This window comes from Centroberyx affinis, unplaced genomic scaffold (genome assembly GCF_046629955.1).
Source record: "Centroberyx affinis isolate AG114_WGS23_722 - 3 ecotype Tasmania unplaced genomic scaffold, CSIRO-AGI_Caff_v1 ptg000364l_1, whole genome shotgun sequence".
Taxonomy (NCBI): Eukaryota; Metazoa; Chordata; class Actinopteri; order Beryciformes; family Berycidae; genus Centroberyx; species Centroberyx affinis.
Window position 1 is genome coordinate 1 of NW_027279035.1, and position 257,631 is coordinate 257,631.

Here is a 257,631-nt window from a genome sequence, read left to right on the forward strand (position 1 = left end):
TCAATCATTAGTTAGTTGTACCATCCCACCAAATACAGAGAGGATCATCATGTCAAATTCAGAGAACAACTAAATGAGGATTGCTCCATCTAGTGGTGTGATTGGCTCAAACCAAAAAAGTACACTGCCCATCCTCAACAGTTTTTAACAGAGTGGTTTCTACTGATATAACGTCTACTGAAAACTTGACCTAGGAGCCACTGTGCTGTATCAGTAACCTCAGTCTCATTCTGGCTCCACCTGTGCATAGCACGACATACAACCGAGGAATACGTTTTAGTTAATTTTGAAGTAGGTGAGACGCCTGGCGGTGTCTACCTTGCACATCTCCACAGGTTGGTTTTCACAGTCGGACGAAGTGCTGATGAACCAGCCGCGGTACTTGACGGACTCAAAAGTGGTCTGGGTGTATCCGGTGGTACTCTTGTAGAAGAGGAAGCGATCCATGTTGTCATTGGCTCTGATGACTTTTAAATCCTCTTCACTGCAAAGCTGTCGGAGGATAGGCAGACAGACAGACAGACAGACAGACAGAGTAGGTAAAGTAAAGGTAAAGTGCATAAACAGTAAACAGTATGTTCCAACTGTCACTTTACCCACCGCTATTTCCTTATCGCTACTGTTGCATCTTACCATTATTCTATTCTATTCTGTGCACTATATTGACTAGTCGACCAGTAGATTGTGTATACTGTAACTGAGTGTCTACTGTGTAATATTGTATATTTTGTCTGATACTGTGAGAGGAGAATCCTGAATCCTGAATCCCTGAGCTGAATACTGTTGAGATGAGGATGGACTTCCTAAAGAACTTGCTACTTCATACGGACAGTAGCAAGAACTGGGCTTCCTGAAGAGCAAGAGCATCTCCTGCCTAATCAAGAAGGCCCATCAGAGGATGTTGAACCTGTGGCAACTGAGAAGGGTCAACATTTCACAGCCAAACCTAATCCATTTTTATAGATCAAAAATCAAAACCTCTGACTCTTTTTATTATGATGCTTCATATTATTACCAAAGTGCAAAGTTGCATAGTCTTGCATTGCAGGGTCTGCACAACCCTGTGCACTTTAGACTTTGTACCTGACACTTTTCAGCCCCAGGCATGTAAATTCTCTCATAGTGATGCTTTATTTAATGTATCTTATTCTGTTAAGTATGTTAATGTCATCGTGGTGCACTGACCTATGCACTACTGGTCAATCGCAACATCTCGCTCAGTGCCTTCAACCATACTGCAACCAACGCTGTGTAGTCTATACTGTCCAAAGTACTGTCCTTTTAGACTGTATGTATTTAGTATGTGAGATCCTTTTGTCCTTGTGCCGTTTGTGTCAGTATGTCCTGTACAAATTCATGTACATTAAGTGAATTTGTATATCCAGTAAATATAAGTTGTTTATAATTCAGTGGATGCCAATAAAGCATTAATAGTGTGTGTCAGGGTCAGAAATTAACGGGGACTCCGGTCCAAAATGCCCCAGGAAGTTCACAAAATGACTAGGAAATAAAAACTCAGAGAAGAAAGAAAGAAAGAAATACCCCCGATTATTGTAATTAGTACCCTTTTTTGCATTTCACTCTGTTAACATTTTGTTTCACTGATTTGTCAGATGTTCACACGTAGGTGATGCGTGGGTGCCTATGACTAGGTGGTAATTCCTTTACATTGTGGGTGAGAAAAATGCAGTGGCTTTTCAAGGCCTGCCGCTAGTCTCCAGTAAGTGGGAAACAAGTGTGGGACATGTGGCACATGATTTAAAATGAAATAAATCTTTTTCATCAAATTGAGTGTTTATTTGTCAATATGTAGGACCAAATTTCCCCTAAAATGAGATTAAGGGGACCAAAAATACCCTAGAGAAAAAAAAGCAAATTTCTTACCCTGATGTGTGTGGTTGTGTGTGTGTGTGTGTGTGTGTGTGTGTGTGTGTGTGTGTGTGTGTGTGTGTGTGTGTTTACCTCCACATGCAAGACAGCTGTGTCTTCCTTCATAAAGCAGGACATGTGCCAGTTGCTGTTCATGATTGACAAGGCGACAGTCTGGGCTGCAGCGGCAGGGACAGGGCTGATGTACCTCGATAGTTTAAACCTCACTAAGCGAGAGAAACAGAGGAGAGAGAGTTTTGTGGGTGCTTTTGTTGGAAGTACTGTCTAGGTTTTAATGTGGATGGTAAGCGCTGAACTCAATCCCTACAGCATCAGTACCATGATTAATATAAAGGCACTGAGTTAGAGAGGAGGATAAAAGGTAGATGGGGTATGAAGAACATGGTTTTTGCTATTGATATTTTTGTAGACGAATAAAGTAGGCTTGCCCCCCCGCCCACCAAAAAAAATCAATAATAATAATTCAAGTGGGTTGACTTTTCCACAATCAGCCCATTTTTCTGGAAATAGCAGGAATGAGCAAATTATACCAAATGGCAACTGTTTCCTCCAATGCTTGAATAGTAAGATCAAATTTCTAGGCTGTTAATAATAATTACTATTATTATAGCCTAGACATTTGATGTAATTTAGAAGAAATAGAATAAAATACGCACCCAAAAAAAACCTGGAAACCCCACCCCCCCTCCCCTATATATTTTGGCGGGACAGTATCGCGATATTAAATTTTGGATATCGCCCAAGCCTAGAATACACAGTAAATGCACCGGTGTTAGGTTTAGAAACACTGCAGTATAATGGTGTTGGCCCAGTTGTTGGTGTGCACGTTGCCGTAGCAATCTGTTGTGCTCCTCCTACCTTTCTGATGGCAGTTTCCTCCTTTCAGCGTGATGGCCTGCAGTTTCAGGTGTCCCGGTGGCTGGACCACAGCCTTCTGTGAGGTGTCACATATGGTGCACTGCTTCTCACTGTTAACGCGTTGAAACGTGCTTTTTTTCTCGCACATGGTCAAGTCCTGACCCTTCTTGACAATTGTTTCTACGGAAAGATGGAGGGGTGAAGAAGGAGAAAGGGGAAGGGGATCGACATGAAGAATACTGACGTGCCAGATAATGACAACAGAGTGAAATACCCATTTATCGGCCAAGATGAAAGAAAATTGTCTTATAATGTGAAACAGAGCGCACTGTCGCTGTGGCCTACCGTCTACCAGGCTCTCCATGATCATGCTGCAGAGTTGCTCATCGCTGAGCTCGGGGCCGCAGAGGGCCGGGGCCCTTTTCATCCTGTTCAGCGCCACCACCAGGTTCGCTACACGCTGCATGCTCTTAGGCGGTCGGGACACCGCCAGGTCGACCCCCTCGTCCAGGTTGAAGAGCCCATCCTGTACGCCCTGCACACAAGGGTGGGAGTAATTGCATTTACTCCTGTTACTGTAATTGCGTAGCTTTTTTGTGTCCTTGTGCTTTTTTGAGTCGTTTTTAAAGTCAGTAATTTGACTTTTACTTAAGTGTGTTTTTACTGAAGTAATGTTCTCTTCTAAAAAGTAACTCTCCCTCTGAGTACATTTTACTTTTACTTCAGTAGATTTTAACACCAAACAAAACAAAATGTCAGCAAAGTAACAGCACTTCTACTAGACTAGAATGTTTCCACCTGTCTGTGGGAGAGAAATCACTCATCGGGGATTTCCCCCTAAGCCAAGATATGAGTCATGTGGAGGTGGCAAAGACACTTAACGATTTTGTGATAAATAGTAATTCACCATCTTACCATCGCCTCACAGCAGCAGTGTTCAGGTCCTGTCTCATCTGCTTCAAATGAGCTGAAATACAAAGCAGACCAGTGTCTATTATTATTAAAATACTGTAGAGCCCACATTAGAAATTGTTCACAAGCACAGTCAATAGTAAACATTATGATAAATGAAAAATCTACCACCGTATGAAACATCTTATTTTAAGAGACTGTGAATGTTATCCACAGTCTCATTCTACATTTTCTTAACACCTGCAAGGCTAAGAGACGACATTTGTAGGCCATTTTTGCTTTAGGCAAGTAAGGTGATTCTAAGGGAAAGTTGAACCATCCGTTATATTAAGAAACTGCATATGAATAGGTGTAATTAACAAATCAGTGAGGCACCACTAGCCTATATTAAAGCCTTTCATAAAGGGATCTACTGTAGTAGTTGAGTACTGTACTAGGAACAAATACTGGATTTTGTCATTCCAAATTAATTTACCCTACCAATGAAAATTCCTAAAAAAAAAAATAAAAAAAATCCTTGGCCTATCCAACAACAGTTTGGGACTAAGCTTTATAGCAATAGGCCTACAGAACAGGAGAAAAGTGGAGAAAGTAGTTTTCATAGAATAAACAAGATCCGCAGCTAGAAGAGAAACACTTTGTTAGAGAAACTGAAGTAGTTCCCATTTCACAGAATTTCAGGATGTAATGTTTCCTTCAAGTAGGCAGGCCTACCCTGTAACAAAAGTAGTTCATTTGGCTGCTGAATTTTTTATAACTCAAGTGGCACAGACCTACTTTGTGCTGCAGCAGAAGAATGACATCGAGAAAATGCACACTAGTCATGTAGCCTAGTTGGTGTTTCAATCAATTTATGAACCAAAAGCTGTTGTATAAATTCGAAGTATGCACAAAAATCCATGACAACTAAAAGTTGAACAAAAACTGGAATAATACTGTTTCAAAGAACACAAATAATAAACTACATCCTTTTACCATCAATTGTTGACACATGCAGTTGTAGCTATAATTACCGGATTTTAAATATATATATGTTTTTTTTTTATCTTAGCCAAATCCAGACATTAAAAGAGTATTGTAGAGTATTTCTTGAACTTACCCCTCCAGAGCCTGGGACAGATCAAAGTCGCACATTGTGCTCCTAAAAACTGTTGTATGGAATGGAATAAATCGAAATAAGTCGAATGTATTTTTCTCTCTCTCTGAATAAAGACTCAAGTCAATTTGCTAGGTGCACTGGTCGAGGAGAGCTGCAGGTTTGCAGATGAAACTCAGCAGTCTGGGCTTCTCATTTATATTGCGACCAGAGAGCCTCCCCACTTCCTTGTAGCTGCAACATTGGCACATTTGGTGGTGGTTAATTTACATAAAGGTTTTTTGGTCATACACCCACTCTTTAAAAAGTGAAATGTGTAACATTTGCTTTTATGAACCCACTCACAAATCAAACATTTAAGGAGAATGAAGTTTAAAAAATAAGCAAAACTTCTTGGATGAATTATTGTGATTATTCAAAATTCAATAAATTGGTGGTTTTATGACATTGCATGAAGTAGGCCAATTGTTCCCAAACTCTGGCCCAATCTTTTAGCAGACATTTTTACAGTGTTTATTCATTTTATGAAGTGGGAGTTGCTGTAGTATGAATGGAACAAATATATGCTATGATATACAGTATATTTGTAGGTGTATTTTTTATTTTTGTGCACGCACACACACACACACAGATATGGACACAGACACAGACAGACACACACAGGCATAAGGTTGCTATTCCGCTATGGTGAATACAAGATAAAAAGAGGAAATACCGGGAAGGGAAGACAAAAGAAAATCACATCATCACACAGTTTGATATTGTCAGTATTGTCAGCATGTAACAGACCAACTCACCAACTCACCAACTCACCAACTTGTCCTGCCATTGGAGTATATATAAGGAGTATATAATATGTGAGTAAAGTATATAATAGTTTGTGGTAGGTGAAGATTTTCACTTTCTCCATTGCTCTCCACCAGTGCTTCTTAACAGATTTTATTTCACCCTAGACTCATTTTCCTATCGTCTAACATATCTATTGATTCCCACGGAGAATCCATCATCAGAAGCAGTATTGATGTGCTTCGGATATTACATGAAATACATTTGGTGGATGATTTTATCCAAAGCTTACCCTGAGTATATATCTTGAATATGGGTGGTTCTAATGGGAATCAAACCCTGCACCCTGGCACTGTCAATGCTATAATCTACCCATTGAACTAGGCAGGAATACAGGATTTTCATTAAGTTACAATGCATTTTGTTGGAGCATATCACGACATAAACAACTGAAACATGACTGAGATACAACTTGTGTAGTTATACACATGTGTCATTTTGTTATCCACAACTAAAAAAGTCTACGTGCCAGATCTCATAATTTCAGAGCCAGTTGTAGAGTACCTCAGGGTTCTGTTATGGGCCCTATTTTGTTTTTATCTGCACTAAGAAGGTCAACAGGACCACATCCTCACACTCACGCTGCAACACTGCTGGTTAACACTGCAACACATGCTGTGAGGATCTGTGGTTGAGGTGGAGATGACTGTCAGTAGCGTAGTTTTTGTGGTGCCCATGATCTAGATTAAAACTTTCTTTCACCTGCAGGGCCTGAGTTACAGGGCCTGTGCAGTATGAACTTGTACGTTAACAAGTTGTAATTTGTTTGAAGGTGAAATCCCTCAGAAACTGAAAGTAATACCCCTGAAGTAAAGCAATCATTCAGTAACGATTGCACAATTTGCCACTTTAATGTAGTACTGTTATCATGCTGACGATATAATACTTGTTCACTTGAAATCACTGGCATTTAACTGAAAAATTACACAAATTACACATTATAATTACACTATAGTTACTCATTATCACCAGAAATGTGAAAGAGTTTAGGCCTATCTCAAATCATAAACTGCTCTCTCTCTCTCTAACATGGAGCATAGCTTTGAGCATACTTGTTTGTATTGTATAAATAAAGGTTCTGTATGGTTAAGCAACAAATTATAAATGAAGTAAAAGCTTCTTAAACATTTCCCCAAGCTAATAATAACAATACTACTAATAATAAAATAATTGCAGATGTATGTAATTTGGCTTATGTGCAGAAGTTTCCCACTGAAAATAAAATGTTTAGCGTACCTACACTAAACCAAATGAAACTGAAAAAAAAGTCTGTGCCAGACTGAGTGCAAACAGTACTATACCAGTTTCTATGGGAATGTCTTATATTCTAGGGGTGATTGGTGCTATGGCAAGGCCTTGATCAGACCCTGGTCTTGTGAGCAACAGGAATCAAAGAGCAGAGGGACAACGGCTGCATTTAAAAGTGCCGGTTAACATAATGTCTAGTCTAGTAGAGGGAGGAAGAGCAAGTAACGCCTCTGCCTCACCAAGGTCGGAGGACTCATCACATACTTAGCCTGCGTGAGAACGATGATTTGTTGAGGAGCCGGCTTATCAGGTCTGCTCTCACAGTCCCGTCTCCAGCTGGAACTGTGCTGCTTCTCAGAACTATTCCAACTAAGAGCTGCTGATATGACTGAGCCATATTTTTTCCCGCTGTGCCCGCTCACCTCTTCTGACTGATAATTAAGTCGTGAACAAATGTTTTTTTTTATGCTTTAAAGTGAGAGATTTGATTAGATTTACACCCGCAACTGAATAGAAAAATTAGCAGCAGTAGACAAGAATGCATGGCTCTCCAGGAACAGGTCCTCATCCCTCATTGACTCACAAACTTTCAAATTTGGTCATTTTTATACATTGTGTCGACTCAAAGCACTCCAGTCCGCCAGGTCACTTCCACATAAATCAGGACTATATGAGGAAGTTGTCTGCAGTGTCTGCATGATGCAGCAATTTAGTTGCGGGAATTGGATCTGACATTTTTTCTTGAACAAACTTAACTAGTTAAGAATGGGCAGTAGCCAGAATCAAATGTTTAAGAGAATTTGTGGCTGGCAATGTCTCCAATGCAGGTGGCTCTTAGTCTCCCAGAATTGGTCCCACAAACAGTACAGAAGTATTGCTTAACCTATAGGACTCAACTTCCGCATCTGAATCGCTTGCACTGAGCAAATGCCATAAACAAATCACTTATTTCACAACCTTACATGAAGCTAATTTGTGACTGAAATGAGCCCATCCTCAATACATTTGTGACTGCGAGTCATTTTGTGGTGTCAGGATATTCTGAATTTTGGCACATGAAGACCCAAATCTGTTGCAGGACAGACCTAGGAGCAGTAATAGCCACGGTGTTGTTCGCTATAAAAAAAGCCTGAAAAATGTAGTTAGCCAAGATAATTGCTGTAGCTCTGACTACTAGTGGAATTTATTGTAGCATTTATAACCTCTGTTATAAAGAGTGGAGGTGATGAAAGTAGTTCGGCTGAAAGGGACCTATGGCTGATACATTACATCATTACAGAATATCAGAGCTCTGGGAAAATTGCCATGCCACAAACTCCCCTCTCAGAGGGGAAATACCATGTAATTTCCATGACAGGAAGTTATGTGACTGCGACTGCTTCCCCCTTTCTTTCACCAGACAATAAGAAAAAAATATACTACAAATCAGCTTCATACTGCATTCATTCATTTTGTTTCCGCTTTATCATTATAAAGGATTTCCTTAAAATTTGATCAATTGAGCCACATGTAGATTCAATCTATCCATCTGCCCCGTATGCAAGTGCAACATTTCAAGTTTTATTTCAAGTTAAAGAATGAATAATGAACCAGTAATAAAATAAAATGTTGACTAGGTTGTCAAATAGGAAGCAGGCTACATCCTACCTTACAAACCCACAGAGAAATAACCACAGATTACTTGAAAGTGAAATTACTTGAAAGTTCATGTCCTGACATGACCTGACAACAGTATTGCAGGTATAGAGGTGGATAGTGTCATTTAACCTTTTGATATTAAATCTAAATGTAATAGTCCTGGACTTTGACCATGAAAACACACAAATGTAGCTACTGAGTTTTGCCTTTTGTAGGGCAGGATAGAGGTGTTGCTTCCTGAAAATGCGACCTACATAGGCAGTCGGTGTATGCAAGGAAGTTATTGTGAATTTCAGTGCTAAGAAGAGAAGTGCTGCTTTCACTTCTCAGAACTGTTAGGAGGGTATGGTGGCTCAGTGGTCTAAGGTATGAGCTATGTGGTCACAGCATCCTGGGTTCAGGTCTGGCCTGAGACCTTTGTCACATGTCATCCCCCTCTTTTTCTCACCAATCTATCCTGTCCTAAAAAACAAAAATGTGTGTGTGGTGTGGGGTGTGGGGTGTGGGGTGTGGGGGGGGGGCGGGGTCTGCTCCTTAATTTGTGTTGTTTTGTTTTCCATGTTCGGGCCTGCGTGCTCGTTTCTGGTTTTTTTTGTTTATGTATGTTGCAAAATTCAAATAAAAACATTTGAACTAAAAAACAAAAACATGTTTGTGTAAATCAGATTTGCTCTTCAGTGGAATGTTCCTTTAGCATGACGTTGTTCCACTGTCCGTGTGAACGCCTGCCTCGCCACGCACAGCACTAACACTTCAGAAGGAACTGGTCACTTGTGATATTTCCATGTGTGGGAGTAGACAAGGAAAACAAAAAGAACACATTTCAAACAGGATTGAGTTTATTTCCTAAGAAACTTAAGTATTGAAAGTGTTAAATGCAACAGGGTCTCAATGCACCCAAAACCTGGCGGCATTCCAAAAAAAATGAGCTGAGAAATTCTATACAAATGTAACCTAGACAGAAAGAAACTGATAAATATGTGTGGTTTTCATTAACTCTCATGGTAACAGTGTTCTTGTACCTGAAAACTGAGGCTGACTACCTATAAACTACAACCTTGATTTATATTTTCTCTAAGTGTTCATATATTAATATACAGTTCTCCACATCATCAAACCCCCCCTGACATTTCTCCCAATCAGTATAAGTAACACAAGTAATGATTACCTTTTGTACATTCAGACTTTTGATACCATATAAATGAACTTATTACAACAAAACAAACAAAATATAGGTAAACAGCTGAAAAATATTTACTCCGAAGAATATGGCATCATGTTTGCAAATGACAACACTGGATGAACCAAACACACATCTCTCAATGGAATCGAAATGCGAGGAGGCAGAACTGGTGCTAATGTAACACCGTAACATGTTGGAGAGTATCTGGTTGGTGCAGAACATCCTCCTAACCGACCCTTCTGCTACTCAAACACTGATTGGCCGAATTCAAACTCAAACACTGCCGAAGGAAAAAGTACACTTTGCCGTTTTTCTCCATTTAACTTTAAGACTGCACAAACAGAGGTGGTACCTATATAATAAGTGTTATTTAGGGGTTGTTTCTAGACCAAGATGTTCCATATACTGCCGGACATGCGTGATGAAATGAGCAACATACGACCTGGGTTATGGAGTTTGGTGGACTGGATGCTTGCTTGCTGACATGTACTAGTCAAATATTGTATGTCACACACACACACACACACACACACAGATCCAAACAGACACATACACATGTACGCACATGCTGGAATGTTAACATAACCATCTGGGATAACGAGGATGAGATAACAAACAAGGTGCTTTAGGCAATAAGCGAAGCACGAACTCGCACTGTGGATCTCCCTGGCCAAACAAATGGAATGCATGAGTGCAGGACGGCTACAGCTGGAGCTTCCGGTCAGGAGCTGCGGAGTTGAAACCTCGCCGTATCTGGCCCACACCGCCACAGCTCCTTCACTCACTGACTGTTAACCCTGCTTCCAATTCTATGGGTTTAAGATTACAGATGGCCAATACAGGCACTAAGGTCCATAGTGCCCTCTGTTGGACCAGATGCAGTGTTGCTGACCTTGCACGTCAAATGGATCTAGATAGGCGCCACAGGGAGAGACGGGGTGCTGGGATTGGTTTCTCACATATCAGACTAAATCACAATGCACAAATCAACATAAGCATCAGGTGAACTCTGACCCTGTGTGGATAGTCGTAGTGATATTCAAATGGCCATGTGAGCCAACCAGTGATCATTGACTCTTATTCTTAGAAATGTTTTGCAAATCTGACCGGGTGTGTTGATGCTGTAGTCCCCTTGCTTTTCCAGGTTTGGATAAAACAGAGACCGATATGGTGATCATATGTGAGCCTCCGTTTCATCTTCCCGGTCAAAAACATATAAATGTCCCATCAAGGCAGAGCACTGATGGGTCAAAGCTGAAATAATATTATTTGGCTATACACACCTCTATGTGTGACAGTACTGCTGTGTGACGGTGAGAACAATTGGACGTACCTTACGGCTAGTAAGATAGCTTCATGCTATCAACAGTGCACACATTTATGTGCAAATCAGCTTTTATCCAATTTATGTGTTTAGTGTCTAAAATGGACGGATGCTTGAATATGCACCGACATAGACAACAGACACACTGACAGACACACACACACACACGCAAATGCATGTAGCTTTGGCACCCAGACAGGCAAAAGTTAGGAATGAGCAATGCAACGTTTAGTAAGGAAGGCTAAACTGGGAAGAAAGGCACCGCCCAATTAAAATAAAATGTATATACACATATTGCCCAGAGTGTATAAAACAGCATAAAATAATTGCAATGAAAAGCACATAAAGGAATGGGGGTGGAGATGAGAACGGCAAAGCAAATGCCATGGATCTATAGACATACACAACCACTCTCACTCCATTCTAGTCCAATAACTACGTTCCAGCCATAGATGATTCATTTATAAAAACAAGTAAGAACAAAAAAAAGTCTCCGCTTGGTTGGAGCAGGTTTTGACAAAGGGCAGAGAAAACCGCACTACCCATGAGCCTCCTCTTCCGTGGAGCTCTCCTGGGCTTTACTGCCACCTGTGGAACCCGACCAATGAGAGGAGAGCTGGGGTGAGTGAGGGATGATGACATCACAATGACACAACCATACAGAAGACTTTCAGGTGACGTAGCGCCTTCTCTGGCGGCCATTTTGGAGGTCTTCAGCTCTAACGGCTGAGAACAGCTGACTGCATTTCTAAACTTACAACTCAGCCGTCTCAGTATGGAATAGATGACTTTCTGTGTTGTTTTTGAACGGAAACTCTGATACATCTGATCGATTTTGTGTTCTTTGTATAAAATGTCAGCTTGTAAGTTAAATAGCTAACCATAGTACCTGGTCAGCTACTATGACTGTCCTGTTGTTAACACATCCAATTTGCACAATAGCTAACACTATGTAGCTAGTAGCGTCTAGTGGTTGCTTGTTAACATTTTACCACTAGTTGCTTTGCTAAATTAGCTAGTTAGCTCCCTAGCAAAGCCAAAAACAACTGTTTGTGTTGGTTAACAACTTGGAGTGCTTTGGAGTCGAGGCTGGATAAAGAAAAAACGGTAAAAGTGAAAAGTCGGACAGGTAGATTTTTTTGTACAAAATTACTGTGACCCAGCAAACTGTCCTGGCTCCTTTAGCTCTAGTCTCCACTCCAAACACACTACTGAGTTGTAGCTTGAGAAGGGTTCATTCAGCTGACCTTACCTAACAGTTGTTGTTTGGCTTTGTTATCTTCCTACCTAGCCAGTAGTCTAATTTAGCAAAGCCACTAAGGTTACTGTTAACATGCAACTACCAGCCATGTAGCATTAGCTGCTGGGCAAATGAGATGTGTTGACATGACAGTGATGGGCAGCTGAGCAGATATTATGGTTAGCTAGCTATCTAAGAAGCTGACATTGAACACCAAATCGATCAGATGCATCAATGACATGATCAGTCCCCAATCAAAAACGGCTCAGAAATGTCTATTTCATTCTGTTATGGCTGAGCTGTAAGTTTAGAAATGCAGCTTTCCTCAGCTGTTCTTGGGAAGAGCTGTGGACCGCCAATATGGCCGCCAGATGGCACATTACGTCACCCGAGACTGACTTGCGTTTCATTAGTCATTTAACTCTTTAGCTCTCTGTCACTTCCCCATCATACGCCACACGAGCGGCCACTTGCAGAGCGGGGGGCGGGGTCTAAGGGGGAGCGGAGGATTTGAAACGGAACACACTTAACCTTATGCAGGCCTAATAATTAATAATAATTAATAATAATAATAATAATGATGATAATAAATAATACCAATTACACAGACCAATGAGTATTAAAATATTACAGATGCGTTAACTTCATAAATATGCCTATATCCTCAAAATATACAGCTTGTTTACTTTAAATTATATATATCACTTGTTCAGACATGGGTTCAGGTGGGTTGTGCACAGGAAATGATGGACAATCACAATGAATTCTGGGCAAGCTACACTCCTGAAGTCTAGGTCGTTGTTGACTCGCTCCCCCGGCCCTCGAAGGCTCGATCTCAGAAACGCGAGTTATCAGAGTAATGGACCGATACTTAAGATGGCGCCGGGTATTTCCCCGAGGGGAAGCGTCGAGGGGAAGGGAACGAGGAAAGGTTAAAACTTTCCTAAAACGAAGCTGAAGACTAATGAAACGCACCGCAGGTCCTCTACATACCCAATATACCTTTTGACATTACAATGCCACCTATCACAGTGGGATTCCTGCCCAGTCTGTGCAACAGTCATATCGGGTCAGACATGCAGAGATAGTCTAGATGTGAAGGAGTGACAGTATAAGTATACATACCCACCAGAGAGAACTGAGATGTGTTCAGGGGAGAGCAGAAATGTGCAATGAAAAAAGGATGTGGAAACAGAGGATATGAAGCCTCTCCACAAGCACACACACACACACACACACACACACACACATATATATATCTGCCCACATCCACATTCTGTACAAGAATTTATTTCTCAGTTAAAAATAAAAGGACACCAAGTGAAGTGGGAACTGACAATTCTATTGGTTTGACAAAGTAAACATTTCAAAAGGGCAAAAAGAGTCCTGAGAGGCTGCCATACTGTCAACTGTCATACTTTTACCATTAAGAAGGGACCAAGAGTGGGATATTAATTGTTATTGATTTTGTTTATATATCGATATTGGTATTTCATATAATACAAATGTACAAATCAATGTGTATGGTAAACTGTTCTCCTTGGTGCCCTTTTGGTGAAAGAGACACAGAGATAATGTGTGTGTGTTTGTGTGTTCAGTTGAGTGTACTATATGTAGGTGTCTGTTGTCATGCCACAGACAGGCGGCATTTTATTTACCTCATGCAAAAAAAAATACTAACAGTAGTTCTCAATGGTATCAAAGAACGAAAAGTTTACAGGGAACTCTGGAAGGGCCAGAGGAGGAGAGAAGGAGAGAAGACACGGAGGCAAGCAAGGAGGGAAAAAAGAGAGAGAGAGAGAATGATCTTAGTTCAGCAAAAGGCGAACAGGCAAAAGTATATTCTAACAACATATATATGGACAGAAATAGCTACTATTAGAGATATTAAAGACTAAAATTACAACAGAGAAGAAAGGTATCACTTTATTCCCTTATCTGAGGAGGGGAGTCTGTAATACCAGTTTTTGGAAAATCATATTCAAAAGAGTTTTGGTATGACTTTTCATCGACACAGATGTTAGTTTTGGGATCCAAGAGTGTCTTTTGGACAATAGATGTTGGAGGTCAGAGGTCGTTTTGAGAGAGGTTTTACCTTGTGTGGTGTTTCTGTCATTGAGTAGTTTGGTCTGGCTATTGGGCAGGATCTTAATCTCAGGAGGATCTGGACTCTGAGCCACACGGGATGCCATGAGAGCATTCAAATACTGTAGACGTGTCACCTACAAATAAAAAAAAAAGCACGAGACAGTTAGTTGTGACAGCTCTAATGTTGTACTACACACACACACACACACACACACAAACACACACACGTACCCGTATGAGCTGCAGGTCAGTGAGAGCTCGGACGGTGTAGTCAGGACAGTAGCTGGACGGGCTTGTAGCATCTCCTAAGTCAAACGGATCCCTGGGAGAGTGACGCTGGGTTGACACTGGAGATTGGTGCACTGTTATTACACACACACACACACGCACGCACACACACACACACACACACACACAGAGTCAGCTCATTGTTTGCAATCCTGCACATTTCTGCCATGATGCTCTTTTCATTTTACAGGCAACTGTGTCAGCTCACTTTTCGGTACTCTGTCTATAACCTCAGTTATATAAAACATGGTACAGACAGTGTTATCGTTCAAAAGTAATCATTAATTACACATAATCTGCAATTGACCCAGGCTGTATGCTTCAGTAATTTGCTGCTTGACAAATGATCAAACCTGTGCTGTGGAGAGATAGAAAAGAGATGATGGGAAGTGTTTGTCTTCTGCAATTCTACATCTTACCTGAAGATGGTGCTGTGAGCGCGGACACGCCATAGTATGTAAAAGCCCCATTCTCAAACTTCAGCCCCTCTTTCCCGATCTCCACTTCCACGCGCCCCTGAGAACAAACACCCAGCATGCAGCATTGTATCTTTTTCCAAATTTCATACTTGGCTGGTGAAATGTTGAATAGAGAAAAATGATCACTTATTGCCTATTTAAATGATGCCACGTATAGCCAAGAGACTTAAGACTTTTCAAAACCCAAACACACCTGCAGCAGCAGAATGAAGTAGTCCACTGGGTGGTTGCGGGTGTACAGATAGTGGTCAGGACTCAGCCGGTTGGTGGGGTCAAAGTGCACTTCCTGGTTGACGCTGGGGTGACGGAGCAGGTGGAACAGGACCTTCTCAGACACGCGTCCGGGGCTGAAGTGCTCCACTTCTACAGGGGCCAGGGGTCAGGAACAGATACACTTACTGTCTAGGGTTACTGTCTAAGGTGAAATGTTAGAGGGTTTAGACAGTGATGTCATGTCACGCCAGATCAATCATGTCTAGAAGTGCACCGCCTGGTGACCTTAAGTAGCTGCACTCTTACATCGAAATCAAATCAATAAAACTTTATTCTGCAATCCAACAGACAATGAATTCTATCAACATATTTTTTCAGCTACCTAGTTGTGCTACTACTGAGCTGAGATCCCACATGCTGCCACACACAGACGTTAACAAATAAATGTTGAGCCTTAACCCTCTGGCTCAATTGTAATATGTAACAGTGATGTAATCATTATATCCACTGTGTTAAACTGTGACTAAATATTTCAATGTAAGGTAGATGGACAACCTTAATCTCATGCACTCTTTCCCTCTGTCTCATGCAAGAACAGGCCCACAGATAATTACACACACACACACACACACAGACACACACACACACACACCTCTGGACAAGAAGCGGTGTGTGGCCAGCAGAAGTTGCGGTGAAGTGCGGATCTTGGGCTCCCCTTCAGGCAGTTTGAAGAGAGAAAACTCCTCGTGGACGCTCCGGGGCTCCAGCGGGATCTCCAGCGGAGCCAGCGGGCGCTTCACCTTCATGTCCACTGCAGCGGGAGGAGGGAGGGAGGGAGGTGAAGAGACGAGAAGGAAGTGTGCAAGTTATATTAATCACTGTCACAAAAACTTACAGTAGCCGTCAGACTCATCCAGGATCTCTGACTTGATGATCTCCTCGATGACGTCCTCCAAGGTGACCAATCCCAGCACCTCGTAGAAGGGGTCGCCCTCCCCCTCGTTGTTCACCTTCTGGACGATGGCCAGGTGAGAGTTGCCTGACAGGAGGAGAGGGGTCAGAGGTCAAATCACATAATACAACCCCTGCTCAGGTATCTGTTCGGGTGCATGATGCCCAGAGAACCCGATACGCACTGAGAGACAATTTTAAAATGGAGAAATCTCTCTGAGGTGGCAATGTTCTTCTTCTCTCCTAACATTTCTGGTACAATAAAAGCTGCACCAGTGAGATGACAGGACGTTAGAATGGGCTGCACTTTTTCTGCAACTCTAAAGCTAATGCTAGCTGCCTAGCACATGTTATATTGGTGTTTTTTTATGTTGGCTAATACATGTAATTTTCTGTAAAATTGTAAATATTTTAAAGAAATTGCAAATAGGAGCATAATTACCATGTCTGTTTCTTTAAATATCCTTACTTTCACAAGATGGGCTCTATAACACTGTCATTGCTGTCATCAGATGTAACTGAAATTATTTGGGGTGAAAGTACAGTTCAGGTACAGAGAATTTGGGAATATTTTATGGTCCACCTCCTGTGGATTATATTTGAAATTTGAGTGAAATTCCCATGACATGTACACTGTGCACACTATCTTCGCTGTGGTAAAAAATAAACCCAAAACGAAAGGAATCAAAATAAAATGGTCAAAATGAATATGACAGCAGTTTTCTCTTTGCTGCCCTGCAAATGTCCCTGTGCTGGTTTCCTAGTGGACATTTGAAAATGTACCAACTGCTAGCCTCCCACTCACTCACTCACTCACTCACTCACTCACTCAGCAGGTGTGAGCGTGTGTGTAAGCACACCTTTCTTGAACTCCTCCAGCATGGCGTCCAGCTTGGTGTCATTGAAGACAAAGTGCAGCGGGTGATTGTAGAACTTGGTGATAGTTGTCATGGGGGTGCAGTCGTCTGGGTCGACCAGAGCCAAGTCTTTCACATAAAGGATTTCCACAATGTTAGACCTGGCAAAACACACACATGCTGAATGGATATGTAGAATGTGATGCAACACACCAAAATCCACTGATCTACTGTCTATTGTAGGTACAGCGCTAACTCCTGGCGTTGAATGTGAGGTCGAGTTGTCCTTGTACCACGTGTGCCGGTATCTACCTTTGTAACCACATGAGTTGTGATAGGTGCCTGCACCAATATCGCCAAGGCAAATAGCCGTACATGAGGGAAAAGAGACCCATGGCACTCCAGAATAGGTTTAAATAATAATAGAAGCTGTTTGCCTATTCATTTTGAAACGTTTAAAAATTATTCCGCCTCATGGCCTTCATCGGGATAAAGAAGTGGGCTTTTTATACTATTTTGGAGTGCGTTCAGTCTCTTTTTCCTCATGACTAGAAGACCATTTTCCCAACCTTCTATCTTTCACATCAGAACCTAAGAAGCTTTCCAGACTCCTATCCGTTCCTCCACAAATGAACTGTACTTTTGTCGTGCTGTATCCACTGTTTACATCGACAGACACTGTGCACCGCTTCATTTAAACGCAACGCTTGCTGTCCGAGATGAGAAAACATTCAAAAAAGGTCACAGAAGTGTCATTTGGCCGTGCCCACCTCTCCTCTTCGTAAATGGGCACACGCGTGTAGCCGCTCTGCATGATCTCGGACATGGTGGAGAAGTCCAGGATGGCCGTGCTGGGCAGCATGAAGCAGTCCTTCAGAGGAGTCAGTATGTCCTCCACCGTCTTGCTGCGCAGAGCCCCGCGGCTGAACTCCTCCTTCACAAACTCACTGCAGAAACAAGCCCGAGATGTGAGCGGGGACACGGACAAGGCATGGTGATGATAACAAGGAGTGGCAGAGTGTGTGTCTTACCTGTAGGGGTCGTTGACGCTGGTGCGGATCATCTCCATGGCCCTCTCCCTCACTCCGCAGGTGCTGATGTCCCGCCTCAGCGCCAGGTCCAGGATCAGCCCCAGGGGACAAGACAGGGGGCAGGTCAACACCATACAAACCTGGGCCAGCCAGGTCAGACCCGGCGCTATCTGGAACCCGTAGCCGGAGCAGACTATGTGCGGCACCATCTCAGCCAGGAGGAAGATGAGGAAGCCGCTGGTGAACACGGCGGCGGCGATGGAGCCCAGCGCCCGGTACAGCAGCACGCCCAGCGCCGAGTGTCCCACGGCACAGAGGAACAGCAGGGAACACACCTGACGAGTGGAAAAGGGAGTGAAAGGAGAGATTAAACATCGTGTCCCACCTACAGCTGTGAAATGCTGCCATCCTCCCGGAAACTCACCAAGAAGTTTCCTCTCCTCCGGATGGGCTCCAGGCGCTTGGCGGCCCGTTTCTCCTCCTCGGAGCCGCAGCTGTGAAGCACGTAAAGCTCCAGGGGATCCAGCCATAGCAGGCTGAGGTTCACCGTCCTCAACACCCCGCAGACCAGGATGAGCGCCACTACCAGCACGGCCAGACCCCACGGCGGGATGTAGTCCGCGGGGAGAGCCTTGTCGGTGTTTATCCGCAGTCTGTCCGGTCCCACGGAAGCCCATCTCCCTCCGCTCAGTACGCACAGGTGGTGGTAGGTGGGACTGCCTCCTACTCCCTGGGCTGGGAGGCTCTCTTTCCGAGCCTGCACCGTTATCTGCCCGCTGTTCGCCTCGTCCGCGGAGAACTCCCCCGTCACCTGGAAAGCGGACTCTCGGCGGCGGGACTCCTGCCCACATGGGTCCGCCGCGTCCCCCACCGCCCCGGCCTCCCCGGGAGCTGCCCCGGCGAACGCCACCCACGGCCAGCTTCCATTCAGCAGCTCGGACCCGAACAGACGGAGCTTGAAAGTGGCTCCTTGCGGTGCTGAGATAATCCGCTCCTTCATGCACACCCGGCCCGCCGGGTCTTCCAGTCGCAGCCCCAGAACCAGCGGGGCTTGCTGGCTGCAGGCGCCGTACCTGATCCCGCAGAACAACAATATCATCAACAAGAACCGTAGACCTGCCAAGCTGGCCACCATATTGGAATTGGTCACCCTGGCTCTGCGCGAATCATGTGACTCTACCTCCGCAGCGTGGCCCCGCCCACCGGGGCTGAGCCAGCCAAACACAGCGCGCGGAGAAACTGGCTCCCCGTCTTAACCATTTTGGCTCGAAGAAATAACGGGCTGCGTAGACGGGACTGTACATTTTGGGGCGCAATTCTGGATGTTTTCTCTCGCACGGCACCGCCCCTTCTTAAAAGCTGACGAATCGGAGTAGATGTGTGGTCGTGGCCAGTGGAAACTAGGAAAACAAGAAGGGATGCCACGCCTATCTTTGTTTAGTTTCTTGAAAACAAGTCATTCATCACGTTGGATCTCTGTCTGTGTCTTTGAATGTTCATTGAAAAAATAGGCTACATGTTTAGACTCACTGTTCAAAATATTAGGAAGACATTCCTAAGAGTGAGTTGCACCTTTTGGCACAAAACTTTATAAGATTGTCTCAGGGCTTGAAGAGCCCCATCTCCCCATCTTGTGCTTTCATAACTCTCCTTCATGACTAATAAGTGAAATCAATAATGCATTATAGCTTTTACTTTCAATCATATGGTCGGTATTTTTAATTGAAATAAAAATGTTCCCAATATTTTGAACATGCAGTGCATCTCTCACCGATTATGGCTTTTCTTTCAGATCTATGTTTTAATCTGTGCTGTCTATGAGAACCACAGGACTGAAATATTACAGTTAAAATACTACAATGAGCATCTTCCTTTTTGATTTCTAACCCTGGTCTATTGCTCATACCAGTTGCAATGAGCAAACCCTAGTTAGTAAGCATCACCAAAAACAACTACACTCCTTACTTTGCATGCTGAGCAGCACCACTTGACAGCAGTGTGAACACAATGAGAGGACAAACACACAGACAGATTTTCAGTAGAGAAATATAACTCAGGTTTATTAACCTTATAGACTTCTTCAAAACGCCTAACAGTCATTATAAAACAGTATGTACACATTGCTTTAAGTTAAACAATCCGAGTTTGGAAATGCTCTTCCGTCGTTGGTCACCCATTCCAATAAAAGAAGAAACTAACAATAAAGTCAAACATGTTGCAACAGTGTCTGAATATGAAATGATGTCAAACCAGTAATTTGGAATAAGCATTCTTCAACTAAATAACTTAGGGGAATGAACAGACAAAAAAAAACTTTAATTCTGAAGTAGTTTTGGAGTATGAAGGCCATGAAGCTGAAAAGGACATGGTGATGGATGCAGAAATACAGTGTGGGGTCACTACTCTTCCATCTGGGGGCTCACTCCCCTCACTTTGGGCTCTTCTCCGCTGCTCCACAACTCCACAGGCATGACATCGAATTCAAACCATCCAAGTTGTGAATTATACACAGTGGAAAACTCACTGGCCTGAGAACCCTGCTCCAGAAATCTTTAACCTTCCTCCAGGTCTAATCATCACACTGATGTGGAGCTAAAAACAACACTACAGGAGTTGCTGATAAGCCCCGCTCCCCCGCTCCAGTCCCATGATAAAAGGGTCCGAACAATAAAAACAGCTTAGCGGGTCGGACAAGCAGTCAAAGCCAGAGGAATTTCAATATTTCCGAGCGGCGGGAGTGGAGGGAAGATAAGGGCGGGGAGTGAAAACTAGGAGGGCAGGAAAGGAGCGAAAGTTGAGAGGGAAGCGTGGGAGGCTGGAAGACGAGAGCGGGACAGACGATAAGGAGGACAGTGAGAAACCGGATGGCAGTGGACAGCGAGGAGGGAAGGATGGGAAAGGAGTCTACCCAACGAGCGGCAGTAGGCCCATGAAGGCCAGACATGCCTGATAGGGGGTCAGGGAGGGGTAGAGGACTTTGGCTGAGACGATGCTTTGGTTATCATGTCTGACAAAGTATAGCAGAAATCTATGCAAGAGCGGAGGAGTAAATTATTGTTTGAGGTCAAGTCTGTGCAATGTTTATTGCTATGCAATGCCTTACTAGTAAAACAATGGAAACAAAACAAATGAAATAACACATCTCAACATCTCACCCCTCCTCATAAATAGATGCGAGCTATTTTCAACATCTCTCTCTCACCACCACACAAATGCCCATCTCGTCATGTACAGAGTATTTACAGTAATATAACACAAATAGCAATTAGGGAACTGAACACAGTCTTTCATGGGCTGAAGTGACCCGCTGAAAGACTTCGCTGGAAGCCCGTTTCACAGAACTACACCCTCGGGTGCGAGCCTATAACAAAAAACAACAATAAATAGAATGTTTACAATAAATACAACATTACTAAGTCAGAACAATTGTTTTCACATTTCCCAGTACACAAACTGGTAGTCACACAGCCAACCAGTGGCTTAACTGGAAACCAATATAAGACCAATTGCTACATGAGACCTATATGAACCAGCAGGCAGGTCTAAGATTTCTTCAAATAGAGGGTAAGGCTATGTTGACTATAGACTTTTGTATTTAAAGAGCAGGTATTCCCTTTTAAATCAGTGAGGTCCTGTCTTTGCCTACAAAATCTAACTCTCTGGTCTTCACAGAGTGCTGATCTCATTCAGGACATAATCCTGCGGAGGAGAAACGCTTTGGAGTCAGTATCATGTTAAATATTCACTTCTTCTAACTTAATTGCTATGTAACTCACTAGTTTAAAGTGTTTTCAAATCAGTGCTAGCTTATACAAATAAAGTCTTCTTTTTTTTTAAGTCGCAACTTTTCAAAGTAAATAAATCACTGTCACTATCAACAAAATAGTTTGTCTTTACAGTCACTTAAGTTACTTCAATGTCACCGCATACATAGGAAAAATAGGTAGATTACATGCTAGCAGCTTTAATGTCTGAGCTCCCAATCTCCCACGGAGAGTGAGGAGTGAGGAGCTGCAGTCGTCTTCATGGTAATCTCGCTCTCTCTCTCTCTCTCTCTCTCTCATCCACCGGAACAGAACCCAACAGCTTCTTTAAATCACTCTCATCGCATCACACACTCCCTGTCTGCTCTACGCACGGGTCGACTAGGTACAGTATCATTTACACACACAATAAAATGTACTTCACATTGTATCAAGTGTCATGTATGTATTCATCCCTGGTCTGGAATGTCATCAGAACACACACAGTAGGTAAAATCGTATGGAACGTATACTCATATACTTTGTCTTTGCTATAATCATAACCAAAACCTACCGGGAATGACATAAAGACAAAGAACTTTGGAACGCCATTGTGACATCTGAATTCCACTGTCACCATGGAGACGTGGAATTTTAAACTGCATTGTGACATGCAAGCAAAACAGTTCAGAGCCTTTGACAGAGAGAGTTTGGCCAGGTTTTACCATCAGAGCTACGCTGCTTCCCAGTTCCCCATAACAAAGCAGCCTTGGCAGCAAATATGTAACAACACCCTCATTAAAATTGCCTTCACATTCATAACATCAGATGGCATAGGATTAAAAAGTCAACCATAGTCTATCTGTGGCTCTGGAGCGTTTTGTATTCATGTCACTATACTGCTTGTTTTGTGATGCAATAACCAATGTCAAACGTGTCTGGTTAGACACAACTCGATGGAAATAAAAACAGAATCCAGTGTGATATAAAACCATGAGTTCTGAAATCCAATGGAATCACTGTATAGCAGTCCATCGATTCATTTTCAGTGAATCCACAGTGTCCCAGCAACTCAAGATGAAGGCTAGTCTAGTGCTCATGTCTCGAAATGGTGAAACGAGGAGAGGGAGCCGGTGCCACACACAGCTCTATTCACAGTGAGGGTGCACTGCTGGAGGTGCTGGGGGGGGGGGGGGGGGGTTGGTCACAATAAACAGTCTCTGTGCGGTTAGCGTCATCTGAAGCACGCAGCCCGTCCTTGAACTCGTTACTTCGGCGTCCTCAAGAACCAAAGAGTCCAAAGAAAGCAAAAAATAAAATCTTCCGAGTATACAAAACGATAAATCAAATAAATCTCCAATACGTACAAATTAAATAAATATATTACTCTTTAAAATGAAACAATTCATCATGTATTGCTGTGGTCAAGAGGTAGGCCAGCGAGACACCCACCTTTCTTCGATCGACTTAACTTTCACTCCAGCTTCAGACTAAGGAGTCCTTCAGTACGTTTGGTCATGTGAAATCTTTGATGGAACCCGTGAATCTCAGTAATGCCCGAGGAAAACATCGAATCCGGTCGATTCGCTCGCTGAAGAGTCCGGAGGCTACGGTGTCACAGGCGGCGGCGAGAGACATCTGACGCATCTGTCAAGGTTGTGCCTTAATTAACCCAAGTCATCTCATTTCCAAAGAACACACGATAAACCAAACATGCACTCTACAAAGAGGCCTATCTAAAAATAAAAAAAACGTACTCATCAAAATCAGAAATAAAATCTCGACCGTCAACTTTTGTCGTTTTTGGAAGCTTCAATCTTTGGAAAAACAAAGGAAATTCAGAGACGAGGAAAAGAAAAAATCAACAGAACAGTAATCACTGATCACACTATATGGTTGTCGCAGAAACTGGACATGCCATGTGGGAATGGAAGCTTCAGAGATGACTTAAGAGCACAACACTGACAACCCCGTCACTTTCCCCAATTACAGACACACACACACACACACACACACACACAACCATATTGACATCTCTGGGCAGATTCACTAGTGTTCCCTGTGCCTCGCTTCCTCTTTCTACTCTATTCGTTCACTTTTGTCGGGGTTGGAGAGGGGACATGCAGGAAGGTACAAAGGAGGATCCGTTCACAAAATACATATGATGTACTGATCCTCAGCATCCCGCAGACATCTACAAGTTGGGTAATCGGGAGACAACAAGCAAACGACAACAAGGAGTAATGCAAGTGTGTGTGTGTGTGCGTGTGGGAACAAGTGAGTGTAATATTCTCAAACCCCCAAAAGGGATGGGAGTTAGATGGTGCTTTCGGTGTGTGCGTGACTGATGGTGTGCACGTGCGAGTGAGGGTGGGGGTGGGGGTGGGGGTGCGTGTGGGGGTGGCTTGGCCTGCGAGGGCCCACGCAGTTCTGCTGCTCACTGAGCAGAGTGGTGGTCTCTCCCGGCCCATTCTCTGGACCAGCAGAGGGCGGAGGAGGCGGCTGGGACTTGGAGGGGAGAGAGGAGGCGAAAGGCGGGTGGGGGTGAGGGGCGCATGTACCCGCAGAGGACGGAGGGGTGTGGGACAGGGGGGCGTGGTTGCTCGGAGGGGGCAGGGATTGACTCGGCCTGGGGCTGGAGGAGGAGGGGGCGCTGGTCTGGGGCAGAGCGGAGCGGCTGGTGGGGGGCGTAGGTTGAGGGTGGGGGTGGGGGTGGGGGTGGGACAGGGGACGTTTGGCAGGCGGGGTGGCCAGGGGCAGCGGAGCGCGCGCCGCCGGTGGCGTCACGGGGGGCAGGGAGACGGACGTGTCCAGGCGAGAGTGACTGCCCTCTGGAGACTGGGGGGTGCTGTCCAGCCTGGAGGCCAGGAGGCCGTTCTGGTACTGGGAGCGAGTGATCTGAGGACAGACAGAACACAACGATGAGGTTTGGTGAGTGCTCAGTTCTGATTGGCTGGTGAACCCATTCTGAGGTCTCTGAATAACAGACCACTGTTTCACATCTTATCATATCACTCCGCAGTCAAGAAATCAGGTCAAGTTTGTTGATTTCTAATTAAATAGCAACACATAGTTAGACAGATTTTGGAAGATTTTTACAATATTAGTGTTCATTAATTCAGTGAGCATGAAAATTCTGATTGCTAGATAGAGGCTGAACAACAATCTTACTGGATAATGTTGCTATGGTTACAGTTCTGCTGCCCATGTGTGTAGCCCACGGATGTTAGCTAAAGACATTTTATGGTTGCAGGGAAAAGCTTGTAAAATACTTAGGCTTGTAATAAAATCATTTAAAAATAATACTTTGTGGCTTCGGTAAGTAGGTGTGTAATAAGCGGGATAATGTAAAGAGAGCCGGTCATTATTACAAAATAAGCCTCTTCAGGGCAACTGGGCTCTTAATTCACCCTGTTGAGGCTTATTTTATGGTAATGACCAGCTCACTGTACATTATCCCTTATGTGTTACGGACTGACAGTATCATACACTTTTAAACTGGTAAAGAGTTGACTAACTGGTGCCCGCTGAGACTGACCTAGTGTAGTTAAAAGAGGGTTACCTTGACAAACTGGAGGTCTGTGAGCGCACGCACGCAGAAGTCCGGTGTGTACTGGAAGGGCGTGCCTGGGATCTGGGTGTTGCTGCCGCACACGGAGCCGCTTTCTGGAGCGCGCTCAGTGCAGCTCAGAGACGCCGAGCGGTTCAGACCGGCCGCGTGAGACGGAGAGCGAAACTCTGGGAGTGACAGAGAAGAGGAGTGAGCGAGGGGGTGAAGGAAAGAACCAAGGGCAAGTGTACACACACACACACACACACACACACACACACACAGATACATACAAGAAAAAGCACAAAGCAGACCAATGAATGAAATTTACATGAAAACAAGAGGAAGGTGAGTGTATCAGCGATGATGGACAAAAAAAAACGTAACAATGCATGTGGACAGTGGTGTAAATAACAGAGACCAATAAACACACTGCAACACACCACACACAAACACAGCTGCACAAACATATTAACGCCAACATACAGATACATTAAGTATGATTGATAGTTTGTGACAACACGACAACGCTTTTGATGAGGATGTGCCAGGAATGTGACAAACACGCCATGCAATGAGGCACAGTGAGCATTGTATGGCTGAATCAAGACCGTGTGAGCCCAGAGGACGAGCCTCTCATTGGCCGAGCTCAGCGGATGAGATGCAATGGAGGGGGGGGGGGGGGGGGGGGGGCGCGGTGCGGGGGGGGGGGCAGGGAGTCATCCTCGCTCGAGTGTTAGGCTTGACGGAGGTCGTGTTAAAGGAAGAGTGACGTGAGTGATGACCATAGAACTTCAGTTCAATGTCGTAGAGGGAGTCAGGTGGGGAGAGATAATAAGTTAACATTTACGCTTAACCAAAGCTCCACGGTCAGACTGGCCTTACCCTGTTGGAGATAACGTCTGACCGTGGATCAGTTGGTTAAAAAGGAAGGAGATAGTGACCGGGTCAGAGAGTAGAGGGCGCAAAATGAGAGGCGGTGGCGCCGAGTTAGGACACTCCACCTAGAGCCCCATCCAGCAAGTTTTTCCGCCGCTTGTCAGGCTGTTGACGCCTGAGGCTGAGGAGCCGCCCCCCCTGATCTGCTGTGACATCAGCATCCTCAGCCCTCACCGAGCGGCTCTGCTCTGCCGATGCTCAGCTCCCTCCGGGCTGCGTCCTTGAACCCGACACTCCCTCTGTCCTCGGCCTCTTCAGGGGAGGCGACTCACGTGACCCCCGCAGCTCAGAGAGGCGCCGCCGAGTTCGACTGAACTGAGCGTGTGCAAGGACTGGACAGAATCTTTTTTTTTTTATCTGCCGTATGGACCTATTAAACTGAGGGCTTCCGTTCAAACAGGCCTCTATCGGTGCCCCTGTTGTCAATCTGAATCTTGGCTCATAAGGACATAAGCTCATTTTCAAGCTTTTGCTCATACACTAAAGGAAATAAAACAGCAGAGAAAATAAAGGGCAAATTAAACTTTAATGCTTGCCAACTAACAGGTGTTCAGTATTTACTGTGGGCTTGTACTTGCTGGAGCAGGGCTCTTAAAGATGATGAAAGAGGAAATGGTGAGATTGGCTTAAAAAAAAAAAAGGAACCCCCCTCCCTCCCCTCCCTCCCTCCCTCCCTCCCCTCCTTGGGCCCATGCGAGTCTTTACCTGGGAAACGAGAGAACAGAGAAAACCTCTTAAGAGAGAGGCGTCGCGGCGGGGGGGACGCCACTGACGGGGAGAGAGGGGGGGTGACGGCTGAGAGAGGGGGGGGGGGGAGGGGAGGAGCAGAGAGAGAGATGATCTTGTTTACTTGTTCACTCAAGGAGGGGCAGCAGACTGTACATTTAGTATATCCCTGCTGGAGCTCCATCTCCGTGCATTTATTCTCCATAGGTGCGAGCACACGTTGTTCCCGGACTTATGCAATGGATGATACCTGACAACGTGTGTGTTTACCACTTTCATTGGATGATGCGGGGGCCAAGAAGCACCTGACATGAAGCGGAACCACCCACATAGCCACAGATTAAAAATTCAGAGTGTTCATTAAAATTTGTCATCAAAAATTTTACTTTCTGCTAGCAATATCTCTAGTCACTTCTTTTCCCCCCTAGTAACATCTGTGGTTCGGACCGGTACCTGAAACACAACCATCCTATTCAATAATCACATGAGATTGTTATGCAAAGTCATCATTACTTTACAACTACAGTAAATAGGACAAACCTTATTACTGTAAATCATGGCCTGGGTGAATATTCTATTCTGAATTGCTGCAGGGGTGCTGATTCATTTCAGTGCTTGTAAGATGTGAGTTCCAGTGAGCGATCAGCAGACGGGCTCAGCGTCAAATATTCTACTGTACTTGCAGTGCTGTTGCTAAATTTAGGAATGCAAAAAATGATGCTGTAGAATGAATCTCAGTTGCAAAAACAATGGCTTTATAGAGATGCAGCACATGGGTCTAGGCACAAATATCCTTCCTGTTTTGTCAATAGGCCACACAAAATATTTGAAACGAAAACTGCTTGATTTATGTCTGATGTTCCAAAGAATCATTTCCCCCTAACCACCTCATCACCCCTGTATATTAGTAGATTTTGAATTTTGTTTCTAGAGATAGTAGAGCAAGTGTTAACTAAGCTAAATCAGATTTTAGCTTATTTAATTTTTTCAGTTGAACCTGAACAGAGCCACCAGCATCTCTGCCAACTCCAGCAGCAGCAGCAGCAGCAGCTGGAGACAATAAAGGTTCATATTCTCTTTGCTAAGCTAAAAATAAGCAGTAGAAGTGTTAATACCAGCAAGCCTACTGCAACTGCCTGAGCAACACAAGCAGCAGTCTTCTGTATGAGGACATTTTTAGATCCCAAAGGTAACAGCAGCTTTGGCAGGTAGAAGGGCCACTTGCTTTGTATAGTAAGCCAACTGTGTATTAGGCAGAACAAACAGAGCTAATTAAAGAATTTTGTTGAACCCTGCACGAATTGGCTCATTGAAGTATGCAGTAGTATTGCACACTTATTTAATTGTTGATTTACTCCTGCGAGCAATGTTGGTTATCTTATAAGAGTATTAACAAAATGTATTAACCCCAAATGTGTTTTATGTCTATTATAAGCCTATGGTTAGTTCTGATGTACTTTGCACCACATGATGTTTGAACTTGCACCGCTAAAGTTATGAGTATAAAAACTGTTCTTCTGAGGAAATATCTTATGATAGAGCTGGCTGGGCAGTTTGGTGTTTGGGGGTGCAGTGCTGCCTTCAGTTTGGAATAAACTGTTGCCAAATCCACATTAAATTTTGAGTGCAAAAGCTACATCTATGCATGAAAAAAAAATCTGTGAATGCCATTGTAGTAGAGCGGGAAAAGCAGCTTTGTGTTTATATGTGCAGTATTCATTTAACAACTAACTCAATTCAGTTTGGGAATGCCCTTGAGTTTGATGTGGAGAGCAGAGGAAGGCTGAAGGAGGAATAAGATGTGTGCACATTGTTAAGCCTTTCTTAAAGCTGTCTATGTACAAAGACAAAATAAAAGTGAATAAACAACTTTTATTTTGAATCTATGGGAAATGGCCAGTGTATGATTGGTTGTTATAAAGCAGATCGGTTGTGTTATAAAGCAGCTAAACAAATGTAGTTTAACTACCTGGTTAACTGCATTTTGCAGTAGTTTAGTGTTACTTTAAATATTTGTTTTGTACTTTTTTCAGCAGTTAACTACTTTTAGCATTGTATGTAACTGTATGTAAACTCTCCCCTTTATACCTGCACTCTTGCCTCATTTCACCCATTTGTAATTCTTTCTCTTCTCTTTGTGTGGGTTGGTTTTGTGAACTTGGGGCAGTTCCAGCGCTTTCCGGACAAAACGTCCTACCAAGGATGCTATGATAAAGATGGAATTTAGAAATATTGTAGCCAGGATGGGTTTTATCCTAAATTCACATAATCAAAATCCAAGTAGGCCAAGCTATGAAGTGTGCAGTCATACAAGCCTGTAAACCAGGCTCACATTTTGGTGCACATCTTCCTAAGGCTAAATACTGGGACAATTCAATTTGCATTAAACCAACAAGCCAGATGAAAATTTGCTTAATGTTTTTCCCACAGTGTAGTTTGCCTGTAGTTAAATTACTTACTCAAAGCAGTGTTCATTTGACAAAGTACTTTATACTTAGGGTAGTTCATTCAAATATAATTTAACATCTTTCATTGTGAAGTAGTTGGCCTTAGACAAGCCCCTCTATTAGCTTTGGCCAATGCATACAACAACTTTCTTTAATTCTCCGTGAAGAATAGTCATTCTGATAGAACTGATGCACATGTAAGAGTTTCTATCTGCATGAATCTGTGTCAATTTGCTGTTAATTGTTTTGGATTGAAAAGTTTAGAAATCATATTTATATGTTTTTAATCCACAGAGAAAGCAGCTTGAGGCCACTGGACAATATCTTAATTAAATCCATTGTTCGTTGTTCATTGTTATTAAAACTATTATGGTCATCCATTTATTTTCCATATATATGTATACATACATACATACATATATTTATTTTTTTGTCTTAGTGTGAATGGGAGCCATAGTGTGACAAGTCATATCATCCTGTATTTTATGCATTAATGTGTATTTTTATTGCGATGTGTGTTGTTACAGTGAATGGGATAATCGTTTGGATTAAACAGACAAAAGCGCAAAATTTCATAATATTGTCATACGGATTTCAAATGTGACAGTCAGAATGTGCATGGACAACTGCTTGCAGTGCAGCAGACAGTCTGTGTGCAGGACTTGCCCCTACACAGTGTGGGACAGAGGAATAGGATTAGAGGAGGTGATTAGGACAGACGTAAAGAGTGAGCAGCGTCTGGTCTGGATTACTCTTTGATGTAACTAATCTTATTCATTTATCCACGATTGATCAGCTGCATGTGAACAAACGGCCGAGCTGGTTCGACTATTTTAAATGAAACTATGTTGGATTAAATTGGACTAATTCGCTTTTTAACATTAGGATATAACTTGCCTTAGAAACCACATGGCTAAACCTTCATTTGGAATATGGTCAAACAGTTGTGTCAGACTGTCTGGTTAAACAAATTTAATAGACACCATCCATTCAGAATAAAGAATTTTCCCAGGCCATGATATAATATGATTTAATGACAAAAGAAGAGAATGAAGAAGAGCTATTTTTTTTATAGCAAATGTATTAAGCGCTCATAAAGAACCAGGGAGCTTGTTGAATTATGTTAAAACAGATCTAAAATTACAGTAAAAAGACAGTTGTACTATATCTTATGGAGTGAAGTGTTTTCATATAGATTCAATCGACCAAAACAAATGGCCTTTCATATTTTGGCTCACTGGCCCCGCCTTCACATACTTCACATACAAAGTTGGCTTCATATTTAGTCAATCTCCTCTGATTCCCGGTCTCACTGTCAGTCCTACAGAGGGAGTTAAGGAGGTAAAAATATTGCTCCACCTCCACACTGGACTTCAGGATGAGAAACGGTTGTATGTTCGACTAACTGTTTGACACATGGCTGCACGTGACACTGAACATGCACACACACACACATAGAGCTGCGTCATGTGCACACAAAGCACAGAAAACAGTTTGCCCAAGAAGACAGAGAGAGAAACGGGAAAAAATGTAAACAGAAAAACAGGGAGAACGGGGAGGAAGAAGAGAAAAAGAGTACTTACGATTGACTTAACTTGCACTAACTTCCCTCTTAGCTCTCTTATGACTGGAATCCCTGTGTTTCTCAATTGTGTTTCTCAATTACGATGCTGCACCACTAGGAGTCAGCAGTGTCTCTATCTCTTCAGCATGTTGATGTGTGGACGCCAAACAGGCTTTAAGCTCGAGTGTGCCGACCTCAACGCTAAAACACTAAAAAAGTGATGCGTTTCTGATACTGCCTGGCCACCGATACCGCCGAGGCCTTCTCAAGTAGGCTTGCATCATCTAACACCTGCCATCTTCTCTCATGTACATGCCAAACACACACACACACACACACGCACACACACACACCTCTACCTCCGCCTTCAAGGATATCAAAATACACATTAAGATAAAAGATAAATAGTGGTGTATTTGCAATTTTAAAGCGAGTGTGTGTGTGTGTGTTGCGAAGCTGAATGAAAGCAGGATAACAGCTACACCCACAGCTTTGCTCCTTTGTAAATACTGACCGTGTATTAAGCCTAAATCTGTATTATTTTGTCAAAACTCAGCATAAAGGGGGGTGAGGGAAATTCAGTTCAATATAATGTGCTTTTGTAGTCTGGAAGAGCGTCCCAGTAGCTTATTTTGATATTTCAATTTCATTCTTCACCCTAATCTGACATCACAGCTCCCCATTTGTACCCATGATCCCTGTTGGTTCATCACAATGATGAAGCTAATCAAATTAAACTAATTATTATCAGCACAGTGGAAATTAACTTGACTTGAATTGTGCCAACACAATGTGTCTCACCTCCAGTGGGCATTATTTGGGGGGAAAGTGTTATATTTAAACTGAGCACAAGAGAGAGCTATTGGCTCTGTGTAGGACGAGAGTGGGGAACATTTTAAATTCCTGCACTGAGGAGAAATGAAACAGGTGAGGCACACAGTTGAGTGTGGGACTATTTCACTAAAATTGTAAGGCACATTGTAGATTTTGACGCAGTGTACAAAATACAACACCAGTCCTGTTATGTAGTGTAACAGCATTTGAGTGTTATAATGACTACAGAAGAAGATGTTGATTTCATAATAATAATAAAAAAAGAGACATTTCATGTGGAAATGTGCTACAAGCAATACGGTCAGTGTCAGTCTGTTATTCCTTATTTTTAATTGCCTATCTTATATTTTCTCCCTGCGATCTACAGTATGTTATCATGCAGGCTTTGATGTGATTGAAGTCTCACAGCTACACATGCTACAGTATCTCAAGGCTGTCAAAGCAGTTGCCTGTATTAACTCTGTTTTAATTGAATGTTCAGGCAATTTGATACAAAACACTTTTAATCAACCCATTATCATTTTTAACCAGACTAAATCAAATTATAGTCATACTAACTAGGGCTGGGCAGAATACAGAAAATTTCCCATGTCGGTACATTCATTAATGTGTTCCTCCAGTGAACGCGTTCTTTATATTTAAAGCTGCCACCAGTAGAATGTGAATGAATGTGAATACAACTAGATTGAGCTAGCAAAGCAGTTTTTTGCGTAACATGGAATTTCTAAAGTTTGGCCAATGCCAATGGCATTAATGGCCATGACATTTATGCACTGATTCAATATGTGTGCATCAAGATAAAAAATATAAACAAAAGGTTTAATTTATTGTTATCAAGGTAAATGTGATATACAGTATATTGTGATATAGATTTCATATTGCTCAGCCCTAACAGTAAACCTAAATCTTTGCTCTGAGCGAGGTCTGTATATATATATTATATATTCTTTTTTTTATGCATTCAGATTATGGCCATAATTCTGCCCTAATATGCTCACTGGCCACACAAATGTTGGGATAAAAAGTGAATTTGACTTCAGACTCATCATTTCAGTCAAAATTTGCCTTTTTGTAACAGATTCATGCCTAACGAATGACTGACTTTTTGTTTCACTAATGTGAGAGAAAATCGATTAGGAAAATAACTAAAAAATATTCCTTTCGTGGTCTAAGGAAAAATGTGTCCAAACACCAATCAGATCCATGGTCACCATTTGTCTCTGTAGAACAATATTTGATTTACAAAATCTTATAGATGACTCTGACGATATTCCAACGGCCAACATCTACTTCAGTTTGTTCAGTCTGTATATTTTGTAAGCATCACCAATTGGCTTATTCACACCTTGACATTCTATAATTGAATGCAATCAAACTGTTTTCCCTATTTGGACAAAGCCTGTTGACTCTTCCACTCCTCTCTAAGACCAAACAGGGCTGTTTTGCTGACTCACTGACACTGCAATTTGTGAAGGAGTCAAAGCAAAGTATGGCACATAGGACAATCAACTAATAAAAATTTGTGTGTGTGCGTGTGTGCATGTGTGTGTGTGTGTGTGAGCTGTCTCACCCAGTGACGGTGCACTCAGAGCCATAACTCCGTAGAAGGAGAACGGCCCAGTTTCAAACTTCATGTTTTCGTTTCCTGCTTCCACCTCCACCCGGCCCTGAGAAACACACACACATACACACACACACACCCAGGACAGAGGGACACGTTATCACAACACATTTCAATTAATAAACACATAATATGCCATATGTACATTAACTCCAGTGTTGCTCTAGGTGGCTGCGAAGCTCTGCTGTTACACAGTGTACAATATCCAGCAGTCTCCACTCATGGTCTCCTATGGCGGGTAACAGAAACACTTTGCAGTCTTATAAATATTACATCTCGGCACAGGTGAGGTTCCAGTGTCTCTCTGCCTCTCAAACATTCACTAATCTCACACACACACACACATACACACACACACACACACACACACACATGCATGCACACAGAGCATCCGGTATCACTGTGGCTCAGTCAGATCATCTCATCCCAATGAACCCAAGAAGTGTGACATTGACCGACACACACACACACACACACACACACACACACACACACCTCCCACCGTCTTCAATGGTGGAATAAGAGCAGCCGTGCTCAAGTTGCATACCAAGTGTCTGCAGTCACTCTATCCACACCTTAGGTGTCAACAACAGAGCCTCTATACACACACACACACACACACACACACACACACACACACACACACTCACAAACACGGCTCGGTACAACAGCCATGATATGAGCACATGCAGAGAGCAGTGAGTGTTAAAACGAATGATAGGAAGCACTGAGCTCTTTAAGACATCACCGTGATCTCTGCCCCAGGGTGAGCTGGGTAATCCCCTCCCCAATCACAGTGAGGGGAGGGCGCGGGCGTGTGAGTGTGTGTGTGTGTGTGTGTGTGTGTGTGACGTACCGGGGGAAGGGGGAGGGGTAACCTTGGCCCGAACATCGGAGGGAGGGAGGCTGAGAGCTGACTGGAATTTCACGTCACGCTGTGTCAGCATATGTTCGCGTTTTCATAAAACATGTGAATTTCTATATAATACCAGCAGCACCTATATGTGTGTGTGTGTGTGTGTGTGTGTGTGTGTGTGTGTGTGTGTAGGCTTTGTGGCTTCGGAGTAAACCCTCACATCTTCCCATTCTCTCCATCACACCTCCCTCCACTCTCCCCCTCCTCTTGGTGCAGGGGAGGGATTTATTGGCATGTTCTGACAACCGGAGCAGTGGGCATCCTCTTCTCTTCTGCTTTTTTTCCCCCCTTCCAACCTCTATTTTCACCCTATACTACTCTATATTTCTCTACCTTATTCTCTTTATATGGTCTATCTCTCTCTACATCTCTCTCTCTTTTCAACACGCCGCTCCCCGTCTGTTCTCGTCTGCCTTCTCTCCCACCCTCCTTAACCCCTTCCATCCCCTGCCTCTCCACCATTCCCTCCCCCCCCCCCCCCTTTATGTAAGAGGATCTATTAGTGAAGGTCATGTTGACTAAGGTACCCCTTAGCCAGACCCATGCACACCAGTGAGAGAGAGAGAGAGAGGGAGAGAGAGAGAGAGAGAGAGAGAGGAGAACAGTAACAGAAGCAGCGAAGAGGCAATTTCCCTCAGGCTGGAGTCTATCTGCCATAAAGCCTCCTCCCCTCCCCCATGTCGGGGACCTGAAGGTGGCGTACCTGCAGGATCAGGATGAAGTAGTCCACAGGTTTGCCCCGCTGGTAGACGAAGTGCTGCGGCGAGCGCTTGTCGCTGTCGTTGAACTTGATCTCCTGGATGACGTCCGGGTGGCGGAGGATCCTCAGCAAGACCTTCTCCGTGATCTGGAAGGGGCTGAACAGGCTCACCTCTGAGGCGGGGGGGGGGGGGAGAGAGATGGGGCGATGTGGGGGAAACAAGAGGAGGGAAAGGCATGAACGCAGGGCATCTGCAGGTTTCGGAATGCCGACTTTAAGAGTTTTTGAAAACCTTTTTAAGGCTACCTGGCAACAAATGAGCAGTATAATAAAAGGAAGGAAAAATCCACTGACTCTCACTCTGTTATATCATCGATGTTATCAGGAGTTATTTTTCTGATGAAGTGTGATAATTTACTTTGTTTGTGTACCCACTTTCCCTTGGCCTAACTTGTCTCCAGAGGTGTAAAGTAACTAAGTACATTTACTCAAATACTGTACTTAAGTACAATTTTGAGGTACTTGTACTTTACTTGAGTATTACCATTTTATGCTACTTTATACTTCTACTCCACTACATTTCAGGAGGGAAATATTGTACTTTTTACTCCATTACATTTATTTGATAACTTAAGTTACTAGTTACTTTGCAGATTCAGATTATTAATACAAAATATAATCAACTAATAAATTGTGATGTATTATTATAGATTACTGTAAGCTACCCAGCAGTATATAAAGTAGTGGAAATCAGCCCCACCTTTTCCAGCTGCAACATTAAAGTGATGCTTACACATTAATGCATCAATAATTATAATTCAATAATATAATATATACTGTATTATTCTGAAATGGGCCATTCTGCATAATGAGTACTTTTACTTTTGTTGCTTTAAGTACATTTTGATGCTAATACTTTTGTACTTTGAATGCAGGATTTGTACTTGTAACAGAGTATTTTTATACTGTGGTATTTCTACTTTTACTTAAGTAAAAGATCTGAGTACTTCTTCCACCACTGCTTGTCTCCTTGTACTTGAGCAAGTGATTTCCTACGTTTCCCAGAATGCCTTTTGACAACCCACAGAGAATTGGGGTGCAATCAATTGCCTACCTTGCAATGTAACTGTGTGTCTGTCTGTTAGAGTCCTAGACACAACACATGCTCTACTTCCCACGGGTTCTTAGGAAATGTGTTGCCATGTCATGTCAGGACAGGCAGGGTTCATAGAGTTGAACAGGAGAAAATGTATCTGCACATGTGATGTTAACAGTAAACGCTGCTAAAACATTGTTTTGGAATGTATTTGTTTTGGGCCTGGTTGATACTGTGATGAGCTGCCACAAATCAGTATGTAGGAAACTCAGCCTTGCTACGCTGAATTTGAGATGCATCCTGGATTGTAATTAGGCTTGGGCCGATATTTGCTATTATCGATCTATCGCAAAATATTGTGAATATTGCGATATGTCTCGAGATATGATGGTGCCATAGCCCCTCCTGGCCATGGCACCGTGTGTTTCTTAGATCACAATTGTACAAGCATTTCAACCTAATCTACTAGTGGTAGGATAGTAAAAAAAAAAACTTGTCTTTTAATTGAAGTGGGTTCCCTTTTCCACAATCAGCCCATTTTTCTGGAAATAGCAGGAATGAGCCAGTTACACCAAATGGCCATTTCTTCCTCCAGTGCTTGAATAGTAAGATCAAATTTCTAGGCTGTTAATAATAATAATAATAATTATTATTATTATTATCATAGCCTAGAAATGTGACGTTATTTGGAAGAAATACAATAAAATACCCCCCCCCCAAAAAGCCTGGGAAAAAATAAAACCAAACCCCCCCCAGCGATAATATCGTTTATCACGATATTTTGGCGGGACAGTATCGCGATGTAAAATTTTCTGATATCGCCCAAGCCTAATTATAATATATGAAAGCTGTCCAGAGACTATTTAGGCTGTTTGCAATGACATAGCCTACTATAACTTCACAACAAGGTCAACGTGCAGAACAAGTGTCATCCAGCCCCACGAGGACCTGTGCTAATCTACTTCAGGCCCTGACTGGACAGAAAGTCTGTTGAATGACATTCAAACAGATCTCCGCTGTGAGATTAGCCGCCACGCTGTCGCCGCTCACCTGTGGCCAGAAAGCGGTGAGCTGCCAGCATCAGCTGAGGGGAGATCTTCACCTTACTGTCGCTCTCGTGCTTGAAGGCGGAGAAGTCTCGCTTGTTTTTATTGGGGTCCACCTTTTTCCTGTTCCTGTTATCGGCTGGAGAGAGAGAGAAACACAGGACAGCAGACAGAGGAGTGAGAGCGCACATTCGATATTTTTTACATCTGCGCCATGTGTGGCAGCCAGCAGAGTGTTGACTCACTGTAAAGGTCAGACTCATCCAGGATCTCTGACTTGATGATCTCCTCGATGACGTCCTCCAAGGTGACCAATCCCAGCACCTCGTAGAAGGGGTCGCCCTCCCCCTCGTTGTTCACCTTCTGGACGATGGCCAGGTGGGATTTACCTGGGGAGGGCAGAGGTCACATGGTTACAACTCCACATCAAATATCAACATATTGTGCAGAAGAACATAAATTATTTAGAGTCTTGTTGGGACTAATCTGCCTTAGTGCTTTAGTGCTTTCGCAGCCCTGAACAGACCCAGGCACTTCCCTCCACACTGCGCATGTTTCCACACACACACAAAGCTATTAACGAATCAATAGGCAGGAAAAGTGGGGCAGTATGAAACACAGCTCATGAGCGCCGAGGGAGGAGAAGAAGCACGCAAGGTCAGACGGGAAGTTGGTTTCACAGACACACTGCCTCCTAAATGTCAGCAGTCCGCCATCAAACGATTCAGCCCCCCCCCCCCACCGCTGGATGAAACGCTTCACTCCGTTCCTCTATAACTACAGTCACACTGCCGTTAGATCTGTCAGAGCCGTCAGTGGATTTAGCCCGACTGCTGGGAGGACAGGCTGAGTCTGATTCCTTAATATAGACCAGCCTGGACTAAGAGCTTTGGAGACAAGGAGTTGGAGGAACTGCCAAAATGAGATAAAGAGACGAGAGACGGAGGGAGAGGCGGCGGGAAGAAAAAAAAGCTGACAAGAAAGAGGGATGTGATAGGGAGAAAAAAGAAAAAAAACAAGAGCGAGTAATCCACTCCTGGCTTCCTTCTGCTAAGCTCTCATTAAAAAAAAAAGTGTACGAGACCGTTTCGCTTCCTCGTGCTTAGGTGCTACGCGGGTATGTGTTCCTGCCACACACAGTTCTGTGGGTCTGTGCTGTAATGCGGTCACAAACAGGATGAAGGTCAGAAGTGCTTGACGTGACATAACCACGCTCACAAACCCAACAGCTCAATAACAAGCGCTCACACAAATCAGCGAGCTCACATTCCATCAACACTGATGACATGTCATACTCCGGCCAATGAGAGGCGGGTGAAGCCGCAGCATCAGATCGACAGGAGTGGGGTTACCGTGTTTGTTGTTGCCAGGACAGAAACCTGTTACCGGGTGTAAAACCACCAGCATTGTCCATCTTTGGCCTCTTGGCATGTCTGCCTGCGTGTGGAAACGAGCATGTGGATCAAAGCCTCCAGGCCACAACTTCTGCACCCTAAAACTGGTTTAGGTGTCACCATGCAATTATCATGAATATAGGGCTGGGCAGCATGGACACAATGAAAATCATTAGAGGATATTATTTTGATATTGATATATAACAATATCTGCTAAGGTGCAAAATAACATGTTAAATAATCAAATTGATGTTCTTTGCATTGAATTGCATGGTAATACTAAGCACGATAAAATGAGAATTTTCAAATATTTTTCCCTAATTTGTATCTGACTTTAATTAGTATTTGCTTTTTAGGATTAATTTAGACAATAGAATTGTGTATCATGATAATCGTAACAATATGATTTTACTGAAAGACGATGAACACAAATATTGAATTATTGCAGCTCTACATGCAGGCGGGTATTCGGTCAGCATTTTTAATGACACCATGGTGAAGCCTTAACTACTTGCCATTCCAAGTTTAAACATACCGAATCACTCAACATACTCAAACAAATCTTTAGAATCAATACACAAAGAATATGGACATTACATAAAGCTGCTTCTCTTGCTTGTGAAAGTACTCAAGGGAAAATTAAAGTAAAACTTTAAACAGAGAGGATTCTAAGTGGCTTTTGGTCCTAATGGATCCCGTCACTGTCTGGTAATGTAAGCTGCAGCCCGGGCTTATCTTAGATGATTAAGAGTCTCTCTCTCTAAAAAGCAGGGAAGCCAGCAGTCAGCGGAGCAGGTCTCGTTAGTGACTGGTGCTCTGAGTGCCGTCTCATCGGCTGCAATAACCCCCCATCAGCCGCAGCAGCTGGGACTATGAATTGGCATCGCCGTGACACAACACAGACCGAGGCCTTTGCCTTTCTGTGCACGGCCCCATCGCATCGCAGCCAATGACTAGTGACACAATTCGGTTATGACTCACGTCTCAAACAGCATCATCATTCCCCCTGAATACATAACAGACTGACCTGATGTCAACGCCATGACAGCGCTTACTTCTGGCATTTCAGTGATAGTCTCCTGATCCCTGTAGGGAAGCTCTCTTTTCTCTTGCCCCCCTCCGCATGGAGGTCAGAGGTCAGAGGTCAGGGTCGGCTACAGAGCAGCTCAGTCTGGAGCTGGTGGGGATTCAGTGTCTTGCTCAAGGACACTTCAGCAGGGTGGATGTTAGCTGTCAAAAGGGCTTGGACCAGGGCTTTACAGTTGAAGGGCGCCTTTCCTACTATGTGACCCTGCTGTGCATGGTGTGGTACGGCTGAGGACCGATGGTCGGCGCTTTTTTGGCACAGATTCACAGAATCACGTCTGTACTACTGACTGCCAAAATATGTTAAAACATTCAATGCCACAGTTTAGTACATTACATCCTCTTTCATCTAATAACCACACCTGTTCTTTGACTAAAGTGACTGCTGATTGGCTCACTAGGTAATTGCTTGCCACAAGCAGGAAAAACAAACTAGTCCAGGCGTCACTACAGCTGCATCTGTCAGCAAGCACACAATGCTACAGAAACGCTTCCCCAGATTTAGCCTTGATTCAGCAATAGAAAACAGGTGTGTTTAAGTCATATTTCGTCATGTGCATGTTAATTTATCATGTGACGTATATTTGCAAAGCAATATCTAACATGACAAAAAATTATAAAAATACGAGAATAACACCAAGTATGGTAATGATGCTGACAATGACGACAAAAAGCACCATGATTACTTGCAATACCAAAATTAAATGCACATCTTTAGAGCACAACTGCATAATATGTGAATAAAGAAGTATATAAATGAGTAAATAAAATAATAGTTAATATGTAACTATATGAGTAAATAAGTACATGAGTAAATAAGCACATAAATAAGTAAACATGTCTATATGCAGATGAGTATATAATTAGGTAAATAAGTACGTAAATGATGAAGTAAATAATTAAGTAGAGTAAGTAAATAAATTAATAAATGAATATATAGGCATACTTGAGAAAGTCAATTACAATAACCTGGTTATAAATAGCTATAAAAATACATTGAATGGAAAATAAATACATTGTGATTTAACACCAACAATCGCTAATTAGGACTCAAGTACAAGATGACTGTATAGCCTATTTTTTTAGATACACTACACATCCACAAGAAACTTGATTCCTACTTGAAAATTGCTGGTGTTAAATCACAATGTGTTTATTAATTCATGTATTTATTTTCCATTCCATTCCATAGCTTCCATTCGAAGCTATTTAACTTAACTTATAGCTATTTTACCTTAACTGCAATATATTTAGGGAAAAGGCTTGTATACCTGATTATTGTAATTGACTTTCTCAAGTATGCATATATCTACTTACTTATTCACCGATTTATTTACATACTTATTTATCCATTTGTATACTTATTTACTCCTTTACATACCTATTTGCTTAATTATGTACTCATCTTCTGTATGTACAGACTTAAATATGTATTTACTCATTTACGTACTTATTTTCTAATTTATACACTTTACTCATTTATCTATTATATACTCATTTACTTATAGACTCATTTACTTCTGTACTTATTTACTCATGTACTTATTTACTCATTTATATAATCACTTTTACTTTAAAAACACCTGTTTTCTTCTGAGTTTCATGAAAATAAAGAAAGATTAAAGCCAGTCTAGTGTGCGGTGAATCTACTTCCACACGGACATTGCTCGTTCCTGTAATCACCAGCACTTTAGAAGAAATGTGTGGCTGTGCAGAGGACACATAGTTTGGCATAGTCTAATCATTTAGACTGTTGCATTACATAATAATCTTTTATTTATGGAAAAGTCACTGATCAGCTCCTCCTCTCTGGTTGAAGGTGATAATCAGTGAAATCAGCTGCTGTGGTGTAATGAAAACCGGCAGAGTCTTTCACGGCACTGAACTGGACACCCACTGGCTTAGTGGGAACACTGGTGTGGCCAATAAATAAATGCCTGCCATGCAATGTACAGTTAGTGGCTGCCATAAGCTGTAAATATTGAGTGAGAAGTCATGATAAATGCAGAACAGGAGTCTGCTGTGAAAGACCAAAGTGAGAAATCCCTTATGTACCGTCTCTCCCTGGCTGTATGAGGTGTAGCCACAGCATTAGTGAAACATATCGGGGCTTCATTGGTTAATAATTATAATAATAATAATAGCTCCTGATAGCTTCTAGCCTTGATGACAGCACTCTGTACCCTAGCCAGACTGAAACCCATCTGTGCCAAGTCACAGTCAGCAGGCCTGAGTCAGGTGTGTTGGTGCTAATGAGGCAGAAGCCTGCACTCTGGCCTGCTGCTGAACATGGACTTATTATTATCAACAGGAGCACAGATGAGCACCTGGATGAAATGTTGCTTTGATGGGATGTTTGTTACATGGAGTGTTGCATTTGTCTTGCCGTTCCCTGTTATGCCTGTGTACATGGGGGCTTGGATGTTCCACTCGTCAATATGCTGGTCAATACAGTGTCTGTGTGTGTGTGTGTGTGTGTGTGTGGGGGGGGGGGGGGGGGGGGGGGGGGTCATGATGGCTCATGATTGAAAACCCTATACTATCACACACACGTATATGCAGGCCCACATATGCATGCACATACACACACACACACACACACACACACACACACACACACAAGAAATCAATCAGTCAGTCAGAGAGACACAGGTCTACCGACACACCTTTCTTGAACTCCTCCAGCATGGCGTCCAGCTTGGTGTCGTGGAACACAAAGTGCACGGGGTGGTTGTAGAACTTGGTGATGGTCTTCAGGGTGGTGCAGTCGTCCGGGTCCACGAACGCCAGGTCCTTCACATACAGGATGTCCACAATGTTGGACCTCTCGTCGTCAAACACGGGGATGCGAGTGTATCCGCTCTCCATGATCTCCGACATGGTGTTGAAATCCAGCACGGCGTCCGCTTGGATCATGAAGCAGTTCGGCAGGGGCGTCATCACGTCCTCCACGGTTTTGGTCCGCAGCTCCAGGGCGCCCTGGATCATGTTCATCTCCTCTTTGACCAGGTCGTTGTAGGGCTCCGTCACTTTGAGCATCTCCACGAGCTTCTCTCGGTTGTACACGGTGCCGATCTCCTGGCCCAGTAGGATGTCCAGCAGCTTGCTCACGGGGAAAGACAGCGGGAAGGTCAGGAACATGAAGAGCTTGGTTACCGTGATGGTGTTGGCGCCCACGGCCAGCCCGTGGCGGGAGCACAGCGCCTGGGGTACGATCTCACCGAAGATAACGATGCCAGTGGTGGAGGCGACCACGGCACCCAACCCGGAGCCTATGAGGTCATCGAGCAGGATGGTGAGCGTGGTGTTCACCAAGACGTTGCCCAGCAGCAGGGAACACAGCAAGTAGTTCCCCTTGCTGCGGATGGGCTCGATCTTGCGGGCGTACTTCTTCTCCTTGTCTGTGCCACAGCTCTGGACGATGCGGAGCTCCATGGGATCCAGGGCCATCAGCCCCAGGTTCAGCCCACTGAACATCCCGGAGAGCACCAGCAGGCAGGAGATGATGATGCCCTGCAGCCATATGGGCAGCAGGGACTTCTTCTCCTCCACCACCAGGAGCCTGCCGTCACTGTCTCCCATCCGCACCCACCTGCTCCCATCTGCGCTCAGGATGCAGAGGGCATACTCCTTCTGCGGCTCGCTCTTGCGAAGCGGCTTAATGCTCATGCCGAGAATCCCTGACGTCCCGCGACTGCTGACGTTCATGAAGGTCCCGATGCTGATGTCTTTAGTGAAATCAGCACAAGTCCTGTCCGGCGGGTCCATGCCGCTGCCGCTCCTCGCCTCCCTCGCCGCCGCCGCCGCCGCCTCCTCCCGCTCCCTCTCGCCCTCTTCCTCCTCCTCCTCCTCCTCGTCGCCGTCCGTAAGTTCGGTGAAGCGGATCTGCGTCCAGGTACCCGAGTGAAGCTGCACCCCGTAAAACCGGAGCTGGACGGCGCTCTCCTCAGTTACCTGGATGACACCGTCGTCAGTGGTGGCGGCCGGCTTGTCGCTCCTCTCCAGCCGCATGCCGAGCACCTGGCTCCCGCTGCCGCCGACGCCGGAGGCCGCCGTCTCGGTGCGCCCGCCGACCACGCTCCACAGAAATATGATTACAGTGAGAACATAGCCCTGCTGTCCGCTCCATTCTGTCGCCATGTTTGTTTCACTCCTCGGCGACCTGGGAGCTGACGTCATTTACTCATGTCCGAGCGGCTCCGCCCCTCCACCCCGCCCTACCCCCCGTTATCACCGCCTACCGGACAGCGGCAGGTAGGGTCAATACACACACAATCTCTCTCTCTCTCTCTCTCTCTCTCTCTCTCTCTCTCTCTCTCTCTCTCTCCCTCCCTCACACACACACACACACACACACACACACACACACACACACACACACACACACACACATTAATTAGGTATGATTAGACTATCATAATAACTATAATATGCCTACGATGCTCCTACTGGGACTCATAGTTGTGTGATATATTTGCGTAGCATCCTTCTCAAATGTGCAACAGGATTACTACAGTCCTTTATTGTGATGCTCTATTTCTGACAACAACACCTCACCCAAAATAGACTGCAGCAAGGCTACATCAGCAGCAGCCATGCTTCGTGCAAGGTATAAACTAGCCCGGGGAAAAAAATGCATTAATCCTGCGTCATCCTTCATTTTTTTTTTTTTTTTTTTTTACCCCACAGCGGAGCCGAGCTTGTTAGTCTCTCCGACGGGCCCAGAGCAATGCGGCAGAGCAGATGCTGTTGTGGCCAGCGGTTTCTTATCCAATTGTATGCAGACCCATCTGTTATGTAAAGGCACATGGCATCGGTGCCCCCCCCTCTATCCCCCCCCCCACACACACACACACACAACACACAACACACACGCCCCTCCCCCCCCCTGCACCACCCTGCATCTCTCTGGCACCGTGCCCGCTCACATTCAGCTTGCTGGATGCAGACAGGCGGCACAGGCAGTCGCTAGTCTGTCTGCGTTTTAGTCGACTCAGCATTTCTCCTGTGATGATTTCTGTGAATCTGGAGTGCGAGGTTTCTCCACACAGAGTCTGGTGGTTTACACTAGGGGTCTCAGTCTCAGTCAATGGAGTTGACATTTAACCTATCTATCTATCTATCTATCTATCCATCCATCTATCTATCTATCTATCTATCTAGAATGTAAACAATTTAAAAATGTCATTACAGTGCAAATAATATAATTTCAATGGAGAGCTTGTGAAATTGTGATGGTCAAGTGATGGTGATGGTGAATAATGTATAATTATTAGCCTATGTGTTAAGAACCGAAGGCTCTATTGGACTCCTAATTATGATGATGATGATAATACTTTATTGTCAGATCCAGTCTGAAATTTTTCTTGCATCACAGCAGCTCCATTTGCAACATCACAGCAAAGACAAAAATTAAGACAGGACACAAAAATACACACATTCAACATATCATTAACAATCACAGAAGTCAATATTCAAGACCCTTCAACGTACATTTGATCTGGGATTAAGCTCCATATTTAATTTTAGGATTGACTGGTGTACAAAAGAGTGCTTCAGTTATCTTTACGTTGTTGACTATTTGGCAGCCTACTCACTGCATCAAGCTCCATTCATTTTTCTGATAATATCCCCAGTGAACTAGTCTCAAAATTTTTCTGAAAAAGGCATTTATTTTTTAGTCATAATATATCAGTGACCAACTATGTAATATGAACGCTGGGTAGGATTTCCCTTTGTCCCTGCTTACAGTGCCACCTAGTGGTCAAAATCAGCTGGAGGTAAAAACTTTGGCTTCTAAAGTGAACCAAAGGAGATTAGAATATACATTTAATAGAATATGACACTGATGATACAAATAAAAAAAATCACGTTTTCTTAATTTCCTTCATTCTTCTTTATTCATGTATAGTCTACATACTATATATCAAAAGCTAAGCTAAGAGTTTCCATAAATTAAAAAAGAAATCATTATGTCCTCTTCATTTTATATACATTAACTGTCATTATGAGGAAGATTTTACAATGGTTTTCGAGGCTGTGTTCAGATAGCACATATTCAAAATTCATCATTAATATTCTTCATTCCAACACATTATAGTACAACAGTAATTTTCGGATTGTAACGGGAATGGGCAGGTAGTGAGAACAGTGTGGCTGTACAATAATCAAACAATGGCAGGAGATACACCACTGTTCCACCATTGTGGAAAGCAAAACAGAAACTAGGCAAGAGAGAAATAAAAAGGTCTGGTTCCCTTTGTGGCTTCTCTCTTTTAACTTCTCTGGTCCCTCGGGGGTTTAGCTGCTATAGATTTGCACTTAGGGGTCTGGGCTCCAGACTCCGGCCGTTGGAAAGCCAGTACTTCCAGTATCCATGAGGTATTTCTCCTCAAACAGCCAGCCACACACTGAGAGCAGCAACCCTTTGTTTCTGGTGAGCTCCAGCTAACAAACCCAACCAGCTCCATGTGTCTGATCCGCCTGCAGCTTGTTCCACCTTGGAGCTGCCTGTAGGCGCCGCATGGAGCCGGAGCCAGTGGGTGGGGATGTAGTCGTGCAGCATTAGAAACTGTTCCTTCTGCTATATGATAAAGCTGCACAGCCAGTGGTTCTGCTATGAAATGTTGGTAAAATGATGAAAAAATTTGGACTAGGAATTATTTTCATACACACAATGCAAGAGTGCTGATTTTGTTGTGAATGATTAGTGCCAACCAGTCACCGTTATCGCAAGCCAAGGGTTCAGAGCAGTTGACAACAGTTTGCCTTGATCCAGGTGGGACCCCTCTGTCTCACTGCAGCCTGCTGTCTCCTCTGCCCCGGCTCTGCATCTGGCCGTCCGGAGGGGGGACGACCTCGACTTTGTAGCTCACCCTCTTGGACTGGAGGAAGCTGTAGCTGTTGTCGAACCGCAGCACGTCTGCACGGAACGAAGGACAGAATGAGTCCTGCAGGTTTGTCTCAGGCGATCGGGAAGCGAGCGTGTTTGTGTTTGTGTCTGTGTGCGATTCTACTCACAGACTCCAGGCTCGGGGCAGGTGAGCGAGCGGTCCTCCGGGACGAGGTGCGCGTTGTAACGTTCACTGGGCAGAACCTGGAGCATGTCGGCCACTTTCTGAGCGCCTCCCTCCCGGGTTCGCCTGTACACGCCGAAACCTATATCTGCCCCGTCACTGGCAAACTGCCACCTGTGAAGGAAGCAGGGGGCAGAGGAGAGAGGTTATAAGGACCACAGGGTGAAAGTAACCAATTACAACTACTCTCGTTACTCTGAGTTTTGTGTACTTTTTGTGTATTTTTGTCATTTTACTTAAGTATGTTCTGACTTAAGTATTGTATATTGCTGCATTTTAAATCTCAGCTGTTACTGAGTACACATTTTTTAGGCTCTCCATGAGCATTGCACCAGATTGCATTATTATTATTAAAATAATTTAGTTTGAACTCTCTATCCTGTGGTCCTTTTTGCATTACATGTTCTCTTTTGGAAATAAAAAAACAGCAAAAAAAGAAAGAAAACAAAACATGCACCTTTTATTCTGAGAACATTTTAAATACTCAAACTCAAATTGATTTTTTTCACCAATAATTTTACTGCTAAGTGAAATCTCAGCAAAACTTCCACACCCAATAAGGACTGTGAACGGTTCACCACAGCTGTTTTATCATTGTTGATGCAAGGTTGTCTGATAAGTGATGGTCAAAAGCATCAGTTTAAGATAAAATCAGAGTAATTGCTTCTTTACACACAAATTTGTCCTGCATCCTCTGTCCAAAACTACGGAACAGACCTGAGGCTGTAGGCCTTCTGCAGACATCGGTCAGTTTTGTGATTTTCGGCCTGCTCAGATCTATCTCAGCCAGTTCTGGACCACTGATCATGCACCAGCAGTGTTACCTCAGAAGGCTGCTGGGTGCGGTGATGTCATACTCCAGCTGGAAGACAGAGCCGCGGCTGATGGTCACGCTGCGCTCATACTGAACCTTCACAGAGTCCTGGACGTAGTAGGACCGGGGCACCGTGCCGCCGCAGTTGATCTGCAACCACAACACACCAAAAAAACATATTCGGAAAGACAGCAGAGGTGGGGACTCGAGTCACATGACTTGGACTTGAGTCAGGATTTGAAACTTGGGTTCTGGTGACTTGGGACTTGACTTTGACTTGTACTTTGATGACTTGAAAAGGTTTCTAAAGTCTTGACTTGAGATCTTGTGTTTGTGTAAATGACTCAGATTGAAAGTGATGAGATTTGTTCCAGCAGACGACTGAATTTAAATTCTGTTTTCTGAATTTGTATGGAATGATTGAATTTATTGGAGTTGAAACTGATTCTAGAAATCAAACTCATGATGCTCTTACCAAGTTTTTATCCTATTAAAACCATATTGCATTGAAAAGTCCTAGATATTTAGTTTTCTTTAAGATATTAAATTGATACTGGACTCTTGATTTGTTCTGACTTGACTTGCTGTTCTACATTTAGACTCGGGACTTGACTTGAGACTTGTGCCTCAAGACTTGAGACTGACCTGGGACTCGAGCAAAGTTGACTTGGACTCACCATGGTTCGGCAGCGAGGGTCTCCATCAGGATCAGTGAGCGTTCCTCCGTACACCACTGGAAGCTGCGCTGGGTCAATATGTTTACGTAACACTTCTTGCCAGTTATCTGTAAACAGAGGCGAGATTAAGAGGGATGTAACTGTTGATTTTTGTAAGCAGTGTTTTTGTTCTACTCTGGGATAAGAAAACGGTCTCACCTCCCAAAATGATAATCTTACATCGCGTTTCCTCACACAGAAAGTGTTTGACCAGGTTATAGGCCATGGGGAAAATCTTGGGCGCTGCAGCAAAGAGAGAAAGAAGACAGAAATTTGAAAAACCATCGATAAAAGCTAGAATCAGAAACATAGCCTGGAACCAAGTCACACACAGACACACACACACACACACTGAGGTAACATACCTTTGATAAGAAACACTCTTTTTAGCCCTTCGGGATAGTTCTCTTCAAACATGGTGAGGATCTGTCAGGGAGATGTTGACATGTTTAACTTGTTTGAACTTTGGTATCAGAGTTTCACAGTTGTCTCTACACTCATTCCATGCACATCGATCCACTAGTCGCTGACAAACCTCCCCATAGGCTTCAATAGCAGGCTTCCACATGTGTTTCAGCCCCAGGCCTTCACAGTCATAGATCAGAGTGATGGCTTCAATATTCTTCCCCAGCTAAGAGAGAGAGGAGAGGAGAGGAGAGGAGAGGAGAGGAGAGGAGAGACAGAATAAGAGATCAAATAGGAAATAACAAAAGAAAGTGCAGAAGCAGAGAAGATTTCTCCCTTTCTTTTGTCCCGACCTTCTCAGACTGTCTCCGACACTCCCTGCGCAGCATCTCTGTGTGCCTGATCTTGGTCTTCATGAAGTCCTGCTTGGTGGCCGACAGCATGAGGCCTTTGGGATCCAGGGGGCCGATGACATCGTACCAGACGGGACTCCCCTCCCGGTCGTACCCGCACATCCCGCCGGACACGTACTTCTCAATCACCTGGTGAGCGCACCATGGGTTATAATGAAGGACAAAAAGACACATTTCTGATGTCGAAGTGCAGGGTGCAGACAAGTTTGTGTTAATAATAATGCCAAGCAAGCAAGGCGAAACTACGGAAGAGCATTAGGGCCACATGTGAAAAAAAATGTATTCGAGTTCTGCGTTTAAATTCATCATTCTGAGATTCTGAGGAAAAAAGTTAGAATTCTGAGTTTAAAGTCAGAACTCAAATACATTTTTCACACGTGGCCCTAATCCTCTTTCGTACAAAACTCTTTCACAGTTATGATCATAATTTGTTTCATGTGCAGCATCTGTACCTCGGGAGGTTTCCAGTCAGATATGATGGTGTCTGCTTTCACCTGTCTCCTGAACTCCAGGTGCTGCAGACAGAGGGGGGAGGTAAGTCACTTGGTAGTCAGCAAAACAAGCAAAAGTCAGGCTTAATAATATAATATCTAACGGGTGTTTTTGTATTTCTACCGAACAATATGAGTGTGAATGCTACTATATAGAGCTGAAGCCTGTGCATCTATCATCAGCACATTGGACATCTTGATGCCTTCAGTATTAAATATCTCCAATGTATCCTTGAGATTGATGTAATAAATCAAATGTGATATGATGCTGGGGTTTCCTGTTGTTGTGGTTGGGTGGTGCTGCTGTTGTTGTTGTTGTTGTCATTAGTCACCTGTTTATTTATCTGATGATCTATCTATCTATCTATCTATCTAGAATGTAAACAACAATTTAAAAATGTCATTACAGTGCAAATAATATAATTTCAATGGAGAGCTTGTGAAATTGTGATGGTCAAGGTGTCTCATATGTGATTATCTCAGCAGAGTAAAATGTAGCTAATATCACAATTATTTTTGTTTTGCCCCACGATATGTATTGTCACATTTTTGCGTTGCGATATATTGAATTTCAATATATTGTGATGTATAGTGTGTGCGTGTGTGTGTGTGTGTTTGTGTCTGTAGATGAGAAGTAGCTTTAAGACTAACAGAGTTTGTAGGAGATAATTCATAATCCCCTTGATACAAAACTATTCTCATTGCATTGCAGCCTGTATTCTCAGTATTTCTTCCATCTCTTACTGTGTTGCACATACAGTCTATATATTTGCTTCAGTTATTACAGTCCACAGATCACATGCATATCAAGCAGGTATAACTGATGGGTGTACATATGACCAATGCAAGGGAAATGGGCTGTCATCAACCCAGTGATAGAGAATAAACTGGGTGATGACAGTGTGTTAATGAAACAAAGACCTCACCTTCCTGATCATGGCTTCAGCTTTCTGAACATTGAAGCTGCGGGCTGGGAAAAGAAAAAGTCCTTGATTAGAAGAGGAAATATGGGGTTATGAAATACTTCTTCACATTGTATCATGTTATACCAGCTCCAGTGTAACAATGTCTGTTGACAGTACAATAGCAAACCTGTCACAGTTGAATACATTTGGCCTTTTTGCAGTGAGGCAAAGAATTTGACCAAGGTCGACAGCCAATGCAAATATTGAACTAAGTGGGTCCCCTATCGATTCAGCCCTCCTTGAACTGCTGGGCCTCTGCATAGAGGAGTCAACAGTCACAGGACGTCCTAGATGTGTCCTGCAGCACACACACTTCCTGCTCAACAACACTGAGTGTACTATTAGACCTGAGAAACTATAAAGCTCTGATTTGAGCACAACATACACAAAAAGACTGCATACAGAAGCCAATAGAATCATTAAAATGATTACTAAAAATACTTAGGAATCTCTGATAATGCAATGATAATTGAATTAGTATAACAGCAATTTCTATGTCTATGTAGTAATGTGTAGTTACAAATTTTTAATCCAGGTTTTTTTTTTATAGATACCAGCCTATGCATATTATATTTTATCCTACTCTTATACCTACTCTAGTCTGGTCCACTTCAATAAATGAAAACACAATAGTGGAACAATAGGGAAATAAGTACAGAAATATACTAAAATTTGTGTATGAAGTAATCAGAAATCTTAAAAACAGTGACTAATTTCATACAGCATAAAATCAGACTTCATGTGGGATATGAACAGTGAGTTGAGCTGACACTGACTTTCCAGGTAATTCAAACCCTTCTGGCTGAATAAATATTGTGTACTGTCATGGGCATAGGGGCAGGAGGAGACAAAAACTAATGGTTAACCAGGCGAGTGATGAATTTAACAACCATCTGATAAAACACTCTACAAAACCTTAAGATGAATCACAGTTGATTCAACAGGGGGTGAGACACACCTTTTCCTTTTGTAATACAAATGGTAATTAGACTGACATTTCAAGTATCAGTCTCGTTGGATCTTAAGTGAGTTGGGTTGGGTGCGTCACAGAGGCAACAAAGGTGTGATGAGTTAATTTCCGGGAAGGTGAAGAAAACAGTGATGAAACGCTTACTGCTCCTTCCATTAAAATGTGGGTTAATTACTGGGTCAGGTGGGTTGGAGTGGATCTGGGAGGGAAAAAATACTTTCAAATTCAACATTCCTCTTCACAGCCGATGATACTAATTATCAAGGCAGAGTAGACTTCATCTTCTCTGTCAATGTCCTGTTTCAAAATAGACTCATTTGCTAAAATTTTTTAGCACCATTAAATCCTCCATTTTGCATCATGCAGTCAACTCCTACATGTGCAAAATAACTCTTCAAAGAATAATATAATTATATTCAATGTTAAATATGATGTTCTTTCCAGGGAAAGAAAGATACTTTTTGACTGCGGGGCAATGAGAGTTAACAGACTCTCACAAATTGTGTTAAAATGTAAAAAGCCTTTCTGCAGAACCAATAACTTTGTTCTTTGGTGGGCTAGTCCAACAAAAAAGTCAAATCAACATTCATTGGTAGCCTAAGACACTTGAATTTGAATAACTGAATAGCCAACGCTTGATGTTTTGAATGTTTTGAATGAAAGACATCAGAGGAAAATGAGAAGACAGGCCCGATAACATACATATTTTTAATTATTATTTTGGATCTAGTTACTAATTTGTGTCTCTTCAAATAGCCAGAGTTAATGCTTTATAATGAATATTTAATTATTGCCTTATTTCATGCATGATTCAGATTAAGAATAGTCATGGTTTTTACAGAATCTGCTGGACTTGAACTAGTGGATCTCCACCAGTTAGTCCGGTGAAAAGTCAATCTCAAGCCAGAACAGGTGAATCATGGCCTAATATGTGTCAGCAGGCTATACTCAGTCTACCTGGAAAGCAACAGACTAACAGACAGCCTGTATTCAACATCACCTAACACTGTCACTGACAGACTGAGAGAAACCTGCCGCCTGATTAGAGGTTACAATACAAACAGTTAACTTTCCTCTCAAAACAAACAATGCTTGTGTGTTGGCTTTCACCATGAAACAACGTATTCAGAATGTCTCAGATGCCTGTGGGGAGTTAAAGCCTGAGGGCAGAGAGCTGAAACTGCCGGAGAGGCTACACACACACACACACACACACACACACTCTGCTCTTCAGTCCCATGCAGGAACCCGTTCCCATGCTGCTCCACATGACAGGAAACCTCACAGCGAGTTTCATTCAAGGATTGTGAGAAAATACCAGAGTTGGAGACTGTGGTATCGTCACCTATCAGTTCATTCATTTTTATATTCATTATTTTGTATATTATAGTTGTATGATACAGTATTATAGTCAATTTGAATTACCACATTTTATACAGGTGGCTCAGCTTTTATCTACAGTCAATTATATTTTTACGTGGGTTTTCCCTCCACTACATCCCCGGTGTGGTGCGGATGACTGGCATATATCCCATGTTGCATTTGGTTTCCTGACTGTTAGTCATACTATAAATAAACAAATGAATAAACAAGGTTTAGGCAACCAGCCACACAAACAAGCTGGAGAATCCCTCCATGGCAGATTAAGTGTCTGACTGTAAGAGCCATCCAGTCTCCATTCACGTGTTTAAAATCAGAAATAATTACTGAATTATTTAATTTGTTTTTGAACAATTGGTGACAATGACTTGCACCACTTCAGCTCCTTTTTGGACTGTGTTTTGTTTTTGCTTTTCTGTCTGTTGAGAGTTATTTTGCAATTTCCTATCTAACGGACTGACTATCTTGCAAAATCTACAATGTACTGACACGCTTTGGCAATGCTGGTTCTCTTCCCTTCACGCCAATAAATCTTATTTGAATTGGAAGTGAATTGAAGTGACCTTGAACATCCCTGCTGTTTTGCCAGCATCCTGCCCACAGTGGAAATGCAAAACAAGTGGTGAGTGTGAGGCGGGGCAGCAGAGTGGAGGCTGCACGGTCTCACCTCTGAGCCAGCGGAGCAGGTAGTGGTCGTGCTGTGCAGGCAGGTCGGGGAGGATGTCCTGGACCCTGCCCCGAAACTGGACACACACACACACACACCACGCATCACACAGTTAAATACAGCAGGACAATGTGACATCAACACAATGATGGAAAGGTTAAACAATACAAAGCCTAGGCCAGCTGTAAAACATAGTAATAATAGCCAAAAGCAGTTATAACATTGACATGATACACATACAGTATATCAACATAGCACATTAAGCACAGCTCTGTAGCCTACTAATATTTTGTCATTGGCGCCAATCCTTACGAAAAATATATGGCCTCTAATACTAGTAGCCTACATTTGGGATGGATAGTAATATGCAAATATCGCAGCCACACAGTAACGTCATACTTTAGGAATATTATAGCCTATAGGGAAACCATAGGAGATAAAATCATCATAAAATAAGATAAGGTTGCTATAAACTCATTACAGACACGTGGTAAGTCCCTGAATGAATATGTAGCTAGTAAGACTATTATAGTGATAAAAGATACCATAGAAATATTATAGGAATAATACGGTAGGAGATAAAAACAAAATACCATGAAGTACAACAAGGTCACTATGAAGTCACATTGAGTACCACAGACACACTCTAAGTCCCAACAGGAATACTATAGTGATACCATAGCAGATACAAATACCATAAAGCACGATAAGTCACTATAAAGTCACTATAGTACCACAGACGAAGTCCCTATGGTTAAATTCTAGGCATTATAGTGATTTTTTTTTTGTTCCCAACCTCAGTTAAGATTTCTGCCTGCTTCGGGCTTAAGTCTCCGACTCGTCCGCTCATGTCGCTGATGTTGTTTTGACGCACAGAAACTTCTGTGAATGAAGCTTTGACTGGAGCGACATGGAGACAGGTGAGTCAACACCCCGCCCCGCCCCGCCCAGACTGGCCCCGCCCCCCCCCCCCGAGGAAATTAGCCCAGCGAGGGAATACATTGATTTTAGAGAATTGATTGTTAAGTTTCACTCTCTCCACTGTTATCCATCTGCAGTATAGACAGTTATACTAGGATTATGTTAATGTATTCATATGACACTCCAATTGTACAAATGTATAATGCTTCTGTATAAACGCACTCTTAATCTCTTTCATAGCATACAACAGAAAAGTAAAGCAAGATTAATGAGTCACAGGTTCAAACTGGTAAAAAGCAGTGGATCAATCAGCACCAGAGCTGTTATGACTTCAAACCATGTTATTAAGATTCAAACATGAATGTGGTGAACCTTTTATTCAGCAGTGACTTTATGGAATAAGCTTTCTAAACCTGTACTCGTCCAAAAGAGACTTTAAAAAACATTTAAACAATATATTCAGTGATCAATGGGTCTTAATTTCATTTTGAAGTTTTTGTAGAATAACAATAATTGTCCATGAATGTATGACTCTTGGAAGAGAAGAAAGAAAGAAAAATAAATGGGAGACATTGACATAACAAACCCCTGGGCTAGCAGGTCAAGGGAAGGTGGTGTGTGTGTGTGTGTGTGTGTGTGTGTGTGTGTGGAATCCACAAGACTGCAGGCAACCGATTTCATAAAACTCATTTTATTCTTTAAATACAAGCTATTTAGAAACTGATTTTTTTCAGAGATCAAGAGACCCAGATACCAGGTTCACCAAATAAAGCTGGTGCTTATGAATAAATAGATGATTTACACAAAACAACACTTTAAAACAATTATTACAAAGCATAAAAATACTTCTCATTTTGACATTGTGGAAAGTTCTATTTAATCACCCTGGAGAGAAAAATAATTTAACTCCCAAAACATTACTCTCTTGATATATGGAGAGAACAACCACCTTTAGGAAAATATTTCAGAACTTAATCATACGGTTTCCAATGATTTAAAGTTCAAATAATGAAAACAATGTGGTATTTATTTTTATCAAGCTTGCTTTTGAGAAATCATTGCCAGCAGTACAGGTTATTTGCACAAGTGGAATATGTTGACTTTCCCATTCACTTTCTGTTGACCGGTAAAATCTGACTCAAAACTCACCGAGTTCCCCCTTGGTCTTCGCTCAGATTGCTCCATATCTTTCATGTTATTTTATTATAATGTTAGAAAACTATTTAAGTTGTCATAAAGCACCAGCTAGATGTATGGGCCTATATGGAAAGAAGAAATTGCAATAAATAGCAACAATTTAAGAGTAAAGTGAAGGTGGCAACACTAGATCCACATTAAGCGAACAGAAAAGGATAATGGCAAAGCTTTGGAAGATGCCTATTTCACCTTTGCCTGTTAAAACAAGTAAACGATGACTTTACACTATGGAGACCAATGGATCTTAGGGGTCAAGGAGAGGTCAACAAGCTGTCAAATGAAGGGGTGAATAGAGTTGCTATGATTTTGAAAATCTAAACACTGGTTTGTACAGAGAGTGGAAGGGCGTTTTGAAAGCTGAAATAATACAATGCTAAAATTCAATAGCAGTCAATTGATGTTCACTAAACATACATGTCTTAGCTGCAGATAGCTAATCATCAGCTCAACACTTCTGAACTGAGGACAAAGTGAAACTGAGGCACAAACAGTGGGCAAGAATAAACAAGGGCTTGTTTTAACTCCAGGTGTGTGTGGAAAAACTGAAGTTTGCTCTGAATTGATTGATTTTACATAACTAACCTTTCACTGCTCTGTCCAAACCTCCTGATGATAAAAAGCCCCTCCTGCACCTGTGGTCAGCGGAATCCAGTTATTAGTGGCGGATGGTCATATGCAACAAATTCATAATGTCAGGGCATTATCAACAGTACAGAGCATTACTGAAGGAGCCATTCTTTCAACAACTCAATATGGTTCTATAGGTTTAAAGGGCATAAAAAGAGCAGGAATCTTTTAGGTTACCGGTCACATTCATTCATTCACAAATTACAGTTTTTAGTGCTCAGTAGCACCGACAACAGAAATGGGGCTGTGGGTGTGAAAGGTGACAAACATTCAGCAAAGCCTAAGTCAGGTCAGCCTACATAGCATCAATATGTTCTTAAGGTAGGACATGTTCAAATCCCCCAAAGCAGTGTGCAACATACAAAGTAGAGAACCCTTAATCTGTATTAGCTATGAAATATTGCTTTATCTCTAATACAATATATCAGTTAAAATATCATCAGCCACTGAGTGTCATGGCTGAAGTGTAAAGCTGCATATGTGTATCCTTCAGATTTTTACATCGTTGTCTACATATTCAATCTCAAACTTAAGCAATTTTATGCATTAGTATCTGGGGTTAGTTATTTTTATTATTTGGAAAGAAAAAAAAAATCACATATATTTCAGTATGTCAGGAATTAATAGGCTAGTGTTTTTCCTTTCAGTGCTCAAGGAACTTGCTACACTAAAACTGCAAAATTTCTGTAGCTCACTTCCTATCAAAAATATCGACTTTTATTCCATTTGTTAAAACTTTTATACCAATGGCTCCAAAAATAACTCTTTGAATATTTAAAAAAACAAAAAAAACAAAAAAAAGTTTGATACAATCAATCTCTATGCATATATCTTCTATACATTTGGACAAAGCAGGGTGGAAAATTCCTGACATGAAATTTGAGAAGATGTGAGACGCTGCACTTTGCCCTAAAATGGAGAAAACATAAGATACCTGATCTAGACTCATTGGGGAGTGCAGGAAACAGTACATGTTCGCCTGGGTGCAGATCTGCGTATGCTTTTACAGGTTTGGAACCAAAATGTACATAACACTTATTAACCATGAGACCCTCCTCTGCCGTCTTTACACAGAGCACTCGTACCAGGAAATCGGCAGTTCTGATCTAGCTTCAAATTCTGCGTAAAGACAGCGAGCTGAGTTTCCCCTGCTCTGGTCCACCCTTTGACCTGGTGAAAAACTCACACACAGATGAAAGTGTCCCCCCCCCCTCCCGCACACTGAAAAGCCTCAGACCTGTTTAATGTTTAAACGGCTCTGAAGTGCTTCATTGTGTCCTTATGCTGTTGTGGAGACACATTTGATAGATTTAAATATGAATCAGGTCTGAAGCTTTTCAGCGTACGGTGAAATACTTTCATCTGTGTGTTGTTCCTGCTCCGACCGACACCTGAGAAGACGACAGGACATCCACAACCAACGGTAAAAATCAGTAAATCTTCAGAGTGCAGTAAAGCTGAATATTGCCAATGGAAACGGCATAGTAACCATAAAGCGTAATGTAAATATTCCAAGGTGGTTATTTAACTGACAGGCTGAAACATTGAAGCAGACGTATTAAATCCCTTCATGAAAGGAATCATTGGTATTTGAGCGATAGCTGGCAAATACTGGTCAGCAGTGAAAGGGAACAGTTGCTTGTCTAAAAATCAAAGTAAGTTTAGATAGTGGACAACATAAATAAAGCAGAAAGTATCTTGGTAGAGACCAATGGTGAGCTAAGTGACAAAATAATGGCAAGTTAACCTTAGTTTTCATCCAGTTACATCCAGGACATGAAACCATCTTTTTCATCCAGCACTCATAGTGGCTGATGGATTCCAATACATCCCAGCCAAAAATAATTAGAGAATGAAAAAAAGGAGCTCTAGGCCATGGCTGGTTACCTTCCCAGACTAACTTACCAGCCACAGCCAAACTTTACCAGCATTCGGTGAGTAGCTGGTGTTAAATTCCTTCCCTGGTTACATCCAGCTACAAAAAACAAATCTATTGTTCAGCAGAGGTTTTCCTGTGCAGCATCAAGATAAAATACCATGTGGAAGGAGAAAGGAAGAGGAAGTTGATCCGATCTCTATTCATCCCTGCTCTGTGCGTTCTTAAATGTGCCCGCTGTGTAAAGCGGCTTTACAGTAACACCTGATCACATGTATCTCCTCTCAAGTATTGAGTACGGCTGTTAATAACGTTACTTGTTTCAATATGTTCCATCTTTTCATTCAATATCACCATTGTAAAATTATAATAAATACATCCAAATCAAAGACATTGAGACAGTGGGAAACATTCATTGAGACGCTTCTGGCTGACAGGAGCCAGCAGGAAGCCTGGAAGGCAGAGCAGAATGGGTCAGAATGGTTTGGTTGCATTTGGTCGTGTTGTCGTTTTTTCCACATTTAGCGTTTGGCCTCTTGGGTTAAAGCAGCTTTGGTGACCACAAAGCACACAAACATAGGGTGTTTCCTCAATAGAAAACCAGTGTCACGTGTTAGTTTTACATCCCTCCGACGTCCAGCGAGGGGCGAAGACATCCCCGGCCTCAGAGGAGCGATGCGGGAATGTCCCGCCACTGGCTGTCTGTCCTCTGGGTGACGGGCTGCATGTCCGACTAGCTGTTGCATTCGCATGTCCTGCCACAATCGACGGCCTCTCTTTCTCTTTATTAATTGTATTTTTTTTCTGTGTTAAATATTTCGTTTGAATTAGAGGGTGCGAGAGAGTCTGCGTGTGCGTTAGATGGTGTGTGTGATGTAGAAGACGAACTCCATGTCCATGGCAGTCTGTGGGACACTGGCGCTACCTCCATGGATGACTGGGATCAGAGCGCTGTCCAGCTCGTTCATGTAGCGCTGGGGAAGGAGCCTGCCTCCCGAGCCGGCCTGGTACTCCACCTGGGAGACAAACATGAAGACAAACTCACCAAAACAAACTAAACCATGAGACAGTTTTCAGGCAGTGACTGGTGAGAGAAGATATCCCATATGTTCAGGGTTTCCCCCAGTGTGTTACTAGCTGGGCCTACTTAACCTAAACGCCCTGTCGACACATTGGAAGGAAAAACACATAAATGCATCTAGCATCACATTATTTGACATTACTTCATTCATTCAGCGAACGCCAACAGCAAAGGGACTGCAGTTAGCAATGTTGTGTGTGGACAGTGATATTAACAGTGTCAGTAACAGTAATTGTGCTACAAAAAGTAGGGTGGTGCAAACTTATCAAGCTGTAAGAAGGCGTACTGTAAGCATGGCAGCAGTACCACCGGAGGGGTGAGTTTTAGGCAATTGGAACTCCAAGAAAAATATAAAGAAAAAGCATTGAATAATTTGTTCAAACTCATTTTAGTTAAATTACATTTTAGAATTTAATATTTTATCTATGTTGTCAGGGAAAAATAAAAAATGTGTTTTTTTGTGTTGAATTAATAAACAATTATTTATAAGGTCCTATAGAATATTCCACAATTCTGTCGTTATGGTAACTATATATATGTAACTATATGGTACAACTATATGGTAACCCAAATGTCAGCCCCTGGATGGCTTTGTCTCAAGTTGGGCCTCCAACAACAGGAAACCCTGATATTATATGTTAAAACCATTGGTATTAAATCTTTCATGTTAGAAACGGCAGCGCTGTGAGTTTGTTACCATGTCAGCCTGTGTGGAGACTCGGAGGGAAAGGGAGTTGATGCCGCTGGAGGTGAGCACAGCCAGGTGAGGACTCAGAGCGCTGCTGGTGGCCAAAGCCATCTCCCTCTGAAACACGCTGCAGGACGGCAGCACTGTCGCGAGGCAACAGTCGGGATTCTTCAACTGGTAGAAAACCTAGAGGGACGTTCAGGTACAGTCACACACACGGACTAACGCCTCTAAACCAGAGACCCTATCTAGTGTAGAGAGAGAGCGAGATGGGAGAAAACAAGGAAACATCCAACTCGAGGGAAACTCACCTCAGTGCATCTAATGGTGCGTCCCTCCGACTCAAACTCTGTGTCCTGCTGCATCTTCACACTGTGGACTCCATTGAGAGGCCTCCCATCAACCCCACTGGTTATGCTGCAGGGGCACATCGTAGTCAGAAAATCAGATTACAGGTAAATTGATAATTAATGCGGTCGTGATAAAACTGCGGCTCATAAACAGTGACCCCGCAGTTATTTCCTATCAGTTTCCGACCAGGGAAGCTCAGCCAATGTGTGAACAGTCAACAAGCAAGTCGACCGAGAAATGTTGGCCACGGCTGAACTTTTCACAGTCGTCCGTCATCAACCACCAATCGTATTTCTGTGCTTCCTTGTTTCCCTATCAATGCGATTTCACTTCATGAACAATGGTTCCGCCTGGCAAGTGCAAAACGGACGAGAAGTTGAACACGGAGCTTCCCATTTCTCTACAACTTTCATTTGTAAAACTACTAAACGTCTCAAAAATGATGCTTGGAGAACTTCATTGGAGCTGATGGCAAGCTCTCAAGTACCTCTAATGATTATGTCATCTAAACGGCAATGTTATGACAGGCAAAAAATATGTGATCTTTTTTAGACCACTACAATCGGAGCCTCTTGTACAGCCCACAATCGGTCAAATAGACCCATTAACAACATTACTGAGCACGGGGTTGAGGGTTGGGTTCGTGTATAAATTGCGCAAAAGTGTGTAAATGGTTGTGTTTGGCAGAGCTCTCACCCCGTGTTGACAGGTGCACTCCAGTCCACCCAGCGGACGGTGACATTTTCTCTGAGCTCCCCTCCGTCATTCTTGCCACAGGGTATGTGGAAGTCCGTCTGCTCCCTCAGGGCGCTGCGCAGAGACTCCATGGTCTCTGGAGGAATTTGTACCATCAACCCATCTGACACACACACACACACACACACACACACCAGTTAGACTAGTCCAACAGCAAACCACAACAACAACAGCCACATGAAAAGCCACAGTCTTGGGGCCCATTTTCACTGTAGCTGAACAAACAATCACTGATAACATTATCATTTCAGATTTCAGACATATATTATGGATGAGTACATTAAATGAGCAAATTCTGCTGTTGGATGCATATCAGGTGACAGTGTTTTATTTCTTAGCTCTTCCAAAAACGATATTTTTTTTCCAGACAGGGTGGCATTTAACCGTATACATAATATTAAATATAAGTATACAGAAAATTAAATTAGATGACCTACAAAAATGATTTACCCCAAAGAAAATAATGCCAAAGTAAGACACGTAGAGGTAGCCAACGATTTTAGATACAGAATATAGGACAGAGGACTCTTTTATTACTTAATTCACAGCCTGTGATTCGGCGATATGATGTAATAAGTGTCAATAAATTGGCAACTTTACCCTCAACAATGCTGGACTTGGCAATGAAGCCAGAAGAGGCTTTCAGCGCTCCATTGAACACCACAAAACTGGCCCCAGTCACTGCAACAAAACACAGACCACGCCATGACCAGAGGGTTATTAATCATACAAAGCAGGAAGCAGTGGCATTAAGAGACAGCAATACCCATTGCATCATATTATAAGTCGACATAAAGAGATGAGGGCTGAGTAAGTACCAGGCCTTACTCACCTGTGCGGGTCTTCCCAGGCATGCTGTTGGCCTGGGTCTGGTAGTTTCCCTCCTCGTTCTGGAAGCAGACTAGGTGAGAGTCGGCCTCAGAGCTGAAGCTGGCTCCGACACTGATGACGTGCTCATTAGAGGAATTCACCACCTTCAGCATCTGCAAAACACACAAACACATCGTCCTCAGTGAACTTTCTCTGTGTGCCTTACAGTGTGTTTGCAGCTGTACCTGGTCTTTTTTTTTAAGTGTGTCTTACCTCATTGACCCTACTCTTGGGGATGTCGATGTAGCTGTGGCCCATCTCCATGTGGATCCTCAGCCCCTCCACAACTGGTAGACTGTACTGGTAGTTCCTCAGGTCCTGTGGTGAAACAGTTTACGCACCTGGCTCATTAACTGTCAAGGAGCATCGACAACCTGCAGGACACTGGCCCTCAGGGACCGAAGTTTGACACCCCTGGTTTAGAGGTACTGAACCAAGTCTGCACAAGCATTTTAAAAGTCCTTCCCGCAGCGACCCGGGTTCGAATCCGGCCTGCGGTCCTTTGCTGCATGTCCTCCCCTCGCTGGTCAAAATGTGAAGTTTGGTCATGATTGGCGGATGTGGGCATGGTCTAGCCCATAAAAATTATGTAATAACATATAACAGCTTGCAGATCAAAGTTCAGTTGCAAAAACAGTATCAAATTTGGCAGCCTTGTCAGAAAAGGCTTTTCAAAAAGGTGCATCAAATTTCATGCTATTTGACCACAAGGAGGCACTGTAGTGACATTTCAAATTTTAAAAGGCCATATCTCACACAAAATAAGTCTGACTGACACCAAACTTGGTAGGCAGATCCAGCAGTCCTTGCTTTACAAATTTGCCTCCTGGACCACCCAAGCCCACCATACTGATTTGGTTTTAGTTGGTGATGTGGGCGTGGCCTATAGCATGTAGCTTGTATTGAGCTTAATTGTCATTAGGGCTTGAACCCCGGAATGGTCCCTGGCAGCTATATTTTAATTTGGGTTTTTGTGCAGGCCATTCAATAAAACATATTTACCTTGAAGCCAAGGAATGACAGAAAAATGTGTCAGTTTGTTTACCTACTTACAGAATGCCTGATAGCCCAAACTGCTGCAGTCTACCTCAGGCAGGGCAGCTGAGCCTTGATCTCTCCGTGTATAATCTCTGACCTGCAGACCCTGATCTGAATTCAGCACAGCACGACTGAGTGATTGCCAATGTCAGGATCACTGAGCTCTCTCCGCTTTAGCACAGGAGCAGAGACAGGTGCTATATTCGGTGCAGTTATTACACAGCCACCAGAGGGTATTAAAGAGCTAACGTCACTCACACTAAAATGTTACAATCCCCTTGACCCAAGTAAACAGATATGAGTTTCACTGCAAAACCCTGGGCTCTATTAGGTGAGCATAATACAAAAACCACAGACATCTGCTTGTGTTCTAGTACTTACAGCCAATAAATTCATAATGGTGTGTCCCGTCTCTCGATACACAGAGTCCCGGAAGCGAATACTGGTCAGTGTAGTGGGATACACTGTAAAAAACACAAAATATTTAGTTCCTTACACACCCTTAAAATGAAAGGATAGCACCGATATAATTTATCACTTGGCACATCATCAACATCAGTCTTCCCCAGTAGAAAAAACAAACCCTAAGTGTTACCAGACTCCAGTCTCTCTTAACATCAAAACATTTACAGAGCCACACTGCTTGCTTGAAAGGCCTAATCCATCATTGTAAAAAAGCAAAGAATAAATTTATCAAACATTACTGTTGTACTAGTCTCAACTATAGGAAATAACAGTGCAGAGCTGGAAACAGAAATAAAAACATGCTGATACTAACACAGTAGAGCAATCAATTGTTCATTTTTGCATTGATGGATTATGCCATTCAGGGATAACATTTCTCTGCAAAGAGTTTTGGATACTGTTGAGAATCGTATCTGGAGCGACACAAATGGGTGACGAAGACTGTTAAGTTCATGTTTGACAGTGTGAAGTGCTGGATGCATTGTTGTGAAGCAATGTGGACAATGAGCAAAAACAAATCATAGGACAAGAATAATCTACAGGAAGCCACACACCGCTGTGTTCAGCTCCCAGCCGTAGCAGCAGCCTGAGGGGGAAGACCTTGGCCCAGGGCACCTCCAGTCTCTGGATGAGCAGGCCGAAGAGGAAAGGCTGAGGGGGGGGAGTGAGGCCATCCAGGGGCTGACAGGTGGGAGAGAAGAAGAGCATCCCGCCGTGTTCCTTGCTGCCCAGGAAGCTGCTGGTGAACGTCACGTTACCCAAGTCCTCCACAAACTTCCCTATAGCACAGAGGGTAATGATTCTTTATCGACTCTTGCAGACTATGGAAAACATAAAAGGTATAAAAACTTTATTTCTGTCACTAAAGGCCAAGAAAGAGAATGAGTGAGAAAATTAGTGCAAGTGTATGTCTACCTTTTTGGGCGTCTTGGTAGATGTTGAGATAGAGTGTGAAGAGGTCTTTTGGCAGCGTTTTCTCCTCTGGCAGACACTCCAACAAAAACACCAGCTCTCTCTGGCCCAGAGCCTGCAGCCCATTGGAGCCAAACACCCAGCACCGCCGATTGCAGTCTGACAGAGGAAATACACAGAGTTGGTAAACACTAGGGACTAGGTCTGTGGGAGGGCATGTCGGGATATCCACGATTATCCTCTTCATTCAATATTAATGTATGTGAAAACAATCAAAGAAGTCCCAGAGAGGGTTTGAGACCGTGTTCCACTCACATGTAACCAGTTTGACGTTGACTAGCAAGTTCGCATTCAGAACGAAGGTCAAAGGCCGGGGTCCCCCCTCCTCTAATAGGAGCAGAATCTGGCAGGGGGCGGGCCCTTCCTCAACTAATACATCTGAAAGAAATACAGCAGAGCACATGCTGGGTTTCATCCACACAATCTGAAACAAAGGTCTGAAAAATTAACACATTGTAATGATGTAAATACATTGGAATGAACACACATACCTCCTGCTTCATCCTCTCCAGTGGTGATGAGCAGTGGGGGGAGCTCCTCCTCGTTCTCTGGTAGCAGACTGGGAATCCTCTGCACCGAAGAGCCGATTCCGCACAGCAAGGCGTAGTCCCAGGGTCCAGACACTGGGGGTCGAACCACCTCTACAGCCCCAGAGGCCTCCGGGGCAGATGAGCCTCCTACGCCATGCTCCGGGCCTGCTGGGCCACACTAGAAAGAGAGGGTCGATTAGTACCAGTCCTATCATACTTTAATGGCTAACAGTTTATAGAGAGTAAGGTTTAGATAGATAAATACAGATATATTCAATTAAAAGAAATAACAAAAATATTAGGTAACATACAACAAACTGGCCCAAGATAAACTATGATAGCAACTCATGGCTTTGACTTACTGTGTCTGGGGTCATGCCACTGGACTCCTGGGAGCTCCTGCGGCTCGTCACCGACAGCTTGGTTGTGTCTGCCACCTCTCCATTGGGTAAGATGCCATCAGCAAACCACACACGCTTCTGTTCACGAGGACAACCTGAAACACAGGGAAAGAGAAAGTCTTTTGAAGGCCGGAGCTCAGTGAAACCTTAAGTGAGCACTAACATTAAAATCTAATATGAGTCTCATTTCAGCAAACTACAGACTGTGTATATGAGAGTAGTCATACTGTCGTTGCTTGGGTGTTTGAGAACGGACACAGGCACCATGACGGTAGGTGGAGGAGAGTTAAGAGTGCCTGCGGCACGGGCCTGCTGCAAAGGGGGGATGGTGCTGCAGTACTCAGATGGGACGTTGGGGTTTGGGCTGGGACCCGTAGGACTCATCATCCGCTCTAGGGCCTGGGCTAAAGGGGAGAAAGACGTCATAGAGGCAGTCATAGAGGCAGTGATAATTTTGGTACCAATTTAAAATCTTATTTTAGTCTACTGTTACACTAAAATGTTAGTTTTCTTCAATTAATTCATTTTTTGTTTTTTGTTTTTAGCCAGAAAAAACTATGGAAATTTTAAATGGAAAATTATGGAAAGTTTCCTTTTTGTCATCTGTTTCTCTATTAATGCTGTAAAACCTCCAATAAAGACCTCATGTATGTCTCAGATAGTGGCCAGATCTACGCCAATAGACGGGGAGTGTTGTGTGTGTGCATAATTAAAGGCCGATCTCCAATAAAAGCTGGGTTAAAAAAAATATATAGTTGAATTACCAGAAAGGACTCTAAATTCATACAATATTTATAGCCTAAAATATCATTAAAATTACTATAATATAATGGTTTTGCCTTATTATTCCTTTATTAGTATATGACCTTACTTATGCTATTATCTATCTATCCTTTATATCTTCTGTGCACTTTTTTGGCACTTGACTGGTCTCGTCTGAAATGTTCAGCAAATTAAGCTTATTTATGCTATTTTTTCATACTACTAATAGACAGTTTTATCCAAACACTTTGCTAGGAGACAAGTGAAAACCCTTGTACACCTCCGGTCAGCTGTTTACACTAAGAAGTGGCAAGCTTTTTTCAAATTGAAAACAACTTGAAATTGGATCATGGATAAAAAAAAAAGAATCCTATGGCTCATGTTGTTGTGCGGTTGGGTGTTCTCTAAGGACTGGGACAAACGCATTCTCAAAAGTAAGAATATATATAATATATATAATATAAGGACGACGGATATATAATATAATATAAGGACGACGAAAGGCTCATGTATGGATCAATGCACTGGGGTGGGAGGGATGGGATCTCAGAAACCGTCGCATTTACAGCATTCACTTTGTCACAGGTAAAGTTACAAAACCAGATCATTATACGCAGAATTTACAGTTAAGTTCACAACATATAGCTGCCTAAATATTAAATATAGCTATGTAAGCTCCACACACCCCTTCTGCTGATTTTCGCCCCGTCATCAATTGCTGATGCTTCACTTAATTGCCGTTCATATTATATGATATATATTATATTATGAGGATTACAGATAAATATAGATATATATTGCAGATTAGGGGGAGCTTGGCATCCAATATCAACATTAGCATAAGAGTAAGGTAAGTGTAAACGCAAGTACACTATGTACACCACAAAATGCATAAAGAACACAAAGAGAAATGAATGCATCTTAATTCATTAAATTACCCATAACATCATGGCTCTAACAAAATGTAAACTATATAGCTATAGTGCTATGCAACAACAACAAAGGTTCGATACCTTCCCTGACAGAAAATAGTTGAAAGCATCAAGGCTCCTGTAAACTTGAAAGCTTCCTGAGTGTAAACACACTCTGCCTCCACCAGATATTCTAGTAAATACACCTGGTTAACATCAGGCAGATCTTCCAGTTGGTGGCAAACTTAGAAAGCCTTGCAATGTTGTCAAAAGTGTCAGGGAGAAGATCCCACTTTTCTTTACATTGCTTCCTCTACAGATCTGCCTAGCTAGCTAAGAACCATCCGGCTCTAAATGTTTACATCGTATCTAGGCAACAGACCGGAAGTTCACAAGGGTCGGAACGTTCGCCTAAGCTATGTTACTGTTGGCAGCTAGAAACTATCTATACGTTTTTAGGTATTTAGCTTTTATTTCACATTATTTTACACACTAATGGTGAATGTTCAGAGCAGGTGATGTTGTTAACTGCCATGGAACACTCCCAGTGCTCACATACAGTACATACACATACTACTACTGCTACTACTACTACTAATCCTGCTATTACTACTGCTACTACTGCTGCAACTACTACTACTACTACTACTACTAGCAATGACCTAGCAACCACCTTGTACCACCTTAGCAACCACAAGTAATCACCAAGAAACCACTGTTAATCACTTAGCAAAACACCCCATCAAGTTACCATTAGTAATCACTTAGCAACCACCTAGTAACACCCAGCAGAAACTAGTAATCACCTAGCAACCATCTAGTAGCACTCTAGCAAACACTGTTAATTACTTAGCAACCATCTTGTAACACCCTTGCCACCATAGTGTTATATCTCTATGCTCGCCACCACTAGTAATCACCAAGCAACCACCTTGTAGCACCCTAGCAGCCACAAGTAATCACCTAGCAACCAACTAGTGACACCCTAACAACCACTCAGAATTTCCTAGCAACTGTAGGAGTCATAAAGCATGATCAGACTTTCATTTCACTGTATTTACAAAAGCCAGCTTTCATTCCATTTCATTCAATTGTTTAAGCTCCAAGTAATCAAATTCTAAACACATTTAAACTCTTTCTGACCTGGTAGCCTACTGGTATGTTACCAATAACAAATCTAATTTTTTTATAATTGCATAATTGCTTGCTGTGATTTTAGCCAGATATTCATTATTATGATTATTATTAGTAGTAGTAGCAGTAGTAACAGTATCTGACATAAGTTGCCTAAACCAGTAATATTTAGGCTATAGGCCTAAAAAGGCAATCATATACATTTGAGCAGGTACAGTGGACATGCCAAAAGAAATAATAGCCTCTCTCTAACAATAGTCTGTCTCCAATGAAGGCCTGGTGCTCTCTTTTGTTGAGGTAAATAAATGTCCAGGCCATTATTGGATGCTTTACAGTATCTCTACTGGCTGCAACAGGCCCACTAAAAGTTTCCAAGAAGTTTTCAGAATCTCTCTGTGCTTGTGGATATGGGAAATAAACTATAGGTAATAGAAATGGGGTGAGGCAATGGGACTCAGCTAGAATGTGTATCACATAACTGCGACATCCTGGGCAACATCCCAGTCTCTCTCCAATATGAACCGTCTAATACAAATGCCATAGAAATAATTAAAAAATAGTGTTCCCTAGTGCTGCCCCATGGGAGCTGTCACTGCCTGGAGCGTCAACCTCCATATGGAGCTTCTGACAGGGAGAAGTCAAGGCAGCCACCGTACAAACACTATCAGGATCTATCATTCTGGGCGCATATTTTACAAACATGATATCTCTGCAATGCCTTAAGAAATCACACAAAATTGTAGCTATTCTCTCACAAATCTGACAAATCTATTTGTAATTATAGCTATTCAATCATAATTTGTATTATTTGGGGCATAGTCCAGTCTGAAGTTAGCATACATTTTACAAGTAATAAACCCACATCAGCACATGTGAAACCTCCATTTGTGTCCACACTGGTTCCCCTTTAGTTGCATTTTAGATGTATATTCAAAAGCATGAAATACACAAGCAGAAATTCAAAATACATTATTGATATGGGTAATTATGCCTAGTTTCATTTTTCCTATCAAATATTGATATATCTATGTATAATCAACACTTAAGTCGTTGAATACTTAATTGAACTTGAAGGCAAGGTTTGGAACCATGGAACGAGACAAATGTACTTTCTCCAGCATGCAACAGACAAATGTCGGCATCCACAGCAATCTAATAACCTAATGAGAAAAGGAAATAAAACGCCATACTGTAAAACTTCATCGCTGGAATAAAAACAACACAACCAAATCAGTGTCTGTGTATTTATTTCTGTAATATGTCAGTCTATACAGGGGGAAAACGGAGCCGAAGACATTACTTGATTAAACAATATATTACAGGCATGTCGCCAAAAGCTCTTGAGTAAGCAAAACACCAAAAAGAACTACGCATGACTAAACAGCAACAAAGTATAAGGTATTTAAAAATATGATAGATTTTATCAGTCATCGTGAATTTACTGCATGAAATACTTGGAATGCATTTTTACTAATTCACTCTCACATTTCCTCTTATACCTTGTAGTATTATATAGTATAAAGTAATAGGACATAACCAGCATGGATAAGATTGGCTGAATGTCAAATATGTGTAAATATACATAATAAGCTCTGTCTACTGTCTTGTCTCCTCTCCTCCGACCCACAGTCAACACGGCAACATGCAGGTCCATGCCATGGTTTTTTTAATACTTTTTATTGTCATTCTATTACATACACACCTCAGAATTCAGTTGTACATTCTATACATGTCTACATTTTTTAATATACAAGGATAAAGCGATGCCAAAAGCATTACTTGATTGATTGATTAATTAATTAATTCAGCCATTTGGCCCATTTTTCCTCAAATGAGTCCATACATTTAATTTGTTTTATGAGCTTTCTCCACTTGGCTAAGCAAGGACCTGATTTTTGTAACCAATTCTTTGTTAGTAATTTCAGAGCCGTTATCCTTAGCATCCTCAATAGATATTCATCATTCTTATCTGTTATCTCAGCTGGCATGATTCCCAGCAGTATAAAGTCTGATTTCATATGCAAAGAGATTTTAATCATGAGTGCCATTTCTTTCTAAAGACTAAAGTCCGCTTGATTTTCGCCACATTCCCACCAACACTTGGAAGACAGATAAGCCAAATCTAACTTGTTGAACCGGCATCAGAAAATAGTGCATCTGTATGTTCCAAGCATACTCTCTCCAAAAGAGAGAGGCTGTAGTTTTATGAACCCCCAAGCTTATATCGTCCCATAACTCACCTGCTATATTCCTTTTCTGCACTACCTCTCATCTTTCCTGTGCTTTAACCTCCTCTTTTTTATGACTTACTTTATTACTCTTGTGCTCTAGAACTGCATAAAAGGTATTTATTGATGTTTTACATGTGCACTGTCTCCATTTCTCCATAGAAACTTTATAATAGTCTCTGAGATCAATTCATTTTTGGATAAAATAACTTAGTAAATCATACTCTTTCTCAAGTTCTTCAAATGACATCATTCCTTTGTCATTCATAAGTTTACCAAAATGTTTAGGCTAGTCCTCTATGTACTTGTACACTTGAAAGGTATTATCGTCTTTGGGGTAAAATCCATATATCCATATATAAGATCCATATATGGGGTTCCTTTGTTTGTCTGAAAGAGGTCTGTTCAAAGCTTTCTGACCAGTAGTTGTCGATATCCATGTTTATATCGCCATATATTCAACCACAGAAATTCAGAAGTGCAATGAATGTCCCATGTTTAATGTCCGGGCACTCTGTTGGTTAAAATGGTGTATAAATGGCACGTTTATGTGCGTAGGTAGAACAGAATAGACTTGAGGCGTAAAAAGAAATGCTGAAATGCTGCCTGGAGCTGGTGTAGACAGCAGCGCTGATTTTATTTCATTTTATTAAATTTGTTCGTTTACAAATGAGAGGGTCACAGGGTGGCGGTGACTCAGTGGCAGTATGCAGCTCTTTATTGTGATTTCTTTCTTTCTTTTACGACTGAGAACCTGCAACAAGATGGGGAAGACAGCGGGCACACTTCAGTGAAGGTCACTCAAAGTTGAAACAGTCTCCCTCCTGCCCTCCTCCTCGTAGCTACTGTGGAGACTGACAGTCAAAGTAGCTGTCAAGGTAAAGTGATTACACTGGGGAGTTTGGGAGACGCTACACTAGTGTTGTCGGCTAACAACGTGGCTTTGGCTGCAACTTGATTTAGAATAGAGTCATCCCGTTAGGTAGGTACCTTGCTTAGTGCTTCCTTTCCTAATGCAGTGCTAAAATGAAGGTCAGGCTAGTGGCTACTACAGACTGCATTAACATGGATAATTTGGGTTGTGTTGCTCATTACACTTAGCACCATTGACTCAAGCAAGATACAAGTAACCTTGCAAGAACGTGAATAGGCTGTTCAATACTGCATTGTATTGGTTGCATTTCACTGATGCTTGATAGTGTGTATTTTTATACACTGTATTCACATTGTTGACCGCTCCTCAATTAGCATTGTAGAAAGGTTATCATATCAGCCTGTGCTTGTTTTGACTGGCGTACAGCCAATACCTTGCATGATTATGTACCTCGCCTTACTCTCCACTGTGCTTTTCACTGAATACGCTTGACTGTCAGCGAAAGATCTCCAGCCTAGTCAAAGAAAAAGGAGATCTAATCCCAAAAAGGCTGTCCACCCCTTACTAGATATAATTGCACTTTGCTGCTCTGTCTCTATGATATGGGTTGACTGATTTATGATGTCCGATAAGACTAGGAACTAGCTGTAGGTGTAAGCTACATGCACCTGTCATTCATGGAGACTAACCACAGAGGAGCCACAAGGGTCTGGTCTCTGTGTGATCCAGTTAGAGCCTTTCATCTGTGTCAGCTTTTAACAACCTTTTTCAGCTTAGCCATTTTGTAATTTTATCTTTTGTATGGCCTTAGAAGAGGCTTGATTTGACATCAATAAGATAGGCTTCTGAAATTTCTGGAGCTTCCTTTAAATACATTTCAACCACACCATTCCCCTGGCAGAAGTAGCCTAGAGACTATAAACAGTAATAAGGGAGCAGTAACAAAATGAAACATAAAACTGAACAACTCACAGCTTTATCTACAGTATATTGGACAGTGCAGATGAATGAAGTTAGATGGGATATTGCAAGTAGGACAGACATGAGTTGTGGCTTCCAGGAAAGCTGGCTATGATTGAGTGGGTCACTCAATGCTTTCCGCCTGTACTCCCAGAAGTGCTGATGTGGCACTCGCCTACATTATATTGATTAAGCATCATAGATCTTTATCGACCTGGTTATACTGACAACAACTAGCGTACAGCTTACAAACACAAAACACAGGAACACCACCACATCAAACAGCAGCAAAATGCAAAAAAACATTACAAGTAATCAGATCCCTGTTAATGCAAAACCACACAGTCCCTTATGAATCAATATCACTACAAGGGGAGAGTTGTTTCACCTTGATCTGCAAGGTGGGGATGACAAGGCACAAAAAAAAGAAACGTCCAGAGCTTGTAGCAAACTACTTCAGGTATAAGCAATGAATCAAGAAGTGACCTCATTTTTATGTCTGGCACTGAAATACATAAATAGGTCTCTTGATAAACATTTTCAGTATTTGCCTAGCCTACAAACACACTCACATAGGCAACACAAAAACAAACAAGACATATCAGTACACAATGTTGATGCTAGTCATTTAGAAGTCAGACGAATCTTACCTCATACTCATCATCCACTCTGCCAAAACTCAACCAGTCCACTTCATCATGCTGACTCTATTCCTTAGCTTTACTCTAGACAGTCCCATCACAGCCTTTCTGAAGCGGCTCTCTGTTCATTTCATTGAGTTTAGCTCTGTTGTTAGCCATAATAGCCTGTTAGCTCTGGGCAGGGGTGTGTGCGGTGAGCCTCAAAGGCAGCTCACCATACTGATATGAGAGATGGAGAGCAAGGAGGGAGGGAGGGAGGGAGGGAAGGAAGGAGAGGGGTGACAGGAAGGAGGGAAGGATCGCATCACGCTGCTCCAGCATCCACCAGCCAAAAAAAAAAAAAAAAAGTAGATGAACACTTTCCTCTTACTCTCCCCGACCTCGGCAGACTGTGTGAGCATCACATGTCCACTGCGTTAGGTGGGTCATGTACCACACACAGTCAAGGACAAATGCCAGTGTCCTGCTATAACTCTCCTCCTCCCTCTCCCTTGCCCTCTCCATCCATCTTCCCCCCTCCCGTCTCTCTCTCTCTCTCTCTCTCCTGCTTCCCTCCTCCTCTCCATCTCTCTCCTGCTTCCCTCCTCCTCTCCATCTCTACGCTGCAGTCTCTCTAGCTATAATGGATGCCTTTCTGAAGCACTCCTTTTATCATCAAAGCAGACAAGCAAACCACAGAAATAGAAAGAATAGACACCTCATTTTAAAACCCATGTATTAAATAAAAAGCATCATTCTAAACTGTAAGAATGTGTAGAGTAAGTGTACCCATTTGCTATTTATGTTAGTGAAGACACACAACAATGCCATAAATTAATGTTTGAATTTTTAATGAGTGTTTTCAAACAGTTATTCATCCAACTACAGGGCACAGCCCCTATGCCAGGAAGCTGTGTCTTTCTTTTTCATCATGTCTCTGAACCGCCACTTTCTGCTGACCATTTTTGTGTTGTATGCCTTAAATAGGAATCTACTGCATAATGAAAAAGTTATGAAGTTTTACAGACAACTGGTAAATTCAGTCTATTCCTGTGAGTGGAAGGAAATGCCATGGGGAAAAATGCCAATCTTCCAAACAATTCATTTCACATATTCACAGCCAGTGTTTTGTATATGAACCGTCCAATAAAATTTGAGGTGGGACAAAAATTTCCATGGTAAAAAGGGAAGCATGGCTAAGAATACACTTGACAACAACTGGTTTTTAGTCTTCCTCTACTTCTATTTCTACATCAACTTCCACTTCAGCTTCTATGTTCACTACTGTCTATTTATACATTAAGTTATTTCTCCAGTGGCAAACAAGGGCTCTTCATCACAAGAGCAGGAAGGGAAAACATGACCGCTCTGAGGATCAGTCACACACACAGGATGGGAAAGGCTCTCTCTCTACAATAGAGGCAAGCATATGCATGCGCACACACGAGCATGCTTCTTGGAGACTCTCTGGGCAGCCCATGAACTGTGTGATCTTAAGTGTTTTCAACTAATTCCTTAATAATCACAACAGTAAAAAGGTTTGATGTACGAGCTTACACAGATTTAATTTCTACATACCGACTGTACCGGCGTTTGTCATTAGGAGGCACATTAAAAAGTATCCTATGCCTACATCAGCTAACTGCAGCAACGCTAACTATATTAACTTTTATTGCATTTTAACAAGATAACATGATAAATACAATATGATTGTTATCAAAGGAGATAATTTGCTGGCTTGTAGCCTATCCTTTCACACACAAATCACAACTGCTTTTGTTGCTGAGCAACGCAGGACACGCACTAGAGTTTGTTTACATTGTTCAGCTGTTCAAGATGGTGCGTACCTACAGCTACTAGTAGCCTGATGCAGAGCAGTCTTGCCGTCCCGCAGGCCAGGAGAAGATTATCACGTAAAAAGGAGACTTCAACGCCACAGGGATCTACAGGCACGGACTGGTCCAAGATGTTAGCCTCTTGGCTAGTAGGCCAGGAAAGACATGTGATAGGTGACAGCGTGTTGTAGTTTCTGACTGGTTATCTTTGCGATGTAGTAACACATCATAACAAGGTACACTGCATATTGCGTAAGAAAGTTTTAAAGTTCTGCTTTCACACAGCACAGAAAGCCGCTCTGAACCGGTTTCATGATGGTCAGAAGGCATATTGGTGTCTGAAAAATGCTGCTCGGACCCTTTCACACAGAACTCACAACCAACAATAAGCCGGCTTCATGGCTTTCTTCATTTGTGTGGAAGGGGCTTATCTGTCTCGGTCTGAGACCATACCACCCAGCGTCATGATGACTGGGTTGCACGCGTTTAACATGCCTGCACATATTGCATTAACGTGCCAATGTCGTACACCATCTTGTGGTTAAAAGTCAAAATTAAGTTTGGGCATTCATTTTGATGGATACCGGACCGGTTTTGAAGTCACACCGGCCCAAGCCCATCTGCACCCACCAAAAATGAAAGGCGTCTACCATGCCCTTCCAGGAGGATAATGGTGCACAAGTGTACATGACTTAAGCATACTCAACTTCACAACACTCAAATGTTACACCTGTCAAAGGTGCAAACCAAAACTGCATTTTTGGGTGTCTTGGTGCAATGGCAATGGCAAGTGGTGCAATGGCAATTTTTTATAACACTAAGGGGTTTGTCAATAACTCAACTGATCAAAGCTCAGGTGATCAGCTCCAGTGTCCCTTGAAATATGACTCAGCCATTCCTTAAAGGCTTATAAATACAAGTGTTATCAATCAACTACAGATTCCACATTCAGATTTGTACTTTTAAAAATTGGTTTTGACTTCATCATTTCTCATCTGTCTGTAGAAATGTATTCAGCTGAACCTAAAGTTAAATGGCTGAGCCAGATCTCCGAACAGACAAAACTAGGGCCTTACCTCTGTGTATGGTATCGAAGCAGATGACGCACACACGGGCCTCTTTCTCCAGGTACTTCAGCTTACATTTCCTGTTGCAGCACACAGCACAGTAAACCTGCCACAGTGGAGAGGAGGATAGTGAGAAAACAGATATACTGCCAGTGACCATTTTGGACAATGAACAAAACTGGTCTGGTTAGCTGTGACCCTGCTCTTCATCATTCAGAAAAGAGACTGCAGGACTCAATGCAATGAACTGGGTTTTAAGATTTTCACCATAAACAAGAACACAAATACGACAATATATAGGCTATCTAAACTTCTTTGTCTATCCAGTCCCATCGGCAGCAGTAGGTTGTGTTGTGGACAATGAAACACCCTCAACAGTCCTATCTAATGCTGCTTTAATCACTGGCCTTAAACTCCTTAGCTCCAGCTTTAGGGCATATGGCTCAGTGGAGATCTATAGAGGAGCGAGAGAGGAAAAATAACTGCTGACTCATGGCCTCTCCTTCTGAGCGAATCCACTAAGCTATATTTGGTCCTGGGAGGTAATCTTTTTTTATTTAACCCTTTCTGAAACAGGGAGTCTTCATGAGAACGGTTCTCATTTTACATATGATGGATAATAGGATTATCAGTTAAAACGAGCACACATCTATGTAACTGCAGGACATTTCTGTCCTCAATGGGTCAAGCTGATTAGACAATCTAAAAATCAGTAAAATCATATTTATAGACTTGAAGGCCTAAAATATCTCCCTAAAAGACTACATGGTCCACTTTTTATCTGATACATTCCTAGAGGTGACAGTGCAGTGAGTAGGCAAAAAGAGACAAGGTAATGGGGGAATAACCACTTCCAAGAGCTTCAGCGACCTGTGTATTCATCTTATCAAAAAGTAGGCTAAGTAGCCTCAAATGAAAGATAGGTTTTTCTTTTCAACTGTACCAAAAACGTTACAAGTTAGATGCTCACAGTGGTCCCGCAACGGCAGAGAGATTTTAGATTTTGGCTCCTACGATTATATGCAAAGAGGGAGGTTTTTTATTTAGAATATCCCACTGGCTGCGAAATACTGCTTTCAGAAGACTTTTCCATTGTCTTGTCATACAGGCAGGACTACACTGCACAAGGAAGCATTCAAGGAGGAGTTCACATAGTTTCCTGTTAAGTCAGCCAACAACTGAGCTATGCTATGAGACCAAAATCCAGGCACAGAGGAACAACACAGAGAAAGGGGCTGCGCTATAAAATATAAGGGATGCAATGACATGTCTAAATATAGACTGGATTACGTACCTTCCCACAGGCTCGACAGTGATGCCGCCTCTTGGTAAAGGTGAACCTCTGCCAGCAGTTCATACAGTTGGGGGCTTCAGAATCGGGCACCCAAGCAGGCTGCCTGCACCCCAGCCCCTCCAGCTCCTCTCCCTTGTCATCCGCAGACCCGGCACCATCCCTGGAAGGCTCCCCGGGGTAAGGTGGGGGCTCTGAGAGTTCATCGTACCCCACACTGTTATCCTGATGCTCCTGAGGGGCGTACATAGGGCTAGGACCACTGTTGTTGGAGTAATCCTCTGTAAGATTGGGGCTTGGTGGGGACGTGGGTGAATTCCCCTCATCCTGTATTGCACTTGGCCCTTTTGAGGAACCACTGGGTGTCTGAGCCTGCTCCTCTCCTACCTCTCCTGCTGGGGGAGATCTAGCGGCTTGGCAGTGTAGCTGTTTAGGCCTTGCACCTCCATAGGAGGACTGTGGATCAGGGCTACCACTGTGCTGGGACTGATTAGTGTTGCTGGTCAAAGAGTTGCTTACTCTGGAGGACAGTTCTGGCTCTAGCTGGTAGGAACTGCAGGAGTCCTGCGACTGTGAAGGAAGAGCAGGGTTAAAACTCCCCTCTCCAGACATACAAATTGTTCTGTCACTTTCTGGAGAAGCCGCATCCTCCAGTCCCTCCCGTCTGGCCTGGCCGCAGCTCCTCAGCTCCTCTTCCACCAGCCTGTCCTCCAGATCCCCATTCAGTTCTGACAGACCCTCATGTTGACTCCACTCTCCGGACCTGCTGCAATAAGAGACACCTTCAACCTGCTCCGCCTCTGTATGGGCCTGCAGGAATGCATCCAACTCCTCATCTGTAACCAGCAGCTCAGCCTGGTCGCTCTCGGGCAGATACTCAAAGCCAAACTCAGGAGGATCGACTGGGCTGAGTTCTGAGAGACGGGAGGAGGCAGGGTCTAAAGAAGGGGCACCAGGAGATCCAAGAGAGGGATGCTGCTCCTCCGGCGACACCTTGCCCTCTGCAGTCCGCTGAGACATAGAGACTACCAAGTTAATAGGCTCCCCTGAATGGGACCTATGCTCTCTGGCCTCCAAGGCTGACAGGGAGTCTGCCTCTGTGCTCTCAGACATTTCTGCATCATTCTCCTGCCCTGCAGCTTGCCCAGACTCATCATCTGGGTTGTTTGGGTTCACCAGAGCTCCACACATGGATACAGCTATGGGCAGGCAGGACAAGCCCACCGGTTCACTGTCTGAGGTGTTGAGACTTGCAGGAGACTCTGCCTCACCTATGTCCACGGGTTCTTGTGAATTGTCCTCTTTACTGTCTGCGGTTGTCGTGTTGTCTTTTATGATATCAGTAGGCAGGGTTCCCTCTTGTTCACAGTGGTCTAAGGAGTGATCCACTTGTTGGTTTATGCAAGCCACCTCCTCGTCCTCTTCTTCTTCTTCTCTGTTAGCAGACTCAGCGGTCCTTGGTGACAGTGAATCATCTGCAGACTCACAGCCCCTCTCCACTGCTGCTGGGAGAATGACATCCAGCAGACTGAGTGAGGCAGAATATCCACCAACTGGCTCATGGGAATCTAGTCCCAGCAGCTCCACTTTACCTACAGAGGCCTGTTGTGCCTCAGTGTCTCTATATCCAGCGCCCAGGCTTAACCCCCCTACCTCCTCGCCAAGTACAGTAACCACAGGGCTGTCAAAGTCCACAAGCAGCCCCTCTGCCTCCATTTGCTTCTCCACCATGTCCAGCTCGCTGAAAGCGTCATGGCTGTTGGCCCTGACCAGGATGGCAGAGCTTGTGTCATTGACGAGGTCACACACTGGCTTCAGTGCTCGATCTGGGCAAGGAGGTGCAGAGCTCTTTGCCGGCCTGCGATCCACAGAGGAGAGAAGGTCTACCGCAGTGAGAGGTTGACCTTTGACCTCACTGTCACCAGTGCTGCGGCTATGGCTGGCAGGGCGGTCGGGACAGCTTGGGGCAGAGCCATAATGAAGAGAATTAAGGTCAGGGAGGTTTTTCGGGACCGTGGAGGCCTCTGAGGATAAACACTGAGAGCCCAGTGAGGAGAAGGGGTATGCAGAAGGCTTCAGGAAAACAGATTTGCAGTCATGTTCATCTGCAACAAGATAAGAAAAAGAACAGAGCAAGTTAAAAAGGATAAATATCCTTTATTTGGGCCAGTTTCAGTGCACTCTAATTGCCCCAAATAAACTTTTGTTGGAGTACACATCTGTGTCACATCATCAGTGTTACAGCATTTTTGTTTTGTTAATGATCTTACCTGTATTGAGCTCGAAGTCATCGAGCAGTTTGTCCAGATCACACACAGCTGCCTTGAAGAAGCTGTCCATGCTGGGCTAAAACAGAGGGCCTGTCTCACGCCTCCAATTCCTAAAAAAAAAAAAAAAAAAAAAAGAGTGTTGTTGGAGTGAATTTTATTTTTCCTTTGCAGGAAAGCAGATGCTGAAAAAAAAAAAGATCACCACAAAATGGTTTTGTACTTCAGACTAACATCTTGGCTTTTTGGGTATTGGTGGAGAAATCTTCTTAAATATTTAATAAGATGCCAATTAACTCATTTCAAGATCTCAAACCAAGTCTAGATGTAACATCCTTTTTCACTCATTGTATGTGTTTACCAGCAGTTTACCTTTATAGCACTTTTCAAAACACAGATGAAAACAATGAAAGAAAATGATAAACAACAGAAATGTGAAATTAAAAAAGAATAACATGTGAAAATACAACAAGAATACAGAATAAAGGTTAAAATAAACATTAAAAGCATGTAATAACCTCAAAAGATGATACCAATTACACCAGCCTAAGCTCCTGAGGCAGGGCCCAATGCCAAAGGCTTTGTCACCTTTGATTTTTCACCTAGACTTTAGAATTACCAGGAGGGCTCGGGCTGAAGCTGCACTCCAGCTCAAAAGAAAACATAATCAGAGATATTGCATGGTAACAGACATACCCAAGGCTTACAATTAACAGTGAAATCAATTCTAAAACAGAAAAGTTATAATAGAGGCAATATGGTCCCATGATGTGCATTTAGTCTGTCAATAACCTAGCGGCAGTATTCTACACAATCTAAAGCTGTGCCACCTGCTTGTCAATTGAAACAAGAGAATAAGGTAACACAGCAGTAGATGTGAGATGACAGAAAAACATACAAGGGTCTCAGTGTTGTTAATAGACCAAATAAACACTGCAGTGAGATCTGGTCTTGGGAAAGCTGATAAACTCATAGCCTTAGGGACACAGTTCATCTAGCTATGCTTTCCACCAAGTGTCCGTCAGGAGTAAAATAAACTCTATACAGCACCTGTTAGAGTGATCTCACATTAAGAAGGGCCTGCTTGACATTCACATTTTACAAAACATCCTTCTCTGGAGGAACTTTCACAAAGTTATGAAGCTTGACACCAGCAGTCCTATAGAATGAGCCATTTTGCATAAATCTGTGCAGTTTAATGCTAAATTAGCGGTCTATTTTGAAAAATAAAAGCTGAGAAACAATATGAATGGAAAAACACAACCACTCTGGTTATTAGTACAATATCAAAACTCCATATTAATGGAGTTTCAATATGACATAATCACCATTATTCTCAAGAAATGTCTTCTTCATGACTTTGCTGTCCTGTGTCCCACAGGCGTCACACTGTCTAGTTTCAGATTGCCCACGGATGCCAAGCAGTGGCAAACTGCAATGAGTGCAGCATGACTGTGTGTCAGCTGTTGTCACAAGGAAATATGAATGTCTGTGTGTTCTCGCCACCAAATACAAGGAAATTAGGAAATCATAATAGTCACATCCGCAACTCCACCTCTGCAAAATAATAGACTTAACCGCTGAGGGCTAACAGGCTATTTTACAGCTAGTAGGTGCCACAGTGACCAAACAAGCTAATAGGGCTGAACAATTAATCCAAATTTTATCGAAATCGCAATATGTCCTACTGCAATTTTCAAATCGCAGGAGGCGCAATATTTGTTAAAGGTGAAATGTGCGTCAAAATACCATTTTAAATTAAATATTGTTGTGCTGCAGAGATGTCCTGGCCTACACATCATATTCTACAGACTTAAGAAAACATCTTTGTTTGGTACAGAACCCTGCAAAAATCACACCATAATCATTTTAATACGTTTTTCTATGAAAATGAGAATAATGATGTAAAAATTATCATTCCTTCTAATGTCGCAAATCATATCGCAATTGCAATATCAGTCAAAATAATCGCAATTAGATATTTTTTCATAATCGTTCAGCCCTACAAGCTAATAGTAAAAGGAAGATGGGTGCTTTGTTTTACTTTCCTAAACTATAACTCTGTTGCTGCACATTTACAGTGATTTGGACTAAATGGGAAGTGTGTAATGACAATTTGCTTCCATGATGCACTGTCGAGCAGCTAGCTGCCTCCAACAACACCCAGCCATGCACCCATGGTGCTCACAGTCTCCGGAAGTGCAAATCGATAACGTAGTCACTCCCACAAAGCCTGACTCCGAATGTAGGCTACACACAATCGATAACAAACACAGGAATCCCCACGACACTGATCACTCAACAGTAACACAGGTAGGGGAGAAAACTACAGTATCCAGGCCTTCTCTTCTTCACCCCATGTAACTCTCTTTCACCAGTTCTTCTAGCTCTGTCTCACTCCTTCATTTCTAAAACGTATGCTCCACATTTTTCTAACAAGCCTCTAAAAATAATGTTAATCTAGTGATCACACTGGCATAAAGTAATTGCTTATAAACAAATACGAATACTATTGACACTATTCAAACATATTATTATTAAAATTATGATTTACTTATGACCCATCATTTGTATATTTGCAAATACGGTATTCAGACTCTAACACACCCCTAGTGCCACGATAGGCTATATGATCATTTTGAACGGGATTCCCTGGAATGCCAGGAGAGAGGTTACATTACCGGGACTGAAAATGGGTCCGTTTTCGTGAAAAAATCCCTATTATTGATGGAATAAACAACTGATGGCAAAGTCTGAATGTTTTTAAACTATCACTATCAACTACAGTGCGCCATGTACGTTAGGATGAATGCTATCCCTACCCATTAGCCAACACTTTTTCCCAAAATGACAACCAGCTGCCTTAAACCCACGCTCTACGCACTAGAAAGAGAAGCAGGTGGTAAGACATTGTAGTTTACTAAAGTTTTAGATGTTCTTGACCACAGGAATCAGGCCAAAAATTACAATAACCAGATCACTGTTGAGGCGTCCGTTTTTATCAGATGTCATACAAATGCTGACTGAAAATCCTGCAGTTGGTGTAACTGAACAACACCTACAACTACCTGGGAGACACTGAGGCAAGCAAGTGTTTTCTCCAGGCCACTTCCAATTACTGTGACCGTCACGCCTGGGTAGCACAGCACTGCAGCCTTTTCCATAGAGATCAACTGATGTGTGCCTCCACAACTGGGTCAACAGGTGTGAAGGCAGCAGGTTGCATTAGCCCCACACCTCCCAAGGCCACTGAAGAGATGTAAAGAGGTGGTGTGAATGAATATGTCAGCAAAATGTGATGGTAAATTTCAGCAGAAACCACTTCATTCTCATCTCAAAATTCCTGCAAAATTGTGGGATGAAAAAAGCAATTTCTGTAAATTAGAGAGCTAATGTAAAAAGATAATTACTTTGGTTTGAGACTACTAGGTCACATGGGATATGTTTACTATGAGTTCCTATTTCTACATATCTTAAACCCAAAATACAAAAAATAATAATATTGATAATGATTTATATATATTAATTATTACTGATAATTGAAGAAGAATCCACATAATATTCAACTTGACTCTTGTCCCCAACAGACCTCTCATAGCAGGAAACCCACTCTGTACTGTGGTGTCATACAGTAACTTATCACTTAACCAGTGATAAGAATGAGGAAGTCAACCTTACTCAAGACGAGGCTATAAATCAATCACAGTGAAATATGTATTTTAGTCCATTTTCATGGCTCCCTGTTCTCAGCTGAAAATTTCCATAGCCCAACAGCCCTCCGCCATCATCATCCTACTCATGAATTTATTGTGACAATTTCTCCACATTTTTCTACAGTGTTTGCCCATGTATCATCACCTTAAAAGCCGGCCACAGGTGAGGATTTGGGTTAAAAGTGTCTCTCTGCGGCGGAAGAAAGGTGGATGCAGAGGTAACTTAACCGGACCGATGGCTTATAGGCAAGGGCAAGATAATATTTCGCAGTTTTTCTGCTTCATGTCAGTTAAAGAGCACTGAACTGTAAAACTCATACCCCAATATGAGCCGTCGACTATAGTCCACATCAGAGACAAAGCAGCTTTGATTACATTTCACAACGTCAGCATAAAGGCGAATTGGGGTTATCTGTTAAAACGCTTTACAACATTAGCAAACACAAAGCTAGCAACTAGACAGCCAAACAACCAACATATGAAAGAGCTAGCAGTTAACGTTAGCAACGCTACACCATAAACAAAAGACACTTAACGTTTAGCTTAAACGTTAAATGTTGGACAGCCATGGCTGACTGTCGGTAGCTAACTGTTAGTAGCTCTGAAACGTCAGCCATCAACAGCCTGTCGTTTCTCATTTTAGATTTAACGTATAAAACAGGTGGATATAGCTGAAGTTAACCTTAGCTTGTTAGATATTGGACACGGTAGCTGGCTAATGCAGCTAGCTAACTGTTGGTTAACCTGGGTTGTTTCGAGTCCTTACCAGCACTGTTTTATTCCATAACTCCGCCGCCGTCCTCAGCGGTTATGCGCTTCTTCCCATTTAAGAAAGGAACAAATGTCGCGGATGTCATTTCATTCTTCTAATTAGGCAGCAAAAGTTGGAAAGCTAGATTAGTTTTATTGAAGATGTGTAGTTTCTCCACTCAAGCGGCCATCTTGAATAGACTAGGGAGGTCACAGGATCTGCTAGCAGTATCACACTCCACACTGGGAAGCCAGCCTGCAGTTTAATGTCACAGCTATGTAGCTATCATACAATATCCAGAGCCTACACTTGTTCCGGATTACGGCACTTGTGACTGGACGGGTTACTACAAACTGTTAGGCTATATTTATTTTTAGTCCCAACATATAGTGGATCAGCCAGATGGATTGTGCCCACCGACTTCCTAAAGATCTGTCCCCCCACTGGTTTAGTGCACTGAATTTTTTGAGGCTGCACAAATTCATTATACAGTCAGTCATATCTATCATCTTGATCAATAGTTTTGAGAAATATATCAGATTCGTAACATCTGCAATATTAACCTGTCAAATTCTCTCATAACTCCATCTGGCATGCCTGCCCCAATTACCTTGACTGACACTATTTAGGGTCATTGAGTTTTCAATGACCATTTCCCTTGTCAGTCTGAAAGTGAAACATTTTTATAACCCTTTTAATCCAAGGAAAGTTCACTATATTTTAGCAGCAATATCCAAGGTTAGGGGCTTCATTTCCCACTGGGACCACTTTGGCTTAAAATATATGTAGCCTATTCATGGCACTGGTGTTTTGAATAAAAGTGGCACACAAATTGCATAAATTATTCATATAGTTACACACAGCCACTCCTTGGAGTTGCCTTGTAGCCTACAACCCATCTGCTGGCCACTGAAAAGCTCTGCTGGAGTGCCTATCTTGCTCAAGGGGACCTCAACAGTAGCTGCTGAGGGAACAGAGAGAGCGTTTCTCCTTCCCCATTCCTTGTTACTTGAAGTAAATGGTGAAATGATAATCACTGATAGCACTGATCTTTGGCAGCCAGCTTTCTGTTCCTGTATACAGGACTGTGTCCAGTCTTCAATTCTGGCATCTTCCGCTAGATGTCCTCTGTTTTGAATTTCAGACATTTCAAAGTGTCAGTGCACAAGGAGTGTCAATGTATTTTTGTTTTTATTTTATGTGATTTTTGCTACTTCCACCCCTCATAAATAATGTTCCATTGTCATATGAACTACAAATGTGCAACCATTGTGTTTGTACCTCATCATGTCTTCTGTATGTGGATGTGTGCACATGTGCAAAACTCACATTCAAGTGGCCACACGTTCCTATGGAGTGGAATAGATGATACTGACCTTCTCATTTACATTATCTTTGACACCGTCTCCACAGGTAGTATGAACTGCTTCTGTGTTTGACTCATGCCAAACGTTTCCATTAAAAACATTAAGATTTTTTTTAGCATGGCAGGTGCATCCCATGTGTAGTGGGAAGAATAACCTATATTATTGACTGAGGTTCTTGAGCTAACACAGCACATTTTAAAATGCAAATACTACTTCTGCCGAGGCTGACTATAAGCTCTTGATGTCTGTGCATTACTATGAAGTCCAGCATGGCATTATAAATGTTTCTGTGCAATCATTTGAAGTACTATTTTCATTGTTGTGTACTATGTGAATAGTGGTCATTTGTGTGTTTACAGCCTGTGTGTGACTTGTTGTAGAAAGCCTAGATTACTGTTGTGCTTGTAAACAAACAGACTATGTAGTTTAATGTAAGGGAGTTACAGGTTTTTAGGTTTAAGTTTAGTTTATTTGTACATATGATCAAAACACTGGAAAAAAACAGTGCTGCAGATGGGCTGTGAATGTATTAAATGTTAGGAATGAGAGAAAACAAGCAGTGGCAAACAAGAAAACCTCAAGGACTGGGATGCCGGAAGAGGAGAGCAAACAGTAGGATGGACTTTACAGCACTGCTTACTGTGCTTTTTCCCATTAAACATGCCTGATGAAGTTCAAGTTGAGGTCCGCTTCTTGAGGAGATAAAGTCAGGACTGTCTAAGTTAACATAAACAAATGATTATTCGAGTGGCGAGCCTCTCCTTTGCCCTCTGAATCAGGTTACAGCAAAACAAATCACCCAGGAAAATGCAGGGTGATTAGTATAGAGAGCATGTATTTGTCAAAGGAAAGTAAATCTTCTCTAATGGACCTAATGCATTCATAAAACCACTAATGTAAACTAGAGTAATTGCTCGTATGCCAAAAGGCTCCTTTCTCTAAACGTTTAGGAGGGAAGGCAAGGTGCCTAAGTGGCCAGGACAGATCTTAATGTTTACTTAATGGTATCAAAAACAAAAAAAATCCTCATTTTAGAGAATTAAAAATGTCTTAATCTCATTATTTGAAAGGCAGAAATTTTTAATTGTTACTTTAGAGCGTCAAAAACACAATAAATGTCCTCAGATCATTTTCATAGGCTGGTGCAACCCACATAATTAACTAATTATGATGTAGGCAAACATTTGCATTAGACTTTTCCCCCTGATCCTTTTAGTGTCAAGCAGCTCATAACCTCCCCTTCTGAGGATGTTTTCCTCGGTTGCTGGACCTAACAAGCGAGTCCATCTACCTCTTTCCTAGAGCCATGTTACATCTCTGACTCAGCATTGCCCAATTTGTGCTGCTGTGTTCTGTGCATTCTGTGCATTGTCACGCAGCCTTCGTGTTTCTAAACTGAGAGTATAGCACCATCTAGTGTTCAGCAGACACTGCACAAAGCCAGTGGAAATGAAGTTAAAAAGATGTGCCACCTAATGTTTCAGAATTGTTCCACCTCCCTCCAAACGCCAAAATAATTTAATCTGGGTGATGGGGGCCAGATCAAGTATTTTGCAGTTTTTCAGTCCGGTCCTGCTTCAGATTCATATGTTACACACATTCACACGTTCCATGTCAAGATGGCAAAGGGGAAATTGGGAGAAAAAAACTTCTGGGAGCAACTTTGCAGTCATCAGGTGTTTATTTTTTACAAAATATGGTAGATCCATGGCAGAAAACTTTACAAGAAGGGCATAAAAAGAAGGAAGGAAAAATAGAGCAACAAAACAAGAACATTTTCCAAAATAAATAATAGAAATATAGCCGCAAGCGCCAACTGCGGGGTCCAAGCACAATTTGAAAAGAAAGACAGATAGACAAAATATTACAGAAGGTAGATAGACACACACGTTGTATAGATCAGACACACAGTCAGTATTACTTATGGTTTATTTTGAGTTGGTCAGTGACCTCTGTCAACTTTGTCATTGTAATCACATTGGTGAAGATTTTTGCAATGTCCAAGATCTCCATTGCAGAATCTGCCCCTTGTTTTTGGCAATTTATGACTTCAGAAAGAACAAGTTTGGATTTGAACCCACAATCGTCACATGAGAGGCTGATGCTTTACCTACTGAGCCAAACTCCTGTTATGGGTTTACTGAGGAGAAACTAACTAAAGGGAGAAGTAGTGTGACACTGCAGCCTACAGTGCTAATCATTATAGATGAAGAGTCAGTAACCATAAAGTTGTAGAACATTGTAGTGCTCTCCATTAATAAATCAATACTAAATCACATGGGCCAGAAAACTGCTGCTGCACTGAGAAAGTTTGGCCACTGCAAAAAACTTCAACAATGTGGTTGCAATGAAATGATTAACTTGACTGAGATCACAGGTTAACACAAAAGTAGCCATAACTAATAGACTTTACAACTTGTATGTGTGTCTGTCTACCCTCTGTAATGTTTTGTCTATCTGTCAGTCTTTTCCAATTGTGCTTGGACCCTGCAATTGCAACAGCTGCTTGTTTTTGTAGTTTTTTTTTTAATAAGGCTTATTTCATCAGGAAATTCACCAAAACAGCATTTACCAAAATGCAATATAATCTCTTTTGAATCAATCCAAGCACTCTGATTTCTTCTTAATTTAGCAGCCTGAGTATTGATTGATATTGTGCTGTACAGTCATAGGGCCTTACTTATTCATACTTTTATTTCAGAAAAAGTGTTGGCATCTACACTTTTATTTTGAAGGTTGAAATGTTAAACCGGAAATAAGATTGTGATAGCTACTGCTCACTTCTCTTATGAAAAAGGATGCGAGAAAGTCCAATCTTAGAATATCCCATCTGATTTCAATATGTTTGGTCCCCAAGGCACCCATAGGATTCCCACTGAGATTTTATTGCATGACTGGTCATGGAAGATTTGATTGGTGAAAACGGAGTGGTTGAATAATAGTAGAGACACTGGGATAAATGTGAGCACAGGAAAATGACTCCACCCTTGATCTTACTCTGGTTTCAGTTGTGATAACTGCGATCTGCCATTGGGTTTACCACCTAATAGGAAACAAATGTAGGGAGTGATCATTACAAGAACTGGTTTGAGGGATGGTATGGTAGGAAAGGAAGGCTTATGTTATACATTCTGTAATACCACTGGGAGATCAACCTCCACTGGAGAAGTGAGGTGTATGGTTAAGATGGTGTCATGACTGGCTGAGTGAGAATAAATAAATCTGACAATCCAGCAGTAAATACTGATGATGCATCTGCAGTGTCATGGTCAGTCGATGGTTAAGTTCAAGGCTTGTGTAAATTGTACGAGGGGGAAGACTGGGTGTGTTATTTTCATATTTAAGACAAGACAATAATACCAGGAGTGCTTCATGTATCCTCAAACAACCTCATTCAGGTTAAAGTCAAGTCAGTTTTATTTATATAGCCCTTCATCACAAAAGCATGTCTCAAAGGAATTTACATAGCAATAATCAATAGCAGAACAAAGTAATGAAATTCAGTGTACAAAATAAGACACAAGGAAACAAAACAAAGCACAAGACACAACATACCATGTTGGAAGACATAACAGGCCTACCTAACCTAGTTGCTGGGACAAAACAATAAAATGAACAATAACATGGACAACCACAGATGCTCTTAGAGGCCAGGAATTGTGCTGGGAAATAAGAAAATAAATATTATGACTGTAAATTCTCGTGGCGTTATAAAATACAAGTCCAGACACTGCTGTTGATCTTTAACCATTAAAAAAACGCCCCAAAAACACGACCTATGCCTGTATCAGATTACGTCTGCCCAGTCTCCGAAACAGCAGGTGGCGGTAATGCGCATTAGCGTTGGGTACCAACCACTTTTAAATCCACCAAAAAATAAAAAAAAAATAAGAAGCGCTACTAGAAGTGGTGTGCTCCAACTATCAGAACTAAACCATATTCAAATAGAATGAATTTCTAAAAGTCAAACTAACGTTAATAATGCGAACGACTTTGTTGAACAGACAGCAGTAATAGAGTATCTTTCGAGGGGTACGTAGCTAACTTGGCATTTCTTCTCTTTGTATTCAGCTAGCCAGCAGAGACAGTTTGGTCTGCGGTGCGTTAGCTAGCTGGCTAGCTTAATGCTTATTGCTCACTACTTGCGTTTGCTAACGTCGTAACGCTTTACCGCTAGCTCTGTGGGTGACAGCTTGGTAAGTTACATGATGAATGAAACCAATGAAACTACAGTCGGGCAAAATGTTCAACACGGCATGTCTTGCCGCCATGGCGATATTATCTGCGATATCAGTGATATTACAACCGTAGAAATTAGAGCAAGTAGTAATAGTATACTAAGCAGTCTGTTGAATCGCGCAACTAAAACAGCCGCATGTGTTAGCCAGCTAACGCTAGCTGTTGTACTGACTTCTTCGATGACATCAGGCCAACTGCTCATGGGTGTAAGTCAGTTGTAGTGGTGCAGTAGCCTCTGTGGGAAAGAGATTGTGAAATGTTACTGCATTTCCAGTTGATAATTGATCCTGTCTCGTAATGTCAGTTACTGGTCGTGTTTAATCTGTCCTTCCAGTGACGATATGGGCGCTGTGTTGCCAGGGCAAGCTGGCCTAGAGGGGGCCTGTGAATCTGGGAGTGATGAAATATCAGCTTTCTGACCAGCTCAAGGCAGAATAGCAAACCATGTTATCTTATGCCTACACTGGTACTATCAAATGGATAGTGTAATAATGACAAATTTCAAGATACTGCTGCATTGGTTGGTAGAATCTGATGTGGGAGAATGGAAGTTTTAGGCTTTAGTCTGGCTTAAGTCGACAATAACTGCATTTTATTTTTCTGTGTCCAGATTTGTCATGGCTACTACTGAACAAATGGAGTCAAGTTCTCCAGAGAACAAAGGGGACCATGGGACAGCTGTCTCTGATTCAAAGTACCCATTGAAAGTTCTCTACTGCGGAGGTATAATACATTTTCACTGGGTTTTGCATCTTTCCTAATGTTATGTTGCTACTGACAAAATTGTCCTGGATCTGTTTGTGTAATGTTTCTAATGTTTTTCATTTATTTTCTCTGTAGTGTGCTCCTTGCCTACAGAGGTAAGTTTAAAATCAAATATATTGACTGCATGTCCTACACAGTTTGATGGCCCAATTTACTAAAGTACACATAAAATATACCTGTTGAGATATTTAAGCTGTGTATTAATTGTAACCTAATCTACTTTCTGCAGTACTGTGAGTACATGCCTGAGCCAGCCAAATGCAGGCAGTGGCTTGAGAAGAACTTCCCAGATGTTTTTGCCAGGATGAGTGTAGGTGAGTACCATTAGGCACTTTACCCAGACATTTTTTCCTGTGTGCCTTTGGTGTCCCCGAAAATGCACACGCTTTACTCAAACATCAATAACTTCTGAATGGTTTGTTCAGCTGTCTTGCTCCAAATGCTAGAAGAAACGACCCTCTTGCACAGCTGTAACGATGGGATCAGTCCAAAACAGTTCCGGCAAAGTTGTGTACAGTGCATGGATAAACTACCCATGTTGACTCCTACTGGAGTGCCACATCTTTATGTACAGTATATTGATAGTTTTTTCTGTGACAGGTGTTGGCAGGTGTCCCAGGCAATCGGAAAGCTTTCTGACAGTAAATGGATAGGCGTTGACCTCAATACACAGGGTAGAGCGCATCTGGAGACAGACTTTTAGAAGCACACTTGGAGCAAAGATGCTCAAGTCAGGTTGTGTGTGTGCAACATGCCAGGTCCCACTCTACATCAATGTAAAAAATGAAATTGTTGTTGGAATGGATAATGATGGTAAAGACACCACAAGGGACAAATTATGTGCAAAAATGTCCATGGACAAGGGTCCAAAAAAGCTTTGTATTTGTACAGGGGTTTGTTTAGTCGGGAAAGATGTCCCCAAGCATTGAAGTCACTCTAAAATAAGGAGAAAAGTTTGAAATATTTGTGTATATGCACTCTGTGTTTTCTCTTCATTACTGACTAAATGTGTATTTCTGAGAACAGAATCTGGAATGTTAGAGGTACTGACCATTTAGTTGAGTGTGACACATCAAATCTACAGTCCAAAATGGCTTCACTGAGGACAGAATTTTCAGTGACCCTACAGGGTTGAAGATTAAGTATGGATGCAATGATGGGAACCTCAAAGGTGAAATGTTAGAAACACATACTGGTCAGCAGCTGTTCTACTCTGTCACTGAGTCGGCATGTAGCTACCCACATAGCAGTCATCCAAAAGCTAAGACCTGTGTGAGTGGCTTCATTAATGGATGGTGCTGCACTGACCATGGAAGTATTATATGATCTGCTGTGGTACTGACCACTCCTCTGTCACTTCTGTCATACTGGTGTGGGAGGGAACGCGCCCAAGCAGGAAACCGGCCCTGGAGAGGCTCCCCCTACAGGCGAGGAGGAGGAGAAGAAGAAACAGAAGAGAGGTTTGTTGAAAAAATAAAAATTATTCCGAATCAGTTTTGTGTAGAGAAGGTTGACTGTTAAGCTACCTGGTAAAGAAAGGGGTTCTGTGCTGCTGTATGTATGTATGTATGTATATCTTTAGCTATATTAGGTAGCTCTGTGGGTGAAGCTGCTTGTATAATTGTTGTATGATTACATAATGCCATCTTCAGTTTCCACGTGTACTAACCTTGTCAATGAGTGATATTCTGACTTGTTCTAATAGCAGTGCAATGGAAAGTGTTATCTTTCACTTTACTCTTTCATAGGTGGGAGAGGCCAGATCAAACAGAAAAAGAAGACTGTGCCTCAGAAAGTTACAATAGCAAAAATCCCAAGAGCCAAGAAGAAATACGTCACACGGGTGTGTGGCTTGGCAACATTTGGTAAGGCTGAATGTGTTATGAGTGTATTATTATACTGAAAAATACGAGATGCCCGATGTGTTTTTATTCTTAACACAAATCTTCTCCGACTCTTACCTTACAGACATCGATCTTAAAGAGGCTCAGCGATTCTTTGCCCAGAAGTTCTCTTGTGGTGCCTCTGTTACAGCAGAGGATGAAATAATCATTCAGGGAGATTTTACCGATGACATAATTGATGTAATTCAAGAGAAGTGGCCTGAGGTAAGCTATCTGAAGTTGTGTCAACTGCTGAAAAAGCATCTTAAGATAATCTTGCCTAGTGATTTTTGTGAGTGGAACAGAGCTGGTCATAAGCAGATTTTGGGACAGTTGGTCATAAGCAGATTTTTGAGATACCCCTCCCCATTTAGGGGGGGGGGTTATCTCCCATCCATAATTTACAGAATTATACTGATCAACCAAAAAGATATACAAGACACGGATATATCCTGCTTTATTGAAGCTCTGCCATAATTGTTTTTTTGTTATCCAGCTCCCTGTCGTTGGGTTTTGGGTGTTTATTCTTGTCTGTGTACAATTTTGAAATGTAAAATCTGCTAATGTGGAACAGCCTCAGTTATCAAGCCATTTTGATTTATGTTCCTGTCATTAGAAAGACCCACTCTAAATACACACACTCACATATGAACACATTGTAATCAATCTCTGCATCTCTCCATTGCAGGTGGATGACGACAGCATTGATGACCTGGGAGAAGTCAAGAAGTGAAGACCCAATATGCACTTTTACTGAAATGGATGTGACCTGTAACAACAACAACAACCTGGCCAAATGTACACATTAACATTAAAAGTCATTTTATATCTATTTTATTTACTGTATATAAAAACTGTGGACTTGGCCACTCACTTGGCATTTTTAGTTATCGATAGCTGCTTTCTCTCATTTGCCAAAGGTGTGGTATGTGAATTCCTCCCCAATGTTCTTCACTCAAGCAAACTAGGCTAATAAATTTCAGTCTCATTCGCCTGTACACTCACATCGTCTTTCCAGGTCTTCTTGAATGAGTGTATCTTTTATTTTTCAAAGAATTTAAGGATTTGTTTGTTGGCTGGTCAGAATCGCTGCAACTATCTCCTTTATCTGAGTCACTCAGTAGTGGATTTGTACACAAATTTCAAGAGGGGTGGTGGGGTCTGGTCTTATGAAGACAAACAATTTGTTAGTGGCGAAGACAGCGTGGAGGGTGCAGGACCAGCTGTTCACCCTTTTGTTTATACTGTAACAACACAAAGGTAATTCTATATTCAAAAGACATGCAAGTTAGGATGTTAGGTATCAGATACTCCTGCCAATGACCTTAATATAGGCACTGTTCTCCAGGCGCTGCACTGTGGCTGCCCACTGCTTTTAAGTAGTTAGGGTCAAATACAGATAATACAATCAAGTGTAACTTAACATAACTTAATACTCATGGCACTTTTATCTTATCCAAACTTTAAATTTATAGTTATCAAACCTCTACTCAAGTTCGCTTTGTCATCCTCTCCTGCTTGCTTTGCCTCTGCTGCATCTCTGCATGCTCTAAAACATCAACCTAAACCTAGTGTGTGTGTGTGTGTGTGTGTTTACATTTGTTTCAGCCTTAGCAGTTATCCGTTTCCTTCACCACCATAGATTACCACCCAAAATTATCAGCCACTGCACAAAATGCAGCTCATAATACAGTAAACGCCTTTGTGCTCTAGTCACATCCACTAGTCAAATTTTATTTGGGCTTACGTGAGAACGACATACAAAGGCCTTCCTCTCTTTGATGGTTATTATCTGCCACTTCAAGAACAAAATTCAAACTAGGTTCATCTTCACCATTTATTTTGTTGCCTGGCAACATCCCGTTGAGGATTATGTAGCCTGATGTATGACCTAATGTTTGTTTTTTTTATATAATTTTTGTGTTAAAATCTCAACTAGCTATCTAATCTCTGTTTAATCTCTGTTTCTCTTTTGCCCCGCTTCAGTGTAGGCTAAATTATAGAAAATAATCATTATGACTCCTGACGTTTCCCACTGTAGTTTTCTTCTTTTTGAAGAAGTCCTGCAGATCGACCTGCCCACCAGCCCATGGCCAAAATAATATCCTCAAGGTGTCATAGCCGCGTTGCAGGTTTTGCTGTGCCATCAACCAATAAAAAACATGCAATAATAAGTGGCTCACACATTTCTTGATTAAATTATATCTGTGTGCCATAAAGAGGGATGAAAGGAGGATGTTTTTTGACAATTTTTATTTCAAGGGGGATGGCATCCCCTCGTATCCCTCCTCAAATCGACTACTGGAGTCACTTATGGCCGCAGGTTAGTTGTTTTTCAGGGACCCTTGCATCCCACTCAGTACCCATGAGTAAACTCAGTCCCAAGCATAATAGTTTTATAATGAAGGCACACTCCCTAGGCAGGTAACGTTTACAGTTGTATATTCCTCTGGGGCAATACCACTTCCCTAAAGATAACAATGCACGGATAGGTACTCGGTCCACTTGTGCTTAACTATATGAATTTGTATGTTTGTCAGATAATAATTAGCATGAGCACAAACCCGATATTCCCGCTAAAGAAGTCACCTGGCACGGCATATCTGTGTTGACACTGTAAAGAGCAGCAGAGGCGCACTGAGCTGTGCGTACGCTTCATCGCTGGTCCACAAGATGAACCTCACTTCAGATGAGTGCTGTGCCTTTGAGTCTCCCATCCTGGACCGGGTTTTGCCTCCAATCCTCATCCTGGAGTTCATGTTTGGACTGATGGGGAACTTCGTGGCCCTGTGGATGTTCATCTTTCACATGGACACCTGGAAGCCCAACGCTGTGTACCTGACCCACCTGGCTGTCGCGGACTCCATCGTGCTGTTCTGCCTGCCCTTCAGGGCCGACTACTACAGGCGTGGGAAGAACTGGCTCTACGGCGACGTGCCGTGTCGGATCCTGCTGTTCCTGCTGGCGGCCAACCGAGCAGCAGGGATCTTCTTCCTCACCGCTGTGGCTGTTGACCGCTACCTCAAGATTGTCCACCCCCAAAACCGCATCAACCGCATGGGACTGGACTACGCTCTGTGGGTCTCCCTCGGCCTGTGGGGCCTCATCGTTCTTGCCACTGGATACCTGCTCACTGATGATCATTTCTTCTACCGCAACAACCGCACACAATGCGAGAGTTTCAACATCTGCATGGACTTCAGTCCCCTCTCCACCTGGCACAATACTTTTTATGTCACTCAGTTCTTCCTACCCAGTGCAATTGTTGCCTTCTGCACGATCAGCATCACATGGCAGCTGAAAAACAAGACTCTGGACAAAAGGGGGAAAATCAAACGGGCCGTCATGTTTGTTTTAGCTGTAGCTTTGATCTTCATTATTTGTTTCTTCCCTAGCACTGTCTCACGCATCGCTGTGTGGATCCTCAAGGCATGGTACAGTGAGTGCAAGTACTTCAGGGAGGCCAACCTGGCCTTCTACACCTCAGTGTGTTTCACATACTTCAACAGTGTCCTCAACCCTATTGTGTATTACTTCTCCAGCCCTGCCTTCAGTGGCAGCATCCATAAAATCCTAAACAAACTGCTGGGAAAGAAAGAAGACCAGGAGCAAGACATGGAACAGGCGGCATCATCTGAGAACGGTGTTTCCACCATTGAAACAAGAAGCATATGAAGCCAGGTAGCGTTGTATACCATGCAAGCTGAAGTATCATGTGCCGATCATACACTGATGAAGGGTCCTTCAATTTTACCTTGTTAGATGAATGCATAATGCATGTTAGAGGCCTGGCTGTTGCAGGCATAATTTCTATACAATCATAGATTATTATTAACTACAATAAAACGTTGAAAGTAGGATTAGCAAGAGAAATATTTGGATGTAAAATGGGAATGTGCAACTTTGTATAATTTAGCATTATCTACTTGTACTGATGTAGCAAATATAATTATTAGTGTATCTTGTGGTTTGTAATTAAAGACTATGAGTAATTAGGCTTCACTTCAAATTGATCTTCACTGCAATTGTAGGATGATGTCTCATATGCACTGCAAATGTTTAGAAGTTTGAATTATTATTTTTAATATTATGTGCTCTCCATCTATCAAATGCCCAAAATGTAAGTGACTTAATGTAGGTATCCACCTGTCACGCTAGGTCAAACGGTTTTAGAAGAATCACTTCAGTTACTATTCACAACCACTGTCAACGACAGAGTCCGTGTTTGTCTGCGGTTCACAGATACAGCCTTGTGGCTCAGCCAGAGTGAAGTTCAGATGGCTGCCTTCAAGTGCTGTTGGAAATATCGGAATTCCGAATAAACGTACATGAAACACTCAACAACACAGTAAAGAGCAATGGGAAAATGAGAAATTTATGTGATACAAGAAGCTTTAAGGGGCGGAAAGCATGGAAGTCGAGTCAAGTGATGTGGAAGCGATGCTATTTATTATTCTATGTTGTTTGTCATTGAGGACATAGTTGTTATCCTTGCATGTTTCAATTTCCACTCTTAGTTTGAATCTTAATTGTCACTATTTTTATTTAATAAATCAATTAACCATCACTACATGATATGCAGGTTCTCCTCTTCATTCTGCCGTTGCAGGACAGACCAGCTCTATGCCGCCTGATTTCTAACAAAAGAACAGCCACCAAACAAACCGCTTCAGTGCGCGACAAATGTTATTTACGACCTCGCAGTTTACGATGAGCACACGAAGGCAGCACAAGTTTCTAAGGTGACGTCAGGGTCTGTCAGGCTGGGCTGGGCAGGGAAGGGAAGAGCGGCTTGATATTAAATCTAGCGGTACAAGGTACGCTGCACTTATTCACGGCGTCCGTAACAGAAACCCGTTTCATCAGAAAGACCAAGTAAGCCATCACAGTAACTTTTCTTACGCTCGTCTACTTTTATTTTATTTTTATATTCTGTGAGTAGCTCGCCAGTTGCCTAACGTTAACCTCAGTTATGCTATCTCGCTAATCTCTAGCTAGCTAGCATTCGCAGCCAGGAGCGAATTCCAGCAGGGACTGGGAGCTACAGACTGGGGCCCTGGCTAGTACCTGGAACAAATATGGCATGAGGGAGGCTTAAACACTTGGAAAGCATTGTAAATCACTACCAAATGACCTGTTCGATTAATGTAAGCACCGTGAAATTGAATTTACAGTATGTTGAGGGAAAAGGAGTGTTGTGGATGAGTTACACCTTTACAGAGATGCACGTATTGCAGCAAGTAGAAGGAGCCCAAACAGAAACAACATGAGCCAGTCTCATCTGTTTGTCATGTAAAATAATGCACGTCTCTGTGATGATATCGGAAAGCTCAAATGCTTCTTTCCTATTAACATCGCCATGTAAGGCTAGAGACAAATGAACACTAGTCTGTGATGCTATCAGACACTGGCTGCACGACATCAATTTTTGACAGCTGTAGGTGTGCATGTTGTTTTGGTCTGGCAGCGCTGGCTGGGCGGGGGGAGGAGCGTTGAGCCACACAGCTGACAAGCCATCTCGTTTTACCTGGTCATTGCATTGGATCAGTCTGACACATTACCTTTATTATTCTGCTATTGTGTAATCATTACGCTATAGTGCGTGTAATGTTGACAACAAAAGAAAAACTTGTGCAACAGGAAAAACCAAGGAACTCTTCTTCTATCAAAAAAAAAAAATTCTTTATTAGGGTGGCACACCAACAAGGAGATCTAAAAACAAATTAGCCACGATGAAGATACTCATCCCAAACGCGAAAGTGTGGCTAATATGTGTTTAGATTTCCTTTTTGGTGTGCCACCCTGATAAAGGCATTTTTAATTAATAGAGGAAGAGTGACTTGGTTTTCCTTCCTCATGTTTTTTCTCGTCAGAGCCCCATCCAAGGAGTACCTTCCAACTATTTCGCTCTTTTTCAACTCAGGCAGCGCTCCAGACATTGTGCCATTCTTCCTAAAAAAAAAAAAAGAAACTTCTGCATTGTCAGCTGTCAAACAAAATACCAACAGGAAGACATTATAAACACAACTCTGACAACCTGTTATTACTGTCACACGTCTCTGCTACAGGCTAACTTCAGTGTAAGCAAAAACATCTTGAAAACACAGCCCATACAATGTGAAACATGTAACGTCTGTCTAAAGCTAGTGGTGGTCACAATCAGTCTGCCTGTTTTCCAGTAAAACGGCAACATGGTCAGGCTGCTGCCCAACACCTCACTAAGTGATTATCAGCACTGAATAGGATGAAATCGATTAAATAGTTATGAAACGATGTGATGAATTCCAGAGACAGAGAAGTGGTGTAGTATGCAAAGACATTCAGACATTTATGAGTGTATTAACAGTCTTGAGTAATAATAAATAGCTTGGTAATAAATAGTAACATCAGTAGGCTGACAGACAGTTGTGCAGGAGGTGTTATGCAGCGTCATGCAGCTACTTCATGGATTGCATTTGACAGCAGGGCGGACAACAGATTTAAGCGTGTCCTCCAGTCTGTGGTGGAGGGTGGGAAGATGCTTTTGATTGCTGACCTGTAAAATTGCTGTGAGACATTGAGCTTGCAGCAGCAGGAACTGACTTTGTTGGACTTCTAAGCTGGAGGTGTTTTCCTCCCATTTGACGGTGTTGGTAACAGTGGAAACTAGGAGCATGAATGATTCAGCTCAGAGTTCAAGTTCACAGTTGAGCCACTGACTTCCAGTGGGTGATGAGCAGGCGGATTCCTTCAGAGGTCAGTCTTCATCCCCACGATTTTGAGCTAGTTTATCCCCAGGTTGATGTTGGCGCCCTATGATGTGAGACGGTCCAGCCTTCTCCTGTGTATGGACTCCTCATTAGGCTCGCTGGGGTGGTTTTGTCCTTAAACTTGGCACTGTAATGGACAAGTGACAACATGTACAGTCAGTCGTGTACATGGAGTGAAAGAGGGAAGAGTGTACACATTCCCAGATGCCCAGACATAGATGTAATAGGTTGCAAATTCCTTTTTTTAAATTATTATGATCATATATTACTTTTTTTTGCCTTTATTAATAGATAGTAGTAGACAGAGATCTACTACTAAACTCCACTCAACTATGGCCTCCATAAAGGCATTTAGGTAGGGTTTTTATATGTGGATTATGTGGAATAATTTCTTAATAACATACATATGCAGAGCCCAATTTGTCCTGTGTTTTTCTTGTATAGTGCAATTCTACTTGTTGTTTGTTTTGGTGCACAGTGTCCTCTCTGTGTTGTGTGAGTAGTGTTTGTGAGTAAGCAATCTGCAGTTGTTGTTGCTAAGTCTGGCTGTTGTTTTCAGTGTTCATGCTGGTATTGGTACCATGAAGTTGCTACCAATATACAACAATGTTTTTGATTCCATGAATAAATTTCATTTCAGGTTCAAATTTTGCAATTTGCGTCTGCAAATGAATGCACATCAAAATATTTCATTAGAAAGTGTCCAGTTGTATAGCTTTAGACATCTCTTTTTAAAATGATTAGGTTAGATACTTTATGTTATTTATATGCTTAGTTTTGATGAATGTGTTGCTTTGTTACATTTGCTAGCATCGCAAGCTAGCTTTGTGACAATAAAGTAAACCTTACAGTGCAATACTTTTTGTATTTTCAGTTCCCTCTTTTCAAAGTATGCTAAATGGTAATCTCCCAGAAGAAGGCAAGAGCTATTTTTTAACTATGTTCAATATTTAGAGCTTGCCAATGTATTAAAGGCATTTTAATTTTTTCTACCTCAAGTTGAATGCCTTCCCCATTTTCTTTCTGACCAATATTTATCCTCTGCCAAAGAGCACTTTCTTGTTATTTGATACAGTTGATAGTTTCAAGAAGTCTTTTTTCTGTGCTAAATGGTTGTTTTCTTTGGTGGTAGCCTATTTCTATTTGTTGGTTTGTTGCATTTCTAATACTATGTTGTGTTTTTCTGAGTTTACTTCATTACATTTTTAGTTGTATTATTTATGTCATACGTGGACTGGTATTTTTACAGAATTCAAAATTTTGGTAATGTGACAACTCTAATTCCAAGCAGATGCGTCCATACAAATGGATTATTCTAACAGATGTGTAGTTATTAAAGAGAAACATTTTAAAAACTAAACATTTATATAGTAAAGATTTTATCATAGGATGACTTTGGAAAGAGGAAAACTTTGAAAGTTTTTTCCCATTTAATTGATTCGGTGTATATTTTTATTTGGTTTTTCAGCTCTATTCCGTCAAGTTGGGGCATTGTTGGGTGGTGGGGAAGGCCGAGTCCCCCACCTTGATCAGGCCAGACGCCCCGCAGCTCCCCACCCCTGGACAGACAAGGAGCCATGAGTACAGGGAAGCCTAGTGGACTCAAACCTCCCAGCAAAATAGTCCGCCCAGCTGGGGTGCCAACGAGGACATCCCCCTCCTCTGGTGAGAACCACAAGAAATTATTCAAATAATAGATGAGGTTCAATAACCGTGGAGGACATGATGAGTAATTCTCTATTATTTTAGCTTTCATAATGTTATGTCAGAATGTAATGAGTAATGATCACATTCAAATCAGCCTAATCCTATCACACACAGTAAACCACAGACAGTCCTAAACAGGAAACTTAAAGGAAAATACTGCTTTTTCTATTTAAGATGACTTCCTTTTTCACCTCTATTGTACCATAATGTGATTTCCTGTTGCATGGGTTTGTGGTCATACTTTGCGGCATGGTACCTTTGATTCTCTGTATTTGTTTATACTTGTTATTCTCAGTTGTAATATCATGTGCAATATTGACTTTTACAGTGTAGCAACAGTGTTATCACATTCATCAACATGCCTTCATATAGTACAGAGAAAAAAATAAAATTAAATCAAAAAATTAAATAAAAAGGGAAGGGCGAGAGAGCATCTGACAGTAAATTCTTGTAGACACTGAAGGGGTCAGTTATTATTGTGAAAGAAATAATAAAAAAGAAAGAGAGTGCAATAGTTTAAAGAAAAAATGCAGCGACAAAAAGAGTTCTCACTGCATTAATAAACCCATTTCAGGTCTCCATCTTTTAATAAATTTACATTTTTTTTTACATTTTCTGAATTCCCTTGAAGTATTTGAACATGTCACTAAGTGTGCCTCTGAGCACACTTCCTCCCATGCTTCCTGCGATATTTCTTGTTGCATTTCAGCCTCCCATCTCTCTTTTACAGAGAGATAGAAACTACAGTAGAAACTTAGGATATAAACTGGAGTTCATCTTCTCATTCATTTTCCCCATTTGCAAATTTATCAGGAGCTGCTCAAATGCAGTGGGTTTGATTATAACGCTACTGGTCAGGAACAACAAATAATTTCTATAACTGAAGTGATCTCTGCTCAGTTTACTTTGATTGCTGATGCTTTCAGATACAATATATACTCTGTCTATAGAGCATCACAAAAGATTTGAGGAGAAAAAGCTCAATCAATAACTGGTATTTTCCTTCTGCTAATTGTTAGTAGCATGGTTCATGGTAAAGGATCATTATTGCTGCAGAAGAAGAGATGCTACTGTAGTTATTGCAGTGCCCTGGAGTTAGATGATAGTCAAAAGTAGTGAATAGTGGCTATAAAGCATAATTGTTATTTCAGGTACTCCAAAGCCGGTTCCTCCAGAGAAGCCCCCTGGCGGCGGGACCTCCCCAACCCAGGATGGCGCTGGGGACTTTCAGCTAGGGGAGAGGGTCTGGGTCAATGGCAACAAGCCTGGGTATGTGCAGTTCGTTGGGGGCACGCAGTTTGCCCCCGGGCAGTGGGCAGGCATCGTGCTGGATGAGCCTATTGGGAAGAACGACGGGTCGGTGGCAGGGTTCAGGTACTTCCAGTGTGAGGACGGGAGGGGGATATTCACGCGGCCTTCAAAACTATCCAGGACTGCGCTTCCAGAGAAGGAGGCGAACGGGGGGCAGGCCAGCCCAGCACAAGCAGCCTCCGCAACAAGCGAGCCTGCACCTGCTGGCACTACCTCAACCGGTAACGTCGAGGAAAATAAATGCAGATAAACAAAGATTTGTACTTGTTTTGTGATATCATGTAAGCACACTAAACATTGTATTCTTGGTTCAGTTCAAGGCACTGGCGTAAAGACAAGCGGCACACTTAACCGAACGCTCACCGCCAGCGAGTCGGTGTCTAACCTTTCAGAGACAGACTCGGCCAAGAAGAACAGAAGAGAGCTGAGGCTGGGAGACCGTGTGCTGGTGAGATGCTCAGTGTTTGAACCCGTCCTTAATTGCAAACCAAGATTAACAGCAATGAGCAGCAATTTACTAATTCAGCCAGACTTAACAATTATACTGTCTTACAATCATTTTTTTCTCAACATTGTGTCTCTGCTTGTTTGTGTGTTTGTGTGCAGGTGGGGGGTACCAAGGCAGGAGTAGTACGGTTTCTGGGTGAGACAGACTTTGCCAAAGGAGAGTGGTGTGGGGTGGAACTGGACGAACCGCTCGGCAAGAATGATGGAGCCGTTGCAGGAACCAGGTAGAGCATGAGCTGAGACGTATAAAGTCTCAGCTCAGTTGCTACTTAGCAGGTTGCTAAGTAGCAATCTGCAGGATATCAGCTTTTGTTCCACAAGTGACAAAGATCCTTGTTAACACAATTCTGTAATTACTATTAAAGGAAAAACCTCCCAAACCAGTTAATATCAGTTGTTCTGTTGAGGTTTCAGTCGGTGCCTGGCTGTATGGTACAACTCCTCTTCTTTGTCTTCTCAGATACTTTCAGTGCTTGCCCAGGTACGGCCTGTTCGCTCCGGTCCACAAGGTGACACGCATCGGCTTCCCCTGCACCACCCCTACCAAGGCTAAGAGCTCACGGAGGAGGTCTACCCTCAAGAGGAGCCCCAGCGCCTCCTCCATAAGCTCGCTCAGCTCCGTCACCTCCTCTGTCAGCGGCAAGCCCAGCCGAGCAGGACTGGTAAGACCCACGCAATGCTCTGCTCGCGCTCTAAAAGATGTCTTGTCGCTCTGGAAAACAGCATCAGCCAAAATGCATGAAATGTGAAACGTGAATGCGTCTGTCTCCGTCCAGCTGACAGAGACGTCCTCTCGGTACGCCCGTAAGATTTCCGGCACCACGGCGCTGCAGGAGGCTCTGAAGGAGAAGCAGCAGCACATTGAGCAGCTGCTGGCCGAGAGGGACCTGGAGCGATGCGAGGTGGCAAAGGCAACTAGCCACGCGGGAGAGGTGCAGCAGGAGCTGGCCCTGCTGAGGAAGGGACAGGATCAGGTCAGATACGTCACATCAGTGTGCCAGCTGCTGTCAAACAAGAGCATAGGCTAACAATTATGACTAAATTATAAACATGCAGTTTTGCAAGAATTTCACTTACATTTTGTACCCCATTTATTTGATAAATAAAGAATTGTTTATAATGCTAAAACCTATTATCAAGCAGTTGTCAGTTCATGATACTTTCACCCTTGTCTTTTATTGCTTATGTCTACCACAATCCTAAGAACTGCTTGAAGAATCACTTTGCCAATTTCAAAGATTCTATCTAATTTGTTTTTTGGCTAAACATGGCTATAGCTACAGAATCAAACTCAAATTTTCACTTGTGAAACTACTTTCTATCAACAGTATATCAGTGTACTGTGTTTTAGGATATATCTGAGGTACGCTAGAGCTACATCTTTGAAATATTTATGCCCTGGCAAATATTAGCTCTGAGTCAGTAGGTCATCATGCTATAAATGTCAGGTTTTCTACAAAGTGCATTATACAGTGGAAGTCATTGTAAAAGTGTCCCCAGCCTGTTGCCTGGTAGAACCACACTGTAATAACAAAGTGAAAAGTAGGACTTTTAATTAGTGGCTTCATTGGTACACCCATCCCTGTCTACCACTTTGTGGAGCAGCTGAAAACTTCAATCCAAGATTAATTAAGTCTGAATCTTTCCTTTTAGAAGCTCAAGTTCTCTGTCAGTCTATTTAATATCAAATTATATTAATTCTGCTACAGCTACTACTACTAAAATATGAACTTATTAATTGTAATATTATAATAATTATATTATTAATGTATATTAATGTCCTATGGAATTGTATTATGTGTGTGTCAGTATGCGGTGGAGATGGAGGCCAAGCTGGATCAGCTGCGAGCCCTGGTGGAAGCAGCAGATCGAGACAAGGTGGAGCTGCTCAACCAGCTGGAGGAGGAGAAGAGGTGAGTGGTGTGGGTGAACCTGTAGTCTGAACACGGTACAACCACACCATTAAACTACAATGGACTACAACTAACATGGGTACACTAGGTTTAAAACACATTTCTCTGCGCCACCATCAGATATGTACAGATACTGTTATTTTCATAGAGGCAAAATCGAAAGAATATTACTATCCCCGTTTGACAGGAAAGTGGAGGATCTACAGTTTCGTGTAGAAGAGGCATGCATCACCAAAGGAGACCTTGAGGTAACCAATACTGTAGTCTCTCTCTCTCTCTCTCTCTCTCTCTATCTCTCTCCCTATCTCTATCTCTCTCTCTCTCTCTCTCTCTCTCTCTCTCTCTCTCTCTCTCTCTCTCTCTCTCAAAACTGAGTTAGGCAGAGGTTGACCGATTATGGGTTTTTCAAGGCCACTACAGATTTTTTGAGTACAATAAAATTGATAATACTTTATCAGCTTTTAGAATAGAAAATACAATTGTGAGCTTATGTTTACTCTGAATGAAATGTTAAATATACTCCTCTGGAATTAAATAGAATAAGATATAGCGGCACTCTGTCAAGCCACATGTAAATGGAATTAAAACAATTATCAGGCAAGTTGTTTTTATAATATTTTTGTGTGAATGCTTGACAAATTAGGTGAATGTAGTCATTGAATTTATTGTACTTTACCGATTTGTTTTTACCCCAAAATAAGATTAAGATTACGCTGATTAAGCGTAACTAAAAACAAAAATATTATTGAGAGACAGCTCCAGCGAACAGTGCCCGTGAATACTCTGATAGATTTTCAATGCCATAGCACATAATCAGTGCTCACATCCACTTACTACTGATTATGTATTCAAGCTTTTATCAGCCGAACTCATAAATCGGTCGACCTCAAGTCTTACTGTACGTGACTTAACCTCGGTGTGGATTTATTTCGGTTTAAGTTTAATTCCCAACTATTGTTGCTCTCTGTTCTAATGTTGTTTAATACCAAATGAAACGACTCTAAATGCTAAATAACTGGCCACTGATTAGCATTACCTCTGAGCATTTCCTTTTAAATCATAAGAACTGATGATTTAATCAATCATTCTCGCCAAGCTGTTTGTTTTTCCTGCATTCTTTGAATCATTAAATCGCTTTGTCTTGTTCGGACACTCGTCTCTCTTCCTGCTCCTTTATTATTATTCATTCGTGCTTAATTCATATAATCCTCCTGTCCCGCATTTCTACCCATTTGCAGCGCTTGCATTCCCAGTCTCACTTGATCTTTTCGCCTGTTTCGTGTCTGCCTTGCCTTGAGTCTTTTCACATGCTTTCATCTTGCTCCCTTGCCTGTATTGTCTGCATCCTCTTCACTCTTTGGAGAAATCGATGTCTGAAGACTTAGATCTATGTCTCTCCCTGGACACTGGAATAGAAGCAAACAGGTGTCAGTCTTCAGTGAGAGTCTTCAGAACAGACTGAGCAAATGACTTAAGAATCAGTCTGATCTGGATTAAGTTTGTTATTGGACTTAATTCTCATCACTAGTCCATTGTTCACGGCCCTTTGCTATAATTGAAACACTGAGACTCATCAGTGTTTTCTTACTTACCGGTCTTCTCTTTTAAGTTATGTCTTGTTGTCCTCTTTCTGTCTGTGGCACAAAGCTGGCATGTCAGTGTTGCATTGGTGTATGTTCTCCTTCTCTTCCTCTTGCTCTCTCTTACTAACAGACGCAGACCAGACTGGAGCATGCCCACATAAAGGAGCTTGAGCAGAGCCTGCTCTTTGAAAAGACCAAAGCTGAAAAACTCCAGAGGGATTTAGAGGACACTAGGGTAATGCTGGAAATCTGTCCCAGTCCCACAGTAGGGCTGGGCGATGTGCTTTTCCCCAGTAGGCTTAATAATGATAATGATGTGCAGCATCCTTAGCCTTGACATAGGGATATTAATATCTCATTGGGCCTTGAGCTTTTCTTATCACCCCGTTTTATCATGCCAATTTATGCGCAACGTGTGTGCGTGCCTGCATGCGTGCATTATGTTTAACAATTGCAAGTCAGATTGCAAGCTGCTTCCTAAACTTTGTTTATAAAGTCTTACCTCTGTCACAGCTGTGCACCAGACACCAGTGCAGTGTTGTTAGACCCCTGAGGTCAAAGGAGGTTCTGGTCCATACAAGTGAGCCTTTGAATAAGTGAGATTTAGGTAAATCAGTCAAGTACATACGGGAACCTTGGTTTATGTTGTCTTTTTTGGGACTAGAGAATTCACAGATTTAGCAACACCCCAATATTTATCTACTTGAATGGAGAGGGCAGTAAAGAAAGAACCGGCACCACAACAGACCTCTGGTGAAATTTGATTTGATCTGTTTATCAGACTTGGACCAGATTGTAATTGCAGCAGTGTGGCCTAAAAGGTAGTCCTTTAACCAGAAGGACCAAGGTTTGAACCCCCGTGAGATCAAGTGTCTGCCATGCAGAAGTGTTCCTGAGAAAGTCACTGAATCCCTAGTTGCATCTGGTTCTCTTTTTGGTGGCTGAACCTGTGCTCTGGTCTCCCTATGGAGTGGGACAGGTAAAGAGTTGAATTTCCTTCTCAGGAATCAAGAGTGTCTAAAAACAAAGTATGGTTTGTTTTAGCCTTCCTAGGTACCAGATGGATGGAGTTTGACATGGGGTTTGGTTTTAAATTTAGTATACCTTCTATGATTAGGGTCCACCCTGATGCTTGGCAAGAAATCGAGGACATCACTGAAGGTCTATTTATTCGATTCTTTAATTCTCTATGTAGTGTAGGTTATTTAGTTTGATAATTAATACACTTTTCTGTTTCTGTCTGCATAAAATTGTGTCCCTTTGCTGTTAGATATGTTAGGGTATCATATTTAAATGTTTTTAATCCAACAGAGAAAGTAGCAGGAAACAGTTTCTTTATCAAATTCGTTAATTTAATTCATTTAAACTCGCAGTGAGTGACATCCAATTTTTTGCTTGTGTCTTTTTATTGGTGAATCCCACCCATCTCGTACTCCAAGCAGGTTAAAGCAGTTGTAAATATTTATTTGCAGTTACTATTCGGCCCAGCTATAGTGTCTGTTATTCTCTTCTCTCTGTCCTGTCTCCCTCTGCCTCGCCCTCATGCTTCCTCTCTGCGTCGTCCCTGCAGGTGGCCACGGTGTCTGAGCGCTCCAGGATCATGGAGTTGGAGAGGGAGGTAGCGGACCTCCAGCTCAGGCTCCGGGCGTCCCAGCAGACAGAGGACGCCGTGTCTCTGTCCCAGCAGCAGCTCGGCAACCTCAAGGCCCAGGCACAGTCTCAGGAGAAAAAGGTGGGTGGAGGGTATCATAGACAGTGACAATTTTTTCCAACACTGATGTTCTGCTGAGCCAGTACTGAACCACTGCACAATAACGCTAGCTTGTAAAATGCATTACTCATCGGCGTCATGGTCATATAATTTATGCCATGATGGCACGATTGCAGCAAGTTCTATTTACAGCCCTCCTTTCAGCCCTTATTGTAACTAGGACAATGTCCTTGATATGTGTGGTTTGTTTAAGCTACCACCATAATGCATAATGTATAGCTCTGCTCGGATGTACGTGTGCATGGGTCTCCCTGTCCCCTACTATGTGTTCTATATGTCCCATACAGATCAGTGAGCTGAGTGTCGACCTGGAGAGCAAACAGAAAGAGCTTCAGTCTGTGCAGCAAGATAAGAGCTCTCTAGAACAGCAGCTAACTAGCCTGGTGAGAACACACACACACACACACACACACACACACACACACACAGAGGATATAAGAAGGCAAGAAATTCACTGCAAAATAATCATGAATAATCACATAAACACAGAGTATCGATAATGTATTGTTTCTGCAGTACAGAGACAGTTATGTGACATTCAAAAGAGGATAATGCTTGTAACTGTAAAGTCGCCCAGGCATTCCTTTCCCATGTTTACGTCAAAGTGTTTGCTCTTGGGCATCATGAAAGCGACCCCGTCGAGAGAGGCAGCGTTTTATGCGCAAAAACTCGCATGTTTTCTAGACATAGTCATCTTTCCCTGGCTAGCTCCAGGTGGAAGAATGTTACTATGCACGTGTTGAGCTTGCAGTGAAGCTGCCGTTTCATCATTTCAGAGACAAAAGCTTGACATAGCCGAGGACGAGAGCAGAAGAACAGCAAAGATCATGCAAGGTAAACACATGAGACTTATTTATGTTTATGCACATTCGAAATGCATTTTTTGTCAAGACGGCCTATGCTTTGGGAGAAGTGCTGAATAAGAAATGTTAGTTGATGTTGTCCCCTTGTTTTCTGTCAGAGCTAGAGAAGAGTGTGGAGCAGGTGAATAAAGACCACCAAACCCAGAAAGAGGAGAGCCATCGCACAGAGAAAGAGCTCCAAGACCAGCTGACACAGGTAGGTTTACATGTGTAGTCATTCTTGTGTACAGTTTTCAGGGAATGTAGTAGAGCATGATTTTTGTACAGCACAAGACTTAATTGAAAACACAGTCATTGAAACATACAAAAGCCACACAATGATACCATCCGCCTTAACCTCATTTAATCGGTCCCCTTATTACCGTGCATACACTGCACACAAAAGAGCCTGAGAGGGGATGTTTCTTGTTCTGCAGTCTGTGAATTGAGTCAGACTTCTGGCTCTGTCTAGAGCTAACTGTCTGTGAATGCCGTAGCTGATGAATCAGCTTTTTGGCATTTTGCAGACTCCCACCAAGATAGACCCACTCGACGAGCTTAAACTGCTTCTGGCTGTCAACAGATTTCAACCAATTATTGGTGGAATTCTAGAAAGTTTATTTTAGCCGTAGATGAAAGCATCATTATACTGAAAATTTCACAACCAAATAAAAGTTTTGATTGAATAGAAAGGACCCTTAAGTAGTCTTTCCTTTCCTTAAATAATCTTCATTTCCAGGGTGCGTTCATTCATACCTGTTGAAGCACTCCCACTCTAAAGCTGACTATGGCTTCAGGCTACTGTAACACTGTTAATACATTACAAACACCCACATGCACACATTACCCTCTCCTGTTTGAGTTTAATATAATGTATAAAAGTATATTTCTCACATGGTTGCTTGCAATACTCGCAAGGTATGAACAAAGTTATTTACAGAATCAACTATTAATCAAAGTAATATAATAGGATAAAATTATGGCAAGTGTGTTGACGATTTAAAAATAACATTACCAACAAGTATTTCCTCAGGCACATTCTTCCAAAGTTTAAGTAATGAGGGACATTTCTTCTCTCAGTGTCTGTTATATGAATCTGCGTGCTTTGGGCCCAGTGTGAAGTGGACTTCTGAAGTGGGAAAAGAGGCAGTGGAGCTGGGGGGTGGGAGGGGGGGTGGGGGCTTTTGCCCTAAGGTCAGAAGAAAATTAGGCGAAACAGCTTTCATGTATTCTGCTCTCTCTTCATGGAATTCATTACAAATGGATGTAAAAGTGAAATAGCTGAAGAATCTTGAGGAGCTGTCTTTCCTTTTCTTAGCCGTTTATATTTTTATACATTTTGACTTCGGTCTTAACTTCTGTGTGAGTTTGATTGTTTTTTGCTTTTGTACATCATTGTTGTGTGTTGTTGATGTGCAATTTCTTGGATTGTCCTGATATTGCTTTCCTGGTCAGGTATCCCTTGCAAAGAGATTTGAAATCTCAATGGGACTATCTGGTTAAATGAAAGTTAAATAAATAAAAAACTTTCAGAACTCAGAATTTGCAATGGCCACTATAGGATGATGTGAAGCTAAAAGTAGTTATTATTATTGATGATCCATTATGTTTTTCAGGCTGCTGAGAAGTCAGAGAGGACAGACCAGTCACTTGAGCAACTGACCAAAGAGAAGAGGGCACTGGAGACTCAGGTAAGCAGGAGCTAAATGGAAATGTATGGGGAGATACAGTATGTAGCTGCAATAGAAGACTGTGAATCCCACTGTCTCTGATGTCACCGTGTTGTCATTCGTATGCAAATATAAGCCTTTTATTAAGTTCCATTTTAGTCCTTGGTCTTCTAGTTTTTATGGCAGTGGCGGTTCAGGCATTTTATCTATGATTCTTATGTAAAGTTGCGTGTGTATGTTTGTGTGTATGTATGTGTGCATGTGTATTTATGTGTGTTTGCACCCCTGTGAGTGGATGTGCATGTGCACATGCATAAGATAAGCTTCTCAGGCCTGCAGGCTTTTTATTTCATATTCACATCAGGATTCCCACATTGACTGCGTGTGACGGTGCAAGCACTGGTCATCACATTGAATCAGCCATGCATGAAATGCTGTGGGCCATCACTCTTTCTCTCTCTCTCTCTCTCTTCCCTCTCACCCTCTTGCATCCTTCTCAGCCAACCTCACTGTTATCTGTACCTTGGTCCTTTTACCATTTCCTACTAAATCCAAACTGTTCTTCTAAATGTTCAATTCATTCAATCTGGTGCTCTCTAGTGCCCCCTTTCTAAATGTCTGCGCAATAATATGTGTATTTCTCTATTGCTCGCTCTCTCTCTCTCTCTCTCTCTCTCACGCCGGGTTCAGACCGCAAGCGTAAGCGCCGCGAAGCGCCGCGAAGCGGAGCCAGTTTCCTTTCGGCGCCCATGTTAACCGATTTGACCGTTCAGACCGGGCGCGCCGCGCCGCGCCTCGGCGCGGAGCTCCGCGGCCGGCTCGCGATCTGGAGCGCCAGTTTCGGCGTCTGGTCTATTTTCTCCGCGAGCCGCGGCGCGCATTTCACAGGAAAACGCCATAGAAAACACTATAGATGGTCATATCTCCATTATATCACCACAGAATCACAAATATATTAAATTATCAACTTACCAGGGTCTTCACTGTTGTTGTTGATGAATCAATCTGCACTGATGCAAGTTTTAAATGCAATACATTGTAGGATGATGATCTATCTGGTTTTGAATTATCACTTGTCTTTTGAAAATTGCATCTGTTATTGAGTTACCACAAAAGTAAACAAGGATACATGTTTAAGTTTGTTTATTTATAGGCTACTTAATTTATTTAGGCCTATATGTCATTATTTAAAGAGACAGAGATAGAGAGAGGGGGAGCGAGAGATAGCTCGGTCCCCTAGGCTTTCCTAATTATTGCCTGATCACAAGTCACGACTCTTGCTGAGAAAACAAACAAATAAACGTGACAGCTTTGATATGAGGGAGTTTGTGAAGAAAGGGGGAAATTAAGAAGATGGAAAATATAAAGTTCATCCCTGATGTGGAAAAGTCCAGTGAGCTGTCAGCAGTGTTTCTACAAGGACAGCAGTGAACAGATGAAGCTTTGGTGGCTGTTGGAACACAGTGTCAGCAGCTACAGCCTGTTTCCACAGGGTTTTCTCCTCCTGTAGAGCAGAATCGCTTGGTGACCGGCGCGGAGAAATGCGCGTCTGGTGTGAACAGCCAGGCTCCTGCTCGCGCGTGAATTGACGCTTTGCGGCGCTTCGCGGCGCTTACGCTTGCGGTCTGAACCCGGCGTCACCCCCCTCATAAGCACCCTACCTCCATCTCTCTGTTGTGTGGACATACTGACCCCAGCTGCCGGTATGCTCCAGATGGTCAGTCTCATGACAGCAGTTGAAATGGATAGGAGATTAGAGCGGAGATAGAGACAGACCATAAGTACACACACACACACACACACACACACACACACAGAATGTAGAGGGACACACACTATCGGCCTCAGGCTTTACCTCCCTCTACTGACTGCTTTGTGTTTGGTACTATTTTTGTCATTCCATTAACCGTTTTCTCACACTGCATGTCAGTACCGCGACAGTACTCTCCTGCTGTGCTTCTGTAATGATTTAAAGAGGAATTTCTTTGAATTTCGATAGATTTTTAGATAACACAGTTACATATGTCTTTAATTTGCTACGATCTATCACAAGATTTCAGTTATAGGGCCTAATAGTCCATTTGCTACTTCTAACTTTGCTCAAACACTTCCTTGTTTACATTGCTTGTTGCCAGTCTGTGAATATAAGTGATAATTGTGATTTTTCATTCCTTGGACTGCTGACAGCTATTTTTTAATGCTTATGTTGACACACTTCCAAAAGTTGTGATGCCGGATGGGAGATATCACAGTCTACCAAAAAGTCCCACATGTTCCACTTATAATTACCACTAGGAGAGTGACGTGACGTCTTTTCACAGCAGTCAGCAGTTTGTATGTAGAATTAGAATTAACAGAAAATATTCCTCTTCCTCTGAGAAAACTTTTTTTTTGGGCACCGTCACAGTCACAGTTTGATTTCAAATTGATTATCATTGGAGTGTCATAAATTATTATGTATATATATATATGGCATTACAAATTAAGTTTACAAATAAAGCTAACTCATTTCTGACAGACAGGCAGGGGTGTTCATTGGCACAACTGAACTGTCCGAGGGCAAAGGATGACATACATAAAGGTTGGAGTGAATGACAGTTCAATATATTTTAGATGCACATGCATAGAGGATGCCAAAAGGATCAATATAACATGGGCACCATTAACAAAGAGAAAAGATTTTGTGACTATGCGGTCATAAAAGTCTTCTCAAATTGAGACAGTGTTGCATAGCAGCAGTTCTATCTCTGTGGAGTAAAAAACACACTTATGGACGCAAATGCACACATTGTAGAGCATTTGTGCAGGGATGCTCTTATGTCAGCCCCTATTTTCTCCCTTGCGCATCCATGGTCCCGTAGGCTGTGATGTAATCCTGCACATGTCAGAGTGAGCTGTAGTGTGTGTGTGTGTGTGTTTGTGTGTGTGTGAGTGTGTGAGTGTGTGTGTGTGTGTGTGTGTGTGTGTGTGTGGTGATGCCTGGTTGGGCAGAACATTGCTTTAGTGAATGGACGGTTGACCCAAGAATTGCTTCTGCTGTCTCGTGCTGTCAGACCTCTGGTGGACCCTGTGTTTACGGATGCCACAACACAATGTTGCAGCGCATCATTATTACAGTGTCAGAGTCTACGGTATGAGTGACAGCCGGTTTTGTCATACATCTGTAATGTAAAGCATAGCAATGTTGACAAGTAGATAGCAGCTGATGCCTCTAATCTGTGATTGGGAACCATGAATGAATGGTGAACCTTTTGGAGGAGTGTGTATGGTGTCGGAGGGAGAGGAAGCAAAATTGTGAACAGCAGACGGTGGGGGTGAGTGTGGGAGGAGCTTATGAGGGCTTACATAACGGCAGTGCTTTGCCTCTTTAATGCGAGTGTGAGAGCGAGGGAGGGAGGGCGCTCAGGCGACACGCTCTCGTTTTCTCCCTCTCCGGCGTGCGCGACGGGGGATGAGAGCTGATGGTTTATTGATGCCTAGCTGGTGCTAGTCTGTGCATGTTATAGGTAGAGGGAGAGTGGCGGGATAGCAACAACGCTGCTGTGTTTAGCAGAGGGTGAGAAGCGGCAGTGGTGAGCTTGGGGCCAGCTCTGTAGGTATGGACATAGCTGCTCTGCATCAGGGCTACTCCAGCAGCATCTACTCCCCTCGCTACCAGGTAGGGTTAATGTTTTGTCCTCATTATCCCTTTCCTATAGAGATCCACATGTGCTTTCACTGAATTAAACTCAACCTGATATTTATACCACTGGGTTTACCTGACAACTCTATTGAAGTTCCACACTTGAAAGAATCCACATTTCAGCCCAGGCTTCAGACTGATAGGAAAACATGTTTAGTGCAGTTCTCCACCACGACAACATTTTACTGTCAGTGTGAGTAGAAAGAGGCGGTTAGCAGGCATAGGCATTCACTTTGTTTATGTGTAGTCTTTCTGCTGTTCCACTTGCTCTAATGAGCTCTTGTAAATGGGTAGCTGATACGATCAGTGTGCTATTGTGGGTGTTGATTGACTTTATATAGGATTATGTACTGTAGTCTGTTCTTGTCATGTCTAGTTCAGGCATGTGCCATAAACAAGCGCTGAAGTCTCAGATTGGCACTGACAGCATCCTCAGACAGTACAGATAACTGTGTGTGTGTGTGTGTGTGTTCTGTAGACTAGTTCTTGCTTCTGAGATGCACATAAATATTGACGTGTTAGAGGCAGCAACTTTGATCAGCAACTCACATGGAAGGCAGCAGAAACAGTGTTGATGACACCGCTGACAATGTGTTAATGTGCAAGAGAAACATACTGCAGATGGCTTGCAGTTTGGCTTGTCATGCATGGGGATTTCATTTCATTTTCATCCGATGCCAGCCACAGTGAAGGCACTGATTCGGAAACCATACTTGTTGTTAGTCTTTTAAATTAATTATTGACCAGTGCTATTTTAAAGCTGGTGAGATCACAGCACTTCACGTGTCTGAGACGCGGTTTGAACAGTCAGACTCTATTACGCAAGAGCTTTAATAGCGAAAGTAATGTAAAACTTAAAAAATAAAATGAATGAAAAATAAAAACGTTTGCCCGAGGTTTTCATACATTAGAAGAAACTACTGTATGTTATGTCTCTGTGGGTTTATATTTGGATTCACATTGTTTTAACCTGTGAATGGGGTCTCAATGTATTATCTGTTTTAAATATAATCTAACTCTAGCTTTTTGGAAGATGCAAAAGTCTTAAATGAGATGTGAGGATGTGTTGATTGACTCTGTGGTATATAGCATGGAAAGATAAATACTGTTGTTAACTATAAAAATTACTTGTAGTATCTTCTTTGGTAAACAGCCTCCAGAGACTGTGTGAGACGGTTAAATGAGGATGCATCTATTTCTGTAAACCACATCAGTCTAACTGCAGTAATGCTTAATGTATGTGGCAAAGCATTAAGAGGAGCATGAAGAGAGCAATTCATCCTCCAGTGAGGGGCTTTGTTGTTCTTTTTTTCAGTATTTCTTCTGTCTCCCTTTCCTTTCCCCCGTCTCTGTGACTTCTGCAGCTCGAGGCTCTGACCCAGCAGAACTCCAAATACCAGGAAGAGCTCAGTCTCTCTAAGGAGCGGAGCAGCTCGGAAAACCAACGTATTGGAATTCTCTGCAAGGAAATGTAAGTGCTCACGGTGACCAGTGTGTTTCCTCCTCGTTTGTGTCTCCTTCAAATGTGACTCCAGCCAGCCAGTTCATTAGATTGGTGTGGTTTCTAGAGATGGTTGATGGGAAACCAACGCAGAAAACAGATGTATCATAGAAAGCGACATATTTTTATCTTTATTGCCAGTTTTTGGTACAGGGTAAAAAATATTCCATCTTTTTACCGCATGCTTTTTACCTCGCTTTGTTGTGGTTGTGGTGGATCTCCAGCCTGATGTGGTGGTCTATTTATAGACTGGTGTGTAGCTGGATGTGTGTCTCTCTGTGTGCACGTGCGGAGGTATGTAGTGTGTGTATGTGTGTGTTTGTGTGTGTGTGTGTTTTAAGCAGTCATTCTGCCACACCTCCCCTGAGTCATCAGGGCCCTGAGCGGTGATGTCAGAGCTCCAGATGGATATAATTGGCTGAATTGTAGTCATTAGTATGTAGCATCCTGAAGGAGGACAAGCGGGAGATGGAGATGCCATCACATTTCTGTTAGCTATAGCTTGTAACTACATGCAGTAAAAAGCTATTTCATCTTCCTCAAGAACAGCCCATTCATTCCCTCAGTATCGATAGATTATAGATATAGATTCTTATATGTCTGTTTTTCTATGTCAATAAGAAATGAATCGATATAGATGAGGGTGTTAAATGCCTTGGCTGTCTGATGATGACAGACGTAGCTTGGTTATATCCCCCCCCCCCCCCTCCCCGTCCCGTCCTCACAATGTGTTCCTCCATCCTATCTGAGGCGCGTCCTTCCTCAGCCTCCTGCTGGGAATGTTATGTAATCCCCCCCGTCTCTCCTCCTAGGACCGCCTGGCTCCAACATGGCCACTACTCTCACTATGACCTCAGTGTGTGTGTGTGACTGTGTGTGTGTCTCTGTTTGACTCCGCTTGTGTGTGTTTGTTTGTGTGGAGTCAATGTGGCTTTGTGGCATCTGAGAGAAACAGAGTGTTTTTGTGTTTGCGTTTGTTAGTGCTGTGTGAAGTGCAGATTGGTTTATATTGGAGACAATAAAAAAGCCTAGATGAGAAGTGAGACCATGGTCTTTCAATGTGTTTTTATTTTATGATTGTGACCCATCTTAGCCATTTGCTGAAATTGCATTTGGCTTTTGCGGTTAGCGATGTACTGCATGCATAAAAAGGTACTTGCTATAATATACATTCATCTACATTGTAAAATTTTGGATTAGCTTGGAAATGTAACTAAATAGTGGAGCAACTGAGTTCAAGTTGGTTTACCCTCCACTACATCTCTTGTTATATTAGAATATAATTTTTAATATCCATCTAAATCAGTTTCTCGTTCACCCTCACAGAAAGAAACAGCAGGGAATTTTCATTTATACAGATTTGAACTGTATAAACGAAAACGTATTTGTGCACTGCAATTCGGCGGCATACCCCTTTAAATCAGCCTCCTCCCTGCTCTATTTGAAGGGATGATGCTACAGAGGCATGGTGAATGTAATTATACAGCAGACAGCTGAATTCTTCACCCAGATGGTGCTCAGACTGGGCTATTTGTCACACGCAGCTTCAGAGTTCTCCCTATGACACAAATCCTAAGAATGACCCGAATGGAGCTAAACTGGATTTCTCTAGCAAAGCATTTGGTTTCACGATCCAAAAATATCCATATTCATAAATTCCCAGACGACACCATTTTCAGCACTACTATCATAGCATCTTGCATTCAGGGGAGTAGACGTACTATATCACCACTGGATCTTAGCACTGTGGAGTGAATAAACCACTGGGTTTTACAGTTGTCAAATCCTTTAAGATGTTTAAAATAAGATGGTACAGTAGTGCTACATGAGCAGCAGGGATAGATAGATAGACAGATGGCTTTTTGAATGATGGGAACTAGTCTGTAGATTCCAAAGCCAAGCTATTTCAGTGGGTATACCAGTAGCAAAGATGAGATAACTACACAGATTTACTATTAAATTAGAATCAACTCAAGATGTTTGTAGTCCAAACTGTTATTTCCCGTGACTTTAATTTAATGTCTTATTTACTTAAATAAATGACTAGAATAAATTATATACTGCTAAGCCAATGCATTTTCCCATAGGCTTGGTTTGCTTTAATGCAGTATTTCTACAGCAATATGTTTATGTACATGAAATGTGAAACTTTAAAAGGCACTGGAACATTTGGAGAAAGATATGCATATATAAAAAATTACTGTTTCTATTACCTGATTTTGGGGGTTTTGTCAAAACCCCCATCATTTTTGCACATTACTCTGACATGTGTACTTCAGAATATAATCTGACCAAGTTAAATGCACAAAAAATCTGAGCAGGTGCAACTGCATTAGCACCACAGCAAGCATTCTGTAGATCCTGACCTCAGTGTTTCAGCTTGAAGTGTGTGTGTGTGTGTGTGTGTGTGTGTTTAACAGATGTGAACAGACAGTTAACATCTGGCACCACATCAGAGTGAAACAGATGAGCAGACTTGCTCTCAGTCTGAGAATGTGTTACATTGATATCACAGAGAATTGAATGTACATTCAGTGCAGCACGTACAGTATGTCATTACTCCTTTCTCCTTCCTCCACTCAGTGAGGAGCTGAAGCTGGCCTCGCAGAAGTCTCAGCATCTTGAGGAGGTACTGACCTTTCCTAAAACTCATACAAATTTCATATTATGGGAACAATGTTTCTTTCATCCTGTAATAGATCATGGTTTGTTGAGCCAGAAACCCTGTTTTGATTAATAGGTTTTGGCATAGTGAGGATTGACCACCTGCTGTACTGAACTCTTAAAGCTGAGACGTTTTAGCCTGCTTTTAAATGCCTCTATAATTGTGTGTGTTTGTGTCTCAGCGCAACGTGGACCGTAACAGCCAACAGCCAGACATGAGAAACAGGTAAGAAACTAGGAAAGACAAATACTGAAATTCTTTCTTATATTAATGCGCCCTATATGCTCAAGCAATCTTTACACAGAATTATCCTGCCACTGCCAAATGCACTGTTTCTATTATCTCAACTGTTCTGGACCATAAAAGGTCCCATATGGTGTAAAACAGGACTCCCCTTGCCTCTGTGATGATAAAGTAGTTGGATGGTCTATCTAAACATGGTGAAAGTATCAAAACGCACGGTCGCCCAATAAGTCCACACAATCCATATTAGAAAAGCGAGCCTCTAAACGAGCCGTTTGGACTTCTGTAACTTTGTGGCGTCACAAAGGTTCGCTCATTATCATTTTTGTAAGAAATAATAGACTAACAAAGTGTTTTTTTCAAAGCGGTTGAGCGGTTGTCATTGTTTATTACCGGAGAGTTTTCCTACCTGTAGCTGCTAGGCCGCGGTGTCTCACGTTTCACTCTTGAAACGGTTAGCCAATCAGAACAGAGGGGTCGTTAATATTAATGAGCCTTAAAGACACAGCAACATAAACAGCCTGTTCTTGGTAAGGCTCAGAAAGATGCTGGAAAATGAACGTGTAAAAATGGATTGAGAGTGTTTTTGGTACATGACACCACACACACAGCTTTTAATGGACCTCAAGACATAAAATACAACACTAGAAAGTGGAGAATATGGGACCTTTAATGTGCTCTGATGTTCTCCATGATTTAGTGGTGGAAGCAACAGCTTTTGCACTCCATTGCAGATTTACTTTAATGTGACTTTTAGGAGCACAAGGTATAAAAATTGGATATTGGTGCCTTTTTAAAAATCCATGTGGATGTGGCATTACCATTTAATTAATGATGATAGATTCCCCAGAAACTACAGTCTGTCTCAAATTTATTTGCCATGTACATTTACAATTTTATATGGTAATTGGTGCAAAATCATAAAAACAGTTTGCCATATCTGAAGGACAACAGCGTTTCCTCTGAGAATTTTGGACATCTGATAGGACAGTTAGATGTATGTCTCTCTTGTGTATCTAGATATGTTTGATACAAGTTAATGCTAATCATTAGTTTGCTTAATAAAAATATGGCTTTAGTTTCTACATTTTTACATTTTGTTGTTGTGAGACCTTTTTTAAGCCCAAGTTTAAGTCTGGGAATCAAAAGAAGCTATGAATGGCACTTCTGTCTGTACTTTCTGCATTTTCTGCCAATTAGAATGGACACTCAGTCTTTGTGTAGTCTGACTGGTCTGTAATCAAAGGATTAAGCCCTACTTAAAATATCCCACCGCTAACACTGCTAATGCCAGAACAGCGATGGAGGCAGAGAATGAATGTTAAACGACTGGAGAAATGATAGATCAATAGATAGATAGATGAGGCAAGATGACAGATAGGGATCACAGATTTGTGATAGAAGCTCGGAGAGACAGAAGTGAAGAGAGAGGGTTATGAAGAGGAGCTGACAGGACGGCGGTGACGGCCAGAGGGAAATTAAGAGGTGATGGACAATTAGAGCAGAAATAATAGCTGTGGAGGGAGAGCGTGCCTCCCCTCTCAAGTGAATATGAAGAGACAGGCAGACAGTCAGCTTGTGTGATTCAACACAACTACCTGCTTCACATCCAATAACATGTATCGAGATGGGTCTAACTGAGGTATTGTAGGTATGTCATCTGATAAGATTGGCTGCAGGTTTGGTTCAGAAAAAGATGTGAAAGCTCAGCCATTGCCCTTTATAATTGATAATGGAGTTAAGATCCACAGTACTGTTAATCCATTGAGCCACAGCTAAGCTGATTCTTGCTTGTGTAATATTAGCTGTGAGCGAAATCATATTGTACCTGTGTAATTTGTTAAAGCAGTACATTTATGTTGAATCAACAAAGCACTTAAGTTTCTGGCCATTTTATTATTTACTTATGCATAAGTAAATACAGCAAATTATTCACAGAAGCTGGATTTTATAACTCCATAAACATTGGTTCGATTCAAGAACAAGTTGGACTTGGATGACTACAATCACAGGACCTGTATATGCCATATTATATATTGTTTCCAAGGAAATCTTCATAAGTATCATATAAAATTTAGAGTTGACTTGGCACAGATGAAATGAGAAAAAAAAAGTGGGAGCTAAAGCGCTTCCTTCTCTCCTAGAATTTCACCTTTGATAAACAGCCTTGTTCTTCATTATTTGGGGTTCCTTCCCAGCTGTTTCTGTGCAGCATCTATCTCAAGTTTGACTTCAGTGCAGCTTGGGAGCAGTCTTGTTTCTCCAAGCCTACTGAAGTCTATTTTTGCAAGCTCCTTTTCTCTCTCTTTCTGTCTCTCTCACACAAACACACATATACACACACTCACACACCTATAGAGTAATGATCTGTTTCTGTCAGTCCCAGAGTGGGGTTTAGTGTGGACTTCTGCATCAAATTATTCTCTCACTCTTTCTACAGAGAAACAGAGGGGGAAATAAACTTCCAGAAATCTACTGGAGCCTTAATCTCAGACAAGGACCAGGAGCTGGAAACTCTGAGGAATGAGGTACAACACACACACACACACACATATACTCTGTCTTCTTGGTTCTTAAGAACACCACTTTGATCTTATGTAAACTCAACCGTGCGAGAGACCTATCTGTTTGATGGTTATTGCTGCTTCGTCCCCGTAGATTGCAGTGCTGCGAGGAGAAAACGCCGTGGCCAAGACCCTGCAGTCTGCCGTGGAGACCCTGGAGAGAGACAAAGCCCAGCTGCAGAGCCGCGTTCACAGCCTAGAGCAGAGGCTCATGGGAACGCAGGCCTCGGAGGGAGAAGACAGAGAGGCTCCGTCCGCAGGTGAGGAGATGAGCTGCGATTCTTCGCGACTCCCCGAATGATGCGTTACCCGAGGTTTGATCAGAGTGTCTGTGCTGTTCTGGTGAAGATAGTTGAGTTTCAGCCTGTTTTCTGGTTTTCACTTTCGCTTCTGCAGGCGATGCGGCTCTGGACCGGCTGAGAGAAGAGAAGGAGTTTGCTGAGGGACAGGTACGGCTTATCCAAATGCATCTCATGTCTATATCAAACTTGATCATGTTCTCATCTGTGCCATGTAAACCTTCACATCAGTGTCATTTGGTTCATGGATTGAACCCTTTATTTAATCAGGTAGTCTCACTGAGATCAAAATCTATTTTTCAAGAAAGGACAAGAAGACAAGTTCAGTCACAAAAACATTCGAACAACAGAGACAGACTATAAGAGACAATCACATGAATCGATGCAAATGTTAGAGATTAAAGCTTTAAAATCAGTCTATACTGAAACAAGAATATGCCAGAAATGAATGCTTTAAAAACACCCAGGGGAAGAACAGAGTCTAATTTCTAAAGCCCTTTGCAAATCATTCAGTTTATAAGGTGCATAGTAACGGGACCCAGCCTTGCCAAGTTCTGTATTTATGGGTGCAGTGACTAAAACGAACCAGTCCTGTGATCTGGTGCTGTAGTTACTGGATTTAAAAGCAAGCAGAGGGGAAAGACATTGTGGGAGCTTTGAAAGTAGAGTTTTATAGATGAATATAATGCAGTGCAAATCCCTTCTTGTTCTCAAAGAAGACCAACTCATTTTCTCACAATGGGTGAGTATGAAATGTATTGATAAACTGCATCTAGCGGCTTTAGAGCGGAAGGGGCAGAATGCATAATACAGAATATCTCCAGAGAGGGTTGTACAGTGATTTGGACGATTTGCTTCTGTGCAAGAATCCAGTTTTAATTTTGACTTTATGCGTCTGGCCGTTGTCCGGTCGTCTCCCGCAGATCAACTTTCTGAACAGCGTGATTGTGGACCTGCAGCGGAAGAACGAGGAGCTGAAGGTCAAGCTGAAGAAGATGGCCCTGGCCGAGTTCAACGGCAACGACGGGACAGACGGGTGAGACACGCAGACACCCATGATTGTAATGACGACATCTCTGTTAACACTGAGCAGACTTGACACCCGTTATTCCCCTCTTCTCCCCCCCCCCTCCCGTGGCCCAGGCTGGACGAGGGCGTGTCGAAGCGGGAGAAGAAGCCCCCCCCGGCTCCGCGCCTCTTCTGCGACATCTGCGACTGCTTCGACCTCCACGACACGGAGGACTGCCCCACGCAGGCCCAGAGCCCCGACTCGGTGCCCCACTCCACCTACCACGGCAACCCGGCCAACGAGAGGCCCTACTGCGACATCTGCGAGGCCTTCGGGCACGCCACCGAGTCCTGCAACGACGATCAGACCTTCTAGAGGTTTCCGCAACCGACGGCGAACTCTTTAACTCCATTCTAACCCGTTACCCTCTCCCTTTATTACAGCTCCTGCCGTCCAAGCTCATGCCTGACACTAGGCCCCCCGCACAGCCAAACAACAGATTTTCCATATGTATTTTTATATTGTATTTATGTATATCACTGTCATCCACCGTCCTTATCTAAATCCTCTATCCCACTAAAAGACTCAAAAAGCTAAACTGTTCTGAATATAACGCAGAATGCTCGTCCAAATATGCTGCTTTGGTGCAATATCGATGTTTTGTAAGAAAAGGGATCCATCCTCTGCACTTATTTGTTTTTAATGTGTGTTCTTTTGCGTTTTATTTTGTTTTTAAATATAGCATGGGTGATGTTCGACATCCGCTCTTATCAGGCTTTATTTGTTAAGTAACAAAAAAAAAGAGAGAACACAGTTAAGCACAGTTAAAACCGAAGGGAAAATGAAGCACCAGACTGACGCTTAATGCCTCATGACATTCCTGTCTTCTGTATGACATTCCATTGTCTTTACGGCTGAAAACCAATCAGAGAACAATACTGCCATGTCAGATGTTTTACAAAGGCCTTCTGTGGTAACCTGTGGAAAAGTATTGGAGGACACAACAATACTGTGCAAGTATTTAGCGTAAATTCCCCTAATAGATAGTATATCTAACAACAGTTTAATCACAAACGATTGCGTTCGTATACTTAAGCACATTATGTATTAGAGAGATTTTCATGAAGGAACTATACAGCGTTATTGCGTACTTGCACTCCTTTTCCATAGGTTAATATACAGGTTAACATACTAGAATAAGGCCACTGTAAAGTAGATACTGAGGGTTTGTTTTAGCTGGTGATGAAGTTGCGTTATGTTATTTATTCTGTCTGGTTATGAGGTTGGTGTATTCGAGATCTGTCACGAACCACAGTGATATGCATACAGGGAAATAAGCTACTAGGACTACTGTATTATAAATGGGATTTTAAAACACGTCCTGCTACATGTTAGAGGAACCCACCCAGATGAAGACTATAGAATCCTCTAGTAACGTTGTATTGCACTGTCCACTTTAAAGATTCAACATTCAAGACACTTAAAAACTCTTATTCTAAAGCAAAAAACATTGGTATTTTATCATAAAGGTCAATACAGATTAGTAAAAATATGTACTGTCCCATTTTATATTGCCTGTGGATTTCATATATTGTCCTCTTAAAATTATACCTGTATAGCGACGTGAATTTGAATTATCTTAATGTTCTTAAGCACAAGTTTGGATCATATTGAATCTTCCGATGTAACAATGTATAGTATATGTGACTAACTAATTGACACTTTTCTTTGTAAATATCGATCAGAAATTTCCTTCTGATAAATGTGCACATAGTGCCATGGAACAAAAAATATCTCTTTTGTGTACTGTATTTTATTTTTCTGCCGTGTTGATAAGATTGACATTGTATGATACGGATGTTTCCACTCCGGGGAAAAGCCCACCTGTATAGATATTGACTTTTAACACATTGTGTACTTTCTACTTCAGTAAGTGATGCGTCTAACTAGTGCAATGTTTTATATGTAACACTTTCAGGCACGTCTATAAATGGTTTCTTAAGTGTTCAAACCATTTACAGATGTGGATGTATTGTAACATGTCACTGTTTTCTATGTACTGTGTAGTCCTAACAGTTCAATAGAAATACTATGAAAAAATACACTGTATCTGGTTGTCTTTGCACTTTTTTCCTGTCAGCCTTTCATTTTACTGCGATACTATTTAACTAGAAGCACAAAGTAGGCCTTTGCCTTCTACCCACAGGGCAATGCAGGCAGATCTACTGCCTCTCAAACAGCATTAAAGCCCACTTATTATCTCACAGGACAATACAGATTAGCGGTGGCACTGCTCATGACTGTTTCATCCCCAGATCCATTACCCCCGACAGGCTCAGGCAGCAGAAAGAGCCTGCTCCATTTTTCATGAGCTCTCAGTTGTCCTACATCGGCAGACGTAACACTGGGAAACGAGTGCTGTTAAATAACCTGCAGAAGAACATGAGAGGTTCCTCTTTGAGGCTTGTACTGAAGATCAACACCAGCTCCCTTCCAATTGTCTGATGCTCAGATCAGTCCACCAACATACACAGAAAAAGGTAAAAGTTTTGTGACTTTTATTAAGAAAACAAAACCATTGGACATGATAAAAACCAAGCACTACTGATGGAATAAATAAGTCAAACCAAACCATAAATCTGTACAAGATCTAAAGTGAAACAACATGGTCCCAAGAAAAACAACATATCTCACAGCTCTTTTTTTACACACAGTTATGAGCAAACTATAAGCAATCGGCTCGATCAGGTGAAAGCTACAACATAAGTGAGATTTTTTTTTTAACTGAGTGTACATAATGCTGTTTATAACTGTTAATGTCAATACATAGCATTTTAAGTACCAGCGCTGCTGGACTGGGAATGAGGTATATGCTAATCCATCCTCTAAACTGAGACAATTTTTTTTTTCTTTTCTTTTCTCTCCATCCATGTGACTGCTGATTTGCTGAGATCATCTGATCAAGTAATTCATTAAGTACTCATATCTAGCCCCTGTTATATGAAGTCCTTGGTTTACTGTGATTCAATTGATTTCATTCAATATTCACCAGTAAATAGTAATTACTGCAACTAAATCTTACATGTGTGAGGTTCTACATTAGAGGTCATAGGTCTGAATCCTTATTATTAAGTTCAAGTAAATCGCACATTGATGTCGATGACAAATCTGCACAAAACCAAGAGCTTGATGCCAGACGTGTATGGATTCAGCCAATAGACAGCACCTTGAAGGAGGATTAGAACCAATGCTCGAGCTAAAAGACTGGACCCTCTATTGTGAGCTACACAAAACTTTGTAGGTCATAGGTAAGTAGTGATACACAGAACATTTACAGAGATGAGAAGTGACAAAAATGTACGTCATGACGGCGGACCAGACAGGAAACCAGTACCAGCACTGGTCTGTTTCGACTTCAGAGGAAAAACACAGCCAGAAAACAACAGAGCGTCACCTCAAGTGGAAACAGACCAGTAACCAGGGTGTAGAGAGAAACCGCTGAAATTCTCAAGATGAATTCGGACTTATGAGGTTTTGCAGATGTTGAATTTACAGGAGACAATATTACTTTTGGGTAGTGTTTAAATTCCAGTCTCCAATTGTTTGCAACTAAAAATCAAACTGAAACTTTTGTGGTTGAATATAAATATTGAAAAAAAACTCATTAGTGACAATTATAAGGCAAAACAAAACATGGCACCAAAAGTGTAATTCAAAAACTGTTTGACCTAAGTATGTTTAATCATAGCAACACAAGGCACACCTTCAGGACCTATGCTACCTATGCCTGTCTTCACTATTCATCTAAAGAGTTTATCTTGACCAGTACCGTTGTCTTCTTCCTCTACATACCAGAACTAACTCATCGAAAACAAGTGAATGGAGAACTTTCATGGATAGAGAAAAAAAGACACATCCACTACAGCAGCAAATCTATCTGTGATCGATTGTGATATACCATAACAGTGCATTGACCCTCCTGAGAAAAAAACCCTAAACATTTCCTAAACAAATATAGAACATTAGTCTAACAGGAGGCGAGTTGGGAGGATTGAAGTGATGTGGTCTTTAGGTGGAGGTTTCCCGTAGCCACTGATCTAGGACCAGGTTAGCCTCTGCGTGTCCTGAGCTAAACCGATGGGAGTAAAATATTTCAAACGGTCTCAGACCAGAGTCTAGGATCAACCTCATCCTACGCTCGCTGATGTGGACATCAGCGTCAAATCCCCAGTGTTATTCTTTTTAAGTCACAGATGCAGGTCAGTGTTTCTCTTCTGGCCTGGCCTGGGCTGGGCTGGCAGCGCCACCCCCTGGTCATGGAGGGGGATTGCAGCCTGGGTTCAGAGCTTCTCTTGGCATTAGTGAGAGAGAGTGTGGAGAAGTGTGAGGAAGCACGGAGGGGATTAGCGAATAGAGGTAATATCCATTCTCCCTCTGTGGCAGAGGAGTGTTAGGGCAAATGTGGTAAGGTGGGGGGGGGGGGGGGTCGGCGGTTAGGAGAGGAAGAGAGAAGATGTCCGTTCTCCCTTTGGTATTAACAAGTGGGGCAGGGGGGTGGGGGTGGGGTGGGGTGGGTTGGCTAAGGAGGAAAAAGAGGAAAGGGATGAGAACCGGTGAGTCCATTACCCCCAAATTATCTAGGGTTAATGGAGGGAGGTATAGAGGGAGGAAGAGAGGATGAAGGAGAGAAATGACTCAGCCCAGAACATTTAACTCTCCTCAAAGTCCTGAGATGAGGACTCCTGTTTGCTTTTCTTGCTGGGTGGGGCCTCCTCCTCCAGGTCCTGCCAGGTAAAACGAAAAGAGAGGGTCAGAATCGCTTTGTACAACAAGTACAATGAATATACAGGAGGCAGTCCCTGTGGTTTGGGTGCAGAGACACATCGACATCTTGCACAGTGAAACAGTACATTGTGGCACACATGGTTCAACAGTGGTCTCCACCACTGCTGGACAAGGACAGCAGGACCTCACCTACAGTGCAAACCAGACAAGACAATAGACAGTCCATCTATGTCACTCTACAAATATCCAAACATTGACTATGTGCATTCAGGCAGCACACAATATGGTTGCAACAGTCATTCTTCTACATTCTCTAATTGTGTTAACTTCTTGTAAATTAAATAATGGTGAGGTTTAACAATTCATCAATTTGCTGGGGACCCTAGTGGTCCCCCAAACCCCATGTTGAGAACCACTGGTTTAGGGAATAAGTTAGCAATAACTTTGATCTAGAGCAACACAAGATCTGCATTCTGTGGCCATTTTACCATTAACCATCACTACTACATGGGCTACCAGACTGATCCCTACCAGACTGATCCCTAGGCTTTGAAGACAGATGTGCACAGATGTCCATACCTGAGTGGCTTTGCTGTCTGAGGAGTCCTTCTCCCCTGAGGACAGGCTGTCTCTCTTGGCACTTTGTGCTCTCTCTGAGGTCTCTGAAGAAGGGGTGGTCTTACCTGAGGAACACAGCACACGGCACCAGATTCAGAGGGGACCAAACTATCTACAGATAACTCCTAACTTTGAGGTAGTTTTTCATCAGTGAAGAACAAGAAACAGCCATTTTAGACACATTAGTGCCGCTGTGTGGTCGCACAGAGTAACTGCACTCTGATGAAATCTCTGAAAAAGGGACGGAGATGTGAACAAAACTATATAAGCCAGGGGAGATATACTACTTTTATACGTTTATATGAGACGTCAATTCTGTCCAATCAATGTGAGAGAAGAAGACCGATCAGGAAAGACGGAGAGTAAAGTGGACACAGTAAAAAAGACAAATTGAGAGCGAGAGAGAGAGAGAGAGTATGAGAGGGAGACAGAGAAACCCAACGGAGGGGTGACAGTTAAAGTCCCGAGGGAATAACATGACCACAGCTGCACTGTGTCTGTGCCCCGCTGTATGTATGTTTAACTACAGCATTTGAGATTGTATGCTTGTTTATGAGTGTGTGTGTGTGTGTGTGCACATGTCTCACCCCTCTTGCTGTCCGGGCTCTGGTCACTCTTGGTCTCGCTGTTGTCGCGGTGGGACACGGCGGCGGGCTCCGGGGCGGGGCTGGTGCTACAACTGTTTTCCTGTTTCACCGGGGACGAGTCGGCGATGGAGCTCTGGTTGCTGTTGTCATCTAGCATGGACAGAAAGTGAAAGACGAGTGATTTGAGTTTGTGTTTCGATTACGACATTGTATACAATCGCACTGCTCATAGAAATTATCCCATGGTTTACAGGAAGAGGATTAGGGCCACACATGAAAGATTTATTTGAGTTCTGAGTTTGAAGTCAGAATTCTGAGATTAAAGTCAGAATTCTGGTTAAAAAAACATCAATCTCAGAATTCTGACTTTTTTCTCAACATTCTGACTTTAATCTCAGAATTCAGACTTTAAACTCAGAAGTCAAATAAAGTTTTCAAATGTGGCCCTAATCCTCTTCTGTATATGGTCATCTCAAAAGGAAAGTGCTCATAGCAAATAGATGCAAAGCTTTTTTTTTTTTTTTTTTAAAGAGTTTTGGATTCTAACACTATAATCAATAGGCGGTCTTTATATAGAAAATGACCACATTCAGCAAAAATATGCATAAAAATGCTCAGCAACAATGGGTATAACTGACTCAAGATGAAACACCCACCAAGCTGTCAAAGCAGCCTATTTCTGATTGAACAACACAATACATTAAAATAATGGGCAGTGTAACAAAAAGGAAAACAAGAAATTGTTCAGACATGAGGTCTGATTATAGTTAGTAAAGCAAAAGAGATACGATGAAAGAAAAAACTAAACATGTTTTGCATATGGTACCACTAGCTCTGTTAGTACTACAATATGCAATGTATTCTAAGAGCTGACAAAAAGAATAAGTCCTCTAATATCTGTATTTAAGATATTTCCATATTTGTAGGTCTTCCATGGATACCCTGAATTAGAGCTGAAAGATACTGACAAAAAAATCTAATTGTGAGTATTTGACAGAATATTGCAATTGTGATTTAAACAGCGATTCATTAATGTATGACAAGTTTTTCTTGTCATAATTTTTTAGAACTATGAAATTGTTTAAAGAAAAGTGATTTTGTCAAAAAACAACAACATTTGAGTATGATGAAAAGTTTTGATTCATGGACCAAAGATTACCTGCAGCTCTAAAACACTTTGTTAAACTCTCTCTTAAGCAATTAACTGCAGCCTCTGCGATTTGGAAATTGCAGAAGCTCATATTGCAATTTTGATTTTTTTTTTTTCTTCAATTAATTGTTCAGCTCTACCCTAAACAACCCCTCTAGCTGTAGGTGTGTGTGTGAGGGTCACACCCACCATGCATGTCCATCATCCCTGGGGAAGAGCTGTTCTCTGGAGTGGTCACCTCTGAGCCGTACTTCTCATCTTTGCCCTTCTTCTTGTTCTTGTTCTTCTAAAACAAACGAGAGGAAGCAACAGTGTTCAAGCACAACACAAGAGCGTGAGGATATCAAGAAAACAGTTCCGCTAAAATCCAATTCAAATGCAAAAGAGTGACATGAACACACACATGCAAAAACAATCAGTGTATGTATTCATTTTCTACATCGTCAGCATAAAGTATCTGTTCAAGACATTTGGGTTTATATATATAACTACTTGTGCAACATGTGTGGGTCCAACACATCATGACAGTAAGCTGGACTTACATCATCTGATTTGGGCTCTGTCACCGGCACCCACTTGTAGATGCGAAGGGATGTGTCTCCCACAGTCACCCATTTCTTCTCCCTGTATAGAGAGACACCCAGCTGTACTCAACTGACTCAAAACAAGAGCTAAAGGCAATAACACAAACTGCTCCCTTGTGAAAAAGAACTACTGTAATCCTAAAATACATTTTAAATGGATATTATATAACTACAACAGCAAAACTACTAAGTCCCTGTAGGAATATTATAGTGATACCATAGGAGTTAAAAAAAAGTTCAATAAGGTTATTATAAACTCACTATTGAATATCACAGCAACACTTTAAATCTCTATAGGTATATTATAGAGACAACAGCAGAACAATAAGGTGACTATAAACTCACTATTGAGCCCCGTAGGCACACTAGAAATCACTGGAGGAATATTACAATATTAAATACCATGAGAGATTAAAATAATAATCATAAATGATGACAGGGTCACGGTAAAGTCACTTTTTAGTACCACAGACACACAGTGAGTCCCTACATCAATGTACATATATATTATTTTTTCGTTACTCATAAGAGAACAAAACAATAATAAAAAAAAAAAGCAACCAAAAAGATATATAAAATTTTACGTCATCTAAATGCCCCAAAGCATGCACGAGACTTCACCTAAAACACCTGAGGCAAAGTAGTTTTCAGAACTGAAGACCACAACTTCTACTACTAGCACACTGATTTGGACCCGGGGAGGTCTGATTAACCCACCAGATAAAACATATCACATTTATATATTTATATATCCATCCTTCAATTACACCGCCGCGTGGGCTTATACAACTGCTATCCGCGGTCATGTCTCCTCTGGAAATGAGATTCCTCGTGCTATAAGTTGATAAAACCGGCTGTTTTATCCGCTAAACGTTAAGACTGACTCATTGCGTGTTCAGCCATGCACTACAGTAGCCTACTTCCCTCTCCCAACCCCCACCGTGCCTTAGTCTCTATCAGACCTAAAGGGCGACTCAAAGCGCTTAATTTAAAACTCCAGACGGACTAAACTACTCCGACTCAAGAGCGCCGTCGTCAAATTGTTTCCAAGTCGGAGTTATTGGACGTTTTGACTCGTCCTGCTGCCTTCAAACAGCCGCCGGAGACACAAGCACAACAGCGGTTAGGAGAAAGCAATGGCTTCATGTGACTGCAACGAAATGGCTTCTGGGTTCAACCCTAGCTGTTAAAATCTGCGGAAAAAAAGGACACAGGTTGTGTGTTTAGTGGCACCCGGACTACAGGATGTTGCATCGCACTAGTGCGCCCCGGTGCACCTGAGTTGCAAGTACATCTGCTGTAAATCCCGTTCAAAAATTGCCCTTTCTTTCAATTTCATCCCGTATTCCTTCTCGCTCCTTCCCTCTCCTCCCCCAACAAGCAAGGCTTTCTCGTGTTAGATAACGAAAGGGTGTTTTTGCCTCTCTTTTCTCTTACCATTTTCGTACTTTCTCAATAGCGGCCATAACCCTCTTGATGTCATCTTTTGCCCTGCTCCGGGTCTCAGCTCGGACCGACCTGCCCGACATTGCCGCGGTGGGTATAATATTTTTAAAGCTCGCCGGCAGTTCAGACACAATGCAAACAGTAGAGCGCACAGAGGAGCCACTGCGCCTGCGCAGACCGGAGAGCGCGGAGGGGAGGGGTGTTGGGGAGCCTGCAGCTGCACTATGGAGAGAGATCTGTCTCCCTGCTGTGTGGTGGGAGAACAAAGAGCCTGCAAAAAGCCTGGATATGCACTCATCCAGTAAAAAGTTTTGCTTGCAACTTCAGCGCCTGCACGCTGTAACAGCTTTTTAACTCAGCTTTATCTGCACAATAGGATTCACCCGCCTTTTCAGCATAGATCTTAAAGAGGTAAAGTCATAGCATATGATAATAATGTGATACTTTATTAATCCCTTTATGGAATTTCTCTTTTTACAGTGATGTAGTGGTAAATATAACGGAGGCTAAGCTATTACCTCCAGTTGGTGATCATCATGGGGCAACCACCAATGAACAAAAGTCAATTATATTTTCAGAAAACACTCATTTATACTTTCATATATATATATATATATAATTTTTTTTACATGAAATAACATATCCTTCTATAACTCCCATTAGTTTGATACTGCTTAGTGTCTACATGTGTGGGAGATAATAATAGTGGCAATGAAATCTCTCATTAGAATAGTCAATCTTACATTCTCATTGGGATCATTTGTGGTGAAATTAAATAATTCCTCATTTTACTGAGAATCAAGGACCCCTGGAGGCCTCTGGATCTCACTTTGAGAACCACTGAGTCACAGAACAGCACCTCTGGAGCTAGTGGGGGCTCAATATTAAAGTAAAAATTGGTAATGAACATATCAAAGGAGAGGGTGGAGAATTGACAAAATTATATAAAAAAAAGTCACTGAATTCAACTGATATGAAATTTAGAGAATCAAAGTGGTTTGATTTTCAGTGGGATCAAAATGAAGATATCTATAAATAAGACGGAGGTTCATGGGTGAGATCAAGAGGAAAGTGGATGGAGAAAGGAGTGACAATGCAAAGTCATTTTTAGTTAAGAAAAAAGAAGAAAGTGCTGATTGATGTATCTATCAGTCCTGCTATCCCCAGGCCCACGTTAACAGTCAGATGAGGATTGTTTATTGTTCTGGGATCCTGGAAACAAGTGTTAACAACAGACTGCAGTGACAAATGCCTCAAATAATACAAATACAAAACATATAGTCCACTGGTCCCATACACATTGTAGGTGGGTTGTCAGGACTTGAGTAGCCCACAGTCCACTGCGCTGGCACCCAAATAGACACTCTACCCCACTCCCTGTCAGGAGTCAGGACTAGCCTCATTGTAGTTACACCCATATAGGATCAGCGTTAGCCCTGCACTAGCTCATCCAAATGAAGTTTCTTCTTTTTCCATTTGCCAATACACAGGATGTGATGTATCTATTCCTCGCGGGTAGATATGTTAACAGCTAAAAAATCAATGAGCACACCTTTGTTTCCAGAGATGAACTGATCTTAACAAGTGCACCATTTTAGCAATTATATCCATGTCTTTCCCATCATAAATCAGTATTTTAAAACAATTTCCAGTTTATTTTTTGAATGCTGCCCTTTGGGAAACGTTTCATTCACTCCTATCTGACTCTAGCAGTTAAAGTAAAATGGAAAAAGTCAGTGTAAAGGATGCCAAAGTGTTGATACAAATTTCTGAAAGAGTAGCAGATAAAGCTGTGGCTGGTTTAGAAGTGAGCAGGTCGACCTGCAGATAGTTTGAGAACATAGTCTGTTAGAGAACTCTGCTGTGAGCAAATGAGTCTCACTTATTCGGAGTAGATTGATATTAAAATCACCCAAATGAATGTTCTCACCTCAAAAATCAAACCTTAATTTGATTTTTTTTCTTGATGATATTTTAACAACTTATGAATTAGTTGTACACTAATACTTGTCATGTCCAGTGAGCACTTTGGGATGAGAATTACATAGGCTATGAAAATCAATTGAGCCAATTACAATTATTTAAGCGTTATCTAAGCGTTATTTATCCTTATTTGCAGAAGATGTTTTGTTGTTCTCAGAATTCTGACTTTAAAGTCAGAACTCAAATAAATTTTTCACATGTGGCCCTAATCCTCTTCCGTACTTTCCCCACCTCTAAAGTATTGGGACAGATTAAATAGTATCATTGCACACTTTACCTGGACAGACAAACGCCCCAGGGTGAAACTCATTCATTTACAGAAAGAAAAAGGATGGCGGGTGGCTTCTAACCCATGGATCGACATTGAGTCTTGTGGCTTCTGTTCCACTGGACCAAGTGGTATTCCCAAAACTCTCTATTCAACGGTGCAGATCAAGACACGGACCAATTATAAGTCGTGCTTTTCTTGTATGGCAAGAGATGGAGAAAGTCTATAATTTTAGACACAAATGGCACGCAAGCACTTATTTTATAACAATACACTACAGTACTGTTCACATCACTGCAATGGTACAAGGCTGTTATACAAACCTTGGGTGATGTAATGGATGAAAAAGGCCTACGTATACCTTTCAAGAAAAGTATAACATCTCACCTACATCCTTTTTCATGTATTTCCAGTTATAGTCAGCTATGCGGGCAATATACAACCTACCAGCCATCCACTCATGGAACTGATAAAAAAAGGTTTTAAAAGGTAGTATATTGTTCATTTATGATTCTCTCCATAGCTGCTCACTCTCACACCCCCCTAGCTATCAGAAGAATACGGAACAAATGCATTGATTATGGTGGCTCTTCAATAAATTGGGATAGAGTATGGAAGAATATTACTCTTTCATCACAGAACCTGAATAATCAAATTATAAGCTTTAACTTTATGCATTTATCTGATGACAAATAAAAGACATTTGATGAAAATATCCCTATCTCCATATTACATTTATGCATATGGTTTTTGGAGTGCCGAAAGGTTAAAGCTTTCTGGGAAAAGGTCTCTCAAAACGTGTCCACTATAATATAATAGGAGCAGAATTGGACTGTTCGCCACTTTTCATGATGATGACTCATGTCTGACACTTAACTCAGAGGTGGCTTTTAGGGCTCACTGCTGTAAGATGGCTACCTTCTAATTCATTATCAACCCGTCCATGGTGCCAGTCTCTAGTGGATATATTGCCCTCTGGTAGTTGCTCAAAACTCAGTAAGAAAGGATTTGACCTCTTTGGGGGATTTGATAAAAAAAGTCATGGGCTATTACATGAGATTATATTGCATAACAGTGGATGAAACGTGAGCCTGACTCCATTTCTATCTGAAAGAATCCGTTCTCCTCGTTTATGATTGTAGCCCACACGGCCTGTTAAAGGGAACATTAAATCTCCAGTTCATGACATTTATTTTGACATTTATTTTGTAGTTGCCAATGGGGAAATGAATGGGTCATATTTCTGGGATCAGCATGGTACTGGCTGTCATCACACACCTTGCTCTAAGTGAGACACATTTATAGCTTAGTTATTGTTTTTATGATTAAAATGGAGAGTAGAGACCAAGCAAAAATCCTTTAGAAATTTTAGATATTTATCCATATCCACAAAAAAAAAGCCCCACATCAGTGGAGCATTCAGGACCAATGTTCAGGACCTAAACTGATAGTTTGGTGACCTATGTCTAATAATTTATCACACTGACCAAATAGCCAATATTGTCAGTCAGTATCAGTCATCACTTTGTCCTCAGAGATTAGGCTATATCAGAGGTGTGACCAAGTCAACTCTGCTCGAGTCCCAAGTCAGTCTCAAATCTTGAGGCTCAAGTCTCAAGTCAAGTCCCAATTCTAAATGTAGATTACCAAGTCAAGTCCATGTCATTAATGTCAAGTCTCAAGTCTAAATGTAGAACAGCAAGTCAAGTCAGAACAAATCAAGAGTCCAGTATCAATTTAATATCTTAAAGAAAACTAAATATCTAGGACTTTTCAATGCAATATGGTTTTAATAGGATAAAAAATTGGTAAGAGCATCATGAGTTTGATTTCTAGAATCAGTTTCAACTTCAATAAATTCAATCATTCCATACAAATTCAGAATTTAAATTCAGTCGTCTGCTGGAACAGATTTAATCACTTTCAATCTAAGTGATTTACACAAACACAAGATCTCAAGTCAAGACTTTAGAAACCTTTTCAAGTCATCAAAGTAGGCCTACAAGTCAAAGTCGAGTCCCAAGTCACCAGAACCCAAGTCAAGTCTCAAGTCTTCTCCTCATGCATCAAGTCAAGTCTCAAGTCTTCTCCTCATGCATCAAGTCAAGTCTCAAGCAGCTAAAATTGTGACTCAAGTCTGACTCGAGTCCAGGTCATGTGACTCGAGTCTCCGTCTCTCAAATAAGGCGGGACTGGAAGTTAAGCGATATTCGTTGAAGTGACTGTTACCTCACCACAGGATGCAGTGAAACTTTAGTGAACTTTTCAAACTTTTGCATTGTCTGCACAGTGATCATGTTATTTTCTCATAAAAGTTGTACTGGTGAAGGGCTTCCTCTACAGGAGGTTTCCGTCATCAACACACTTTCAGTGCTTAAGATAATGTTAACTGTAATGTTATCTATTGTAGGTCCATAGGCTATTTAATAGTCTAAACTGCAAGCATAATAATAATAATAATAATGATAATAAGCATAAGAATAGCAACCATCTGCTGCTTTGGGAAAACCCGGGAAAACGGCAATAATGGAGATTTATTTAATGCTTATATCCATCGCTTGCTTGTGTTATTAATGCTGCCTTCAGGTTCTCCTATAAGCTCCTACCTTCCATTTTTAAAGTCCTCAATACGCCAAATGCAGGCGCTTTTGGCGTAAAATAATAACACAGTGGTCCGTGTGAAACGTATTTTTTATCGTGGCTGTTGTTTTATTCTATAAATCGCGTGGTGCAGAGCTACTTTTCACATTGTAAACTCGATATTTCCGACAGCACCAGAAGACGCCACTACCCATGCCAAAAAAACGTCATCAATCCGCGACACGTCAACCCGCAGCTCCACCTTTGCAGGATGAGCTAACGCGTTGTAACATCATAGTGTGAGCAAAACTTTGTAGACAGTGCTTGACGTGCTTTGTTGTTGTTGTAACATTAAACACTTTGAGGAGTTTGGCTAAAAATCTTTATTTTAAACGCGACAGTTTAGTTTGAATCTTGTAGTTTGTTTTATTTGAACGAAGGCTTCAGTCCGGAGTACAGCCAGCTCTGGCATGTGTCAAACACTTCTAGCTGACTTAGTTCACTGAGCATCCGCCGAGTGTCGTTCACTACCGTTTGATTTAACAAGCCCAAGCCGTTTGGCCGTGCTGTGAGTCTGAAGATGAACGAAGACGGTGAGTTGTTTTGTCTCCTCTCTCCCCTAACGTTAGCTCGTTAGCATCACAAACATCACTCAGCTAACAGTGGGCCACTGTCATCCGTGTAGAGCTGGTGGAGTACTTCAGGACCCAGATGAGGAAAGACCCGGACATGGCCTCTGCTGTCGCCGCTATCCGCACTCTGCTGGAGTTCCTCAAGAGAGACAAAGGTTTGCTCACCCTGTGCTCATCTCACTATAATAAAACACATGACACATAACGGTAGGGCTCATTCATCATACCTGTGATGAATGCAGTGGTTGACTTGACTTGAAGCAGCCAGGTTGATGACTTGTACCGTCCCCCTCCAGGAGAGACGATCCTGGGCCTGAGGGAGAGCCTGACCTGGGCCACAGACTGCCTGACAGGAGTGGACTCCTCTGTGGCCGTCTCCTCGGGGGGAGAGCTCTTCCTGCGCTTCATCAGTCTCACATCACTGGAGCACCAGGTCAGTGGCATGGGACGAGTCCCTCACATGCTTTCTTGGCTTATTTTTGTGAAAGAGAAATATCACACCTACATACCAAGTATTTACATTTTGAGAAGAAGCAGACTGGAGTTTTATTTGTACAAGCTTTCCTTGGAGGCAGAAATAACCTGATTGGTTGAGTTGAACCTCAATGGGTGGAGCCAAAGATGGATAAGGGTGAGAGTGAAGCCCAGGGAAAAAAACAAGGGATAAAACAGGAGGAAGCTAATATTATGAAGCCTAGCGCCCTTGTTAATAACGGAAGAAATGCATTTTAACCATACTAAGTTATCTTACAAGTTCAAACCCTATAGCCCACAGCTATCTAGGTAAACTAGGCAGCTAGCCTGCTGACCAGATCATGAATGCCATTGTCAAATGGAAATTTCCATGTATATTTTTTGACCAGCGTTCCTTCTTTGTCAGTCAAGTTTGCCAGTTTGACCTCAAAATCTGTGGTTCTTTGGCTCTGCCCACTGAGGGTTAACCCAACCAATGAGAGTATTTCTGCCACTGAGAAACGTCTCTTCAACTGAAACTCCAAGGCCACTTTTGGAATGGGATGCTACTTACACTATAGTATACACACTACCTGCACATGTAGTTCAGGAGACTGACCTCCATATTGTCTGTCCCAGGATCTGTCGCGCTGTAAGAAAGTGATGGAGGAAAGAGGAGAACTGTTTCTAGAGAAGATCTCGCTGTCCAGGACCAAGGTGGCCAAGCTCTGTCACACCTTCATCAAAGACGGCGCTGTGAGTGACGCCATCAGTCGTTATGGGTTCATTTAACATATTGTGTTACTGTGCATTTACTGTTGTTGGTTCATGTTTGGCCAGCCCAGTGATTGTTGGTCATATTTGCTCCCATTTCCCTTATTTCCTTTTGTGTTTAATATTACTCTCTCTCAGAAAATCCTGACTCACTCCTTCTCCAGAGTAGTGCTCAGGGTGCTGGAAAAAGCTGCAGCCGAGAAGAAGCGCTTCTCTGTGTATGTCACTGAATCCCAGCCCGACGCAGCTGGGTGAGTGAATAGTGTCACTAAATTGTGTCCTAGATTTATTCTGCAGGGACACACACTCATTGAGTCTTGATTTTTTTTTCCCCCCCCCTAGGCTACAGATGGCAGAAGCCCTGAGGAACCTCAATGTTCCAGTGACAGTAGTCCTGGATGCAGCTGTGGGGTGAATATTATTTAGTATCGCCATTTTCTTGGAAAAGACGACAAGAATTGAGCTGTATTTATGCAGGACATTTTTTTGTTTTGTCACTGTCCACAGGTACGTCCTGGAGAAGGTAGACCTCGTCATTGTTGGTGCAGAGGGAGTTGTGGAGAGCGGAGGGATCATCAACAAGGTGTGCTGCAGTAAAGCGTCTGTTACTCCATTGATGTTGCTTGTGAAGATATGAGCATAAGCCTCAATGTCTACCTCTTTGCCCCGTGCAGATTGGCACATATCAGATGGCAGTGTGTTCTAAAGCTCACAACAAGCCCTTCTACGTCGTGGCGGAGAGTTTCAAGTTCGTCCGTCTCTATCCGCTCAACCAGCAGGATGTGCCAGATAAATTTAAGGTACGATGTAATTTCCAGCAGTCACGAGTATTTTCATGTCTGTGCCGGTGTTGTTTTATCCATAGCTATTCTGCTCCATCGTATTTCTTCTCCTCTCCCCCGCAGTACAAGGCGGACACCCTGAAGACTGTACAGAACCTGTCAGAGGAGCATCCCATGATTGATTATACACCTCCCTCCCTCATCACCCTCCTCTTCACTGACCTGGGAGTCCTCACCCCGTCTGCTGTCAGCGACGAACTCATCAAACTCTATTTATAACTGCTGCGCCCCACAACTCCCAAATAAAAACCATTACTGAAAAGTGAAAAAAAAACCTGTTTATTTGCCACAAATGTTAAAAGGTATAGCTTCACTCTGTGTAGACAATTATATTACAAGAAGGTTGACTGATACATTTGGTTCCTTTTCCAGATTTATCTCCAAGATCAAAGTAACTAGGCAGAATGTTCTGTCGCAGTCAGATGGACCACAGCTGTTCCATCATACAGCTTCATCACCTGAGCTGTTGCATGCTTGTGATGGTCCTTCTGTTTTGTGATTGGACTTTGGTTCACCTGTTATCTGTTTCTCAAAGTCCTCCTCACTGATTTGTCCTTTCTTTAGTTTCTTCAGGAGCCGGGTGTCCTTTAAAAGCTCCTTCATGTCTTCCTCATCCACATCGGAGCCCTGCAGACACACAAAGGTTTAAGGAGAGGCATAAGTAAACGTAGTGGTTCTATCAAAGTGTCAATAGGATTGTCGGTCACTTCATGCAAATACCTCATCAAACTTCCTCTTGGCAGCTGTCTTTTTCCTGCGGTCCTTCTTGGTCTTCTGTTTGGACCAGGCTTTATTCTTCGCGAAGTTCTTTCTGGGTGGAGCGGTCCTGTCTTTTGCTCTCAGCTCAACCAGCAACTTCTGTCTCTGTTTCTCCCGGTTCTTGTCCTTGTAGCGGATGGTGTCTGTGTCTACCACTGCCTCGGTAAACTCAGGAAATGTTTTACCCTTTAGTTCAGGCATCCTAGGCATGCGAAGGAGGGCAAAGCCACGGGCCAAGGAGGCAAAGTCCAGATCTAGACAAAGAAAGGCACCAAAAAATCTTTTAAAAAGTCATTTCTGGGGTTTAACTGTGCATAGTACAGAATTGTACACATTAGGGTTAAGACCTCAAGTAACTGTTTTCACCTTTGACTCTGAAGATAAGACTACACTCATGTTTGGCATAGGCCTGGACGTTGGAGACAAAGGCCCTCATGCCCCTGTCAAACATTGCACGGTCTGCCAGAGCCATGGCCTTCACTTTGGGCAGGACATCCACAACATCACTGACAGGGGGCATCTTCTGCAGCGGGCACTGGAGAAAGGGCACAAAAAAAACAAAGACTTGGCTCCAAGTTTTGGCAGAGAAGAGCAAGATCCTTTGATTTTAGCATTCTAGCATCCAGGTTTCAGAGATTTCAAAATAAAAAACAGAACTCACTTTCTGGTTGATGGACAAGAAAGTGACATAGGATTCCTCCATTGGCAGCAGGAAGACAAGGGCATTGCCGTGGTTACCTATACGTGCTGTACGCCCACACCGATGGACAAAGGCACTGCGAGAAAGACAGAACGCTACAGCTGAGCGAAGGGAGAACCCACAGTTCATCACTCACTCAAAATTTAAGCTCAGCACCTGCTTGACGGGCCAAGGACTGCACAAAATCCAACTAAAATTCAAGTGTTTTTCTCGATTACGCCTACTCACCTGGCACTGCTGGGAGGGTCATACTGCAGCACCCAGTTAACATCGGGGATATCAATCCCCCTGGCCATGACATCTGTACACACCAAGATCCCACTGCAACACAACACAAAGACAGAATGAAACTAAAGTTACTCAAACGGGCCAAAACAAAGATTATCTTTACATTTGAGCCAAGAAACGCACAAGCTAACTCTCACCTTTTCAGGGCCCGAAAGTCGGCGAAGATCTTGTTGCGCTTATTTTTCATCTTGCCGTGGATGCAGTGGATGGTGACGTTCTTGACGAGGGTCTCCAGAGCGCGACCATAGTACTCCACACATGCACATGTACTGAGAGCAAGACAACAGTTAAGTCATTAATGGCACACTTAAAACCGGACAACTGAATTTCAGGGCAATTAATGGCGTAACGTACCTAAAAAACACCAGATTTTTCTCATGCTTGTGTTGTCTGAGAAACGCCACGAGGTTGTTGAACTTCTCATCTGTTCTACAAATCTGAAATGACACAACCATTGAGCCAAAAAAATAACTGTGACGTGATTGTAGAGATTTATGTGAGAGGAGATTTCAGATTGGGTTGCCAGGTTGTGTGCGACGCTCTTAACTCACAGTGTAGTAGTTGCAGAGCCTGGAGGGGGTTTTCTGGGCGCCCTTCTCTTTGACGGTAATGCGTACGGGGTTCCTGAGGCCGGCTCTCACCAGCTTCTCCAGCTCCTGGGTCTGAGTGGCTGAGAACAGGCCGGTACGCCTCTGCTTCGGCAGGTAGCCCAGGATGGTATTCAGACTGGACACAGACACACAGCCTGTTAGCGGCATGGCCCACAACAAAGTAAAATACGCTAATATTTGAAGCAAATTGTCTCATAACATAGTTTAAGAATGTTCTTGTGTTTTCTTTGTGCCGTACCTGGCCTCAAAACCCATGTCTAGTAATCTGTCTGCCTCATCAAGAACCAGCACATCAAGACTCTTGACTGAGCTGGCCAAGTCCAGGCCATCTGCCTTCCTCCTGAACATGTCCTCCAGGCGGCCCGGCGTTGCAATCAAGATGTTCGCCCTGAAACGGGGAAACACAAGTTAAAGTTGTGCAGAGAAACACTCATTACTTTCTTGCGCATTTCTTTTTAAATGATCTGACTAAACACATTAACTCTGATAGTTAAAGAAAATGTCTCAGTTTAGCCGTCTTTGTGACTCACACTGAGCGCATTACATACCCATGCTCCTTAAATTTCTCCACATCCTCTATTGGGTTGCTTCCACCAATCAGTAAAATCTGCCTGAAAAAGAAACGTCACATTGAAAATTAATAATAACTTTAAAAGGTGCAACGTGTAGCATTTTACGTTGTGTAACACTGATAATAATACACAGGTGTTTAAAAATGCTACACATACTTGGATACAGTACCATCTTAAACATGGAATCACAATCTTGGAATAGCAATGGGGAAAACCACGAGGTATTCTCAAATAGTTTGACCAGCTGAAGATCTGTTGGCTCTGATCCACATTCAGACTGTCTCCACTGGCTCTCTACCTACCTGAACTGTGGAAACTTCTGAATGAACTGCTCCATCACTTCGCTGATCTGAAGGGCCAGCTCTCTGGTGGGAGTGACCACCAAGGCACCAACCTGCCAAAAGAGTGACCTTTACCTTGTACATCCTAAGCTGTTCTCCAAATTTCCACAGTGTCACATGAAAAGAACATTTTGTTTTTACAACAGTCCAATTGATAGAATCCATACCTGCATTTTCTTTAGCTTTTCTTCCCGCTTCAGAAGAATTTCTATTATAGGAATGACAAAGGCAAGTGTCTTTCCACTTCCAGTCACCTGCAACAATTAGATTTGGTAAGTTGCACACAACAGACTGATAAAAAATTGTTTTTGTGTACAACACTGTATGGTGTATGGTCTGCTATATGGTCCAGAGGAGGTAAACATATGACTGGATAAGCAACTTAATCTTGTCTGTTTTAGAATAGGATATTCCAGAGATATGAGACATTTGTTTGGGGGCAAATTCAATCTTCTTAAGCCTCTTCTCTTGGTCACAATAACTCAGAGCAAGTTTAACTGGATGACATTTTGTACACTTACCGCCTCAGCAGCCACATCTTTGTTGCTCATGAACAGCGGGATGCAAGCAGACTAGAATGGAAACATTTGATTATAATGTGTTTACTGCCTAACCCCTGCTGGGGACTGGTGAAAAGTACAGAGGAGACAAAGTAGACGTATTAGCTTGAGGATTATTTTACCTGTACTGGTGTCATGTGTGTGAATTTCAATTCATCGAGCGTTTGCAAAATATGTTCGTTGAGTTTAACAGGTAAACTCTCCCATTTCCCCTCTGTTGTATTATCCATGTTGGAAACAGACAGACGGTCCACGCTGTTCCTTCTTCCGGTACATTGATGTTTACAAACCGGGTGGAAACTGAAGCACAGCATGTGTATGGTTCCGCTCATTTATTTATTGTTTCCGTTTTTAACTTCCCTATACAATTTACAGTAACAGTAAGAATAAGTAAACAGCACGTTATGCAGCGTTTTGCCAGTGGTAAGACAATAATAAACGAGGAACATAAATTATAAATTCTGATTGCCAGGTATGAGACGTCATTACGCCAAACTCAATTAAAAAATCTGACAGTTTATGTTGCCTTGCTTATCGGCGAAGGTACATACCGGTTAGAAGATGGCTGAAAACCTTTAACGAATCAGTACTAAGCCACTCTTCAATTCGGCATGCATCAAAGACACCAAACATCATATAATACAAATAAAAATGACCACTTTAAGAATTAGGTCTCCTCTTCTCATTCTAATTCCACCCGCGTAGACAGTGAAGGGCGGCAGCAGCGAGCAGTGGGAACAACTGATAAAAGTTGATATTTTATTGAAGTATGCCGTATTTACCAGAAGACCCTAACGATTCGTATAAGGTATTTAGCCACATCTACCAGATATATTCTTTTGTTGATAAGCTAGGCAACATTAAATTGACAGGATTTTGAATGGCCTTTGGCGTCCCGGTCTCTCTACGAGAGACAGGAACGTTATCGAGGCAAAAGCTTTCCGGCCTCGCTATTAGGTCCATGTATCTTTCTTTCATTTGCCTCATCTGCAGCTTCCCAGGTGAACTGAGGTGATGCTGCCGACTCTCGGGCGGGACTGTAAATTTCTGCTTGCATTTTTGAATCAAAAGTCTATGATTATTCTATGCTAAATCTTTACTTTCTTGCTTTACTTAAAGTGCAAAGCCAATTTGAAGCATATAGGGCTCTCTCCCCTAACAGGTAAAGAACTGATCTTTTGTCTTCTTGGTTTGAGTTTACTGACTCATCCTAGACAGCCCATTCTAGATTATCTTTCAATTTGGCAAGCAGACTTTTTGTACAAAGAGCAGTTATACTGTTGTTGTACCATCCACAGTCCTGATAGGTGCAAGCTCCTCCCTGCTTCCCTACCCAACCTACAACTCATTTTGATTTTGATTATAAATGCTTGAGGGAGATAATCCTTCCATGATTTCAATTTCCAAGGGCTGCCAATGCTGTGGTAAATTCCAATGAACAATTCGGAGTGACCCTGTTGAGCACCTGGCCCTCAACTGTCTATTTATTTCACAATAAACCATGAATACCTTCCATTTTGAAACACGGCCAAAGGATTTTACAGAATATTGGATTTATTATGAAACCTGGGGAATTTTCCACAAACATTCCACATTTGTACAGATCCATTGATCAGATTGTTTTTAATCACACAAAGGAGAGACTGTGTACAGAGCAGTTATACCTGCCTGAGCTCACCAGAAGTTGTTAAGTACAAAATTGGGGCATATTCAATAACATGCAACATTTCTGTTGTTGCAGATGTGTGCTGGATGTGTAGGTAATGCCTTGGGACACAATTCTGTAGCTCGGGAGAAAAAAAGATATTAATTTGAAAGGCATCTCAATGTCCAAATGTTGCATCTCACTGGATATGCTCCAGGAAAAATAAACAGTACAAATCTGCTTAACGTCACATAACTTAAAATCCCCAACCCCCAAAAAATTACTATAGTAGAAGCAACTAAAGCACACAGCAGTCATTAGGTTTCAGACCCCCCCCACCCACCCCCCACCCAGCATCAATCACCATGTAACATGTGTTTCAGTATTTCTCTACCCTGGCTTTGGAGTTACAACCCGAGCAGTTCAGTTTAAAATCCAGCCCAACACCAAGACTGCCTCAACTCTTCAAGGGCTTGTTGCCTAGTTGGAACATTAAACTGTGTCTGAAACTTAATCGACTTGTGAATTCGCAGGCCAAGGATGACAAACCACTGGCCTATTGTTACCTTTCGGAACTACAGAGGGAGTCAACATTGCCTATTAACAAAAACATCCACAGAAGCGTTGTGTGGCATGGATTTCTATGAATCAACAACAAAAAGAGCTAGAAGCTGTACAGTTTCCCTCCAAGACCAGCTGCAATGAAAATCCTTCAGATATTTAGAGACTTATTCGCCAGGAGTGCAATTAGTTGTTGCAGACCATTACACAGTGTACAGCGCTGATATATCTACCTGGGCATTGTTTCACTTGGTTGGGACCCCGGTATCTGCGTTTGCCATTTTTATGATTGGAAAAGGGTCCCATAGACAGGTTAATAAGGGATACATTCTCCTGTGGTGACTCCTGACATGCCTATCCATCAGTGTGCATGTATAAGTCATATTCATCTCATTAACTTTACTTAAAATTATGAGCCACAGTCATTCACACATACATAAAACTGCACTGGCAAGTGATTGGTGGTTAACTGTTATCGAACAATGTAGAAAAACAAATTCAACAACTTATTTAAATGAGAAAAATGCTGAACAAAACTGACATCAATCCAAGAATGTTTTGGCCTTTCATTCAAAATGTACAACTATAATAACCACATTTATAAAGATGGGACCAGATGGGTAACAGGAGAACAAAAACATATTTGAGATCCAATTGTATTTAGGCTTTTACTGAAAACTGACAGTCTCGTTTCCAAAGTGTAAATAACTGTCTTGGTGTTGGAGAAGCGGCGGAGCACACAGAGGGATCATGTACCGCACTACACCACCCGCCGTACTTCAAAGAACCTCTTCAGGTAGTAGATCTGTCCGAGTGTCATCGCCACCAAGACGAGGGCTTCGAAGAACGACCAGAGCACCACTCTGCTGTTTGTGTTGTCGTTGACTGGGAGGAGAAAAACAGGCAGGCTGAGTAAACATGCAAATTCACACAGACACAACAAACATGACAAACTGGCTCTCATTGGCCGGGGGGACTCACTTGCTCTGTGTATCCTCTCGCGGACCTCCATGTACTCCTGCTCATGCTTGACAGCTGTCATGGCAACTGCCAGCTCATTGATCATCTCCTCCAGCTTGTTTTGGTGGGCTGAAACAGGCGAAAGACACCCCATCAACAATAAGTCACAACACCACACAGGCCTGGTGCAAAAAAAACATGCATATGGAATGCATGCGTAACATTCTCACACTTAGTGATTTATGCAGAGTCCCATGCTTTATGAAAGAGCAACACCCCATCACCGGGGAAACAGGACCATCTTTTCTCACTGTGAAAGTCCTCAAACCATTCACAAACACAAGGGTTTACTGCCTACATGTAATAAGTGTAGTAGCGGTACATAATATTAGTTTACACGAGGGAAACAAGACTGGTTAGAGAAAGCTCTGCAGTGCATCACACGCCAAAAGTCTATTTCACAACAGTAGTGTTGCTGCGGCCTGCCCTGTGCCCTACCATCCCAGCTGTCACCACCTACAAAGAGGAGAAGAGTGCCCAGAATAAAGTCAAGAAAGGGAAGAGACTAACACAAGCAATGAAAGAAGGTCAATAAAACAGCAGCATACAAAAAGTAAACTGGTCTGTAAGATTAATCCTGAAACAGACCAAAGAATATGACATGAGTTTCTTTGACACACACATAAGCACACACATAAGTACCTTCCGTCTCCATGTCTTGGCCTTTAGGTGCCTCTCCAATATCGATGGTGAACATGACGATCTTGGGTGTCATCGTGGACATCTTGTTGCTGAAGCAGAACTTGTAGGTTCCGTCCATGTGTGCTGCCACTGAGTACTTTCCACTGGACTCTCTGTCCCCTTTGTAAATCTGCTTACCATCAGGACCTGTTATCTGCAAGGAACACAAGAGTGTCAGAAACATATCCAACTAAAAAACAATGCAGCAGTACATATCTTGCAGGGAGTGGTGGCTTGTTGGCAACATATGGTAACATCAGACTACACAAAACATATTCAAATATGCACCTTAGAATAGAGCAGCATGTAACCAGATAGCTAGTTAAACGAGGCCCAGCCTTCTTCAGTTTTAGGATCAAGCTGAACTGGTAAAACAGCTGATTAGCTAAAGATTCAGTTAGCATTACTTAGCCAGACACTAGCTAGCGCTAACGTTGCACTTCCTGTATCGTTTCAAGAAATAACTGAATGAACAATGTCACATCTACTTTTGACCAGAAAGCAAATCTATTAATGTGATGATATTCCAATAATTTAATCCGTAGTTTAAACTGCTTTACAGCCGACACTGAGTTGAAAGTCATTAGCCCGGGCAGTTGCTAGTTTGGTTGGTTAGCCTCTCTTAACATTGCGCAGGCAGCACCGGCTAACAGGCCGTACACACCGCAGTTTCAGTTAAAAAGGGAAAACCCACCTATTTGCCCAACTTAGCTGGCTAGTTTATCACCTAACGTTAAGCGTAATATCTCACCTCAACGTCGATATCCAGGAAACCCCCTTCAGCGACTTCAAACATAAGGCCCATCTTGGTCCCGGAGTTGACCCGCTCGTAGAAACACTCCTCGGCATGGGCGTCTATGCTAACGAAGTAGCCGGACGCAGTGGCAGACAAGACGGCCAGCAGGACAACGAGCTCCGACACCGTAAACATGTTTCGTTTTTTACTAGCTAGTGTTACGCGCAATGTGTGGAGTTAATGAGTATCCTTGCTTCAGTATATCCCAGCGGCATGCATATACAAAGTACCGGGACAGCAGTTTATGGAGCTAAATGTTGACAGTGTGAGTACTTGCAGGAAAGCTGCCGCACCAGCATCAGCGCACTGAGCTGCACTGCTCTCTGACTGCCACGTACGGGTTTAAACGGCGAACAACGAGGGACAAACTTAGTGCGTGCGTGGCGCAAAGCCTGTGACCATAAAACCTCTTTGCTGTCAACCCATGACGCTCCCCACTTGTTCAGCGTCATCAGTTAAAGTAGACCTACTACACAGCAATTCACACTCTTTTTCATGTCACGGACGCCCTATCATATGGACTAGTCCTAGTTCTTTGATCAATTACTATTGAAAAGCCAAAGATAAATCAAGCAATGTATAGTTATACTGTAATTAAGGAGTAAGTTAAAGTTTAAATGAGTCAATTAAATCAATCAGATTGAAAATCCTATTTACGTTTCAAATTAAAACAATGCTATAAATAAATCTGCTAATTATTTTTCCTCAAAAGACTTTTTAAGGACCACATGCAGCAATAATCTAGACAGCACAAAGAGTGTTTCCCACATGCAGTTGTAAGTGTTGCTAGGGACAGACACCCAGACACTGTTGATTTAGAACATTTACATAGCTATTTTTATTATAGTTGGGGGTGAAGAGTGAAGAGAGTGAAACCTACGATCAAAATATTAGTTCTTATACATTCTTTCAAGGTATTACCTTTTGGTCAATGAAATAATAATAATAGTGACGTTAAGCTATAGGGTAGCAATAGGAGTTTTAGAGAGCGAAGACAAAGTGCAACAGGAGAGAACGAAGACATAAATCCCGAGGCTGAGGCATTTGGTGTAACTGAAAGATACAGTATTATCAGCATAACAAGTGCTGATAGTGTGCCCAACTGCTTCTCACTTAACCAGTCAAACATTTTTTTCTTAATTGATTATGTATGATGTGTCTCAATTGTCAATTTTTCTGCCAAGGCAAGTCAAAAGTATAGATCATATGCCTAACATATATAAAGAAAACACTATTGGCCCAATGACTGACTCTTGAGGCACACCACGCATAATCAATGAAGCGGAAGAAACATAATGACCAAAAGACACTGACATTTTCTGTTTAAGAAGAAGTGACTAGGCAGTCCCAGAAACACCAAACTGAATTTCTCAATATAGCATGATTGATGGTGGTGAAGGTTACAATTCAAGCAGCACTGCATTCATCGGGTCGTTAGTATTCCTGAGCGGAGCAGTTTCAATGATGTTTGCTTTTTAAAGCATTTTCTTTTCTCTGCTTGTAGGAGTTGCTTTAATACCACATTCTATAAAATGTTGGAGATGAAGTGTATCTTAGGTAAAAAATAAAAATAAAAATAAAAACAAAAACTGAAAGTGAAAAAAAACCCCCAAAAAAACCCACTACACCAGATCTTTGCCAATCCAGTTGACTTTCAGCCAAAGCAGCAGCCGTCTGCGCTGTTTTCGAGTACGGGATTTTCCTCTCGTCTCTTTCTTCCTCTCTTGACCCTAATGAATAATAATGAGGCTCAAAGAAAATTCCGACTCCTCGATTTTGAATTCTCAGTTAATTAACTTTTTAGAGGTATTTTTCCGACTTTTGTTAGGATATGGACCGTACTGGTAGCAAATAGGGGTGAATAATAACCACCTTACAGCTTAACAGAGGTTTCCCTCCAACTTCCCAGTGGTAAAGTCGGGGATTTACCAATTTACGACAATCGATAAAACCCCGAACGCACCGCGAGTTGTCCACAAAGACCGTGCATTAATACGCATGCGCGAAGTGAAAGTGATAGGCCGCTTTAATTTATATCACGGTGTTTGCCGGATGGCCAAAGCTCTCTGGTTTCATTACAAAAGGAAAAGCGCCAGCGGACGCCGGCTACCCAGGGTGACAAAACCTACGCACCCTGTATTTTGTCGCATGTTTGGTGACGTCCAATAATCGACTTGCTCTGAAGTCTCCGGGGCCGAGGCCTAGAGACTTTTTGTAGCTCTCGTTATTAAAATTTCCCGTCAATGCCTAGATTTCGGTGCCCGTTTTGACCGGGTGTGGACCGATGAAGCGTTTTATCCTGTGATAGAAAGCTGAAACAGTTGGAAACGTTAGCCAGCTAGTTGTAGCTATTGCTAACTCCTGGCGAGGAAGTGAGGAACGAAAAAATGACATCTCGGAGGTAAGGGGGCTGGAAAACAATGTCTGGTGATAACGTTAGCTTAGCTAATTAAGCTTGGCTGTTTTGATAGCTAGTCTGTTGGTAAACAAGCATTGACTAAGCCCGGGACTTCTGGAATTAACTAAAGGATGGGATAACCAGCCAGTGACTGCATCACCAAGGGTCCATCAAGTATACCGGTAACTTACAGCCCAGTCAGATGATGTTCAGTTAACGTAACACTGTGCCACAGCCGTGAATCATGTAAGGCTATCTAACACAGTATTCACAGATTTGAACTAGCAGAAAGTGAAGTTGAAGCTAGCTACCCTCTGACTGTGGTCATTGTAAGTCTATTGGAAATGTTTGCTGTGTTATGAACTGCTGTCAAACCCCAAAAAGACAAGTCTGTGCGTCCACTTCAACTGATATTTTCATTTCGTGTCATTATAGTGTCTGTCTTTGAATTATATGGATTATTGTATAGCACAGTGTGCCCTGACACTGTGGGGAGAGGCTGGACTTGTAACGACACATGCACCCCACTAAGTGTAAAGTTGTTTTCCTCTGTCAGGTGGTTCCACCCCAACATCACAGGTGTGGAGGCTGAAAACCTCCTGTTGACTCGCGGAGTGGATGGGAGCTTCTTGGCCAGGCCCAGTAAGAGTAACCCGGGGGACTTCACTCTCTCAGTACGGTGAGTGGTGGCATTCATTGTGGTATTCAGTACAATATAGTATACATTGTAGTCTACAATACAATACAGCGTCTGTGTCAACAGCCATTTCAGGCTTACAAATGAACTTTCTTACTTGGTAACATTGGTGCTCCCAAACTCAATGTTAGCAGCGCCCGTAAAAATGTAGAACCCCCCACTTAGATTTAAGGAGCACCAACTTTTTTCTGTGCCATTGATGAAACTCATTGTCAAGCCCACCCATGCTCAACTGAGATCATGCTACTCTCTTACTAACACTCAACATAGTGTTTGTTAAATGATCCACCAGGGACCTGTGGATGATTTTGGTGTGTATGTTCTTCTCACTTATTGGGCAAGTTGAACAGTGGGACTGTGTAACAGAAACTTAGTGTTTTCCTTTAAGATCTATATTTGACAACATACAATCTATGTAAGCATAAGGTGAAGCAATATATTATGTTTTTGTCATGCTGTTAGTGGAACACGTGACTCACAGCTAAACTATCTTTTCGTCTCATTTAAATCATAATACATGCACCATGTATCAGAAAGGACAGGAGGATACAATGCATGCACAATGAAGCAATGATAAATCATCTAGACTTCTAGACAGCTTAGTTGGATATTTTTGAGTCATTTTCTGACTCAGTGTGGATTCATTCTGACTCTTCAGCATCGATACATTTGGAGCAGCAGTGTAGTAAGTATACTGAGTCTGAAGTTTGATTGGTTGGATTAGTTGCATATTAGCAAAGACTTTCATCACTGGCACTAAGGAAGTTGCACCAAGACAATTATTTAGTGCTGCGACAGTGTTCCCTAACATGCAACCCAAAAAGTAACACTTCAGAGCGCTGCATTTTAGCATTGATGCAGGATTATAAGCCACCTAGTCTGTGATGTATTGCCTGCTGCTGACGATGATGACGCTTTTCTAAATGTGCTTTTCTGCAGGCGGAATGGAGCCGTCACCCACATTAAGATACAAAACACAGGGGACTACTATGACCTTTATGGCGGGGAGAAGTTTGCCACTCTGGCAGAACTGGTGCAGTATTACATGGAGCATCACGGGCAACTGAAAGAGAAAAATGGAGATGTTATTGAGCTCAAGTATCCACTCAACTGTGCGGACCCCACCTCAGAGAGGTGAGCTGTGAAGCTGGATGTTACGTTTGTCTGCTTAAATGTTCAGTGTCTGTTCAGTGTTGAATGTATTCAATTGTTTGGATGGTATCAATTCCACTTCAGATTCTGCTTATTGATTTCATGCACAATCAGTTATTGTTTGACTTTGAATTAATAACCACGATATAGCATGATGTATGTTATTGCTTTTATACAACATTTTTACAATAGTCTCAAACATTGAACAAAGACACAAGCTTTGGGTTTTAACCTGTTTCTTTGTTTTTTTGTCCTTTCAACAACGAAAAAATAGTTCCTTGTTGCTAAAAGGAACTATTTGTGGAGTGATATTGTTCAAGTAATACAGTACAAGTTTGCATATTGGGATTATAAGGAATCATGGAACGCCTGTTGTGTACTGTGAGCCGAGGCCAATGTTTCACCGGTGCGTATCTCTCGGCAGGTGGTTCCACGGGCACTTGTCGGGCAGAGAGGCGGAGAAGCTGCTGACGGAGAAAGGGAAGAACGGCAGCTTCCTGGTGAGGGAGAGCCAGAGCCATCCCGGGGATTTTGTCCTGTCCGTCCGCACGGGGGACGACAAGACGGACAGCAGCGACAGCAAACCCAAAGTCACTCACGTCATGATCCGCTGCCAGGTGATTCACTCCTCTGCTTCTCTGTTCTCATTGCCTCTTGTCTCTCTGTCTTCCTCCGTCCTCTCTGCTCATCACCTCAGAACGTTACAGACGGGTGCTGAACGGTAAAAGTATTAATTTAAGGCCCGTGGCTGTCTGAAACGCCTCAGCGCTAATTTGAGATTGTTACATTTTCTGGAATGGTGTGACACTGATTTATACTGATTATATGATGGGATGTACTAGGCTATAATTAGACCTTTGTGTGGCCTTGGGTTTATAAATAAGCTGGGCAGTGGCATTTTTGGAATCAGACTCTCTCTTACTCTGACAAGGCTCCAGAAGATGTTCTTTCTTAACTGTTCTACGGTTTATTTTGGAAAGTGGCAGCCAGCGACGTTTTTAGCACGCGAAGGTTGCGATCGCAGCATGAGACTGGTGCGTTTCGCTCGCCGCTAACGTGGGTGGTTTCTATTTCAGCACGACTTGAAGTACGACGTGGGCGGCGGGGAGAAGTTCGACTCGCTCACTGACCTGGTCGAGCACTACAAAAAGAACCCTATGGTGGAGACCCTGGGCACCGTGCTTCAGCTCAAACAGGTACCTGCGAGTCCCACGCCGTCTCAGTTTTTTTTGTCTGTGAAGATGGCTATCTCTGACTCCCGCTCTCCTCCCCCAGCCCCTGAACACTACTCGTATTAACGCGGCAGAGATCGAAAGTCGAGTGCGGGAGCTGAGCAAACTAGCGGAGGCCACGGACAAGGTCAAGCAGGGCTTCTGGGAAGAATTCGAGGTGAGCGGTCAAGCTTTTTGTGGCCTGATAACGGTGTTTTCATTCTCCTTGGTGGCGGTGAGTGTTGTTGGTTGGAAACGGCGCGCTGATATTTTGACTCCTTGTTTCTCGCCCAGACCTTGCAGCAACAGGAGTGCAAGCTGCTCTACAGTCGCAAGGAGGGCCAGAGAGCGGAGAACAAAAACAAAAACAGATACAAGAACATCCTGCCTTGTGAGAAACCTTGACTGCTCTTTCGCTATAACAGCTTTTCATCCTTTCATTAGTTCAGTTATCACCTGAGGGGATTTTGTAAAGGCAAAGCACTGATGAGTATCTCTCTCTCTCTCTCTCTGTAACCGTCTGTACTGTTTTTGTTTCTCTCTCCAGTCGACCACACGCGCGTGGTGCTGAACGACGGGGACACAAACGAGCCGGGCTCCGACTACATCAACGCCAATATCATCATGGTAGTAACTGCCATCATGGTAAACTCACTTCATCCTCATGGGACATACACACACACACAAAATTGGACACGATTTCTCTGCAAATGTAATGTTTCCAGACTTATCTCAAATGTTCCTGTGCCATATAATTGTATTCAAAGCCATTCTGCAGATGGCAAGTGTGTGTGGTCCTTGTGCTGCACTTTTCTGTTCATAATGAGTAATCAACTGTCTGTGTGTGTGTGTGTGTGTGTGTGTGTGTGTAGCCGGAGCTGGAGTCAAAGTGTAACAGCACCAAGGTGAAGAAGTGCTACATTGCCACTCAGGGCTGTTTGCAGAACACCATCAGTGACTTCTGGAGGATGGTGTTTCAGGAGAACTCCCGGGTTATTGTCATGACCACCAAAGAGGTGGAAAGGGGAAAGGTAACGGAAACGCTAAATAGTGTGCTGAATTGTTATTTTATTAATGTAAAAGTCCACCCTAAACACTTTAACACTGTTGAAATGGCGATGTACTTTGCATTCCTGGACCAATTTTGCTGTTTGGTGGTGTATTTTTCTTATTCCCGTGGATAATTGGCCAAACGTATATGATGTGACGACACATCGAGATATTTCCAGCAGCTAAAATGGAGCTTAATAGCAGAAAAAAAATGTAATCTATTTAAAACATCAACAGTAAATGTCAGGTTTTGGTGTCAGTCCTTCACAATCAAAGAGCAAGAACTTCTTTCTAGACTCACCGTTTTGCTCCGACATTCAACAGCCATACAGGGAGAAATCCATCATAGAGGAGGCAGAGAGACCAGTTTCTCCACTGACAGTAGGCTCAATAGACCAGAATGCAATGCAGCTGGAAATGCAGGAAGTCGCTAACTAAAGTAGAAGTAGATGAGGTGGGTTGAGGGAAAGCGTGTACACCAAAAAGACAAATTACCACACTACATCACAAAATAACTCCTGGAATGTGTTGAACATCACAGATTCATGACATATAACGGTGTTTGAGGGTGTTTTTTTTCCTGAAATACAACAAGTGAAAGTCATGTATACACAACAAATGTTTTTGTGTTCCGTTAGAGTAAGTGTGTGAAGTACTGGCCGGAGATGTCGGCTCTGAAGGAGTACGGTGCCATGCGTGTTCGCAACGTCCGAGAGACGGCTGCACATGACTACATCTTAAGAGAACTCAAGCTGTCCAAGGTCGGACAGGTAAGACGTGTGTGAGAGTGTATGAGGGATCTAAGTGGACAAAACCTTATCATATGGGTGTCTGTGCCCTAATGCATGTCTGTTTGGGGGTTCTTGAGTGGTGAAATGAAAAGTATGCAAGTATTCAATTGTTAAGTAAAAGTGGGGGGGGGGATAATGATGATGTCTGGTTAGTGATTTCACTTATAACTCTCAGCTTTTTCCTGCAGAGGGTTGCAGTGGATGTAAAGTTTTCATTAGCCTTGTCTTTTTGCCATTCTTTGCTCCTCCCTGCACTACTTCACAGACAACGAATGCAGTCTCACCATTTTGCCACTGGTGGGCGCTCTCAATGGAAATTAAGTTTAACATGTAGACTGACATCTCATTGTGCCTCTGACTTGTTTTTTGCCAGCTGAACTTAACAGATGCATGAAAGAAGCGCTGTGCTCATGAACTAAACCCAGATTATCACTGAATGTGGTCTTTGAAATGTATTTTGAATTTGAACTATTGACTGGTTTAAACTTTGACTCAATTGTTTTATGAATGGCTTAATTTATCTTTGACTGTTCAATAGTAGTTGATCAAAGAACTACATTTATTACTGTAGCACCATGGGGCTTCCTTATGCTGTACAAACTGAACACTGTAAAATATACCCTAAAATATTCTATTGATTGATGGATTCAAAACCAATTTATGATATTCTATCAAATGATAATAAACGATAAAAAATAGAATCCTTGAAAAGATGTTCAAAAGAATGGAAATCATCTAGTGGACTTGAGGCTTTTATCCACAAATTCTAAGTTTTTTACTGCATTCATATGGAAAAAAATATCATGAAATCACAGTATAACTCAGTGTTAAATTGCAATTGTTACAAAGCATTGCATAAGAATCACAGCACTAATGTATTGAGGTGGTGATCATATCGTATTAGGAGTTCTCTGGCAGTATCCACCTATAGGATACACTGTGTTATAATGTGTCTTTAATCTGCACATTGCAGGGGAACACAGAGCGCACAGTCTGGCAGTACCACTTCAGGGCCTGGCCGGACCATGGCGTCCCCACTGACCCGGGCGGTGTGCTGGACTTCTTGGAGGAGGTTAATCTGAAGCAGGAGAGCATACTGGAGGCCGGGCCTATAGCGGTACACTGCAGGTACACACACACACACACACACAGGCGTCACATCCACCAGAGTCACTGTCAGTGGGCATGGCATAGTAAACGTGTTAACACAAGGACATTCTCCTTTCCTTCAGTGCTGGGATCGGGCGAACAGGAACGTTTATAGTGATCGACATCCTGATAGATGTAATCAGAGAAAAAGGTAAGCCCGCATGGTTCATACGCACAAATATGTCTGCATATTAAGGACATATCAATGTAAATAACAAGGTTTTGCCGTCGCAGGGGTGGACTGTGACATCGATGTGCCAAAAACCATCCAGATGGTTCGTTCTCAGCGCTCCGGGATGGTGCAGACCGAGGCCCAGTACAGATTCATCTACATGGCCGTGCAGCACTACATAGAAACGTTGCAGCGACGCATAGAGGAGGAGCAGGTGTGTAGCCGACAGCGCCTCGCTTTGTCTGCCCCCCCCCCCCCCCCCCCCCCCCCGTGTTCTTGCTCTCGCCCCTGACTTTCCCTTTATTCTCTCTCTCCCCGCAGAAGAGTAAGATCAAAGGGCGCGAGTACACCAACATTAAGTACTCTTTGTCGGACTTGACCGGAGGAGAGCAGAGCCCTTTGCCTCCTTGCACTCCCATCCCTACTCCCACATGCACAGAGTGAGTAATGCAACCTGCAGACGTTTAACAATTTTTTTTAAATCGCTTTCTTGTGTCCTTCCCAAGAAAGCGGTATCAGCAGTTTCTCATGAAAGTGTGTGTGTGTGTGTTTGTGTGTCAGGATGAGGGAGGACAGCTCTAGAGTGTATGAGAACGTGGGTCTGATGCAACAGCAGAAGAGCTACAGATGAGATTCAACTTTGACCCCCAGCGCTCTACCAGTTCCAGGTAAAGGCGGCAAACACGGCGCTCATATAGGAAAAACGCTAATGTGGACTTTCCGTGTGACGACAACTCTTTGTCCTCTGTCTCCTTTAGGAACCTGATACCTGATAGTTTTTTTGCCAGCCACACCTTGACGCCTGAGACTTGACCATGACGATGACATGGAACAATAGACCACATAAAAAACAATACGCGAGAGAGACCGGACACTAGAGTCCTCCTCCTCCTCTCGCCTCATCCTACACGAACATTTGCCCTCTAGTTGTATTCTAAACCACTGTGATCGTCAGAAGAGCCTTTGAGAAGCCTAACAATCCCCTACTAAACCGCCGTTTGGGTTTAGCCTTTCTAAAACTCACCCCAACAAGGGCTGCGACTAGCAAGCGCTCTCCTCAGAGGGAAAAATCTAGCTAACTTTTTGCTCATCTCTCATTTTTGTATGTACTTTGTCTGTTTTTTTTTTTGTTTTTTTTTTATTAACCAAAGGAAAACTATGTAGATTGTTTCTAGATGGAAGTATGGAGATTGTTGAGGAAAAAGGCCTGTGCCAAAACCACAAATGATTTTATCCACATTTCTCAGCCAATTAAAAGTCTCCCTGTGGCCCGTTAAGCCTTCTAAGCGGCGGGGGACGAGACCTTATTTGCGGACAAAAAAAAACGGGGCTAATTTCCCAGTGATTATGCGAAGTCAGGTTTTCACTGTGTTATATAGTGTAATGTTACTGAATGAAGAATTATTGGCATTGTAGTGTATTTCCATATTTACTGTTGATTCCTAATCCACTGACCCCTAAACATTAATTCCTTTTTTTTTTTTTTTTGCGCAAGAGCTGCCTTTGAAGAGAAACTCCCCTTCAGGCTGTTAGGAGGATGAATTAACTTTTTGTTGAAGTTCATATGGGGGTTAATTTGCGTGGTTATTTTTTTTTGGGGATACTCAGTATCTATTAGTTACCATTCCTGAGCTCAAGCCGAATGTCCTTAATGCTGCACTTTTTAAGCAGCATAGCAGTTACAGTCAAGCTTTGATACACCTGATGGATATATAAGTAATAATATAATCTAGGGGTTAGAAAGGATTTTCGAGGGGGGCACATGTTTGGTTTTACCCCCTATACTCCTGCACTTCTGTGTCAAAGTTACTATGATGACATGTTATGGTTTCAGGGGGCGTCTCTGTTGTGTATCTCAGTTGACCTAGCAGGCAATGCCACAGACGCACGGCTGCCAAAAAAAAAAACTTTTTCTTAAAGTTTTTTTTTTTTTTTTTTTTCAAGTGCATAATATTACCATTTTTCTTTCTTTCTCGTTCTTTTTTTTTTTTTAAAGACAATTGCCTATTGTGTACCATTGCCTATTGTGAGCACCACATGTACTTAATTTTAAGAGTCATTGTTTTAAGAAGCAATCACACATCTCCGAGCTTTGGCAGTATAAGTAGTCATTGTTGTGGTTGTTATAGATTTTAGTCCCTACGATGGTCGGCTGGACTCGATAGTTTGCCCTCTCGCGCTTTACGAACACACACACACCCACCGCACACGCTTCTACACAGGGGCTGGTTCACTAACAAACCCACTGGGTAGAAGTATTTTCATGTCGTCTTTCTGTTTGTCACACTAAACCATTTAACTACTTTTCTTCATACTGAAGTAAACGCTTCACCATCAACTACAGTATTTAGGGAGAACGGATGTTTTGTATATGCATTATTCTAGTGAGACTCCACTCAGCGACTTCATTTCAAATGTGTGGCCTAACTATTTTCTTTTGCCAAACCTTTCCCTGTCTCTGCACATTCGCTCACTGTCGTTAACGCCTTGAGAAACTGCAGTCTTGCGATTGAACCGGTTGTAACAGCGCAAACTCAGAATTTATGAGACGAGGAGAGGACAAAGCACCTCTTCTCTTCAACCACTGATCCAGGATCGAACAGCCTTTTCTGCTCCCCTCTGTGAGCTTCATACGGGGAACAAACAAATTGACCTTAAATCAGTGTTTTTCCTCCTACTGTCGGTGCACTTGGCTCAGTAGAGGACTCCGCTAATAAGTGTTCTTCGAAATGTTTCTTTTCCTCCTGGGTGAAGACCATCCACTGACCGAGTGACGAGATCTTCTGCAGCGTGGTGTACTGTACGCAGTTTCCCCATTTATTGTAGAACGTATGGTTTTTGTTTGTACTCGTCTAACGTTCCGTGGAGTGCTTGTGGCGTTCTGTGTCTCGTGGTGTGTGTGTGTGTGTGTGAGGATGTGTGTGTGTGTGTGTGTGTGTGTGTGCTGTGAGAATACGGCCGTTTCAGCCGTGAGCTCCTGGATACTTGGTCTTTTCTTGTTTTTTTTTGTTTGTTTTTTTTTTCCTCCCAGATCATGAAACTGCTTTCCATTTTATCATGTAAGCAATTTAGATGCATAGATGTGCCTTCTGTGCATATGCCTATGTGTATGTGATAGCTATTAAGAAAAAAAACCCAGTGCTCTTTAGTTCCACCACCATTCAAGAACCTGTAACACTTAAATGTGAATTCTGTCATCCTGAACATCCTGAACAAAAAAGGAAAAACAGTGATCGCAATGCAAACAAACTATATTTTTTAACATGTATATTGTACATGAATACCTGGTAGAGGAGAATGTACTTACTAAACATATCTACTTGCCAATAAGATATACTGTATGTATATTCCTACAGCTTTCTCTCTGTAACACAGAGGGGGACCTCTCAAAAAGCTTAAGAGGTTTATTGTATTGTATGACTTTCAATGCAGTTAACCATGTTAACTTCCTCAATAACAATAAATGGCTAGCTCATGCCTCATATTACGTTTGCTGTTGTTTTTTTTGTGTGGGATTTGCACATTTGTAGAAGTGGTTCTCTGTTTCTCATGCACATAAACAAATTCTTTGGTATGCGTGGCCAGCTGCCCGACTCCATGGACAAAAAGGCAACGCGTCCCAGGAGGTTTTAATGTGAGTGATCTTTTTAACAGCCTGAGAAAAAGCTCACATCTCATGAGAAAAGAATCCCTTGTACTGATTCTCTGTTGGAACCTTCACAGTTTTGTTGAGCAACTTGGCTGTGTAGTCTTTTCTTCAGGATTACCTTAGGCCTCGTCTGGACACTCTTAAGCCCTCAAGCACTGAACTGAGATCAGCATTAGTTTATCCTAATCCCATTTCAACTGTAATTGTAGCACGACCCTGTGGGACATGCTACAATGAAACTGACCTGAGCTCTGCGCTTAATGAGGATAATGACATTTTGCAAGAAGAGAAATAACAATTCCTCAGACTCCTATTTTGTTCACATTTTTTTATCACCTCTGCTCGATCCTGCTCGGAGCGGAGCCGTGTCCTCCATGATGGAAACAATCTGTCTTCTTATTGTTGCCGTCTGCGTTCTCCTCATGCTTCTGCTGAAGCCGCAAAGGCCCAAGAATTTCCCACCAGGTCCGGAGCCTCTTCCAGTCTTCGGGAATGTGCTGCAGCTGAGCATGAAGAACCCGGTGAGAGACCTGGATGAGGTACGGTGTGTTTACGGTGACTCCTGAGTCGGGTCACAGGCTGTCGGTATGTGCTGCGTCCGTGGCAGTGATCCTGGTATGATCGGCATTCATATACAGTCTGGTTTACTGCTATGATATATTGTGGTTCCTAGTTATCGAGGCGCTATGGGAAAGTGTACAGCCTGTTCCTGGGCTGGAGGCCAGCGGTGGTGCTCCACGGTCTGCAGGCGGTCAGGGAGGCTCTGGTGACCCGGGCGGTGGACTTCGCCGGACGACCACAAGGCATGATGCTCAACCATGTGACCGAGAACAAAGGTAGGCTACACTTTCTAGTACGTCTCCTTAGAAAGTGTAGCATGATTTAAGGTTGTGTGTAACATTTTTACATGCAGCTTCCCATTGAAATCATGCTGAAGTATAACCACATGCTTCTGGGTTTGTGGACTTTTGCAACAGGTTTCCACAGTGATTAGGAAATAGCATGGCTTAAGACTGTTTCACCACAAAGTACACAAACAGAAAAGTGCAATCAGAATAATTGTCTATCAAACAAGGGTTGTGTCTGACAGATGGAGGTCATTACTGAAATGATGTATATTCAGTCCAGAAGTTGTTATGAAGTTGCCTTTTTAATGCTTTATTCAACATCATAAAGAAACATCCAGGAATTCATGAAATAAAGGATGATATGGCTTGACCTTCCTGCCATGACAAAAAAAAAATGGACAAATAAATGGATGATATTAAATCAAAATAAAGAAATTGTCTCCTGCCCTTCCCATGTAATGCAAAAAGGATGAGAGGACAAGAAGTCAACTAGTGCCAAGGTTAGGTTGGAACGTAAAGAACTAGATTTGTTTAATGGAGAAAAAAGAAATTACAAATAAAGTGCTTAATCACAGAAATGTAATGTTGGAGGAGGTTTCTGCACAGACCGTCCCTCTTTTTTTTCCGTCAACATACTCTGACTTCCACTGACTTTCTCCAGCCGTGTTTGACTGTACCCCCCCCCCCCTCCCCCCACCCCACCCCAGGGCTGATCATGGGTAGCTATGGAGCGGTGTGGAGGGAGCACAGACGGTTTGCCCTGACCGCCATGAAAAACTTTGGTCTTGGGAAAAGCTCCATGGAGGAGAGGATCCTGGAGGAGACCGCTCACATCTGTCGCTGCCTGGAGAAAAGTCTGGGTAAATGAGCCACTGAATCCCAAGTGAGGTCCTCCAGGGAAGTATGTTGAAATTCTTCTTGTTTTTTGTTTTTTTGTCAGGCACGCCGGTGGATCCTCTGTCTCTGATCCACAGCGCCGCGTCCAACATCATCTGCTCTGTCCTTTTTGGACAGCGCTATGACTACGAGGACAAAGTGCTCTCCTTCATCATCAGCAGCTTCAAGGAAAACGCACAGATCACCAACGGACCCTGGGCTGCAGTGAGTTCACCTGGAAAAGACCTGCTAGAAAACTGTATGAGGGTTTTTTTTTGTTTTGTTTTTTATAACACCGTCACTATCTATTGACTTCCATAGATTTATGATACGTTTCCTCTCCTGAGACGCTTGCCGCTGCCCTTCCAGAAGGTTTTTAGGAACTGCAGGAATTTGACGACGCACACCCGGGCGATAGTGGAGCAACACAAACTCACACGCGTTCCCGGACTGCCCCGGGACGTCATAGACTGCTATCTGGATGAGATGGAGAAGGTTTTGTGTGCACGTTGTGTGTGTTTTTGACAAGGACTGATGTATGTATGTGATGTCTTTGAGAAGGATTAATTTATTTTTTTGATTTTACAATAACAATACCTACCTAAACCACCTTGTTTAAGCATCTATGTCATGTATAAGTGTGACCCTGTCCTCTCCATGTCACTGTCTGTCCCAGAAGGGGCCGGAGGGCTGTGTGCTGGAGGAGGACAGGCTGGTGATGCTGCTGCTGGACCTCCACTTTGCCGGGACTGACACCAGTTCAAACAGCATCCTCTTTGCCATACTCTACCTGGCCACACACAGCCACATACAGGGTGAGCTGATTGTTGCCACCTCAGCAGCACTTGTCACTAGTAATCGGTGCGTATAAGCAAATTACTCTCATACATACATACAGGCGGGGATGCAGAGGAGGGTAAACCCATCTAAACTCAGTTTGGTAAGGCATTTTATTTGTGGAAGAGGGAGATTTTGGGGCTTTTTAGGCTTTTTTTTAACCTAAATTCATAGAATACATCATAGCAATTATAATGAAGTTATATGACGATAGGGTCTTCAAGGAAAAATCACATTAATTACAGTTTTTTTCAACTGCTAACAAGCATCGGTCAATACTGAAGCCACTTTTTCAAAATTCTTCATACAGTCTGCATTACCAACATGCATCTTGGCCAAATAGTTAATCTCACCTCCAAAACTCACTCAAACCACCAAAACACTTCATACATGTCTAAAAATAAGATCGTTCGACCGTAACACTGGCAACAATTCTCACTCAGAAAGCATACACTGTCACTCATAACACACTGACCTAAAAAAACACTAACAACAGGGAGCATTACATAAATGGTGAACTTTTACCTTTGAAGTTTGAATGATTTTTCACATAAATCAGTATTTCATTATAGAATAAGAATAACACCTTTTCACTTTATTGACTGTACACTGTATATGTAACAAGAATGAACCAGAAATACAGCAATTTACTTCAATATCCTTTATTTTTTCTATATCTTTGCATATAGTAATTTACAAAAAAAAAACAATTTCCTGAAATTCCAGGGCTGCAATAATACAGTAATTACAAAAAATCAAAAAAACATCAACAACATGTATAGTTTTATCTGTTTGGTAACGAGACATTTTAAAAACAGTGTGTTAGCATTTGAAAAATGTGCTGCACATTTGTAGTGTTTTGCAGGTGGTGGAATATGAATGAGAAAAGAGTTCATGGATTTTGGAAAATGTGGTCATTGAATGCATTTTGTGTGAAAGCATGAAAAATGATTCACAGTTTGGTCCACATAGACTTCTGTTCCGCTGACTGTGTGAAGAGTTTTGACCATGTGACTTCAGTTTTGACCGATGCATGTTAGCCATCGAAAAAAAACTGTAACATAACTCTCTTCTTCTACTTCAGTTTCCTCCCTGTATCTCTCTCTATATCTCTGTGAATCCCTCTTTTCCCGTTTTTCTCCTCCTGCCTCTGTCTCCCTCTCACCCCTCCCTCCCTCCCTCCCTCTCTCCCTCTCTCTCTCGCTCCCCCGTCTCTCTCTTTTCCCACCCCTCCAGCCCAGTGTCAGAGAGAGATCGACGGGGTCCTGGGGCGGAGTCTGAGCGTCTCGTTCGAGGACCGCCACAGGATGCCCTTTGTGATGGCGACCGTTCACGAGACGCAGCGCCTCGCCAACATCGCCCCACTCGGGGTGTTTCATGCCACCACCAGGGATACTAAGTTGATGGGTTATGACATCCCTGAGGTAGACACACACACACACACACTACACACTACACACACACGCACAGGCATTCAGGCATATAGAGCATACAGGCAGCATCTGGACAATTTCTCTGAAGGTCTACATACCCAGGGTTATTAATGACATTACTGAACAGAGACATGTGCATGCATGCGGGGCAGAAAGGCACACACACACACACACACACACACACACACACACACACACACACACACACACACAGTCTGCACATGTCATTGACCTTAAGCTCTCAACATGCATGCTCATGAATTTGGCATTTATCCTTCATTTGTCATTTAATCTCTTTTTCCCCCCCGTCTTTCCCCTTCTCTCCTTTCCTTATTTTATTCCGCTGGTCTTTCGTTCCTCGTTGCTTTTCTTTTTCCTTCTCCAAAACGTCTCCTTGGCGCAGGGCACCCTCATAATTACCAACCTCACTTCTGTGCTGTTCGAGAGCACCAGCTGGGAGCGGCCGAACGACTTCTACCCCGGCCACTTCTTAGACGAGGACGGCCGGTTTGTGAAGCCTGACGCCTTCCTGGCGTTTTCTGCTGGTAAGATTTTCATTTAGCCAGAGAAGAATTTTCCTGAGCGTGCACGCTCTCTGCAGCTCCTTCCACTCTTATAATTACACACATTCGTATCAGGGAGCTGCCCAGTGCGGCCACAGTGCCCACTCAGCAGTAATGGAGGTTCAGTTACTTGCTCATGGGCGCCTCAGCAGCGGTTTGATGACCAGATTTTCCCAGCCAGCCCGGGGATCTGGACTGGAAGCCCTCCGGTCACAAGCCTGCTCCTCTAACCACCATATTACCACGGCTCTAGTTTTGTCCCTGAAGCACTGATGCATCATTTTCTCTCTCTGACCCAAATCTGAGAATATCTCTATTGTCAGATATGATTTTATCCAGAATTCCATGACTATCTGTATTGTAGGTAGAGAGATAATAGTGAAACTATGATCAAAACACTCATTCTTCTACATTCTCTAATGGTGTTAACTTCTTGTAAATGAAATAATGGTGAGGTTTAATAATTCATCAGTTTGCTGGCGACCTCCTAGAACCCCCTCAAGGACCCCTGGTGGTCCCCGGACCCCACGTTGAGAACCACTGCACTAGTTTACCTCGCCTTTTATCTCAGTCGGGCCTCTAGTTATATAACGGTCAGGTACTCTCCTCAGACGGCTTAACACTGCTTCAGCTGATGTGCGGGTCTCTTCCCGGGCTTATGTAAGTAATGATGTGTTTGCATAACTAGTGCTTAATTATGTAAATGTGTGTAGAAAGCGTCAGACGTTACACACCTCCGGCCAGCAGCTGACGTTTCATAAGCAAACTTCTGCATCTGTGGCCTGGTCTACTCATCAACTAATTTAGCAGCCGGTCATGTGGTCTGTGTGTAAGGTGTCAGGGCGGGACACACACACACACACACACACACACACACACACACACAGAAAGAGAGGGTGGGGGGGTCGCTACTGAGATGCTCCTGATAATCAGCCGTACCTCTCCTCCTGACCACCAGGTACTCGTGTTTGTCTCGGGGAGCTTTTGGCGCGCATGGAGCTCTTCCTCATCCTGGTCACTCTTCTTCGTCGCTTCGTGTTCGCGTGGCCCGAGGACGCGGCGAGCCCTGACCTGACACCGGTGTTCGCGGGCATCCAGTCACCAAAACCTTACAGAGTGGCTTTCAGACTGAGAGGGGATCACGTCGGAGCCTGACAGAACCACCTTAGACTGGAATAGGTGTCTCTTCGTTTGACTTGTCTTTAATAAAGGTGACACAAACCCAAGTCCTCGGAGTCTTTCAGCTTGTTTTGGCACATGGTCTTTCAAGGTTGAGTTACCATTCAATTTCATGCAAATCTCATAGCCAGCGAAATGTCTGGCCAATTAAGTGTCCAATGTACCATAACCACACAGCAGAGGGGGGGATGCTGGTGGCGAATTATTAGACATTACCGTCTATCAGCCACAAGAGGGCGACAGCGGGCCACTGTGTGTCGTCACAGCGCCGCTTGGACAACCAGCGCCTTAATTATAGCTGAGCCTCTCGTGCTCGGAGAGGGCTCTTCTGGGACACACTAGGAATTCAATAAATCAAAAGGTCAAAATAGAAGCTGATATGTATTTCAGTGATGGATGTAGCGTGTCAGTGTAATGTCCTGTGTGTGTGTGTGTGACAGTAATAGAGGTTGAGCTTAATTGCTCCAGTGACCGTGTAATTCTCGAAAATGGCTGAGCGTTGACTCTTGGCTACTTGCTGAATAATAGAATTACGTAATCATTATGGACCTTAAAGTAAGGCCTATTGGATTTGTATTGTATTGCACATAATAAGTGCAGCTGTTTTGCTTTAGGGTAAATAAAGGGCCAAAAATAGATCTATTAGAAGGCATTCCCATATGGTGCATGAATACAAGCCTCTGAGGCACATGCATACAGTCAGAGAGACGTACTGAGATGGGCAGCAGTGGGATGCATCTATCAAGCGGTTACAAGAGGAAATGTTTATTCGTGCTCATCACTAATAAGCGCCGCGCGGCAGTAAACGGTAGTTAAGTGCTGTAAATGGGTTACTTCTCATCTTGTTAGATTGAACGATAGCCATAGAGGGTCCGCTTTGCCGGCAGTAATTGCATCATCATTTTGCCTCCTCTTCTTCATGAGAGCTTTATGGATTTACTGAAACTCAGAGAGAGAGAGAGAAAGAGAAAGAGAGGGAGAGAGAGGGGCGGAGCGAGGGTTTTACTACGCTGTATGGTGAGGAGGTGGGTAGTGAGGAGATAGTGGGAGGGGATGCTGGATGCTGAGATAGTGCTGCTGGCATAATAACGCTTTCTGTCATTCTGAGAGACATAAAAAAAAAAACATACATCTGTTTGGAAAGCCTCAGGTAAGACAAGATGCTATTTTTTATTGATTAAAACAATGGAATTATTATGTTGTTATGATAGTTAAAACTGTATGGCTTAATCAAATAGTTTAGAGTTTGAACTGATATTGTGATTGTTATGTTGAAAAATGATTTGACATGCATGCCTTTTAGCTTCACCCACTTATTTCATGTCTGTTTACAGTATGCATAGCCAGCAACCCAGTTGGGCTTAATCAGTGATATAGATGTACATAAAAAGAAATAAAAAGGTTGGTAAACTATGACTATGACCTGTGACCAAATGGTGATCAGCATCAAGCAAACAACCACCAATAAAATCAAAAATCTGTTGCATCTAATGTAAATCTCTTCAGCAGAGCATTAGTTTACACTTTTTCCTTAAAAGACCCTATATCCTCAGGTCTGAAATCAGTTTGATGCTATTTAGTATGATGCATACAGTGAATTTACCTCAGAAAGCCTAAAAAAAGTGGGTGAACTCTATTCTGCAAATTAATATTGATATGTATATGCTAATAATTGACAAACACATTGTATTAGAAGAGGCCTATTTACATGAGGCACTTTTGCAGCAGCAGTAGTAGTATTTTGTGAAGTCGTATTTTCTGTCACCTTGCCTAGAGGAACGATTTGGGAATATTAGCTGTACAAAGTTGGCATCTGACGTATCCCCCGACTGCAAAAGAGTGTGTGTGTGTGTGTGTGTGTGTGTGTGTCACAGCAGAGGCGGGCAGACATCAAGGCTGTTCTCTGGTCCCCTGTATCTCCTTGTTGCAGACACTGTGTGGCTCCAGAGAAACCTTCATTACACAGAGTGAAGGGGCATGCCGGGATGGCAGTTCACTGCCTAACACATAGTGGCAGCAGTGAAGTCAAAGCTAAGGAGGAGGGGATGGAGGAGAGAAGAAAGAGAGAGAGGCTTGGACTGAGTCAGCGTGTGCACGTGTGTGTGTGTGTGTGTGTGTGTGTGTGTGTGAGATCGATTTGCAATACCGTATTACTCTGTCACTTTTTTTGATTTGCTCTATCATCCACGGTCTCCAAACATGCCTATAGCTTATTGACCATCTTTCCTTTCCCATGCTCCCTGTAATCCCCTCTGATCGTCCCTTTGACCCCCAATCAGCCTTATTGACTGTAGTTTGTGTATGCATGCCTGCATCCTGTGTGTGTGTGTGTGTGTCTGTGTGTGTGTGTGTGTGGGTGGGTGGATTATACAGGTTGCTGAGTGCTCAGGTGCTGACTGGTGTGGGTAAGGTGCTGAGACAGACGCGGTTCACGCCTATTCAACACCCTGCTTGCTGAACCCAAAGGAAATACTTCCCACTGTGGGTTTTTTTTTGCCTTAATGGAAAGATCCGTCTTTATAAAGTGCAAGAAAATGCCTGTGCTTTTTTTATATGTTGCCACTCAAGTCTAATTAACAACAAACAAACATCTGCTGACACAGTGTCAGCGTATCTAGGATAGCAAAGACGAGAGCTAAATTCAGGTATTGTTAGGAGAGCGTGAATACACTATGAAGTAAAAAAGGCTAATGGTCAGCTGCTTTGATTTTTCTTTTCATCTCCAGAGAGCAGAGACATAGGGCTCTCGAGCTTGAAGATATATTTAGATGAACTATGACCGTTTTCTTTATTATTCCCTCTGAGAATTGCTTTTCACAAATATTGACTTTGTTAGTGAGAAGTGTTGTGACTCATACGCTCATATAACCACAATTCGTGCTCTATTATAGTACAGGGATTCACAATATATTCACAATATATTCTAATTCTTCTATGGAACAGTGTAGCTCCAGACCAGCTAATCAATGGAAAATCTTGCAGGGAAATTATGGTTATGATCATTACAGGATGTATAGTGCAAGATATCTAGATATATATGTGTCTCGGTTAGTTAATACAGGCAATGCAATGGCAGGTCGGGTTGCCATAGATTCAAATATAGAGTATGTCAACCTAAATATTGAAGTTATAAGATATCATTATATCAGTTACAATGAATCCCTACAAATTGGAAGATTTCTAAGATTCTAAGTGTGTAGAATTGACACTGGGAACTTCATTGATTTAGTAATATTATTTACTACTTGCGCATAAAGGATTTTACAAAAAAAAAAAAAGGGACTAATTTGCATGTTTTCCATTGTGTGTGTGAATGCCCCCTCCCCCGTCACCCCTGTCATCCTTCTGTAATAATAATTAAGACGCCTGGTGACCTGGGAGACTAAGGGATGCTCTGTGTTGTACAGCCATGGTATAATTAAAAACTACAACACACACACACACACACACATTCACACCGAAATGCACATTCACGGACAAACACACTAACTGTATTCAATTATACTCTGCTGAAGGGAATAAAAGACAATTGTCTTCTATCCTTCATCCATGTTATATGAGCACCTGTCGAGATGAAGTGAGTGAAACCGTCTCTCTCTCGTCATAAAACGGTGTCATGGTTCGGGTCAACTCCATTTCAACTTAATCCATTCAAGCAATCAATTGAAATTCACCAATTGGACCATTTCCCATTACTTCCAGTCAGGGCTTTTCCACTCGGCCTCATTCATTAGCAGCGTTTTTTTCCGATTTGGACGGCTGAAATGTACAGTAATTGACTTTCCCTTTCTCCTCGGTTCTGCAGCTGAGGCATTATTGTTCACCCACTCAGGATTTCTCCCTCACACAACACAGCAGGGATAGCAGCAGATGTGCTTTGGAAATCCATGGTGACCAGCAGCGATCGATTAGCGTTACAGCATGTGTACATGTACACTTAGAGCATTCCCAGCCATGAAGGGTGGTGAGATTGTTGTGTATAAGTGTGTGTGCATGTGTGTGTGTGTGTGTGTGTCAGAGAAAGAGAGCTGAGAACAGAAGACCGGAATGACACTCTTAACTTGCTGCAGTGTGTGCATCTCTCCCCCGGAAAAAAGGATGGAAATTATCAAAACTCTTTTGTTCAGGATGAACTGAAACACAGGCTTTTTCCACTAGAGCTTCCCCTGCCATTGAAAGTCATCCTGAGTAATAACAGTGACTCAGTAAGCATGGACGGTTTCATTGATTCCAAGTTGCACACCCCTTTGTGTGAGGAGAGCATTTCCACTGAAACATGCATTGAAATTCAGCTTGAGATCACCGGTGGTCAGAGGGGAGTGTGATGTCCGCCCACCTCTGACCTCGTTTCTCTCCATCTTTCTATCTCTGTCTTTTCCTCTCTTTACCATCAAACTACTACTACTCTCCCCTGATGCAATCAACCTCCTCATTATATAGTCAGAGAGAGAGAGGGAGAGAGCATTCATTAGCCGGAGGTCTGTGTGCTGTTTTGCCCGGTGTAGCGGCCTCAGTGCTGCCCCTGGTGCATATGAGGGAGACACTGTGATTCTCAATTACCGCTCACCGTGGTACACACACACACACACACACACACACACACACACACAGCTGCAGCAAACAGACAACTGCTAATTTTCCTCTCTTTCTCACCTCCTTTAAAGTAGCAGTGTACAGCTGAAGTCGCCTCCCTCTCTGTCGTTACATCTGTTGCTCTTTTTATGCTTTGTTTCAGGAAAAATAATAGACAAATATGCAGTGGAAAATATGAGAAATTATAATATGTATTTAAATTGCTGGACACCCGGGCTTGATTGCAAATTTTAATGGATGCACACACGTGGCGTCTGAGTGCTCTCCCTCTCCCTCCATCCCCTCAACCTACTTGTGCATAATGTGTGCTGAAAGCCATTTAGTCTTTTCCCTCTGAACACGCCTGTTGCCCTGCCACCTCCTCTAGGACGCTGTGGAGGTATTTCTCCTGAAAACACAGTGACGTCAAGGCTTTCAGCTGTCCATGCTGGGGATTGGAGACTTAAGATTTCTCTTGTATCCATGCCTGGCATTACACGGGAATCATCCAACAGGGGCTTGTGTGTGTGTGTGTGTGTGTGTGTGTGTATGCAAGGGTTAAGGGTCCCCAGAGAGTCATCAGACAGGGGATAAAGTAGGTGGTGATGGGCCTCGGCGAGTGCGGAGCTAAGCCGCATAAGCTGCTTCCTCACTTCTCTCTGACAAACCTTATTGGAGGAGTGGAAAGATGCTTCGGGAGGCGAGATAGAGAATAGATGGATGAGCGCGCGTGATGAATGGGTGGACGGGTGAATACGTGCGGCTTTTTTGTTGGAGATTGACGGCGGGGAAGTCGGGAGGATTGACGCCGGGACGGGGTTTGAGAAGTGACAGCTGTGTGGGTGGGAGAGTGAGGGAAAGACGGGATGATAAAAAAGCAAGGGGAAGGGACGGAGGATAGACGAGGGAGAGAGTGGGTGTGCTGAAATGTTCCCGGCTAATTCAGATGGGAGGGTTTCGGACTCCTTGGGGAATGTTCTGTGTACCGTAAATAAGTGGGATGTTTCTGTTGAAGTGGACGAGGTTTGCCTGAGCTTTCCCCCGAGATGACTAACTTCATCTGAGGTCCAAACACTGGTCCGAGGCCCCGGAGCTCATGACTAGTGGTCATATAGTTGAAAAGAGTGTGATCAGATCTGAATTATCCATACAATTAAATGAGTTAGATGTGTTATTCTATATAGCTGATAGTATGGATGCTGTGCCTATTTTTATTCAAAGTGAGCACAGATTTTCCCCCCTTGCTCCTCAAATATGAATTTCATAATTTCTCATGATTTGAAAAAAAAAAAGCAAAAACAGACTGAAGAAGGAAGGCCTCTCGGCATCAGAGGAAACACGGGAGAATGACGCAATCTGTCAGAGTTTGCCCCCCACCCCCACCCCCCGCAGCGCATATACACACTCTCCCGGTGTGTGTTTGCTTGTGTGCTGACATGAAATGCTTGTGCATGTGTGTGTGTGTGTGTGTGTGTGTGTGTGTGTGGCCCTGCAGCTCTTAGTCAGCCCACATAGTCTCATGGAGCTAAAATGCCTTGGTTTCCTTTTACTTCACGTCAATTTGCGATGCTTTTCCCTGGGCCACTGACCGTCTGTGACAGGTCCTCTCTCTCAGCACACTGAGCCTGAGTGCACGTGCGTGTGTGTGTGTGTGTGTGTGTGTGTGTGTGTGTGTGTGAGAGAGAGAGAGAGAGAGAGAGAGAGTGCGAGGGAAAAAGTGTCAGTGTATGTGCACATTTTTCTGTATGTCAATCTGTATTAATGTTGATACCAGGTCTTTTAAGGTCTTTACTACAATAGACCTACTTTCCTGCACTCGCCAGCTGGGGGACAGACAGTCTGAGTGGAAGAGACAAGGAGAGACGAGCAGACAAACAGAGAGACATGAAGGCATGAAGGCAGACAGATAAATAAACAGACAGGCAGAGAGACAGAGAGGAGGAAACATTTTATAGATCCCTTTAACCACCTTGCTCTTCAAATTCTCTTAATCTGACCTCAGGCAGAAGTGAATGTTTTTTATTTTTTTTGGGCAATCAATGCTACTTCCCCTTACTCCTATACATCTTTCATTCCCTCTCTCTAAGTATCTCTAATCTGACTCCTGCCTAGCATCGGCCTGTGAGGATGACATTCTTCTCTTCCAGTTCAGCACCTGGTTCACCTCACATGTTATCGACTATAATCACACACACACACACACACACACACACATAAGCACGCCTACTCTGTGGAGGTCGTTCCACCCCCTAGTCATGTCATGCTATAAGACAGGTGTAAATCAAGCCGGGCGGGTGTGCAGTGACAGCTGTCCTTGGTGCGGGTCAGGGAGGAGTTCGGCCTGCTCAGCGGATGCCTTCTTAATCAGGAAGCCACATTACAGCGCTCCATCATCTCTCTCAGCACTAACACAAGCCTGCAAGATGCCGCTCACAGTAGTGTTCACTTGATCTGCTTTGTTCAGTTCACCATAGTTTTCTCCAACAGCAACACTGTGTCACTCATAACACAATTACCTAAAAAACACTAACAACAGGTAGCATTACAGTAGATGCATCATTTTATGGCAATCGTTGATGTAGTAAATCATTTTGTGCTGTCTAGTTTTTTGTTGTGTGTATATATATTTTTTGTTGCATGGTCAATTACAGTAGCCCTAATCTCATCAGGGACTACAGCTCTTGGTCTTCTCTACTGGTGTCTTACACCACCATGTATGCGGACTCCTCTCCCTCTCCGTGCCACTCTTTCTCCTCTGTCTCTTGCAGGCTCCATTTTGAAGTTGAGGTGTAAAAAAAAAACCATTCCAAAGATGTCTCCTTTTATAAGTGGTAATGAGATGGGACTGAGATGGGAATCACCTGTGGTTGGTCTCATTTACACAATTTCAATCAATTATTTTTCACTATTTGTCTCCATAACCACCTTTTTTGAATTTTAAATGTATTGGAATGGAATGGGATGGCAAATTGTTGTCCACTTGAATGTATGTTAGGTTTTGAACTTAAATTTAAGTTTTTAAAAGAGTATGTAAGCATTTGCAAAATGGGCTGTAGATACACATGGTTTTGCTGGTGGTTGACTTTGAGTGAGAAAAGAATTCAAGAATTTTGAAAGCTGTGGTCATTGAGTGTCTTTTGTGTTAAGCCAATGCATTTTGTGTTACAGCAAGGCAAGAGTCAGTCACAGTTTGGTCCACATAGACTTCTGTTGTGCTAACAGTGTGAAGAGTTTTGAAAAAGTGAGTCTAGCATTGAGACATGCTTGTAACCAATTGTAAAAAACTGTAATAACCACATTGGTCTATCAACAAAAAAATTAACAGTACTACTATCGCGCAATGAGAGCAAAAATATGCTAGCAGTTAAATGCAAGTTCATAAAAATATTCTTTTCAGGTCTGTAAAGAAAGTACAGTTTACTGATCATATTCCTTCAGGAAAGTTGTCCCAAAGGTCAGGGCTCCAGGTTGCAAATATTTGGTCACCTTTGACCTTATTCTATGCTAAGAAAACGTCAGATTACACTTCTGACCAAAGCTCCTTAATATATAAAGTGGGACGAAGCCATTTATTGGTTTAAAAGTTCTAAATGTTTGAGAGACAGACTAACCCTAACCCTAACCCTTGAAGAGCATCATAGATCATTAAAAATATATATTTCCAACGCCTCAGTGAAAAGGACCTTTTTTCCTATTGGTGAGCAGTGTGCTGATTCAGGATACTTTGAATTTCCTATTGGAATTTACACACCTGTGGTCAAGTATTGATGGACTCACATTTGTTCTCTCTATAAATTGGTTTAAAAGCAATCAATAAAATCCCAAAATCAATTCTAAAATCAAATGGAAGCCAATATAAGCATCCTGGCCAGGTGGATCTGCATACCCCACAGACTTTCTGGTCATATTACATTTATATGGGTCATTCCCTGGTGGCCTGTCGGCTCTACTGAGGATATACAGTATTTCCATGGGTCTTTCCATAGCTGATTGTGGGTTCTCCCTCTGAAAAGATGCAGGTTGGGTTGCTGACCCTTGCTGCCTCGCTTGAGGTTTATATATCACCTTGATGGTTGTAACATCTTAAATGATCGTCTTAGATATTTTATGGAAAGGCTTAATAGGTTTCAACAAGGGCCATACTGGTCATAGAAATTGTAGATGTAATATTTTTCACTGCTGTGTTGATGTTTGAAGAGGATTTGTGCAATGTCATGCAAAAGAAATAGTAATATAGTGGAAAGTGCAAGACGATCTGTGGACACCGGATCTTTCACTGTGGCTCTGGTTGAAATCGGAGTGGAACAGCTCTCGTTTGATGACATCAGTGTTACGAGGTGCGACCGGCTTTGAGATACAAGTGCTATACATGAGAAGATGAGAGGGGGGAGTGGTGCTGGGGGGTCAGATGGGCTGGAACAAGGGCTAATATTGATGTGCTGTCATGTGTAAGCGGTTTATGTCCTCTTCAGTGGATGACATTGAGAGCCAGATAGGAGTGTCATGTCCCTGTTGCTGCAGAGCTCCAGTCCACATTGATCTACTGTAAGGCAATGACTGCTCAGGTCAACAGCCAATTCAATATGTGCGTGTGTGTGTGTGTGTGTGTGTGTGTGTGTGTGTGTGTGTGTGCAGGCACGTGAGTATCTGGGAGAGAGGGAGAGAGAGAGAGAGAGAGAGTGAGAGAGCATTTATTAGCCTGAGGTTTAGTATTGATATATTTCTTGAAAATAAGCTTTTATTCAACTGTTAACCTCTAATAGTCACTTTTAGAAAGTTGTGTGTGTGTGTGTGCTTTAACGTGATTGAATCATATTCATCATTATTTAATTACAAGTAAAATCATAATGCAAAACCAATCAACCTCCTTGTTTTGTTTTTCACATCCTACCATTCTGTCATTCTCACATGGTCCTGGGTGTAACTCCAGTGATTTGATGCATAATGACAGCGTTTCTGTGTGTGTGTGTGTGTTTGTTTGTGTGTATGTGTGTGTGTGTAATCCTTTGAGTGGTGACTCATGGGCTGAAAGTGTCTGCCACTCCAGAACGTTCCTTTTCTTAGTGACCCCCCTCCCTTGCTTTCTCACTCCGAGCCCTCCAAGGCACACAGTCACACACTCTCTCTCACACACACACACAGACACACACACTCGCAAACATCAATCCGTCAGGTTTCCACATTGTCTGCAATGACAGCAACCCCTGACATTTGCACTCATCGGGGACAGGACATTTTTGAGGGACCAAAACAGTGAGGAAAGGAGGAGAGAGGGATGAGAAAGATAAGGAGGGGCAATGAGCCATAAAGTGGAAGCAGGCATTAAAATATTCTTTTTCAGCAATCACTGTCTAAAGTCACGTGATGGCCGGTTTAATGCCTATTTTATGAGGATTTGAGAGAAGGTCATATAGCGTACTCTCTATGGAATAGATTCATCAGACAGTAAAGCCAAGGCAAGATTATACAGTAGAGATGATTGTCAGTGGAAATTACGACAGCAATAGAATATGTGAATATCAGGCCATTTATTCCACCAAGCTATGCCAACCAGAGTTCAATACCATGCTCCAGCTAACAGTTCACTTTCCACAACTAGCAGTCAGCCACATCTAGGACCCTGTTTTCATGAATCAAGGCAGCAGGAGCAGAGGTGCTGGTGCAGCGGTGGTTCACCTGCTTGGATTAGGAGGAATAAATTATCAGTAGGTGTGGAAGGGGCTGGTGTCAATCATGGCCGATCAAATCAGCTCCTTGTGTTTAAAAGTAGAGCGCTCCCTCCTCCCTGCCGCGCTGCTCTGACAGACTGGATCACAGTACTGGATGAGCAAAATCTAGACCTGCTGCACCAAAAAGCCTCTCCCAAGAGGAATCTGATGTCCTTGTCTGGGAGGTGTGTGAATATACGGCACCTCAAACATGCTGCCAAGGACAGATGATGTCCCTTTTTAAGTTGAATTCACATTTCTGGAGATACTGAAATCCCTGTCACCATGTTTTCTGTGTGTATTGATGAGCATGAACAGTTTTATGTTGGAGTGTGAATCGCTCCAATTCTATTCCGTACTCGATTTTATTTGCATTAGTTGACTTTGTCATTGTGTTATGTGGAGCTCGAAGGACCAAGTTAAGAGGTGATTTTTCCTAATATCTGTCATCTACAGCTGTTTGAAGGCCTTCCCTTTAGGTTGATTAAATCCCTAAAACCATCCCAAGGCGGAAGGACAAGTCTGTGCAATTCCATCTGCAGCCTAGAATTTGAGGGATGTGGTGCACATTTTAAAAGTGTAAAAGTGCCGTGCAATTACAAACGCCTCATCCAGTGCGGGTATCTTGATTACATCTTGCACACCATGTTCTTGAAATGTTCTTGCAAAATAGGTACACAAGCAGTGCTTTTGAGCACTCCTAACTGGTTGGCCGTAACAGCTTCCAGGTTTATACAGAGCGATTGCCACTTTCATCCTCAGGGGTTCAGGAGTCAGCGAGGATCTTCTCTCTCCACTCTACATCTCTGAACTCCCTCAGGACCATCTGTTCGCACCAGTCCCTGCTCCGCATCCTCATCCAAAAAACACCTGAGTTCCATGGGGGCATCAGTTGCATGCATTGTCTCCATCTTTCCATCAGTTTTCCCAAAAGAAGCACCTGAAGCATGGCATTTTGTAACTGCAATAGAGATAGATCTATGGCTGTGGCTTTCTACCCGTTTCTCAAGCAATGTCATGGCAAGCCACAAAATTACTGAATGGGTGCAGGCGGGAAAAATCTGCTTGCAGCCAATGAAATTGCCACTTCACCAGCACAAGGTCACTGTGCTTGATTTGCGCCGGCACCAAATTAGGGCTGTAGTCTTTCTGTCTGGGGGCCACAAGTGATTTTACATCTTATTGACAGCTATGTTGGAAGCAACAATACTTGTAGGACTATTATTTTTTTTAATAATGTTTCTGAGGCAAACATATCATGAGCACTCAACTCACTCCTGGGTTTGTCATTTGCTTTCAGTTGATCACTTGGTCTCAGCTCCAAGCTGCAGGTATTTTGGGCAGAATATGTACTGCTAATTTGGAACATGTTATTGTATACTTGTGTGTTATAGACACTTTTGTAGTTACTCTGTGTTGCTTTCAGTCCGAAATATTTTCAACTGTGTAGTTGTCCTTAGTTGTTAGTGTCGTGGCTTTCCTTGGTTATGCACTCTTTGGAGATTCTGGCCTTTTGTCTGAGCTGCATATTCCCTCTTCGCATGCCACTTAAACTATGCTCTGTGTTTGTTTGTGTATGTGTGTGTGTGCGTGTGTGTGCGTGCTTGGGGTCCAGGATTGGGTGGACAATGTACATGTCTGGCGGCCCCCCAGGGGAGGAGCTCACAGATGAGGAAAAGGAGATCATCAACAGTGTACTCGCACGTGCGGCCATGATGGAGGCCATGGAGCAGGAGAGGATTGGGTGAGAGAGAAGAAGAGTTTTGTCTCTGTTGCACAGATTCCTGTGACCCATAATCTCCGATGCTCACTGAGCTGAACAGTCTTGGTGTAAAACTTGAACAGCGCCCGCTGTGTGTCTGTGCTTACACTTATTTGCATGTGTTCTCAAGGCGTCTTTCTTCTCGGCTGGATAATATAAGGAAGACAGCGTGTGGTGATGGGCAGTCGCGCTGTCTGCTGTGTGGGGAGTCCTTTGGACCACAGGGGGTCACAGCTGTCCTTTGTGTCCAATGCAAAAAGGTAGGTGGAGATGTGTACTTTTCCTACATAGACAAGGAAAGAAAAACATAGGAAAATTACACTTGACTGCATACTCTCAGAGGATATACGGACTACTCCACAGAGGATTTCTATATTTTCCATAGTGTATGGTAGATCCTAGGAGATTTCCTATGGCAATAAGCAGCCAGTGGGCCATGTTCTAACTTGTTCTGACACGCACTGTGTATGTCTTGGTCTTATGCACCACATTCTGTTTCTTGTTGCTAAGTAAAGGTTAATGCTACCTGAACTGGAAAAGTGTATGTGCTCTGCACCTGCCACCAAAGACTAAATCTGTGTATGTTTGTGCCTGTGTGTGTGCATCTTCATGTGTGTTATGGGTTTGCCTCCCTGCAGCACATGTGCAGTAAATGTGGGATTTGGAGCAACAGCCGGTCCTGTCCCGTGTGGCTCTGCAGGATCTGCAATGAACACCAAGAGGTGAGGGAGAGGAGTGATGTAGAACGGGGATGGCAACACAGAGTGGGGGTCCAGCAAAACCATGGGGCCAAGAGACAAAATTAGCCATTATGTCGTATTCAGTTACCAGAACCTGAGCTTCCTTAAGATAAACCATTTCTTTTTTACAATTACATTTCATTGTCCAGAGCCCTAGAAAATGTATTTCCCTCAATATCCAAAATGAGTAGAGTGTTTTATTTCAAAAGCTTATTTAATTAAAAAAGCCACAGATAGTGCTTTGATCAATATACAACATAAGGAAAAAGGTCTGTTTTCTGTTTTCTGTTTTTCTTAGTGATTCAGTTATACAATGCTATTTTGATGATGCCCTTGTGTTTGGTGAGGCCTCTGCCTCAGGGAACAGACTCTTTAAATAAATGCTCTTTCCTGTCAGTCATACACAGAAGAACTGCTCTGTAATGCTGCATGCTGCAAATACAAACAGTCACATGCCTGTTCCAAAAAATAAATTAGTAAACAAATACATTTCCAATAAAAAATCAATGAATGAATGAGTTGATCAATCAATGAATCAACAAATCAATCAATGAATCAATCAATGAATCAACCAATAACAGTAAATAACTAAAGCCGTGAAAAGTGTGTTATTACCGCAGCATTGCATATAAAATCAATATTTCTGACTCTTATTTAAATTTTTAGCATTCAGCTGATGCTCTTATCGAGTGCAATTTCTTGTGTGCTCCTGTGTGCAGATGCAGAAGCGGTCAGGAGCCTGGTTCTTCAGGGGGCAGACCCAGCAGGTCCTGCCGGCCCCCCTGCCTCTGTCGAGACCTAGGCAGTCCAGTACGGACAGCGGCGCTGACCAGGACCCGGCGGTCCAGGATGGACCTCAGGATGCTGTGAGAGATCATCAGGGGCCAGGTAGATTAGGGGTGTACTGATATGTTGGTTTGCTAATATACTGTACTGGGACGATATTCACTTTTTAATAAAAGTCAGATATCGGTGTCAGTGTTGCCCACCAGTATGATTGATACTGCAATGCATATTTATTGTAGAACTGATAGATATTACAATGGTCTATGAAGTCTATGAAGAAGTCCTTAACCTGAATTGATACTAATGTGCTTTTATGATTGAATTGTCAGTCTCACATAACCCCCATATTGGCCTCCTTACATTGGCTACCAGTTACAGTAAATTTAGGATTGACTTTAAAGTTCTTATGGCTTTGCATGGCCTGAGACCCTTATATATTACAGAACTATTGACCCGATCAGCAAAACTCTGTATAATGTTATAAACAGCAACCTAAAACACATTTTTACAGGCTGGCTTTTTATTGATGCTACTGTCTGTATGTTTCATGTTGGTTTGTGTTTCTGATCTTTTTACGTTGACAGTTTGCACATTCTGTTTTGTGAAGCACTTTGTAACCTCGATTTTGAAAAGTGCTTAATAAATAAAGATTTACTTACTTACTACTAGCAGTAGCTGTTAGCAGTAGCAGTAGTAGTACTAGTAGCAGTGGCGGTACTAGTTGCAGAAGTAGAAGTAGTAGTAGTAGTATCATCATCATCCTGGTTTTCAATGGCCAGTTTTAGTGTCCCATGTTCTAAATGGTGGGAGCACCGAAAACTTGTAATACATTTTTGGCATGAAAAAATTAAAGAATACTGAATAGTACAATATACTGTCTCCAATTCAAAAGTACCAAGTATTGGCCTTAAAAACCCATAATACCAGTGGAACCTTAAAGGAAGTGCACCATGCAGCGATATTTTGTTATTAGAGACCACATGCAGTTGTATTTTGTTAGGGTTTAATTCTTATTGTGCCTCCTCAGAGCTTAGCACAGAACCACAGCCACAGCCCCGCTGCGGATCAGAACAACGGGCCTCGGAGCGGAGAGCGGGAACCGCGGCGGAGAACTGTAACGAGAGCCAGGCCCGCCCAGCCGCCGTGGTGAAGATGGAGAAACCTGCGCTAGCCTCCAAACCGCCTCGGGCAAACCCAGGTAGCACCGCTTCTCCTGAGAATAAGCCTGACCCTGCTGGGGCCGCTCGCAGAAGAGACGTTAACATCAGTATATACTAAAGGATTGTTTGAATCAGTGTTAAGTGCTGATGGCATGCTGTAACGATAATTCCCCTAGCTCCTGCTCCAGCTGTGGAGAGCAGGAACTCAGAGAGGGAAGAGACGGTGCCTCCTCCAGCTGTGGAAGACAAAAGACAGCCTGACGCCTCCAGCTCCGCTCCAACACATGTTCCCGCTACCAGCTTCGCTCCACCTGTCCATCCCCCGGCCCATAAGCCCGCTCCCCAGCGTCCCTCGCCAGATCAAGCAGAGGACGAGGACAATGACTACGACTCAGATGATGCCAGTGAGATTGATTATTCTACTTTAATTGGCCGTCTGATTTATAGAAACTAGACTGTTTTTTTTTACCAATCCCAGACCTTTTCTCCTTTTTTTTAATTCATTTTAATCAATATAAATAATAGAAATTCCTTTGTGTGTGCTTACAACTGCAAAGCAATTTCCCTCTGGAGCGATGAAGAGTGACAATCAATGTTTATCTTTCCTACAGGGAAATTGGTTTCTCTAACAGGCGTCACATAAAGAAAGGATATAAAACGGCTCATATTTCATTTCTGCTTTAGCTGACCATTGTGTCGCTGTGTTTTTATTCTGGCAGCCACTCTGGGATCTCTGGAGTTCAGTCTCCTTTACGAACAGGAGAACAACGCCCTGCACTGTTGTGTTGTCAAAGCTAAGGTAAACAAACATGCAGACAGACTGACAGACACACACACACACACACACACACCCTTGTTTATTTGAATGAAGACGTCACTCCATTGATGTGCATTCATTTCCTAACCCCTAACCTTAACCTTATCGCTTACCAATACATAAGATACGATACGATAACATAACATGACATGACATGACATGACATAATATAACATGAAACTTTAATGATCCCTGTGGGGAAATTCGGCCACTGCAGCAGCAAAAATGAATTGGATACAGCAGAGATCATATAGAATATAGACAGAAAATACACATACACACACACACACACACACACACATACACACATCCACACCTCGCTCCCGCTGAATTGGAACATTGTTTTGCTTTATGTGTCTCAGGGTTTAAAGCCAATGGACTCAAACGGACTTGCTGATCCCTATGTGAAGCTGCACCTCTTACCTGGAGCCAGTAAGGTATAATCACATTCACTCTAACTAAACCAAACAGTCATAGGTGCTCGATTCTGAATGACTGGAGTGTTACTGTAACTAATTTCAGAAAACAACACAGCTCTGATTTAGTTTTATTGTAAAGAAGTTTGGTGTTCATCAGCATTTATTACATTTGGGATATCCACAAAGTAACAATGTAACCATGACCACACATCAGTTAATCAAAGATTATATGAGCATCCACTGCTGTAACTACATTTATGAGCATAAGAATTATTATTATTACTGTTGAAAGAACATCTTAGTCGCAGCGTAATAGAGCTAGCAAACTGTTTGGTGTTTACACGAGTGGCATTTACTCACGTTTGGAATAGCTCTGAAGTAAACAACACATCAAAAACAATAGAATTAGCTTGGATTTAAATATCGTATGAATGTCATATTGGTGAATATTGGTGGCAATATGAACAACCAGTGGTGGAAATTGTCAGATTTCACTGTTGAAACCTTCCGTCCTCTGGTCACTGGTCACATGTTACGCATCAAGTAATTCACTTTCAACTGATTTATATCAGAACATATCAATAGCAGTGTCAATAGCACAGTGTTGCCCTGTGCACAGAGGGCTAAGACACTTATTTAGCTAAGGTTAGGGTTAGGAAAGGAGGGAGGCCTGCACTACCAAATAAATTACAAATGTTTATTATAACGCACAGCAGCAGACAAAGAAACAAACGCATTTCAGCACAAAGCCGTGATCAGCGTTTCCCTAGGGTTAGCACCCCAACAGCACCCAACTGATCCAGGTGTCAATTCAGGACATTGGATGCTTGTTAAACTTGGATGCTGCGTTCACCCTGCTATAGATAAGAAAATGTTCAAATTCAGACATGCATACTACATGCATCCTTTATCTGGTCAAGTAAATAGGGAAATAAGAGAAATTCTCACTCTCTCCTCTTATCTTTCTCTTTCTACTTGAATGTCTTATCTTGTGTTATTGTCCCTCAGTCTAATAAGCTTCGCACGAAGACACTTAAAAACACTCTGAATCCTGTGTGGAATGAGACACTGGTCTACTATGGTATCACTGATGAGGAAATGACACGCAAAACTCTCCGGTAAGACCAACCTCAACATACCTTACCTCCTATATTGTGCCATTTACATAGCATGTTCAAGAGAAAGGACTTCTCCAAGCTTCATAGTGTTCTCTCTGTCTTCAGGCTTTCAGTGAGTGACGAGGACAAGTTTGGTCACAATGAGTTCATAGGAGAGACGCGTGTGGCCCTGAAGAAACTCAAGTTCAACCAGAAGAAGAACTTCAGTGTATGCTTGGAGAGAGTGATCCCGGTAAGCCTGAGGACAGCATTGACATCTCATATTGCTAAAGAATGTATCAGGACTGTAGTCAAGACCACCATAATCGAGTCCAAGTCAAGTCCAAGACCAGGTCCAATCAGGTTCGAGTCGAGGCCGCGTCCAAAAGGGGTCGCGACCAAGTCAAGACCTAGTCCTGAACAAATTGTGTCCGATTCAAGTCCAAAATGGAAAAAAGCAATAAACAGTGTTCATGCTTGTCTAAATGCAAAAATTAACAATTAAGTAATACTTTTCTATACGTTTCTTAATTTTTCTGGATAAACAAAGATGTTGATTTTTCTGCAAAGTAGCTCTGCATTAAACTCTTCAACATCCATTGGCAGGATGGAAAGAGCATTGGAATGCATGTAGCTAGCCGATCAGTTTATTGGCGATAAGGTAAAAATAAAGCATGTGATAAGTCTTTTCAGAAATCATCGATATGCAGAGAAAAAGTCGAGTCAGGCAAAATTGAGTCCACATCCAATAGTGCCCGAGACAAGGACAAGTCCAAGTCCACAGAGAAGTTGACTCTGAAGTCTGGGCTCAAGTACTAGGCTACAGCCCTGAAATGTATTATGAAATATGTCCAACTTTATACTGTGACGTGTATAAGAGTTATTGGAGTAATGTTTGTGTTCTACATTGTTCTATTATGTTTTCATTAGTTGTGTTGACTCCTTGCATCTTTAGTTTCCCAATTTTGTTACATTGCTAATGGTAATGGTGGGGGTGCTGGTGATGATGATGATGATGGTGAAGATGATGATGATGATGACGATGATGAAGATGACGATGATGATGATGTTGATGATGATGATGATGATGATGAAGATGATTACTGGATCACTCTCTTTGAAGGTGAAGAAGGCTGTAGGAGGCCCGGCCCGGGGCATGGCTCTCTATGAGGATGATGTAAGACTCATACTACTATGTACTGGATATCAGATTAGATGTTTTTCTGCCATCTGGAAGCCATCAAGTCAAGCTCTCCACTTAGTTTAGCAGATAAGTAGTGTGCTTCTGTTTCTACTCTGATTTGAATATGGTGTGATTATTCTATGGGAGAATAGCAGACCATGGCTCACCTGTCTAGATGTTACATACGTTCCTGTAGCTGGTTCTGTCAGTTTAATAGGAAATATAAAAAACGGACATTTAGCCAAAAATCTAAATTTAAATTTAAATTTATAAAACATGGCTGTAAATGGAATCAACCCTATTGCGTAACGTAGATAATCTTGTACTTAAACATGTGCATTATCCTCCATTAGTAGAGATTCCAGTAATCACACTATAATCCTTCCAGATTTGTGTACAGGACAATGGTGCATTAGGATCAGTGTAAAAAATGTCTTAGAATTTAATTCAACTTTATTATCATTCCATCTCACAAAAATGCACAGTGAAATAGAATATTCGTTCCCTTGCGTATAAATCATCTAACTGTATGTATGCATGTGTGTGCAGTTGAAGGACGGTGAGGACTCTGAGGAGAGGGGTCGCATCCTGGTGTCGCTGACCTACAGCAGTCAGCAGGGTCGTCTGATAGTGGGCGTGGTCCGCTGCGCTCACCTGGCTGCCATGGACTCCAATGGATACTCCGACCCCTTTGTCAAAGTGTATGTGCTCTATTCAGCTGAAGTGAATCTTTGCCATGGGTCATTTTCTACAGAATTTGTCATTTTGTAATTTTCCTTCCTGCTCCTGTGTGCTGTAGATGTCTGAAGCCAGATATGGGCAAGAAAGCCAAAAACAAGACACAGATAAAAAAGAAGACTCTTAATCCAGAGTTTAATGAGGTTGGTTCTTCCAAACTGTTATTTTCTGTTATTTTATATGGAGCGTTACGTACTTTGTCGTCTCCTGCCCACCCAGATCTATCCGTACACACTGTACTACACTCTGTCAGTTCATATTTCATCTTTGTGTTTCAGGAGTTCAGTTATGAAATAAAGCATGCTGAGCTAGCCAAGAAAACCCTGGATATCTCAGTCTGGGACTATGACATGGGCAAATCCAATGACTTCATTGGTAAGTTTTTTGTTGGATTGGTATCAAATTACCTCATCTCACCCATCCATCTATCCATCCAACCACCCATCCATTCATCCGTCCATCCATCCATCCATCCATTCATTCATCCGTCCGTCCATCCATCCATCCATCCATCCATCTATCCATCCAACCATCCATCCATCTATCCATCCAACCATCCATCCATCCATCCATCCATCCATCCATCCGTCCATCCATCCATCAATTTGTTCCAAACAGTTTTTAATATGTAATTTTACTTTCTCCATATTAATGGATACATTCTCCTCTGCCTTCAGGAGGATGCCAGTTGGGCATCCAGGCTAAGGGAGAGAGCTTGAAGCACTGGTACGAATGCCTCAAGAACAAAGACAAGAAGATTGAGCGCTGGCATGTTCTGCTAAACGACAACACTGCTCAGTTTGAGGATTGAACCTTTTTCCCCTTGCGTATTTATTTTCTTTCTCTCTCAATCTCCCTGTGAAGTATTCCTTTGTCTTCCAGTGGACCCGGGGTATAAGGATATTATCCTCTTGGTTTTATGTAATTTGTCCCAAAGTGCAATGTGCGTGCAACAGCTGCGACAGTTTTCAACTGGCCAAAATGGGTGTTGACCTTAGGGCTCTTTGTACTGTGGGGCGACTGATAACCGAAACCAGGAAGCTTCAATTATTATGCACCTGTCCATTATCAGTTTGCCATTTTTAGTGTTACCATTACATCATATCATTACCCTGGTCTTACCTGAAATTCAGTAATGATTGAATAGAGTGATTGTCAGATTTTGTGGGGAAGATAGAAACCTTGGTATTGTTGTTATGAAGTGTGCCTCCAAGCTCAGACGCAGCAGAGGGAATTCCACTTCTGTGTCTCTGACCTCCTTTCCCAATTCGATCTGTGCTCTTATCATATGAGATCATATACTGTGTTAGAAACTGTGCTTGCGTCACCAAAACATATTCATTTCACTTGTGTTATTGTGCATATTACAGTGCATCATACATATGTTTAATATTCTACGGGACGATTATGGATGTTTAGGTACCACACTAATGTGAATAAACATGCTGTTTTGTTGATAATGTGAAATACGTTGCTTTTGAAATGCACCAACTCATGATGCAGGTAGGTCCCATCACCATCACCATGACGATCACCACATCGCCTTCTCCTGTGCACGTGCAAGCTCTCTGTCTCTGTCTTTCTGGTGGAGAAATGCTACTGCATGGCATTTTATTATGAAGAACAACTGTATGCAAAACGCAAAGAACTGGTCTGGGAAGCTCATGAAATGTTCCTCCATTGCCATATTTTATTGATGAATACTAATGACAAGTTATGCAATCTACACTGATGCTCTCAATGGAAAATTCTACATTTTTCGCTCTGTATATTCATATCGTTGCATGTGCACATTCGGACATACTGTAGCATACACGTGGTTAATAAATAAATATATTATGGCACCTGGTCTGCACTGCTTACTCACTTGATATGCCTTGTGACATGGCAGGAAACTTTGCTTGAATCAGGCGAGGTTTGAGCCAATCAGCGCAGACAGACACGCAGCTGAGAATTCAGTGAACTTTGGCTTCTCTTGATAATACTAAGTGGGTAAAAGTTTACGGACTAGTTGCCCTGTGAAAAATCAGTCCTAAGTTTAAACTTGAATTCAGTTTAGTTTGCCAAGAGGTCCCATCTAAAGATGGGGGTGGGGTGGGGTGGGGTGGGGTGGGGGGGTGACGACCTCTTCTGCACCTCCTTTTGCAATATATGGTCAATGAGAAATGTCAAGAGAAATGCCCATCAACCCACTTTTCATCTACTTTGCTGTCACAGTTATCCTTTGATAAACAGAATGTTGGTTTTTAGCATCTGCTTGTCTAAAGTAGTCATTTGAGTTGTGTGTAAAATGTAAAATGGTTAACACTGATCATTTCCTTTAAAGCAGTATTAGTGCTCTGAAAAAGGTTGGATGGCAAAGCTAGACCAGAACTTAGTAGACCAAGGGATGAAATTTGAATATTCTAAAATAAAAACATTGAGTCTCCTTGAAAATGAATCTGTCATTTACAATTTTATTATCTGGACTCGTAATAATCAAATTGTGCAATGCCATAGTCTTATCTCTTTATCATTATCTCTTTAAATATTACTTGCAGATGCAATTTGACTTTTTTTTTTTAACTGTTTATAATTTCATGATAGGCCAAAGAAAGTCTGAAAAAAATATTGTCTAAAAACATAAATAGTACTATAGTCTCTTGTCTCTATTATCGTATCTTGATTAGTTTCTCACATTTGTTTATTGATAGGTCTAGCCTGTGTGTGTGTGTGCGCGCGCGCCCCCGTGTGTGCGCGTGTGAAAAGATAAAAAGTGGCATTAGTCTCTTGTCTCATCTGTTTATCAATATATCTTAATTAGTTAGACACATGTGTGTGTCTGTGTGTGTATGTGTGTTAGTCAATATGTCACTATCACTGGTGTGTGTGTGTGAGAGAGAGAGAGAGAGAGAGAGCAAGGGAGAGAGAGCGAGAGTGTGTCTGTGTCTGAGAGAGAGAGAGAGAGAGAGAGAGAGAGAGAGAGAGAGAGAGAGAGAGAGATGTTTGGGTTAGGCTACACTGCGAGGTCATATGATCACCCGAGTGCCGGGTGTTGACATCATTTTAGAATCCGCTGGAAATCCCCCATCTCTCCATTTAAAACCAACCTGGAGTCCATCCATCCGCCATAAAGTCCAGGTAGGAGTCAGTGAGTGAAGCAATAATTTGATGTAAATTCGAGGTGCAGCAACTTCTCCTCAGTTTCCTTGCGTCCAGCCTGTGGACGCGCCAACACAATGCACATCACACCTCTTTTTATCGCCATTTTAACATCATCCCTCCTGAGATGGACCTCTGCAGAGGCCGGGATCCTCTGCCCCTGGACTAAAGTTATGTCTAACGAGGAAGCGCACTACAGTTTCCTCCGGACAGTGCAGAGCGACCCCCGGCAGGCCTCTCCATCCCTGCGTCTGTACCACAGCGTCTGGTCGGAGCAGCGCGCTCTGGTGAGCTGCGCTTGGAGCGACGAGGCAGCCGTGATCCGGAGCTATTTATCTCTGTGCCGGGAGCGCACGGATGAGTTTACCGACCATCAAGATGAACATTTCGACATAAACTCCATGTTGGCGACAGACGGGCTGTGCGTCTCCGTCACCTCTCCAAGGGTTACTGAGCGCGCGGGGAAGAGGCCGGTGCGGAGCGTTGGTGGACTCTCGCCGTCCGAGAATCCCCAGGGTCAAGGAGAAAGGTCAGGGGTTGAGAGCCGCCGGCGGGTCAAGCGGGGTTTCATCGTACCGGGGACCCTCTGGTGTGGCTCTGGTAACAAGGCGCCTTCATATGCAGATTTGGGTAAGTTGGCTGCCCAAGTTTGATCTTGGTCATTTTTTATTCTAATGGAGAGCAAAGATCAAGCAATAATTAATAATTGGATACACTGACCAAATATTATCTTGTCAGTCAATCATCAGCCATTGCTCTCGTTTGCCCTTAGAAATGTAATTGATTAAATGGGTTTGGAAGTTTTGGTGGCAAATGATAGGCTATTAGATGCAGGGACTTTGCCATATAATGTTTTAGTGAATTGTGAACTGTCCTTTACTCATGCAAGTCATGCAAGTTTATTGTATTGGTATGAAATTGTAAATGTGATCAGATTGCAATAAAAATCTTCTAACCCATCCCTTTGCAATCTCTCTCTCTTTCTCTCTCAGTTGAACTTCAGCCACAGTGAATAATGCTACTCTGCCTCTCTCTTTCCCTCTCTTTCTTTTTCTCTCCTGCAGGCGTTTTTGCGGAGACAGACAGCTGTTGCCGTGAGCACGACCAGTGCAAGGACACCATCCTGTCCTTTCAGTTCAACTTTGGCATCTTCAACAGCAACATCTTCACCATGTCACACTGCGACTGCGATAACAGGTAGAGTTTTTATTATATCCAATCTATCTATCGATTTATTACGGACCATCTTCACTGACGCAGGACTTAAATAACCCTAACCCACACTTTGCAGGTTCCGTAGCTGTCTGATGGAGGCAAAGGATAGCATATCTGATGTAGTGGGATACACCTTCTTTAACCTGCTGAAGATGCACTGCTTTGAGCTCTCCCACAAACTGCAGTGTGCAGAAAGAAACTGGTTTGGAATGTGAGTGAACCCCTGGTTGATTTGTCTAGCGAGACTGTGATGCACTGACTTGCAATTTTTATCAGTCAGTTTGACACATTTCTCCAAACTAAGGTTCATGCTCTCAAAACAGAAAACACAGACCAACTCCACTGCAAAATTAAGTGCTGCTTTCCTATCAGATTACATCTTTATGCATCTTTATACATTTACATCTTCATCTGATGAATGATAAAACAGGTTTATCAGGAAGCTCCACAATCCTTTTCTATAATCTGATTTCATGGAGTTTTATCCATAATTTGTTGACGAAATAGTTTCCTATGCAGTAAGCAAAACATGTAATATTCCAGTTTCACATGCAGCATTTCAACATGTTTGTCTATATGTGATGTATTACAGAGTTAGAAGTATTGATGAACACAATAAATGACAATTTTCTTCAAAAGAAACCACAAACAAGTTTACCGTTATAAGCAACGCCTCTGTTCAGCATCAACCCTTTCATTTCTGTCAGGTACTATTAGCTTTGCAAAATTAGGAAGAGTTCAGACAGTTGGCTTGTCTGTTTTGAGAGGATGGACCTTAGTTTGGAGAGGTGTGTGTGTAGTGTTTGGAAAAACGATATTTAGTTTTGAATTGTGCATGAAAACAACAAAAATCTATGTAAAAAATATGTGTTCTGATGGCTGATGTTACTGTAACTGTGTTAAGAGGATGGACCTTAGCTTGAAGACATGTGCCAAATCAATTGAGAAAATGAAATTATAATGCGTTCCCAAGAGCAACAATTGTATATGCTTCCTCCTGGTGACCCATTCCAACCTCTGTGACTGACAGGTGCAAGGAAACTAATATGGCTCTGTATGCTGTGGTCCATCCACCCACTCTCTATGAGTCCACCGAACCAGCGGAGGACAACACGACTTGCACCACCTGCATCGTCAACTCTACCATCTCCACTGAAGCCCGGTCCACCACAGACGCCCCGGAGAGCGGCACGTCAGACCCCCAGCTGCTGCCCGTCTCGGGGGCGGCGTCTACAGCCCCGGCCCTGTCACCAGGCCCCGTCGCCGCCTCCGTCACCCCTACCGCTGGTGCCAGCTCCACCCGCATAAACACACAGGAGAAAAGTATGGTATCGACGCCTTGGAGCAGCAACCATCTGGAGAACGCCTTGCCTACAGATCACACAGGTATTCTATATTGCACACCTCTTTTCATGTCACTCAGCACATCGGTTTATCTTTATACAGCTGTGGAACTGAAAAAACATTATCCTCCAATGTTTCCCCTCCTTAGATAAGCAACTGTCATGTGATATCTATAAGGATCTGGACAAGTGCAGGTCCAAGATCCTTCCCCAGCAGAAGAGATACGGCCTCCACAACCCAGAGCTCCGGACCCTCTACCACTGCAACTGCACCGCCAGGTAAAAATCACTGAACCATGTTGACACTCTATCACTGGCAGCAGGGAACTGCAAAGTATGGTCTTGTTAAAATGATGTTCTGCAAAATGATATGCTAATGCAATGCACAGTAGATTGAGTCAGCAAAATATCAATCACACTGAGTATTCAGCTGCAGCGGGGTTATAGCCATTTTACAGCAACCCTCTCTTCTGAAAACTCTATTTCATTGGTAGAAAAACCTGATTTTGACATTTTAATTACAAAATAGTGGGTGCTGTCATTGTAATCTCAAGACTATTTTGACAGAAGAACCAGGATGTCTGCATAAGGACGTCATATTTACCCAAGGGTAAATGTTTACTGTCCTGTTTGCAAAGCATACACACGCATCGCAAGACAGGTCAGACATGGTTTCATAACACAAAACTAGGACACAAGCAGTGTTCACATACACTTACACTCACGCCGTTACATAATGCAAATTGAATACACAGGTATCTCTGTATCATCATCCCACATCTGCCCATCTAAGTCTCTCCATCTTGGTCTTTTTCTTTTTTTCCTTCGGTGAGGGACGCTTATCGATCTGCTTTGTGTCTTCTTGTCCCTAAACGTGTGGCTTTCCTTCCAGACTGTTTCAGAGTTTGGCTGAGCAGAGGGAACTGACTGGAGCGCAGGCTTTTCTGCTGGGACACGTGTCTCAGTCCTGCTTCTTGGCACAGGACTGCACAGTGGGGAAAACGTCAGTATATACACACAGACACAGACAGTATAGGCGCACACACACACACACACACACACACACACAAACACACACACACACGCACACAGGCAGGCACATAAGCACATATTGATCGATGAAGAATCATCCCGGGGAAATGCATTCACATAGCCCTGCTTTCAGTAATACAATGACATACCATATGATTTATACATCTATATATAACACGATATGATCGCTCTGTATAACATCACAAAACGACCACGGGTGTTTTTCTCTAACAGCTGCACAGCCGTTCTGGTCACACCGCAGCTTCCCCGGCCGGAGTGGAGGAGCGGCGCCGACATGGAGGAGCGGCGCCATCTGGAGGCGGTGAGACTGAAGGTCAGGAGGCCCAAGAACAACAGAGCCAAACGAAAAGACCGCCCCGTCAGGCTCCACAGACTGTGTCTTAGGATGGTCCTGCCCAGACCGCACAAGACCACGGAGCCCGGGTCTGCTCTGAGAGAGGGGAAGCTCAGCTGAGCGGGACCAGTGGACATTATGATATTACACTGCTGCAGTCAGGGATGCAGTGGAGAGTTTACCCATTGACAGAAATATTTAAGACAAATTCATAGTAGGCCTATACACCATACTAAGTATCAAACTGATCTGTGAAGGTAGGATCTGTTAAAGAAAAAACCCAAATTAAAGCTTTTCTTGAAGTATTATTGTTTTTTTGTTTGGTGTAGGTGGTTGTAGGTCAGTTTATACCATTTTACTTACCATTAGGCTACATCAGTAGTGTCAGTGGAATAACTGTTCTCTGTCATTGAGATTTGAACACTAAGAGTATTTGTAAATAGTTGTATGTTTCTGAGTTGTAGATAGATATAACTTATGTTTTTAGGTTTTTATTGTTATTTGATAGGGCTTATTTTAAGCCTACATGAAAAACTGTTTGATGTAAATACCTGTACAGAATGCAAAACATGTTGATGTATCTTGTAGAGTAAATAAAGTAAATATATGACTGTGATTTAAGGCTTAAAAACCAACTTGAGAAATATTCTTACATGAGATTTATTGTTAAAATGTTTTATTTATTGTTTTGTTGTTGTTGTTCATAATAAAAGTTCAAACCATCATAACCATCACTGTGGTCATTGCACATGTAGGGTAAGCCAGTGGTTCCCAACATGGGGTCCGAGGACCACCAAGGGTCCATGAGAGGGTTCCATGGGGTCCCCAGCAAATTGATGCATTGTTAAAATTCAGTATTATATTTACAAGAAGTTAACACAATTAGAGAATGTAGAATAGCGACTGTTTTGGTCATAGTTTCTCTGTTATCTCTCTACCTACAATACAGATAGTCATGGAATTCTGGACAAAATCATATCTGACAATAAAAATAATCTCAGATTTGGGTCTGAGAGACAAACTCTCATCAAATGGGGGTCTGTGTCCCAAATATATACAATATTATGGGTCCTTGATATGAAAAAGGTTGAGAATGACTGGGGTAAGATACAGGATTAAATAATAAACATTGCCCTTGCATAGTTCCAGCATCACTTTCCTCCCGTGCACAACCTGCAGTCTACTATGCCACTGACATAGTGAGTGTGGGCTACTAGCATTGCGTAAAGGCCCTTGTTGTAATGAATAGCTGTCAGGTAACTCAACTCCTCTCTGATGTCATGAAAAGTAATTGAAACTTCGCTGAAGGCTGCAGCCATGGAGCCGACCGGATCCCCGCCTCTCACCGGGCAAAAATTCCGCTACGAGGAGAAGAACGGATCTGGAAACATGGCGCACTTCGCCTGGAATAACTTTCCCTGAGAAAAACCCCGGACGGTCGCCGAATAGACACGTAACTATCCCCATCTGCACTTTATCGATCGCTAATAGTGCGGGAGACCGTAGATCGTCTATTTAGGGAGGGAGTCGCGTTGTTCTGGATGAGGGGGTGAGTGTTTTCCTGTCCTGCCTGGCAATTTGCTATGGGATGAAAGTTTGGAGCTGCAGTCGCCGGATTTAGTTGGACGGGATGGAGAAGCAAAAAACGAGAAAAGAGAAGGTAAGCGGAATGGAAGCGATGTTAAATATTTGATGTACCAAGCCACAAGCAAAACCCACTGTTCGCCAGTGGCAGTGGCAGTGTAGTGGTGCACTGTATGGGCTCGTTTGCACGGGCTATTAACGTGCCTATCTGAGGAAATCCAGGGAAAACAGTACGATAGCTTTGTGTGGCGTTTATGATGCGGGCTGTCTGAAGTTACTGGTCGGATCTCAAAGTCAGCTTCCACACACCTCCATCTGATTTCGACCCCCAGGCTGAGCTGTGAAAGCTGCAGAGGAGACTGGGGGCAACGCTGCGTGTTGCTGTTAACTTTTCCACTCGCACGATCGCACCGTTATCTGTGCTTTTCCAGGCTTCTAAAACCATGCGCTCACGTAAGGCAGTGATTCTCAACCTTTTTCATATCAAGGGCCCTAATGTAGTCCACATTATAGGGACACGGACCCCCATTTGATGAGATTTTGATATGATTTTGTCCAGAATTCCATGACTATCTGTATTGTAGGTGGAGAGAGGACAGTGGAATTATGATCAAAACAGTCATTCTTCTACATTCTCTAATTTTGTAAGAAGTTAACACAATTAGAGATAGCAGAAGAATGACTTTCAATGAAATAACGCTGAAGTTTAACAATTCATCAACTTGCTGTGGACCCCCTGGAACCCCCTCAAGGACCCCTGGTGGCCCCCGGACCCCCCATTGAGAACCACAGAGGAGAGATGCAGGAATGCATTTCGAGTGTACTTAGCCTGTACTAACCTACACTGTACTGACCTAAACACCCAGGGAAGCACAAGAAAGCCAAGAGAGATGTAACCTAGAAATCTACATATGACTGCCACATAATAAGAAAAAGAATGGTATAGCTATTTTTTTTTACATATACATATCATATACATATCAAATAAACAGAACCAGTGGAAACATGAAGGCACTACAAGATGACAGGAATAGTGGGTAAAAAAAATAATGGTATAAAAGACATCACATGAAGGCAGGTCTCTAAAAATGGGTTTTAAGAAGGGATTTAAAAGATGACAGTGACTCTGCCAGTCTAAGCTCCTCATGCAGGTTGCTCCCAAGCCCATAAGGGGGACTGATGCCAAAAACCTGGTCACCTTTAGTCTCCCAGCCCTGACAAATCATACGTCACCTACTGTACAGGGGCCCCGCCGCTTATAACAAAAGATCAAGGCTGTACATCAAGGGCCACATTCAGGGACATGGCTTCCTCTGCTTCAGGTATTCAGATCCCCCCCTCTCCCCATAGTCTCTCTCTCTCTCTCTCTCTCGTTGTCTCTCTCTCTCTCTCTCTCGTCTGTCTCTCTCTCTTCCTCTCTCTCCTAGTATTGTTACTCCCCCAGGAATGTACTCCCTTTGACCTGGGTTGAACAGGCTGAGAGTAGTAAGGCAGGAGACAGGGGAAGTGTGTGTGTGTGTGTGTGTGTGTGTGTGTGTGTGTTATCTTGGAAGGAGCAGGACAGGATATGCATGTTGTGTTCCTGTCCTGTTTGTATGCGTGTGAGAGAGAGAACAGTGTTGCTCCTCCAACTCAAGCTCTTTTCCATGCAACCTCCTGTTCACACACCCTAAATACTACACTTTTTCATTTTTTTGTGTGTGTGCATGTGTGTGTGTGTGTGTGTGTGCCGTGTTCAAGCCAGCAGATGCATACATCAGCAATGAGGCTTATGACAACAGACGTTCAGTGGAAATGTCCTGCTGTGTGAGTTAGTGCTACTGTCAACTGTTTAGCATGTGTATGTTTGTGCATGTGTGTGCAAATATGTGTGTGTGTGTGTGTGTGTGACTGCACTAATACACCACAGATGAAAACTAATGAAGAACAACAAGCTGAGTTCAGATGACTTTAAATAATGTACAATTTGTAATAAATGTTTCCACAGCTTACATTAGTCAGCAGTGAGCATTTAAGGCCACATGAATGTTTTCGTGCTCTGGGGGGGAGAAAAAAGACACTTGGCTCCTTCTCTTTTCCAATCTGTGCAGATAAAATGTCTGTAGCTCCTTCAGATAAAAAACAAAGCTGCCAAAAACTGTGAGAGAAGCCAAACTGCATTGAGAAGCAGCTGTTAGGGCTAACCTGTATACTCAGTTTTAAACCTGGGCTGACATCTATTTCTCTTGTCGAAGTTACACACTGTTTACTGACTACTTTTGGTCTAATTATGGGTCATATTTATAAAGTAGCATGCCAAAATAGCTCACTGAGTCACTTCCAGCAGCCTGGTGCAGTTTCACCTGCAGAACACATGAAGAGTCGTACATTGACGCGCGTTGATAGAAGAGTGAAACTTGTGGAAGAAGGTGGAGATTTCAATTACTGAATGCCAATGATAGATATTTTGTATAAACCAAGTGACATAATCTACAAGGACAAATACTGATTGAGTGCTTTCATTTATTGTATGGGAACATAGTTTTTCTGTATGGACTAAAAACTAACTAGCTTATTATAGTATGCATTGTGTAAGTAATAATTCCACAGGAAAGGGAGGTTTCAAACCCCGAACAGTGTGTGTGTGTGTGTGTGTCTGTGTGTGTGTGTGTGCGCATGTGAAAAGTATTTTGGTTAGCTCTTTAGGCACAGTAGGAGGAGCAGCCACTGCTGTGGGGAGATAATAAGTGTCTCGGTGCTTTTACAAGTGTTAAGGTCAAGGTAAACTAAATCATCCTGGCAGGACTATTCACTCGGATCATTGAGAGACTAGAAAAACTCAATAGACGCACCTCTACTCACTCACTTTCTTACTCTCACTTCTCAATCATCACCCCCCCCCCCCACACACACACACACACACCTTTCAAATAGTGTTCTACACAGTTGCACCCACAACACACACCACAGCTTTTTATAGCTCATTACACAACAGTTTCTACAACCTAGACAATACTATAAAGGTTCACTACAAACTTCATCATGGTGAAAGTGAAGTCCACACACCGAAGTCTACTCAGTTTTTTTCTTTTCATTGCATTTGGTTAACTTTATTCTGGTTCAAATGTAATAGGCTTAGGGCTTTCCTTCTTAGCTCAACACACACAATATGTAGCCCGCTTTGTTTACTTCAGCAGACCCTGGCCCCTGGTAACACTTTATATAAGATCTGGTTTCGAACTCATGCATAAAGCTTGGACTAGCACTTTGCTACAAGGCAAATTCATGAATACTGACGATGGCAAACAAGCGAGAGTGACTGAACAATTGCAATTGCCAGAGGACTTTTAATTTGACTTATAGTACCACTGTTACAAATGAGTAGGCCTTCTCCTACGTGTAGAATATCAACTTCATTATGTCATTCTCAAATTCATTTTGATACCATAGTATATTGGAAAATGAACAGTGAAAATGTGTTTATTCTTCTAAAGAGGACTATAGTGAATAATCAGGATAACCACATCATTCACCAAATTATTGTCAAGAAGAACAGCCTAGATCCCCTCTACTATACTGCCAGGCTCTTTCAGCATCCTACTAGCCTGTTAGCAAAATGTTTTGTTAGCTGCCCAAACTCCACATCTGTCAGGCAACACTGCTTCGCTAGCTCACTGTAGTTGTAACTAAAATATTCACCAGCACAAACACACATTGTGATACAAACACTGGGTGAGCGAGCATTACCGAACACGAGGGGAGCGAGCGCCGTTTTGTTAGCATTTGGGCAAACTTAATAAACTCCAAACCTCATATGCAAAATACTGCTTTGCTAGCTCAATCTACGACAGCAGTTGTTAAACACTACCACTAAGGGACTCAATTTTTCATATATTTTCGTATTTCATATGTTATGAATGTGTTATAACCTGGAGCTCCTGTAAAATGTTAGGCTACCTCAGCTCTTCACAATACTCAAGATGTACACTTTCTGTAGTCAGATTGAAGTTAACTTTCTCACTTTTTCACAGACTGCTCCTTGAAGGTTTCCAAATGAATCACATGACCATCTATCAAATGCATCGTTAATTAAAAACCCCATGAAGTAAACAATGATGATGTGGCGTTTTTAAGTGATGTTCCTGTTCATAAGCTTCTCCAGGGAGACGATAGAGTAAAAACAATTCCAGAAAGTGTAGCCTAAGCAAACTAGCAGACCACAGGAACTATCTTATGCATGGCTTGGACTTGGATGAGCGTATTTCAAAAGTTGTAAATTTAAGTGCAATATTTTAAACCTCAGCAGCGGCTCCTCCCATTACAGCATTAGCAGCAGCCTTAGCTTGCTATGTTTCAAGAGAATCATCAATGCACCGTTGAACGATTTTTAATGAATTTCCCCGTCTCTCACGTAAAGCCGTTGGGTGATGCATTTGCAAGTTTACGAAACCCACCAGTCTGCATATTTTAAGTGTGTATATGTATATAATTCTGTGTGTGTGTGTGTGAGAGAGAGAGGGAGAGAGAGAGAGAGAGAGAGAGAGAGACAGAGAGATAATTAAGGCCTTGGTGTAAGCTCTGGTGAAAGGACAAATTTGGAAACACCAGATCAGGGAGGGAAGCAGCTTCTCGACGTTAAAGCTACAGAGAGCTAACCTCAGTGTGCACATTTTACACAAAGCTGCAACGGGTGTGACGAAAATGAATGAGAAGAACAGAACCCCCGTCCCTCTTTCTGACTGACTGCCTCCCTCTCTGAGGAGTGCAAACCATTACCACATGCAAAGAGCCTAGTGGCGCCCCATTTACCAATACCTACAGTGTCGTCCCTTCCTCGCTCTTGCCCCCAGGCTTGTTTATATTTTAGCCCTAACCAAGAATATATTTGGATTATTGACTGTCTCCTCATTGGCCCATTCAGTGTTTAAATCACTACAGCTCAGTGACAGAAATGACAAAATACACCTAACCAGTGTCTCATCCCCTCTCCCTGTCTCCCCCCCCCCCCACCGGTCTACTCCTCTCCAGTTCTCTCTGTTTGGCTCTCGCTCTACCGGCAGGACCACGAACCCTCCCACTTCCTCCTCCTCCTCCTCCTCCTCCTCCTCGGCCCCTCCCGTCCAGGCGGCGAAGAGGGCGGACTGCCTGCCCGCCGCCGGCCCGGGCCTCAGCAAAGCGGAGTTCCTGGAGCGCGTGCGCCGCAGTAACCAGGCCTGCCAGCAGGGGGAGTACGCCCTGGCTGTGCGTCTGTACAGCGAGGCCCTGACCGCCGACCCGCAGAACTGCATCTTGTACAGTAACCGCTCGGCGGCCCATCTCCGGCTGGGCCAGTACGGCACGGCGCTGGACGACGCCCTCAAAGCGCGTCTCATCAACCCCAAATGGCCCAAGGTAAGAAGCCTCGCCCTCGATGACCCCCCCTGCACTCGATCACACACACTCCGAATGGCTTTACACTACAGCGGGATGGAGACGCTGTGTGAGTGTGGCAGATGCATTTTATTGAGTGGATGAGTGGATGCATTCCTTAAGTGGATGGATGCTCAGCTGTGATGTCCTCCTCCTGTGTCAGGACTTACAGTAGGAGTTCATCTGTGGGTTAAAGTATTGAAGTCAAGCATCTGAGGACACCTGTTGCTGGCTATAATCTTTGCTGTCTAGCTGTGGTTGGCCCAGTTAGCGTTGAGACAGCCTTTAATTGGCTGTGTGCTGTTCAGAGGAAAGCAAGTTTCTAATTTCCCCTCCTCTCTAGATCCTGTCAGGTGGTTTGTTGCCTTGTGTAAGGCAACGAAACGAAAGCCCGCCATTCAGATGCTTGTACAGCCTTTGTTTACCTCAACTTGTGCTGTACTGTTTATAGTCTTTTTTTATTTGACAGGAACAGCACATATAACTCAGCATAATGAGATATCCGTGTAAATATGCTGCCGCTGGGAGCTAGGTGTGTATGACTGATGAGCGAGGCAGAGATAGGGGCAGCTAAACAGGGAGAGCGAGCGCGCATGATATTGCTGATGACTCATGTTTTTTTGCGGTGGCTCCGCCCCTGCTTGGATACTCTCTCTGGAACAAACACAACTTCACATCATTAGGATAAAGTGGCTGCCTAATAAACCAAGACAGCCATATTTAGTTAGCCGGCGCAGCACTTGGCCGTGGCTTGGCTCAGATGCTTATCCGCGTGGAGTCGTAACAGCGCATGAATGGCTGTCAATCATGGTTGTTTTTCAGAATCGATTTGGTTTCCAGTGGTATGAGGCAGGGTCCGGCGATGTGGGGAAGAGAGTGAGATAAACAAGCGAGGCTGTTTCACTCTGAGGGCGCTTACCAGAGAAAAGACTGGGAAAAAATGGCTGGAAACTGCTTTGAGTACTGCTTTAAACTAGAAGTGGCTCTTTACATCTACCAATACACTAAAGGGGGTGACGCATTAGAGAGACAGGGAGAGAGAGAGAGAGAGAGAGAGCAGGGAGTTGGGCCTCAGCCTCTTTCCGAGGCATTCAGAGAGGGAAGCAGGCAGGCAGCAGACAGGGTTTGCCAGGCTACCTCTGTCTGGGCTACTGGGGCAGGGCCAGTTCAACTCCACTTCCTCTCTCTGTGAAAGAGAATAGACGGAAGTGGTGTTTGGGTGTGTGTGTGTGTGTATCGTGTGTGTGTGTGTGTGTGTGTATGTGTGCAAGCTTTGCACGCCTGTTATTTTGTTTTTGAAACCCTGGCTAGGCCTTAGAGTGAGTTTGGCACATAAAGACAATAACAGCAGCAGCATTCCTTTGTGTGTGTGTGTGTGTGTGTGTGTGTGTGTGTGTGTGTGTGTGTGTGTGTGTGTGTGTGCGCAGGGTGGGTGGGTGGGGGGGTAATGAGTGTGTGTGTGACTTGCATAGTGGCGGTGTCATAGCAGTGGGCCCGCTGCAAGCATTCGCTGTGGGTCAGAGGCAAGGTCAAGACTAATGAACTACCAATAAGAGAGCGCTGTGTGAGAGGGATATTTACTTCTGCATGAGTTCTCTCTTTTACCAGTCGGCCTCGCTCTCTTCTCTTCTGTCTTTTCTTCTTTCTTTTCTTCCTTTCTGTCTGCCTCCCACAGTTCGTCCCACTGCTGCCACCGTCGACTTTTCTGTTGGCACAACAGGCTCAAGCACACACTCGCTGTATCACACACACCCCTACACACACACACACACACACACACACATCACACATATATACAAACACCTAAGTGACTTGGCCATGGGAACAGATGGTGTGACCGGCTAAAAGGTGCATATATTTATATATATATGAGTGTTGACATCTGGATAATAACAGAATAGAATACCAGAACAAAATAACAAAACTTCTTTTTATTTTGTTGTTTCTTGTTTTTCGCAGCTTTATCCCTTTGTTGGTGCATTCAGCGCACAGCTTTAGAAGCTCTTTGTTTCTTTGTCATTCAAATGAAGCCACATCATAGAAGTAAAAGTGTTGCAAGAGCAAAAGCCTTTCTTTTGTCTCGTCTGAGTGTTTTTCTCCTATAGACCCTCCTATTTTGTGTATGAATGTCTTTACTGTCATCCCCAGACTCTTTCTGTGTGTTTTTGTGAAGTTGCTAGGCAGTTTCAAAGAGGCTTTTTCCCCACTCAGGTGCATTTATCCAGTTCCCCCCGAGCTCATAGTGGCTCTGGGAAACTCGAGTAGTTCGGCCCTCCACATAGACAGCCATGCTTGTGGGTCACACAAATAAAGATGTCTATAGCCCTCTTGTGTTCCAGAAAGGAGGAATGAGCTGCAGCCCCATAAGCACAGCGGCACCGTTTACCTGTTTTAGGCTAATCCACAGTCTAAAGCACTGTCAACTAACTCAGATTGAGTTATCCCTTTATTCCATATGGGAGCATTGATTTGTTATACTACTTGTTGCTTTTATGTTGCACCCCCATAATTGGCGATTGTTTCCTCTTTCGTCTTCAAAAATCATAACTCAGTTCCCTCTCCTGTGTATGATCAGGGAAACCAAACACAGTTAATGATCAATGTTCTTGTCATCAGTGTGGCTCCATAAAATCAAAGTAGTGGGAATTCTTCCACCTGTAAAAAAGTCAACTTTTCTGCCAGGACAATGCAGGTGAGATGTAGTTTTTGGATAATTCGCCTTCAATCTGATATTTTTTTTTTGGAGGGGGGATAACAAAACTTTTTTTTTTTTGATAGCTATAATATTATCACTGAAATTGAAATGGTCATTTGCTCCCCTACTCCTTACTGGGAAAAGTAATCATATTGCCATAACACACTACTGAGTAACACACCAAACACCACCCATTGCTGCTCTTAAGATATTCTGAGTGCCTCCACTGTGAGCTATAGCTGGAGTGAGTGCAGGAGCGTTCAATGGGCCTCCCATCCCTCTCTGCTCTGAAGTGGAAGCCAACCAGATGGCAGCCAGCTCCGCCTGTTTACGCAGAAGGCCCTGGAGCTGGCCGGCACTGCTCAGGCTTCCCCTCTCCTTCCCTGTCATTATGAAGCTGCTCTCCGACCACATGCTGCAAAAATATTATTGACATACATGCACAGAAAGCATACCGTCCTGGTCTTGAACTACGACTCGGGACCTAAAGTGGGCTGCAGGCCTGTTTAGGAAGGGTCCCCACATGACAAGATTACTGGTTTACTATAATGTGACTGCGTCCTGGGACAGGACTAAAATTCCCAGGTTCAGGTCCCTCCCTGGCTGTGCAAATTTAAGGAGCCATGATTTGACCCTGGAATGTGTTGAAGTGATCATAATGTTCTCCATTGTGTTTGTTCCGTATCCTAAATTGTGTCATGGAAAACTCAGTCTGGGTCACTAGGATAATCCAGGATTTATTGCAGACCATGTGAGGAGTGTGTGTGTGGGTCAGTCTGCAATAGGGATATTTTCCACTTTGTTTGCTCCACTTATATTACTTATTGTATAGAGATCTTTTTTTATAACAGCACTGTTCTCGGTCTGTATTCCTTCTAACTTGCCTTTGCCTCAAGGACAGACACACAGTTAAAAAATAGATTGCCCGTTAGACTTTGATCTGTTCTGTTCAGAGGTAGAGGTCTGGTAGAGATCTCTACAGTTGTCTGCCCACAGACTTTATCGCAAAGGATGCTCAGAAGACAAAATATGTGTGACAAAACCAATAAGACAACATGATTTTGGTATTCTCTCATAATGATGCTAGAAGAAACACTCCTCAAGTGTGACTGTAGCATGCGTTTATATTTTTAGTGAAGGTAAGGGTTGTATTTTGACTCATAGAATACTTATGTTGTTGTGATGAAAAGACCTGCTATTTTGTCAGTTGTAAATATAAGGATGTGATGAAACATGGATTTTTTTTTATATATAGGCAACCACTAGAGAGCAGCATTGATGTGCCAGGAAACCGCTTGGTCAAAACCTTAGTGAGCTCATATACAACTTACTCTTTCTTATCCTGTTCCAGCATTACCCTCATGACCTGCAGCACATGAGGTTTTGCAATGAGTCACAAACATGCACAATATGTAATCCAAACCAAAACGGAACTCAGGCTAATGGGCTATCCAGTGCTTCTCAGAGATAGGATCCAATGCATGCTGATTTATCACCTTGTGTAAGTGTAACTGGCTCCTGATCAGTCTTTTAGAATCACAGTCTTTCCATTCCCACCTCTCCTTCTCTTCCTTTCCCGCCCCTTACCCTTATCGCTCCCATTAGCAGGAACAGAGCCAGATGAAGGCACTTTGCAGCTTCTCATCTGTAAGCAAATGTGATAACTTGTTCTGAGAAAAGTACACATCAGCAGCAAATAGCCCGATGCTCTCATGCACACACATGCACATCAACACTTTCACACTGCTCACACACACACACACACGCACACAAACTCGCACCTAAGTGTAGCATCGCACTTGCCCTCCTTCACAGACACTCTCACTGTAATGAGCCTTGATGCTGGCTGGAAGTGGAGTGGGCCTAATTGTCTGGTATTAATTGGGAACGATGCACCAACTTCTGCTCACACTGTATGTGCATATAAGACATCTGCTCAGACACAGCCAGAGTCGACCGACTCTTGCTGTCTCAGCAAAGATCCCGAGCTAGTAGAACCTCATCTCCCATTCTTTATCCTCCCCCTCTGTACACCTTTCTTACACAGTCGGGCGGCTCAGCTGTCTGCGGAGAGGGAATTGCAGAGGAAGGAGAAAGATAACAACAGTGAGACGTATCAAGAGAGACTGACTAGGTTGTGACTTGAATATGGCGTGGGATGGGACTTGCTACTGTCAGAGTGTTACTGAGCGCAAAGAACTGCATGTGTAGTCAGATGGTAAGGGAGCAAAACTGACCTTGCTGCATCAGCTCTCGACTATGAGCTGTAACTATGTTTTCATCGAGGCTTTTGGCCCCTGTGAAACTGTCCTCTATTACACCCTGAACCTTCTGTATCCAATACCTACCTCATTCACCACTGACTAGCCTCTCCATCTCTATGCTTTGTACCAGTTACTATATCATGTGCTATGGCAGTTATCCTCCTTGTCATAGATCTGGATGTCCTGGTAACAGAGAGCCTTAGAGAGCTGAAAAAAAAAGAGAGAGAAAAAAGAGAGATAAACAGTGAGTCACTAATAATGGGGTGTGTGTGCTATTTCCAGGCAGGGCTTGAGGTTAATGAGCAATCACATATTTGAGAGTCCTGTGATTTTTGTGTGTGGGCGTCTGTGGGGGGGGGGTTGAGGGTCAAAAAGAGCACCTTTTGTGAACGTGCTAGGAGAGACTATATTTGTATGTAACATGGCAGAGTTTGAGTACAAGACTGTGGTACAAGCAGAGTCTTCGCTTACTGCCTTTTTCTATAAGGTATGTTCAAAATAATTAAAACAGCAGCATATATCATCTCAGTGTTAATGATCAACTGGACTCTCCGTCTCATCATGATGACGGTGCAAAAAAAAAAATTGCTAGAAGATATTGATCCCATCAGGAGAGAGCTGCATCATGATGGTGATCGCTCAGACCTATTAGTAAGACATAACATAACATGTAATATGTAAGTAGCAAGTATTGTAAATAGTAAGTAGTAGTAAATAGTAATTAGTAGTAATAAATAAGGAGTTGGTACTATAAGTATCAGGTTTTAGTATTAATGAAGAGTACTAAGCTAGTGGTAAATATTGTATGTAGTATTTTTAAATAGCACATATTTAGTTAGAATCAATTAGAATTGATCGAGCCTTCAAAGGGAAGATTGAACTTCAACCACACCAGAAAATTCATCATACACCAGTACAGAGCCATCAAAACTCTTCATTGTCAGGTGACATTATGTTGGCATTTCCATTATTTTAACACATGCACACACACACACACAGTCCCTAGCCAGTCTTTTCTGGTCTCTTTGGACTCTGAGCCGGGGTTAATGTGTCTAAATGGAGGCATTTTCTGCCTCACTGAGTGGCAGACCCCAGGCAGGAGGAGAGAGGAGTAATTCATGACTTGGGGAAGAGGGAAAAGTGAGGCAGGTTTGAAGGGATTTCAGAGGGTATCAGGCTACAGTTATTTTCATGAACACTAAAATAAATATATTTACTTATACTGCCTTGCTCATGAATTCTTAATACTTATTAAATAGAGATTTGTTTAAGGATACTGCATAAGAGACTTGATATGCTGCTGTATTACATTTCCCTGAACCAGCGTTTCCATCCGTTTCTCCTCCATATCCAGGATTAGGGATATGCTTAGAGGGTGTCAGTGTTTCTTAGTGTTTCTAGATATCTGAACTCTGGCTCAACTGATTTTCCACCCAAGTGACAGAGTAGAACTAGAGAGACTAACATGACTATTATCAAGTGACACAGAGAGACTAACGTGACTGTCTAGTAACCGGTGACACCATAGAATTAGAGAGACTGTGGCACCCCTGGAAGGACACCACTTGAAGACGGCTTCCCTTCCCGCCTTGGCCTATAATTCCGATGTTCCCTTTTACCTGTGATGTGTCAACCGGGCCAGCTGTGGGACTGTTTTTCAAGATTGCTGGCCAGCAGCTAAAAAGGTTTGGCAATCAAGACCTCCACTGCAGTGTCTATAGAGTGTTTAAGACTGTTCAGTTGAGAGAGAGAGAGGGAGAGAGAGAGAGAGAGAGAGAGAGAGAGAGAGAGAGAGAGAGAGAGAGGAAGCTGAGGAGAAGCCTGGACAAGGCATAAGATGACTATTTATTAGCTAGTGAGTGACACAGTACTACTAGAGAGGCTATTGTGACTATGTACTAACATTGACTTGTCACACTGGTTAATGCTGTTCACGTCACAGATTGAGTGGTGCAGCCAGTCACTATGGCAACACTGGCTCACATTATGGGTTATCTATTCCTTTGTGGATGTGTTCTCTCATGGCTGATGAACTCAGCTGACGACTGTATGTGTGTGTGTGTGTGTGTGTGTGTTTGATTACTTTCATTACTTTACAGAGTGGAGGAAGGGAAGGAAAATCACTTGAGACACAAAATACAAAATTGTCGATTGTGTCCTCAGTCCTCCATAAAGTCGTAGTGCCTGTTTGGTTTAGGAGTCACTGCATGACTTACTGGAATTTCACTGTAAAATCAAAACAATCAAGGTGAGCAAAATGACAAAACTTCTTACTATCAAAGTCAACCAATGTGTAAGCCTTGTGCAAGCTCTCCCCACCATTAAAGCAAACACAATTATGGGCTCATCTGTTTGGCACGGGCCCCAGTAGCACACTGTGCCAGCCTGGCCAGCGTGCCAGCTCCACCAGGCATATGTGCCACCAACTGTCTGTCTGAGCTCCAGGGCTAGCTTAAATAAAGTGTTTTTAAAAAATTATTATTTGGACTACATGGGCCTGTTTATTATTCATCCTAATGGGAAAATGTTGAACTCTTACACGAGACAATGCACAGGCAGAACATCAAAGGATTAATGGATCCAGCACTCAGCAATTTCCTGATCAGATAGGGTTAACACACTCCCTTGTATATTCCATCTTATCTTTAACCCATAAATTAAGTTAAATATTCATTGGTTTAAGTGAAACTCTTGAAAAGCTGCATGTGCTTTTCCCATTTAAGATACAGTGTAACTGTAAGGAGAGTTATCTGACCAACATAATTAATCAAATATGCAGCTTTTACATGTTTAGGTCTCCTCTAAAGAGATCCCCATTCCCATTATGTACACTGACTACAGAGAATTTATTGGGAGCTGATCGCATATATATTTCATTTAACTGAATGTATTCTATTTCATTTTTTCATATATTGGGCCTCATTTATCAATCTGTTTGTCCCTAGCATGTTTCATGTATATTTATATGTGTAAAATCTTACTCCACATTTATCAACCAACCCTGGATACACAAGTAGAAAATTGTATCTACTTGTATCTAATTGTGTCTACTGTTTCCTTGATAAAAAATAGAATGTAAGGAGGAGTGTGCTCACATAAGTCCACACTCACATGAGTAGGCACCATAACTTCAGTTTGCCACCTGCAATTAGTTAGTGAGCTAGCTAGCTACTACTAGCACAAAGCCAGGTTTCTAAAGAGAACCAAGATCATCTTACCTGCTGACTGAAGAAGCTTCTGAGAAACTGGACCTCGCTCATTAGGCAAATAGTGGCTCACTAGTGTGCTAGTTAAGCCCTGGCTAACGGCTAACGCTAGCTCTTTCTTACCGTCCACTTAATTTACCTCTGTTGGATGGCTTGGATGAAGATTGTGATGGCACAGGGTCAGGTTAGTGCTCCATCTCCATCTGGGATGTTTTCAACTGGAAATGACCAGAAACTATCAAAATTATTTCTATTTACATATAAAGTTGTTTAAAGACGGTAAAGAAAAAATAAGAAAAAAATCCAAGGCACTCTCCTCTGTATAAAGTTAAGAAGCCTTTATTATTCTTGGCTATTTCATGTTACAATGTTAGAAAACGCACCAACACATTGCGGCCCCACCCGGCCTTCTTCAGGGTGCAAAGAACAATGAAACATACGTATGTTTCATGGACACCCTATATTTCCAATGAGCACCTCCAGTGAACACATTCTAATCAACGCTGTTTAAAGATTAGCATTAAATACAAAATTGTACAGGAAAAGAAAGACTGCTTCGCCTCAGAGAATGTAGAAACGAGAGGTGCTCTTTGGTTCAGGTTATTTTTTATTCATGTTGCAAGCATGAATACATTTAATAAGTTTACACATGCTGTGCACTCTCAGTAATCTATTATTATTTACATTTACATCCTCCAACAATGTGGCTTTCTATATTATGTTATCTGCACCTTCTTCTCTTTTACACTTTGCTTTGCTCCTGTGTAATATTAGAGGCAATAGGAGTGTTATGTCAGCTGGCTAAATATGACCTTCACATGTGCCCCAAGGGAGCGGAGATGGTTTACTGTACAGCACTCTACACTAATATGCCTGTCAGGCACACGCTAGTAATATATTAGAAGAGTTGAGTTTAGGTGCGTCTGTGTGTATGTATGTGTGCATGCACATGTGTGTGTTTGAGAGTATGATGTGCACAATTTAATACAACCTTGCCATAAGGCATGAACATATCAAATTAGCTATTACTTAGCTGAGGAAGTGTACCGTGCCAACACAAATAGAACAGGCAGCACAGTCACACGTGCGCGCACACACACACACACACACACACACCCGCACACACACACTGGGACAAATAGATATTCAAAAGGATTTTCACTCTCTCAGTGCAGTCTAACTCTGCTGATATGTGTGTGCATGTGTTAGTGTGTGTGTGTGTGTGTGTGTGTGTGTGTGTGCGCGCGTGGCACTGGGCCCCTGGTGTATACAATCAATATCATTTGTGCATGGTGATAACACAGGTGGTGTTGACTCCAGGTTGACCCTTGCGGCGAGACTCCAACACTGATAGGGCAGTTATCTCCTGACACTGACATTATCATCATCTACTCCCCGCATACCCCACACACACTCACACACACACACACGCACATATATATACACACATGCACATTTACACATGTAAAGTATGCGTGAACACTGTGTGTACATATGTGTCTGTATGTGCAGATCAGAATAAACTAAAGAAGAAGTGGATGAAATAAGAAAGTAAAAGGATGACAGTCAGGGAAGGGCTTTCATTTTTCAAATTCAAAATAATCAAAGGAGAGAATGCATGAAGCCCTTTGTAAGACTACACAAGCCCTCTCTCTCTTCTCCTCATGACTCCAACAACACTAAGGAGAGACAGAGAAGCAGGGAGCCACCATTTCAGCCACCAGAGAAAGAAAGTGGAGAGAGAGAGAATTGAAAAGAGAAAAGTAAAGAACAAACAAGTCAAATTGAAACGATTGAAACGACACAAACGCTCATATTCAGCTTTTTCTTCGTGTGTGCTTACCTGGCATGGAGACCGGAGATGGGAGATTACGGCAAAGAGCGCATACAAGTCTTTAGTTAAGTACTGGACTGGATTGGGATTTGTTCTGACTCCCCTGCTCCCCAGCTGCCAAAATCTTTAATCTCACAGGATTACAGATTACCAAAACTCTGAAAAAGAAAAGAGAAAAGAAAACCAAATAAAACAAACTGTAGGTGTGATCGCACCCTTAGAGTAATGTAAATACACACACCATTGACATGTGTTTGTATATTTATTTGTCTATGAATGTGTATGTGCGATCCTGCATCCTTTCTTTTTTCATCCGTCTTCACAGCCAGAGGTGATGTGCTGCCACTAAACATATTGGACCTTGAACCTATCACCTGAGGGCCTTATCATTCTATTAGCCTATACTGCTACCCAATACTGCCAGTGGTACAAAGGTGACGGCCCCACACTCTCCACTATCCTCCCTGCTCTCTGCAAATGCTTGGGGGGGGGGGAAGAGATCAATGTCAAAAGCTTTTGTATCCGTTACTAAATCAATAATTCCTCTAACCAGCACCTACATGTGTGGACAGATAAGTACAACACACACACACACACACACACACACACACAGCTGGACAGATCTGATAACAAAACAAACCCTCTCCCCACAGTCTTTGGTCTCATTTGATTGGGCGCCCACTCTGACCCCCAGTGACACCAATGTGACCGTGTTCTCCAACAGCAACACCGTGACCTCTGACCCCTGAACTCCTGACCCCCGCACTTGTGTGATTCACGGCTAAGGATGGGAGCCTGGAGTGTGTGTGTGTGTGCGCGCGTCTTGCCGGCAACATTGATTTATCCCGACTGGTGAGAGAGAGAGAGGGGAAGACAGAGAGAGAGGGGGAGGTGCTGCGGGTTAGAACGGAGAAGGAGAAGAGAGAGAGAGGGAGAGGATGAAACAGCTGGTGTAAGGCCAGATGAGCCGCAGAACAGCAGCAGCAGATTCTTCCTCTCTCCTCCCTTCTGTTGCCTTTTTTTACTCCAAACTCCCCCTTTCTTCTCTTCTTCCACCTCATTTTCACTCTCTCTCTCTCTCTCTGTCCCATTCACACATACACATTTGCAGAATTTAGGTCTAAACTACAGACCAGACATTACTTTTTTGTGGTTAATGCAGAGTGAGAAAAGGGAAAAGTGAAAGAGACACACAAACACACACACACACACATTTACAAATGACAAAACATGCTCCTCTTTCCCTTAGGATTTCTCTCCCATTTATTGTAGCTTGAGCTGCTGCCTGTGTTCGACCTGTTATGACTGGTCATTCCTCATGGTACTGGTGCACCGCTGCTCTTAAACCACTTTATCCTTTAAGATACTGTAATGTATGTGGGACGGCTGTCTGTGTGCAGGATTCTGTGTATGAGATGTGTGTGTGTGTGTTTGAGAGTGTTGTAGGAATCTTTCACACCGTGTCCATGTCTCTAAGTGTGAGATAAAGTCTGCCGCAGTGTGGCTACATCAGTCTGCGTGGCCTCCAGGCACCCCCCCTCGCAAATGAGACCATTCGTCTTTGCCACCATACATGGCCACACACACACACACACACACACACACCAAACAAATACACTGTGTCATTTTTCTCTGGACATGTACACAGTGCATGAGCCTCATGTATCTCTGCTGTCTAATCCACTCCTTCCTCTCTTCAGCCACAGCAGATATTCCACCTGCTGTTGTTCCTCTCCTTCATCCTTTTGTTGCACACGCAGCATCCACTCTCCCATCTCTTCCATCCACACTCCCGCCCTTTGTTATCTGCCTCGCGCCGGTTTCAAAGTTGTTGTTTTTAGCCCAGAGTCCCGCTATGAGGGGAAATAACTGCTATTGTCTTTGCTCCGGTCTCTCATTAGCCCTGAAGGAGGCTGACATCTCTCCGTTTTCCCCCTCGTCGGTTTGATGCCGTAATGAGGGTCTTTTCCGCATCTTCACCTGAGTCCGGGTAGTTTTTCGAAGCGTCCCGCGCTGATGATGCTGTGGAGCAAATGAGGAAGAGAAAAAGGGGTAATGAGAGGTTTAGTCTATCGGGATTGCCAGTCGGGGCTCCTGTGCGGCTCCTCACTTGAGGCTATAGACAGTTTATCACGGAGCTTTACGTTTCATTCTGAATGCTAAATCACTCACTCGTCGTTGTCACTTGTATGAAAGGGCAGGTCTGACCTCATTGCATTACCGCAGATGGCTTCATTGGCACATTTTTATCTACAGAGCCATCATAGGGCAACTCCCTGGCTATTTAAATCACCTTTTCAATCATATCACAAGTTCTTACAACTTGCGTTCTCAGAATTCAATACTTTTCACCGTCCCTCGCCCTTCCACAGAATTTGGGAAGATGGCTTTTAGTTATTATGCTCCTCGGTCCTGGAATCAGCTCCAGAAGGATGCAAACCTGGATCACTTCATCCCTCTGGGTGATTTTAAAAGTCTGTTGCAGTCTGTAGCTGTTTTACTTGAGATTTTATACTGTGTAATTTGTATATTTGTATGTATTCCTTGTAGGGCTGGGCGATATGGACCAAAAATCATATCTCAGTATTTTTAGGCTGAATGGCGATACGCAATATATATCTCTATATTTTCTATGAAGTGGGCTAAATGTTCAGTTGTAAGTAGGGCTGGGCGATATGGACAAAATCAAATATCACAATATTTTTGACCAAATACCTCGATATCGATATTGCGACAGTATTGTAGGGATGACTATTGGTGCTTTCACAAAATATTTACACAATGAGATTTTTGATAAATAATCATCAGTAATGTGGATATAATGACTAAGTGGGTAAAGGCAAATAATAGAACAGCTAGAACAGTCTGGTAAGTTCAGAAAAATTTAAAACCAGGAAAAGACAACACTTATGCCATATCACGATATTACGATATCCAAAATCTAAGACGATATGTAGTCTCATATCACGATATTGATATAATCTCGATATATTGCCCAGCCCTAATTCCTTGTAATTTTATATTGTGGTTTTGTGTTGTATTTTTGTAACATCTGTTTGCTGCTCTCTTGGCCGGGGCTCCGTTGCAAAAGAGAAGAACATCTCAATGCGACTCACCTGGTTAAATAAAGGAGAAATAAAATTAAAAAAAATAAAATAGATGGGGGAGGTGTAGTTGGAGGGAATAAGGCTGTGTTTGCAGTAAGGGCTGTTGGTCATCTTGTGTGAGGCAGAGGGTTAGATGTGGTGGGATGGGGTCAAGGCAACCCCCTACCTGTGTCACAAATGGAATTCCAGATGGGATGTCTTATTGTTCAGCCATACGAACCGGTGCTGGTCTGGAAGGAGCGCTTGGTGGGAGGGGTGGTGTAACAGAAGACACAGCCCCCCCTTGCCACACACACACACACAAACACACACACGCTCCTGTCCTTAACGTTTTGTGAACTTCTTTCTTCTTGTCTCTGCCTCTTCACATCCTGTAACATTTCCTCATCAGCCACAGAAAAAGCTTATTGATTTTTTGGTCGAATGAATGGGTGTGTATGTGTGAGAGTGTGTGAGAGTGTGTGTGGGTGTGTGTGTGTGTGCTCAGCGCTCCTCCTGATGGTGCTTCTCCTGGTGATATTTCAGATGCAGTTCTTTATTTTGTGGTTGACTGGAGAACACCATTGTAGCGTAGTGTGCAGTCATTAGTCGTTTTATAAGTAGTATTATTCTGACATACACATTATAGTTTCAACTTCTTGAGATTAAAGTGATAATCCGCAAGATAAATGATTTGTCGTTACCTTTTCACAGTTATCAAAGACCTGCATTACCATTAAAATGTTTTTTTTCATTCTCAAGAAAATGTTTTTTCTTGAGACTTCAGGAAAAAACATTTTAATGATCATGCTGTTGTTTGACAGCCATGAAAAGGTAACGACAAATTATTTACACCATATACATTTCATATAAATTATTAGAACACTTTACGTTGATATCTGCTAACCAAGCTATCACTGCAACTTGCGATACTGAGCCGACCAAGACAAGTTTTCCATTATTCGAATTCATTTTGAAATGTTTACCCGATGTTTGAATCACAAAAACGTTCAGTTTTCTTTCAAAAGTTGGCTGACTTACAACTCAGCTTAGGCACTGGTCCAACATAATAATACAACCAATGTAGACTGGGGCAAAGAAACCTACCTGTCAAAAAGACAAAGAGCCACACCTCCATCACTCCTGATCATTCCCTCTCATCTTGGAGTGCTTTTCATCTTTGGAAGGCAGTGCTGAGAGCAAAATGGACATTTAACTCATTTATATGAAAAAGTTGTGCATTATTATTTTAAACCCAAAGTAAATCAATCCATGGTTGAATTTACATTTATCTATGGGAAGATGTCATCGATTGTATAGAGGTGTCTGCATTCTGAAGATTTTGGCATTCATGTTTTACAGCCATGATGTTACATGTCTTGATTTAATGGGCTATTGATTTTGTAGTGTAGTACAACTTGTAAACTGAATACTGTTGTGGATATATCAACTGCTTAGAAAAGAAAACAGTTCTATATGAATAATGATTATACAGTTATCATTACATTGAACTGTATGGTTTAATTCTAATACAACAGCAATCATGAGTAGCAATAATAACTGTCATTAATATAACAGAGCTGGATGAACATGTGTTGGACCCACAGAACAGATAGAATACACACACACACACACTCACACACTCTATGTCTCCAGTCCAGTGCACGCACACCTCAAGCCACTCAATTCATCACTGCCGAGGTGTGTGTTTAGTAGCCATGTTGGCTGTAGAAAGTGCTCCATCAAATCGACTTTCCTGACAGATGGTGTGTGTGTGTGTGTGTGTGTGTGTGTGTGTGTGTAGAGGTGGTAGAGTGATGATGCTGGTCACAGAGATGAATAGGACTGATAGAGATTTGAGAGAGACCAGCAGCCAGGCTTGTCACCCCTCTGACAGGTCGTCCTGCCTCTGTCTGAGAGCCACGTCCTTCAGACCGGACACCGGTCTCTGAAGGACGGGTCAAGGTCCAGAGTTCAAGGTGGAGTTTATTATCCCATCAGGGAAATACGGCTGGTCAGGCACAGTACAAACAGGGCAAATAATGCGATGGGATAAAACAGATGCAACATATGATAAAAGTCACCCACAATGCGCCCACACACACACACACACAAACACAATTTGTGATGTGTACCTTCATAACTCACTGCTGTTTGATTTTACTGAAATATTTAGTGCTTTTTTTAATTGTGTTTATTGTTATACCGATTATATACTGTAATGATGAGATACATATTTGATATTGGGCCATTGTTGACTCTACTATTGTGAATGTGATCTGCTCTCTCCACTAATTCACCAGGCCACTCCCATGAAAAATTGCATTTTGGTTATTTCTTTTTTTCATTCTTTCTTATTTTTCTTCTTATGATGATTGTTTACAGTGAATTATGTAAATGCTCTGGTAATTTGATAACTTGATATCCTGATCAGTGTAACACCGTGTCACATTACATAATCAACTGATAAATCATTTGCTCTTGAAGTTTATTTAGAGTTCACATGTAGAACTAAAAATTAAGACTTTAAAGTAATAAAGAATGTCAAACAATGTGAACAACAAGCCAGTCGGTGTTGTTGCTCTAGATTATATTATTATGCCTGTGCTGTTATGAAACATATGAAAGAGACGTATGAGATATATCGAATTTCATTCTACTCTTTTGCAACAGTAATGTGGAGGTGAAGTGTATATTAATGACCCCAGCCCCCGTCTGTAATGCTATTTGCATACCTCTTGTGTCTGTATGCCTGTGTGTGTTTGTCTTTGTTTGCTCCTTGTAACAGGTCGTAAATATGCAGTTTACGGTGTTCATGAAAAAGCAATGAGGTTGGTACCAGCCATGAGCATAAACAAATAACACACTCACGCAGAAAAGCAGCTGCTGCATTATTGATGGGGTCTGAGGAGGGGCGTGATTTAAGATCAACTTTGGTTGTCTGACATCATGGGAGAGTGTTATGTGAAGTGTCATATACATCAATTACAGTGTGCGAATACATTTACTGTATCTCAACCTGGTGGGTAGCCTGAGCAATAAGACACTGGAAACTGAAAAACAAGCTGAACTAATTTGTTCTAACACTAGTGGCCACAGATTCTGGTGTGATCATCACTCAGTTCTCCTTAGTATCAAACAGGCAGAGACACAAAAACACTGACAAGAACTCACTTCCCTGGATCTGGAAGTTTCATTCTCTATGTTCCAATGCTGCTTTAGCAAAGACAGATTACGGGAGTTGCCAGCTAAGTACAACCTGGCTTCATGGTGTCCTGTATATCTAGAATTTATTGCACATGTCAGTGGTTGTAATACATAATAGGCAGGATTGTGTTGTTATCTACAGTTGTCACTGTATCTGTATAAACATATGATATGATGGCAGATTATTTCTGGTTACTTAAGTTCCTCCAATAATCACAACAGCTGTGATGTTGTGTTTGTCAATGAAGAGCACAACCAACTGTGTATTAGCTGTAGATGTTGGGTGTGTGGAGGTCCTGACATTTGACAGCTTTGTACAGATGTTCACAAACTTACTGTTAGAGTTTAACAAAAGGGCCACAATATAGCAGTGCAGTGTGTTGTGAGTCCTTAAACCATGTAGAACCTCTCTAATATTTGAATGCTGTGCAAATCTAATGAATTAAAAATGAAGCATTTTAAAAATGTGTGCGTGTGTGTGTATTTTAGTTTGGCAGTAGATGGAAGCCAGCTGCTGTAACATAAGTTCTCTCCTCCTCTATGGAGCGCTGTATCACCAGTCTCTGCCATCTTCAAAAACACCCAGTGGGACGCACCGCTACACCTGTCATTATCAGACGCATAGCTCACATCTGTGTCCCGTCCCGAATTGTATTATCATTGTTATTATTCAATAATAAACACTGCTTTGTGACAGTCTTATTATGTCGGGAAGATTAAGTGCTGGCTTCAGAGTCGGTATGGCAGAGCAAAATAGGAAAATATGAGAGTGGGTTTAGTGGCATTTGGAGTTGGGCCTCTTTACTGCTGATTTGGAGGTTTTCTGCATTCTGTAGCAGTCGGTTTGTCTTTGATGTTCATATCAACACAGCAGGAGTCACCGCGCTCCCCTAAGGCTTTCACCTCACACAAGAAACCAAACCTCACCAGTCTCACTACAACATGTTATTGACATAGTCGACAGTTTTGCATACTGCATATCAGTTTTGTTTTGTCCCGAACCAAATGTGGCTCATGCTTTTCACGCCGGCTTAAGGCCTTGAAGATGTTGTGTGTGTGGTTATCTGTGTCTGTGAGTGTGTGGGCACGCTCATGGATGTGTGCATGTACTGTATGTACATGCACCTTTGTGTGTATGGGAGTATGTTTGTGTGTGTTTGTATGTTGGCTATGTGTGGTTGGTCGTGTGTGTGTGTGTGTGCGCACACGTGCAATGTGTCTGTGCATTTATTTTACCATGATTAATTATACCATTTATTATACCACGATACGATGCGATAAATAAAAGTTCAATGACGACAAAGTATGACTGTGCAGAACTATGTTTATTTCTGAGACACAAATCTTTCTAGCAATGGCACTGGCTTGCTAGAATGTAAACAACAATTTAAAAATGTCATTACAAAATGCAAATAATATAATTTTGATAGAGAGCTTGTGAAATTGTGATGGGCAAGCTGTCTCATTTGTGATTACTACAGCAGAGTAAAATGGAGCTAATATTGCGATTCATTTTTCTGTCCCACAATACGTATTGTCACATTTTTGTATTTCAATATATTACCCCATCCCTAATATGCATTAGGGGCTCTCACTCTGGTCGCTTCTATAAGTATCAGGTAGAGAGACAAAAATACTGTAGGCTTATGAAGCTGTATGCAAGATATAGATAGGACCACAGACAGTCTGTCATGTTGTCTGACAAGGACAAGGGATGAAGGAACACTAATGAAATAAATTCAGTTTGCTGTTTTTTCCAGCCCTCTCACCTCCTTCAATCATCACTATCACACATACACACACACACACACATACACATGCAGATACCTGTCACACCCCATATCAATCACCAAATCCCAGGGTGATGCTTGGTTGTTACCATAGTAATGTAATATTTTCCCTTCTCCATCCTTATGTAAAATGTGTTGTATCTGGTTCTGTTAAGGATTTCCTCACTAACACCTTTGTGTGTTTTATTGCAGTTAACCCTATTTTACACATCACACACTCTTGGCAGCTTGTAACCATACTTTATGCATCACGTAGGCAGCCGCCTCTATTAGAAGGATAGGTTTAGGTTTAGGCTTATTTCGATGGACTGAGAAGATTAAGTTAAGATTAAGTTCAAATTCAAGTTTATTTAGCACTTTATAAAACAAAACAATTTTGTACCAAAGTGCTTTACAGAAATTGATTAGAAGAGACAAGAATAAAAATGCAAAGAATAACTACAAGAATAAAAATGCAAGAAGAATAAAAACACATAAAAAGAATAAAAACATAAGTTGCTGATATAATGACTGGCTTTATGTGCCAGCTAAACATGAGTTTGTATATTGTAATGCTGCAGATTGTTGATATTTTATGGATGGTGGGATCTGAAAGTTAAGAAATAATTTTTCATTATTAGAGGTAATTTCCTATTAGCAAATCTTACTTCTCAAGAATTTCTATGTATAAATTACAAATGCATATAAATACATAAAATGATATACCTGAAAAGAAAAAAAAATTGAGGCATTAATCTCTTTCTTTGAATGCCTTTATCGGTCTGGTGTAGTGGTTATCTGTACTTCCTGGCTTTTTTCCCCGATTTTTTTTTGGTAATTAACAGTTACTTACTATTCACTGGCATTTGATGGCTCTTTATGATGTCATAGTCACAGTGTGTTTGGATGACCAGCTCAGCTGTACGCCAAGGCTACACACAGCTGCAAGCTTTGAAAAAGTGTTTTTGGAAATACAATGGATGGAGGAAAATATTGAGATTTTATGTAAAGTCCTTGAACTGTTTACAATAGGAATTGGTTAGTTTGATGGTTAATCATCACAAATAATTGTATACTTCTACTGCTATCAATACGTTACACATACACTTACTGCACCTGAAAACTAGCTGAGATGGATTCCTCATGCTAAGGCATTTCCATTTACCAGCCAAAAATATTCTTCTTCTTAAAGTTTGTATACAGGTCTTGACTTTTTCAATGAATAATGGATTTGCCCAAGCTGTCAGGCGACCAAAGAATCAGACTGTTTTTTTTCTCTCATGCAGCATCTACCAACCAAATGTACTGTAGGTACCCACCAAAGGTTGACAAAAATTGATATATTATAATATTATAATAGGATTTAAAAAGACATGAAATGTACAGTACACTCTGGTAACTATGTATCCACTATAATTTAGTAATGTGCGTACACTTTCTGTAACCTGATGACTTAGGCCCTCTACACTTTATTGAGACTAATAGCACTGCATCTCAGCTGATCGGACTAAAGCAGTAATGTATTATGCAGCTTTCCTCCACCTTTAACATGGATTGTTGTCTGAATAAATCATGTCATGAGTATTTATCTTGACACAACTGGTAAAGATCTATTCTGTGTTTCTGTGTGATGTCACTGGTTTTGTTTCATGACATTCTGTTGCTTCTTATGATACCAGGACTTCAGCTTCATCATAGTCTCTGAGAAATGACATCGGCACTTAACACTGTGCTGACACCACTAATTCATGTGCTGTGAAGCTATGAGGTTTATTTGTTCACTTATTCATTGGGATACCTGTTAGCAGCAGAAGCAGATGCGGGAATTTGTCCAGAATCTAAATGTATTCTCTTATTTACTTCCACCTGAGGCGGCGTGCGTGCGAGTTTCCATGTGTTTCGGTTTTCATACAAGCGCTAATGAGTCTTCCACCGGAGGACAGGAGAGCGATGGAAGGTGGGACAAGAGGAGGGGCGGCCTGTCATCCGCTACCTTGTCCTCGTTTCTGCCTCTCCTCTCCATTACATCTAACTACTTACACTGGCGTTACATCACCGCCGCCTGCCTTGATCTTCTGGGTGCGATGTGCTCCTCACCCCCCTTCAACACAAGCGCACAATACAACCCGGCCTCTCATCTATTTTGGAGCATGTTCTCAAACAAGAGCTTCACTCCAATTCACATCAACATGAGGAAGAGAGTAACGGCGTTGTGCTATAAGTATTACTGGTAATGAAATCAGCAGTGTTTGTCGCATCTGTAATGATCCTCATCAGGGTGTGGAGCGCTGGCTCTGTCTGGCCTTCACAGTGAATATGTCATCTAGCAAAATGCTGAACATAAAATGAAGACTCGCCCCGCTTAAAACGGCTCATGCCTTTCATATTTACACGCCGTACACTTTGCATTTGGAATGAGACGTTGAGCAACAGCACCAGCTGATGGGCTTGCCGAGATGGAGCTGGGGTTAGCTCCAGGCTGATGATTAAATTAAAGGGATAGTCAGGGTGCACATGGAGCTCGGCGTGGTAATTCTCCTTTAAATCTAATTTACCCTCAGTCATTTATTTCTGGAGATTAGGTTGTTCTTTAAATCACTGACAGTGACACACAAGGGGACACCTTAGAGTGTGTGTGTGTGTGTGTGTGTGTGTGTGTATACATATATTGGAGATGGGGTTAGTGATCTCCATCCTTCACTACAATTTACTCTCACTGTCACTCTGCGAAGTTCATTTCTCTTATTGATCGGAGAATCTCATTACGAACATGCACAAACACACTGAAGTCTGGTGTGCAGGTTCAGAGGAGATTCACTTTACCTCTTTTATATCCTGCTGCGCCACTGCATCTGACCTTTATCCTAGTGGGGTTTTTTTACTAGAGAATCCAAACGATATTGATAATGAGGAGGTGGTTCGGTGATGAAGGCCACCGGAGGGGGAATGTAAATCAGCTGTTGATCTCCAGAATACCATGAGGACTTGTTTTTTTTGTTTTTTTTGTGTAAGCCCGAGACGAAGATGTTATGTGTGTATGTATGTTTGCGCACACACGCTCATTATGTCAAACCTGTTGGAGTGCAGATACAGGCTCTGTAAATAGAGAGAGGTGATATAGTGCGTTCATTGGCAGCTCTCTTTAAGTTGACTGTCATGCAACTGTGAGTCTCCTTTCTCTGATTGTCTCCTTATTCTCTCATTCACACACACACACACACACGCACATTCAGTCAAGGTAGACAAACCACAACTGTACTTGTTCAGTTCACAATATGGACATACAACATGCGTCTAACCCCCTCTCAGCGCTGATCTGGTGTCTATGGAAGCCCATTCCCGCCAGTCAACGAAATAAAAAAACGATTCAATTGTGAGTTTTTTGCTTGCAATTGTGACTTTATTTCTCAGAATTCTGACTTTTTTTTTATTGCGCAAAAAAAAAAGAAGTCACAATTCCGAGATATAAAGTCGGAATTCTGAGATAAAAAGTTAGAATTGTGAGATATGAAGTCACATTTGTGAGAAATAAAGTCAGAAGTGTAAGAAATAAAGTCAGAAGCGTAAGAAATAAAGTCAGAATTCTGAATTCTTTATTGAGTGGTGGGAATGGGCTTCCATAGATGTCCGCAGTGTTGCTGATGTGTATAAGAAAAGCCCTGCACACACACCAACCAATTATGTGACACCTGTTTCACCTCCTCTCACTATTTCCCTCAGTCTCTCTCCTGGCATCCTCATGGTCCTGCTCTTTGGGCTTGTGGGTGTTAGGGTGTTTTGCGAGGTTCCCTACTGATGACTATACTCTCACCCTTTGTTTATGCTGGATAAAGGATCTTAAAGGCTTTTTTTTGTCCCAGGGACCCGATGTCTCGATGTCTTTTCCTGATCCACCCCCCCAATAATATTATCCTCAGCTCCGATTTCAAACGGACCTCCCACCGCCACCCCGAGTGTGGAGATGGAGAGAGAGGTGTAGGGTTCTCCTCTCCTCTGCCTGTGTGTGTGTGTGTGTGTGTGTGTGTGTGTGTGTGTATACCACTGTGAGACATGTAATTTTGATGTCAGTGAAAGTTTTTCTAATGTTCTTTGTCTGGTTCTGGTTCTCTCTCAGTGCTGCCATACATTTTTGTCACATTTTAATTGCTTTCCCTGGTGTCCTTGTCACTGCTGGTGTTAAGCTGTTTATTGTCTCCAAGTCCTTATGTGTCCATCTGGTTTATGCCTGTGTCTGTCTGTTTCAAGTTAACATGACTGCTTTGTATTATGTTCTCTGTTAGCTGCTAGCCTTCTTCTCTTGTCTTCCTGTTTTTTCCCCTTTCCCCCAATTCCCCATCAGCTGGCCTGTTGTCTCCTGCCAGCTCATCATTAGAAATAAGGATGTATTCTTAATTGACTTACCTAGTTAGATACAGGTTAAATGAAAGGTAAAATGGTTGGAGAAGTGCAAAACTCTCTCCCTCTCTCTCTCTCTCTCTCTCTCACACACACACACACCCTCTTTCTCTGGCAGTGGTGAATGAGCCGCTGAGCCGAGCACTCGTGGAGAAAAGTCATTCTGCCTATTTGCCATCATCTATAGTTTCACAAGATTCATTGGGGGGGGAAAAAATCGGATTTTCTGCAGCTCTTTTCTAGAACAAGGGGTCTCCTTTATTGTTTACTTCTTTTGGATGTGCACTGTTCTCTATTATTTTATTGAATTACATCCTCTTGGAGGTAAACGCTGCCAGATTTGGAGAGAGAGAGGGAGAGAGAGAGAGAGAGAGAGAGAGAGAGAACTGATTTCGATTGATTTTTTTTTTATTACTACCAGCTACCTGTTAATGTTTGTAATACCTCAATTGATATTGCTTTCGGATTGAATTGAATTCAACTGAAGGAGGGTGAACGGGGGCCATAGACAGACAGACAGACAGAGAGAGAGAGAGAGAGAGAGAGAGAGAGAGAGAGAGAGAGAGAGAGAGGTATCAGTGTGGGGTCTTGGATTACCATCTCAGCTCTCTCTCGGCTCGCGGCTGGGTCCGTACTGAACATGCATAGCGTCGCCGAAGCCGCCGGAGCAGACGGACGCAGACGCAGGATGCTGTGGTGAGCACGCGCCGAGGGCAACGACGAGCGGCTGAAAGGCACGGCAGGGCAGCACGCGCGGAAGAGAAAGCGGACTCCCCCATGACATCGTAACGGGATTATAAACACGTCTGCAACCCCCCCTCCACCCCCACCAACCCCGACTAGTCGCAGCACTACCGCTGGCGGAGGCAGCGTTAAGTCGGGTCTGAGATGCCGCTCCCGTCGCTCCCGTCGCTCCCAGCGCTACACCCGGTTGTGACACTTTGATGCTGCACATATCTGGATTACAAATATGATGAAATGGCAGCCCCGGAAGAAGGTGAGTTCACCGTGGAGCTTTTTCAATCGGCAGTTGAGTCTGTTAACTCTGAAGTTGTAGCGGAATGTGCTGAATGACTGGCACCGTGCACGCAGCCTATTAGCGGCTGTGTGCAAGTTTGGGATCAACAGGGCGATTCAAGCACTTTCCTACCGCGCGGTCACGCACATTACGTTAAGGATAATCCTTTAATACGTTTTAGAAAGTCTATATCGGAATATTATCGGAATTTATAAAGATACCTTTGGAGATTAACATACAATTAATGTGACTAAACTCACTATTCAGTACCACAGACACATAATAAGCCTCTATAGGAATATTATAGTGATATATATAGTGATATAGTGATACCATAGGATTGAAAAATACCATTTAGGTCACTTAATCTCACTATTGAGTACCACAGACACACTATCTAAGTCCCCATAGGGATATTATAGGAATAGTAGTAGAATAATAGTGATACCCTAGTGAGATAAAAACATGTTAAGATAGTGGTTCTCAACGTGGGGTCTGGGGACCACCAGGGGTCGTTGAGCGGGTTCCAGGGGGTCCCCAGTTATTTCATTCACAAGAAGTGAATCCAATTAGAGAATGTAGAAGAAAGACTGTTTTGATCATAGTTTCACTGTTATCTCTCTACCTACAATACAGATAGTCATGGGATTCTGGACAAAATCATATCTGACAATAAAAATATTCTCAGATTTGGGTCCGGGAGACAAAATCTCAATCAAGTCAAATCAAATGGGGGTCTGTGGCTCTAATGCGGACTAAATTAGGGGTCCTTGATATGAAAAAGGTTGAGAACCACTGGTGTCAGATAAGGTGACTGTAAACCCTCTACCATACACACACTAAAAGTCCCTTGTGACAATACTCACAGTCACTCAAATTCCTTCACCTTGTACCTGTGTGCTTTGCCACCCATCCAAAATCACTGAGTATTGGGAAAAGTCTTTGAGAAAGTGTTAAATGTGTCTACACTAAAATAGAGGTGTGACATCCTTGTAGGAATGTTAGTGTTTTTTCATTATAGAGTGTTCATTGACAGTTTTGTTGTATGGAGGGGGCTCTGCCAGTCACGAGACACCCTATACTGCACCACATAGAAATAACCCTCACCACAATGAGTCCTGCATGCGAGAATGTGTCAGAGAAGGCAGTCGCTGGATATTTTAAAGCTTCCTTCATCTGTTGTGTGTGTGGGTAGTGTGAACTGGCGTGGGACATGAAGGCTAAACATATTTGTTTCTGGCGCAAAGATCACAGGGAGCTGTACGGCTCCTCCGGATAGAAGAGCGTGCCCTGATGTTGAGGTGATGGATCCAGCTGGAGAGGCGGGAGAGCTCCCAGGGGGGGGGGGGAGTTCCTCTCTCAGCCAGTGAAGTGTGTTAACTGATAGGGGCCAGTCATCTGCTGGAGGGGGAAATGGGAATGGCAGGGAAGGGAAATGCTGTGTAATCCACCCAAACAATGCCGATCGGTTGGGTATTTGGGTTGTGTGTGTGTGTGTGTGTGAGAGAGAGAGAGAGAGAGAGAGAGAGAGAGAAGTACTGTTAATATTTTACTGAATATGTTCACTACAGCTGCTTAGAATGCTTAGAAGAGTATACGGCTTATCATCCTCGCTTCTGATCCACTGATCCTCATTATATACTCATCATCATCATCATCAGCTCTTCTCAATCTATATCCTTCTCACTCAAACTCCACCAGATGTGTGGCTTGTGCAGTGAGCGATAGTGTGAACTGCAGAAGAAGAGTGACACGCTGCCTTTTTGCGAAAGACTCTAGGCTGACCTGACACTTCGCTCTGGGTTTACATGTGTAGCAGCCACAGGATTCTCGCAAGGATGACGAAAGCCTCTGAAAGAGACGGGGAAGATCACTTTTTGTGTGTGTGTGTGTGTGTGTGTGTGTGTGTGTGTTTGTGTGGCTGCAGATCAGGAGCGCCATTGTCAGCGCTCCCACGGGCTTTGAAAATCCTTGGAAAGGATCCTTCCCTACTGATACTTGTTGCGGCGCTCTTCATATTTCAATCGTAAAAAATAAAGAGCCTTCCCGATATTTCAGAGGCTTATGTTGAAGCTGATTGTAGTTGTTTTTGGAGTGGCTTATTTTGTAGTTGATTAATGAAGACTCTAACACTCTTGAGTTCTGATTTTCCACCAGATAGCAGATTGAATGAGGGCATTGTCATTGTCAGATGAGCAGCTGAATATTACTTTGAATCGCTTTGAATTTAATGATGTATGCCATGAAATCAATATTCCTTTTCTCCTCAGCCCACATGCCATAAATGAGTGCACGTATGGAGAGACACACACACACACACACATACATACAGAACACACACATGCACAAACGTCCGCACTTGCGTACACAAATGCACATGTAGTACTTGAAGAATGAAATTGAAGAATCAAGGAGGGAAGGACAGACTAGAGAGAAAGGGATGGGGTCTGAAGGACAGAAGAGGAGCAGAGAAAAGGAGAGAGAGCGAGAAAATGCAGAGATGAGGAATATGCAGGTTGGGTGGCGGAGGAGGCTTTAGGGGCTTAGCCAATCCCCCCCCCCTGGCTGCTCTCTGAATGGGCGTTTTCACCTTGATCCAGGCGGGGGACCCATCGCAACCTCGACCGGAATCTGTCACTATCAGCTCGAGGATTGAGAGAGGGATGAACAGAGGAGGGAGGGAGGTGGAGGAGGAGGAGAGGCAGGTCCGACACAGCGGAGGAAGAATTCACGCTGTTACGGATGGAATGATTGCTATGTGAATACGGTTTGAAGCATAAAGCAGGCAATTAGATGGCCTCAATTACATTTCCGCCTACATATCTCAGGAGCTCTATATCTAATGAGCAGGTGCGTCATGTATGCTCACATTTGTCCTCATTAGCGCCTGATTTATTACTATTTATCCCTGTTTGACCCATATAGACCCAACATGGATCTAACTGTGAATGTGAATGTGGTTTATTGTGGAGTGTGTTTGGATTCCTGGTGCTTAAAGTGCAACTGTATACTACTCAAAGGAGCATACTAGCCGTATAAAGTGTTTTGTGATGCCCAGCCGTTGATTCGTTTGTCTGTATCACAGTATTGGGTTTTTACCTCGCAGCTCCCACACACACCCATGCAGTGTCACAGTGTATCTACAATGCATCAGGAACACCATCAAGAGTCCTTAGAGTGCCTCTGCGCTGATATTCTTTCATTGCAAAACCCAAGTTGGCGATCCAGAAAGTTGTTTCTGTCAGGAATGAGTCAGAGTTATCAGCAGTTATGATAAATTCAGGATCAGGCTCAACTGTCTCACATTGTTTTGGTAGAAATGGCAAAAACAATCTCAAATCAGCATTTTTAGAGTGATGAGAGGCGGTGAATATTGTACACATAAGAGAAAAAATGCTTATCACAGTTATAATGGCTGTTCTATCATGGGATAGAACTACTATTGTTGGGGGCAGATCCTGTTCAGAGTTCACAGCTAGCCACTGAAGATGGGGGAAAAAAAACTCTATCTCTGATTCCATCCTTTAAGATTTCGTAGAATCTGAGTCACACCTTTGAGTGAATGCGCAGGAAATGAACTCTGTGACCTCAGTGCACATGTCAGAAGCCAACATGGTAATAACATACATGCTGGCATGCATGATAACAGGGTCAACAAGATCTCACAAGGAGTGCAAAGGGACAGTAAGGATATACAATAGTTAACAGTTAATGAGTCTGTCTTTATCATTCTCTCTGCACTATTGTTTTATTATTAACCTGTCTTATTATTATTCTTATTCTTCTATATCTTGTTTCACTGTGTACAGTCTATATATGCTTGGATGTATATATGTAGATTTATGCAGCTGAGATGACAATAACTTGAACTTGAACTTGAACTTGAACTTGAACTTAATTATACATATCTCTCCACATACATTATAGAAATTCAGCAGAGACCAGCAGAACATTGCAACAGTCGAACATGAATTAGTTATACTGAGCATTAAATAGGTTAGAAGCAAAACAGAGCATGGACATATTTCCTGAGGCTAAAGTTATGTAGTGTGCAACGATTTGTGCAAACCTTATGAGTAAGATTGGGCAAACAGTGCTGGGTAACAGTAGAGAGGGTGGACTAAATCTAAGTGGGATTACAGTCAGTTCTGAAGGGGGAGGTGAGGAGAATTCCAGAGATTGTTGATGTGTGGTGGTTCAGTTGTAGGAGGGCTGGTTGACTTCAGTGACATTTTAATTTAGGCCGTGGCTTAACACAGTAATGTGTGATGTACAGTACTGTAATACTGTAGGCATGTATAATCCACAGGTATGACTCTTGCATGTTTTGCTTTCACCTATGTTTGATTTGCGTGTGTTTGTTTGTTTCTGTGTGTGTGTGTGTGTGTGTGTGTCTGCGTGTGTGTGTTTACACTTCCACTTGATCCAGGGGTTTATTAAATATTAATTCCATGAGTGGATTGTTGACAGTCAACTCAATGAAGCTCCCTTGAAAAAGCGTGTGCACGTTGGTTTGAGGGGGGCTCAGGAGCATTAGGTTGACTCGCTTGTTTTATTTTTTCCCGCGGATAAAATGAGAAGTTTCTCTCTGCTTCTCTCCCCTTCTCTCTCTCTCTCTGAGGCATTCATATTTACCCAGCAGGGGTTCGCGAAACACTTCATATTCTATTCTGCTCGGTCGGATTGTGATTGGCAATGCACTGGGTGTAATGTGTTTACTTACAATGCGGCTAAGCTGCTTAAAGCTACACTCCTGCCTCTGATTTTAAGACTTAGCCCCCCCAACTAAAACCCCTCTTTGCATGAGGGCTCAGAGCAAGATATTGTTTGAATGTGTCCGCCAAATAATCAGCACATTCTTCTGTGGTTGCGATAATCCAGGGGAAAGATATACTGTAGGCTACCAAGTCTGGAGCCACTGGTTGAGTGCCATTATGTAGCGTACCATTACAAGATCATGGAACCCCAGAAGAGTTTGCTCTTGCTCTCCTCTTGCTTGTCCCGTAGCTTGGAGGAACAAAGATAAAAATGCCTTAACCAGCTGACTACATCAATGATACACACATGCCAGCATACAGTATACAGCTACTAGATTCACATGATTTCTCCCTTCATGTACCTCCCCGGTTTGGGATTTTTTTTTACAATCCCATTCCTTTTCTTTTGATTTGACCCTCATTCAGTCTCAGTCTCTGGAGTAGGCTGAAAGGATGAGGTTTAGACGCGAGTGTAATTATATTAAACTCAAGCAAATATCTGTGATTACAGCAGATGCTTTCAGAAATGTGGGTGTCCTTCAGATAATCTAAAATACATGCAGGAGGAAGTATTTGTATTCATTGTGCAGGTCCTTAGCTCTTAATATTGAGGGCACATCAGATCTACTTAATAGCAAAATCTAGTCTGAAATTGTGTTTTTCAGGAGTCATAATGAATGGCTATTGAGCGTAGTCACTAAAGTGTGACATGTCAGTGGAGAGTGGAGTTATGTAGTCGTTTTAAAAAGTGTCCTTGTGTCTTGTGCTCCTCTATCGCTTTGAATTTTAGAAGCAGAAAAGACTGTAGCTGTAGATAAAGGAATTCCCTCAGTGCCGATGAAGACGACTTTCTTCTTCTCCCTCTGAAATCCAGTGCATCTCCAGGCTGGGAAGACAATTCTTGCCCCAACCCCCCCCCCCTCCCTCCCTTCCTTTCTCTCTCTCTCTCCCTCCTTTCTCACCTCTCCGTTTATTTCACGCCTGTCACAGAGATACCGTCTCTTCACTGGGATTTCGCTGAGCCTCATCTGTCCCAAGGATGCTGTTATTCCCCTTTCTCTCTCTCTCTCTCTCTCTCTCTCATTCTCTCCCCTGCCCGCTCTCCTCGTTTCGGCTGCTCCTCCCTCCGTCCTTTCTCTGCTCTCGGGAGAGGAGGAGCAGCGATGAAAGAGTTTTTCTTTCATGTAAGCGGAGTGTGGGGAGAAGGCCGAGAACCGAGGCGTGACCGCGCTCCTCCGCCACATAACCTCTGCTGCTACTTCTCCCCTCTGCACTCCTTCTGCAATCTACGGCCCATAGATTCATGTGCATAACCCCGGTTGAATGAGATATCAGTGAACCACATCAGTGACCCGTCTACTCCATACCCATTGATCCAGAACAGATGTGCAGTAGCCTCAGTGCAGGCTCACTTCATCTCTCTATAACGACTCCCTTTATCTGTGAACGTGTATAAAGTGTGTGTCCTCTGGGCTTCTTTTTTTCAAGCACTTCTTCTTCTATATATAAAAAAAAAAAACACACTCCACCCAAAATTCTTTTCAGGGCGTTCAGCTGTTCTTTTGCGTGGCAGTTCAGGCTGCTTCAAGTATTCCAAATATTTCAACTTTCCAGAAAAAAGTGGAGTCGTAACTGGTCATTAGATGATTGGTGAGATTTTGTCGTGGACACAAAGCCCGTGCGTAACACTTTTCGCTCACCGCAGCAAAGCACTTCACACCCCAGACCACGAAATTCCCACAGCCCGGCTCTGCCAGCCACACAGAGGGAGGAAATCTGACTCTTTTACCTGTGCATGTGATGCTGGCAGAGCAAACCTCATGTCCCTAAACAGCATCAAGTGGGAACTGTGTGTGGGAGTGTGTGTGTGTGTGTGTGTGTGTGTGTGTGTGTGTGTGTGTGTGTGTGTTCCAACAAACAAGGGGGATTTGAGCACTGGGAGAGAGAGAGAGAGAGAGAGAGAGAGAACACTTACTCCTTTTTAAATGTTTTATTTAAATGAGCTTTGTGGCACTGGAATGAAAGATAAGGTGCAATCACTTACAACCTCCTGCCCAGTTTCCTCTGTGTGTGTGTGTGTGAGTGTGTGTGTGAGTGTGTGTCTGTGTCTGTGTCTGTGTCTGTGTGAATGTGTGTTCGGTTAGCTTAACCTTTGTGAACCGGACACACCCATCTCTGGCTTGTCCTCTCCTCCTCTCCTCCTCTCATCCTTTCTTCTTCTCTTTATCTCCACTATGCTTCAGTATGCCTTGCTGATGTGGCCACAGCAACAGTTCATTCTGACTGCCTGTAGGCTAAACTGAACAAAAAGAGTAGACCAGAGTGAAGTGAGCACATCTCCAGACAGCTCACGCACACGCACGCACACACACACACACACACACACACACACAGAGACTTCCGATCACAGAGAAATACTGGACGGGTGCCTACAGTCAAGGTCTCTATTACCTAATGGAGTGAGAGGGGGAAGGACAGTGGGAGAAATGGGGAAAAAGGGGAAGAAAGGGGAAAGAGGACGATGGTGAAGAGATCAGGGGAGAAAATTCAGGGAAAGAAAATGACAGTGGAAGGACGAAGACAGAAAAGAAATGAGAGAGGGTGAAAGAGGGAGTGAGAGAAAGATTGCTCTGTACCATGATGTGAATAACAGAAAGAACCGGGGTGGTGTGTGTGTGTGTGTGTGTGTGTGTGTGTGTGTGTGTGTGTGTGTGTGTGTGTGTGTGTGTGTGTGTGTGTTTGGGGGTGAACCTATTTTTAGGATCACCTCAGTGGAGCTGACCCAACAGTGCTGGGACACCACTATACTCCACTGTGCGTGCGCGCGTGTGTGTGTGTGTGTGTGTGTGTGTGTGTGTGTGCTTCCATGTACACACAGGTCACTGTGGTACACCACTTCATGTCCTTAGGTTCTGTGTCCAGGTTTCATTATGGTTTGTGTGTTTAGTTTAGTTTAGTTTAGTTTAGTTTAGTTTAGTTTAGTTGCACATCTGACAAAACAGTGGAAAAACAGGAAGGAGAGAAAACAGTACTATGTGCAGGTGAGACCAAAAATACTGAGGGGATTCTAAAAATGTCTAACCCCAAAAAGGAAAAGGGGAAAAATATCAGGAAGACAAAAAATGACACAAATAACATCAAAAACTCAACAAGGAGCAGAATTATAGAACAACAAAGGCTACGTTCAGACTGCAGGCAAAAGTGGCCCAAATCTGATTTTTTTGCTCATATGTGACTCAGATCTGTTTTTTTTTTCATAAGTGTGAACAGCACAAATCACATGGAATCTGATCTTTTCAATTCTGATTTGGGCCATTTTCATATGTGGTCCTAAATCAGATACAGATTTTTTGCAATGCGACCTCAGTCTGAACAGTCAAATCGGACTTTTACGTCTCTCTAGACATTTGTCACAATTCACTCGGTGAATACAAACATGGAAGACAGCTGTGATGGAGGTAGTCAGTGGAGGGACAGTGAGGTGTTAGACCTCATAAGTATTTGGGGTGAAATTTTGGATGAAATCTGTTTCAGTGAAGCCATTCACGTCACAATCCCACCGCTCCTGGCTCCAACTCCGCATCCACACACACCTCCGTACAGAAGTAGCAGCCATTGCTCCACAAAAAGCCATAATTAAAAATTTGGCTCTCTTTCTCCTCATCCTCGTCCTCATTATCATCCGCTCACCAGCCAAACAAAAAAATCGGATCTGAGCAATAAATCCAAATTGAGCACTAAGGCTTGCAGTGTGAACATAGCCTTTGAGAACATAACAAGTAAGGGAAATAAAATGTGTGTGTGTGTGTGTGTGTGTGTGTGTTCAACGAGGTAGAGCTAGAGAATGTGTCTTCATTACCAATGTGCACTTAACTGTTCTAAAGTCAAACCATCAAAATGACAGTGAATCTGAGAAGGTGCAAGTTAGTATCTGATGTTGAAAGTGTGAAGAACAGGGAAAGGATTTTGGTTGATGTAGGCTATTTATTAACAAAATTACATGTTTGATATTTATGTTGATGATAGATGGAATATTTAGTTTACAGAGAGTGGAGCTGATTGTTCAATCTTGCTACTGAAAGTGCCTGATAACCAACAAATAACTTCTGTAAAGTAGGAATTTTGAGGATATTGATTGTAAATGTGAATTTTCCAGCTCAAGTTCTTGTACTCAAATTTCATTCTGCTCTCTCAATCTATTATGTATGTCCTGCACCAATTCTAGACTTTGCACAATACTGATCACCATTGTAACCCTAACCCTATCATAAAAAGAATTTGAATCCTCAGTTTCTGCCACAACACACAGATGGTTAAGGGGGAATACGTATTGATCGTTTTGAGTTTTAGCAAGACTATGAATGTTAAAGTGAAAGGTTGAGAAAGGGCTCACTGAACGTTTGATGTCTTGAATAATAAATTATGAAACTTTTTCACATTAAAATAGTCATAAATGGCAGACTGAAAAATTAAAGAGCTCAAGAAATTAGAATCTGGATCAAACCTCTGTGATGATTCCAAAGAAGGATTGAAAACCAGATCGTTTGAATGATTCATGCTTCCATAAGCATGTATAATAGTTCAAATTAGAGTAAGGAATTCATCATTGTCAAATGGATATGAGTTTGACCTACAAGACAACATGTGTGCAAGTCCCATGATTCTGTGTGAAGTGTGTTAGTGTTTGTGTCTGTGCATTTGTGTACACATCTGTGTGTTTGTGGGCGTAATCCACAGGGTGCTGTTATGCATCTAATGCAATAGCACAGTAAAAAGAGGAAAGCTGAATGCCTATGTTTGCAGCCGCTGGCTAGCTCTTTGTGGTGAAGAGGCAAGTAGCTGTGAGTTTAAGTGTTACAGTACATGCAATCCCATCATTAAGAATCCTGCCACATCTACACACTGTTGTTGGGTGCGCTGCCACTGTGGTGGTCCCCAGAGGCAATGTTCTCAGAGACACAGGCGTGTCTTGGCTTAAACCAGTACTCCACTGTTTTCTGGGTAAGTCTAGAAAGACAAAGGCCAGGGGAGCACAAGCAAACAGAAAAATAAAAGCAGTCTTATGTGAAACCGTATGCCCCTATGGTACTTTAAAAACCAGCACAGGTCTTCAGTCCTGACCTTGGTGATGTTACATTTAGAGATGCCTGGTGATGGGGATAACTTTGAGTGAATGAAAAGCTCTTGGTCTGATTCCTGCCCATTAGTGGCACATGGTATTTGGTAACTTGCTGCTGGGAGGAAGTTGAAGCTGCTCTCAGAAGACTGAGCAGCTACTTAAGGATCATACTGCTCACCACAAGTTGTTAGAGAAAAATAATTAGACTAGCCCACTCAACCACTCTTGGGTAGGTTGCGACATTTGTAGAGATATTCCGTTGTACAGTTGAAATCAGAAGGCAATAACCCTGAATTTGACAACATTGAACGCAAGAACTGTTCTGGCCTGTGATAGACCGCACTGGAGTCGGACAGTTTTTCTTGCTGCAGAGCTGAGGTGTCGTAACAGTGACTGCATTTACATGAACGGAGAACTCCATTCACAACCCGATTACTCAAGCTACCTGGTTTTGGGTCAACGCTTGTCATAACTGGGTTAGAACACCCTGATTAAGCCCATACTCTGATTATGAGAAACTCTGTGAAGATGCCTGCCTTACTCCCATAGTAAATGGGTTACTGTGGCATGGAAACATCTTACTGCTTTCACTTTTTGTTTACGTGTCTGCACAACCTCATTCATGGAAACATACTCAATCACAGGGTATAAAATTTTCATGTAAACAGCTTAAACTGAATAAGACCTTAAGCAGAGTATGGCCAATAGCCACGTTACATAGTCAGTGACATGAGACGAGGTTTTCTGGACAAAGGATCTCTGAAGTAGTGTGATGCTTTCTTCTATGCTCGAATGACTTGCAGGATTGTGGCCAAACTCCACATGAAGCTGCAATTTGGACTAGTCCAGGATGAAGTGGCTCTGCTATAAGATAAGAATTTTTGGTGGCCGGCTGTTGGGGTAGACTGAACCTCTCCCGAACTCAGAGGAATCCAGCAATCCAAAGAACTGCAAAGAACCAGGCGGCCTATGCAGAGTTGTGGACCAATAAGGCACAAGAATATCAAAGCTATATGGGGGAAAAAAATACATGCAGAACTTTTACATTTCTGTGAAAACTATTTCCAGTCCACAAATTGTCTCTATCCCCTCCGGAAAACAGCAGACACTTCTGAAGGCCCTATTCAAGATTTAGATGTGGGACATCTACCATGGGATGGATACAAAGATTGGTACTATCTACAAGGACAAGAGACTGTGAATATCTCCTGCTACTTTCATGATGGGACGATGGTTCAAGTGACCATAAGTGGCCAAGGAAGGAACGAGCAAGGCGGTGCGAGTGTGTTTTTATGTTTGCGTGTGTATGTGCCAGTATTTGTGGATTATCTTCTAGCTGCTGCCGCCTGGAGCGATCCATCTGCTTACAACCAGAAAACAATTCCATGTGACACACACACTCGACCACACACACACACACACACACACACACACAAGTAGTCCAAATGGAGGCAGCAGCAGGATGAGGTCTGATCAATATGAATTATTAGACTGTAGCTGATGAACACAGAGTGACAACCATGTCAATTGCTATAGTTCTACAGCTACAGACAAGTAGGGGTTAAGTGTCTACCCTTCCTCCACACACACACACACACACACACACACACACACACACACACACAGCAGCCTCCCTAAAGCCCCTCTACAGTTTCTACCCAAATTCTTCCACTGTCAGCCTTTCCCAGTGCGTGCTGTATGTAATCCACACAAACAAGCAGTGTGGGCAGAGGGATATCAAGGGGATATACCATCTACAAAAAAACATTTTATTGTATTTCTTACTTTGATGTTTTAAACCGCACCGGACAATGGCGTTATCTTCTTGAATGTGGCGTTCCCCGTTTGTTTCTCCCAGTAGAAAGTTGCTCTGTGACATGCTAACAATTAGCTTCCCTGTATAGTATATGTGTTTTTTCAGCTAGGTTTAGTTTAGAAGAGACTCTGATGATCTTCCTATCCATTTTTCCCCACAGCAGTGCATGCATTTCCACACAGCGCTCCAAACCTACAGCATCTACTGCACCTGTGGCTTGAAAACTGGGCTAATCTCAGACCATTCAATCATTATGTTGCATTATCATTATTATGTCCCTCTCTCTCTCCGGATCTCCCGATATTTCTCTCCACTTTCCACTCTCTAATATTGGCAAAAACGCCAAAAGAAAATACAACATAACGAACCCAATTAGTCACCTACAATCAAACATTGCATGCCTGCTCTTAACGTCTCCATTTTGAGAGCTAAATGATTTGCTGGGCCCTTGTGTCTGTGTGCCTGTGGTGTAAAACTCAGTAGACACTTAATGAGCCCATTAAGCATATTTGGCCATAAGTGTTTGGAATGGTTAATAACTAATTCAAACTGGCATATGTGCAGGCTCACACCAGGTCAGAGTCGACAGTTCAAATAGAGCGATAAGGTGTATATTATTAATATAAGGTAGCTGCATTGAATGAGTGCATGGTCACAAAATAAAAAGTAATAACCACCAAATTTGACATGTATATTTTTGTGAAATTAGTTGTGCTGACATAGCAAAAAATGTGACAACTGGTATTTCTACAAAATAAACTGTAGTTCCACTGATTCACATGTCTTAATTTGGTGCAATTTGGATTTCTCTACATTAAATCCCTTTGAAACCTGCCAGCAGACTGGTGAGTAAAGCATCAGAAGCAGTGGAGAGGGGAAATATTTGCTGTAAATAATGCTGATAAAAAAAAGCAGCATCTATTGAAAGTATGATGATATATTTAGCGAATATCCTAGACAGGTTTCCATTCCGTATTATCAGGCTCCTCTTCTGATATTAGAGCCAGTGTGTGTGTGTGTGTGTGTATGTGTGTGCATGCATGTTGTCGTGTGTCTCGCAGCCTGTGGCATTCATTACTTTGGCTTAGAGAGGCAGTGGGGGGTGCAAATGCCACGCTGGCTGAAAAAGCTAAGCTAACTGTGGAAGGTCTCAGGAGGAGGAGGAGGAGGAAGAGGAGGAAGAGGAACTGGAAGCCACTTCAGAGTCTGAAACAGCTGAGTGAAAGGTGGAAAAGATACTCCAAATCTCTCTATACAGTGAATGCTCGCTAAGTCTCTCTCTCTCTCTCTCTCTCGCTCTCCCCCTCTCTCACATATACATACACACACCATCTATTGCCTATAATCACATTCCAGAGCGTTCCTTCTGCTAAATTGAATTGTAATTGGCAGACAATGGGCGTGACATCACAATTCACTGGCTGGCTCATATAGAAGCGGCACGTCTAAATTGAGTCTAAAGTGGGCCATGCTTACTGATGAGCCGAGTGCATTAATAACAGAGCGAGGGATAGAACATGGGGGAAAGAGCACAGGGTAGGAAACATGGAGTGAGAGGGAGAAAGAAAGAGAAAGGGAGGTGCACTAACTCTGAAAATTAATTGCCCTTTGGGACCGGTTTCATTAATAATTATTGTGTGTGTCAGCGATAGAGGCAGAGCAGATCACATCAGAATGGCGAGTAATCTGCTGTGGAATACTGGACCTTTTATTAGCAGATTAGAATTCTAATAGTTTGGATTACCAAGGCACAGGAAATGCCATGCTCAAACACTGAAGCAGTTGTTTAATATGTTGCAAAATTCAACCAAGAATCACAGATGAATCACTAAATTGTTAGATAAAGGCTTGATTTATACAGTTTAAGGACCAAGAGACAAATGAGATGGAGTAAATTTGAGACAGCTCAGTCCAGTTCAGTTCACCCAGTCACACAGCCATGTAGTACTGCCAACTCATTACACAGGGCTGTGAGATTATAGTATCTCCACAGTAATGCCTACTGAAGCTGAATAAAAACACATCTACACCTGCAGCCTGCTTTTACTTACCATGCATTCAGACAAAATTGTGAAACTGAAAGTATCAGGTTTAGGGCAATATTGAGAGAACGAATTGTGTATTTTGTGTGTGTGCGTATGTGTGTGTGTGTGTGTGTGTGTTTCTGAGCTACATAGGTGAGAAAATACTTTCGCGAAAACCTTTTCAACAGAATTGTGTGCATTTCTTATCAGGAAGTGTGATCTGACATGATAGAAGTTTGCCTAAATTGAATGTTTTCTTAGTGTACTGCGAACATAAGTCGCAAAATTCTGCGTATCAAAATTGTATTACCTTTGAAAATGAAGCTTAGAGACTTGAGATGCTCCATTTGTTGTTAAGAAGCTGAAGTGGCTCCGCTTTGTAGTCTGAGTTCAGTAAAAAGCAGAGGATGAGTTAATCGAAAATGCAATCTTGTTGTGCTTGATATTTTGTAACAGTGGCACATTACTCCAAGTAATTGGCAGGTTCCCGCACATTGTTCTGGATAGCCTTGAGGTCTTCAGTTTGTGGTTACCTTTATGGTGCATGGTCACAAAATAAAAAGTAATAACCACCAAATTTGACATGTATATTCTTGTGAAATTAGTTGTGCTGACACAGCAAAAAATGTGACCACTGGTATTTCTACAAAATAAATTGTAGTTCCACTGATTCAGCTTGTGGTTACCTTTACTTGAAAAACAGGGAAACAAACTAGACTATAATAAAATGAACAGCTGTAATGTCAGTAATAATGATACCTATTCACTCCTGCGGTGAGCCTCCAAATACAGTAATGCTGTAATTATTGCAGCCTTTTCATTAGGTTTAAATGAGAGGTACAGCTGAGGATTATCTGCAACAAATGATATGGTCAAGTGGTAAGATATGTAAAGAAATTAATATTGGCCCAAGAGACACAAAAACAATGCAACAGAAGAAAAATAATTACCAAATTTTATGTCAGCCAGATAAGATGACCAGCCCAAGCCAGTCCCAGATTTGAATGTTAGAATAGCATGAGCAGTCTGTTGAAGCCTGTGCTTAGGTCAAGCAGCACCAATGCAGAATACTCACTGGAATCAGGAGAACATTTATAACCATGGGGAGGATAGTTCCAGTAATGTGTATGAAAACAGGCTGAAATTTTTCAAAAGTATAATTTCTTTACACCACCTCTAGCAGTTGATTTAATACCACATTCTCAATAAAATGAAAATAACAGCCTGAAGGTTGAGATAGATCTGTAGTATTTAAGGACTGATGGACCAAAATAGAGCTTCTTCAAGCTGAACATTGGCCGTCTTGAAATACTCTGGGAATACAAGAAAAGGAAAAAAAGAGCAATTCACAATGGAGGGGAATACAAGTCCTACAGCCTCCAAAACCAGCTTCAGTAATCTGGTGCGAGCGCTGAGTGCTGAATCCTATTTTGCTGCATCACTATCAGAACAGTTTTTCCAAACTTCCTAACAGTAGCGCTCTGCGGTCGATTCGAAATGAGCAAAGATTTATTTTCCTCGCCAACGAGTCACGGATTTCAGTTTTTCCCTCTGAAGGTCAGAGAAGCTGTGGTTAGAGACAAAGAGAGGAGAGCGAGGAGAGACAGTGAGAGAAAATATCTGCAGAAGAATGCTTAGTGAGTCTCTCCCAGCCCTGGCGGTGTGTTACGTGAGGAACTGTAACAGATGATAGGCCTGTAAAGGTTTTGTCGCCTTTTCAAATGCCAATAATACCCTCTGTAACCGGTCTGCTTCACTCTCACACCAATAACATGTTCCCTTTTTCTCATTAATGTGCCGGCAAAGCCTCCCATCGCTCCGGGCTGTTTGGTGTGCGTGCATATGTGTGGGTGTGTGTGTGTGTATATGTGCGAGTGCCAAAGCGAGAGAGAGAGAGAGAGGAAAAGAGGAGAATAGAAGGGAAATAGGGAATAGGAGAGAAAAGTGTCTATTTCTGCATTAATGCCCGATGCGTTCCTTCCCTGAGCCGGAGATACAGGGTGCAAGAAGCATCTGCCGCGTTATAAACCTGACAATCCTTTCATTGGATTAGTCAGGCTAACTAAGAGGGCTGTCAATGAATCAATTACACCGGAGAATATGCACGCGCACTCATACACACACACATGCACAAACACACACACACACATGCGCACAATGGTAAAAATCTGTTTATCTGCGTCAGGTTGAGGGTGGCGGTCGGGAGCGAGAGTGCGCTCCTCGATAACAGAAACGTTAAAAAGAGGAGAGACACGGCGGATTAATGAATGAATGCGCTGTGCTAGGTGCTGCTCCCCTATGAATTCGCTCGACCTGTGAAGAACCAGGCTGATCGGGCTGGATTTGAAATAGAGCGAGGGTCTAATTAGCTTTGTAGGGAATCATTAGGCGTGTGTTCTCTCTCCCGATTCGGTGAGCGTCTCTCCCCCCCCCCCCCCCCCCTGAGTAATCGCCGGTCCCGCTGCTGCACTAGTCTCTGTCCTCCACCTCTCCCCGTCCCCTCCCTGGATGATTTAGCTCTAATTAAGATGGTGTGCCACTGAGAGAAAGTAGAATAGGCGTTAGGGTGGAGAGAAGGGAGGGTGAACGTAAGAGGGAGAGAGATGAGAGAGGAGAAGAAATGAGTAAGCACATCTACCCCGTTTCGTTTTCCCTCCTCTCTCTGAATCAAGCCTCTCTATCAGGAAATCGGCCAGCTTTACAGTTCCGCTCTCTTCGCTCTCGACCCCCCCGTCCCAGGTATCCTTGCTCTGACCTCTCCCCGTCTCCCTCGGGGGGGTCGCCCCCCCCCCCCCCCCCCCCCAAAAGGTCGCCGATGCAATCAAAAGATCAGTTGGTCCCGCTGCACTCGTGCGGCTGACTGACAGCCTAATTACCCAATGTAAGAGAGCCAGCCCCTCTGCTGTACTGCAGTTAACAGGATCAGAGGGCCACTTGTCCTTCTCCCCTCCCCACCTCCCCTGTATGTATGTTTGTGTGGTGTTGTGAGAGAGAGAGGGAGAGAGAGAGAGGAACAGAGACAGGCAATAGTGTATTCACATATGTGAAAGGGCCAAGGGAATTACTCAGGCTCTCTGACTACAGATAAAGTAGAGCAGAGAGAAAAAGAAGGAATTGCTTTGGGTCACCCAGGGAATAAAGCCTGTGTGTTGAGGTTAACTAGGATTACTTGTGTGTATGTGTTCCTGTGTGTCTAGCGCGTGCCTGTGTGTGTGTGTGTGTGTGTGTGTGTGTGTGTGTGAGCGAAAACACCAGGCTTTTTGTTTGGTCTAACTCAGAGCTCTTGGTTCAGTGTAACTCGACCTATAAGAGACTTCCCAGGTCGAATGTCTGACCAGGCGTCCCACTGGGGTCATCCATACAGAAAGATTTGTAGGTATTGAAATACACCTTGAACAGCAGTATCCACAATGTGCAGTATAGATGTGGAGGTGGAAATAGTGGCAGTGAGAAAGCGATGGAGAGTGAAGGTTGGAGGCAGGGGTGATGGGGTTGTTTGGACAGCTGCGGTGAAGAGAGAGAGGTCCTATGCTATTTTAGAAAAGAGACAAAAGGAGAAGGACGCATCAGCTGGCCCTTTACATTGACCTCCAGACATCCTATTTCAAGGGGATACTGAAAAACACTCTGTACTATATATTCCACATCTGCTGTCCCACTGTACTCAACACTTACTCGCATCATCAAGCCCATTTGACTCATTTGATCTCTTCAAAAATCAAGACAGCTCAGCCCCCTCTCCTGAGAATGATCAGGGAAACCAAATAGCGTTGACGACCAATATCCTCGGCGTCCTTCAGCTCGGTATAAATAAAAGTATAGTGGGAATACTTCCAGAGGGAGAAAATAAACTTGTCAGCCATTCCTCATTTAGACTGAGAAGATTGATGACTAATTCGATGAAAAAACGAATCTGAGGATGGAGATAATCATAGTTTTTGAATGAATCCACTTCAGTCTGATATTTAAAGAGGGAGGAACACCTTATTTTTTGGTTTGGTAACACAGCTACTACACCCGAACATACCTGTGATATAATTAATATGATTGTAATAGTACTAATTGCTGGGGAAAGTAGTAGCATTGCTGTTCACTCAGTTTCCACCACTGAATATTGAGTAGAGGCTGACAGTTTATGGCGTGTGTGTCGTGTGTTAATACCGGCAGAGCTCGGCTTTGTGCCGGGCGCCTCTGAGATCATCGGGCGCTACTGTGGTCTGGTTACATCAGACAGATGGAGACGCCTAATCTGTTGGCCCTAGATAAATTCTGCAGGTCCCGCGACGTACGATGCCACGGGCCTCGTCGATGATCCCGCGTGAGCATTACGGTAGTGTACACCTACACACACACACACACACACACAGGCCCACTCAAAAGAGAAACGCGCACAAAGAGACACACACTCAGTTCTTTTTTTATATTACCGACATCTTTGTCCCTGAACTTACGACGGGTTTTTTTTTTACTTTGAGGAAAAACTCATTTTGATAAGATTCAAGGCCGTGCTCAAATCTCCGCCTCTACAACTTTCCAATTTTCCTCCAGCTAAAACACATTACGGTACACACACACACACACACACACACTCAGCAGACACCCCCACCCCCCCCCTCCTGGCTCTGCAGGTCTGTGTGAGAGGGCCTACAGCTGGTCGTGTAACATCTTTATTGGTCCCAGTGGAAACAGCGGTTATGGCCACTCCAACTCGATTATTGCATCTTGGTTAGTGTCCCACTGAAACAAAGATAAATATTCATGCAGATAACCAGGGAACAGTTGGTATGAGTGTTTGTGTGTGTGTGTGTGTGTGTGTGTGTGTGGGTGTGTGTGTGTTTGAGTGGGTGCATGTGGACGTATGGAATTGGTTTACCTCCCAGTCTTCCACACCCGCACTCACTGCTTTCATTGTTTTGTGGTTTCCGCTACATATTGACTCAGTTGCACAGGTTCAAATGAGGTTTCACCGAAAAGGCTTGAAAGTGTCTTTGTTCCTTATTTGTGTGTTTCCAGTGCTGTGGGAAGATGCTTGCTCAGCAGCATTATTTCCCCCACCACAGTGCTCCGCAGGCTGACTAGTCTATTAGGAGAACCTGTTTGAATCATGGCGTCCTGCATCATGAGAGGGCCGTTAATTCCCAGACTGTGCGTAACCGTGTGCTGCAGAGGTCTAAATCCACTGGCTCTTGATCATACTTTACCCCGGTAATAAGGAGCGTTACATTTTACATGATGATCTCACTATCCGAGGCTTACAGCATGCAGTTCACAACTCACACAGCGGATCATTATATCCCCTACTGTGGGGTATTGCCTTAGCAAAATGAACCAGCCATCCATACTGTAGATCATAGCAACGACAGGCATCATCAAACCAAAGTACCACAGAGCTACCGGTGATTCAGAATAACTCCTATCTGCAAAAGGGAAGAGAAGCGGTGTGATGTTTTATTCTGAAAGCACAATGTTTTAAAATAGTAATATTCAGCTGACAATTGTAGCCAGACAGTTTACTGTGTGTTGTTTATGTCTGTTGCGAGCCGGCCCCGGGCTGTCAGGTGCAAACGGAGCTTCTCCCTCTCTATCAGATTATACTCAGGGCCCGGCACTCTTCCAGATCCTCTAAAACAGCGTTAAAGCGAACTGGCGGGGGGGGGGGGGGGGTGTCTCCGCTGTCCTGCCCCGAGACGGAAGCAGCGCCACGTAAAAACAAGGCAGTCAGTCAGTTGGGTTTGGCGATCCACTTGGCGTCCGGGTAAAGTGAGAGTGAAGTTTTTCGTCTGTGCGGTTTTCCAGGGTTCCTTGATTCTCAGAGACATCAATCTCCATCATGTCTGGTTTTGCATGATCCTCTCTCGCTCTGCTCTCTCTCTCTCTCGCTCCTGCTGCTTGTGTTGCCATCTGTTCTCGATTAATGTGAGTTACGAGCAGTAATTGAAGCATCTGTTCATCCGGTGCGCATCCTTTGCTCAAACACACAAGCTCTTTCTCTCTCTCTCTTGATTCTCTCTCTCCTCTCTCTGTTTGTGTTTCTGTCTCTCTCAAACGCCGACTTCTTGAAATACTCCAGTATAATTTTTTTCTCCATAAGCCTAGACCCAAGAGTTCTCGAGAAGCATTCGTATGCACAGACAGGAGAGGCACTGCTACAGAGAATGAACACACACACACACTTGCACACACACACACACTCACGCATAATACTGCCAGGAGTGCTCTCGTCCCTCTTATTGATCGTGTCACTTTGTTGAACTGACGCAGACTTGTCAGGCGATGCTGAAGTGGCTGTCTAAGCACTCGATTGGGAATCACTGCGAAATAACGGGTGAAGACAAGCCAGACAAGAATAAGTGGAGCGCTCTCTAATCTTGACAAGATTTTTCGAAGATGCCACAGAACGTTGTTTATACCTGCATCCGCCTATTACCCGTGTGTGCTGAGAGACAGAGGCAGAGAATAAGAAGGATAGTGTGTTTGTGAGAGATGGAAAGAGAGGTGGTGTGTGTGTGTGTGTGTGTGTGTGTGTGTGTGTGTGACTGTCTGAACTGTACCCCCTGTATGTGCTTAGCAGGCAGTGTAGCCAGATTGGGTTGATGGGCAGGATGTGTACGGGGGGGTGGGGGGTGGGGGGGGGGATGAATGCAGACTCTACCTGCTGTCACTTTCTGTCTGATTCCGGCTTCTTTATACCCTTGATGGGGTCGGAGCTGTAACACACACATACAGCACACACATGCTCGCATACACACTCACATGCAGACAACACATAGACACACACTGTCGCACAATGTCATGCAGAGATAATGCCGATTTCACCACAGTTGTTACTTTTGATCTTTCCTCCTCCAACATAATCATCCTCATCTAACTGAAATTATCCTCCCATATGGTGCCCCGATCAACCGGCTTTATATAAAAGCATGCAAGTGAGTTATAGCTTTTTTTTAGTCAAACATCCTTGTCAGACAAGTCAGGGATAGAACACGCTTGTTTTGATGGATACTGTGGCGTCCTCCAGACAGCAGCCAAACCAGTGTGAAGGGAACAGATACCGGGGGACGGTGCTAAGTAGAGGTAGGCGGACAGGTGGAGCGTCCATATGCCACCCCAGCCACCGGCCCAGCTCCCCCCCCGTCCCGGGTCCAGCCCCGCTCCTCTCCTCTCCAGCCTGGACGCGGGGCAGAGGGCAGGCTGCCGGCTCTCTCTCCTCAGCGTGGAGGCTTGGCGTCGGTGTGGAAGGCTGAAACAGAGCCGCCCGTCCCTGTATTTTAGCATTTATCAACTTGTGGCTTTGACTGTGCTATGTGTTATGTATGAGTCTCTGTGTGTGTGTGTGTGTGTGTGTGTGTGTTGAATTAAGGGACGCGCCTCCAGCCGTAATTACCGACCATTTATCCCACTTTATGTTAATCAATAGTGAAATGACACAATGCCCCCGCGCACACTTCTGCAGCACACCGAGGACTGCAGCTTTAACGCGTTAGATTAGACTTGACCCCCGGCTCCATTCGTTTCAATGGAGCCGTCTGAGGAAGAGGACAGGACAAAGACGGCGCAGGGGTGCGGGGAAAGTGGCAGCCCGGGACGGGAGCCGCCATGTAATCTAATTCCTCCACTCTTTTGTCTTCATTCATTCACTGCCATGTCAGATTATGCTTTTAAAAATAAAAAAAAATAAAAAAACGGGGGGGAGGGAGGGAGGGAGGGGGGAGGATGATGAATGAGATCGAAAAATAAGCGGGAGGAGGGAGCTCCGCCCGATCCTCCTCGTGAATTCGATGTCATGATTCATTGTCTCTAATCTTGCTGTGAAATGCACAGGGGGTCCTAATGAAGTGTACCGTGTTGTAGTGTGTGTGTGTGTGTGTGTGTGTGTGTGTGTGTGAGAGAAAGAGAATGTGCAGAGTGCAGATGCCTGTTACATCTGTGTGTATTTGTGTGTGTGTATATCAGTGCTCTGCAGGTTGTGGGCCCACATTCGGGCACAATGGGCTCTTAATGAGTTGAATTATTTGGGTATCACTGTACACCACGAGCACCTAATTCAGTTGTCCTTGTACAAACCTCTGGGGAAGAACGGCCAGCCTGCAGTGAGTCAGAATGTTTTGTGCTCAAGTGGAACAAAACGTTAGAGACCCGATCGCACCGAGAACACGAAAGCCTCAAAACAATGTGAAGTTGACGTCCAATTACCTCATCCTCCCTGTGTGTCTGCAGGCCTACTTCCGCCAGGGGGTTGCCCTGCAGTACCTGGGTCGTCATGCCGACGCCCTGGCGGCGTTCGCCTCCGGCCTCGCCCAGGACCCCAAGAGTCTCCAGCTGCTCGTCGGCATGGTGGAGGCTGCCATGAAATCGCCCCTCAGAGGTAGGGCCTGTCAGAGAACAGCAACTTCTGACAGCAACTGTGTTTGTACGCCCGTCTCTCCCTCTCTCTCTCTCACTCTCTGTCTGTCATTCCTTCCATCTCCGCCTGTCTGTCTCCTTTTCGCTCTCCTTCATCCCCGCGACTGTCTCTTTCTCTCCCTCCTCCCTCTGCAGGAACATCACAAGTCTCGGCTCTTACGCAGATTAACACCGACAGGAGAAGTCAAACAAACAAACAAATAAAGCAATGAACTACGGCTCGGCGTTTGAAAGCCGACGCCCTAGAGGGAGAGGGAGAGACGTAGGTGTGGGGCAACTGTCAAGTTATCAATTATCGTTCTTTTTTTCTTCTTTTATTCACTAAGCCTCCTCGGGGAGAGCTGGATGCGGGCTGGGTGAAGTCAAAAGCTGCCGCCGATGCTTCAGAAAGAAGCAGATGAAGATTGGATGAGAATAAGGGAGTCGGAGATAAGAGAAAGGGGGGAGACATGACGCAAAGTGAAATGGAGAAAATAAATAAAATAGTGAAGAGATAAAACGAGCCAAGTCAAATAGAGTGCAAAGAGTGAGTGAGCGAGTGAGCGAGTGAGGGAGGGAGTGAGTGTCTGACAGTGGCCCGCCTGTCTCTTTCTCACTTGGAATCCATGGTGAAATATTTACAAGAGAGATTCTCATATTCCACTGATCTCTCTTCCCATAGTGCATAGTTCACTTTTTTTTTTTTTTTAGTCAATGTGTTTTTTTATTGAATTTTTCATGCATAGACAGTGTACAGACAACAGCAGGGATGACATAGACATAACGAATGGGGAAGAAACTAATAGTTCACTTTTATGCTGACGATGAAGATGAAGATGAAGATGAAGATGACGAAGGAAGATTGCATAGGATTCAATTCTCACCCATGAACTAGCTATAGGTTGAAGTGTGCAATACACAATCCACCCTATCCATCCGACCTGCAAACCCCTACACTCCCCCCCACCCCCCCCCTTTCTCCCCTGCTGCCTGTCAGCCTCCGGCCTCCGCCCCCCCCCCCCCCTCCATCTGCCCTCCGGTCCACTGTAAATCCAAACAGCCATTACCTTCTTTCTCTCTCCCCCCCCCGTTTCCACAGCAGTTAACGGACTCCTAGCAACTGCCAACATCTCCCGGGCTCCTCCCTTCCTCCGCATTTCATGGTTTCAGCATGTGGTTTCTGTTGCTGCAGCACTTAACGTTCCCCCAGCCAGCGTTCCCAGAGTCCGCAGCACCTCAGTCAGCCCAGGGAAACCCCCCCCCCCGCCCCCCCTCTCTCTCTTTCATACAGCTGAGTTACCCATGGTGGTTTTCGGTTCATAGGTCACCCGTTCCATTTCTGGGCATCCCAATGTTTTTCCAGATCACTCCTCAAGGCTTTTCCACCCCCAGCTCCTCACACACACCCCCGCCCTCCCTCTAGGATTACACTCCAGGGCCTCAGGTGAGGATTTTGATCGTCCCCGTTTGCTTTCCTCGCTCCCCATCCCAGCGCCCATAGCTCCAAACGCCCACATCGTATTCTCGCTTTTCCCAGTTTCATCACGACTTTCTGAGATATGCCTTGTTTATCTGTCCCATCCACCTTCACCGCAGAACTGAACTGACTACATTTCTCTGTTGTCTCACTTACAGGGCGACTTGGTTGATGGGTCGCTCTATTTTGACCAATTGTGGGCAGTGTGAGAGGCTCTGATTGGGTTTATGCAACAGAAAGAAAGAATAAAATTACGTTCATTACTTTCCATCGACCCCAACGATCAATGGGGTTAGGCTTTTGTCATAGAGATGCGTCTGTGTGGCTTAGATCACGCATCGGATTCAGAGGTGGGGACTCGAGTCACATGACTTGGACGCTACTCACACACAATTTTAGCTGCTTGAGACTTGACTTGATGCATGAAGAGAAGACTTGAGACTTGACTTGACTTGGGTTCTGGTGACTCGGGACTTGACTCTGACTTGTACTTTGATGACTTGAAAAGGTTTCTAAAGTCTTGACTTGAGATCTTGTGTTTGTGTAAATGACCTAGATTGAAAGTGATGAGATTTGTTCCAGCAGACGACTGAATTGAAATTTTCTTTTCTGAATTTGTATGGAATGAGTGAATTTATTGAATTTCTTTAAGATATTAAAATGATACTGGACTTGCTGTTTTACATGTAGACTTGAGACTTGACATTAATGACATGGACTTGACTTGGACTTGACTTGGTAATCTACATTTAGACTTGGGACTTGACTTGAGAGTTGTGCCTCAAGACTTGAGACTGACTTGGGACTCGAGCAGAGTTGACTCGGTCACACCTCTGATTGGATTACCTAGATGTCCATACTTGGAGAATTAGATCTTTCCTCATTCCTCCTCAGATCACTTTATAGCTCACAGTCCTCTCAGCCCAACTCCCTCATCATCGTCGTCCTCTCCTCTTGTCCTCACTTCCACAGTTATCACATTAACCCAAAATGCATAGGAAATACTCAAGAACTTTCTCATCACTGACCCCCTCACCCCTCCTCTCTAAGCATGCTCCCAGCATTAACAGTCTGATCCCATTTTCTAGATTTTCCACGTGTTATTCCACCATAGATGACACCATCACATGAATCAAACATGTAGGGTGCGGGGCCTGGATCACCAAGGCTGTTTATTCTTCGCCCTCGACAGCGGAGCCTTGAACTTATAAATTATAATGCATTTTACACGTACAGTGCTTAAACCTTGCCATGTGAATTTTTCCTTCTTTCTGGATTACATTCTTCTTTGATGGTCTTTTGTCCCAACCAGAGGAACTACAGCTGGTCTCTACAACTCTACAATAAATGTATTAACAGAGCTGCTGCTGTTTCACCAGAACCTCATTGTTCACTCTCTCTCTCTTGCTTTCAATTGCAGTAATTCAAGGTGCTGACACCAGACTCTGCCCCTGCGTCTCCATATTCAGAATTGATATTCTCCTGAACCACAATCATTAACGGTCTCATCTCTAGCACACTAAAGTCATGTTAATCTGGGTGGAAATATAAAATCCTTCCACGAGGTTTACTCCGTTACCTTTTCTTCATTTACCAATCACATCTTTTATCTCTTACCTTCGTAAGCATCATGACACACAGTATTCCTTTATGAAAACATGCATCTGTGGCATCCAATTCATACAAATTCGTGTATGCAACTACCCTGCAATAGAAAACACCCAAACTACCCTATTTATCTGCAGTAAGAAGAAACAGCAAGCCTCTCATTGCACCCTTAGACTGCCAGACGCACAGGCTTTACACTTGAAGCCATGTATTTATTATCTCATTTTGAATTTTTCCACCGCAAGTTTATTACTCTTCCCTTGCAATTCTCTCCTTAATGTCAGTACTGTCAGAGACATAAATGTCTGACACAGACACTATGTGCATCAAGCAAAAATGACCCTATATTCTCTCTTGTTCTTAATGCCTTATTGTTCCTTGTGAGTCACTTTTCATTACAAACTTCAGTCAACCTGCCTGCCATCTTTGGTTTTCATCTCAAAGAAACTCTAATTCACTTGCTCATCAGTATTCTTCACTTTCTGTACCAGAGCTGCTATACTATTAATAGCCTTCCATCACCTATGAGACATATGATCATACAAATCTGATGCACAACCAAGGTCCATAAGCTAAGCGTGATGTCTCCAGGCAGCGTTCAGTTGAATCTCACACACTTGTTTGCTGCCCTCTTTGGAGTGTTTCACCACAACCTTGATGTGTGTTCGAAGGCTTCACTCCACTGTCTCAGAGCCAAAGATACTGTACAGCCTCTCCCTCTCCTTATGCGTAGCACATGTTTTTCTCTCTGAACACGTCGAATCCAATGTTAATCTCAGCACGAAATTAATGAGAAAAATGCTCGCTGATGAACATTTTTGACGAGTAGAAAGTCTGTACCGTGACGGAATAATTTTATTTCCCTCTGTTATTGATGAAAATATGACAAAAGTAAAAACACTGCAGGAGAGGGTTATCATAACTATCCCTGGAAAAAGTTACTGTTATGTTTAGAGAAAACTATAATATAGTTGATAATAACCAATCACAGGCATTGATTTTCTTTTGCACATTAACAAATGGAAACACATGTTTATCACTGGAGCCATGGTTTATTACTATCCAATCGTAGATATATATTAACATACAGAGTGCAATGGCTGTTTGTCCAGTTTGACAATGTGTCAATATCAGACAAGTCCTATATGTGAATGTGTGTGTGCAGGTTCCAGATCAGATATCAGAACAGATAAAATGTCTAAATGTTGCAAAGGTTAACTACACTAATGCAGTGGTGCTATTTTTTCTAATCTACAGTTAAAGAGTATATGTATATGTGTATGTGTATGTATGTTTTTTATCTACTATAAGATAAGATAAGATAAGATATCACTTGTATTATACTGTAATAATATAGTATAATATTATACTATAATGCTATTAGTGTTGTTGCCTAAAATCATACCATTTTAGTCAGTGAGTAATTTGGTAAATTGAATCAGTATGACATTTCTTTTGTTAAAAAAAAACAATGCTATGACTAAATTTACGACTAATAAATCTCAAACCAGTGAAATGAGCCATAAACCTTCGGGAGGTAATCCTAACACTCACTTTAAAAAAAACCTGTTGTCATTTTTTAAAATGACTGTAAGTACTCTGTTTTCTATTCTATTGATGTATTTGTGATTATAACATGGTGAGACATCTGTTGACATCATGTTGAGTCAATGAATGCTGTGGGATGGTAATGTACCATTGTTTTTAAAGTTGTATTGTCAGCTATAGTTTGTGTCATTCTGCTACCAGATAAAACGGTAACGGTCTGTTGACGTGTTTGCTTTGATCACATTAGTCCTCTAAACATCTTACATTCACAGTGTTCACCTTGTGTGTGTGTGTGTGTGTGTGTGTGTGTGTGTGTGTGTGTATTTACCTCCCCCCCTCCCCGCGCAGACTCGCTTGAGCCCACCTATCAGCAGCTGCAGAAGATGAAGCTGGACAAGAGCCCGTTCGTGGTCGTGTCTGTCATCGGTCAAGAGCTGCTGACCCACGGCTTCCACGGAGCCTCCGTCGTGGTCCTGGAGGCGGGCCTGAAGATCGGCACGTGCTCTCTCAAGCTGCGAGGGTCCGTCTTCTCGGCCCTGAGCTCCGCCTACTGGTCTCTGGGCAACGCCGAGAAGAGCATGGCCTACATGCAGCAAGACCTGGAGGTGACCAAGACTCTAGGTATGGGAGAGGAGAAAGCGATAGAAACGGGAGAGCAAACAAAAAAGAAATAGGCTATTATACTGAACAACAATCGTTTGCCTCCATACTCAGTATTTGCCCTTGGGCTGCTGAATGGCTATTGTATGTCTGAAGAGTGGTAGAGGGAGGGCCTTGAACGGAGTGTGAGCAGATAGTGAAGAGATGAAATGCTAGCAGTGAATGCCAAGTGTGTCTCGTCCGCAGGTGACCAATCGGGTGAATGCCGCGCTCACGGGAACCTCGGCTCCGCCTTCTTTTCCAAAGGCAATTACAGAGAAGCGTTGACCAATCACAGACACCAACTAGTGCTCGCCATGAAGCTCAAGGACAGAGAAGTATGTGTGTTTTTGTGTGTTTATGTGTGTGTTTGTGTGAGAGAGAGTGCGTTCACGTATGCGAACGTGTGTGCGTGTGTGTTGTCGGGCTGCGTTGCTCGACAATGTATGTCCTTGTGCTGCACATGTGCAGTGTTGATCTACAGACTTTATACCATGTCAGCAGTTGATTTAAGACTGTAGATCTTGAGAGAATGTCCAGATTAGATAATTATAACCCAAACATAGGCAGAAAAACATGACATATTCTCCCATTCCTTTGCTTGTTTGGTATTGGCTCTGTCTCCTTCACTGCACACTCACTTTCTCAGGCTTTCTCGAAAGCGTTTTTTTCTTTGCCTCAAGCCACAGCGAAACTCATTGGCTTTCTGCTGAAACACTTTGGACAGTTGTGAAAACCATAGTTAATTAGATTGCTGTCACAGATTAGACTTTGGCCTCTTTATGTCTCAAAGCACAAAGTAGAACTGTCAGGTTTGTTTGTGTATGTTTACCTTCGTTTAACTACTCCCATATGCCTGTGTGTGTGTGTGTGGGTGTGTGTGTTTGTGCGTATGTTTATGCGTGTGTGTGTGTGTGTGTGTTTTGAAGTGTAGCACACACACCTACGACTACTGTAGCAGCTAAACACAAAATATGAAAACATCTGATGCAGTATGAAGATACAACTTCGCGTTATGGCAGATCCAGTTACATCCCTCTGGATTTTACACTTCATATATTCCCGTGTATCTGTATGTGCCTGTGGCATGTGGTGTGGAATATGTTGCAGGCTCTTTAATATTCTATGAGAGACAGAAACGACCTTGAGCGTGCGTGTTAATCATCAATGTTTTATGTTGGCGATTTTTGTATTTTGTTTGCTTTCTCTGCCGCGTGCATATCAGTGTCGATACGTGTATACAGATTTATGTGTACCAGATGATGGCCTTACCAGCTCTCCTCAACACAAGAAAATGAGTTTCAAGTTCTTTTGATTCATTTCCCTAATTGAAATTATGATTGAATAATATGATTTGACAGATTTTTATAATGATTATTGTGGCTTAGTAATCCAGTAAGTGACTCAATAAGGTCTTTCTAATGTTTAATGTTAAGAAAACTGTGTTATTCCCACCATAATGCTCTCATCACTTCCACTGGACCCTGTGACCACATCACACACACATACCCACACACACACACACACACACACACACGCAGAGTCACTTAATAGCATGTGATTGCATCCTGGATCTAGAGAGGTCGATAGAAAGCCTGTCACTAAGATGAATGAGGGTTTGAGCGAGTTCATTTTAATGAAAGTGTGTGTGTGTGTGTGTGTGTGTGTGTGTGTACAAGGAATGTGTCCGAATGTATTTTTGTGTGTGCATCTTTGTGTTTGTCTATTTGTTTTTTTTGTGTTTTGTCATGTGTCCTGTTCACCTTGCAGCGTAGAGTGCTCACAGGAGCATGGGATCGAAACCAGAATCAGTGTGTCTTGTTGTGGATTTCTTTCTTTCTTTCTTTGTTTGAGTGTGTGTGTGTGTGTGTCCGGGTCTGTTTGTTTGTGTGTGTGTGTGTTGGGAGCTGTAAAGGCACCAAGGACAGAGATGAATGTTTGGGTAGTTGACAGATGATTATTGAGCTTCTTCTCCACAGGTGCACAGCCTAAGGCAACTCAAACATGGTCATCAACAGAAATCCATATCTCCCACTGTGTGCTTGGTTTGCTATGGTACATGTGTTTACTTGTGTGGTGTGTGTGTGTGTGTGTGAGTGTTTGTTTCCAAACAACAGCCACGCTTCCAAACAAAGACGCCACCTGCAGAATGCTGATTTTTAACCCAGATGTTCGGGTGGGAAGGTAGACGCGTGTTGGGCATGTTATTGTCAGTTGTTAGAAATGTTTCACTTGTTATGCTTTTGTTTGGTTTGGCAGCTACATCTCCCTGTGGGCTCATAAACAGTCAGCCACTGATGCTGGCTGTCCCTAATCATAATAAATAAAGAAAAATCATGTTTGCACACCTAAAGGTCTTTGAGTGACAGGTGCATATAGGACAAAACAAAAAAGAAATATAATACTGCACACTGTCTAAATACAGTATTATGCAAGTGTAGACAGTGTGCGGGATTATATTTCTCTCTCATTAAAGTCATAGTGAAAATCACATTTCTAACAGACTGATATAACACTGAAGAGGGCCAGCCAAAATGTAATTTTTTTTTCCATGAAGCTAATTTTTCTTTTTATAATTATTAATAAAGAGAATCATAATCATTACTTTAAGGGTTTCATTGGGTCACTGAAAAGATAAAACTTTTATTATGCATTTACATGGTAATTTATACTCAATGTTGACATGAACAACATATCATAAGTCTCCTCCTCCGGCTTCCATCACTCATCTCCTTCTCTCCATCCATCCCTCTCTTTCCCTCTCTCCTCTTTCTATGCGCTCGCCTCCGCAGCCTGAGACAGAGTTTGGTCTATCTATCTATCTATCTATCTATCTATCCATCTATCCATCTATCTATCTATCTATCTATCTATCTATCATTCTCCGTCACAATCTCTTCCGTTTACCTCCTTTATCCCACGCTGAGGATCCCCGCGTCTCCGTGAGTGATGGAACATCGCTAGCGGCCGGAGACGGAGGATGCCAATCTTTTTCCTCTCTTCCTCCCTCTCTCTCTTGTCTCTCCTCTTCTCATCTCCGTGGGCTTCGACTTAGCGCTCCGTCTTTGTCTCTCCGCTCCCGGTTTGTCCTCGCGAGCCTTCTCTATTTCTGGCCGCACACAAGTAAACCGACCACATCAACCGACGCATCCGCCTTAGAAATTGAGACGTTTTCCTGTCACAGTCAAATATACTGACTGTGACAAGTGGTTTGGAATCGGCGGGATATCACGATTCATTTATTTCTGTTTCTCTGTCTCTTTCATACATGTATACACACAAACACACACACACACACACACTCACAGGCCTAGGCACAGCATGATTGGATTCGGTGTGTATATTCCGGTGCAGGGGAGTTTGTCCTTTGTCCTTGAGGGAAATCAAACACTCGTCTGGCCGGTTGACTGTACACACAGAGACACCCCCCCCCCCCCGTCATTTATTAAATCTCTCTCCTTTTCTGGCCCGGAAGTCTGCCTTGGAGATGTGTCAACTCGATTTTATGTGTTTGCACTCATCGCTCACGGGGGGAATAGGGATTTCAGTAGATGTAGACTCACGCGGAGACGTGAAAAGAGCAGAGAGTGTCCTGATGCTAATTAGCAGTGGTGAGTTCCACAAAAGGTCAGTTCGGATGTGCAAAATCCCTCACTTGCCATGGAAAGACTTTCAGTGGTAGTTTCTATCACTCATTAAGGGCCTAATGTAGAGGAACAGCATGCTATGACCCCATGTGTTGTCTGTAGGCTGAATTTGATTTGATGGATCTGTCAGTATTTTCTCTGGGACAACACACACACACACACACACACACACACACACACACACACACACAAAAAAACCTCAGTCCTAGTTCGTAAAGTACATTTAAGCCTTTCTAGCATTATTGCATGTTTATGTTGTTGAATTACTGATAGGCTCTATAGGGGGGATTCTTATGAAAATGCATACAATCAAATTCCCACTGATGTATAGAGATGTATAGAGAAAAATGGAGTGTGTGTGTGTGTGTGTGTGGGGGGGGAGATAAATTAAAAAAACATGCTAATAACCCCCCTTTAAATAATTCATAGTTCCCCTCCCTCTCTCATCCCCTTCTTTCTCTCACACATTCTTTAAACCTGCAAACATGTCATTATAGTCTCTCTACCTTTCTCCTTCTCTGTCTGAGTTTGTATGTGTGTGTGTGTGTGTGGGTGTGTTGGGGGCGGGGGCAGTGACATAAGTGTGTGACAGTGCTCTGCTTTGCTTTGTGTTCAGAGGGCCTCTAACTTAATTATTGTCATTGATTGCATCAAGGAAATAATTGTTACAGTCAGTGCCTATACCTCACTACAGGCTTTATTGATAATTGGATCACACTGCATGTTCACAGATATGAGCTGTGTTACGGTCCAGGAGGCACAGTCATTTTGACTGGTGGCCTAGCCCTATAAATGACATTGTTAACACTATTCATGCCAGGCTGTAGCTTGCCCCACCGGCACATGTAATGAGTGTTAGTCTCTGTGACAAGCTCGAAGGCTGCAGGCATTGCTGTAAGTGGGGCCACAGTAATTCAGCAAGTTAAGTATTGATTCTCTCTGATCATTAGAAGACCAATCTGTTTCGTGTTACCAATCTGATACCCATGGAAAATGTAACCATTGGCAGTGCAATTGCAGAATTGTGGAAATGCTGCATCACTGGATAGTAGGGCTGAGCGATATGGACCAAAAATCATATCTCGGTATTTTTAGGCTGAATGGCGATACACGATATATATCTCGGTATTTTCTACGAAGCGGGCATTTGTAAGTAGGGCTGGGCGATATGGACAAAATCAAATATCACAATATTTTTGACCAAATACCTCGATATCGATATTGACAAAATTGTAGGGATGACTATTGGTTTGCTTTCACAAAATATTTACACAATGAGATTTTTGATAAATAATCATCAGTAATGTGGATATAATGACTAAGTGGGTAAAGGCAAATAATAGAACAGCTAGAACAGTCTGGTAAGTTCAGAAAATGACATCACTTTACTGTAATGCAGCCTTTAAAACCAGGAAAAGACACTTATGCCATATCACGATATTACGATATCCAAAATATAAGACGATATCTAAACTCATATCACGATATCGATATAATATTGATATATCGCCCAGCCCTACTGGATAGTGGGTGAAAGATAATATTTTCAGCAATAAAGATATGCTCTGGCATCTCCGTTTACCTAGTTATGGCGCTCAGTTAATGTATCTTTACATTGCATCATCTAATATGGTAAATTGTCTAAGATACAGGTATACAAGTAGTGCCTGAACAAACAGCATCTAAACAGGGTTCAGGACACCAGAACAGCCTTAGTGTGCCTTGATAGATGTAGACATTGTTTGGTGGAATTAATGAAATTCTTGGGACTCAGTTTGAGGGATGCAGTGCTGTTGCTCCATGAGAGATTCCCATCATTTGGTGTTGTGTGGATTGTGGTGGAAATCATTGTCTCTTATACTGGGATTTCCCATAAGTGCTCATTTGAGTCAAGCTGCTGTAACTGAAATGCACATGGCACTGAGTTGGCATTATTTTCATGCTTATTGCTGTTCATTCACCAGTCATGCCATGTAGACTGAGACACTCAGTGTATCAGTGTACACTCAGTATGTGTGTGTATGTGTGTGTGCGCACACTTGTGCCTGTACGTGCCGTGATGAAGGGGAGATACCCAGACTGCAATGCTCTTGTCTTCATTTTTCTGCTTAATTTGGAGAAGACTGTTCCTCGGACATCACAGAGATTTCCCATGACTCCTCTGATGGCTGACCAATCAATAGCAATAACCTGAAGATTAATCAGCGAATGAGCAGGCGGGATCCCAATTACTAAGGCGAGGGAGGGAACGCGATGATTTCGGCCCATTTTTCTCTCTCTCTCTCTGTCTAATCAGAGAAACAGAAGAAAGAATGTGTAGTGAGCGTGCACTGACACAATCTCTGTGTTTTTGTATTTGTGTGTGTGTGTGTGTGTGGTCGTGCACTTACGCTCACGCACGTGTGCGCGTGTGAAGACAACAGCGTGAATTTACCACTTAAGCTGTAACGCTCATTACGATTTGCATGCTATTATGCCTGAAGAAGCCCAGTAATTGGTGGGAAGAGTGGTGCTGGAAATCATTAGCTGGCTCAAGGTATAAAAGTGTCGTATGCACTAACTAAAACAGGGTAATAATAGAACTGCAAGAACAAGAGGCAGAGAACGTCTTGGGGAGAATGAATAATGGCAGAAGGTGAGACTATCACAGCGGGGTCTGCAGCTCATATTAGTCAGTAATAGGATGTGAAAGATTAGTTCGCACTCTATAGCCTCCAGTGTGTGTGTGTGTGATTTTGTGTGTGTATGTGTATGGGCTGGGAGTATGTGAATGGTCTTGACCTGGCCCTTGACTTTAACCACTATGGGACCATGTATGTTTCTTCCCAGGCTGCCTCCGGCGCTCTCAGCAGTCTGGGCCACGTCTACACAGCTATAGGAGACTACCCCAACGCACTGGCCAGCCATAAGCAGTGTGTGCTGCTGGCTCGGCAAACCCAGTGCCAGATCTCAGAGGCGCGGCAGCTGGGCAACATGGGCGCTGTGTACACGGCACTGGGAGACTTCACCAACGCCGTCCAGTGCCACGAACAGCATTTGGACATAGCAAAGGTACAGAGTTCAGGTCGACCGCAATGTGTTTTGCAGTTTATCTGATGGGGTTTTGAAAGGGTTTCACAAGCCCAAGGGGATGGTAGAGTTCTCTCAACCCATTGAGCGTAACATAAAAATCATCTAAATTAGAGTTACAGGTTTTCCACATGACAACAGCAATATTATGATGTATAACAAAACATTTATTTTGATTGCAGAAATACAGGATTTCTTCTCTCTGTATTATGTGAATTGGGGTGCTACATGAAAAATTAACCATGCAATCAAAGGATTGATGCATGTTGTTTTACAACTAGGCTAAAAATATATGTCCCATGTAGACCTAGAACATAACCCAGGTTGAGGTACTTAAATATTAAGCCAACAACCACATCCAATAATACAATTTTCTATAACTGGAGAGAGAACTGTAATTTGTAGTACTGCACTATGATAAATTCAAACCTGAAGGCTGGCCTACTCTCATATGGGCTTGCAGCAGCAATTATGTTGTTGGAAGGTGCAGTAAAAAACAGGGGTGCTACTAATTTCGTTGTGTGCATTTTGCCATATTGCAAATCCATCATTTGCTGAAACAGTCTTATAAAATAACCATGTAGTTTGTTATTGCATATTTTCCAAACAACGTTAGGTGTATTTAGGACACTGGTTATTAAGCCAGTGAATATTTGAAGAGTCTTAGCGCAGCTTGTGCAAATGTTACACAAATAAACACATCACATAGGGGCGTCTGTTGACAACCAGTACCAAGTGACTATTGAAAGTTTTTGAAGTAATAATATTTTGACAGTTTAGAACTGTGTAGCTGGAAATGTTGGATTTGCAACATAAACAAAATTGTCCCGTTCTGGATCCAGCAGGCTGCGTCTTGGATGATCAAGATTAAATAGAAACACTGTTGCCTCCTCTAACTTTGGTCACATAGTGATTTGTGTTTTCACATTGCGTTTCATTATCTGAGCTTTTGAGAGAGTTACTGTCCTAAAAAAAATTTTATGCCTCAAAAAGTTATGGAGAATGATGTCCAAATGTTTTGAAAATGTCATGGAAATGTAGTGATCATTTTTTTTCCACCATTCAAATGTTTAGTGTCATGTTTAGCCGCTGTTAGATCAAGATAAATTTCAAATCAGCTATGTAACAAAAATGTAAAATTTGAAATGTTGGTCTTGGAACTTGTACAGCATGTATAAGGTGTATTTTTGAGTCACGGTGACCTGATGACCTCTTTGGCAGACTTTAGAGAACCGGCGTGAGGAGGCACGGGCGTACAGCAACCTGGGCAGCGCCTACCACTCTCAACGGGACTTTGACAAGGCCATATCCTACCATACACGGGTACTGGAGCTGGCACAGGAGCTGGGTGAGAGGCCCATTGAGATGAGGGCATATGCTGGGCTGGGGCACGCTGCCCGATGCATGCAGGTTGGTATAATAGAATCCACTTAGCGATAATGGGCTATTCTACTGCATGTCCCGTTCCAGACTGACTTTGATAACATGAGTCGTGATGTTATGGCGATGTAACTGTCCCTGTGATCCCCAGGACCTGGAGAGGGCAGGCCAGTACCACCAGCACCAGCTAGGAATCGCTCAGGAGCTGCAGGACAGAGCGGCGCAAGGCCGGGCCTCCTCCAACCTGGGTAGG

At 42.8% G+C, this 257,631-nt stretch overlaps 15 protein-coding genes across 24 annotated transcripts; 7 read left to right on the top strand and 8 right to left on the bottom strand.

Annotated features, from left to right (window-relative positions):
- Positions 1-6: 6 nt before the first annotated feature.
- LOC139641352 (interleukin-1 beta-like) lies at positions 7-4,902 on the bottom strand. Its single transcript, XM_071515686.1, has 6 exons — positions 4,760-4,902; positions 3,664-3,715; positions 3,094-3,283; positions 2,749-2,928; positions 1,963-2,096; positions 7-492 (listed from the first exon to the last, which is right to left on the bottom strand). The coding sequence occupies exons 1-6, from the start codon at positions 4,792-4,794 to the stop codon at positions 277-279; spliced, it is 807 nt and encodes a 268-aa protein (XP_071371787.1). The 5' UTR covers positions 4,795-4,902; the 3' UTR covers positions 7-276.
- A 4,418-nt stretch (positions 4,903-9,320) lies between these two features.
- On the bottom strand, positions 9,321-19,277 carry LOC139641337 (metal transporter CNNM3-like). Its single transcript, XM_071515662.1, has 11 exons — positions 18,567-19,277; positions 18,143-18,477; positions 17,882-18,058; positions 17,115-17,272; positions 16,199-16,342; positions 15,956-16,114; positions 15,284-15,453; positions 15,031-15,127; positions 14,555-14,685; positions 14,331-14,457; positions 9,321-11,583 (listed from the first exon to the last, which is right to left on the bottom strand). Exons 1-11 carry the CDS (start codon positions 19,275-19,277, stop codon positions 11,534-11,536), a joined length of 2,259 nt encoding a protein of 752 aa, XP_071371763.1. The 3' UTR covers positions 9,321-11,533.
- Positions 19,278-24,201: 4,924 nt separating this feature from the next.
- LOC139641338 (metal transporter CNNM4-like) lies at positions 24,202-43,983 on the bottom strand. Its single transcript, XM_071515663.1, has 8 exons — positions 42,471-43,983; positions 37,570-37,713; positions 37,329-37,463; positions 35,186-35,355; positions 33,516-33,612; positions 27,080-27,169; positions 25,448-25,623; positions 24,202-24,783 (listed from the first exon to the last, which is right to left on the bottom strand). The coding sequence occupies exons 1-8, from the start codon at positions 43,981-43,983 to the stop codon at positions 24,202-24,204; spliced, it is 2,907 nt and encodes a 968-aa protein (XP_071371764.1).
- Positions 43,984-45,230: 1,247 nt separating this feature from the next.
- LOC139641343 (SEC14-like protein 2) lies at positions 45,231-54,562 on the bottom strand. 2 transcript variants are annotated; one of them, XM_071515673.1, is made up of 12 exons: positions 54,498-54,562; positions 53,702-53,777; positions 50,646-50,689; positions 49,681-49,743; positions 49,169-49,357; positions 48,946-49,041; positions 48,776-48,836; positions 48,570-48,653; positions 48,372-48,478; positions 47,705-47,844; positions 46,825-46,994; positions 45,231-46,726 (listed from the first exon to the last, which is right to left on the bottom strand). In XM_071515673.1, the coding sequence occupies exons 1-12, from the start codon at positions 54,549-54,551 to the stop codon at positions 46,599-46,601; spliced, it is 1,212 nt and encodes a 403-aa protein (XP_071371774.1). In that variant the 5' UTR covers positions 54,552-54,562; the 3' UTR covers positions 45,231-46,598. The 2 variants fall into 2 exon arrangements, with proteins under 2 accessions (XP_071371774.1, XP_071371775.1); XM_071515674.1 differs by lacking the exons at positions 49,169-49,357; positions 49,681-49,743.
- Positions 54,563-55,340: 778 nt separating this feature from the next.
- On the bottom strand, positions 55,341-84,066 carry zfyve16 (zinc finger, FYVE domain containing 16). Of its 2 annotated transcripts, XM_071515675.1 has the most exons (18): positions 83,903-84,066; positions 79,427-79,536; positions 77,160-79,261; positions 75,875-75,971; positions 65,702-65,878; positions 65,436-65,569; positions 65,035-65,251; positions 64,799-64,921; positions 64,487-64,642; positions 64,126-64,350; positions 63,488-63,570; positions 62,282-62,386; positions 62,031-62,181; positions 61,799-61,879; positions 61,139-61,301; positions 60,403-60,508; positions 60,101-60,277; positions 55,341-59,338 (listed from the first exon to the last, which is right to left on the bottom strand). In XM_071515675.1, exons 2-18 carry the CDS (start codon positions 79,494-79,496, stop codon positions 59,180-59,182), a joined length of 4,326 nt encoding a protein of 1,441 aa, XP_071371776.1. In that variant the 5' UTR covers positions 79,497-79,536; positions 83,903-84,066; the 3' UTR covers positions 55,341-59,179. The 2 variants fall into 2 exon arrangements, with proteins under 2 accessions (XP_071371776.1, XP_071371777.1); XM_071515676.1 differs by lacking the exon at positions 65,702-65,878.
- Positions 84,067-89,131: 5,065 nt separating this feature from the next.
- denr (density-regulated protein) lies at positions 89,132-92,973 on the top strand. Of its 3 annotated transcripts, none has more exons than XM_071515671.1 (8): positions 89,132-89,286; positions 90,104-90,216; positions 90,334-90,353; positions 90,488-90,572; positions 91,638-91,718; positions 92,007-92,123; positions 92,227-92,366; positions 92,830-92,973. In XM_071515671.1, the coding sequence occupies exons 2-8, from the start codon at positions 90,111-90,113 to the stop codon at positions 92,872-92,874; spliced, it is 594 nt and encodes a 197-aa protein (XP_071371772.1). In that variant the 5' UTR covers positions 89,132-89,286; positions 90,104-90,110; the 3' UTR covers positions 92,875-92,973. The 3 variants fall into 3 exon arrangements, with proteins under 3 accessions (XP_071371772.1, XP_071371770.1, XP_071371771.1); XM_071515669.1 differs by having other exon boundaries at positions 90,488-90,571; positions 91,628-91,718; XM_071515670.1 differs by lacking the exon at positions 89,132-89,286 and adding an exon at positions 89,307-89,450 and having other exon boundaries at positions 90,488-90,571; positions 91,628-91,718.
- Positions 92,974-94,814: 1,841 nt separating this feature from the next.
- Positions 94,815-96,057, top strand: LOC139641353 (hydroxycarboxylic acid receptor 3-like). Its single transcript, XM_071515687.1, has one exon. It carries the CDS (start codon positions 94,815-94,817, stop codon positions 95,814-95,816), a length of 1,002 nt encoding a protein of 333 aa, XP_071371788.1. The 3' UTR covers positions 95,817-96,057.
- Positions 96,058-96,926: 869 nt separating this feature from the next.
- On the top strand, positions 96,927-124,225 carry clip1b (CAP-GLY domain containing linker protein 1b). Its single transcript, XM_071515672.1, has 23 exons — positions 96,927-97,016; positions 100,359-100,555; positions 101,749-102,129; positions 102,223-102,356; positions 102,515-102,639; positions 102,876-103,077; positions 103,192-103,389; positions 104,225-104,328; positions 104,516-104,576; positions 106,042-106,146; positions 107,482-107,643; positions 107,970-108,065; positions 108,459-108,516; positions 108,644-108,741; positions 110,141-110,215; positions 115,241-115,347; positions 117,961-118,006; positions 118,224-118,267; positions 120,726-120,813; positions 120,944-121,109; positions 121,246-121,298; positions 122,072-122,184; positions 122,292-124,225. The coding sequence occupies exons 2-23, from the start codon at positions 100,468-100,470 to the stop codon at positions 122,530-122,532; spliced, it is 2,745 nt and encodes a 914-aa protein (XP_071371773.1). The 5' UTR covers positions 96,927-97,016; positions 100,359-100,467; the 3' UTR covers positions 122,533-124,225.
- Positions 124,226-124,768: 543 nt separating this feature from the next.
- Positions 124,769-131,470, bottom strand: bcl7a (BAF chromatin remodeling complex subunit BCL7A). Of its 2 annotated transcripts, none has more exons than XM_071515683.1 (6): positions 131,319-131,470; positions 129,840-129,921; positions 129,487-129,583; positions 128,148-128,297; positions 127,522-127,625; positions 124,769-126,941 (listed from the first exon to the last, which is right to left on the bottom strand). In XM_071515683.1, the coding sequence occupies exons 1-6, from the start codon at positions 131,408-131,410 to the stop codon at positions 126,867-126,869; spliced, it is 600 nt and encodes a 199-aa protein (XP_071371784.1). In that variant the 5' UTR covers positions 131,411-131,470; the 3' UTR covers positions 124,769-126,866. The 2 variants fall into 2 exon arrangements, with proteins under 2 accessions (XP_071371784.1, XP_071371783.1); XM_071515682.1 differs by lacking the exon at positions 131,319-131,470 and adding an exon at positions 131,159-131,250.
- Positions 131,471-133,914: 2,444 nt separating this feature from the next.
- On the top strand, positions 133,915-139,120 carry eif2b1 (eukaryotic translation initiation factor 2B, subunit 1 alpha). Of its 3 annotated transcripts, none has more exons than XM_071515668.1 (9): positions 133,915-133,927; positions 136,844-136,945; positions 137,087-137,223; positions 137,883-137,999; positions 138,156-138,268; positions 138,360-138,428; positions 138,525-138,600; positions 138,692-138,817; positions 138,923-139,120. In XM_071515668.1, the coding sequence occupies exons 1-9, from the start codon at positions 133,915-133,917 to the stop codon at positions 139,076-139,078; spliced, it is 909 nt and encodes a 302-aa protein (XP_071371769.1). In that variant the 3' UTR covers positions 139,079-139,120. The 3 variants fall into 3 exon arrangements, with proteins under 3 accessions (XP_071371769.1, XP_071371768.1, XP_071371767.1); XM_071515667.1 differs by lacking the exon at positions 133,915-133,927 and adding an exon at positions 136,424-136,751; XM_071515666.1 differs by lacking the exon at positions 133,915-133,927 and adding an exon at positions 136,424-136,751 and having other exon boundaries at positions 138,692-139,120.
- A 2-nt stretch (positions 139,121-139,122) lies between these two features.
- On the bottom strand, positions 139,123-142,953 carry ddx55 (DEAD (Asp-Glu-Ala-Asp) box polypeptide 55). The gene is made up of 14 exons (XM_071515665.1): positions 142,813-142,953; positions 142,652-142,702; positions 142,298-142,384; positions 142,092-142,183; positions 141,766-141,828; positions 141,456-141,605; positions 141,158-141,332; positions 140,961-141,043; positions 140,744-140,875; positions 140,547-140,639; positions 140,280-140,394; positions 139,985-140,153; positions 139,580-139,872; positions 139,123-139,486 (listed from the first exon to the last, which is right to left on the bottom strand). The coding sequence occupies exons 1-14, from the start codon at positions 142,918-142,920 to the stop codon at positions 139,301-139,303; spliced, it is 1,797 nt and encodes a 598-aa protein (XP_071371766.1). The 5' UTR covers positions 142,921-142,953; the 3' UTR covers positions 139,123-139,300.
- A 1,269-nt stretch (positions 142,954-144,222) lies between these two features.
- tmed2 (transmembrane p24 trafficking protein 2) lies at positions 144,223-147,706 on the bottom strand. 2 transcript variants are annotated; one of them, XM_071515681.1, is made up of 5 exons: positions 147,349-147,706; positions 146,559-146,751; positions 146,355-146,372; positions 145,878-145,985; positions 144,223-145,781 (listed from the first exon to the last, which is right to left on the bottom strand). In XM_071515681.1, the coding sequence occupies exons 1-5, from the start codon at positions 147,526-147,528 to the stop codon at positions 145,657-145,659; spliced, it is 624 nt and encodes a 207-aa protein (XP_071371782.1). In that variant the 5' UTR covers positions 147,529-147,706; the 3' UTR covers positions 144,223-145,656. The 2 variants fall into 2 exon arrangements, with proteins under 2 accessions (XP_071371782.1, XP_071371781.1); XM_071515680.1 differs by lacking the exon at positions 146,355-146,372 and having other exon boundaries at positions 147,349-147,703.
- A 1,866-nt stretch (positions 147,707-149,572) lies between these two features.
- Positions 149,573-159,046, top strand: ptpn11a (protein tyrosine phosphatase non-receptor type 11a). The gene is made up of 16 exons (XM_071515677.1): positions 149,573-149,794; positions 150,348-150,470; positions 151,428-151,622; positions 152,065-152,257; positions 152,717-152,836; positions 152,916-153,029; positions 153,146-153,242; positions 153,399-153,496; positions 153,724-153,882; positions 154,540-154,671; positions 155,666-155,820; positions 155,925-155,992; positions 156,076-156,227; positions 156,335-156,453; positions 156,575-156,681; positions 156,772-159,046. The coding sequence occupies exons 1-15, from the start codon at positions 149,781-149,783 to the stop codon at positions 156,642-156,644; spliced, it is 1,809 nt and encodes a 602-aa protein (XP_071371778.1). The 5' UTR covers positions 149,573-149,780; the 3' UTR covers positions 156,645-156,681; positions 156,772-159,046.
- Positions 159,047-160,036: 990 nt separating this feature from the next.
- LOC139641347 (cytochrome P450 2D15-like) lies at positions 160,037-165,431 on the top strand. Of its 2 annotated transcripts, none has more exons than XM_071515678.1 (9): positions 160,037-160,201; positions 160,336-160,498; positions 161,218-161,370; positions 161,451-161,611; positions 161,708-161,881; positions 162,063-162,201; positions 163,460-163,647; positions 164,060-164,201; positions 165,178-165,431. In XM_071515678.1, exons 1-9 carry the CDS (start codon positions 160,037-160,039, stop codon positions 165,372-165,374), a joined length of 1,482 nt encoding a protein of 493 aa, XP_071371779.1. In that variant the 3' UTR covers positions 165,375-165,431. The 2 variants fall into 2 exon arrangements, with proteins under 2 accessions (XP_071371779.1, XP_071371780.1); XM_071515679.1 differs by having other exon boundaries at positions 162,066-162,201.
- Positions 165,432-177,306: 11,875 nt separating this feature from the next.
- Positions 177,307-185,191, top strand: rph3aa (rabphilin 3A homolog (mouse), a). The gene is made up of 15 exons (XM_071515684.1): positions 177,307-177,422; positions 177,571-177,700; positions 178,079-178,162; positions 178,900-179,068; positions 179,994-180,164; positions 180,315-180,530; positions 180,846-180,925; positions 181,306-181,380; positions 182,371-182,480; positions 182,586-182,712; positions 183,583-183,636; positions 184,192-184,343; positions 184,442-184,523; positions 184,659-184,755; positions 185,058-185,191. The coding sequence occupies exons 1-15, from the start codon at positions 177,307-177,309 to the stop codon at positions 185,189-185,191; spliced, it is 1,797 nt and encodes a 598-aa protein (XP_071371785.1).
- Positions 185,192-257,631: the final 72,440 nt, after the last annotated feature.

Coding starts and splice junctions, on each gene's coding strand:
- LOC139641352 (XM_071515686.1), bottom strand. CDS start 4,794: ATGTGCGACTTTGATCTGTCCCAGGCTCTGGAGGG. Junction 3,284..3,663: donor ACTGCTGCTGTGAGGCGATG/GTAAGATGGTGA, acceptor CCTTGTGTGCAG/GGCGTACAGGATGGGCTCTT. Junction 2,097..2,748: donor AGGAAACTGCCATCAGAAAG/GTAGGAGGAGCA, acceptor TCTCTCGCTTAG/TGAGGTTTAAACTATCGAGG.
- LOC139641337 (XM_071515662.1), bottom strand. CDS start 19,277: ATGGTGGCCAGCTTGGCAGGTCTACGGTTCTTGTTGATGATATTGTTG. Junction 18,478..18,566: donor GGAGGAGAGGAAACTTCTTG/GTGAGTTTCCGG, acceptor TCCACTCGTCAG/GTGTGTTCCCTGCTGTTCCT. Junction 15,128..15,283: donor ACTTCATTCTGCTGCTGCAG/GTGTGTTTGGGT, acceptor GTTTGTTCTCAG/GGGCGCGTGGAAGTGGAGAT.
- LOC139641338 (XM_071515663.1), bottom strand. CDS start 43,983: ATGACGTCAGCTCCCAGGTCGCCGAGGAGTGAAACAAACATGGCGACA. Junction 37,714..42,470: donor GCTGGAGGAGTTCAAGAAAG/GTGTGTCGGTAG, acceptor TGCCCTCCCCAG/GTAAATCCCACCTGGCCATC. Junction 27,170..33,515: donor TCTGAGTGCACCGTCACTGG/GTGAGACAGCTC, acceptor CCCCTCTCTCAG/CCGTCACCCCCCCTCTCTCC.
- LOC139641343 (XM_071515673.1), bottom strand. CDS start 54,551: ATGAGCGGACGAGTCGGAGACTTAAGCCCGAAGCAGGCAGAAATCTTA. Junction 48,837..48,945: donor CTATTGAAGCCTATGGGGAG/GTTTGTCAGCGA, acceptor TCTCCCTGACAG/ATCCTCACCATGTTTGAAGA. Junction 46,995..47,704: donor GCACCCAGCAGCCTTCTGAG/GTAACACTGCTG, acceptor CTTCCTTCACAG/GTGGCAGTTTGCCAGTGACG.
- zfyve16 (XM_071515675.1), bottom strand. CDS start 79,496: ATGGACAGCTTCTTCAAGGCAGCTGTGTGTGATCTGGACAAACTGCTC. Junction 79,262..79,426: donor TGACTTCGAGCTCAATACAG/GTAAGATCATTA, acceptor ATCTTGTTGCAG/ATGAACATGACTGCAAATCT. Junction 61,302..61,798: donor CAAGTCCAGCATTGTTGAGG/GTAAAGTTGCCA, acceptor TGTGTGTGTCAG/ATGGGTTGATGGTACAAATT.
- denr (XM_071515669.1), top strand. CDS start 90,111: ATGGCTACTACTGAACAAATGGAGTCAAGTTCTCCAGAGAACAAAGGG. Junction 90,354..90,487: donor TGTGCTCCTTGCCTACAGAG/GTAAGTTTAAAA, acceptor TACTTTCTGCAG/TACTGTGAGTACATGCCTGA. Junction 92,124..92,226: donor GTGTGGCTTGGCAACATTTG/GTAAGGCTGAAT, acceptor CTTACCTTACAG/ACATCGATCTTAAAGAGGCT.
- LOC139641353 (XM_071515687.1), top strand. CDS start 94,815: ATGAACCTCACTTCAGATGAGTGCTGTGCCTTTGAGTCTCCCATCCTG.
- clip1b (XM_071515672.1), top strand. CDS start 100,468: ATGAGTACAGGGAAGCCTAGTGGACTCAAACCTCCCAGCAAAATAGTC. Junction 102,357..102,514: donor GGCTGGGAGACCGTGTGCTG/GTGAGATGCTCA, acceptor GTTTGTGTGCAG/GTGGGGGGTACCAAGGCAGG. Junction 102,640..102,875: donor GGAGCCGTTGCAGGAACCAG/GTAGAGCATGAG, acceptor TTGTCTTCTCAG/ATACTTTCAGTGCTTGCCCA.
- bcl7a (XM_071515683.1), bottom strand. CDS start 131,410: ATGTCGGGCAGGTCGGTCCGAGCTGAGACCCGGAGCAGGGCAAAAGAT. Junction 129,922..131,318: donor ATTGAGAAAGTACGAAAATG/GTAAGAGAAAAG, acceptor CTCTCTATACAG/GGAGAAGAAATGGGTGACTG. Junction 127,626..128,147: donor GAGCCCGGACAGCAAGAGGG/GTGAGACATGTG, acceptor TGTGTTCCTCAG/GTAAGACCACCCCTTCTTCA.
- eif2b1 (XM_071515666.1), top strand. Junction 138,000..138,155: donor CCTTCATCAAAGACGGCGCT/GTGAGTGACGCC, acceptor ACTCTCTCTCAG/AAAATCCTGACTCACTCCTT. Junction 138,429..138,524: donor GTCCTGGATGCAGCTGTGGG/GTGAATATTATT, acceptor CACTGTCCACAG/GTACGTCCTGGAGAAGGTAG.
- ddx55 (XM_071515665.1), bottom strand. CDS start 142,920: ATGGATAATACAACAGAGGGGAAATGGGAGAGTTTACCTGTTAAACTC. Junction 140,640..140,743: donor GACTTTCGGGCCCTGAAAAG/GTGAGAGTTAGC, acceptor GTTGTGTTGCAG/TGGGATCTTGGTGTGTACAG. Junction 140,154..140,279: donor TCTTGTCCATCAACCAGAAA/GTGAGTTCTGTT, acceptor CCCTTTCTCCAG/TGCCCGCTGCAGAAGATGCC.
- tmed2 (XM_071515681.1), bottom strand. CDS start 147,528: ATGTTTACGGTGTCGGAGCTCGTTGTCCTGCTGGCCGTCTTGTCTGCC. Junction 146,752..147,348: donor TCCTGGATATCGACGTTGAG/GTGAGATATTAC, acceptor TGTTCCTTGCAG/ATAACAGGTCCTGATGGTAA. Junction 145,782..145,877: donor CGAGAGGATACACAGAGCAA/GTGAGTCCCCCC, acceptor TTCTCCTCCCAG/TCAACGACAACACAAACAGC.
- ptpn11a (XM_071515677.1), top strand. Junction 152,258..152,716: donor ACGTCATGATCCGCTGCCAG/GTGATTCACTCC, acceptor TTTCTATTTCAG/CACGACTTGAAGTACGACGT. Junction 156,228..156,334: donor GACGCATAGAGGAGGAGCAG/GTGTGTAGCCGA, acceptor CTCTCCCCGCAG/AAGAGTAAGATCAAAGGGCG.
- LOC139641347 (XM_071515678.1), top strand. CDS start 160,037: ATGATGGAAACAATCTGTCTTCTTATTGTTGCCGTCTGCGTTCTCCTC. Junction 160,202..160,335: donor CGGTGAGAGACCTGGATGAG/GTACGGTGTGTT, acceptor TGTGGTTCCTAG/TTATCGAGGCGCTATGGGAA. Junction 163,648..164,059: donor TGGGTTATGACATCCCTGAG/GTAGACACACAC, acceptor TCCTTGGCGCAG/GGCACCCTCATAATTACCAA.
- rph3aa (XM_071515684.1), top strand. CDS start 177,307: ATGTACATGTCTGGCGGCCCCCCAGGGGAGGAGCTCACAGATGAGGAA. Junction 177,701..178,078: donor TTTGTGTCCAATGCAAAAAG/GTAGGTGGAGAT, acceptor GCCTCCCTGCAG/CACATGTGCAGTAAATGTGG. Junction 184,344..184,441: donor TCCGACCCCTTTGTCAAAGT/GTATGTGCTCTA, acceptor TGTGTGCTGTAG/ATGTCTGAAGCCAGATATGG.